The sequence below is a fragment of the Carcharodon carcharias genome, chromosome 28, assembly GCF_017639515.1.
Source record: "Carcharodon carcharias isolate sCarCar2 chromosome 28, sCarCar2.pri, whole genome shotgun sequence".
Lineage (NCBI taxonomy): Eukaryota > Metazoa > Chordata > Chondrichthyes > Lamniformes > Lamnidae > Carcharodon > Carcharodon carcharias.
This window is the reverse complement of record NC_054494.1, coordinates 34314513-34602870: the sequence shown is the minus strand read 5'-3', so window position 1 is coordinate 34602870 and position 288358 is coordinate 34314513.

Below are 288358 nucleotides of genomic sequence, written 5' to 3'. Positions count from 1 at the left end.
GAATGAAGTTGTGCTCACAAGCTGGATGCATTCCTCTGAAATGACTTTGGCTATTTTCAGGGAGATTCTGACACAATTGGGTTAATGCTCCTCTAACAGTGGACTTATTAATTTCACAGTCATGTGTTAGGTTCACCTGTGTTAATACTGCTCTGCACTGGAATGGAAGCCTTTTGTTTATTTTTCTGCCTTATTCCATCTCTCAAGGATAGACTCATAGATGTCTATAGCACAGAAGGAGGCCATTCATCCCATTGTGTCCACACCAGTCAACAAAGATCTAACTACATTAATCCCATTTTCCAGCGCTTGGCCCATAGCCTGGAGGCTACAGCAATGCAAGTGATTATCTAAATACTTCTTAAGTGTTATGAGAGTTTCTGACTCAACCACCCTTTCAGGCAGTGAGTTCCAGACTCCCGCCATCCTCTGGGTGAAAAAATTTCTCCTCAACTCCCCACTTAGCCTTCTACCTCTTACCTTAAATCCATGCTCCCTGGTTATTGAACCCTCTACTAATGGAAAAAGTGCCTTCCCATCCAACCTATCTTTGCCCCTCATAATCTTATAAACCTCTATTAACCCCTCTCAACCTTCGTTGCTCCAAGGAAAACAACCCCAGCCTATCTAATCTTTCTTCATAGCTCAGACCCTCCAGCCCAGACAGCATCCTGGTGAATCTCCTCTGCACCCGCTCCAGTGCAGAGGAGATTTCTCAGGTGTCCCAAAAGTATTTTGCGCACAATGCAGGTGCTAACTGTCAGCCGAAGTGTTGACTCAAGTCGTGTCTAACTGCTCCCATAATTCAGATGGACGTTGGAGACAAGGGCAAAAAATAGACTGAGTGGGGTGATCATTCCTCTCTTAACCAACTCCACTCAAAAACAGATTAACTAGTCATTTATCCTTGGTGCTGCTCACAATGTCTTGCTGTGCCCGTACAATGTATGAATAATGGGAACTTAGGCTGGACTACTGGTGCCTACATCTATTGAAAGGAAAGGGATGTATTTTCATCCTTGTCGTCCATCACAGAACCTGTCTGACTTTATTCAGTGGATAACAACGGAAGGAAAAATGAGTGAGTGATTGTCCCCCCCCGGCCCTCAAGGCAAAAAATCCTGCACCAGGAATTAAACTAATAGAGTGAGATGTCTGTAATGCACAGTATCAGAGGCTGTGACACATCAGAGTGTTGGAGTGGGTGATGTATTATTGAGGCAATGCCTTACATGGTTTGCTATTAGAGAGGTGCAGGCGAGAGCAGAACAAGGGGCCGTAAATATATGATAGTCACTAATAAATCCAGTAGGGAATTCAGGAGAAGGTTCTTCAACCAGAGAGTCGTTAGAATGTGGAACTCGCTACCGCAGGGGATGGTTGAGGTGAATAGCATTTGCTGCATTCAAAGAGAAGCTAGATAAACACATGAGAATAGAAGGATGTCTTAATGGGATGAGATGAAGAGGATGGGGGAGGCTCATGTGAAGCATAAACATCAGCATGAAGCTGCTGGGATGAATGGCCTGTTTCTGGGCTGTGAAAGCTTTTGCAACTTTGTGAAGGTGCATCTTTAAGCAGATGTTGTATCGTAGGTGGTGGGCCTTATTAGTGAACAAATTTGTGAATAATGCAGGTTCTCTCAGCGTATTGAGAGGAAGGAAATACCAGAGAGAGAGAATCCTTTGTGGCTGCTTCATTAATGAAAGTGGTTGAAACAAGTTGAGCTATGATACTGTATCAAGGGACTGATGTACAACATTTTTTTTAGAAAGGTTATGTTGACAAACTGCAGCGTTTACACAGTGTCAACCACCACTCAAGCAGAAAATACTGAAATCCTTTTTTGCTGCACAAATTGGTTTAAGACCATGTGCCCCCCACTACTCAATGTCTCCAAGCTTTCATACCCATTAAGTAGTTTGCAACCCTATTAAAAAGTACTGGTTATGGACTGTTTCACAGATACAGATGATGTGGAAAATTAGCCTCAGGACAACTGACCTATCAGATAGGGCCAAAAATGAAGAAATGCCAAAAGAGAAAGTGACACGATATATTTCACTATTAATTTTCTGGTGCTGCGCAAAACTATAGTGGGGAAAAATGTCAGTGTAACCCCTTCCTCCTCTGATTGACTCATGACTTCACACAAGCTTGGAGATGAATGCAGCCAGTGCAAGTGGAGAAAACTCAATGCTTTCTGTGTCTGTGATTTTAACAGGGACATTAAACCATCCAAAAAAGCCAGTTACCAGTATTAAAATGGCAAGCAGAGAGAGAGAGAGAGACAGTAATTCAAAGGTGTTAAACAAACCCAAAGATTCATAAGCATGTGGAACTCACAACCACAAAGAGCAGCAAAGGTGCATTTTAAGGGGAAACTAGATAAACACATGAGGGAGAAAGGAGTAGAAGGATATGCTGATAGGGCGAGATGAGGGAGGATGCTTGTTGGGAGCATAAGTGCATTAACCAGTTGTGTCGAATGGCTTACTCCTGTGTTGTATCTCTATAATTCTGCCTAAACATTTATTACTAACATTGACAACAGTTATTTCTAGGCTATACTTAGCACAACGTAACAGTGTAACTAGCATCTTAAAATGATTAATGCAATCAACTGTATTTTTCCCTGAGTACAATGTACTCCTGATAATTCAAAGACGTTTATTGTATTACGAAAATTGAATTAGGCAGCAATTTGGAATCAAGCAATGTAAATAGCAAAGCAAAGCGGTAATTCAGTGCTAAAATAAATAAATCATCAGATAATTTCAATGAAACAGATTTGAATGGTATAATACCAAATTATAAAATAAGCAAATGCAATTAATCCAGCCTCTTCACGTTAATCACAGTTATTCCTTGGAAGAAAAACTGCATTAAAAATATTATGTATAAAAGGTAAACATTTAGGAATAGATCCCTGTTCTGCTCAGACTTTTGCGTTGCCACATTGTCACACTTCTAATCACCATCAATAATCTTGAATAAGAACTGATGGAAAAATATATTTAATTAACCCCAATGTCAGAGGCAGACTATTGCTATATGTCTGTGCTAATGGCACTGGCATGCAGGAAAGTCTCTGGAGTTTTCATTGGGTCAGCCAGAGGCAAAGTACAAACTGCAGGCATCACATATTTAAAAAAATACATTCAGCAATTATTTCAAAGACTCCAATCCCCTGACTTCAATTTCAGTATTAATAGTCTTTTCTTATGATTTGATAAATCTAGTAGTGTTTTTTTAATAATATACAGAGGTTAATATCTGAATGTTTAAGATTTAATAACATTATTCCTCACAGATGTCACCAAAGACCCATCACATAGATAAATATTTGTTTAAGATTGTATTTCTTTTTCTAAAGGATTTGGCATTCTATGTAAATGAATGTCATGCTCTGAATGATCCTTTTGGGGCATCTCATCCAGGCAAGTTAATGCTCTGCAGTACACAGATGGTTAATGCCTCCTCCCTGGTTTCATTGTGCTCTCTCCAAGAATGTGATGACAACAACAATAATTTACATTTATATAGTGCCTACAACATAGCCAATTGTTCCAAGGTGCTTCACAGGAGCTTTATCAAAAAAGATTTGACACCGAGACACATAAGGTCATATTAGAACAGGTCGTGTAATGATTGGTCAGAGGAGTGGTTTTTTAAAAAGAGGAGAACGGAGAGGTTTAGGGAAGGAATTCCAGGACCTAGGCATCTCCTGGCGCAGCTGCCAATGGGAGAGTGATTAAAATTGGGGACATGCAACAGACAGGATTGGAGGACTGCAGGTATATCAAAGGGTTGTGGAGCTGCAGGAGGTTACAGAGTTTGAGAGAAGGGAGGGCATTGGAAGAATTTAAACTGCCACTGGCAGAACTGCTTGAACAATTCAATGAAAAGTGGAGTTCCGCAAAGTGGTTCCTTGCACAGGAAATTGAGCAAGCATTGGCTAACTGATTCTAAAACGCTGAAAGCACAGACCTAAATATAGGTTTGAGTCATGCAGCCACATTATAAGTGAAGAAGGGAATATCATTACTTAACCTGCTTCTTCAATCGTACTTCCCAAACCTGTGATCCTCTACCACTTTAGAGAACAGGGACAGCAACCATCACAGGATCTCAGCACCTGCAAGTTCCCCTCCAAGCCACACACCGCCCTGACTTGGAACAGAGATTCCCCCAATCCTTTTGCCAAAATGCTGCAACTCCCACCTTAACAGCATCGCTGAAATAATGTCACCCCCACACGTATTGCAGAAGTTCAAGAAGGTGGCATTTTTTCTAGGGCAACTAGAATGGGCAATAAATGCTGGCCTTGCTCTTGCTGCTCACATTCAGAAAAGGAATTCAAAGAAAAAATATACTCAACACTTTCATGGCTGGTGTAGTGTAAAATTCTGACAAAATTTACAGGAACTTTGCTTCTTTCTTGTTGAGAAAGTGTGGATTTTATTGTGTTGTTTTGGGACCACTGTTGGTCACCATTTTTGTGAATAATTTAGATGAGAGCCAAAATGGTCCAGTCTTGTTGATTGTTAAAGGGCATGGGTTAGGAAAGAAATCCCAGGGCAATTGCTGGAATGACTGATTTAAAAAAAAAATACTCACATTTATATAGCACCTTTCATAACCACCAGATATCTCAAATTGCTTTTCAGCCAATTAAGTTCTTTTGAAATGTAATCACTATTGTGATGTAGGAAAGGAAGCACCCAATTTTCACACAGCAAGCTTCTACAAATAGCAATGTGATAATGACCAGCTAATCTGTTATTTTGTGATGTTACTTGAGGGATAATATCGGCCAAGACACAAGGGAGAACAACCCTGTTCTCCTTTTAATAGTGCCATAATACATCCACTCAAGAGGACAGGCTGAGAGGGGGCCTTGGTTTAATGTTTCATCTGGAAGACAGTGTATCTGATAGTGTAGCACTTCCTCAGTACTGCACTGGTAGTGTCAGCCTTGATTTTTGTACTCAAGTCCTGGGGGCAGAATTTTCCTCCTGTTGGTGGGGGGGAGTTGATGGGTGGACGCATGCTGGCGCGCTTCCGATCGGCGCCCCCGATTGGAGGTGTGGCGCCATTTTACTTAGGCGGGCCAAATAAGGCCTGCCCAGCGTGATGTCTGCAGGGAAGCACTATACGTCCCTGTGCGGCTGGGGGGGGTGCCTAAAATCAAGAGTGCGCTCTTCTGTGCATGCGCAGGAAAGAGTGCTCTCATCTCCCTGAGGCTAAGTGCAGCCTCAGGGAGATCGGCTCTACTTTCAAAATATTAAAAATAGAGAAAAAAAAATTCCCTTACATGTCCCCTCATGTGACAATGTCACATGAGTTGGGACATGTTCATAGTTTCCAAAAAAACTTTATTAAAATTTTTAAAACCCTACATGATGCCTCATCCCGCCTGTGGACCAGGTTTCATGTTTTTTCTACTTCCCGCTGGGGCTCCTGGCCCACCCGCCAGCCTTATGGTTGGACAGATAGGCCCACTAATTCCTTTAATTGATCTGTCAGTGGCCTCAATTGGCCATTGAGAGGTCGGCGGGCGCACAGCTGACTTTCCCGCCTACCGGAAAATTTCAATGGGGTGTGGTGACATCGGGAGCTCCGCCCGATGTCACCGCGCGTCATTTTACGCGTCGGTGAGCAGGCCCCACCCCCGCTCACCGACGTTAAAATCCTGCCCCTGGTGTGAGAGTTGAACACACAACCTTCAGACTCAGAGGTGAGAGTGCTACCAACTGAAGCACAGCTGGCATGGACACACAAGTTGTGTGAGGGTCACTCGTGAGAAAGCAAGTGGAGTTGTGCACTGTATCACAATGGGAATAGTCCAAATTTAAGAGGATTCAGGAATGGAGTGGCAATATACTGTGTGATCTAATCGAGGTGTTTGGTTAAGGGATTCGATGGGTTTCATGCAGAAAAATTACTTTTGCTGTTGGGGGAATCCAAAATATGAGGTTTATGAATGTTCGGAGGCAAACAGGAAGTATTTTGGCACACAAAGGACATTGACCATCTGGAACTGTCTCCCCGAAAAACCCATGGATACTGAGTCAATTGAAATCTTTAAGGCTGAGCTTGATAGATTTTTGTTAGTAAGGGCATCAGGGGATATGAAGTAAAAGTGGAGTTACAGTGTGATAGAGATCAGCCATGGTCCAACTGAATGGCAGAACAGGCTGGAAGAGCTTAAATCATCTCCCCTTTTTCATAAAAGGGAATGTAACATGTCAATGAATGAGGAGGACATTTCTATTATGAAATGTACATTCCTGTTAGTTATGTATGTGAGGAGTTATGGGTTACAGCAGACTCCTGGAGGTTTGGATCAACTGCCTTAGTGAATTGGAAAGGGATTTCACAGTATTTTCCTCTGGTGGATGAGTTTAAACCATGTTTGGGTGGTGTAAACTGCTTGGTCTTTCCCTGCCTTTGCTTTCATATGTTTCTATGTATTTCTAATGGTACTCTGTTTGAAAATCAGATTGTTTATACCATTATCTTAGCACCTTCGTCCCCCTCCATCACTTGAGCTTCTGACCACAAATTTTGGGTCATTACGTAAACCCAGTTTTCTTACTTCATCATCTTCATTTTGTTGTGTCACTACACCTTCCCTCGCCACTGTCCCACACAGGCTCTGACTCGAGAGTTGAAGACCTCCGGACCTTCAGGGCTGCATGGCTCTGGTGGTAGAGAGCAATTCTAGGAGATGTTTGATCGTTTAGGGTGCCTCTCTGCAGGCACAGTTGACAGAATTCCTTTGGCTGTATCCCCACCTCTACATAAGGACCTTGCAGCGGCCAACACCGGCCCTGAGGTGATTGAGACACCTCTAAGTCGGCCTGTTTCACTGACTCCTGGTGAGAGGGATTCCTCTGGGTCATTGGACAACTTGTGTGCCTTCATCTGCAGATATGTGGACCAATCAGAAGGCAGCAGCTGCAGGGGTTACAGTCTAGGGGCCAGACAGTGTGTAAGAAGCTGCCCCTTGACTTCAGCCCCTTTGTTGATGTCTCTTTCTGAAAGAGAGGGTGACGAAGGTCACTGGTCTGCTTTGTCTGTTCTACTCTTGTTGTAAGTTATCCTCTTATGGTGAGTGGAGGAATATCAGCAAACTGAAAATGGTCATTGACTTTAGTAGGTTTCAGGCAGCCAGAAATGGCTCTGCAAACTGCGTCGAGGACTGGATCCAACTTCTCGTCATGGAGAGAGCGTTCCCAGACTGGGCGGGTACATTCAGCTGCTGAATAGCATAGGACAGGGGCTGTTCATAATATATATACTTCATGACATTATGCAACATTGCGTATAGATCCTCCCATTACAATGGAGGACGATTTTGCACCACATTACAGCTACAATTCATTTCAGCTACAATCAGGCGCCAGAACTAAAAGGAGGATCTTTCCACCAAGTTGCTTCATTAATTGTTCTGCTAACCTTTCCACCCACACTGATCAAGTTTCATGATGGACAATAGCACTCAAGCACGTTTCTCAAGGAGCTTTCTCACAGCTACAATAACACCTGTATCACATCAAAACATCATGGGAGTTTCATGCAATTAACTATTTTGGTTACTCCCATGCTCCCACCAGCCTCCCATGTTCCGTCCACCTTAACTCACCCAAAACTCTGCCTGTGTCCTAACTTGCGCTAGATTTTGTTCACCAAAGTACTCATGCATTGGCTCTCGGTCCAGGTAAACCTAAAAGCCTCATCCTTGTCTTCAGGTTCCTCCATGACTGTACCCCTTCCCTATCTCTGGAATTTCCTCTAGCCCCTCCCCCCACTCTGAGGCCTTTGCCCTCTGCCCCGCCCTGGCCTCTTGTACCTTGTCATTCCCTCTGCCCCACCCCATGGGCAGCCATGCTTCTAGCAGCCTGGGGCAGAATTTAGCCCTGGTTGGACGGGCTCGGTGGGGGTGGTCAGGAAGCTGACCGCTGACCGCTGCCTGCGATAGGGGCCAGATCGCGATTTCACTCCGGCAGGCCAATTAAGGCCCGTCCAGCGTGAAATGCGAGCGGCAGCGCTGTGTGGGCGGGGAGGGGAGTGCGAGCTCAAACCTCACGCAAGCGCGTGGGTGCGCACTTACAAATCTCCCTGAGGCACACAGCTACCTCAGGGAGATGTGGAGTTTTTCAGAAAAATCAATAAAGGCTCATAAAATGTTATCAAACATATCCCCTCATATGGCTCTGTCGCATGAGCAGGGACATGTTATTATTTCAATTTTAAGACTTTTATTTTATTTTTGATTTGCTTTTGGAAGCCTCATCCCGCCCGTGGATGAGGTTTCCTTAAAGGTACAAAGGCCGCTTGACCTTTTCGCCTCCCCTCCAGCCATAAGGTTGGACGGGCGGCGAAAAATGTATGTTAATTAGTACTTTAATGGCCTTAACGGGCCTTTTAGTTGTCGGCGAGCACACTGCCAATTCCCGCCCACTGAGCGAAATATCGTGCGACTGTGTGTTGACGCTCACCTGACACCAACGCCCGCCATTTTACGCTCAACCGGGTCGGGCACGTGCCCACCCACCAGGGTAAAAGCTTTTCCCCTAACCTCCAGAACTCCCCCTCTCCATTCCTCTCTCCTCCTTTAAGATGTTCCCTAACACCCACCTCCTTGATCAAGCTTTTTGGTTTTAGTCAAGACAGCGTTGGAATTCTCCGCGCTCCTCCGAGAATAGTTCCACAAAACTATTAATCCTTACCCTCGTGCAACGGGCAAGCTGTTTGATTTGGCAGAGACAAAGCAAAGCCTGAAGCAAGCACTTAAATGCTGTGAATTATTTAATAACTACCACGACCTCTCTATACAACAAATAGAAAGAATTAGAGATGCTAACGAGAGTTCTAAAGGCTGCAAAATTTGCCAGAACCCAAATCGTTCACTTTTGCATTTGGGAATCCTCCCTAAAACCATGACCAAGCACAAACCCCAGAACAAAGTTGCAAAGGTTTTACTTGGGCTATTGGATTCAATGGTGTTTGATTAGCATTTTCAAGTAAAGCTTCTTAAATAAATCATAGTTTAGTTTCCTGCATTAAAAAGAAAGGACACTTAACCTTTGAAGATGGAGAGATGGTGGCATGGTGGTAATGGCACTGGACTAGTAATTTTTTTTATTCTTTCACAGGCTGTGGGCTTCACTGGCTAGGCCAACATTTTCATTGCCCATCCCTAATTGCCCTTGAGAAGGTAGTGGTGAGCTGCCTTCTTGAACCACTGCAGCCCATGTGGTGTAGGTACACCCACAGGGCTGTTGGGGAGGGAGTTCCGGAATTGAACACAGCAACAGTGAAGGAACTGCAATATATTTCCAAGTGAGGATGGTGAGTGGCTTGGAGGGGAACTTCTAGGTGGTAGTGTTCCCATGCATCTTCTGCCCTCATTCTTCTAGGTGGTAGAGGTCATGGGTTGGGAAGGTGCTGTTGAAGGAGAGTAATCCAGAGACTAGGCTAATGCTCTGGGGACACTTGTTCAAATCCCACATGGCAGCTTGTGGAATTTAAATTCAATTCATAAAATCTGAAATTGACAAGTAGTCTTAGCAATGGTGATCATGAAATCATCATCGATTGTGTAAAAACCCATCTGGTTCACTAATATCCTTTAGGGAAGGAAATTTGCCATCCTTACTCTTCTGACCCAAATGAGACTCCAGACCCACAGCAATGTGGCTGGCTTTTAACTGACCTCTGAAGTGGCCTAGCAAGCCACTCAGCTCAAGGGCAATTATTATGGGCAACAAATGCTGGCCTTGCCAGCGACACCCACATCCCATGAAAGAATTTCTTACAGGTGAAAACTCTGCTCGTTGGATATTGGCTGCTGGCACTTAGCAATTTCTATCATGCAATTCTCAACATTTTTCTGTTCCATTTTTGCCCAATCAATGCATATCATCATTGACATTTTCATTCTGTATTCAGTCAATTCACAGCTGTCGCGAATACTATTAGGAGAAGCGTAAGTGTCCCCTGGCAGGGAGAAAGCAACCACAGCACACAATCAGTTCTCAACGACTAAAGGGAATTATTGAGCAGGAGCTGGCAAGAGATAAAATTCATTTGTTCATATATGTAAAATATACTTAGTGTTGCACAGATAATCTGAAATTGCATTTAGTTTGAACTGAATGATTCTAGAATGCCCATCTGCTTTTATTACAATATGTACACAAGGTTCAATCTTCCCCCTATTTTCTGAAAATGATACACTTAGAATTCTTAAACTAGACTGTAAGTTATTTCTCCATAATTTCTATTCTCAGGTGTCTAAGGTGCAGGGACTTGACTTTCACATCACCTGCTCGGTGTTCTTCAATACCAGTAACCTCTTGTCTGGTGCAGTCAATGACCCTGAGGAAACACTTTCCACCTCGGGCAAATAAAGACTCAGGGAAATAGGAGACGCCATGGCTTGGATTCATGGCCTACATTGAAACGACGCCACTCAACACTGACTTCAAAGAAAATTGTCCACAAAGATCATGCAGTCTTTGTAGCATGGGTTCCCCCTTTAATGATGCCAGTTTCAATCTGGTGCCAAGTCAAGAGGATCTCCAGGCGTCCAGCAACTGTGATGTTATCAAACAGGACAAAGAAGATAATCCTGACAGCAAAACAGGAAGTAAAACACATTGAACGTCCTCCTGAACAAAAACAGAATTACCTGGAAAAACTCAGCAGGTCTGGCAGCATCGGCGGAGAAGAAAAGAGTTGACGTTTCGAGTCCTCATGACCCTTCGACAGAACTTGAGTTCGAGTCCAGGAAAGAGCTGAAATATAAGCTGGTTTAAGGTGTGTGTGTGGGGGGCGGAGAGATAGAGAGACAGAGAGGTGGAGGGGGTTGGTGTGGTTGTAGCGACAAACAAGCAGTGATAGAAGCAGATCATCAAAAGATGTCAACAACAATAGTACAATAGAACACATAGGTGTTAAAGTTAAAGTTGGTGATATTATCTAAACGAATGTGCTAATTAAGAATGGATGGTAGGGCACTCAAGGTATAGCTCTAGTGGGTTTTTTTTTTTATTTTTTATTTTATATAATGGAAATAGGTGGGAAAAGGAAAATCTTTATAATTTATTGGGAAAAAAAAAGAAGGGGGAAACAGAAACCCCACCCCCTTTCTGTTTCCCCCTTCTTTTTTTTTTCCCAATAAATTATAAAGATTTTCCTTTTCCCACCTATTTCCATTATATAAAATAAAAAAAAAACCCACTAGAGCTATACCTTGAGTGCCCTACCATCCATTCTTAATTAGCACATTCGTTTAGATAATATCACCAACTTTAACTTTAACACCTATGTGTTCTATTGTACTATTGTTGTTGACATCTTTTGATGATCTGCTTCTATCACTGCTTGTTTGTCGCTACAACCACACCAACCCCCTCCACCTCTCTGTCTCTCTATCTCTCCGCCCCCCACACACACACCTTAAACCAGCTTATATTTCAGCTCTTTCCTGGACTCGAACTCAAGTTCTGTCGAAGGGTCATGAGGACTCGAAACGTCAACTCTTTTCTTCTCCGCCGATGCTGCCAGACCTGCTGAGTTTTTCCAGGTAATTCTGTTTTTGTTTTGGATTTCCAGCATCCGCAGTTTTTTTGTTTTTGTCCTCCTGAACAGCTCTGTGAGATTAACTTCACTGCAACGATTCAAGAAGGGGCTCACCATACCTTCTCAAGCAGCAATTAGGGATTGGCAATAAATGTCAACCGTGCCTGTAACGCCCACATCCCATGAAGGCAACAAAAGAGCTCAGACCTGTTTTGTCAGTATACCGTGTCACCTAATCAATGGGGAATATGTACATGTCAGAGGTAGAAAGAGCTACACAACCTGGCAGCAAAGCACTTAGACAGATAGAGTGTGGTCTTGAAAGATGCGTCTCTTTTCTGAGATTAATTTTTGTTTCACAAATGTCTCCTTTGCATCTGCACTTTCAGGTGGATGTAAAAGATCCCATGGTGCCATTTCGGAGCTATTCCTGGTGTCCTGACCAATATTCACCCCCCCTCCCGCAACCCCCCACCACCACCCCCCAATCAGCACACAAAAACATACGATGTGGTAATTATATTGCTATTTGAGGGAGTTTACTGTGCACTTATTGGCTGCCGCATTCCCCATATAACATCATGACTGCACTTGAAAAGTAGCTCATTGTCTGTAACTAGATATCCAAATGGCAATGAAAGGTGCTATGTAAATGCAAGTCTTTCTTTCCTTTAATTTCATTCTGTCTCAATTGAACTGAGCTTCCTTGGGAAAAAAAAAAATTCTGAGGTGTGAGTCCCTTTACTAGCCCTGCTGAAAGATACCGGTATACTGATCTTACTGGAGCAAATTGCTCTTCCGCTCTCAAACTGCAGCCTAACCTTCATCTCTTACACTTAGTAATAACCCAGTGCTCCCACATTATTCAAGTTCGGAACACTGTACACTTCAATTATAATGGGATATTTATCTTATTATTGAGAACTCAATTATGGTGGCATTTTGGAGTGAGGGTCAGTAGTGAAAACTAATTTTACCACACACAGGCCCGCAGTCATTCTGCTCATGGAAACAGTTACATCTCGATATAGTAAAACTGAACAGCATGACTAAAAAGTGAGATGAATGAAATGAATTTGCCGGTTATATTGTATCACTGTATCTTTGCTATATTTAAGCAGTAATGCTACGCTGGTGATTTATGCTAGTCTATTGAATGTCAGCCTTAGAAAACTGCAGTGTAAATCAAGATTCTGACTGTGATTTGTGTTGTAATTTTCAACCTTTGCGTTTAACCAATAGATACAAATCACTTCTGATGCCTGTAATTCCTGAATGAATTTGCTGTCATAATGAGATAGAAAGATGAAAGGCATTTTTCTGTTGTTCAGATGTTGAAGCATTTTCAGAAGTATTATGATTCTGGGTGATTGCAGAAGCCTTCAATATGTTTACATGGTTGCGAGCAAGGACATATATTATTGGGTAATGATTAGAAAAATTACAAGAGCCAATTAATCATTGTTAATCAGTAATAATGTACCTCTTAGAGTCCTTTTGCAGCCAAAACAATTGAATGCCTCCTTAAGACCTCTCTGATGGCTGGTTAGAATGTCTGTTACTCAGTCTTGCCAGCCACATATCTAAGGAGATTCATCAAATGCTGGCCTTTTGTACTGTTACATGCCTTGAAGCGACTGCTAGCCTATAGGGCAATGCAGCTGATGGAGAAGCAGAGGAGCGGACTGTTACTTCACTGAGGGTTTGAGTCTACAGAATGAAAAGGGCTGTGCTGAATTGAAAAAAAGAACAAAAAGCCTTAAAAACAGAATTTTATCCTCAATTTCCTATTCTGCCCCTGCATACTTCTGATTGCTGTGGACGAAAATATATAATGTTTGTGAATAAGGTGTGAATAATCTGATTACACATAGGGAAGTAATGGGATGCAAGTATATTAAGGCATATAAAGAGAGAGCGGGGAGCTTGAATTGGAGCTGTTATGGCTTAATATATCTCTGCATTTTTAAAATAAGAGCAGATGCAATCCAAAATGAAATCTTTCCCCATTGTGATATTTTAAATGAATTGTTCTGTGTAGGTATCTAAATACTTGCACCTAATAGAGGTATAATTAAGATTATGAAAGGATTTGATAGGATCCATGTAGAGATGCCTTCATTTGCAGGGAGAATTGAAAATTAGGGGCTATAAATATGAGGTATGTATTACTGTTCACTCAGGGAGTCTGAGTTGCAGTGGCAACATGCATGTTTACACACATGCTGTAGTCTGGGCTATGGATAGTGATGGTGGAGGCTCCAATGTTTTTTCTAACACATGGCTAACCAGGAATCTCTCCTGCTATCAATGTGTGTTGGAAGGATTTACAGGTTGATACTCAACCTAAAACAAAAACAGAATTACCTGGAAAAACTCAGCAGGTCTGGCAGCATCGGCGGAGAAGAAAAGAGTTGATGTTTTGAGTCCTCATGACCTGCTGAAGGGTCACAAGGACTTGAAATGTCAACTCTTTTCTTCTCTACTGATGCTGCCAGACCTGCTGAGTTTTTCCAGGTAATTCTGTTTTTGATTTCCAGCATCTGCAGTTTTTTGTTTTTATCTTTTTGATACTCAACCTGTTTGGCTACATTATGAACACATGTTCTTTGGCCATCAAGTCCTGGAGTGGGACTTGAACCCAGAGCTTCTAGCTCAGAGGCAGGGATGCTACCCACTGTGCCACAAGACACCCATAGGAATAAGCTAGTCACTAGTAAATCCAATTACAAATTCAGGAGAAACTTCTGTACCCAGAGAGTAGTTAGTATGTACTACCAGAGAGAGATGTTGAAGTAAATAGTGTAGATGCATTTGAGGGAAGCTGGATAAATACATTGCAGTGGAATGAATAGGAAGATATGCTGATGGGGTTGTATGAAGAAGAGTGGGAGGAGGCGCATGCAGAGCATAAATATAGCCTCTTTCTATCCTGTAAATACTGTCTAAATGAGGGTGCAGCCACAATAATACTCAATACACATGATCATCCAGGACAAAGTATGTAGCCTACTGGATCGGTACTCCATTCACCACATTAAACATTCCTTCCTTCCAACATATTGATTCAGCTTGTACCATCTACACGATGCATTACAGCAACTCACCTAGGCTTCTTTGACAATGGCCTCCAAATCTACAACCAGTGCCTCCTAGAAGAACAAGGGCAGCAGGTGCACGGAAACTCCACCACCTCCAGATTCCCCTCTGCGTCACTCACCTTCCTGACTTGAATGCATTGCCTCAAAATCCTGGAACTCCCTAACCCAACAGCAGAAGGGAGAACCCTCACCTCTCACGGCAACGGTTCAAGAAGAAGTCTCATCACCACCTGTTCAAGGGCAACGAGGGGTGAGCAATAAATGCTGGTCTTGCAGTGTTGTTAGTCATGACATTAATAAATAGCCCTCCTGCCTGAGTCAAGAAGCTGTGTGTTCAAGTACCACTCCTGAGGCCTAAGCACATAATCCAAGCAAATACTCTAGAACAGTAATTGAGGGAGTGCTGCACCATCAGTGGCACCGCCTTCCAGATGGAATGTTAAGTCTTCCCTTTCAGGCAAAAAATCTTAGGGCACTATTTCAAAAAAGATAGCAAAGGACCCCTCCTCCCTGGCGACTTGTCCAATATTTATCCTCCAGCTGACACAGTGGGTGTTCAGGGAAGCTCGCTGTGCACAGAGAGACTGCTGCAATGTTTCCCACATTGCTACGGTGACTACACTTCAAGAGTTCTTCATTGGCTGTGAAGTACTTTGGGATGTTCAGAGGTCATGAAAGGTGCTATAGAAACACAAGTCTTTGAGTGGAATTTTACGGCCCGTCTCTTGCGGTCGGATTTCCCGGTCCCGCCGGAGCCAATGGACTTTTGAACAGCTCACCGCATTTTCCAGCCCTTCCCCTGCTGCGACTGGGGCCTAAAATTCCGGCCTTTGTTTCTTCCTTAGTAGAGAGGAGATTTTGATTTCACTAGCTGGGGTGGGGGGGGGGAGGGGGGGTGCGGGGGCGTGATTTTACATGAAGCATCTTCTTTCACAGAAGCACCAATGACATCTTTATCCTCTTAACTGTGCACCCTCTCACTTCAACTAACAAAGGGACACATTTTAAAGATAGGCAGTTTTTCACGACTGAACCATTTCGAATTGATCTATAACGAAGGAGACAACCTCCCCAATGGCTGCTTATATGCTTTTGTGTCAATCTCACTCGATACCAACTGATGCCTCCATCCAACCCTCCTATGATGTGGACGTATCTCTTGCTAACCATGCTACACTTCCTATTCAGGCAGACATCATAACTCCCAAGCATCACAATAATATATAAATTATCAACACTCCATAAGCGGCATGTAAATCATAATCTACAGTTCTCCAGACGGATTCTATTTAGAACATGTGGAAACACAGGATTGCATGAATAAAAACTCTAATTACAATGACTTTATTAGGTGTGTTTAATGGTGCACTGCAGTCTATAAACATCACCTGAGTCTTGTTCATTTGGATCTAAGTGGCTTAGAATATTTGTCTTTCACTATGCTTTTACTCTTATGACAGCTGAATTCTCATAAAATGTCAGTGACAGATAAAAACTAGTTGAATTTAGGTGGTGCCTTGTGACAAAAGTGAACTGACTCAGCATTTCAAACATTAAACTGTTTCCAACTGTAAGCAAAGATTGAAGGAAAGGGAGGAGTTAAGGAGAAATAAACTGAGCTGTTATGATCCGGAATGCACTGTCTCGGTGGGTGGTGAAAGCAGGTTCAATATTAACCTTCAACAAGGAACTGGGTATGTACTTGTCAAGGAAGAATTTGCAGGACTATGGGGAACTAGGGAAGAGGTTCTGCAAAGTTAGTGTGAGGAGCTAGGTACCAAATTAAGAAGCAGAACTTCAAAGGTAATAATCTCCGGATTATTACCTGAGCCATGTGCAAATTGGCATAGGACAAATAAGATGAGAGAGACGAATGTGTGGCTCAGAGACTGGTGTGGGAAAAGTGGGTCCCGGTTTGTGGAGCACTGGCATCAGTACTGGGGAAAGTGGGAGCTGTACCATTGGGGCGGTTTACACCTGAACTGTGCTGGAACGAGCGTCCTCGCAAATCGCATAACTAGTGAAGTAGTGAGGGCTTTGAACTAAGCAAGAGGGGTGAGGGATAAAGCTTGGGTAAAGGTAGCAATTCAAAATAGGAGAGCAAATTAGTAATATGAGAAATGAGGGTCAGAGAATGTCAGGAAGGGACAGAGAGAAAAGAATATATCAGCAGTCAAGACTATATGTTACAAAGGTAACAAAAAGACAAAACTGAAGGCTGTCTATCTGAATGCACGTAGCATTTATAACAAAGTAAATGAATTTATGGCCCACGTTGAAGGAAATAAATATGATCTGATAGCAATTGCAGAGACGTGGCTGCAGGATGACAAAGACTGGGTCCTTAATATTGAAGCGTACATGACATTCAAGAAGAATAGGAAGCTGGGTAAAGGTGGAGGGGTAGCACTGTTAATCAAAGAGGACATTGGTGCAATAGTTAGAGATGGATAGAGAGAAGGATGGAGAATTGGTTTGGGTGGAGATGAGGAATAGTAGGGGAAAGAAGTCACTAGTGGGAGTGTCTACAGGCCCCTAACAGTAGCCACAAAGTAGGACAAAGTATGCAAGAGAAAATATTGTGTGCTTGTGAAAAAGGGATAGCAATGATCATGGGTGATTTTAATCTACACGTAAACTGGAAAAATCAGATTGGCAGTAATAGCCTGGTTGAAGAATGTCCACTTCTTAGAATGCTTTTGAGATAGTTTCTTAGAGTGGCTTGTTCTGGCACCAACCAGAGAGCAGGTTATATTAGACTTGGTATTGTGTAATGTGACAGGATTAATTAATGACCTCAGAGTAAAGGCTCCTCTAGGTAACAGCGACCACAATATGATTGAATTTTACATCCAGTTTGAAATGGTCTAAGACTAGTATCTTAAACTTAAATAAAGGCAATTATGTGGAGATGAAAGCTGAGCTAGCTGAAGTGAACTGGGAAACTAGTCTAGAGGATAGATCAATAGAGAAGCAGTGGCAGACATTTAAGGGGATATTTCAAAGTACATTCCTACTATAAAGAAAAATTGTAACCACCGTGCATGGTTAACTAAAGAAGTTAAGGAAAGCATGAAACCTAAGGAAAAAGCATACAACTCTGCAAAGATGAGTGGCAGGACAGATGATTGGGTAGAATATAAAGAATGGCAGAGAATAACCAAAAGGTTACTCAGGAGAAAGAAATTAGAGAATGAGAGGAAGCTAGCTAGAAATGTCAAAATGGATAGCAAGAGTTTCGACAGGTATTTAAAAAGGAAAAGAGTAAGTAAAGTGAGTGTTGGTCCTCGAGAGAGTGACAGTGGGGAGTTAATAGTGGATAATAAGGAAATGGCAAAAGAAATTAACAAACATTTTGCTTCTGTGTTTACTATAGAGGATACAAAAAACATTCCTGTAATAGCTGCAAATCAGGAGGTGAATGGGAGGAAAGAACTTGGTGAAATTGAAATCACTAGGGAAACGGTACTGAGCAGCAGCTGGCAAGTCTCCGGGTCCCAATGGGCTACATTCCGGGGTCTTAAAAGAGGTGGCTAATGAGGTAGTCAATGCGCTGGTGTCAATTTTCCAAAAATCACCAGATTCTGGGAAGGTTCCATCAGATTGGAAAGTAGCAAATATAACCCCTCTATTCAAGAAGGGAGGGAGGCAGAAAATAGGAAACTATAGGCCAGTTAGCTTGACATCTGTCATGGGGAAATTATTAGATTTGATCATTAACGAGGTTATAGCTGGGCACTTAGAAGAGCTCAAGGTGATTGGGAAGAGTCAGCATGGTTTTGTGAAAGGAAATCATGTTTAACCAATTTATTGGAGTGTTTTGAAGGAGTAACATGCGCAGTGGATAAAGGGGAGCCTGTAGACGTACTGTACTTGGATTTCCAGAAGGCATTTGATAAGGTGCCACATCAAAGATTGTTACAGAAACTGAAAGTGCATGGTATAAGGGTTAAATTATTAGCATAGGTAGAAGATTGACTGGCTGGCTGGCAGAAAGTAGAGAGTATGCATAAATGGGTCTTTTTCTGATTGGCAGGATGTGATGGGTGGAGTCCCGCAGTGGTCTGTACTGGGGCCTCAACTTTTTACAATTTACATCAATGACTTAGATGAGGGGAGTGAAGATATGGTAGCTAAATTTGCAGATGACACAAAGATAGGTAGGAAAGTATGTTGAGAAGAGGACATGAGGAGGTTGCAGATGGATATAGGTAGGTTGAGTGAGTGGGCAAAGATCTGGCAAATGGAGTTTAATGTGGGAAAATGTGAAGTTGTTCACTTTGGCAGGAAGAACAAAAAAGCAGAGTATTACTTAAATGGAGAATGGCCGCATAATTATGAGGTGCAGAGGGATCTAGGTGTTCTAGTATACAAATCACAAAAAGTTAGTATGCAGGTCAGCAAGTAATTAAGAAGGCTAATGGAATGCTATCCTTTATTACGAGAGGGATTGAACATAAATGTAAGGATGTTATGATTCAGTTATACAGGGCATTGGTGAGACTGCACCTCGAATACTGTGTACAGTTTTGGTCTCCTTATTTAAGGATGGATGTAAATACATTGGAGGCAGTTCAAAGGAGGTTTACTAATTGATTGATACCTGGAATGAGTGGGTTGTCTTATGAGGGAAGGTTGGACAGACTGGGCTTGTTTCCACTGGAGTTTAGAAGAGTGAGGGGTGATTTAATTGAAGTATACAAGATCCTGAACGGCCTTGACAAGGTGGCCGGTGAAAGGATGTTTCCTCTTGTGGTGAGTCCAGAACTAGGGGGCATTGTTTTAATATTAAGTGTCGCCCTTTTAGGACAGAGATGAGAAGAAATTTTTTCTCTGCCTCAGGAGGTGTTGGAGGTGGAGTCATTGAATATTTTAAGGCAGAGGTAGATAGATTCTTGTTAGGCAAGGGAATCAAAGGTTATCGGGGTTAGATGGGAATTTGGAAATCGAAACACAAGAAGATCAGCCATGATCTTATTGAATGGGGAGCAGGCTTGAGGGGCCGAATGGCCTACTCCTGCTCCTATTTCTTATGTTCTTATAAAAGAACAGGGGAGTGAGAGTAATTGGATAGGTCTTTCAAAGAGCCAGCACAGGCACAATGGGCCGAATATCCATCTTTTGTGTTGTATCATTTTATGATTTAGTCAGTTAAACGTATGACTGGGTCATTATCTTTCAGTGTGACTAACAGTGACTCAAGTCCACAAAGCTCTGATCCAGTCACTGATCTCTGGGGTATTTACTGAGCAGGAGCTGATCAGGAGTTTAGTTTGTTGCGACTAATCAGAGAAGTACAAGTTAGGCCAATCATCTCTGACAGTGGCTAACACAACAAACAAACAAGCATAAAAGAAGTTAATGAGACATGCATTGGTTTCTCCGATAAGGGAGACACCAGGTCACGGGGAACAGATCTGCATTGCTCACTTCAACTGCTACAAAAGCGATCCCCTCAAGGAAACTTCTTGGTCTCACTTTGTTCCTCGTCTTCTTTAATGTTCTTGCTATTGGCAACCCTGCCCCCGACTGAGTGGGTAGTTCTGCATCTAAGAGATAAGCACTAATCACTACAATATAGACACACTGAACTGAGGGCTGAGAAATGGTGTTGTTATCTTGACCACTGACAAGACTGCCAACAGCTCGATCAAGACAGTTTGGCCATGTTGTCCACTAAAACATATCCAGCTGTCTCCGAGACCAATGTTAAGCTCTTTGATTTGGTTATCACATCCAAACAGAACAGGGGAATAGGCTGTAGCTAAAATAGAGGGACCGCTCAAAAAGACTCTCTGTCATTGATGCTCCCTTTCATTCTTCCTGCCCCCACTACACTAAGCGCACCCCCCACCCTCGAAAGCTTCTGTACTTGCTTAAAACAGTTTATGTTCTTACTTTTTTGAGAAACCTCTGTTTCTTCCTCTCCACATTTGCTGCCAGACCTGCTGAGTATTTCCAGCATTTGCTGCTTTTTACCCAAGGAAGTTTGGCCTCACTTACACAAAGTGGGCGGCATTCTGCACATCTGCGCAGTGAAGCAGAGATGTAGTCCTCTTTGAGTGGTTACCATGGGCCTTCCTCATCCCTCTGAAAGGGACTTCCTTCCCACTGAATGTGGAAATCTGAAACAGCAACCCCAGTGGATGTTTGTAGGGTGGAGGGATGGTGGTGGGGGTGGAGAGGAGGAGGAGGAGGAGGGGAGGACTAGGGGGAGGAGGAGGAGGAGGAGGAACTTGGGGGCAGGCAGATGTCAAATCTCCATCAAGAAGATTTCCGTCAATTTCCCTGATCCCACTTTCAAAATATATGAGAGCCAGGAAGCAATTATATTTTGAAAAGCTGACTGCACCAATCATCTTGAAGTTGGGGGATTTGCTGTGCCTGACACACACATGTGACAGCAGCAGCCCAGGACCAATGCAGGCGACAGGATGATCAAGCCAGTGTGTGTCATTCGGAGAGGCTGCTGCTTAAACACAGGCTCCTCCAGCACTTACAGTAACAACAGCAACTGCTTCTCTCTCTGTACACTCGATTGTGTAATCTCAGGGGCAGCTCCTGATTGTTCGGAACCTGAAAACTGATCAGGCACCAAAATAATAATGGTTCCGCCTCCCTCTCTCCTCCAATCTTGGTAACTCTCTTCAGGTTTGAGGCGGTGCCATGGTTGGCTGTACTCTTGACAGGGTTGCCAACCCGCCTCAATTGGCCTGGAGTCTCCAGCAATTGAAGATCAATCTCCAGGACACTGCCGTGTGCGATCCTGGAGAAAAATCACCCGGACATGAAAAAAAAAACATGTTATTTTCTTTGAACATTTCTCTTTACCAGATGTCAAAATGGTGAATATGGAGGGAGAAAAAGGCTGTTTGGCTGACAGTCAAGCATCTTCCAATTGGGTAATGAGTCTTTTTGCTTTCTAGTTGGTGCAGGAAGGCTGTATATCACAAGGATGGATGTACTGGCTGACTATTGGCTGGAACGTGGGGGCAAGTCATGTGATGAAACCTCCAGGAGTACATTTACTCAAAGTTGGCAACCTTATCTCTTGGAATATGATTTTTTAAAAAAATCTTTTTAAGATTCTTTTTCAGAAATGGGGGTGTTGGGAGGGAGAGAGGGGTGTGCAGTTGACTAATGGAATCAGTGGAAGACCAGCTTTGAAAAGTTTGAGTGTGATGAAGTCAAAGATTATGGGGGGAAGGGCAGGAAGGGCAGGAAAGCGAAGCTGAGGCCACAATCAGATTAGCCATGATCTTGTCAATGGCAGAGCAGGCTTGAAGGGCTGAGTGGCCTACTCCTGCTCCTACATTCCTATATCCCGATGATTGTACTAGAGCTCAGCTTCTGTAAGATTTGTCCCAGATGTTGTAAAACTCAACATTCCCCCCAAAAAAATGAACCGAAAGGTTATTTTATTTTATCAAATTGAAGTTTTTGATATTTGGCTTAACAAAACGATACACATTAGAATGATGTACAAGGGGACGTTGGTCCATATTTATTTAAAAAAAGGAATTATATTCTCCTGTTTTCTTAAGGTATCAGTCACCAAAGCAGGATCCAAAGTACACCCAAGACTCTGTTTCCCTATTCTGGATGATTTAAGGTAACCATGTCTTGGTGGGTCTTACTCTCACCTCGGTGTTGGAAGTTTGTGAGTTCAACTCCCAAGTCTGGAGCACACATTCAAACCCCAGTGCAGCCCTGAAGGGGTGCTGCACTGTAGGTGTCATCTTTCGGATGTAGGTCAAAGCTTCTGTGGAAGAGCAGGAGAGTTCTCCCTGATATCCTGCTCGTATTTATCCCTCAGCCAAAATCGCTAAAACAGGCTATTGGATAATTTGTCGTTTAGCTGTTGTGAGCAAATTGCTGGCCGCCTTTCCCTAACATTACAACAGCAGCCACAGTTCAAAAATACCCTGAAAGTGCTTTGGGATGTCCTGAGGTCATAAAAGGTGCTCAAATACAAGGCCATTCTTTCTTTCTCCTTTACCTTCGAATGTTTGCCTCTTCTTTTTGTGGGTATGGTTTAGATTATGAAAAGGCCCTAGTTTTCATCCTGTCAATATCACTATGTTAAGCTGGTGTGGGCTGTGGGGTGGAGTCGGATGGGGGTGGGGTGGGGGTGGGATGGGGGTAGGGGTGGGATTGGGGTGGGGGTAGGGGTGAGATTGGGGTGGGGTAGGGGTTGGGGTAGGGGTGGGATTGGGTTGGGGGTAGGGGTGGGGGTAGGGATGAGATTGGGGTGGGGGTAGGGGTGGGATTGGGGTGGGGGTGGAGTTAGGAGTGAGATTGGGGTTGGGGTAGGGGTGAGGGTGGGATTGGGGTGGAGGTAGGGGTGAGATTGGTGTGGGGGTAGGGGTGAGATTGGGGTGGGGATAGAGGTGAAGGTAAGGGTGAGATTGGGGTGTGGGTAGGAGTGGGGGAAGGGGTGAGATTGGGGTGTGGGTAGGGGTGAGGGTAGGGGTGAGATTGGGGTGGGGGTAGGGGTGAGATTGGGGTGGGGGTAGGGGTGGGATTGGGGTGGGGGTGGAGTTAGGGGTGAGATTGGGGTTGGGGTAGGGGTGAGGGTGGGATTGGGGTGGAGGTAGGGTGAGATTGGGGTGGGTAGGGGTGGGATTGGGGTGGGGGTAGGGGTGAGATTGGGGTGTGGGTAGGGGTGAGGGTAGGGGTGGGATTGGGATGGGGGTAGCAGTGAGGGCAGGATTGGTGTGGGGTAGGGGTGGGGGTAGGGGTGAGATTGGGGTGGGAGTAGGGGTGAGGGTAGGGATGAGATTGGGGTGGTGGTAGGGGTGAGATTGGGGTGGGGGTAGGGATGAGGGTTGGGTGAGATTGGGGTGTGGGTAGGGGTGAGATTGGGGTGTGGGTAGGGGTGAGATTGGGGTGGGGGTTGGGGTGGGATTGGGATGGGGGTAGGGGTGAGATTGGGGTGTGGGTAGGAGTGGGGGTAGGGGTGAGATTGGGGTGTGGGTAGGGCTGAGATTGGGGTGCGTGTAGGGGTGGGATTGGGATGGGGGTAGGGGTGAGGGTGGGATTGGGGTGGGGGTAGGGGTGAGATTGGGGTGGGGGTAGGGGTGGGGGTAGGGGTGGGGGTAGGGGAGTTGGTCGCTGAAATGGAATTAGGACTGGGTGACTTCACAGCACCTGCCTGTGATTCTCTCCCTTGTGAGCCACCTTTAGTATTTGCCATTCTTCATGGTTTTAATTGTCTGCAGAGATTTTGGAGTGAATTATACCCTTCCATTTTAAATTGCCTGAGTTTAAGCCTTTAATTGTGGAAAAAGAGTTTAATTGCAGAATCCCATTTTGTGGGTGAGTGCGTATTTGTATGTATGTGTGTGAGAGTGTGTCTTTGTCTGTTTGTCTCTGTGGGTGTGTGAGTATGTGTGTATCTGTGTCTGTTTGTCTCCAACTGTGGGTCTGTAAGTGGCTCTGTGTGTGTGTGTGTGTGTGTCTGTGTGTGTGTGTGGGGAAGGTGAGTGTGTGTGTGAGTGTGTGTCAGTGGGTACGTGTGTGTGTATGAGTGTGTGTGTGTCTGTGTGTGTGTATGGGGAAGGTGAGTGTGTGTGTGTGAGTGTGTGTCAGTGGGTACGTGTGTGTGTGTCAGTGTGTGTGTCTGTGTGTGTGTGTGTGGGGAAGGTGAGTGTGTGTGTGTGAGTGTGTGTGTGTGTGTGTGTGTGTGGTGAGTGTGCGTTTGTGTGTGTGAGTGTGTGTCTGTGTCTCTCTCTCTCTCTGCTTCTGTGAGCCCTAAGTTTATTATTTGTAAGGTTGTAATTGTGGAGGGAACTGCTTTGATACACAAGAAATTCAGCTGAAATGTTTTCATCTGAGAAAAGCTTGTACTTAGAAAAATTACAAGACTTAATAGTTACTGGAGAAGCTTGCAGTACAATATTTAGACTAATTCATCTTCAAATGAAACATCAATTATCTACAGATCTCTGATGAGAGGTCATCGACCTGCAAAGTTAGCTCTATTTTGCTCTCTCACAGATGCTGCCAGACCTGCTGAGTATTTCCAGTATTTTCTGTTCTTATCTCAGTTTTCCAGCAGCCAAAGTATTTAACTTGTGAATTATTTGCAGAATTTGAGTCTGAGGAGAGCCTGTTAGATAGTGACTCACATTTTAAACACACAGCACAGTGCAGGGAAACTAACGTATGGGGAAAGTATGTAGGAATGAAATGAAGTGGGTAACTCTTTCAGAGAGCCAGCACAGACAGAATGGGCTGAATGGTATCTTATCAATCCCCTTAATGATACATCTTCTAATATGAAAATACACATCACCCATGCTCTTAAGAAAAGTGGCACATTTTAAAAGGTCACTCTGTCAGGAAAGGGCTAATCAGATTGGTTTGCAGTTTGCTAATGCAATACTGCTAATGATTTTTCTTTATAGTGCAGAACCCACCACACTAAACATTCACTCCCTCCATCATTGACGCACAGTAGCAGCAATGTGTACCATTTACAGGACGCACTGCAGCAACTCACCAAGGCTCCTTCAACAGGCACTTTCCAAACCCATGACCTCTACCATCTAGAAGGACAAGGGCAGCAGACACATGGGAATGCCACTAACTACAAGTTCCCTTCCAAGCCACATACCACCCTGACTTGAAAATATATTGTTGTTTCTTCACTGTCGCTGGGTGAAAGCCTGGAACTCGCTCCCTAACAGCACTGTGGGTGTGCCTACACCACATGGACTGAAGCGGTTCAAGAAGACAGCTCAGCACCACCTTCTCAAGGACAATTAGGGATGGACAATAAATGCTGGCCAAATTTAGAGGGGAAGGTGGAAAGGGGTCAGGGAAGACAGAAAAGTAGACATGAGTGGCATGGTCACGAGAGGAAATTTCCTGTGGGAGAGACGGTATACGTAAAGAACTTTAGGGAAGAATTAAAGTGGTAACTGACTGAAATAAGTGCGGTGACTGGGCCTCTATCTTACCATGTGCAGGTGGAAGGCCAAGCCATATGGAGACACGTGGATCATCTAAGGAAGAGAGAAACTTTACACCAAGAAATGAACCAGTGTTCACAATCGGGTTTCCTGTTCAGAGAACTCAACCCAGTACAGACACATCTGTTGTTCCCTCAAGTGTGGAGGATACAGATCTCTGGGAGCCCACGGAAACACCTGATGTTCAGGCAACTCCAGAAAAGGGAGGTTCCTGAAAAGGCACCTGAAGTTGTGGAGCTGAGACGCCCTACACGCATAAAGAATCTCCCAGAAAGACTGAATTTGTAAATTACTTATCAGTGTAAATGTCTTGCTCTTTTGAGAAAATTGCAATTGTAAATATACAATGTATTTCTGAGTAAAGGGGGGAGGGATGCGGTAATCTGATGTGTAATATACCTTTAAGAAGAATGTTCTAATGGAAGATCACATGATCTTAGTATCCAATAGTAGAGCAACGCAGGCTGTAGTCACTAGTTAGTAGCAGGGTAGTGTTGAGATAGAGTTTGAGGTGTGAACACGTGTTTAGTTGCTGCCAAGTACCTTAGTAAATAAGGCCCGAGTTTTTCCCACGTTGGGTGGGCTTGGCGGGAGTGGGCAGGGGCTGCCGGCTATCGGCTCCACGCCGTCATTTTACATGGGCTGGCTGATTAAGACCCACCTGGCGTAATACGAGAGCGCTACCTGTGCGGGCGGGGGAAGGAGGGAGAGCCGGGTCCAGCGCTCTTTCTCACACATGCGCTCAGGAAAGCGCTTCAGATTGAAGCGCTTTTTCAAAAAATAAATAGATGCAATAAAAATTTAATGAAACATGTCCCCCTCTTGTGACTGTCACATGAGATGGGACATGTTTTTATTTTTCAGGAAAAGTTTTTACTGAACTCGTAAAAGCTTTGGGCAACCCTGTCCCGCTCGTGGATGAGGTTTCCTAAAAAAACGTAAAGGCCGCTTGGCCTTTTTGCCTGAGCACCAGCTGTAAGGTTAAACGGGCAGCGTGAAACTCAGGTTCATTACCTGGTTAATGGCCTGAGTAGGCCTATCAATGACCGACAGGCCACAGCTGAGCCCCGGCCTGCGCCTGCCGAATGAAATGTGGTGAGACAGGGCGATGATGTCGGGACGCACTGGCGTGTTGGGCCTGACCCCCTCACGCAGACTGAAAGATCCTGGCCAGAGTTTCTACCTATGAGGTGTCTGCTACTCAACTCCATCAGTAGCACCAAATCGGCCTCCCAACAAGGGTACGGACAAGATCCAACAAACTGGTGACTAGGATCCAACAGAAAAGTTGATAGGGAATAATGGAGAAGAAAGTTCAGCAGGGCACAGGATAGGCAGACACACTCTTACACCCATGCCAACATCTACAAGGGGTTTTGTTGCACTCCTCCCACTGGTTGTTTAATTTTTGTATTGCTTAAAGAATCTGATAGTCAACACGACAAACCCTATTAATTTAAGGATTAAATTATAACATTTATGCCTTCTGTAACAAACCTTATTCAGAAGTTCAACCAAAAGATTAAAACCATAGGTAGGTTTTAACATTATTTTCATCAGGAAGGCTAGTTACTGCTTCTGCCTTGGTCTCCAGAATCTGGAGCAAATGGTGTTCACCCTGTCTGATGTGAAACATATGGTTAGAGCTCTTTAAAACATGCTCAGCATTAGGACCCCCACTCGCAAAAGTAGTTTATTCTCGCTGAACTGCTTGACTTAAGCATCACACATGCATGCACAAACACACAAACACACACACACATGCACACACACACACACACACACACACACACAAGTGCACAAATGCACACACACACACACACACACACACACACAAGCGCACACACTCACACACAAGTGCACACACACACACATGTGCACACACACACATGTACACACACACACACACACACAAGCGCACACACACACACAAGTGCACACACACACACACACACACAAGCGCACACACACACAAGTGCACACACACACACACACAAGCGCACACACTCACACACAAGTGCACACACACACACACACATGCACACACACACATGTACACACACACACACACACAAGCGCACACACACACACAAGTGCACACACACACACACACACACAAGCGCACACACACACACAAGCGCACACACTCACACACAAGTGCACACACACACACGTGCACACACACACATGTACACACACACACAAGTGCACACACTCACACACAAGTGCACACACACACACACACACGTGCACACACACACATGTACACACACACACACACACAAGCGCACACACTCACACACAAGTGCACACACACACACACACACACACGTGCACACACACACACACAAACGCACACACACACACACACAAGCGCACACACTCACACACAAGTGCACACACACACACACACATGTACACACACACACACACACAAGCGCACACACACACACAAGTGCACACACACACACACACACACACGTGCACACACACACATGTACACACACACACACACACAAGCGCACACACTCACACACAAGTGCACACACACACACACACACACGTGCACACACACACACACAAACGCACACACACACACACAAGCGCACACACTCACACACAAGTGCACACACACACACACACATGTACACACACACACACACAAGCGCACACACACACACACGCTGAAGGACTTCGTAATACAGGTAGCAAATCGAGGTCCTGACAAAAGGAAGGTTTGTGCAACCAGTTGCAATTCAAACCATAATTGAAGGCAGCAGGTCTTTCTTAAACATCGTTTATCACCACCTCCTTTATTCAATTACTACTTTCAAAAGAACAAAGGAAGAGGGGTGGCTTCCATTTGGGAACAGTAGCTTAACCCGCTGAGGAAATGACTGCTGGTCAAGATTCATTATCGTTTTCAACATTCAGCTTGTGTCTTTATGAAGCCTGCAACAGCACTGAGGGCAGGATGTTTGAGTTGTCGGGTGGATGTGGCCGGCGGGTCCGGGAATGGCTGGGAAACGGCCCGTTGTCCGCAATCAGCTCCCGTGCGCGATTTCACGCTGACTAGCCAATTGACAGCCAGCCAGCGTGGAACATGGACTGCAGCGGCTCAAGAAGGCAGCTCAGATCCACCTTCTCAAGGGCAACTAGGGATGGGCAATAAATGCTGGCCCAGCCAGCAAAGCCCACAACCCATGAATGAATAAAAAGAGAACACGATTGTCAAAATTTCATGAAAGTAAAATTATAACGGCCTGGATTTTGTGATGGTAATGACAGTGAAAGCTGTTATAACTCTACTTCTATTGACAACTTATATTCATATAACACTTCAAACAATAAAACATCCTAAAAGCATTATCGAACAAACAAAATATAACACCAAGATACATAAGGAAATGTAGCTTGTCAAAGGGGTAGGTTTTAAGGAGTGTCTTAAAATAATTTTGGAGAGTTATGGATGTGGAGAGGTTTATGGAGGGAATTCCAAAGCTTAGTGTTTGAAAAACTAAGGGTTAGCTCACCAATGGTGAAGTGATTAAAGTCAGCAACTTTGCGAGGCTGTACATGTGCAGAATAATGTAGAAATCCAGGAGTTGCTGTCAATGATTCCGTGTTTGTTCAGAGCGTCCGCTGTTGAGGATTCCCCTCCCAGAGTACAATCCCTAAACAACCAGTGAATTTATAAAAGCTTCTACTTTTATGCCATTTGTCTCAATGTAAAAATTATTTGAAAAGGTTACACCCTGTTGAGTGAGGTGTAACTGGATTTTCAAAATTATTCTAACTTCATAATTACCGCTAAACACCCTCACTGGCCCTGAAAAGCTAGTTTTATATTTGTGGGAATGTCCCCATTATGAAAAAAAAATCACATTTTTAAATCAAGCTTCTTAAAAAGCTTGCTATCTTTATTTTATCTTCCATCTGAACCCAATCATACTTATTTCTCTTGATATCTGAAAATTTAAATTATTACCTGAAAGGATTCAGTGCTTGTAGCTTCCTGCTTTGTTGTCTGTGAAAATACTTAAATGTGATTCGCTGCTTACCTTGTTTGCTGCTCGTCTGGGGATTCTCTTGACTTGGCACCAGATTCAAAGTGCCTTCAGGAAAAAGGGAGTCCATGACACTGAGATGGCGAGATCTTTATTGGCGACTTTCTTTGCGGTCAGTGTCAACAGTCATAGCTTCGCTGCTAACTATGAAATCTCGTCCATTAAATCTTGAGTATGTTTTCCCTGAGGCTTTGAATGAAAAGGGAACATCTTGGTGCAATCGGAGAACTGATGGTGCAGAATTCAGGGAGCTTGTAGCGTGGGGAAATAAAACTCAGCAGAACATTCAAACCTACCCAAAGTGTTTTTCATCAGCTATGCCTGACCAACATATTATATTTAATTTAAATTTTAAATCTTGCCAAAGGTATTTTTCATTTTTTTTTACACACTCAACTGAATCCCTTCCTCAGTTTTCATTCTCATTTGGAACTAAAATAGAAAGCGATGAAATGTTTGCCCTCGCGAGAGAATGAAGGGAAAAGAATAGCAATGCTTTCTGCTGTAAACTTTCTATGGCTAGCCATCTTTATTATTTTACATGGGCTGCTCAGTTTCTATGGTATAATCTTCTCCATGCCCCTCCAGCGATGATAATTCAGTCATTAAATGCTCTGATGGGAGCACAGAACGACAAGACACTCACTTCCAAAGGAGTACATTTCGTGTGAAGTGTCGGAGGTGTTTCTGAGAGAAAGGGCAAAATACTTCACGACTGCATGACTTCCTGAGAGAATGCTGGTGCCAACATTGACAAGACAGGGACAAAATAAATCCACAACACCAACGCAAAACTCAAAACAGTACCTAGGCTTGAAGATCAGGTCCCCCTGCCTGACTGATATCTGAGCGTGATTTCAAAAGTGTAATGTAACCTCCGGGCTCAGCTGGGAGTTATAAAATACATATGCTTTGATCAGGCTGTTTGTGATGCCGCCTGATTTTCTCCATGAAGTGCCTGCCTTGTGTTGAATCCCAGGTAACCACAGTTCTGTACAGCTCTGTCTGCTAATGACTGCAGCAGAATGCATTAGCAGTGTGCTAAACCTGCGGACAAGCTTGCAAAACTTACTCGGCAGCTCTATGAGCAGCTCAATGTCAGATTCAATGCTCCATTTTCGGCTTGTAAAATCTACACTGCTGCTATTCGCAAACTGTGTGGAATGTTTACTGGAAGGACCATTAGTCACTGTTGTGTGTGCCAGACACTCAGTAGGCCCTGACAGAGGAACACAAGAATGTACAGAACTGGGGGAAAAAACAATGCTATTTGGTCCACCTGACCAATCCCAGATCAGTAACCTTTTAATTTACAGTCCCTCCCACTTACACTGGCCATACTTAACCCAGCAGCTGCCTATAGCTGGGGCATGTGGTGTTAACTATTCACCAGTTCCACTGAAGCCACTTACAAAGGAGCAGATTATAACACATCCAGCACGCTCAACAACAACTTGCATTTATATGGCATCTTTAGCACATTAAAACATCCTAAGATGTTTTCAGGAATGTTATCAGGCATGATTTAACATTGAGGCACATAAACAGATATCAGACAGGTAACCACAAAATAGCTTGGTCAAAAAGGTAGAAGTAAAAGGAGCTAAGTTTGTTCACCTGTCGTCTGCTTTGCTTTAGTGTCAAATTTTTTTCCCAATGACATTCCTGTGAAACACAGCGGTATGTTTTACTATGTTAAAGGCTCTATAACAGGAACAGGAGTAGACCATTCAGCCCCTCGAGCTTTGTCAGCCACTGTCTACGCCATCAATTCCTTTCAAAATCCAAAAATCTCAACCAGACCAACCCCTCGGTCCCTCATATTCCAGGGGACACAAGCCTTCATTATGTGATCTCCCTTCGTAATTTAACCCTCAGAGCCTGGGTTACATTCTGGCAAATAAATTCAAGTGGTTGTTGTGAGCAACTCTTATTAGAAACAGTGATAGAAGCTGAAGGCTTAATAACTTTCCAAATGAAATCCGATTAGCACTTGAAAAAGGGGCATGAGATTGGAACTAAGTGTTTCACAGAACCAATGCTGGCACTGTACTTAGTTACTGAATGGCTGGCCCATTGTCTTCATGTGAAATGCAAGCCAAAACATCACATTAAGTGTAAGATCAAATTCCAAAAGGTATGATTGCTTTCTTTAACCGCTTGGTACCAGCTTCATTTTGTCTTTGAAGAGTGTAAACATTCTGCGACAGGCATCATAACATCGTCAGCCATCCCTAACAGTGGAACTTGCTTTGTAACATCCTGTAGATAAACTTAATTGTTGATGAGCATTTATTTATATTCAAAACTCACAGCTGGTTAGCTGCTTAAAATCACATACCACAGATGTGCCCATTGGGATGGACGCAGCACATCTGCTACTCTAGGCTGCTGAAGGTATGACCATCAATTAAAATCAGGGATGCTCAAGAGGCCAGGATGAGATGATTGCAGGATATCTCAGAGGGTTCTGGGGCTGGAGAGATAGGGAGGGTTGAAGCCATGGAGGGATTTGAAAACAAGGATGAGAGTTTTAAAATTGAGGTGACACTTAAGCAGCGGCCAATACAAATCCACAAGCATAGGGATGATGGGGGAGTTCCAGGGAAGGTGAGAAAGGATTGGGAAGTGACAACACATTCAAGGACTTAGGAGAAGAAAGCGATGTTGGAAATGGAATGGGTAGTTTGCAAGAATGGAGGGATGAAGGTTGCGTGTTTTGAGGAGAGAGATGATGATGGAAGATTTGAAGGAAAGGGACAGTAAGTGAGGAGAGAGGACTGTGTGTGAGCATTATCAGCAGAGAAGTTGCATGATCAACAGTTTATTGGGAATAGGGTTGAGGGAGGAGGAGATGGGTCTCATGGATGAGATGAGCTTGAAGAGGGCACGAGGGGAGATAGGGGAGAAACTAGAGAAAGATGTGAGCTCTGGGATAGGGCAGGGGGGTTCCTTAGGTCTGAATAGAAGGGATTCTCAGAATAAATAAGATGTTGAGTTTTTGATGGTCAAACCTGCTGTCTCACAGGTCACAGAGATGTGCTGTGATTTGTGTATCATTGTGAACATTGATATGCATCCTTTCATAGTTACAGAATAAGGGGACACTCATTTAAAACTGAGATGCAAAGGAGTTTCTTCTCTCAGAGGGTAGTGAATGTCTGGAATTCTCTACCTCAAAAAGTTGTGGAGGCTAGCTCACTGAAAGTATTTAAAGGGGAGATAGATCAATTTTTGAAATATTGGAGAGTTGAGGGCTATAAGGAGCTGACCTGAAAGAGAAGTTGAGGCCTGGGGCAGATCAGCCATGATCTTATTGAATGGCGGGGCAGGCTTGAGGGGCCGAATGGCCTACTCCTGCTCCTATTTCATATGCTGTTATGTCTCTCGCACAGAATTACACAACACTATCCCTCTGATCTGCTACTTACCAGAGCCACAAAGAAACACCATTCACTCATTTCAATACATATTATTCTCACGAATTAACCCAAAATATCCGTTTATAAAATGGAGCCCCCATATGCTTTTTTTGCAACATTATCATCTTGTTCTCTGATCTTTGCGGAGTTGCAGATATCTGCACATACACAGTGTTTTAAAACTTCATTATTTCCCACTGATGTCCTCGCAAGATGCCTCGTTCCACACTTCTCTGTATAAAGTGAAGGAAATGAGGACATGGATAGGTTAGCTGGCAATTGTGACCCTCAATTCAAATCTCTTTTAAAGAGTTAGAATATCCCATTATTGAAAATGTTACACTGATTGCCAGCGAATCAGTGTTTGCCCCGACAACACGAACAGTGGAATAGAAAATCCAGTCATCGCTCTTGATGTGGTGGATCTTTCTCTCAGATCATTTAGAAAGTAAAAATCTTATAGTTACAGACCTAACCTGGAAGATGTCCCCTATGACCAGAGTGCAGCAAAATCATTGATGGGTTTGTAAAGCACAGGTTTAATGGCAGCAAATTCACAGAGGCAATCTTTTCACATAAAAAACTCGAGATTAATGAAGGTAAACGGAATGTAGAGTTGGGTAGTTTTTGCCTGCAAATTGTTGCTAAAGTACTGATTTTATTTATCTTGGGGCAAAGTATGAATTCTAAACTGACTTTGTCTGGTGCAATGAAGTCATTAAAAAAATAGTTTGCCAAGAAAAAAAGCCATCTTAACCACTTGAAAAAGGACAGCAACATCTTCTTCCATTTAAACATTCTCATATTATCGCAGCGAGTCTCCTCTGCAACCCCCCCCACCCCCGCCCCACTGCCCACCCATCTTCCCCTCCCACCTCCCAAACCCTCACCCTCCTCACTTCGCCCATTCTTTTCCTGGGTCCTTTGATCAGCTTTGGACAGTGCAGCTTGAGAAAAGATCAAGATAACAGAAGACAAGCGTTCATTTATGTGACTGACCTAATGCTGCTTCCACTCCGCTTGATACATGCCAGAAGCTGGAAGTGGAGAACTGGGATGAATAACTTGCCTCATTCCAGCTCTGAATAACAACGCCGTGCATGATCTCTGTGTACACAAAAATAGGCCTCAGAACATGCTACTTGTTCCGAAATACTGTAGGGGTCTTAATGTGGTAGAAGCGATCTGTTGTATTGATTATATTTTGTTTGGAACTAGAATTGACGGCTTTATCCTTTGGATTGCTCACTTGCAAAGGGAGCTGGAATACCAAACAATTGGAGTTCCACTTCAGTTACATAAAACTCTGGGTAGACTCCATTTCGAGTAACTGTGTTCAGTTCTGGGCACCGCCCTTAGGAAGGATGTATTAGCCTTGGAAGGTGTCCAGTGCCAACTCACCAGAATGATACAGGGCTAAAAGGGTTAAATTGTGAGGACAAGTTAATGTAGAACTAGCCTGTATTCCCTTGAGTTTAAGATAGAAGAGCAATCTCATTGTGATGTTTAAAGAGGGTTAAGTGAGGTGATTGAGTGAATAGAAAGAAGCTTTTTCCTCTGGCAGAGGGAGTCCATCAGAAAGGGGGCATAACCTTAAAATTAGAGCTAAGCTGTTCAGGGAATGTTGTTGAGAAGCATTTCTTCACACAAAGGGTAGTGAAAATCTGGAACTCTCTTCCTCCAGAAGATTGACAGCACCTAGGACAAAGCATCCCATTCAGCACCTCAAACATACTCTCCCTTCACCACCGACACACAGTGACAGCAGTGTGCCATCTACAAGATTCACTGCAGCAACTCACCAAGGCTCCATCGACAGCACCTTCCAACTAGAAAGACAAGGGCAGATGGTGGCCTGATGGTGGCGTTGATTACCACGTACCACAGTAAACAGAATATTTACAATGCAGGAAGAGGCCATTTGGCCCATCAAGTCTGCACTGGCTCTCTGAAAGAGCATTCCACCTTGTCCCAATCCCCTGCCTTATCCGCGTAACCTTGCACATTCTCTCTTTGCAGGTAGCAATCCAATTCCCTTTTGAATACCTCGATCAAACCTGCCTCCACCACCCTCTCAGGAAGTTTGTTCCAGACTCCAACCACCTCTGGGTGAAAAAATTTTTCCTCACATTTACTCCTTTTGCCAATTATTTTGAATCTGTGCCCTCTAGTCTTGACGTCCTCTTGAGTGGGAACAGTTCTCACTATTTACCTTGTCCATACCCCTTAGGGTCTTGAATGCCTTTAACAAGTCTCCTCTCAGCCTTCTTTTCTCCAAGGAAAACAGTGCCAGCCTCTCCAATCTATTCTCATAACCACAGTTCTTCATCCCTGGAATCATTCTTATGAATCTCCTCTGTACTTTCTCCAATGCCTTCACATCCTTCCTCAAGTATGGCACCCAGAACTGGACACAGTACTCCAAATGAGGCCTAACTAGTGTCTTATACAAGTTCGACATGACCTCCTTACTCTTGTACTCAATGCCCCTATTAATAAAGCCTAAGATACTATATGTTTTATTACCTGCTCTCTCAACATGCCCTGCCATCTTCAATGACCTATGTACATATACACTGAGGTCCCTCTGTTCCTGCACCTCCTTTAGAGTTTCTCCCTTTATTGTATACTGTGTCACCATATCTTTTGCCCAAAATGAATCACACTTCACTGCATTGAGTTTCATCTGCCACATGGTTGCCTATTCCACCAACATGTCTATGCCCTTTTGAAGTTCAAGACTATCCCCATCACAGTTGACAACATTTCCAATCTTCATAATCATCTGCAAATTTTGAAATCATGCCCTGTGCACCACAGCTGATGAATCAGTGCTTCTCCATGTTGAACACCACTTGGAGGAAGCATTGAGGGTGGCCAGGGTGCAGAATGTACTCTGGGTTGGGGACTTCAATGCCCATCACCAAGAGTGGCCCGGTAGCACCACAACTGACTGAGCTGATTGAGTCCTAAAGGACGTAGCTGCTAGACTGGGTCTTTGGCAGGTGGTGAGGGAACCAACAAGAGGAAAAACACAACTTGACCCCATCCTCACCAACCTGCCTGTTACAGATGCATATGTCCATGACATTATAGGTCGGAGTGACCACTGCACAGTCCTTGTGGGGATGAAGTCCTTTCTTCACATTGAGGATACCCTCAATTGTATTGTGTGGCACTACCACCATGCTGAATGGGATAGATTTCAAACAGATCGAGCAACTCAAGACTGGGCAACCATGAGACGCTGTGGGCCATCAGCAGCAGCAGAATTGTACTCAAGCACAATCTGTAACCTCATGGTCCAGCATATTCCCCACTCTACCTTTACCACCAAGCCAGGGATCAATCCTGGTTCAATGAAGAGTGCAGGAGGGCATGCCAGGAGCAGCACCAGGCATACCTAAAAATGAGGTGTCAACCTGGTGAAGCTATAACACAGGACTACTTGGGTGCTAAACAGCATAAGCACCAAGTGATATAGCTTAGCAATTCCACAACCAATGGATCAGATCTAAGCTCTGCAGTCCTGCCATATCCAGTCGTGAATGGTGGTGGACAATTAAACAACTCACTGGAGGAGGAGGCTCCACAAATATCCCCATCCTCAATGATGGGGGAGCCCAGCACATCAGTGCACAAGGTAAGGCTGAAGCATTTGCAAAAATCTTCAGCCAGAAGTGCCATCTCAGCCTCCTCAGGTGGTCCCCAGCATCACAGATGCCAGTCTTCAGTCAATTTGATTCACTCCATGTGATATCAAAAAACGGTTGAAGGCACTGGATATTGCAAAGGTTATGGAACCTGACAACATTCCAGCAATAGTACTGAAGATTTGTGCTCCAGAACTTGCCGCGCCCCTAGCCAAGCTGTTCCTGTACAGCTACAACACTGGCATCTACCCAGCTATGTGGAAAATTGCCCAGATATGTCTTGTACACAAAAAGCAGGGCAAATCTAACCTGGTCAAATAACGCCCCATCAGTCTAGTCGCCATCATCAGTAAAGAGATGGAGGCACTTGATTGGCAATAACCTGCTCACTGATGCTCAGTTTGGGTTTTGCCAGGGTCACTCATCTCCTGACCTCATTACAGCTTTGGTTCAAACATGGACAAAAGAGCTGAACTCCCGAGGTGAGGTGAGAGTGACTGCCCTTGACACCAAGGCAGCATTTGACCGAGTGTGGCATCAAGGAGCCCTCGAAAAACTGTAGTCAATGGGAATCAGGAGGCAAACTCTCCACTGGCTGGAGTCATCCCTAGCACAAAGGAAGATGGTTGTGGTTGTTGGAGGTCAGTCATCTCAGCCCCAGGACATCACTATAGGAATTCCTCTGGGTAGTGTCCTAGGCCAAACCATCTTCAGCTGCTTCATCAATGACCTTCCTTCCATCATAATGGTCAGAATTGGGGATGTTCGCTGATGATTGCACAATGTTCAGCACCATTCGCGACTCCTCAGACACTGAGGTAGTCCAGGTCCAAATGCAGCAAGACCTGGACAATATCCAGGCTTGGGCTGACAAGTGGCAAGTAACACTCACTCCACACAAGTATCAGTCAATGATCATCTCCAACAAGTGAGAATCTAATCATCGCCCCTTGACATTCAATTGCATTACCATCACTGAATCCCCCACTATCAACATCCTGGCAGTTACCATTGACCAGAAACTGAACTGGACTAGCCATATAAATACTGTGGCTACAAGAGCAGGTCAGAGGCTAGGAATCCTGCAACGAATAACTCACCTCCTGACCCCACAAAGCCTGTCTGCCATCTACAAGGCACAAGCCAGGAGTGTGATGCAATATTCCCCACTGGTCTGGATGAGTGCAGCTCCAACAACACTCAAGAAGCTCAACACCATCCAAGACAAAGTAGCCCACTTGATTGGCACTACATCCACAAACATTCACTCCCTCCACTACTGATGCACAGTAGCAGCAGAGTGTACCATCTACAAGATGCACTGCAGAAATTCATCAAGGCTCCTTCAACAGCATCTTCCAAGCCCACCACCACTACCATCTAGGAGGACAAGGGCAGCAGACACATGGGAACACTACCGCGGGAAGTTCCTCTCCAAGCCACTCACCATCCTGACTTGGAAATATATCACCGTTCCTTCACTGCCGCAGGTTCAAAATCCTGGAACTCCCTTCCTAACAGCACTGTGGGTGTACCTACACCACATGGACTGCAGCAGCTCAAGAAGGCAACTCACCACCTTCTCAAGGTGATCTGTCTTTGATGTCCCTGCCCTATATCAAAAAGGTAATTCCGGCTGGGAGTCAATGAAAAATATGAAAACTGATATTGATAGGTTTTTGCAGACAAGGGCATTGGAGGTTATGGAAGCAAGACAGATAAATGGAGTTAAGATAGAGATCAGCCATGATCTAAAGGAATGGCAGAACAGGCTCAAGGGGATGGAAGGCCTCCTTCTGTTATCATTTTCCTATCCAGCCTCTAGACAATTGTTGTTTTGTTTTGGTCAATTGTGTGCCTGGCCTGCAGCAAGATTCAGACTTTTTTAGAGTCCAGGCTACCAAGATTTCTGTTTGCCCATTGCAAAAAAAACCTCTTCTAACTCTTAGGAAAACCCCCTATTTATCCAAGTCTAGTCCATTTGGGCATGGGTCAGGTGTCAAAGCTTATACACCTCGAAAGGTACTGCTGACGTTTAACCACCTTAACCTGCACAGTTACCAAAATAGCACAAGAATTTTGTTTTGTGATGATCATCTAAAGTACTGGCCTGTAAGTTAAGTGGGGAAAGACGTCAGCCTCTGCTTATGGACCCCCTAACAATGGCTGATTAACCAACAGCGGCCTGGCTATTATAGAGCTACCTGATTCCGTTATCACATTGCTGAGCCTACTGCAGAGGGTCGACTTGGAAACATTCTTTCATCTCCTCGCACATCAACTTCCTCAGCGCTGTCATGTCCCATATCCCAGGACCCAGAAAGATTGTCCCCATAACAACAGCTTGCAATTACTTGCCATCTTTAATGTAAGAAAAGATCCCTAAGGCTCTTTACAGAAGCTGTTTTTGAATAAAATTAGACATAGAGCCACATAAGAAGCTATTGGGACAGGTGAACAACGGTTTGGCCAAAGAGGAAGGTGTTAAGGGGTGCCTGGAAATGAGGACAGTGAGGTGGAGTAGTTTTAAGGAGGGAATTCCAGTACTTAGTGACCAGGCAGCTGAAGGCATGGCCACCAATGGTAGAGTGGTGGAAATTGAGGGTGCACAGGAGGTCCAATCGGACAACTGATATACCCATGCTTGATCCCTCATTCGTCAGAAAGAAATGATTCAGGAACTCAGGAGTAGCATGTTCACCTGTGCACCTACAGGCTCCTAGGATCCATGGAGAAGGAGGTTTTTCCTGCACAAAAAGAGAGTCTACATGGCAATGGAATAGAGTAGGTTGGGCGATTTGTGTTTGTACGCCAATGACTGCACAAAGCCAATGCATCAGGAGCTAACACAAGAGCTAAAGAAAAGATGTATCAGCCTTGGAGGGGGTGCAGCAAAAGATTCACCAGAATGATACCAGGGTTTAAAGAGTTAAATTATAAAGGGCTGGTTGCATAAATTTTGTTCATATTCCCTTGTGATTGGAAGGACCAAGGGTGACCTGATCAAGCTGCATAAAATGATAAAGGGATTTGAGAGGGTAGATCTGGAACTCTCACCTCTAAAATGTTGTGCTGCTTGGAGGTCAATTAAAATGTTCAAGACTGACATCCATAGATCTTTGTTGGAGAAGGTTATCAAGGCATATGAGGGTAAATGAAGCTGAGGTACTAATCAACCACATCTTAACTGAATGGAGGGACCAGCTTGAGGGGTTGAATGGCCTCTTCCTGTTCATATAAAAGTTGCAATATATAGGCACCTTTATAACTTTAAACCATGAGAGAGCAACAAAAGCTTGGATGAGCTTTTTGGGTGAGTGTCCAGCCTGAGCTACTTTTGATGGAAGCTTGAGGAGAAGGGGGCATTGGAAAACAGGCTGACACAAATCTAAAAGTTAGCTAGCTGCAGTTGGTCTGGAACACCTCTTGATCGACACTTGACGATGCTGCAAAACACATCCAGCATCTGGTATTGTTCAATCATCATGCTCAGGGAACAACTCCAGGATTATCTTTTCAGTCTTTCCCCAACCTTTCCTGAACCAAAGTTCCTTTGAAACAAAACCCAAGGGCAGAATTTTTTGATTGGTGGGCGCGATCGGCGGTCCCAGGGAACAGACCTCTGACCGTGCCCCTGACCACGATTTCACGCTGGCCGGCCGATTAACGGCTAGCTGGGGTGAAAGTGCGCGCTGAGAAGCTCAGAGCTGCCAGGGAGGGGGGCGGGGAGAGGGTGGGCGCTGACGCCAGCGCGGGCGTGGGCGAGCGCTGAATGTAAGCGCCCTGAAGGCAGAGAGCTGCCTCAGGGAGCTGAAGGCTCGAAAACCAATAAATAATGTTTTTAAAATCCGGGGAAAAAAATGTCCACGCGTCACAATTAAGCCACCTGAACATATGCATGATAAAAATTCTGTCCGTACCGGTTTTTTAAAAAAAATTTGGTAGCAGAAAACTCATCCCGCCTTTGGATGAGGTTTCGTGAAAGATACAAAGGCTGCCCGGCCGATTTGCCCGCCTGCCAACCAATAACGACTTTAATTCCCTTAATGGGCCTCTTAATTGTCGGTGGGCGCACTTCCGACTTTTGCACGCGCCCGCCGAGTGAAACATTGCGCGAGCGCGGGATGATGTGGGCATCCTGCTCGATTTCGTGGTCGATCGGGTGCTCGGCCAACTGGGTGCTCGCCAAGCTAAAAATTCTGCCCCCTCGGTGACGCAACTTCCAAAGCAACCTTTGGCCAGTTAATGTTTGATTTTGGACTCTAGGCAGACGAACATTTATATGAGTCAGAAATATGAGCTGAGGTTCTTTAACAGTAATGGATCACAGCTTCAAAATCCCTTGTTGCCTTTTTATTTGCTGCCCTCTCCCTTCCTCATTATTCTTTCCGAGTTCCTTAATCTACAAACACTGGCTTCTGATACAGTCAGGGTTGCTTGCTAACCAATTTAATTGTAAATTCTCATTATTTAAAGTAGGAATAAAGGTGGCAGAAAGAGATGGAATTGAGCAGTGTGGTGTATTAAAGTGTAATCCTCGCACCTCTGGGATGAAAGATCAAATGCAGCCCCCTCCCTAGTGGTTGTGGAAGCTACAACTGGATTTGGCAGTCTTGTCTTCATTCCTACAGGGCACAGACTGACAGCAGAAAATTGTCCACAATTTGGTACTAATTGGCAATCTCAGTCAGGAAGGCTGCAGAATGCCTGGTATGGGAAATAAAAATGTCATTGATTCATGGTCACAGCCACTGAAAGAGGGAGGGGAGGTGTGGTTTGGGGGTGAGGAGAGATAATGGGACAAATCCCTCTAGGTTACCTCCACACACTACCATGGCCTCTGACCCTGTCACTGCTCATAATAGCACTGCTGTCGTCCTCTGACTCTTTATTCACATTTGTGTCTTTACCTTTTCAAAGCTGGAGTTAAGGTACATTTTGCAGGGTTAGAGGAGTCCATCCTGGGAGAGCTTGATGCAGAGTGCGAAAAGACTTAAGATGTTTTCCATTCCATATTAATGTCATTTCTTAAATCAGTCAATGGAAAAAAGTCTCTGCAAAGTCTACCTATTCTTTGAAAAATGGTGTAAATGATTAATGGTGAAGCAAAGTGGGAATTGACATTTCATCTCTGGGACTCGAATTCGAATCCAACACAATCCGAGAGAGAGGTAAGTCTCCTGTGCCTGTTAGCTTGTAAGTGCCCGGTAAGATTGGGTATTCTGAGTCCAGTTTCCAGTGAGCATGAACCCACAGCAGGGAAGGGCCGGCAATTCAATCTTTCTCTCTTTCACACAAAGTGGGTCACAGGAAAAGGTATTAATGCTGAAGTGAGTTGGGTGCTTTTCTGTTTTTGGAGTTGAGGATTGCAAGACTTCTTGTAGACAGATGTTTGGTCTTTCAGGGAATCAAGGGATATGGACAGTACGCAGGAAGGTGGTGTTGAAGCCAAAGATCAGCCATGATCGTATTGAATGGAAGAGGCTTAATGGGCTGAATGGTCTACTCCTGCTCCTATTTCTTGTGCCACTTGTGCAAAATATGGCTTTTACTTTATATCTAACAGTTTTATTTCTGATCCGAGTCCACTTGACAAGACTAAGTTATTGAAATTTAAGCATTCCATTTTTCAACATGGACATCCAATTCCTTGTTGAACAACAACAGCAAGAAGACATCATGATAACTGAAGTATTATGATAAAATAATTCCCACATGCTGCTTTCCAACCCCCAGAGTCATGTAACCACATAAGAGAGGCAAAAGAGAAAGACAAAAGACCCAGCACTAAAAAATACTCTGGGAAAATCATCTCTGATCGCCTCTGACATCGTAACCTGTTCAAGAGCTCACATGAATCAGGCCATCTACAAGAACTTTCAATGTGGTGCTACCTCTGCCCCACTCAAGAACCGGCCCATCCTGAAACTGTACAGACAGTCAGCACCTGCCCACCAAACCAACCAACACTTTCCGGAGACGCACTATTCTATGGAAAACAAGGAACCACCCAACATCCAGTCTATTCTGATTCCATATAATTCCATGAAAAAACCAAAAAATTAGCTCTTAAATTTGTTTTATAGAAAGTGCAATGACAGCTAGGGAATATGCAAACTGCAGTCTGACTAAGCCATGGTGTGGAGGTAACACATCCTTCATTAGCTGCTGTTCCACTGTGAGAAGCTGGGACTACCAGTCCCTCAAAGCTTGGGTCTGGTGCAGCCCACTGAATATCAAACTGAGGCATTACTACACATGGCGGATGGAAAGACTCACTTTTCAGGATTTTCTGGCCGCCATTTAAAACTATAGACTTAGTGCCTGCATTCAACTCACAGCTGGTTGAAGTGCTCCCAGGAGTCATGTGAGCTAGCAATGGGGTCATGCAATCTAAATGCAGCCATTTTCTTTGCCCGTCCAAATGCCCCAGTCCTTTAAGGATGGGGCTGCAACCCTTGTGGGGTCACTTGCCTGCATCAGTTTCTCCAAAAAGCAACCCTTCACCTTGTAAATCATCAAACTGAATAACCTTTCACATCCACTTTGCATTTGTGTCCCTCTGTTGTGTTCTGTTCTAGGGCACGTCCTCAAGTTCTTAACTGTTTACTAGGAAAGAGTAACTGAGGTGGCTTATTTGTGTACCTTCTCCAGGGCTGCAGTGAAGACTCCTACCTACCCTTTACAATGGGGATCACAGCTGCACATTACCCCTATTGTGCATCAATCCAATATTCAGAGCGGACACCCCAGATTCCACGTATGAAGCCTATATAAATTGGTATCAAACCCAAGCCTTCTGACCTCAAGCCAAAGGATCACTCCCACTACATAGCAGCTATACAACATTAAAATCCCAATTTGCCTGTTGTCCCAGGGTCTCTTTAAATATCATTTGCCTCTAGTTCACACTTTCCCAATGCGCATGATTTTTCCACATCTGCATTCTACGTACTCCTGGTTTGCAGTTATTTATTGGGACATTTATGCAACATCACTAGGCATCATTCTCCTTTTGAGACCGTTGAGGTTGTTCCAAAAACCTCTCCCAAATTTACAAGCTCTGTTGGTATCAGTTGATTGAGTGCTTTTGCAGAATGTATATTTCCATGAATTGTTCCAATTTACTTAGCTTGGCTCTATATTATTCTGCATTTTATCCATATTAGCTTCCATCAATCATATTTGGTATGTACATTGTAATCCTTGAGGGTTTTAGTTACAAATGGACCTATTATATCCTGGGCCATAGCCCAAGCTCCTTATAAAAATTGACCCTCAATTCTTTATCTACTGTATTCACTTGTGAAGCTCTAACCTCGCTCCTCCTCATTGTATTTGTGTTCATAGCCATCAAAATCTGACTAAATTGGCATATTTTTTACCTTGAGTATACTCCTAGGTCTCAAAAACCAACAAAATATATCCTGCCAAGTTGCCTCTATGAGCTTCTTGTCTTCCTTTTGAATTGCTCAGTAAACACCATCGGTTGCTTATCTGTGCTGAATACCTCCAGCTTTTTGCGAGCACTGTCTCGAGCAATGTTAAAGATGGTCACTAGTCAGACTGCAGACAAAGCAAACTTGGAACCCTGCCAAGATGGTTGTAACCCAAAGGCATTTGATCAAACACAAGCAATTGCATTCCTTCCTGTTTTATTATGGCTGGTGTACATCTAAAGCCAAATTTAGATTTTAGTTGGCTTCAAAAAAAGAGAGATTTGAGGACGTGTTTACCTTGATTTGATGAGGAAGTGCCCACATAGTTTATGATTTCAGCTCTGTAATCAGCACTCAGTAAAAATTCCCCTATCCTTCCATCCAGTTTCATTTAGACTTTGCCGTTCAAGGGTTGATCTCACTTTTCACATTGCCTTCTGCCTCTCGGCCTATTTGGTTACCCTCTTCGTGATTGACTATCCGTTTCCATCTTTTCGCTCCATGAAAATTAGATTCCTAGGTTCATTAGCTTTATTGAAATGTCAACTTGTCAAAACTGCCTGATTTTACTTTCATTTCTTCTTGGAGTTCCCCTTTCCTCCCATACTCCTTTTCTGTGGTTCCTCACTTCATTGTTTTTTTGTCTAGTTTCATCCTCCCAGGCCATTGTGCCATTTTTGCAGTTTAAGAAACATAGAGTGAAACAAAGTCAGATTTTCCGATTCAACTCTTCCTTTCCCCTTACTGCTTATATTTACCTTCTTCTTCTTAGGCAGCCCCTTGGGATAGAGGATGACTTGCTTCGACTCCGGTTCGATGGGTTCTGAGATGGCTGATAAGTCCAGTGTACGGACTCTGCTACATGAGGGGCAGATGGTACTTGGAGGGCTGGGTAGATGAGTTGTTGGGAAATTTGTGCACTCCTTCAGATGCCTCGGCTTTGCCTCTTCATTCCCGTTGAAGCCTTTTGATGTGTTCAGTGACTTCCTGAATGAGCCTTCTCTATTGTGTCTGTCACAAGCCAGGGTCTCCCGTAAATCAGTGGGAATGTTTGATCTTCTCCGGGATGATGCGAGGGCAACCCTAAAGTGTTTCTGCTGTCCTCCTGGGAAGAAACCCCATAAACCAAAATTATTTTTAGGATATGCTTTCAAATCAACACTGTGATCTCAAAGCTGTGCCAAATAAATCCTATTGCACACATTAGACAGTGCAATATTATCATATAACACAATGAAACATTATCACATAATTTAATATCCATTTACCGGTAAAATGTCCTTCAATTTTTTTCACTGAACGCTAACGTAGCTTTTAGAGGCATTGCCAGTCAGAAATTTCTTGACTAGCCAAATATGAAAGGAAAAATATTAAACAGACTCACATGATGCATATAACTATGCTGCACACAAAATAGGTTTTTTCTTTAAAAAGGTTGCACCTTGTTGGATCCAGGTCACTAGTTTAGTTGGGCTAATGGATCCGGGTTGTATGCTTGTTTCGGGATGACTGACTTGGTACCGTAGACAGAGTAAATCAGCAAACAGTTCTTATGTAGAACACGTTCAATTTATTTACAAAGGAACTCAGCAGCTACACTTGTATGCTTACAACTCAAACCCTATCTCTACATTACAGACTCTAACTCTAGACTGCTGATACTAAGGTAGCTTGTGCTACTCTGTTATTGGATACAAAGATCATGTAATCTTCCATTATAACATTCTTCTTAAAGGTATATTACACATCAGATTACCACACACCTCATCAAATGGAGGGAGGGGTGGGGGACACACAAACAGGCCTGAAAGATTGCAAGGAAAATCTTCAATTGGCTCGCAAAATTGGCAGCTTTATTGTTGAAGTTGCCCCTATACAAAACAATTAAAGTGCCTTTAACTTTGCTTTTGAAGGGGGAAATTTAGAGCACTGAGCAGCAGGATGCGAGTGTCTGTCTTCCTCTCCAGTAGCATAGATTGTGTTTACATGCAGAATAATGTAAAAGGTGCAGGTGCATCTCTGACTTAAGCAAGACACACATAAGCTGGCAGGCATTCACCCAGTTAAACCCAGATTCTTCTCTCTGCACTGCAGGGAGCAGGCAAAAGATGCACCAATCAAAGTGAAATGAATCAGAGTAAATCTTAGGGAAAATGTGTTTGAGGCAGTGATGGGCTTTTAAAAAAGCAATTTCTTTATATTGCGGCTGAGCCCAGTCTTTTATTTTAGTTTTGAAATTGTAATGGAAATAAAACTCCAAATTGTTCACTTCCATTGATTTCACTTTGCAACAATAAACCCATGTTAAACAGAAGTTGGAAATGAACTGAAGGAGAAAGTTTTCCTTGTTTTGGAAAAAAAAGAAACACATTGCTTAGTTTGCTTCATAATCATCAGTCTTTGATTCAATCAAGCAAGATTTTTCAATTGTTTAGTGTGGAGGGAACTGGGAATTCTCAGCAGTGGCACATAATAGGATTTAAAAAGAATAATTTGCAAAAAAAAAAAGCCTTTTCCTTTCAAGTGAGAGATTCAGGAACTATCTCATACCAGACAGATAGTCACATTTGACTAACCAGCTGCTGTTGGCCTATTGAAGTGGAGTGTTATGTTTCAAGGTCATCGAGATGACTTTCAGTTTTGGAAACAGTATTCTAAACTCTAAAAGCAATGAATATTTCAATGCAAATTACTGTGTGCTAGATAGTATCAGAAGGTATCAACAGAGAAGAAAACTTCCCTGTTGTTGTGGGGTGCAATGCTTAACGCTAATTATTGAAGACACTTAACAATAGACACGGGTTCAGAGAGAACATCTGAAAGAGGTTTTGTTCTGTGGATCCCTAAAGGTTATTGACTTGAGTCTTGTTTGTGTCTACTGAATTGTATTTAGAACTGAAAAGCCACACAAACCTCATTGAAATGCAATACAAAAACAAATACATGATCCAAATTAAAGGCAATTGATGGCTTTAACTTTGTTGAATATGTTCTATGTCATCATGGAATGTAAAGGAGGGTGGGGGCAGCACCCTCCCCATGGTCCCTAGTTAGTGCAGTTAGTTGGGTAATATGGCCATTTTTAACCCGTGCCACCTCTATTCTCATTCCAAAATCCCAGATTTGTTCCCTCCAGAAATCTTGGCTCCTTCTATTTCCTGCCTGTACTTGTTCATATAACCATTACAACATATATGAGCTAAAGTTACAGCAATGAATCATCTTTGCATAGTTACTCATGGTTTGTGTGCCCTTCCAAAATGTCTGTTTTGCTGAGTATCAACAAGTTATTATTACTGTTTGACCAATTGCATCACACAAAACATTAATTCATCAATTGATTAATGTAATCCAGTCAGTCTGATTGATTCTCAACAGATGGTGGACTCCCAGTCAGCTCGTGTTGCCGTGCAGTTAGCACACTGTTACTAGACTTGAGTTTTTGGGCATTTGGAAGCAACAGTTGTTCCCGTACGGAACAAGAACAAAAGGTAAGGGATGACGTAAACACAAAGTTAGGAACAGAAAAGAATTTTAAGAGGTTCAAACTGTTGAGCTGCTCAAGGAGACGCCTGGTATATCTTCATTGGGCCATTCATAAGCAAGCTGGAGGGGAAACATGCAAAACTCTACTGCTCGTATCCTAACTTGCACCTAGTTCCACTCACCTCACACACCCACACTTACTGACCTAAATTGACTCTCGATCATGTAAAGGCTCGATTTAAAATTCTCATCCATATTGTTATAACCTTCCATTAGCTCAACACTCTCTATCCCTGTGACTTCCCCCAGTCCTACAATGAAAGACTTGCATTTTTATAGCATCTTTCACAAACTGAAGACACACTTTACAGCCAATCAAGTATTTTTGAAGTTTGACCCCTGCTGTAATGTACTATCCTTTGAGATCAGTACTCTCCTCTAATTCTGGCCTCTATCCCACCCCCAAAACATGAGATCATAAATTGAAGCCAACACTCTAGTGGAAACTGCTAGCATGCTGCAAGATTGAAGTACGATCCCATGGATGAGATGTGAAGTCGTGGTTCAGCGGGCCAATAAAAATTCCATGGTGCTCTTTGAAGATCATTGAGTTTTCCTGGCGTCCTGGACAACATTCCTCCCACAACCAGAAACAGACTAACTCATAAACGTCACACTGCTGGTTGTAGAATCTTGGTTGTAAAGAAAATGGTTGCAAAACTTGATAGATAACAACAGGTGCCTTAGTCAAAAATAGTTCAGTTGTTGCGAAGCATTTTGAAATAAGTCAAGCGCTATTAAAATGAATGATTCTCTCTCTTAGTCCAACTAATGTAAATCTTCAGGTTGATATTTTCCATGAAATTAATTAATTTTCTCCTAAAATAATGTTCATTTAAAGTTAACAGGGGTGAAATTAGTCTTGGGCAATCAGGAAGCTGACTTTAATGGGAAAGAAAAATCAGATGGGATTTAAAATAGGCTGTGGATTCACTATTGCGCAGTTTGGTTTAGACTGCAAGAGCCATTTCGCCCCCACTGAGTTTTCCCCCAAACTGTACAAAGCTTCAGTTACAGCTCACACGTATTAACATTTTAACTCTGTGCTCACACCAGGTCTAAGATGCTTTGGTGGAGGAGGAAGCGTAGCATGAATCCTGGGCTCAGTTCCAAAAAGCTAAAAAAGATAGATTGAAGGAACTATAGGTTATTGTGTGTTACAGCAAAGAAAGTTATCAGGGGGATATTTCATAAGTGCTTACAATGGTGTGAGGGACTGATAAAAATGGAAATTGCAGCAAGAATTGGAAGAAAATGGCTTTAAAAAGGAAATTAATCATAATTCCTTCTCTCAAAGGATATGGAATAAACAGAAACCTTATGTGGTTAACACAAGAATGTTGAACTCATTTAAATGTTGCAGCATTTTTTACTGGGAGAATGTCGGGGGTCGCAGGCAAGATGACAAATCCAAGGCTGGGAATTAAAATCTGCTACAATTACAGATCCTTGTCTGCCACCTGCATTTTTCAAGACTTACACAAAACACTTGAGAAACTTTCAGTTACTCTGTTGCCGAGGAACTACTGAGGCGCTGCTGTATCTTCACGATCTGACCAAACATTCAAAGCACCAAGGGACAGTGTCTGATAGGTCACGTAGGTGAGAATCCCAGTGAAAAGCCAGCATTTAATGCCCAACTCTAGTTGCCCTGAGGTGGTGCAGGTGGTTGTTGTTGAACTGAGCGACTTGCTAGGCCACTTCAGAGGGTGGTTAAGGGCCCACTATATTGGTATGGGACTGGAGTCCCATGTCGACCCAGACCAAGCAAGGGTGGTTGGACAACAATCCAACAGCTTTTTACTGATACAAGTTTTTTTTTTTACCTCCAGATTTGTAAAACTGAATTTGGTGAGTTTTGAACTCATGTTCTCTGGATAATTACTCCAGACCAATCGGCTGGACAAGATTGACTCACAGAGGTGGGCTTGGAAGCCATGACACTAACTTGTTGTGAAGGGGGACTCAGCCCACATGAGGATCAGGCAATTATAGCAAGTGCTGTGATGGTTGTCTTTGCAGTTGTTTAATTGTGAAGCGATGTTGGGTTGGTCATTATATTTGATTCATTTATTCATTCTATTTTATTGTTAGTCCTGTGGCTTGAGGTACATGGAATTGTAAAGACTGGAACAACATGACAATATTCCACAAATGCCTCAGGGAGAACTGGAGGTTGCCTGGAATCTCTGAATTTTCAGAATTCTGAATCATCTCTGGAATCAGGGCCAATTTTGGCGGCACTTCACACTTTCATCTATCAGCTGAGTTCCCAGCTTCATAAAATATTCCACAGTTTGGAAGGTCTAAAAGCTCCACAAAATGTTTAACGAGTTCCCTACAATAAACCTACTCTCCAACTTGAGCCAAGTGCTCAAAGCAAATAACATTTTACTGTGAACACGAGCCAGCCTCCACGGTACTCCACCCATCTCTGTACCAGCTCTTTAAAAGAGCTATCTAATTAGTCCACTCGCCACTATATTTTCTCCATAGCTATGTAAATGTTTCCTTTTCAAGTATTTATCCAACTTCCTTTTGAAAATTACTATTGAATTTGCATCCACCTATTAGGCAGCAGGCTCCTGGTCATAACAACTTGCTAAGTAAAACAAAATTCTCTTCCTCTCCCCCACTCTGCTTCCTTAGCCAATTATCTTAAGTCTGGGTCCTATGGTGCCCATACGTCCAAGGTAACTAAAATTGTGCAGTGCTCACAATATGTTCCTGGAGCATTCTGGAAGCATAAGGCTCTTACGGACTTCAGTTCCTGTCTATGAAGACGCACATTGTGTGTTGGCACCTAACCCTGAGGTGATCATTGTGTAAGAGCAGAACACACCCCACTCTTAATGCATACATTGGCAACTTGCTCCCATTGTGTGACTCTCTTTGCATTAGAATAGAGGTGGGGCTCGTAGCATCTTGTTGGCTAGCTTATTTTAATATATTTCTTAATTCCAATACATTGGTGAGGTATTGTTCCCAGGTTAAAAAAAAATACCATGTCATTAGATTCTGTTGTCCTTTAGTTTGAAATGAACAACACTGATTAACTAGCACCCTGACTCCACAACCGGCACCACTGAACCCAACATTAGTTTTGGAAATATAAAAGCAAAAAACTGCGGATGCTGGAAATACGAAACAAAAACAAAAATACCTGGAAAAACTCAGCAGGTCTGACAGCATCTGCGGAGAGGAACTCAGTTAACGTTTCGAGTCCGTATGACCCTTCACCAGAAATTTTAGATGTACACATCTAGACAGTCAGAAGGAAAGATAAAGAGACAGGAGAGCATGACAGCAAATGAGAGAGAGAGAGAGAGAGAGAGGCAAAGATTGAGAAAGAGGGAGCGAGAGGAAAGTGAGCAAGAGAGGGAGGAGAGAGAGGACAAGGAGAATAAAGAAAGATAGAAAATGAGAAAAAGAAAGGGCTTTTAGACTGCTCTGAGTTTTAGTTTTTAAACAGAACTCATGAGGTGTAAAGTCAGAGCTTCTCACAACAAACCAGGTGTACACAGTTACCTGACCCACCCACAACGACTTCTGCCATTTCTTTGTGAGGCAACCTCCCCACTCTATATAGGCACTTGTACCATTATTAACAGAACAAGCTATACTGGATTTAATTCAGTGTTTGAGATTGGAAGGTTAAGGGCCATACTCTCGTGAGTGACAGACACTTTGCAAGGAACATTACTTGGAGCTAAAAACAAAAAACTGCGGATGCTGGAAATCCAAAACAAAAACAGAATTACCTGGAAAAACTCAGCAGGTCTGGCAGCATCGGCGGAGAAGAAAAGAGTTGACGTTTCGAGTCCTCGTGACCCTTCAACAGAACATTGAAGGGTCACGAGGACTCAAAACGTCAACTCTTTTCTTCTCCGCCAATGCTGCCAGACCTGCTGAGTTTTTCCACATTACTTGGAGCGTTGGACGTATATAGCAAGTACAAGTTTCTCAGTATTGCTCAGTGTAAGTGCCCCCTAATGAGAAACTGAGATGGTTGAGGACATGAGGTTACACCAGCACAAATTCCATCACCTTGTATCTGGCCTCGATCAAGAGGCATCTGTTTCACACTGGGGTGCATTTCAGTTTTTGCCTGGAGCAGCATGTTTGGACCTTCAGATGCACCTTTGATGTTTTCCTACACAAACCAGAAGCCTTTATTTCATTAACTTTTACTTTCATCATTCATTCAAATTCATTCCTTGAGAATGTGAGATGCCAGTGGCGAGCACACAATGCAAATTCCAGACCCCTTGACTCTGAAACTGTACTGGGATTGTACTTAACCGACAGTGACCTCGGCTGCAAGAATGACCATGGTTCGGGTTGGAGGTTTCTTCATTTCCCTTTCCATGAACTCAGAATTGACTAAGAGAGGTGGGCAGGAAGTATCAGGAAACAAGTAGTTCAGAAGTCTTCAATGGTTTCAACTTGGAATGATTCAAAGTGCATCATGATTACTAGGAAAGCCTTTGTGTTGGGGAAACAAAACTGAGTAAACAGGAGGAACAAGGAGGCTGGAATTAAACACTGAAAACAGTGGAATAGACTGGGATGTTGGATGGTTCTTCTATTCCGAGAGAGTATTGAACCCCTGGAGTGCGTTGCTGGCTGGTGTGATGGGTGCTGACTCTACATTGCCTTCAAGAGAGAGTAGTACTGGTTCCCCACTGGGGTAGAGATCAGATCTTATGCAAGTGTCTTTACAGATACCGCTCGGTCCATGTCATCTCCTGAGCTGGTTTCCATTGATTAGGGTGGGGTGGAGAGCAATATTCGAGAGCATAGTTTCACTTCTTGGCCTTGGGTTTTTCTCTGTCTCCTTGCATCTCTCAGGAGATTAGGGGAAGGGAAGGAGGCTTCGGAAGTGTATTGTAATGATGGCCCATCCATCAGGAGTGTGGGGGCAGACTTTAATGGTCCAACTGGTCTTTTATGGCCTGTCAACTCCGTATTTTTGTAACTCTTTGGCTTTCAGGTTGAGTGACGAGATCAGTTCAGAAGGCCTCTCCAGAGTGCTGAAGCACAGATGAAACAGTGTAGAGCCTTAAATGTCCCTTTTCAATTGATCTTTAACAGCACAGATTGCATTGGAAAAAAAAATGATACCAGAGTCAGTTTTCCTCCTTCCACTTCTCTCAAAAATATACAGCATCAGCCTCTTCAGTGATTAAGCAGTGGTCAGAAACACAAGGGTGTTGTTGAAAACTTCCTTTGCGTTGCATGTGACCAATACTGTACTCAAGATCAGCATCCTTTTTCTGTTAGTTATTCAATGTCAGGCGGGTCTCATTCCATTGAGAGCCATAACAAAGCTCCGGTCTAATAGATGAAGTCATTTCTGGCACAGTCTGCACTTTCTGAATTCATGAAGGGATAAGAGTTGCTGCTAAGCAAACTCCATGAAAAATGCACCTCAAGCCATCATCCTGAGATTAACCCTGTAGTCTGTCACTGCCAGGATTTTACAGACCATATTCTCAGGGAACATTGTCTTACGCTGTCATGGTAGAACAATGACAATGGTTTAATTGTCAAATACTTTTCTCATAAAAGCAGAAACAATGGATGAAAAAGGAAAGAACTCAAGAAGAGGTGGGGGAGTGGAATTTACATTAAAAACACATTAGATTTTCCAATTAATTAAAAAATATTAATGCATTCATCAGACTAAAAGCCCTCTGGGCCACTATACTCTATGAAAATGTTAGTGATTGGGAACGATCCCAAAGGATTCCAACTGAAAACTATCCTCATCCTCACTAAAGAAACAAAAATAAAGAGGATGTGGCAAAAACAGCTCTGGAACAAATTCAGAGCTTGAACTGAGCTATTTTGCAATCAATCATTCACAAATATGAGTGACTACGTTTAAACTGAACACTCAGAAAAATGAAAAGAAATTGAAAACTTTACTCTGCCTGATCTTTCCTGCTATTGCATTCACTCCTGTTAACTAGATTTATTCCCCTCTACATATTTGGCAAGTTTCGAGTGGAATTATACACTGTTCAAATTAATTCCCCAAAGGCAGTAAGTTATTAAGAATATTGTACTGTTCATTCTTAAGACTATGAACCACAGAAGTACGAGGCTTGTTCTGAATCCTGAGTAAAACAATGTTTTGACTAATAAGCTTTGGTCACAAGAAATATTGTAACGAAATTTTTATCATTTTGAAATAAGCTTCACTGTCCCTTTGAGAAAATGATGGCAATCCAGGTCTTAGCTTCCTGGTCTCTCTCGCTCTCCCTCAATAACCACACCAAACATTCCTGCTAGAATCAGGCATACGCACTGAAAGCTGCTCCATCTCTGTCAGCACAGGGGCTGTTGTATGGATCTGATTAAACAAGGAAGTAACTATGGTGCTGTGTTGGTACAAAGTGTGAATGGTCTGTTTTTAGTGCCTGCTCTGAGAGAATCCACCCTTCCAAATGGACATTTGCTAAACCAAGAAGCCTGTTTGTACTTGCTAAGACATTTGCAGTAACTTAAGTCAAGTTCTGTTTTTAACCAAATGTGCAACTGCGCTCCAACCACTTTGGCAGCGTGGAGAACTTTCGCCTCGGAGTCAGGAGGTCGTGTGCTCAAGTCCCACTTCAGAAACCTGGAAAAGGGGCTCAACGAGATTGGAATCCCTTTTCTGTTGACTCAATGGAAAAGAAAATTGGGCTGGGACGTAAGGGGATCACGATTCTCCGTGGGCCCACTTGTGGTACTGAAATTGGATAATTGCATCCATTTAATATTATAAATAAGTTATGAAGCAACCAAACCATGCCAAGCTTGTGCTGGACTCTTGAATTCTAAAGAATCTAGGTTTATGACTGCCACATGGTAACTTTTGCTGTCCGTCACTTGTTACCCTTGAAAAGCTGGTAGAGGGCCTTCTTCAAGCTCTGCAGACCTTTGGAACTTTGCTTGCTGGGCCCAAGGGCAGTTAAAAGTCAACTGTACTGTTGTGAGACTGGAATGAACCAGTTTGGTCTTTAATGACAACGCAACAGCTTCGTATTGACTGGTACCATGTTTTTATTTCCAGAGTTTTGTTTCTCAAACAGCCATGATGGGATTTGAACTCACATTACCTGGATTCATTTTGGCATGTTATAGATCATTGAGAGTCCAAGTTGCTGTGGCAACGTGCACTTTTTACATGCATGGTGTAACTTGGAGATATGGATAGAAATGGCAGGAATCCCAATGTTCTTTCCATCACATGGCTGACCAGGAATCTCTCCCACTCTTACTGCCTGCTATTGGAATGATTTTCAGGTTGACACTCAGCCTGTTTGGTCACGTTATGAATGCACCTTCCTTGGCCATCAAGTCCTGGAGTGGGACTTGAACCCAGAGATTCTGGGCTCAGAGTCACAGACGAGCTCGGGATGAACCTCGACAAAATCTCTCTCCAGATCTTCTTTGCAAAGGCACATTCCACAAGGAGGTGAGCAATGGTCTCATCCCCACCACAGCCACCTTTGGAGCAACATGTGGAGGGGGTGAGACTCCGGGCATGTAGGAAGGATCTGATGGGGAGGGCCTTTCTCACCACCGGCCAAGCAACATCTTGGTGCTTGTTTGAAAGTTCTGGTGATGAGACATTCTGCCAAATGACTTTGCTCAGGGAACCATCTGACAGGATCCACCATCTCCTTTTCCCGCAGGGCCTCTAGGATGTTACGTGCCGACCACTGCCTGATGGACTTGTGGTCAAAGGTGTTTTTCGACATAAACCTTTTCCATGGGGGAATAGATGGTCCAACTACTTGGAGTGTTCAGCGGCAGCATGGCCAGACCCATCCTTCGCAACTCCGGGGACAGGTAGAATCTCAGTACCCAGTGTAAATTGACGTTTGCGTATTGAGGGTCTATGCACAGCTTGGTGTAGCCACATACAAAGGTGGCCATCATGATGAGGATGATGTTGGACACATTTTTTTCCCCTTTTATCTAGAGGTTTGTACATTGTGTCCCTGCGAACACAGTCCGTTTTCAACCACCAGATAAAGCGGAAGATAGCTCGGGCGATCGCCACAATGCAGGCGTCAGGAATGGGCCAGACCTGCGCCACGTACAGCAACACTGAGAGGGTGGCCCTGCCTGACCCTTTTGATCAGAAAGCTTTCCTATTTCCACCCATGGATTGAAACCGCGCTACTGATGATTGTGTGGAGCAGTTGGACCCAGTTGTGGATTCCCTCTCCAAGCCCCTTTTTGGAGAGCACATTCATCATGTGGGTGTGCAGTATTCTGTCAAAAGCTTTCTCCTCCCATTTTATTTTGTGTGTCCCTGTTGCTCCCCTACATCCTACCTTCCGATACACTGGCCGCGGGACATAAAACCTGCTCCCACCAGGTCACTCTATTCTTCCACTTTCAAAATCATGCTATTCAGGTTACACTTCCTTCCCTCCAGAGCGCATGCCTCGATGTTTCAATATTAACCTGCATCTGCCACCCACTTCCCCGGCTTATATCCTCCTGCACTCATCCTTACTGTTTAACATTTATCTAAATGTGGGGACAGCAGCAAAGTTAGATATTATTCATCTTGTCATACTTTGTTTTATAATACTCCTGTGAAGCGCCTTGGGATGCTTCATTACATTAAAGGCGCTCTATAAATATAAGTTGTTGTCGTGTGAAATGTAACAAATGACATTTTCTCAATCCTTAGGCTGCGGTGAGAAGCTGGAATTTTTGATTCAGTTAAAAATGGTCAGTGCAGCCCCAGGTTTTACATTTGCAGTGCTCATATTTCTCACGTTCGGCAATGAAAGAAAGAGAGTGAGGGAAACAGGAAGAAGAAAGACTGGCAAATTCCAAATCGCCCTTCGTGGACTCAGGTCACCCCAAAGCCCTTTTCAGACCGTGAAATACTTTTTGAAGTGCAGTCGCTGTTGTAATGCAGGGTACACAACAGCCAAGTTGCATCACAGCAAGATCCCACAGACAGCAATGTGACAAAGGCCAGATCACCTGTTTCAGTGACGTTGGTTGCATTGGACGCCCTGTCCCAATATTCATCCCCTTTATGGGGCAAATACGTTTTGTGCTGCCAACTTACACTGCTAATAGAAAGATGCAACCTACATTATTATTTCAATCGTATTGCAACATGGAAGATTCTGAGGGGGCTTGACAGGGGTAGAGGATGTTTCCTTGCCTGGGTGAGTCTAGAGCTAGAGAGCACAGTTTCAAAATGAGGGGCCTCCCATTTAAGACGGGGGTGAGGAGGAATTTCTTCCTTCAGAGGGTCTGTAGTCTTTTAAATTCTCTATTCCAGAGAGCACTGGAGGCTGGGTCGCTGAATATAGGCAAGGCTGAGATAGACAGATTTTTGATCAACGAGGGAGTCCAGGGTTTTGAGGGACAGGCAGGAAAATGGAGTTAAGACCACAATCAGGTCAGTGCCATGATCTTATTGAATGATGGGTAGTTGGTCTCGAGGGGCCGAATGGCCTACTCCCTATTTCTTATGTTCTTACATAATCGGTGCAGTTCAATTTCCCAAAGAATTACTCCTCACTCTACACTCTTGCTGTATTTGACAATGTTGAGTTACATTGTACCAAAGAACAGTGAGAGTGTGATCTGGGATGGGTTTCTCATTCCTCCTTCCTCCTGCCCTGCTTGTTTTCTGGTTCAATTCCTCTTCCGATGACCCAGTTTAGATTGGCAATCAGGTATGAGGGAATTGGCAGTGGAACAAGTCCTCCCACCATCCTGTGGACCCCACAGCTGCCTCCTTGTTTATGGTCTTAACCTTTATTAGTTATCCACGATCAAACTGACTGTCAGAAACAGAGAGGGGAAAGAAAAATCAGGTTTTAATTCTGGACATTTTTGTACAAGCTGAACCTATTGCCTGTTTATACTACAAAAAAAAAGCGCACAAATTCTTTGCTGTATCCATAAGGTACCCTGAGGCTGATGAGTTCAGCAGCTTTTTAAAAGTCATTACAACTGCAAAATTAATTTATTCCCCACGGTAACTGTTCTGTAATTGCACAGCAGTGAGTGATATTTCATTCTTTTAAAAAACATTGTGTGGAGACTCATCAAACCACTTTTCCAGCGAGTGTCAGCCCTGGGTCGATGCAAACGTCTGCTTTCCGTCTTTTTTAGAAAATACTAACTCACTCAGACATCAATTTCAGGTAAGGGTCAAGGATGATGCCGCTGATACTTATATTTCTCTTCATTCGCCCTCCACACAAGAAGCCTGTTCCTACAATTGTTCAATCAAGACTATTTTAGCCTCCCAATGAAACGTGATGATTCATCTTCTTGCATCCCACCTCCCCCACCTCCATTTTACGTGTTCAGCAGCCACATCGACAACAGACATATATGAGTTTATATTCACAATTGTCCTGCTACTTAAAAGGCAAACTGTCTAATACTCCCCCATGCCTGGGACTGTTTTGGATAGTCCCGATGATCTGTGGACTCTTGGCATTTTTACAAGAAAGGGTAATTAAGTAGATCAGAAAAAAGGCTGTGAACCTCGAGTGCACAAAGGGGGTCACATGGTTTTTATGGCTCTGAAAACAAAAATGCCTGGAAGACTGTGTTTTAAAAAGTGGGTTTTGGTTTTTGCTTTCGAGAAGAGAAGGACCAACTGCTTGAGACAGAAGACAGCAGCCTTTTTGAAGTCCAGAGCAAGTCCACGGCCGGAGTGAATATAAGCCACCCCTGAGATGCTCTACATGCTGGAATAGAGTACCCTCGAGTATTCCATGAGTCCACCTGGAAAGCAGTGCCGGAGTCATTGATTGTTTCGCAGATCAATGCTGACAGACCAATCATATAACCATTTGAACCATTGACTTTTAACCTTTGGCTAAATTCCTCCATTTCTATTTTTGTTTCATTGTGTGTGTGTGTGTGTGTGTGTGTGTGTGTGTGTGTGTGAGAGAGAGAGAGAGAGAGAGTGAGATTCAGGGTATCTCGAAAGAGAAATTAGTATAATTTCAAATCCCATACTGTATGTTGCCTTGACTGGTTTCATAATAAACTAATAACTTTGTTATTTATTGAAAGAAACCTGGTTAAATCTCTTTTATTCTCGGTAACAGTAATGAAAGTAAATAACTGGCCATTTGTGAGTGAATTGAACGTTTAAGCTAATGTTGTGACTTGAGGAGTAGTGAGTTGAGATCAACTGCATACTCCTCTCATCCTGGCCTAACAGTGTGGTTCTTGGTTATGGGTATGCATGACCTACCTTCCCTTAGACAGACTGTAGTCAAACTTTAGTACTTGCTTTAAACTAGTTTATTAACGCGACATCTAAACAGGTTACAAAGACTGCACAAAAGCAAAATACTGCAGATGCTAGAAATCTGAAATAAAAGCAGGAGCTGGAAAAACTCATTATCAGGTTAAGCAACGTAGGCCATGGTTTAAAAATCAACCTCACCATAAGTTCCATCTGCCTGCAACAATCAGTTCAAAAGAAACTTATTTTATTCCTCAAGATACTACAAGATTTATTAAGTGCTTCCCTTCCTCTGAACCGTGAAGATAAGCAAGTCTGCTGGCATTAAAATTTCCAGATTGGCAAAGTCTCAACTACTGAGTCAAGTATTGACCACACATGCAAATATTCACAGTGATGATCCTAGGTCAGTGCCTGATGTAACAAAGCCTTTTAACCAACCTTTGATCTGAAAGTGATTTGAACCAGGTATTAAAGATCTGGTGGAGAGTGAACAATCCTTTAGCAGGAATGTGTGGCTATTGAATACAAAAAAGAAACCATGCATTTTGCTATGTACTCTAACCTTCTTTTCTAATAAATAGTTCAGAGCTTGCAAGAAAAGAATGATTATTTTTCTGTCTTTTTCCCTCAATGTCATTGTGGCTCAGATACATACCAAAATTGCATGGGAGGATGAAAGGCTTGCATTTATATAGCGCCTCTCATGATCTCATGGTGTTCCAAAGTACTTTAAAACCAATGAAATACTTTCTGAAGTTTAATCACTGTTGAAATGTAGCAGCTAATTTTCGCACAGCAAGATCCCACAAACAGCAGTCAGATAAATGACCAGCTAACCTGACATTGCTATGTTGGTTAAGGGATACATGTTGGTCTGGACACTGGAGAGAATTGAATAGGGCCATGGGAATGGAGCCTCAGTTTAAAGTTTCACATGATGGAGCAGGCCTTTGACAATGCAGTGATCCCTCGGTGCTACATTGGAGGTGCTAATCTACATTATGTGCTCAAATCTGAACCCATCTTGAACCCTCAACCTTTGGAGTTAAAGGTGAGAACTTTACCATTGAACCATAGTTGATAATACCTCTCAATCATCACAATCCTTCCCCTTGACCCATTTAACTAACGTTGAGATAAACCTCAATCTGGTATCCTGGTCAACATTCCACCCTCAATTAACTTGCCCAAAAAGTGAACAATTGGCCATTCACTACAATGCTGTTGGTGTGATCTTTCTCTGCGCATTTCCTTGCAGCCACAGTTTCCTAACTGTTTCTGCACTTGGAGAAATATCATTCTCTTCTAAGTATGTTGTGATGTTTCTGAGTGAGGGGATGATGTCCTGTATCAAGGCAGAACTTCATTTCTTACACAATCTCAATGGAAATATAGCAGGAGAGACCTGGAAAAGGTAATGTTTTGCTAATTATTGGAATGATGCATAATCTATTCCGTATATCAAGTCAATGTGTAGTACCACTTAAGTGATACATGCAAGCCATAGCACCATGTTAGAGTGATCCATTTTGCAGGAAGTAATTATTAGACAGAAACTGAAAGCTAAACCCTCTCATTCCCATTCCAATGGAGTGCGACTTTACAGAGTGAGAAGCTGGCACTTTGGTGAGTGAGGGAATTTGGTAAAGAGGGCAAGGAGGTGCTCTTTTCTTTTTCTAATTTTTTTCAGCCTCCTGTAGCTGGTTTGTTATTCAGTACAGAGGAAGAAACTGATTGGTGAGTAACTGGTAAGTTATTCTCCTTCTTCTACTTATAATAAATAGTTTGTAAAAGTGAAAGTATGGCAGGGGAGCTAGGACAAGTGGAATGTGCATCCTGAATAATGTGGGAAGTTAGGGATGCATGATGTGCCCTAGACAAACACATCTACAGGAAGTGTCATCAGCTGCAGAAGCTTGAGCTCTGGGTTTTGGAACTTGAGCGGTGGCTGGAATTACCGTGTTTGTCCACGAGGCAGAGAACTGTGTGGATAGCACATTTAGGGAGGTGGTCACGCTGCAGTAGGGAGCATGCAGGCATGCAGGAGCAATGGGTGACTGCCAGGCAGTCTAAGAGAATCAGGCAGGTAGTGCAGGAGGCCTCTGAGTCGTTGACACTCACTAACTTGTTCTCTATTTACTGGTGAGGGTGATGTTTCCTCAGGGGACTTGCAGCCAGAGCTAAGTTTGTGGCCCCGTGGGTGGCTGAGTTGCACAGCAGGGGAGAAAGAAGGATGTAAGATTAATAATGATAAGGGATCCATTAGCTAGGGGAACAGACAGGCATTTCTGTGGCCATAGACATGAATCCAGGATGGTACGTTGCCTCCCTGGTGCCAGGGTCAAGGATGTCACAGAGTGGCTGCAGGACATTCTTCTGGGGGAGGGTGAGCAGCCTGAATTTATGGTCCACAATGGTACCAATAACATAAGGTAGGAAGAGGGATGAGGTGCTGAATGCAGATTTTAGGGAGTTAGGAAGGAAATTACAAAGCAGGACCTCAAAACCAGTAATCTCAGGATTATTCCCAGTGTCACGTACTAGTAAGCATAGGAATAGAAGGATTGAACAATTGAACATCTGGCTAGAAAATTGATGTTGCCGGAGGGCATCAGGTTTCTGAGGCACCGGGACTAGTTCTGGGGAAGGTGGGACCTATACAAAATGGGCTGGTTGCACCTTAGCTGATTCACCCTCCACATTAGTGCTGATTAGTTTCACCAAGTCTATCTGTAAATTGAATCACCCTGTATTACTGTATTACCCATGGTACACGCAGCTCTAATTTCCTGATTTATACCAATGCCCAACATTACCACTAACAGCCTCACAGGGAGATTTGCTAGTGCTCTTGAAGAGGGTTTAAGCTAAATTGGCAGGGAGATGGGAACCTGAGTAGGAGATCAGATTGGAGAGAAGCAAATCTGGTTAACAGGAAGTGGAATTAGAAGGGAGATAAAGAGAAGGCAGGTATCAAATAGGATCAGAATGTAGAATAACTTTAAGAAGACAAAGATAAGGGCACACGATCTGAATGCAGGCAGCATTTGCAACAAGGTAGACGAATTGAAGGCACAAATAAAGGCAAATAGATATAATTTATTTGTCATGAAGGAGACATGATTACAGACTGACCAAATGAATATTCAAGCATATTTGTCATTTAGGAAGGATCGGCAAAAAATGAAAAGGAGGTGGGGTGGCACTGTTAATAAGGGACGAGATCAATACATTAGTGAGAGAGGATCTTATATTGAAGGATCAAGATGCAGAATCAGTTTGGGTGGAACTAAGAAACAGAAAGGGGCAGAAAACATTGGTGGGAGTTGTTCAAACTGTAGTGGTAATGTTGGGCACGGTATAAATCAGGAAATTAGAGCTGCATGTATCATGGGTAATACAGTAATACAGGGTGATTCAATTTACAGATAGACTTGGTGAAACTAATCAGCACTAATGTGGAGGATGATTTCCTGGAGTGCGTACAAGATGGGTTTCTCGAGCAGTACATTGAAGGTTGTCCACTCAGCACTTCTGGCTGATGTTTGTAGCAAGTGCTTCTGCCTTATCTTTTGCTACAATCTTTAGCCAGAAGTGCTGAGTGGATGATCCATCTCAGCCTCCTCAGGAGGTCCCGAGCATCACAGATGCCAGTCTTCAGTAACTCGATTTAGAAAAGGCGGAAGGCATGGGATACTGCAAAGGCTTTGGGCCCTGACAATAATCCAGCAATAGTACTGAAGACTTGTGCTCCAGAACTTGCTGTGCCCTTAACCAAGCTGTTTCAGCAAAACTACGACACTGGCATCTTCTCAGCTATTTGGAAAATTGCCCAGGTGTGTCCTATAAACAAAAAGCAGGACAAATCCAACCAGGCCAATTATTGCCCATCAGTCTACTCTCGATCATCAGTAAAGTGATGCCTATGGCCATACTAGTCTGCAAACGCCCGATCTTGTCTGATCTCGGAAGCTAAGCAGAAAAAGCTTGGCCTAAATAGCCAAGTGGTTATGGCACTGGGTTTGTAACCCCAAGATCAAGAGTTCAAATCTCACAATGGCAAACTATGGAACAATGTGACTTCATCTGAAACAGATGGAAACAGGTTTGTACTCGAAAGAGTATCAGTAAAGTGATGGAAGGGGTCATCAACAGTGCTATTAAGCGTCACTTGCTTAGCAATAACTTGCTCACTGACGCCCAGTTTGAGTTCTGCCAGGGCCACTCAGCTCCTGACCTCATTACAGCCTTTGTTCAAACATGGATACAAGAGCTGAACTCCCGAGGTGAGGTGAGGGTGACTGCCCTTGACATCAAGGCAGCATTTGACCGAGTGTGGCATCAAGGAGCCCTAGCAAAACTGGAGTCAATGGGAATCAGGGGGAAAACTCTTCACTGGTTGGAGTCATACCGAGCACAAAGGAAGATGGTTAGGGTTGTTGGAAGTCAGTCATCTCAGCTCCAGGACATCACTGTAGGAGATCCTCAGGGTAGTATCCTTGGCCCAACCACCTTCAGCTGCTTCATAAATGACCTTCCTTCCAACATAAGGTCAGAAGTGGGGATATTCGCTGATGATTCCATAATTTTCAGCACCATTCATGAATCCTCAGACAGTGAAGCAGTCCATGTCCAAATGCAACAAGACCTGGACAATATCCAGGCTTGGGCTGACAAGTGACAAGTAACATTTGGGCCACACAAGTGCCAGGCAATAACCATCTCCAACAAGAGAGAATCTAACCATTGCCTCTTGATGTTCAAAGGTATTACTATCACTGAATCCCCCACTATCAACATCCTGGATGTTACCACTGACCAGAAACTGAACTGGACCAGCCATATAAATACTATGGCTACAAGAGCAGGTCAGAGGCTAGGAATCCTGTGATGAGTAACTCACTTCCTGACTCCCCAAAACCTGTCCACCATCTGATGGAATACTCCCCACTTGCCTGATTGAGTGCAGCTCTCACAACATTTAAGAAGCTTGACACCATCCAGGACAAAGCAGCCTGCTTGATTGGCACCACATCCACAGACATTCACTCCCTCCACCACTGACACACATTAGCAGCAGTGTGTACTATCTATAAGAAGCACTGCAGGAATTCAACAAGACTCCTTAGACAGCACCTTCCAAACCCACGAACACTATCACCTGGAAGGAGAAAGGCGGCAGATAGATGGGAACACCACCACCCGCAAGTTCCCATCCAAGCCACATATCATATTGACTTGGAAATATATCGCCGTTCCTTCACTGTCGCTGGGTCAAAATCCTAGAACCCCCTCCCTAACAGCACTGTGGGTGTACCTGCACCACAGGGACTGCAGCGGTTCAAGAAGACAGCTCACCACCACCTTGTCAAGGGCAACTAGGGATAGCCAATAAATGCTGGCCCAGCCAGTGAAGCCCACATCCTGTGAATTCATTTAAAAAAAGAATTAATGATGGGCTGAATGGCCTCTTTCTATACCATAACTTTTCTATGATCTTATTTTAACTTTTCTATGGATCAGGCTATTTTAGATTTAGTATTATGTAATGAGAAAGTCTAATATAACCTCGATGTAAAGAGCCTTCAGGGAATAGTGACCACAATATGATAGAATTTTACATGAAGTTTGATATAGTTCATTCTGAAACTAGGGTCTTAAATCTGAATAGAAGAAACTATAAAGGTGTGAGGGGCAAGTTGGCTGTGGTGAATTTGGAAAATACACTACATGATTTGATGGTAGGCAGACAATGGCTAGTATTTAAAGAAATATTACATGATCTACAACATACATTCGCCTAAGGCACAAAAACCTAACAGGAAAGGCGAATCAACTTTGGCTAACAAAAGTAGTTCAAGATTGCATTTAATCAAAAGAAGTGATTTATAAGATTGCCAGAAAAAGTGGTAAGTTTGAGGATTGGGAGCAATTTAGAATCCAGCAAAGGAGGATCAAGGAACTGATAAAGAAAGGAAAAAGAGAATATGAATGCAAGCAAGTGAGAAACAGAAAGGCAGACTGTAAAAGCTTTTTTAGGTACATTAAAAGGAAAAGATTAGCAAGGACAAGTGTGTGTCCATGACAGGCAGAGACGGGAGAATTTATAATGGAGAATAGGGAAATGGCAGAGAAATTAAACAATTACTTTGTGGGTCTGTCTTCATGGAGGAAAATACAGAAAATCTCCCAGAGATACTAGGGAACCAAGGAACTTGTGAAAATAAAGAATTGAAAGAAATTAGTATTGATAAAGAAGTAGCACTCAAAAAATGAATTGGACTGATGGTTGATAAATCCCCTGGACCTGATGAGCTACATCCCAGAGTGTTGAAGGAAGTGGCTGTGGTTATCTTACAAAATTCCACAGAGTCTGGAAATGTTCCTGCAGACTGGAAAGTAGCAAATGTAAATCTACTATTTAAGAAGGGTAGGGAGGAGAGAGAAAACGGAGAACTACAGACTTTTTAGTTTGACGTCAGTAGTAAGGAAACTGTTAGAATCTATTACGAAGGATGTGGTAGCTAGACACTTGGAAAATAATGATCTGATTGGGAAGAAGTCAACGTGGATTTATGAAAGGGACATCATGTTTGACAAAAACTGTTGGAGTTTTTTGAGGATGCTACCTGTTGCATAGATAAAGGAGAATTAATGGACGTGGTGTATTTGGATTTTGAGAAGGCTCTTGATAAGGTCCCACACAGGAGGTTAGTAAACAAAATTAGAGCACATAAGATTGGGGGTAATATACTGGTATGGACTGAGAGTTGATCAACAGACAGAAAACAGAATATGAATAAATGGATCATTCTCAGGATGACAGGCTGTTACCACTGGGGCACCACAAAGGATCAGTGCTGGGACCACAGCTGTTCACAATCTATATAAATGATTTAGGTTTGGGGACCAAAAATGTAATATTTCCAAATTTGCTGATGACACAAAACTAGGTGGTAATGTAATTTGTGAGGAGGATGCAAGGAGGCTTCAAGGGGACTTAGACAGGATAAGTGAATAAGAACAAGGCAGATGGAAAACAATATGAATAAGTATGAAGTCATCCTCTTTGTTAGAACAAAACAGAAAGGCAGAGTATTTCTTAAATGGTGAAGGCTGGGAATTGTTGATGTCCAAAGGGACCTGGGTGTTCATGGGTCACTAAAAGTGCGGCAAACAATTAAGAGGTATGTTGACCTACATCGCGAGGGGATTTGAGTACAGGAGTAAAGATATCTTTCTGCAGCCTTGGTGAGGCCGCACCTGGAGTATTGTGCACAGTTTTAGCCTTTTCAAAGGAAGGATAAACTGGCCATAGAGCGAGTGCAACAAGGGTTCACCAGACTAATCCCTGGGATGGCGGGATTGCCTCATGAGGAGAGATTAAGGAAACTGGGCCTGTATTCTCTAGAGTTTCAAAGAATGAGATCTAATTGAAACTTACAATATTCTTACAGGGTGTGACAGGGTAGATGTAGATTGGATGTTTCTCCTGGCTGGTGAGTCTAGAGCCAAAGGGCACAGTCTCAGAATAAGGGAAAAACCATTTAGGACTGAGATGAGGAAGAATGTCTTCACTCGGAGGGTGGTGAATCGTTGGAATTCTCTATCCCAGAGGGCTGTGGAGCTTAGTCAATGAGCATGTTCAAGACAGAAATCAATAGATTTCTGGATACTAATGACACCAAGGGATATAGCGAGGGGTGTAGTGCTGCTGGAGTGCACCGAAGCAGACTGGAGCACCGTTCTGGCACCCTCTATTTAAAGCAGACTTCTCCAACTCAACGCAGCCTGCCAAACTTTTTCGACTCTTACTGGTGAGTCTATCAGCAGCAAAAGCAGATGGAAACCAGCCTGTGATTGGCTGAGCAGCAAAGTGGGAAGTTAAGTTTTGAAGGGAATCTCCAGGGCCCAGAGTGCGAGGCAACTGGAGCAGTGGGGCCCATGTAGGCAGGAGTGGGGCCCAGGTGAGCCTGGGTGGGGCCCAGGTGGGACCGAGTGGTGCACAAGGTGGCTGGGCTGCAGCCTATTGGCCACTGAGTAAGTAAGTGACTAGAGACTGTTTGAGAGAGAGAGTGTGAGGGGGTAGGGGTGTTGAGAGAGAGAGTGTGAGGGGGTAGGGGTGTTGAGAGAGAGAGTGTGAGGGGGTAGGGGTGTTGAGAGAGAGAGTGTGAGGGGGTAGGGGTGTTGAGAGAGAGAGTGTGAGGGGGTAGGGGTGTTGAGAGAGAGAGTGTGAGGGGGTAGGGGTGTTGAGAGAGAGATTGTGAGGGGGTAGGGGTGTTGAGAGAGAGAGTGTGAAGGGGTAGGGGTGTTGAGAGAGAGAGTGTGAGGGGGTAGGGGTGTTGAGAGAGAGAGTGTGAGGGGGTAGGGGTGTTGAGAGAGAGAGTGTGAGGGGGTAGGGGTGTTGAGAGAGAGAGTGTGAGGGGGTAGGGGTGTTGAGAGAGAGAGTGTGAGGGGGTAGGGGTGTTGAGAGAGAGAGTGTGAGGGGGTAGGGGTGTTGAGAGAGAGAGTGTGAGGGGGTAGGGGTGTTGAGAGAGAGAGTGTGAGGGGGTAGGGGAGGGAGAGACTATGAGGGGTTGGGGGAAAGGGAGTGTTGGGGGAGAGTCACGGGGCGGGAGAAAGAGAGTGTGGGGAGAGAGAGCGATTCACATTAATTCCTTGGATGTGACGGCCCGAGAATGTGAAACATGGTATAGTGCTTGTATTCCTTGCTGGCTGCATTACATGTAATTTACAGCATAGAAACAGGCCATATGGCTCACCCCATCTATGCTGGTGTAAATGTTTCACACAGTCCTCCTCCCACCCTTAATCACACTCTCAGGGTAACCTTCAACTTCTTTCTTCCTCCTGTGTTAATCAACTTCCTTGAATGTACCGTTACTAGAATCATAGAATGGTTACAGCACAGAAGGAGGCCATTCAGTACTTTGTCTTTGTCTCAGTTCTCTGTAATAGCAACTCAGCTAGCCCCTTGACCTTTTCCATGTAGCCCTGTAAATTCTTTTCTCTTCAGATAATTATCCAGTTCCTTTTGAAAACCGCAGTTGAATCTGCCTCCACCACATGCTCAGGCAGTGCATTCCAGTTTCAAATCACTTGTTACATAAGGAAGTTTTTCCTCATGTCATCTCTGGTTCTTTTGTTAATCACATTAGGGTTCTCAACATTCTGCTGATGGGAACTGTTTCTTCCCATTTACAATATCATGGTTTTGAACACATCTAATACATCTCCTCAGAACCTTCCCCTCTCTAAGGAGAGCAGCCTCAACTTTGCAAATCTATCCACATAACTGAAGTCACTCCCAGAACCATTCTTGTAAATCCTTCCCATTGAGGCTGAACCAGGGTTTTATGAAAGTTCATAACTTACTTGCTTTTGTACTTGGTGCCCCTATTTATAAAACTAGGATTCAGCGTTATTCATTAACTGCAATCCCATTGCCCTTCAATAATTATTCATTATTAATGAATATACACCCCCCTGTTCTTGCATTTCCTTTAGAATTGTACCCTTCTGACCAAAATGTATCACTTCACACTTCTCTACATTAAATTTCATCTGCCGTGTGTCTGCCCATTCCACTGTCTGCCTGTCTATATCCTTTTGAAGTCTATCACTATCCTCGTCACATTACACAATACTTCCAAGTCTTGCATCGTCTTCAAATTTTGAAACTGAACCCTGTACACCTAAGTTTAGATTATTAATATAAATCAAGAAAAGCAGTAACCCCTCTATATATCATCCCCCAGTCGTAAGTAAGTAAAGTTTACTGTGATCCATGTTGATGGGCTTGAATTAAATAATTGAACTGTTGCATAATGAAATTCTAGCTATGCTAAAGACTAATAATTTAAAATACCACACGGTTCAAAATAAAATGCCTACCTGTACTAATATTTTTCACTCAAAAAGCATAGTTTACTGATTTTTTGGGGACTCAAATGATTAATACATAGGAAAACAATAGTAGGTTTAGAACTGATATGGCCAACACATTTTCTTAGAACTCTTGCACCTCAAAGTTTGCCACTACACCAGGGGGCATGGGGATAGTGCAGGAACGTGGTGTTGAGGTTGTTAATCAGCCATGATCTAATTTAATGGCAGAGCAGACTGAATGGTTTACACCAGCTCCTATGTGACAATGGCTTTCCTCCCCAGAGGACTGATTGTAAAGATTTGCTTTTGTACACTGCCTTTCATGACTTCAGACCAAGAACAACTTGAATTTATCGCACTTTAATGTAATAAATCTCCCAGGATGCTTCACAGGAGTGTTAAAATTTGATATCAAGGTGATTAACGTAAGGAGATATAACGCAGATCGTCAATAATTTGTCAAAGAGGCAGGTGTTAAAGGACGAAAGAAGGATGTTCCCAAGTGCTTCTTAGCTAACAGAGTACTCGTGCCCTCCTCTCGGCACCCGTGACACATCATGGTAGCCTTGCTGGGTACAAGTCAACTCAGACAGTGAGAAGTCTGCACTCTGACAACGCTTCCATTTCTTTCTTGATTTTCACAACCTCAGCATGTCCTAAAGCACTCAACATCCAATGCTGTAATTTTGAAGTGTCCTAATTGTTTGTCATTTAGGAAAAGTAGCAGCCAGTTTGCACACAAACAATAATAAGATAAAATAACTAGAAAACCTGAGGGATAACTCCCCTTCTCCTCTTCAACATAGTGCCCTGGGATCTTTTACATCCACCTCAGAGGGCAGACTCAATTTAAAATCTCATTTGGAAGACAATTCCTTCGGTGCAGTAGTGCTAAAGATATGCATTAACGTTAGTCTGGATCATGCTCTCAAGTCGCTGGATTGAGACTGGAACCCACAACCTTCTGACTCAGAGGCAAGAGTGTTACCGCTGGATGTCAAGATGTGTTACATTTACCCGAGGATGCAAACCATTCAATGATGCATCAATCATAGTTGATTGTCTCCAAATTATTTGAAAACGTACAAATTATTTCAAAGCTCCCCCATCTGTCCTCACTAAGGTAGGTAATTAGTCATATTTCCCCAAGGGGCCCAAGAGAGACAAGTGGTTATATAGCTTGAGGGGCACCAAGCTACATCAAGCAAGACAAGGAGACAGGCCTCCATGAACTACCACAGCCAGTACAGGGATTGAACCCCTGTTACTGACATCAGTCTACACCACACTCTAACCAAATGAGCTAACGGGCCCCAACTGAAGGTGCATTGTAATTTTGGAGGAATAGCTCTTGGGTGCAAGAACTGTAGAAGCCCCTCAGGACATTACAAGTAGGAAAGCTGTTTTCACTTGTCAGGGGGACCCAAAATGAGGGGCCTTAAATATAGGATAGTCACTAACAATTCCAATAAGGAATCCAGGATAAAGCTCTTTACCCAGAGAGTGGTGAGAATGTGGATATTATGGGGTGGTTGAGGTGAATGGAACTGATGCATTTACGGGAAAGTCGGCGATGCTGAATAAACACACGAGGGAGAAAAGATTAGGAAAAAAAGGTGATCGGGTGGGAGGGGATGTGTGTGGAGCATAAATGCTGGCATGGAGCAGTAGGGCTGAATGGCCTGTTCCCAATCTGTTAAAACTCTTCTCAGATTTCTACTGATGTAAGTTTCCTTGCAATTTTGAACGTAATCATTTAGTTAATGCTTGATCTTAGCATGGATCATTCACTGAGCTTGATGTTGCTTTAAAATAACCAGACAACTGGTGCATTTGATTAAAATTTGGCCCAATATGTACTTGGTATAAGTCTATGCATGAGCAGAAAAATCACAGCCTTGAAGAAAGAATTGAATGCAGAGGAACCAGATGTTGCAGTGAATACGCCTGTGCGCTTTCCCCTTCAGTAACAAAGTCTGAATCAAATCCAGGTTGAGGAGAGATGGGCAAAGTCTTGGTTAGGCTGAAGCTTTCAAGTAAATCCCAGGATACTGCATTCAAATGGAAATGTCCTCTTAACTGAGGCAGAATAAGGGAAGATTTACTCTGCATCTCACATTTCCACTCTGGACCAAGCCGTGTTCCATCTTTAAGCATCACATCCATCAGCGCCATCAGTTCATCCCCACCATGCCAGGGAAGATTATGGTCTAGATTGAGGTTTGTTTTGATGTTGTTGAGGAGATTGGGTGCTGGTCCTGTTCTGCTTTAAATTAAAAATCAAACTAAATTTTTAAAAAGTTTATTTGTTCACGGGATGTGGGTGTTGCTGGCTAGACCAGCATTTTATGCCCATCCCTAATTGCCCTTGAGAAGGTGGTGGTGAGCTGCCTTCTTGAACCGCTGCAGCCCCTGTGCTGTAGGTACACCCACAGTGCTGTTAGGGAGGGAGTTCCAGGATTTTGACCCAGCGACAGTGATGGAACGGCGATATATTTCCAAGTCAGGATGGTGTGTGGCTTGGAGGAAAACTTGCAGGTGGTGTTGTTCCCATGTACCTGCTGCCCTTGTACTTCTAAGTGATAGAAGTCATGGGTTTGGAAGGTGCTGTCGAAGGAGCCTTGGTGAGCTGTCACAGTGCATCTTGAAGATGGTACATACATAGAAGAATGGGAGGCGATCTCATTGAAAACTACGAAATTCTGAAGGGGCTTGATAGGGTAAACGCTTAGAGATTATTTTCACTGGTTGGGGAGTCTAAAACACAGGGGCACAGTCTCAGGATAAGGGACCGATCAGTTAGGACTGAGATGAGGAGAATTTACTTCACTCAAAGGTTTATGAATCTCTGGAATTCTCCACCCCAGAGGGTTGTGGATGCTCCATCGTTGAATACATTTAAGGCTGGGATCGACAGATTTTTGGTCTTTCATGGAATTAAGGGGTAAGGGGAGTTGAAATCCAAGGTCAGCTATGATAAAACTGAATGACAGAGCAGGTTCGATGGCCATGTGGTCTACTCCTGCTCCTATTCCTTGTGTTCTTGTGGTAAAGGAGGAGTGAGAGGCAGGGAGGAGGTGAGATTTAAGGAAGAAATTTTACAGCTTAGGGTCTTGGCAGTTGAAGGCACGGCCGCCAATGTTGGAGCGATGAATATTTGGGCAAGAGGCTGGAACTGGAGGAACACAGATTTCTGGGAGGGTTGTCGATCTGGTGGAGATTGAGAAGGCAGGGAGAAATGAGGGCCATGACGGGATTTGAAAACAGGGATGAGAAATTTTTTAAAAACTTGAGGCATTTTTGAACTGAGGGCCAGGGTAGGTCATTGAGCCCAGGGGCACTGGTTGAGCTGAGCTTGTGGTGAAAGTGTACCCACAATGCTGTTAGGCCCACACTCCCAGAAGTTTGGCTCAGTGACGATAAAGGAATGTCAATATATGTCCGAGTAAGGATGGTGAGTAGCTTGGCAATAGATGGTAGTGTTCCCAAGCACCTGCTACCCTTATCTTTCTGGGCGGTAAAGATCATAGGCTTGGGAGTTGCTGGTGAAGGACCTTGGTGAGTTGCTGCATCTTGTAGATGGTACACGCTGCTGCCACCTTTTAAAAATTTATTCACTGGATGTGGCCTTCGCTGGCTGGGCCTAAATTTATTGCCCATCCCTAGTTGTCCTTGAGAAGGTGGTGAGCTACCTTCTTGAACCGCTGCAGTTCATGTGACGTAGGTACACCAACAGTGCTGTTAGGAAGGGAGTTCCAGGATTTTGACCCAGCAACAGTGAAGGAATGGTGATATATTTCCAAGTCAGGATGGTGAGTGACTTGGAGGGGAACTTGCAGGTGGTGGTGTTCCCATGTGTCTGCTGCCTTTGTCCTTCTAGATGGTAGTGGTCATGGATTTGGAGGGTGCTGTCGAAGGAGCCTTGGTGAATTTCTGCAGCGCATCTTGTAGCTGGTACACACTGCTGCTACTGTACATCAATGATGGAGGGAGTGAATGTTTGTGGATGTGGTGCCAATCAAGTGGGCTGCTTTGTCTTGGACGGTGTCAAGCTTCTCGACTGTTGTGGGAGCTGCACTCATCCAGGCAAGTGGGGGGTGTTCCATCACACTCCTGACTTGTGCCTTGTAGTTGGCGGACAGGATTTAGGGAGTCAGGAGGTGAGTTACTTGCTGCAGGATTCCTAGCCTCCAACTTGCTCTTGTAGCCATAGTATTTATATGGCTAGTCCAGTTCAGTTTCTGGTCAATGTTGACAGTCGGGGATTCAATAATGATAATGCCATTGAACTACAAGGGGCGATGGTTGGATTCTCTTTTGTTGGAGATGGTCATTGCCTGGCACTTGTGTGGTGCAAATGTTACTTACCACTTGTCAGCCCAAGCCTGGATATTGTCCAGATCTTGCTGCATTTGGACATGGACTGCTTCTGTGCACATGCACTATGCATCAGTGGTGTGGGGAGTGAATGTTTAAGGTGGTGGATGGGCTGGCAAGCAGACTGCTTTATCCTGGATGGTGTTGAGCTTCAGTGTTGGAGAGTTGCCGCACCATTCAGGAAAGATGAGGCCCTCGTGATGTTTATTGTATGTGACAGGTTTCTGAGTTGTGGTAGGACACAGATCTTTGCTCCTTGACTTGGGCCAGGGATGCAGCACAGGAAAGCTTCAAAAACATGTCTGTAAATGCAAAATAGTTTCTTGAGCCCAAAAAACTGCACATGCTAACATACAGTCTGCAAAAGACACTTTCTTTACACTTTAGTTACAGATTTAAATCATTTATTTTAACAAAGAACACTCAGGAAATTGTGCCCAGATGCCATGCACTGTGTGACATGACAGCTTTTCTAAGCCAAGTTCTTGAACAGCTGGCCCATCTGACACTTGATGCCCCCAGGCCAACACGCTTTTAATATGCCCCTCCCACACACTGCCAGACTCGGTGATGGGGGTATAGGCAAGGAGCAGAGAGAACACAAGATGCTTTACAGCATGGTAACCACGACGACAAGCTGTTAAAAAGCTGTTAATAAGAGTCTGGTGTTTTGGGGAGGGCTGGAGTTGGGTGTTAATTTGTTCTGATGTAATCTGAAACTAACCCCAAAGACATAGAAACAAGAATTAGTGTCAGGCCTGATGTGATGAATGATCATGTGTCACAGCAGTGAAGTGACCAGCTCTACCCAAGCACCAGCACAGTACCCAGAGACCTGGTTTCAATCAACCTGCAGATTCATTGCCAGTTTGAAAAGTCCCAAATCAAAATTCATTTGTAAATTACTTTCCTTATAAAACTTTTAGGAAGAGTGAGCCAACAAAAGAGAGAGAGTGAGAAAAGCCAGAGAGAGAAAGTGGGGAGCGGGTGGGGGGGGGGGGGGGGGGGGGGTGGTGGAGACGGAGAGAAGAAGAGAGAGAGAGAGGAAGGGACAGGGCGGAGGGAGAGAGAGAGAGTGAGAGAAGCCAAAGAGAGAAGGAGAGAGAGAGAGAGAGAGAGAGAGAGAGAGGGAGGGAGAGAAGCCAAAGGAAGAGAGGGAGACAGAGAGAGAGAGAGGGAGGGAGAGATAGAGAAAGAGGGAGAGAGGGAGACAGAGAGGGAGAGGGAGTGAGAGAAGCCAAAGAAAGAGCGAGGGAGAGAGACAGAGAGAGAGGGAGAGAGAGAGAGGGGGGGGGGGAGGGAGAGAGGGAGAGAGAGAGTGAGAGAAGCCAAAGAAAGAGAGAGGGAGAGAGAGAGAGAGGGAGATGGAGTGAGAGAAGCCAAAAAAAAGAGAGCAGGAGAGAGAGAGAGAGGGAGGGAGAGAGAGAGGGAGGGAGAGAAGCCAAAGGAAGAGAGGGAGACAGAGAGAGAGAGAGGGAGGGAAAGAGAGAGAAGGAGGGAGAGAGAGAGGGAGATGGAGTGAGAGAAGCCCAAAAGGAAGAGAGCAGGAGAGAGAGAGGGAGGGAGGGAGAGAAGCCAAAGAAAGAGAGGGGGAGAGAGGAGGTGGGGGGGGTGGGGGGCGGTGGGTGAGGGGGGTAGAGAGAGAAAGAAAGTCAGAAAGAGAAAGAGAGAAAGCCAGAAAAAGGGAGAAAGAGGGAGAGAGAAAGGAGAGAAAGTCAGAGAGAGAGAAAGCGAGTGACAGAAAAAAAAGTTAGTTCACAGTCAATGTTAAATGCTTGGTACCAGTAAAGATTCAAACACTCACTTTTCAGTAAATTAATTGCTTTATGTCCCTCTCCCAGACAACATAGTTGGATTTTTAGAGCACCCTTCACATTTCCGGGATACTCTAATATCAGGAACTAGAAATCAGCAGGAACTTGGATTTTAACTGTTTGCAGCACCCAAATGTCCCCGAAAAACAGAAAGCAGTGGGCAGCTTCAGCGTGTCAGCTAAACCCTCAATGGATCGCCCACCAACTTATGCAGGAATGGTTTGTGATGCTGGGACCCAAGAAAGAAAATTACTTCAGAACAAAAATAAAATAAATAAATGATAAATTAATATTGCTAAAAAGAGAGACATGTTGCCAAAGCTTTTCATCTTGCACTCATCAGGACAAATGCAAGAGTGCCAAATTTCAAATGATCGCAACAATTTATAGTACAGGAGAAAAGGGTGCTGATTGGTTGACAATTCAACTCTGATTGGCCAATATCAGCGTCAACTTGCCAACCAATCAGCACCTTTTTACTCCAGTAGCATAAATTGTGATTGTTTGAAATTTGGCATTCTTGCATTTGTCCTGATGAGTGCAAGATGAAAAGCTTCAACAACATGGGCGGAATCATCCCAGATTTGCACTAAGTGCAGTAGCGGGTGGGAAAAAAGATGTTTCACCCGCTGGCTGCAATGGCGGATTTTTGCACCATATCGTTCCAATCCTGCCTCATTAATCATGCATTCCCTAGAAGCACACCGCTAGCGAGCTCAGAAATAGGAGAATAGCGCAGATGAATATGTGGCTTAAAAGCTGGTGCAGGAGGGAAGATTTTAGATTCCTGGATCACTGGAACCGTTTCAGGGGAAGGTGTGACTTGTTCCAAGTGAAGTGTAGCTCACCAGGCGCATGTTGCGTATGTGCTGCTGTGAAACATGTCGGCCATGCTCGGATGATCCAACGTGGGGGTGGGGATGATTCCTGCTAGTTGGGCTTATAATGAGATGCAGATGTATTACAATGAGGCTGGTGGGAACCGTGGCCTGCCATTGGTGGGCGGAGGGGATGATTGGAAACTGGCTTCATGGTATCATGAAGCTGTTTTGTGGCCTTCTTGCCATATTGTCCACTCACACCCAATGCCAGCGGGCATGGAAAATTCTGCCCCATGTCTCTCTTTTCAGCAATATTCAAGTTCTGTAATACCAGGCAGCTGTTTGGATAAATTAATAATTAATTCATAAAAATTCAAGCGTTAGCCAACATTCGGTGGAAATAAATGAACAAGACTAATCTCCTGTAAACTGATCAAGGGCCAATTTACATATCGTGGTTGCTTCTTCTACCTACAGAACATGTACAATGTGATCTATCATGAATTCCATAGAACTAATTCCATCTCCTGGCAAATTTCAGAATAGGTTTCCCATCACCTTCAGAGGTAATTAAGCAATCAGTGGATTTCCCATCCAGTCTGAAACTCCGCTCCTTAATCCTGGCTGATCCCTTTTCATGGGGGAAATTTCCTAGATCCCATCATACAAGAGGCATTACCTGTACCTTCCAAATGAATAATAAATAGAATTCTCCACTCCTCATAATCTTTGCTCAACACCTCTGTTAGTCTACCAGCATCTGCACCACCATTCGATTTGTGAGAAGCCTGATTTAGATGGTATTATAAGGTATTTACAGCACAGTAACAGGCTGTTCAGCCCTGGTCCATGCCATAGTTTATGCTCCATCCAAGCCAGCTCACACCTTTGCTCATCTCACCCCATGAACAAATCCTTTTATTTCTTTCTTCCTCATGCAGTTTGCAGACTCCAGTCCCATCCTGTCTCTCCACCTTTGTACGCCATTAGGAGAGAAACTCCTTTCTTGACAAAAGTCGCCACTCCAGTGACCAACAGAGATGGGAAAATAAAACCCATTACCTGCCACATCAAGACATAAGCTTGAGGAATGTGGAAAAGTACTTCCCTTTTCTATTTTCCATTTCACTGAGTGTTCTGCCCACTGACGATCTGCATCAAAGTGAAGCCCAGGTGTGAGGAGCAGAGAAGACCAGGAAATTAGTACCAATTCAAAATACTGTTGGCAATATTGATCGATGGATATTTAACATGTTGCGCTGTCTGTTGTTTTAAAACATATTGTCTTGTTTACCTTAACTGCGTTTATGAAACTACCAGCAATGCAGGCCCAGAAGGACAAAGATAGCAGATGTATGAGAACACCACCTGGAAGTTCCCCTCCAAGCCACACACCATCTTGACTTGGAAATATATCGCCGTTCCTTCACTGTTGCTGAGTCAAATTCTTGGCACTCCCTTCCTAACAGCACTGTACCTATACCTACATCAGATGGACTGCAGAAGTCCAAGAAGGCAGTTCCTTCTCATCTTCTCAAGGGCAATTAGGAATGGGCAATGAATGCTGGCCTAGCTCAGCAATGCCCACATCCTATGAAAGAATAGACAGAGGAATGTCACACGAATGGGTTAAACATTCACCCACCAATGCTGTTTCCAGGCTACAATACCTGCTTGCCGATGGCTGACATACTTAACTTCAGACAAGTGTCCAGCTTGTTGGGGACATGTCACCGGAGCAGCACATCAGGATGTGAATGACACTTAGTGGATAGTATGCTCATCTTGGAGTCAGTGAGACTGCAGTGGGTTCAAGTCTCACTCCAGAGACGTCAGCACAAAAATCCAGGTAGATGCATCCACTGCATTCCTGCAGGAGTGCTGCGCTGCTGAATGAGCTGTCTTTTGGATGATCCAATAAACCCAGGCCCTGTCAGCTGTCTGAGACAGGCATAAATGAAAATGCTTCTATTGTATTGCAATAAACAAAATGTCATTAGTTTATATATAGCGCCTTTCATGATCTCAGGATGTCCCAAGGTGGGACATCTTTATAACCAATGAAGTACTTTTGAAATGTAGGCACTATTTTAATGTCGAAAACATGGTGCCAATTTGTGCACAGCAAGCTCCCACAATGACCAATCAGATAATGGCCAGATAAACTGTGCTGGATGATTGTGATGCATGGGATAAATATTGGCCAAGCCATCGTGGAAAACTCCCCTATTCTCCTTTGATTAATGCTGTGGGATCTTTCACATCTACCTGGAACGGCAAGATGGTGCTCCAGCAGTGCAACGCTCCATCAGTACTGCCTGGATTACATGTTCCTTTGTGTCCTGATGCTGTAACCCAAGATGCTATTGTTAAATCAGTGTTGTCACGTGATGAAACGTCCCAACAGTTAGTAACCCTACTACACACCCACAGAATAATCATGCACTTCATTGCAAAATTACAGTAACAACGATTTGCATTTAAACAGCACCTTTAACATAATGAAACACCTCAAAGCATTTTGCAGAACCATTATCAGGCAAACTCTGACCGGGTCACATAAGAATATATTTGGACAGGTGAAAGCTGAGTCATTAAGGTGGATTTTGAAAGGATGTCTTAAAGGATGAGCGAGGACAGAGAGATGGAGAGAATTCCAGAAGTTAGAAGTCCAGGCAGAGGACAAAAATGCTGCCAGTGGCAGAGTGAACAATTTATCGATGCATGTGTGGTCAGAATCACAGGAGCATCGAGATCTCAGAGGAGTGTAGGAATTGACAGTGACGGAAGGTGGGGGGTTGCGTTGCGTGGTGTTCAAAGCCATTGTGAGGTGGGGTGGGGGGGGGGGGGGTCAGAGCTGGACATGAGAATGAGAGTTTTTCAAATTGAGTGATTGCGACACCACCAGAAGCCTCTGTAAGACCAGCAAGCCCAGGGGATGAGGGGTAAATGGGACTTAATATGATTAGTGGGGTGGTGGGGCTGGGGCAGGATTTTGGAGGATGCAGGCAAGTTGGGAGGCTGGCCAAGAGCGTGTTGGGATAGCAGACAAATTCAGCAGTTGGATTTACCATCACCGTGACCAACTCCCTCAGTAATGTCTGAATTTTAGTGCTCTCTGGGGAAGGACTGTCTCTGCTTTACCCAATTCAGGAGCAATTCGACAACACCAGCTGTAACTATTACAAATATAAATTACATTCCACATTATTGCAGGCGACTGGGAGAGAAGCAGGATGGAAACATTTGATTACAAGTCACATTGCGATGAGGGAAGTGAATACCAGGAAGGCTGCTTTGAAGCTCTGGGCACATTAGTCTCTTCTCCTTACTGATATGTCTTAATAATTGCAAACGTCACAAAGAATCAGAATCAGGAGCTCTTTCTATAAGCACTAAACACCCAATATCCCCTGTAAGGACTGGATGGAACTGTTGAGCAGTTTCCTCTTTCAGATCTGATGATCTCAGTAAAACTAAGAGTGGGGGCGGGAAACAAGGATTGAATTTATGAAAACAAATAGAATTGTCTTGAGCAAAAATCAATGCAGGACAAAGACAGGCAAAAATTCAATCTGGGTAGAGCTGGGGGGAGGTCTGATCCTCCCTTGTCATCAGTGACTCTCTCTCTCTCTGCTGTATTCCACTAGCAGCAGAAATGAATCGAGCTCTCAGGCTCCTGTCTCACCTCACGTCCAATTAAAGGGCATTGTCGATGAGGAATGGCCTCCTTCTGTGCTGTAGGTTTCTCTGATTCCATAAAGCATTTGCCAATTTCTTGTGTTTATAAAATGTCTGGCTTCCTGATGTTTACACGCTGACCCTCCTCAAATTATCTAAAATTGTATAATTTATTTACAGGGGTGGGTCACTGTCAGTGATTTTATGGGATTCAAACCTTTAGAAAGGCAGATTTGCAATTTGTCACATTCTCAGAAATAACTCATTTTGCATCTAGTGAATTAGTTTGAAGTGCACTAAGTTATCCAAAGACTTACACTGCTATAACACCTGTCATGACATTACAACAACCCAAAGCCAAAGAAGTGCTATCAAAATGTCGTCACAGTTGAAATGTAAGCAAATATAGCAGCCAGCGTGTGCACAGCAAGATCCCAGGAAAGGCAGTACCAGTTAATCTGATTTCAAGGTGGTTGATCACAGGGGGAGTATTGATCTCTCTGCTCATCTTTGAATACTGTTGCAGGATCACCTGAACCAACAGCACAGCCTTCGGTTTAAAAGCTCATCCAAAGGACAGCTTCCTTAAGAATGTCCTCTTATCTGGTGCACTCAAGCCTTGAAGGTGTGCTTGAACCCACAATCTTCAGATTCAGAGCAAGAGTGCTGCCTATTGAACCAGGCTGTCACGTGGCAATATCTATTTATAAGCTGGGGTGACCTAAGAGGGGCAGAAATCATTGGCCCAGAGAGTTCTCTTTCAGGACGGCTGCTTTGGTTGTTCCATACTGTTTTCCATTGGTCAGCGCTGGCACAGCGTCTACCCAGTGCCAACTCTCCTGAGTTCCAGGGAATTGAGGATTCATCTCCAGGCCAATTTCCGAGGCTTGGAAACTTGCAAGAGCAATCCTGGAGCATTTAAGAAAAAAGTTTTTGATTTGACTTATTAATTATCCAAATATTGGGGGTGGGGATTTAAAAAATCTGTAAAAAGTCACTGGCCCTTTGTCCAGCTCTACTTGTCCCACACACCTCCCCCCCCCCCATCCTCTTAAACCAGCTTATATTTCAACTCTCTTCTATTTTTACTTAGTTGAAGGGTCATTCGGATTCAAAACGTTAACTGTGTTCCTCTCCGCCGATTCTGCCAGAACTGCTGAGTTTTTCCAGGTATTTTTGTTTTTGTTTTGGAAAAAATCTGTCAAATAGTTGAATCACTCAACTGGTTAACAAAGAGTCTTTTCGATTTCTGATTGGCTGTGGGATGACGCAGCACCATGGGGATGCGCATGTCAGGTGACTGATGGTGGTGTTGTGGTCATGTGATAAAACCAGAAATGCATTCAACAACAACAACTTATATTTATATAGCAGCTTTAATGTAATAAAAGATCCCTAGGCTGTTCACAAGAGCTTCATTGAACAAAATTTGACACCAAGCCACATAAGGAGATATTAGGACAGATGACCAAAAGGCTTGGTCAAAGATATAAGTTTTGAAGAGCATCTTAAAGGAGGAGAGAAAGGTAGAGGGGTTGAGGGAGGGTCTTCCAGAGCTTAGGATCCAGGCAGCTGTTGACATGGCCACCAATAGTAGAGTGATTAAAATTGAGGATGTCCAAAAGTGATCTCAGACGGTTGGGGGGCTGGACGAGGTTAGAGTTGGGGAGTGGCAAAGCCATGGGGGGATTTGAGAACAAATTCCCTGTCCAGTAAAAGGCAAGTCATACTCATAACTTTATACATGGACTGTGCTCATATGGAGACTTCAGAAAATGCTTGATTTATTTAAAAATGGCCATTGAGGAACTGTTAAGTTGGTTGCCAAGGGAATCAGGTGACCCTTGCAACTTCAACACAGGCTATCAAGATTATCAAGCTTCCGGAAAGTTCCAAACTGAACCATACTGAGTGGGGGTCTCCCCTTAAATGGATACACCCAGGCAGCACTTTTTTGTGGAATTCACAGCTGCCATTGTTAAAAGCTTACTCCAAAACACAGAGTCAATGGACTCCTCGACCCTATGTCTCCAGGTTTGCAATGTAACAAAGGAAAGCTGATGAGGCCAGTTATCTACAGGTTGAGTGTGAAAGACCACCATCTACATTCCATTACATATCAATGTCTGTTGACCATGTGGTTGAAACTAGTTCTCTAATACTGAAATCCTTTTATCACAAAACTCGAAGAGACCTGGGGGAAGTCTGCAGAATAACATCGGCAAGACAGCAGCTACAGAGAAAGGCTGTGCCACATTTGCCTGACTTTGTAACCTGCTGAATATTCTTCACATTGAAGGAATCCTGCAGTAATCCTGATATCTGACCCCCAGCCAACTGAACTCACTTGAGCTTCAACTCAAGAGTTGGAAAAACTTCCATCTTCACTGGACGCGCAAACTGTGAACTATTATTTTGGGTTATACTTGTAGAAGTGCACTACATTCTCTAATGGTATCTTTCTTGAGTGTGTGGTGTGTGACTGACAAAACATTTAACTATTTTGAGGTGAGTGCGTGAATAAATAATCCTCTTAGTTTAAACCCATAAAGGTCTGCTGCTGGTCTTTTAAATTGACCACACACTAACAGGTGTTTAGAAACACACAAATGTACCTTTTCAAAAAATAAACCACACTGGTTATGGACAGAAGGGAAATGGGGGTTTCAGTTTATCTCACCTCCCCTGTCTTTAACGCAAGCATGAGAATTTTAAAATCAAGGTGTTGCTTAACCAGGAGATCAATGCAGATCAGCGAGTATACGGCTAATGGGTGAATGAGATTTAACTACCTTGTGGCCACTTTGCCTAATGGAAACCAGAAATTTCACCCAAGTCCTAAATTGGATTTTAATTCTGTCTAAATGGGTAGGTTTTGAGTGAGTTAAAATCAGATCCAAATTTATAATAGTTGCCCATGCCATGTGATATCATCACAGAAGATTTCTGTGGTCTTTCCGGAGAGTGAGAGAGAGAGAGAAAGAGGGCAGAAGGCAGAACACGAGAGAGAGAGAGAGAGAACTCGAGAGAGAGAGAGAGGACACAAGACAGAACACGAGAGAGAGGAAACACAAGAGATGAAAGAGAGAGAGAACTTAAGATAGAACATGAGAGATAGGAGGGAACACGAGAGAGAGGGAACACAAAAGAGATAGAGCACACAAAACAGAACATGAGTGAGGGAACATGAGATAGAGAGAGAGAACATAAGCAAGAGAGAGAACATGAGAGAGAAAGAGAGAGTATGAGACACACAAACACACACACATACACGAGTCTATATAGATCTTGAATACAATTCTTTTGCAAATCCTGTCCAGGGGATCTCAATGTAAAATGCCAAGTCAAGAGTCCTTAAAAGGAACCATGATGGAAATTTCTGTTTTAATGATTATAAAGTTGAGTTTTGTTGGCCCAGGAGAGAAATGCGAACACTACTCTTGGATCTACAACCATCGTCCCTCTGCTTGTCCCTCTGCAACCCTACCTCCTTGACTCACCATCCACCATCCCCCCAACCCATTTTAAATTAATCTCACATATATTGCAAATGGATTGTTGAGAATATGTGCTCACGAATATATTTATTTGAGACAATAGTGCAGCATCACCAGGGAAGGAGAGATTATTTAATCCCACCCCCCCCACCCCCCCCTCCGGCCCCTGCAACCTCCCATGAAAGCTGAAGGCCATTTTCATAGACTTTGGAAAGGTTGGAATTATCTTGCAGGTGGATTTGCTAATGATAACCTCAGCCGGATTTATCATTTGGCTTAAGATATGGGCCGATTCATTTGATACTCGATCTATTGACATCGATGTGCAATGGCGATCGCAGGAGGACTTTACAAAAGGAATTGAATGAATGTTAAAAAAACAATCACCTCTTGCAGTCTCGGGATCACTAGCCTTCAGATTTATTGTTATAGAGTGACTTGTCAATTTTTTTTTGCTTACATAGACACTTCTATTTCTCCACTGCCTGAACTAGGGGTGATAATTGGTCCCCTTCTTGTGATGGAGTAAATTGAAATCATAGCCCATTTTCCTTTTCAAAAAAAAATGCAGAATTCACTTCAATTGCCTAGAGGTTGCAGAAGACTGTGTCACTCATCACCTGCTTGCTCACCAGTTTCAATCAGAATCTGTCAAATGTGTCACCTTAAATCATCAGCTGACAACCAATAGGTTATCCAACCCTTAGGGATTAAGAAGTCTCCTGCAGGAACAGAAGGCTTACTAAATTTGCTAGTGTACCAAACGATGGACATTTGGGAATGAGTTGCAATGCTTGGAATATTTTTGGGAGGGGTGGGGTCAGGAGGGGTGCCGTTTAAAGAATGTTAAGAAGTGGGAGCTGGGGGAGACCTTGCGGCCCATTGAACCTGTTCTCTCACTCCACCAACATGGCTGATCTTGGGCTTCTGCTCCATTTTCCTGTCTGCTCCCCACGTCCCTTAATTCACTGAGAGACCAAAACTCTGTCTATCCCAGCCTTAAATTTATTCAATGATGGAGCACCCACAACCCTCTTAGGTACAGAATACCAAAGATTCGCAGCTTTCTGAGTGAAGAAATTTCTCCAAATCTCTGCCCTAAATGATCATTCCCTTATCCGAAGATCTAAATTCCCCAGCCAGGGGAAACAACGTCTCAGTGTCTACCTTGTTTAGAGAAATTCCCTTTATAAAACGAATGCAAGATAATTCGACCTCTTAAATAGCGGAGAGTGGTCATTTCAGAGTTCAGTTGAAAAAACCGGGCTTGGTCTTATAGTTGAGGATTATCAGATCAGCCATGATCGCATTGAATGGCAGAGAAGACTCAATGGGCCGAATGGCCTACTTCTGCTCCTATGTCTTATGGTCTTATGGTGAGACTGGACAAGGGAACTGGTTAAACTGGTCTGTGTTTAAGTAGCACCTCACCACATCTCAGAAGTGTTTCCATAAACTTCATGTACACTACAGAGAATTACAACCAATTACTTGTGGTGCACGGATTGCTACATAGACCAAGGTAGAAGCCAGTTTGTGCACAGGAATTAGATAAGTGATCAATTCTCCTGTTTTTGATGTGACATTTGAGAGAGAGCAGCTGACCAGTACACCAGGGAAAGGACAAACTTACATTTAGATAGCGCCTTTCACGGCTCTGCATATCCCAAAGTATTTTACAGCCAATCAAATGCTTCAGAAGTGCAGTCACTGTGTCATGTAGGAAACGTGGCAGCCAATTAGTGCACAGCAAGCTCCCACAAACAGCAATGTGATTACACCCAGATAATCTGTTTTGGTGATCTTGGTAAATGGATAGATATTGTACAGGGCACCATGGAGAACACCCCAGCTCTTCTTTGAATAGTGCCATGAGGTCTGTTACACTCAGAGGGGGGAAGAAGGAGCCTCAGTTTTTGATGAAGGACAGTGTTGCACTCCCTCAGCACTGTACTGAAGTGCTAATCTAGATCATGCGCGTGAAAGAGCACTCTGGTCTCCCTGAGGCAAAGTGCTGCCTCAGGGAAATCAGCTCGGAATTAAAACTTGTAATACAAATGATAAAAAAAATTCCCTGCCATGTCCCCTCATGTGACACTGTCACATGAGTTGGGACATGTCCATTACTTTTATTGAAACCTTTAATAAAAATTTAAATACCCTCATGAAACCCCATCCCGCCCATGGATGAGGTTTCATGCTTTTTCCAAAGCCCTCCAGGACTTCCGGTCTGCCCGCCAACCTTCAGATTGAACGGGCAGGTCCATTAACGACCTTAATTAGTTTTTCAATGGCCTCAATAGGCCGTTGACAGGTCGGCGGGTGTGCAACTGACTCAGCGGCGCCCCCGCTGACCTGAAAATGGAAATGATGTGGGGTGGCATCGGGAGTTCCGCCCAATGTCATCCTGCGTCATTTTATGCGTCGGCGAGCAGGCCCCGCCCCCGCTCACTGACCGGAAGATCCTGCCCCATATGGGCCAAGTGTTTGGAGTGGGACTTGAACCCATAATATTCTGACTCAGAGAGAACTGCCATTTGAGGTTCACATCCTTCAACTAGAAGACGTGAGATGATGAGTTACAATAATCTGTAAAAGGATTAGCCTATCGGCAATGTGTGTTATTGATCTCTAGGAATCTTAGGAATGACCATAGCATTGGGAAAGGAATTCTAAGATGGTCCAGTTTGTGACAAGATTTGTTACTTGGAATGTTCTCTGGCCATCATTGCAATTGCTTGGGTTGACTATAAGGTAGAATGGCCACCAGTGACATCTCTCTTCCAAAGCATAGTTATTCCACAGTTGCTTGCGGTGATACTGAAAGTGAGTATTGTGTCCCGCGTCTTAGCCAATGAGTTAGTGGAATGACTGGATATATGGACAGACTTACAGCAAATAGTTCATTTATTCAGCAAACAAGAGTCTACTGAAAGAGAGTTTCTACAAACCACAGCAAACAGAACTCATGATCAAAACTACCGCAAATCTCTTGATAAAAGTGGGGTTATTCTAGCAAAAATGCTGTTAGTGGAGGAGAGTTACAAAGTAAAAATTACATGGGTAAGTTTAATTCCAAATCTTTACAGTGGTGAGGTCTCCAAGAATGACTGGCCCTATCATCGCTCCACTTTGTCCAGGACACGTGAGAAGCAGTCAGCCTTTCATGGCAATAGGTAAAATTCCAACAAGTGATAAACTGCCACATTGTAGTCTTCAATTTTTCTGTGTTTGATTATGTGAGTCTGGTAACTGATCTTGGCTCACTGTGCTAGACTGGTTAAGACTGGATGTGGATTCAGAGCAAAGGAAGCAGACAGCACAGAAGCTGAGTTGAAAGCATGAGTGCAGATATTTTGTGATTGTAGAGATATTTTAAAACTCTTACAAATAAACCTGCTGCAGGCTTGGAAACTGGTGTCATCTCTGCATAGCTCTGAGATATCTAAAATATGCAACACTCATGAGCCAAAAGGATGAGAGAGATCACGTGAAGCCACTTGCTGCTTCAAAACAAAGGTTTCGCTCTAGTAACTCTATTCTTTCTTTAGAATGTTCTGAGAGCCTAAATGCATCTCTCTAGCACACCACACCTCCCTCTAAGGGTACAATCGGACTCTTAGCTTCAACTGAAGAGAGGATAAATTATTTTCTCCGCATTTGGAACTTCAGGGACTTTATTTCTGGAACAATATGGGCCCAGAGACAGATTCAATGTAAATCTGACCCCATTTAAAAAAAATGTATGGCATTTCCTCTTGAAAGAAGCCTTCCAGTAGCTTTGAATTTGAATCCAGTTGCAACTTTTAAGGCTTGTCAGGACACTGTAGTTTTTCATGTTGACAGTTGCATCAGCTTAAGCATGCAGGCTTTAATGCAACTAAAAAAAGTGAAAATGCATTTATGATTTAAAAAAAGTTTCCAAGAATGCTAACATTTTGTCTTTTATTTTGAAAAAAAATTGTCTGCACGAGCTGCAAGAAAATAAAAAGCTCATTTGAAATGAAATATTGATGCATCAGTATTCCCAAGTTTTGCTGAATCTCTTTATTAATTAATTCAAAGATCTTGAATTTCCCCTTTTGCAAATGGATTTTTATCATTCATTCGGTGTGTTAGGCATCTGCATTCCTCACAGAATCCCTGTTCAGCAGAATTTCGAGGCGTTTGACATATCAGGTGCCCTATGAAGCATAAACCAGGACATTTATCAACCCAGCTTCAAGCTTGACAGATTTCTGTAATGGGCTGAACACAGTTTCTGAGCAAAAAAAAAACTTCCAGGAATATGCAATCGAACAGAATGTTCTCCTGGAAATATGTTTACACAAAACATGAGAGTTATTCCCCTCTAATGAACGTGATGGTTTTATTTTGGGTAGAATATTTTCGGAGATCTGGGTACAGCCAATATTCCGAGCGAATGAAACTTGTGCAAGTGAGAAGCCAAACAATTCAGGAAAAGAAACTTCAGTTTAAACCGCACACTTAGGTTTCTCCTTTCTCTGGATTAGATTTCCACTTTGTTCCTGGAAGTTTTGCCACTCAAGTCAGTCATGTATGTCCATCAGAAACAGCTCCAGGTTTGTGGTACATGCAGCAGTCGACCCTGAATGGAGGCAAGAAGTACAGTAAAGGAAGCTGAAAATCGAACTGGCTTGGGGTAGAACTCAGAGGATGGAAGATGGAGGGAGAGATTAAATACTTAACATAGAGGATGATCAATTTGTGATACAGAGTGATCAGGGAGATGGGCCAACTGTATGGTCCTGGTAAATTCTAACAGATGAGGAAGAGGAAGAGATAAGGTTGAGAGGCGTTGCAGTGCCTATGTTACTAGACCAGTAATTCAGAGAAATTCAAACTCAAGTTGCACCAGAGCAATCTGTGGTTTTGAATTCCATTTTAAGAAACAGCCAGAAATAAAGTTGGCTGTGGCCAATCCCATCACAGATTGTTGTAATGCATCGTTTCAATGTTTTTCTTTAAAATTGAAGCAGTGTCATTACACAGGTACCTTAAAAAATAAAAATAAGAAACACCAGGGTCCTGCTTCTGAATCAGAAGGTTGTGGATTCCAGCCCCTTTCCAAAGACCTGATCACCTGATCACCCCATCCAGGTTATGTTATTTTACGTTTCCAACATTACAACAGTAATTACTTTCAACAAAGTCCTTCATTGGCTATAAAGAGCTTTGGCTCCTGTGGTTGTGGAAGGTGATATATAAATGCACGTTTTTTTTTCAATCATTTCTGCAAGGTACTGAGGGATTGCTGCTCTTACTCTCAATTGAGGCTGTGGAGAGCTCATCAGATGAACAGCCCAAAATATATGATGCAAGATCGAATGATAAGAGAGGCCAAAATATCACAGGCACCTGAAAGCAATCTAGACAGAATGTGAAAGGTTAATTCAGGACAGAATTGTAAATGAAGACACAACTACAGCAGAGAAACATTCGTACAAACTGATACACACAAGGCCAGAACTGATGTCAGAAAGAGTCTCGTGTGAAGAGTAATCAATAGCTAGACTGGTCTTCTGGGTGATGCAGTAAAAGAAAAACTTCAGCAATCATTTAAGAGACAGCGAGAGACATTGATGGGGATAGCAGGTTTCGATGCAACATTTGATCTAAATGGGCCAAATGACCTCCATCATTGTACATTGTACTCTTTGCCAAGTGGAATTCATCAGAAGGACAGCAGAAATCCAGGAATCATGGTTACATCTTCTAACACGAAGGGATAGATCTTGATTTGGTGCAATTGTTAGCTTCATTAGAAATAACAGTTGAAGGAAATGTAAAACTGGCTGGCGAGTCACTATCGCACAAAATCAAGATCGACCCTAAGCAGCTCAAGAAGATGTTGTCTTCCTCGCAGCCACACTCCCCCAGCACTCCCCACCCACAGTCCCCCTGCACTCCCCACCTACACTCCCCCCAAAGAGCTGGAGCATTAGTTGTTCAAAAGTACGAATTATAAGTTGGCAATCCCCCTATTGGTTACCTTGTCTTTCATGAACAAAATCTCTGAATTCTACCAAAAACTTTATTCAACTTACAGCATATGTTTCATTTCAATAATAGAGTTTTTCTTTATTCCTATGTCACTGACAAGACCAGTATTTGTTGCCCATCCCTAATTGCCTTTGAACTAAGTGGCCTGCTAGGCCATTTCAGTGGGCAGTTAAGAATCAACCATATGGCTCAGTGTCTGGAGTCACACGTAGCTACAGGCCAGGTAAGGAGGCAGATTTCCTTCCCTAAAGGATATTAGGAAAGGAAATCACAACAATCGATGATAGTTGCTGTGGTCACCATTTATTCCAGATTTAATAATTGAATTTAAATTCCACCAGCAGCAGTGGTGGGATTTGAAGGCATGTCACCAGAGCTTTAGCCTGGGCCTCTGGGTTACCAGTCCAGTGACATTACGCCCCTATTTCACAAATAAATATTGCTGGGGTTTAACGTGGAGAAAGCGCACCATTTAGGGTGCTGGTGAGATCGCTGCTACAGCTAGGATGATCCTACACATCAGGACAAATGCCTACAAGGTCAGCTGGAGCACATGAAAGCAATCCTGGTTCCCATGACCAGTTTATCTGAGTAAGTTCCATTGGCAAGCCAAATTATTAAGTGTCTGGGGGCGAGGGCCTGCCTAGTTCATGGGGGTTACTGGCCCTGCCACTGAGCGCTGATGCTGAACTGTGTCCCAAGTGCTGTCCACGAGTCACCATCTCTTAACCAACAAATATGTCCTCCATTTATGAAGTGTCAACTTGCTCAGAGTAGCTCAGGAGTTTATGTCAAGGATAAAATGAAAATGAAAATGAAATGCAGCCGGTGTTTGACTTCGAGACGTTGGGATGGGTTTATAACAATAGCAAGCAAATGCAACATCAATTGCAGCATAGATTTTTGTGATACAAATGCTTACTAATACTCTGTAGTTTTGACATACTCTACAGATCAACAGCAGTGTCATCCCTTTCAGAAAGGTAGATTTGATACTTCAACAGAAAATAACTCTACTCTTCAGATTTGATGCAAGTTAGTGGACATCCAATTTATTGGAAATAGTACAATGTGGGACCGAGTATGTATGCACACAGGATCCTTACTGACTCTTCTCTCACAGGTAACTTAAGACATAACAAAAATGAGATTACAATGCAGTTTAGACCACTCACTGTCATTGCTTTATTACTGGATCATGTTTTCTACACTCTGCTAGACCTCCAATTAATTTATTTCCAACTTTATCAATTATCATAGTCATGCTAAAAATATATATATTTTTAATTTAACCTGACCACCAGGAAATAAAAGAGATCAGGTAGAACACCCAGGCAATAATTCTCTCCACTGACTTCAATGGACAGTTAAATTGGGTGGATTAGAAAGCCAGTATTGTAACAAATCTTGTCAGTAGGTAGGTTCAGTTTAAATTTTGTATTACAGCAATAGTTTTGACAGTGAGCTATATAAAGACTGATTAATTTATAACCTTGGCCATTATATATGGGTCAAATTATTTTGTGAATTTTCAAGAAGGCACTTTAAGATATTTATTAAAGCCAGGAAACACTGAGCTCACACAATTAAAAAAATAAATCTACAACTTCCTTTGGAATTCTGTACCCCAGAGAGCTCTGGATGCTCGGCCATTAAATATGTTCCAAGAGATTTTTGGGTGCTAAGGGAATTAAGGAAGTTGGGGGTAAATGGGAAGGTGGAGTTGAGGTGGAAGGTTAGCCATGATCTTGTTGAATGATGGGACAGACTCAAGGGGCCAACTAGCCTACTCCTGCTCCTAAGTCTTATGTTCTAAACTTCTCTGTTACTTTGCAGTCTGATCAATAATTTTGTGAGCAACAAACTTTTCCCAAACTTCAAAACTTGTTCAGTGAAAAGTAGAACAATTTCCCCAGTTTAGTTTTTACTTTGGATAAAGCTACTCAGAGTTGTTGAGAAGGAGTGGAGACTGGAATTAACTCACCAGACAGACCTGCACTATCAGGCTTCTGACTCCAAAAATACACCTTAAGAATTAGGAATCTGCAAACTCAGTTCTTTAGTGAGCCACAAGAACAGTATCCTATCTATGGACCATTTGTATCAAGGGAATAGTAAAATCTGGTCCAACATAACATTAATAGGATCCATATTTCAAACATTTTCTGGGGGTTGTTATAATTCCCTTATCTAGGGCTATGCTATTTAAATATGACATTTGGATTCACATGAAATAGCGCCTGGAGGGCTTGTATTTTAGTTCAGTCTCACATTGCCTAGTCTTGCCAGATGCTCTTCAGTAGACCTTGAAGAGACAAAGATATCATTGAACTCTATTAGAGAAGTGTATCACTACAGTCCGCACACTATGGACTCCATCAATCTTTAAAAACAGTTCCTGGAGCATTTGTCAAACCGCAAGGCCCGACAGTAAATGGTGTGAACACCAAAGTTAGAAATGCAGCCTTAGCAAAATCAGCTGGGTTGAGTTTTACCTGCTAATATCCTGCAGCAATGTTACAAGTCAGAAATAAGAATCAAACACAAAAGGCTTATAAAGGCATTTTGAGTTCTTGATAATGGATTTGAGGCAGGATATGTCAATGCAAAACTGCAAAATGCTTCACATCCTTTGCTGGATTGATTGGTCATGCCACGCCCATTGGCTGTTCAATTGCATCTACAAGTATCTGGTCAATACAGTGCTTGACCCCTCCATTACAACTGATATATTGGAGTGACTTCAGTCTGGTATCAAAATATACATCCCTCTTGAGGCTGAATCTAATCGTCATCCTTCCCACTCATTCAAGAGAAAAAGCATCAGAATATCCCAGTTCTTTTAGAAGACAGTGTTCAGGCTTGCTAGAATTCACAAGGCCAAGTCCTCAGCAATATGGGTTATGGAAATTGATTTTACCTGTATGCTTTTATATATTACACCATGGAATAACGGTGTTCAAATACTCAGCACTTTTGTCCAAAAAGTCTTTTATCAGGAGAAGCTAGCTGGTGTCACGAAAATGCCTCTTTATTTTTGAAAAAATTATTTTCAAACATTTTTCAGCTGATTGGAAATTGGGTGCTTTAAAAAATGAGAAAGCAAGCTGCTTTAAAATGTGAGGCCACCTTCCAAGGTGAAAGTGAAGAAAGCAAACAAGAACCTCCTCCGAAAGGAAGTGTGAAGAGAGAGACATTTCAAAGGAAATGTTCAGACATCAAAACCCAACGCTAACTAGAAAAGATTAAAAATGCAAAGTGCTGAACTTAACTCAACAACAATAGGTAAAAACAAAAAACTGCGGATGCTGGAAATCCAAAACAAAAACAGAATTACCTGGAAAAACTCAGCAGGTCTGGCAGGATCTGCGAAGAAGAAAAGAGTTGACGTTTCGAGTCCTCATGACCCTTCCGTAGAACTCAAGGAAGGGTCATGAGGACTCGAAACGTCAACTCTTTTCTTCTCCGCCGATGCTGCCAGACCTGCTGAGTTTTTCTAGGTAATTCTGTTTTTTGTTTTCAACAACAATAGGAACTGCTAACCAGCCAGCTACACCCAACAGACACTCAACCCCCACTGAGGAGGACAAAATAACTCCATCTCCTGTTGGTTTCTACTAGCTTGAAATGTGTCAAAAGTTTCAGAGATGAAAGATCAAAATGTGATTACTTATTCTACAACAATGACTGCAAGACATGTTAATCAAATTCCTTTTTGGGAATATGGGAGGTTTTTAAGAACTGGTTTTGCCAAAACAGACACAGAGGGAAATCAACAAAGTCATCTGGAAAACTGGTGTAGTGAGCAGTAAGGAGTCTCTCTCTCTCTTTTCTTCAGAAAAGCCCAAACTCTACAGTATAAAAATCCAATCCAAGAGATAGCGACTGTCCATTGGAAAGAACCTCAGGAGAAACCAATCGATTTTTGGAAGGTGGATTATGGAATTAAAAGGAAGGGAATTGTCCCTAGCAAAGTGTAGTTACCTGGACTTCAATTCAACTCCAGGATTTTAAAGGGAACCAACTAATTTCAAACAGCTGTAACACTCAACCATCTATGCCACAAGGTCAAGCAAAAAGCTTCATCGTATATTCTTTTAAATAGACGTTTGGTGGCACAGAATTTAAGTATTGCTGATAAAAAAAGTCATAGCTTTTCATCTTGCACTCATCAGGACATTTCGCAAGGTACCAATATAAGGGGAAAACAACAATTTATACTGTATGAGAAGAGAGTGATGATTGGTTGGCAAGTGGCCTCTGATTGGTAGAGGCATTGCCATGGAGAATACACCAACTGATGATGGCTGACAGTTAACTGCCAAACATTGTTTGAAATTTAAAACAGGCACCTTGACCTTGATTGGTGAAAACATTGCCCTGAGGAACGAGTCAGTGAATGGCTGTCCCTTAGTTTGTTGAGCTGAAACAGGCACAATGTGTGTACATGTTCTTTCTGTCTGCAAATAACAGGGCCTTGTGTATTAATATCTGTAGCTTCCAGAACACACAAATGCGCCACACTGCGAGCCCAACTGACAATCTTCAATTGGTTGCCAGCGTAATTCTTAGCACACAGAGGATTATTTAGCAAATGTCGTCCAATCCCAGAATCATATCTGATGTTGGATATTGTGCTTTGAGTTTTGCAGTCATGGTTTGGTTGGGTACGGTATGTACCTCACCCATTGTGAACAGTGGAATGGACATGCTGTTTGCTACAATCTGCCAGTCTTTGGTTTGTCAGGCTTACATACCGAGCATCACACTGGCGCTGAATTCATATACCACATTACTCATTTCTGTGATAGGCAGAACATCTTTTTGGCTTGACGGCAGCATCCTGCTAGTGGTGAGTACCACTCATGTTGCTACTGCATAGTAGCAGCGTGAAACAGCGAACTTCACCTGTTGCTCAAATTTTTGAGATACCTTGCCCTTTCAGGGTAATCTGAGGAAGACTGGGCACTTTTCAGGGCTGAAAATGAAGGCCTTCTGTGTGTTCATGAGTTTGCGTGATATACAGCGCAAAATGATCTGATCAGGGTAGCCATTATCCTGCAGGATGCCTTTGATGCCCCTAGTTCAGCATCAAGCTTGCATGGTGAGCAACTGGCTCAGACCCTATTTATAAGGTTGCCGTTGAGTCCAATCTTACAGTGTGTGGAACTGTAAGAATCCCAATGTGTATATTGACCAGTAAAGGGAGGTTTGTGGTAGACTATGGTGGAGAACCCCTTGGCAGATTTCTCAACCAGTGTGTTAAGGAAGGGGACAGCCATTCACTGATTCATTCCTCAGGGCAATGCCTTGACTGATCAGGGTCAACCCCCCTGGTTTAAATTTTAAACAATGCTTGGAAGTTAACTATCAATCACCATCAATTGGTGCATTCTCCATGGCAACACCTCAACCAATCAGAATCCATTTGCCAACCAATTAGCACTCTCTTCCCAAAGAGCATAAATTGTTGTTTTATCCTTAGACTGGTATTCTTGTGAAGTGTCCTGATGAATGCAGGGCAAAAAGCTTTGACATGTCTCTCTTTTTCAGTAATATTCTTTGACCTTTTATTTGGGCTCTAACTTTTCTTACTTTTGATATCTGTGTGTGTGTGTGTGTGTGTGTGTGTGTGTCATCGCATCTCTTATTATTTTTCTTCAGGTTTGGGTTTAGTTGCTAATAAACTTGCTCTTTGATCCTAGAAAACCTCGCTTGATTGGCTCCTTAATAAAAAGCAAAATACATTTGGATTGGAAAAGGCATATAGAGAGGAAAGGAATTTAAAAAGCTTTGTTGCGACCAACTGTGGAGGCTGAATAAAGGGGAGCCAGTTTGTTCCACCTCACCTGCTTGTGACGCTAGTTAATTTTCAATGTGTTGATACCCCTTCTAAATACAGCAGAGATGAGCAGCAGACACTAATGCATTACAGATATTATCATCTTACAATGTAATATTAAAGGCCACACGCCATTTTCAATTAGCCAATATGTGCAGAATGGCCAGCATTCCCCCTCCCCCACTACCCCCAACACCCTTGTTATTTTTTCAGCCAATATATAAATGGGCCCAGAGATCATTCTTTTGACCAAACCATTTAAAGGGACACTTGCAAAGGTCAGTCATCAGAACACATTTCGAGCTCAGGTAATGAATATCTTGCATCCAACCCCCAGTCTACTTTGATTTCCTGTGATTTCATTAATTGAAATTCACACCATATACCAGAAGCTCAAAACTATTACAGAGGTTTAAGCTACTTGAGGGAATCTAGGTTGACACTCTGAGGGAGTGCTGCACAGTCAGGAGTGCAGTCTTCCAAATGAGACATTAAACCAAGGGCACTGACTGTCCTCTAAGGTGAATGGAAATGATCCTGTGACATTGTTTGAACAGCGGGTTAGTTCTCCCCAGTGTCCTGGCCAATATCTATCCCTAAAAACAACACTTAAGTATATTTGGTTGTTAACTCATTGCTGTTTGTGGGATCCTGCTGTGCTCATATTGGCCACTGCTTTTCCTACACTGGCAACAACACGTCAAAAAGTACTTCAATGGCTGCAAAGCATTTGGGGAAATTGGCCGCACACTCCAATTCCTTAATTTTCCTTTCCTATGTTTCGATTTGCTGTACAAGATGAGATAGTTTGTATCTTGCCCTCAGAGTTGTTACAGAATTTGGGAAGGGGGTCACATTTTGCATGAATTGCTTTCTGATTCCTCTCTGGAAGTAACTTCTAACAAATCAACTTTGAACACTTCTGAATTGGTGTTTCGTCACCTCTGGGCCTCCTCTAGTGAAGTCCTCTCAAAACCTAAAAATAACTGAAAAGTCCTAACCCAGAACAAAGCCTGGGGGATTAATTTTCAAGCAGTGATAAGACACAGGCTGGTTAATTGGAAAGTAAACTACTCCAATCCTTCATGTTTTAAACATTGATCCTTTATAAAATTATCAGAGATTGCCTAATCTTATCATTGAACAAGACACAATGCTTAGACAAACTCAAGTAATTGGTCACAAACAAGGAACATTTATCAGCGAGATTAGAATCACTATCTTTCATTATTCTCAAAAGACATGGACTGTTTGAAAATACTGGAGGTAGGGAATAGCAACTTTGTCTAAGACTGTGACCGGAATTTTCCGTCCCTGGTGGCGTCAGGCGTCAGATGGGCCTAGATGGGTCTAGATGGGCCTAGATGGGTCTAGATGGGCCTAGATGGGCCTAGATGGGCTAGGGGGTGGGGGTGAGGATGCAATATGGCAAGAAGGCCAAAAATCGGCTTCACGCCGACGTGAAACCAGTTTGCTATTGTCCGCTCCACCAGTCAATGGCACAGTGCGGTTCAATAGCCACGCGCCTGGAATTTAATTTCAATACTTCAGCATCTCATTACCAACCCTGCTCGCCAGAATCATCAAATTTATCACCCGCGTCGGTGTGGCTTCGGAACGCCGAGCTTCACAACTGCCCTCAAAAGGTGTGGACCTGGCAACCTGAACCTCGAGGGGAACTCGGAGGCGAGCGCACCCAACCTTGCGCAGCGCTCACGAGCATCGCCCGTAGGACATCAAGGAAGGGCGCTCGCAGGGGGCACAGGCAAGTCACTATTTCCCGGCTGGCTTTCAGTGCGGTGCTGCGGCAAGGACTCCAGCGCGATTCAGGACGTGGTGGGGGACAGTTAGATTGAGCTGCCCCTCAGCCCCTCGCGTTGACACTGCTGGAGGCCAACTGCAGCATCAGCGATGGAGTTCAGCCCGTGCAGCAGTGCAGGACCGATGTCCAGGACCAAGGTCTCCATGGTGGCCGCCATCTTGCCAGTGTTGACCTCGGTGCGTTGGCACGCCGGCGCTATCACCTCAGACTGAAGGCGGACGGACTCCCCCACTGCGCCTTGCAATCTGAGGGGTGCAGCGGACATCCCTTCCTGATGTCCCTGAGCTTTCCTTCACAGCTCCAGCAACTGTGACATGACCGAGTCCAGAGGCTCCTCATCTAACTCGGACTCAGCAGGTTTCTGGCCTCCAATGGTCCTCCGAGTGCTGGACACCTCAGAGTTCCCTACCGCCACCTGCTGTGGATCAGACAGTGCGATGTACTCATCAAGTTATGATCCCGAGGCTACTCTAGAACTGGGTCCCACCAATGTGTGTGTCTCTGCGCTGGTGGGGGGTGTGATGGGTCTTCAATAAGGGTGTCATCAGATTCTTCTCCCAAGGTGCCTTTGAAGCTTGAGTCGAGGACCTGGTTTGTGGATGCCCTCGGCTGCTTCCCAGATGTGCCTGCAAAAGCAAGGAGAGATAATTAATGTCCGGCTGGGGACTGCGGAACAGGGGAAGTGACTCACAGCATGGTTGACTGATGGATGTTGCGCTGCCGGATGCTCACTTGGTAGAGCAGCGCCCACCTCACCATCAGCACAGGAACAGTCCAGATCTTCAGCGACCGGCTGGATGGCTCTGTTTTCAAAGTCTTGTGAGGACCTTGATTTCAGCCATTTCTCCACCGGTCTGCAACCTCCCACCTTTTGTTGTGTGCCAGCCTGTCCTGGTGGAGAAAGTGTAAGCAGGGTGCCTGCCAGGGGTAGCTGAGAAGGGTGCCTGGCATATGTGGGTGGTGAGTGGTGTTATGGATGGGATGAGGACACGATCTGCAGGCAGATGAAGGTGTGTGTGAGAGAGTGAATGGTGATGTCCCTTGACCTGGCAGTGAGTGAAATCCCTGTGGATGTGTGATGGGTTTGAATGTGAGAGTTGAGAGTGATGAGAAGAGTGACTTACCCTGGGGAAACAGAGGAGATCATTCATCCTCTTTCGGTACCGGGTGGCTGTTCTCTTTTGCAGTGACTACCACTGCCACTCCCTCCCATGCTGGATTGGTGCCCTTGCTGGCTTGTCTTTGCCCACAGCAAGGGCAGCGGACTTCAGAGCGGGCCTCTACTGCGTCCAGTACACACTAGAGGGAGGTGTTGTTAAATTTGGGGGCAGCATGTTTCCTCCCTTTGGCAGCCATAACTTTCCAGCAGTTTCTGATGTCTTGGAGAGTGCTGGCTCTGTGCAGGGATGGCCTATAAATCTGTCGCTCAGGTTACTGAAGGCCTGGGGTGATGGCAGGGTGGGTGAATCAGAGGCCACCCACCAGTGATCCAGTGTGTTTCCCAGGAATGCATTATTAATCAGGCAGGATGCGCCGGGAATGGGACAATACAGCATGAAAACCCACCATTGCAGCTGGCGGGTAAAACTCTTTTCATGCCCGTTTATTGCACTTTGGAACGATTCTGTGTCTTCAGCTGCCTGGACGCTAAGCTCTGAAGTTCCCTCCCTAAACCTCTCTGCCTCCCTTTCCTTCTTGAAGATGCCTCTTAAAACCCACCTCCTTGACCCACCTCTTTGTCATCTGCCCTGATGTCCTCTTATGTGGCTCTTGTCAAATAACACTCCTGTGAGGCATTGGGACATTTTCCCTCATTACAAGTTGCTGTGTAAATGCAAGTTGTTGCAGTAAAGATGGGACTTTATAGCACTGCTTACATTTCAGAAGGCGTGGTTGCATTTCAATACGTTTTTGTAGATGTTTCTGGTGCATTGCCTTCAAGCAAAGGTTAACGTAGAGAATGTAGAGCCATCTCTGAGACACAATTCATACCCTTGAGCAGTAAAAAGACCTGACTTCTTCTTGCAGGAGGAAGTTGCATCAATGGCTGCAGGTGATGAGACAGGTTTTGATCACATTTACATTTTGTTAATAAAAAAAATTCCCAACAATTTTTGCATGAATTGCTTGCCCCTCGTTAAGCAATCCTCTTATGAACTATTCTTTGTTAAACAACTGTTCACGAGAAAGGTTTTCGCATTTGCAACCTGCGATTGAATTGCGAGTTGGTTGCGAGGTGCTGCTGTGTTGAGCTTTTCTTCTCTCACATGTTTCAGTTACATGTCTTACCTGTGGGTTCGCCTGGGCAATGCCTTCTACAAAATAAATGCAGTTACCACCTTTAGTTTCTGCACTAATCTGCCCGGTTACAGCTGTAGACACTCCTACAGACAACTCAAGGATGGTTCAAGAAACAGTGCACACTGCAACAACAACTCGCCTTTGTGTGGCACCTTTAGTGTAGTAAAACATTCCAAGGTGCTTCGCAGGAGTGTGGTCAAAAAGAAGAGCCACAGTAGGACAGGTGAACAAAAGCTTGGTTAGAAAGGCAGGTTTTAAGGAACAGCTGTAGCTATACTGCAGCTTGTGAGCTTGGCTGTTTTGAGTGGCCCAAAACTAATATATTGACAAGTAGGTGTTCTTTCATCCCGCATGCACACAATTGGAAGCTTAATAACCTTTAACCTGGAATCTGGGTTAATCGTCCAGCATCACGACCACTCAGCTACCCTGCTCAACGAGGCTGCGGGCTATCCAAAACCTTTAGGAACTTGCAGGAACATTCTGTGTCTACCTAATTGAACTATAAGGGTAATGGCTCAGAGACAGGAGGAGAAGCCCTGGGCGTAATAATATCAGTAAGAATGGAACCCAGTAAGAGTAACTATCCTGAGCTGGACAACAGAATAGAGGCACTGAAGGAAGATGGTACGGTAGACAGCGCTAATGGCTACAGAAAGGGAGGTGAGGGATAATGCACCATAGTCACAGTTACAGAGGTTGCCGTTGGTGACTTTGGCTACTGTATCGTACTGTGGAAACCTGATTGAAGTCATTCAAGCATGGAATTGCAGATAAGATGGGGACTGATTGATTGGGAAAACAACACATTCGAAGATATTGGAGAGGAAAGGGAGGTTGACAGAAGGGTCAAGGGTGGATTTTTGAAAAGCGGTGTGGCACTATCAATTTTGAAAGGAAAGGAAACATTAACTGAAGAGAGGTAAAACCTTTCACAATGTCAGCGAGCATGGGGGAGGGGGGTGGGCCAGGAAGGGTAGTTGGGTCAGCAATCCAATGGGAATGTCGTCAAGGAAATAGGTGTGGGTCTCGTGGACAAGACAAGCTTGGAGAGTGCATTGTAAACCAAGAAAAATCATCAATGGTCTAATTAGAATTATTAAGTATTTCATATCCAACAGAAAGTAAGAAATATTTGCATCAATAGAATATCTTCTAACATCACCGAAATTCTTCAAAGTGCCTGATGTAATGAAATGTTTTTGATATGTAGAGATAGTTGTTATGTCGGCAGTTGTTCTGCCCTAAGAAATATCCATGAGGTAGCTTCTGTTTAATCCTTTTGGAATCTGTTCCTAAAATATCCCCAAAAAGATCTACCTACATAGTTTGTTAGTACCGCCCCATCTCAGAGAGAGTGGTTTTGTGCAAGGTTGCTGCACCTCTTGATGTGACAAACACACACCCATCGACCCACCCAACTACAGTTCCCAAGTACAAGTTTAATTTGATAAAGGTACAACAACAACAACTTGCTTTTATATACTGCCTTGGGTGGAGTTAAGCAACCCAACCGTTTCACAGGAGCATTGTCAAATACCGAAAGGAGATATTAGGACAGGATGATCAAAACCTTGAGCAAAAAGGATTGGTCTTAAATAGCACCTTGATGGTGGAGAGAGAAGCAAGCTGATGGTACAGCCGCCAATGGCAGAGTGATGCAAATCAGGGATGGGCAAGAGATCAGGGTTGGAGGAGCGCAGAGAGAATGCAGAGGGTTTGGGGGCTGGAGGAGTTTACAGAAATTGGGAGGGGCGAAGCTGTGGAGAGATTTAAAAACAAGGAAGAGAATTTTAAAATATAGCACGGAGCCATTAAAAAAAAAGTTTACAGTGTGGAGATGCCTTGTCACCGATTCAGAGTCAGGTGCTATTGAATAACAGAAAAGAAAATGCAGGAATCAGTAACCCAGAAGCTGCTCGAACCTTCCTTTCCAAGCATCAATAAGATCAAAACCATTCTTGGAACGACAGTTATCGTTCCTCATTGTAGACCTTGCTTTATTTTGTCTTTTACATTTTCGATGCTGTCTGTCATTCTTCTGGCTGATTGCCTGACTCTTATCTGTGAATTGTTCTGATTTATTCCTGACCCCAGTGGCAATGATGCACAGAGAATTCTTCTTTTTGTCACTTTGCTAATGCCTTCATTACGGATCAGAATTCTCAGGACCTTTGGGATTTGGTGGGGGGGGGGGTGGGGGGGGGTGGCGGTTGCGGTGGGGGTGGGGGTTGTGGGGTTGGGGGTGGGTGCAGTTTGGCGATGAAGGTCGGAAAAGTCTGATCGTGGAGCTGAGTGTGAAGATCTGGTCCGCAGTCTTAGCAGCTGCCTCGGTTACTGAGGAATACAGGCCAATTTCCATTTATCAGCTGGTCAAACACAAATACTATTCTTTGGGTGTAATTAAGGGTGCACCGTTCGAAGCACAATTTACAATTGATGAACATGTTGTGTAAAATAAATGTGCAGCTAGAAATCAGGAAAAGATACAAAGTAGTAGAATAACGTGGCATTTTTAAATGCCTTGTTGTGACTGGGGCATACTTCAGTTAATTAATAGCCTTGTGTTTTTGATGGTGTTATAATTACTGTCCTTGTACTATTGGGAGATATTCTCCCAGGTTCCCAGTTCTGTATTTGAATTAATGAAAAAAAATAACCTGGCTGACAATCCGAGATAATGTGTGAGCATTCTCCCCCAAATTGACGTGTCGCTACTATGTGAATTGGTTTCTTGATGTTTATATCCTCCATTCATCACAAAGTAGTATGTTTTTTAGAGGAGCAGGCATGATATGTAAATCACAGAAGTCGACACTAGGGTCTCAATTTTTGTTACCCTGCCCATGCCAGACTATCTCCCTCCCTTCCTTATCATATCAGGGTTTTACAATTCAATCTGACACCAACTACTTCACATTTTAAAGTATCTGGAAGGGGTTGCCTCATGAACAAAGGTTGAGCAGGTTGGGCCTTTATCTTCACGCAAGTTCTGTCGAAGGGTCATGAGGACTCGAAACGTCAACTCTTTTCTTCTCCGCCGATGCTGCCAGACCTGCTGAGTTTTTCCAGGTAATTCTGTTTTTGTTTTGGGCCTTTACTTGTTGGAGTTTAGAAAAATGAGAGATGATCTTATTGAAGCATAAAAGATTCTGAAGGGGCTTGATAGGGTAGATGCTGAGAGGATGTTTCCCCTTAAGGGGAAATCTACAACCAAGGGGCACAGTTTACAAAATAAGAGGTCTCCCATGGAGATGAGGTGGGATTCCTTCTCTCAAAGGGTGGTTATTCTCTGGAATTCTCTTCCCCAGAGAGCAGTGGAGGCTGGGTCATTGAATATATTCAAGGCCAAATTCGACAGTTTTTTGAACTACGAGGGAGGTGAAGGTTATGGGGGATAGGCAGGAAAGTGGAATTGAGGCCACAATCAGATCAGCTATGATCTTATTGAATGATGGAACAGGCACAAGGGGCCGAATGGCCCTCTCCTGCTCCCGTTTCTTATGACCGTATGTAATTCAGGCCACAGACAAGGATTTCCCAAAAGCCATAACTTAAATGTAACAGAAAGCAAGAAGAGAGAGGCACGAGCTGTGATTCCTGAGGAGGGAGCTGCCAGGTTCCCCAGCTAAGCGGCTCTTTCAGTGTTCCTTGTGGGCTAGGAGAAAACGGATGTCCTGTCTGCTCCCTCAACCCCAAACCCATTAAGGAAGCATTTGTGCCAATCCCACATGCTACCCTGCACCCTCCCTGCAAACCCATTCATATTGTGGCCTATCTTAACTTGTCCCTCTCAGGCTTCCCTCTTTTTGTCACTATTGGACTGTGCTGCTGTCAACAAAAGGGCTTCGTGCCCGTGTAATTTATTCAGCTGTTGAAAAGGAGCCATTTCTTCGGTAAAATCTCTTTCATTTCTCACGCTGAGTGCTCTTGTTTTATTATTTGAAGGGGCTGCCCCTCAATCTTTGGCTCGATTCTGCCCCCAGGCTCCTAAGCTTTGATCGGCCAGTGCGGAGAAGGGGGTGGGGGAGGGGTAAGTGGGACGGCCTCCTTGGTGGAGCCTGGAGGAGCCTAGAGGAGCAGGCTGGGCCTCCCCAAGGTGTCAATCTCTTGCTACAACCACAGGAAAATAAATGTGCAATGAAATTAAGGAGGAAAGTCACCATTTCACAAATAAGACACAGGCGAATAGGCTACGAGGCAGCCCAATACCCTACTTTATAAAACTCATAAATAGTATGTAAATAATTGAGAATTTATTGAACTTAATCTAACAGCATATGATCCATGGACTTTAATACAAAGTGCAGAGTGTAGTAGACCTTTCATTTTAATTCTGCAAATTAAGGAGAACTGCATTTTACAACATATTGCAATTATACTGAAATGTTCACAATTGTGCAATCCTTTCATTATACTATACTTTATTTTAATGATTGTCTATTGCTGTGCCATGATTTATAATGACTTGTTTTCTTTGAACCATCATCACAATTCGGCACCTGCTGCAGTGACCATTTTTCAATGCATCAATTATCTATCTACCCCCGAGCCCAGGTTAGGTCTGACCCACAGAAGGGCAGTCAGCTCTGGCCACTTGGCCTCTCTTCTGCAGCCTTACCTGTGCCAGGGTGACCCTGCGAGAGGGGGGAGTGGGGTGTGGCAGGATTACGTGAACAGGCGCAGTGTCTGCAGGTACAGGAGAGGCTTTTCATGACCAATGGGCCCTGAACTACGGAAATATAGTCAACGATAATATTCTGATTTCATTTGATAAGTCTCCTCTGTTTGATTTTTTTTAACCCCAAGTCCCATTCCTATGCTCACAGTTCCACACTGGCTTCCAGTTAAGTAACACCTCAAATCCCACCATGGCATCATTCCTCCCTGTCTCTGTAATCTCCTCCGGCCACACAGCCCTTCATGATTTCTGCGCTCTTTCAATTTTGGCCCCTTGCTTATCCCCCGGTTTTAACCTCTGTTCCATCATGGCAGTCACGTCTTCTCAGGACTCTGGAATTCCCTTTCTAAAGTTTTTGACCACCTTTCCTAATCTCCCCTTACCCAGCTCAGTATCAAATTCTGTTTGACACTGCTTCTGTGAGGCACTTTGGGATGCATGCTATGTTAAATGGTTTTTAAAATTCATTTGTGGGATGTGGGCGTTGCTGACTAGGCCAGCATTTATTACCCATCCCTAATTGACTGTGTTCAGAGGTCACTTAAGAGTCAACCGCATTGCTGTGGGTCTGGAGTCACATGTAGGCCAGACCAGGTAAGGACGGCAGATTTCCTTCCCTAAAGGACATTAGTGAACCAGATGGGTTTTTACAACAATCGGCAATGGTTTCATGGCATCATTAGACTTCTAATTCCAGATTTTTTATTGAATTCAAATTCCATCATCTGCTGTGGTGGGATTCAAAACTGGGTCCCCAGAGCATCACCCTGGGTCTCTGGATTACTATCCCAGTGACAATACCACTACGCCATTGCCTCCCCTTCTCAAATGTGCTATATAAATGCAAGTTGGTGTTGTAAGCTGTGCCTCTCGATAAAGAGGGAACTTCTGTTCAGTGGTTTAGTTTCACTCAGCATCTTTTCTGGGGCCCCCAAAGATGTATCTTTGGTGTGCTTATCTCCTTTTCCCAATCTACAAGCTGCCTCCTTGTGAAGTCATCCACAGATATGGAGAGAGCTTCTACATCGCTATTCCACCACCACCTGTCTGCACTGCCTCTGTATTATCAAACTGCTCATCCAGCCTTGGGATGAGTCACAATTCCCAACACTTAGAGGTTGGGAAGCTTGAAGTCGCCATCACAGATTCCCTAACCTGTCCAGTGATTTGACACTCCCCCAGTCACTGTCTCCATCTGAACCACACTGTGGACAACCTTGGCATCCTATTTGATCCTGAGGTGAGTTTCCAACCCCATATCTGCTCTATCATAAAAGGGCACCTACTTCACCTCCATAACATCATTTGCCTTCTTTACTCACCTGCTGCTTAAACCCTCATTCATACCTTTGCCACCACTAAATCGACGATTCCAATGCTCTTCTGCTGGCCTGCCATCCTCAACCTTCTATAAATGTTAACTCAATCCAAGATCCTATTGTTTGTCTCCTATCCTGAACTATCCCAGTTACCTATTAACTTAGCTCATCTTGCTGATTTACATTGGATCCCAGTCACAAACTTCAAATTTTCATCCCTGCATTTAAGTCTCTTCATGGCCTTGTCCCTCCTTATCTCCTTTAACAGCTTAAGTGTTGGCTTTGTTCTTGGAGATCCCAGTCTTATCCTGGCTGGAGAATTGGTGTTGAGGTATACCATCAGCCTTTTTAAAGTTTCACAGGCTTTCATTGATCACAATGTGGTAACAAATATCCATTCATGATTAATTCAAAGACATATTTTAGTGACGTCCAATGAGAAAACTCAATGGGTTCCAGAGTAAAACATACATTGCAACATTTTGGACAGTCAAGACATAGACATCTAAGAACAACATTCTCCAAGGACAGCTCTGCCTTCCTCATCAATTTTTATTATTGCTCCAACATGACATGTAGCAGATGGTGGGGGCAGAGAGAATCAGATATTAAAGGTTGATGGACTTTGAACCCATGTTTTTTTCTTCCTTATTAATGTTTTACAGTCACTGACAGTATGACATGCGTTGCACAGCTTCAAAGTAACGCTGACAAGCCATTTAGTGATAGCTTGAGCTGACAGCTGAGAGTGAAGTGGTATATCAAGCGTCAGGGAAACACAAAGTTTCTGTCACTGGCAATATTGTCAATTGCCCTTTGGCAGCCGTGCATTCACTGAAACATCAGATACCAGTCCATTACATTCAGAGCAAGCTCACTACAATTGTTCGGCTTTCTTGACCACCTGGCCATTTCTCCACTTGAATTAACGCTACTTCAGGGAGACTGATCAGATTTTCCTCAGGTTAACAAGTTTACTTTCAGACTGAATTCTCAATTGTGGGAAGTGGAAAAATCAGGCTGTCAGACACAGGGTAGTCTCTATTAATTGACTGAACTGTCTCTACAATCCCTCTCTTCCGTCTCATCACAACAGGCTTTTGGAAATTCAGCCATTCCAAATCAGTCGATGCCGTTGGTTACTTTATGTTTACTTTTCGGATTTCATTGATGTAAAATAAAATTGGCACCTCCTTCTCCTAATTCACAGGGGTATTCTTAGTGATCATTGGCTGTTTGCAAAACAATTTGCATTGATACAACTCCATTAGCCGTTAACACAAGTGATTTTTTTAAAAGCAGGTGTTAAGGGAAAATGGTTCCAGGGATGAGAGACAAAAACAAAAAGAGCTGGAAAAACTCAGCAGGTCTGACAGCATCTGCGGAGAGGAACACAGTTAATGTTTTGAGTCCGTATGACCCTTCAACAGAACTAAGAAATATAGAAATGAAGTGGAATATAAGCTGGTAGAGGGTGGGGTGGAACAGGTAGAGCTGGATAGAGGGCCAGTGATAGGTGGAGGGAAGGAAGAGATTGCTTTGGTTAAGAAGATAGATTGGAGAAGAGGAGATGATGGTGTAGTGATAATGACATTGGATTAGTGATTCAGAAGGCCAGGTAAATGCTCTGGGACAAGGATTCACATCCTACCACAGCAGCCACTGGAATTGAGAATCAATCAATGAATTAATGGGCCTGAACTTTCAGCTCAGCGGGTGGGTGTAATCGGCAGGTCTGGGAGCGATTGGGAAATGGCCCCTGACCATGAAGAAGCACCAGCTGAAAATCTCAGCGCTGCTGGGGTGGGGGCAGGAGGAGGGTGGGCTACGATGTCAATGTGGGCGAGCGCTGACAGAAAGCCCCCTGAAGGCAGAGAGCTGCCTCAGCCAGCTGGAGACCCGAAACCCAGGAAATAAAGTTTTTAAGACCAGGGAAAAAAATGTCCAAGCCTCACAATCAGGCACCTGAACGTACAGATTATAAAAAATGCTGCCCACATATTTCTATTTTATTTAATAAGGGAAACCTCATGCGGCCCTTGGATGAGGTTTGCTGAAAAATGTAAAGGCAGCCGGGCTGATTCACCCGTCTGCCAACTGTGAGGTTGGACGGGCTACGCAAAATGACAGACAATTGCGCCATTAATGGGCTTAATTGCCCTCTTAATTGTTGGCGGGCACGTTTCTGACTTTTGCACGTGCCCGCTGACAGAAATATTGCGCGAGCGCGGGATGACATTGGGCTGCTCGCCCGGCATCGACTCGCACGATTTCACACCCAATCGGGTTGGGCACACGCCCGCCTGATCAGCGTAAAATTCAGTGGGTTTAGAAAGGGCACAGGCGGCTCCTTGGAGGCTGCCAGGGAAGAACATCTCTTCTGCGCGCTGAAGACCAAAACCATGGCCTCAAACGCGGGTGGAGATGTCAGGCAGGAGGGCCGGTCGGGTGGGCACTCAGGAGGGACGTCCTCGCCCACAGAGACGGAAGGAGGAGGCCACTGGACCTGACAAAAGGAGAGTGGGGGCAGGTGACAGCTCAGGTCAGCAGCCACGACGTTGTGGGGTGCACCTGGGTCCAGTGCCGCAAAAGATTCAACGACCTGCTGCGCTTGGCAAGAGTGAGTACTGTGTTGGCATGGATCAGTGTATTGAATTGTTAAGGTCTGGTCATCCTCCCGTGGAGCTCAGGGGTTTTAGACTCTGAGTGCCAACTGTCAAAGACGCCAGAGCTGGCCAAGGGGCCCTGGCTGCTTGGACTGAGCGTCTTGCGACTCGAGGGACACGACTCAGATGTGGCCTGTGAGCTGTGGGTGGCCAGGCTGCAATGGCACTGCAGCTAGAGAGTGGACTAATCAATGCTCCTCTGTCCTTTCAGGAGAAAATGACCCGTAACAATATAAAGAGAGGTTGCCGACAGGCAGAGGCCCGAAAAACCTCCTAATCCTAACTGGACACGAGCAGGACGCCTTGGAGCTGGAAAGGTGCCAAACACCTCGGTCAACCGGCCGCAGAGAGGCTGGGGTGTCAGGCGAAGGTCAGAGTGCAGCACACAGAGGTGAGAGTTTCAGATGGTGCAAGCATTCTTGTGTAGTCTCTTCATTGATGGGAGCCTGAAAACTGCAGTCTCCATTGATCATTGAAAGAAGATGGCACCGTGATGCAGATCTCCATTGTCTCACCAGGGTGCCTGGCATGCACAGTGACAGAGTGATGATTTAAACGAATGACATGTCCTTGTTCTCCCTTAGATTCCTCGCACACACTCACTGTCTGGACACCGAAGGGCCATCCCTGACACCGGAGGACCAGCAGGCTTCATTTGCACCTGCGTCACACCCGGTCTCTGAACCAGGCACCAGTGCAGATGCAAATACCTTGATGGGCATTCAATCGGCGGCTAGAATGTTGGTGCACATTGGTGAGGGCACTTCACACTCGCTTGAGGGACAGGCGGAGGCAGAGAGTGCCCAGGGCGCCAGCAATTGGAGGCCTCCTTTGGCATTGCACCTCAGACATATTGAGGTAGCTGCATCGTTGCCTGTAAAACCCTGACAGCGTCTTCTATGGCCCTTTCCACTTGGACTACCTGCTGGCCCTGTGCCCCGTGTGCCTGCGCCTCTCCTCCCTTAGGTCACCTGGTGAGACACCTGGCCTCCTCTCCCTTCTGCCCCTCTCTTCTCCCTCAGAGGAGCTGCCACCAGTGGAGACCACAAGCCCCATTACAAGGGAAGGGTCCACACAGTCAAAATCCTCTGGGGGCCTTGGAGACACCAATGGGTCCTTGAAATGAAGCTGAGAAATGCGAAGGATGAAGCTGTCAGGTTCAGATAAGCAACCAGCAGCAAACTATCCCCTAAACTCCCCACTACTCACACTGGCAACGCTGCTGACCCTTTGTATCCAGCGCTTGGATGAGGTTTTGCAAAGGAGGGCTGCCTGCCTGTGTGATGAACACAAAATCACATGGGCAACGTAAAATCTGTTCAGTTGGGTTTTTAGTGTCCTTAAGTGGCCTTTTAATTGACAGCAGGTGCAGCCACAGCTCCTGCGTGCGTCCGCCGACCTGAAGATTGTGCCTGTGCAGGATTCCATCCTGCCCGTGAGCTGTAAAATTCTTCCCCAGGGTAATGCTCTGGGGTCCCGGGTGAAATCTGAGTTCAATAAAAACCTGGAATTAAAAGTCTAATGATGACCACGAAACCATTGCTGATTGTCATAAAAAACCCATCTGGTTCACTAATGTCCTTTCAGGAAGGAAATCTGCTGTCCTTACCTGGTCTGACCTATATGTGACTCCAGACCCACAGCAATGTGGTTGACTCTTAAATGCCCTCTGAACAAGGGCAATTAGGGATGGGCAATAAATGCTGGCCCAGCCAGCGACACCCACTTCCTATGAACAAATGAAGAAAAGATCTGACACTCATCTAAGCGCTTAGTTTAAATGTAAATATTTGTTGACTAATATTGGTCACTAATTTCTAGATGGTCCCCTCCATCAATGCCTGGATTCTGTCTTCATGAGCGCTGTGAAGGAAGGCGGGACTGATGTGTTAAATATTCATCTGAAAGTATCAATGACAGGGATCTTTTGGCTCAAAAGACAAAGCTGAATGAGGATATCTTTTCACAACACAGCAAACATTGCAAAATAAATGATTAGGGGGTGCCGGGAAGGGGGTTGAACACTCCATGCTCCAACTTCCAAGTTCAAAACAAATTTTATTCCTAAAACAAGGCTGTATTTTTAACAGCTCCTGCTGACAGTCTCAGAAATTCACTCAGTTCTTCCATGCCCTCACAGAATAATTGGTGTTGTGTGCTGTGATCTTCTCCATGTAACAGAATAATGAACCTCAGCACTTACAACCATGCTGAAATCTCAACGGGAGCTGGCCTTGTTGAATTTGCTGTGGCATGACTTCTCTTCAATGTAATCGTTGCAGTTTATTTTTCTACAGAACACCCTGGAGCACCTATGAAGTCTTCATTATTTTCATCTCAAAGTGAGGGAGGCAAGAGGCCAAGCCAGAATCCAGGACAGATGACCAATGGTGCAATTTGAAAGAACGTTTCTAAGGCAGGGAGAAGAGGTAGCGAGGGGGCAGGGACGCACATTAGGCTAGAGTCAGAAGAGCAGGGCGTGCAGGCAAGAACATGGAACTGGCCTAGGCGTGGGCGAGTCTTGTGGTCCCAGGGCAATGCCACACAAGATCCTTTCTACCCTCAAAGCTTGGCATTTTCCCAGGCCTGGGATGGGGGGAGTGTCAGGAGAATAGCAAGTAGCTGTGTCATGACAGCTCCTCAACGCATTCCCGCCAATGTGGATAGGCTGCTCACTACAAGGCATCCCTCCCTCTTCAATGATTATTGATTTTGACGGTTCCGAGGGGATTTCCATTTTGAGGTGCCCTCTCAGTCTCCTACCTGTCTCAGCAGTGTCTACTTCCCACGTGGTCCTGCCTAGGTTCAGGAGGTGCTGATGCGCTGGTTGGTCTGGCAGTGTCATGAGCCCACCCTTAATAAGATGGCGAGCATGAAGGCAGACAATGAGAATCTGGGAAAACAGATCCCCCCAATCTGGTTCCCGGCAGCTTTGGGCTTGGGACCCCAATTTGGCTCCGACTTCTGGATCCCAAAGTGCGTGGGAAAATCCTGCCCAAGGATTCTGGCAGTCGTCTCAGCAATGTCTACGGGAATTTTCCTTGATTCTGTGCCAATATTTCTCCCTCAATCAACTTTACTAAGAACAGATCAGCCGCTTATTCATCTCACTGCTATTTGTGCAATCTTGCTGTGTACAAAAATGTATTTTATTATGTAACAATAGTTACAGTGAAACACTTCTCACAAACTCCAAGAGGCATGACATAGGGAAAGAGAAATAATACCTTTCCTTTCAGTGACAAAGACATATTGCAAACTTTGTTTGGTGCTATTTTCTGAAGTAGGTAGCTTGCGCTTTAATCTTTGATGTATTCCATGTTTTTAGTTTTTTTTTAAAAAAGCTTTTCTTTCTTTAGCTTCAAGGTATTCTGCTTCAAGCTGAGGGGACAGACCCTTCATACAAGAAGTAATGAAATACTGCACTCTTTTGAAGCTAGGTTAAATGTTCCTGCTAATAATCTTATTCACCACTCTCTCTCTCTTTCTCTCTCTCTCTCTCTCAGTCTCTCATTCTTTCTCTCTCTCTCTTTCTTTCTCTCTCTCTCAGTCTCTCATTCTTTCTCTCTCTCTCTTTCTTTCTCTCTCTCTCTTTCTTTCTCTCTCTTTCTTTCTCTTTCTCTTTTTCTCTCTGTCTCTCTCTTTCTTTCTCTCTCTCTCCCTTTCTCTCTCTCTCTTCCCTTCTCTTTCTCTCTCTCTCTCTCTCTCTTTCTCTCCCTCTGTCTCTCTCTCTCTCTTTCTGCCTTCTTGGATATGGGGTGTTGTTGAGTGGGTGGCCAAGTTGGTACTATTGATAGAGTTGATCCACAGACACTTCATTGTTGGAAACTTAGAGCTGAATTTTGCCCTTGATGGGCAGGTGGGCCTGACCGACTCGGTGGTGGGTGGGTAGCCGATCGCCGCCGCTGCCGAAATGGGTCCCGCCGCCATTTTACGTGGGTGGGCCAATTAAGGCCCGCCCAGCGGGTCGCTTGACGGGAAGTGCTATGCGCTCCCTGTCCGGGTGGGGGGTGGGGGTGGTGGGAGGGAGGGGAATTCCCCAACTGCCAGAGTGCGCTCTCTCGCACATGCACATGGAAGAGCGCACATCTCCCTGTGGCTAAGTGCTGCCTCAGGGAGATCACTGAAAGGCTGTTAAAGATTAAAAATATTACAATCAAAAAATCATTAACATGTCCCCCTCATGTGAAAATGTCACACGAGATGGGACATGTTAATGAAGTACACAAAAACTTTATTAAACTTTTTTTAAATCCGATATCAAAACTCATCCCGCCAGTGGAGCCGAAGTTTGCGCGGGCCCCTCAAAATCCTTGTCAATTGGTGACTTAATGGCCTTAACAAGGCCTTTAATTAATGGCAGGCGCGTGTCCCGCTGCATAGCGTGCCCACCCACCGAAATATCGCGATGCCGCACGCTGACGTTGGGACACTTGCGTGACACTTTAAGCGCTGACATGCGTCAGCTAGAAAATTCAGCCCTTAAAGTTAATTTACAAGGTACTCAACAGCTGCTACATGTGTACTTTCAACTCCAGCTCTATCTCTACACTACTAACTACTGAGGTAGCCCGTGCTACTCTCCAATTGGGTACTAAAGATCATGTGATCTTCCTTAACAAGCATTATCCTTAAAGGTACATTACACACTAAATAAAACCATAATTACTACATCCCTCCCCATTTACTTGGATATACATATTATATTTACAAGTGCAAACTTCTCAAGAAAACAAATTATTTACACTGGGTAGGGAATTTACAAGTTCAGTCCTTTAAGTGGTTTCCTGTTTTGTGTGGAATGTCGCAGCTCCACAACTTCAGATGCTTTGACAGGAACCTCCTTTTCCGGGGTTAACTGAACAACAGGTGTTCCTGTGAGCACTTGCAGTTCTATATCCTCAACTCTTAAAGGAACATCAGACATGTCTGTCCTGGGTTGAGTTCTCTCAACAGAAAACACACACCCTGTCGGGAACACTGGTGGAATCAATTTTTGGTGATCTGTTTCTCTCTTCCTTAAATGATTCACATGTCTCTGTAAGACTCGGCCCTCCACTTCCATGTGGTAAAATAGAGGTCCAGTCGCTGCACTTATTTCACCCGGTAACCACTTTGGTCCTTCCCCAAAGTTTTTCACATATACCGTCCCTCCAATGGTAAATTTCCTCTTGCGACTATACCAATCGTGTCTAGTTTTCTGGCTTCCCTGACTTCTTTCCACCTTCCCCCTCAAATTTGGCATTATTAAGCTCAGTCTCGTCCTGAGTCAGCGTTTTAGCAATAACTCTGCAGGTTTGACATCTGTTGTGTGAGGGGTACTCCTATAAGGGAAAAGAAAGTGTGCTAACTTGTTTGCTGAGGAATCTCCAGTTAACTTTTCCATGCCTGACTTGAATGTTTGAACCTTTCGGCCAGTCCGTTTGAGGGAGGATGGTACGGTGCAGTTTTCACATGAGTGATACCGTTGAGGCTGATGAACCATTGAAACTCAGCACTTGTAAATGCTGTGCCGTTATCAGAAACAATTACTTCTGGTAGTGCATGAATGGCAAATCTCTGACGTCGCTTCTCAATTCCAGCAGTTGGTGTTGGTGACTTCACCTCATATATGTCCAGCCATTATGAATGGGCATCAACAATGAGCAGAAACACTGTTTCCAAGAAGGGACACACATAGTCAATGTGTAATCGCATCCAGGATCTACCTGGCCATTCCCAAGGGTGTAACAGAATGGTTGATGGCAACTTTTGGTGGGTAGAATAAAGAAAAACCCAAAGGGTTTTTTTTAAACATATAAAGAGCAAGAGGATAACTAGGGAAAGAGTAGGGCTAATTAGGGACCATAGAGTGAATGTGTGTGGACCCAGAAGACATGGGTACAGTCCTCAATGAATACTTTGCATCAGTCTTCACAATGGAAAAGGACGACACGGGTATAGACATCAGGGTGGAGGACTGTGAAATATTAGAGGAAATTAACATAGAAAGAGAGGAGGTACGAGCGGGTTTAGTGGCCTTAAAAGTGGATAAATCCGCAGGCCTGGATGAAAAGTATCCTAGGCTGTTGAGGGAGGCAAGGGAAGAGATATCAGGGGACCTCGCAGTAATTTTCAAATCCTGTCTGGACACAGGTGAGGTGCCAGAGGATGGGAGGACTGCTGATGTTGTCCCATTATTTAAAGAAAGAGGAAGGGACAGGCCAGGAAATTCCAGGCCAGTCAGCCTGACCTTGGTGGTGGGGAAGCTACTAGAAAGAATTCTGAGGGACAGAATATACCTGCACTTGGAGAGACACAGATTAATCAGGGAAAGTCAGCATGGATTTGTTAAGGGAAGGTTGTGTTTGACAAATTTGATTGAATTTTTTGAGGTGGTAACCAGGAGTGTTGATGAGGGTAGTGTATTTGATGTGGTCTACATAGACTTTAGCAAGGCTTTTGATAAGGTCCCTTATGACAGACTTGTCAAGTAGGTAAGAGCCCATGGGATCCAAGGCAAAGTAGCACATTGGATCCAAAGTTGGCTGAGAGGTAGGAAGCAGAGGGTGATGGTAGAGGGATGTTTCTGTGACTGGGAGTATGTTTCTAGTGGGGTTCCGCAGGGCTCGGTGCTGGGTCCCTTGCTGTTTGTGGTGTACATAAATAATTTGGACTTAAATGTAGGGGGTATGATCAAGAAGATCGTGGATGACATGAAAATTGGTAGGGTGGTAAATAGTGAGGAGGATAGTGTAAACTGCAGGAGGATATCAATGGACTGGTCAGGTGGGCAGAGCAGTGGCTAATGGAATTCAACCTGGAAAAGTGTGAGGTAATGCACCTGGGGAGGGCTAACAAGGCAAGGGATTACACCATGAATGGTAGGACCCCGGAAAGTATTGAAGATCAGAGGGATCTTGGTGTGCATATCCACAGATCCCTGAAGGTAGCAGGGCAGGCAGATAAGGTTAAGAAGGCATATGGGATACTTATTAGCCTTTATTAGCCGAGGCATAGAATACAAAACCAGGGAGGTTATGCTGTATAAAATGCTGGTTAGGCCACAACTGGAGTACTGTGTGCAGTCCTGGTCATCAATTACAGGAAGGCTGTGATTGCACTGGAGAGGGTGCAGAGGAGATTTACCAGGATGCTGTCTGGGCTGAATGGTCGGAGCTATGAGGAAATATTGGATAGGCTGGGGTTGTTTACCTTGGAGCAGCGAAGGTTGAGAGTGGACCTGATAGAGGTGTATAAGATTATGAGGGGCATAGATAGGATGGATGGGAAGGCACTTTTTCCATTAGTAGAAGGATCAATAACCAGGGGGCATAGATTTAAGGCAAGAGGTAGAAGGCTAAGAGGGGAGCTGAAGAGAAAGTTTTTCACCCAGAGGGTGGAGGGAATCTGGAACTCACTGTCTGAAAGGGTGGTTGAATCAGAAACTTTCATAACATTTAAGAAATATTTAGATATTCACTTGCATTGCCATAGTCTCCAGGGCTATGGGTCAAGTGCTGGAAATGGGATTAGTGTAGGCAGATCTTTGTCGACTGGTGCAGACACAGTGGGCTGAATGGCCTCCTTCTGTGCTGTAAACACCTACGAGTTTATGAGACTTGAATGTCTTCACCCATGTATGATTTTAGCTTGGAGGCTGTTTCTTCTAAACTTAATTGATATTCACCATTATTCAGATAGCTGAAGGCAAGTTCCCCAATTACTGTAGTAGAAGCTCCTGTGTCCACTTCCATTCTAATAGGTTTGCCATTTACTTTCACTGTGACAAATATTGGTTCTGTCTTTCCAACTTTCAGATTAAACAACGAGTAAATGTCTGAATTTGTTGTTTCAGGCTCTTCTACATTGTAGATTTCATTGGGCTTTTTCTTTTGTGTACAAGCCTGCTTCAATCTCTCCTTGAGCTGTCTCATTATATGTCCATTTCTGTGACAATAGTAGCATTCAATTTTTAAAAACTACCAACCGCTAAAAGACTGCTTGTTTCCACCTCTATTAAAATTATTCTTCGATTTCTCTGCTAAGTTATTTTTCTTTATTCTTTGGCTAGCGGGGGCTGTTTCCTGTTTCTCGGCAGAGTCTTGCATTTTCTCACCCTTTTCAGCTGAAGTTTCCTGCCCGGTGTGGAGAGTGGCGCCATTTTGCACCCCCTGTATGGCTTTGGAATCTCTTACTGCGCTTTCCATGGCCAACGCTATCTCTACCGCCTTCTTGAAATCCTGATTCACTTCAGACAATAATCTTTTCTGAATAGTGTCTTCATTCACATCACACACTAAACGTTCTTGGAGCATGTCGTTTAGCGATGTACCGAACTCACAACCATTAACCGCTTCAATTTTTCCACATAACAAGCATCTGTCTCACTTGGGGCTCTATTCCTCAAATTAAACTTGAACCATTGCATCATTACCGAGGGCTTTGGCTGATAATGACTCTTCACGAGGTCCACCAGTTCATCAAAATTTTTCAAATCTGGGGCACTGGGTGCTGTCAAACTTCAAGTCAACCATCATTCAAGTTTCATCCCCACTTAAGAGGATGGCTCGCCTCTTCTCTTCCCCTGTAATCTTGTTTGCTTGACAAAAGAATGTGAGGCATTCAATGTATTGCGACCTATCGTCTGTGGCCGGAATGAAAGGATCCGTTCTTCTGAACATTTTGAGAGGGACTATCTTCTTTAACCTAACGGAGCATGCTACTTACAATCACTGGGCGAGGTCCAGTGCCCATTGCTTTTGAATTGACTTTTTCTGTTAAACTTGTTTCATCCTCGTCACCAGTTTGTTGTGAGTAGTGGCCGAGTTGGTACCATTGATAAGGTTGATCTGCAGACACTTCTTTGGTGGAAACTTGAAGGCCATAACTTTATGCCATGTGGGCAGGCGGGGGCTCAACCCAATCGGGCGTAAAAAAGCGCACGATGATGTCTGGCGAGCGTCCCGATGTCCTCGCACACTCGCTCGATATTTCGCTCGGCGGGCACAAGCGGGTGCCGGAGCCATATCCGCCATTAATTAATAGGCCACTTAAGGCCATTAACAGTCCAATTGACAGCGACTTTCCGTCGCCTGTACGATTTTGCGTTAGTTGCATGGGCAAAACGGGCAGGTGGCCAGCCGACATTTTCAAAAAGCTCATCCAAGGGTTGGATAAAAAGGGTTGGCAGCATTGCCAGTGTGAGGAGTTTAGTAGATAGTTTGCTGCTGGTGACTGATTGGTACTTGGCAGCTTCATCTCTATTTGGGGCTTCATTGTTGGCATTTCCAGGCTTCTTTTTTTTCATTCGATCATGAGATGTGGCCATCACTGGCCAGGCCAGTATTTATTTCCCATCCCGAGTTCAGAGGGCAGTGAAGAGTCAACCACATTGCTGTGGGTGTGGAGTTACACGTGGGCCAGATCAGGTAAAGATGGCAGATTTCCTCCCTTAAAGGGCATTGGTGAACCAGATGGGTTTTTACAACAGTCGACAATGGTCTCATGGTCATCATTAGACTTTCAATTCCAGATTTCTATTGAAATCACATTCACATCTACCATGGCAGGATTTGAACCGAGTCCCCAGAACATTACCCTGGTTCTCTGGATTACTAGGCCAGCGGCAGTACCACTACACCATCGCCTCATCCCCAGGCCTCCTCCGCCTGCACGCGCTCTCTCTGCTTGGTTGTGGCTCGACTTCTCCTGAAAGGACAGAGGGGCATTGATGAGTCCACTCTCTACCTGCAGCGCCATTGCAGCCTGGCCAACCCCAGCTGAGGAACACCTCACAGGGCACATCCTGAGTCGTGGCCCTCGAGCCGCAAGATATTCAGTCCAAGCAGCCAGGGCTCACCCCCTTGGCCAGCTCTGGCATCATTGACAGTTGGCTGTCAGACTGTAGTACCCCTGAGGTCCACGGGGTGGGGGGAACGGCCAGACCTTAGCACTTCAATGCACTAATCCATGCCAACACAGTACTCACCCCTTACTGAGCACAGCAGGTCATTGAACCTCCTCCAGCACTGCGCCCCTGTGTGCCACACCACGTCATGACTGCTAACCAGCGCTGCCACCTCCTCCCATGCCGTCTTGGTGAGATGTGGTGGGGTCTCCTCCTTTCACCTCTGTGGACAAGGGAGTCCCTCCTGGCAGCCACCAGGAGGATGGCGAGGCACTCACCGGAAAAGCGGTGGAATGCCCACCTGACCCGCCGTGTCCAGCCACACTCAACCCCTTTGGGAACGCTGACCACACGTCCTTCTGTGGCAGCCTTCCTGAGGCTGCCTGGGCCGCTTTTAAACCGCTCGCCGGGTGGCCACTGGACCCAGCGGCTAATAGGCCCCCACCCCCGCCCACCTCGATCCGGCCAGCGCAGAGCCGCATTTTCACGCTGGACGAGCCTTAATTGGCCCGCCAGTGTGAAATAGTGATCGGGGGGTCGATCACGGGCAGTGGGCCATTTCCTGGCTGCTACCGGACCCACTCAGCCTCGAAATCCTGCCCAAAGTTTACTTACAAGTTGCTCAGCAGCTGCTACATGTGTGCTTTCAGCTCCAACTCCATCTCTGTACCACTAACTGCTGAGGTAACCTGTGCTACTCTCCTATTGGGTACTAAAGAACATGTGATCTTCCTCAACAAGGATTTATTCTTAAAGGTATATTACACACTAAATAAAACCTGGATTACTACCGATGTTAAAAACCGAGGCCTCGCATGGCCTCTGAGGCAAAAGATCCTAGGGCACTATTTCGAAGAGCACCCAGGGAGTATCTGGCTACTCTTTCACTGCTGTTTGTGGGAGCTTGCTGTGCACGAGTTCTCTGCTGTGTTCCCTACATTACAACATTGACTACACTTCAAAAGTACTTCACTGGCTGTGCAGTGCTTAGGGAATGTCCTGATATCATGGTGGGTGCTACACACATGCAAATCTTTACTTACAGAATTATCAGGAGCCACAGACTAAACTTAAACAGATGCCTACTTTAATATTGGGCCATTTACACTGAAATATCATTAACTTGAATTCACCTACCCTCCCTCACTGGAGGGAAATGCCTCTCCTTTCTATGGATTGCTTATTCCCAGTTCATAAGTGTCAAGCCTAACTCCTGCCTCAAATCTCTGCGTAAACTGAAGAGAATCACAATTCCCACTGAGTTCTAAGACTGAGGTTCAAGATCACAGCTCGACTGAGTGGCTGCAGGGAGCGGCTAAGTTTGTTCACACAACTGAGCATAGTTCAGATGTGCTGGGTTCCAACAATCCCATCAGAGGATGCCTAATACCAGTCTCACTCAATAACAATTGTGTGGAAGAAAGACTTGCATTTGTGTAGCACCTTTCACTACCTCAGGAAGTTCCAAAGCGCTTTACGGCCAATGGAGTGGTTTTGAAGTGTAGTCACCGTTTGTAGGGTACAAAACACAGCAGCCAATTTGCACACAGCAAGCTCCCACGAACAGAAATTAAATCATGGCCAGGTAAAGGGAGGCTGGTTGAGGGAAATGTTTTGACTAGGACACAGGGGAGTATTACAAGGCTCTTCCTCAAAACAGTGTCAAAGAATCTTTTATGTCCACCTGAGAGGGCAGATGGGGCTTCAGTGTTTAAGGTCTCTACCTGCTGGCTATGCTGTACCTGATTAACTGACAATCGACTGCAGTTTGGCAGGGTTGCAGAGTGATGGAGTGAGCGTAGAGACCTGCGACTAATCTCTGTGTTTCCACTGCTGAAGACTGAAAGGCAATAGTGAATTATCGAGTGACAGAGGAGCCTAACCCCTTACCTCAAAATCATTGGCTGGTCTTCAGGTTGGAAAAAGTCACGGAGAGTTGGGTTGTTTCGTTTCATACTGCAAGGCAAAGGGTGAAGATATTTTACACTGATACGGCTTTTAATGATGTGGAAGGATTGCTTCTTTTGTTTGCAAACAACATGTAGTAGAGTAAGACAAAAAGCAGGCTGCTTGCCTGGATTCACATCACGTTGCTGAACAGTCACACCAACATTGCGAACCAGATGGACTGCTTTGATTGGGGTTCACATCTGGCAGTGAAGGTTAAGAATGAGGTCCATAGGTTTGGGAAAATGAAATGTTTCTGGGCAGGAAGGTACGAGAGGCAGAATAATCAGCAAGAAAGGAGTTCTGTCAGGGGAAATGCTTGCAAAAAAAACCACAGGGAAGACCTGGAGGTACATTTTCTGACAGGGCTCGAAAGCTGCTGATTTTCTGACACTCTGAGCCTGCCTTTTGCGCGGGCAGTAATTGTTCAAACCTGGATCCCATTAACCAGTCAAATTACACATTCCCAGCTGGGGAAAAACATCCAATGCAGGATTACGAGAGGTGAGCCCGGTGGATACAGAGCCAGAGGTGACACTGGGGGAGTGTGATGGGTTTGTAATACAGGCAGCATTGACTCTTTAATACTGACAAATTGAAGTTTTCTCAGGGCACATTAAATTCTTGGTGCCACCGGGAATGATCCGGACTCAAAACTCACGACCTGAAATAAACTGTGGCCAGAATTTATCGTTCTTCAGGGGCCCCGCGCGCCCACCGACAATTAACAGGCTGATTAAGGCCATTAAAGGTCTAATTAAATGAACTTTTTCACTGCCCATTCAACCTTACAGCTGGCGGGCAGGCAAAGGCCAAGCGGCCTTTGGATTTTTTGCGAAACCACATCCACGGGCGGGATGAGGTTTCGATCCATCATTTTAAAAAAATTAAAAATTTTCAAACTAATTTCTAACATGTCCCTTCTCATGTGACAGATTCGCATGCGGGGACATGTTGTTAACCATTTTTAAAATCTTTCTTTTTTATTTTCAAAAGTCTTCATACCCCTGAGGCAGCTCTGTGCCTCAGGGAGCTTTTCCTGCACACACGAGCTTCCCTTCTCGCCCCCCTACCCCCTAATCCCCCCACCCCTCTCCCCCCCCCACCACCCCCCACCACACACACACACAGGCAGTGCTGAACACTGCACTGCGCGTTTCACACTGGGCAGATCTTATCTGGCTGCTTGGACTGAATGCCTTGTGGCTCGAGGACCACGACTCGGATGTGCCCTGTGAGGTGTTCCTCAGCTGGGATTGGCCAGGCTGCAATGGCGCTGCAGGTAGAGAGTGGACTCATCATTGCTCCTCTGTCCTTTCAGATGAAGACACGCCATAAGCAATCAGAGAGGTCACCCAAATCTCCTTATCCTAACCAGGTTTGAGCAGGACGTCTTGGAGCTGGACAGGCGCCAAGCATCTCGGTCAACTGGCCGCAGAGAGGCTGGGGTGTCAGATGAAGGTCAGAGTGCAGTGCACAGAGGTGAGAGTTTCAGATGGTGCAAACATTCTTGTGCAGTCTCTTCATTGATGGGAGCCTCAAAACTGGAATCCCCATTGATCATTGAAAGACGATGGCACCATGATGCAGATCTCCATTGTCTCACTGGGGTGACTGACATACACAGTGACAGTGTGATGACTTTAGCTAATGACATGCACTTGTTCTCCCTTAGATTCGCCAGCACACACTCATTCACAGAACCCCAAAGGACCACCCCTGACACCAGAGGGCCGCCGAACTTCATTTGCATCTGTGTCACACCCGCTCTCTGAACCAGGCACCAGCGCAGATACCACCACCTCGGTGGGCATTAGATCATCAGCTAGAATGTCGGGGCACAGCGGTAGGGGCACCTCACGCTTGTTTGTGGTGCAGGCGGAGGCAGAGAGAGCCCAGGGCAGTGGCAATCGGAAGACAGCTGGAGACCAGGACGAAGCTGAGTCAAAGGCTGATGATGAGCCTCTGGGGTCCTCCATTACGTGGCGTTTGCTGGGTGTCCAGCGGGATGTGTGGGAGGATCTGGCGGAGATACATCTGGGTATGCCTGTCATGGTCTCGGTTGTGGAGGAGTCCATGCAGAGCATCAGCACTGCGCTGACCCTCATGGCTGAGCGCACTGCCTCCATTGAGAGAGTGGTGACTCTCACGGAGAGGGAGCTCCAGGGACAGAATGAGGGGTTCCTGGGGTTGCACTCGGATCTGCAAGCCCTCACATAGGCAATGACCTCAGGTGGTTAGTGCCAGGGTAGGCGATGGATGATGCACCCAATATCCCAGCTAGGTGCCCATCAATCAATGGCAAGCAGAGAGGTCCAGAGCGACCTCACATTTGCCCATGAGCTGCTTGTCATCTCAGGGCACTCTGGATGACAGCAGCAGCTCCTTCATCTTTCTGCCAGTGCTGTGGCGTCTGGTGGGGCTGCGGGGACTGGGGAGATGCCAGCTGTGGCACTGACCGCTCCCTCCCAGCTGGGGTCAGCACAGGTTCCACTGGCCAGAGGATGACCACCAAGTTCATCAAGGCCAACAGGACAGCAGAGTCAGCAGGCTGTCTCCAATGCCACTGCCAGCGAGGGGGATGGCATCAAGACATGGCACTCGCAAGCGTAGGTTTAGCACAAGAGGGACTGGCCACAGGTGATCTTCTGTTCTGTAATGTTTGGTTTATCTTTACTGGTCTGGGAATGAAGACCAGAGAAGGTTATGTTAATTTTTTTGGATTGTCAAAATGAGATAAATTTTGCTTTTGTCGTAATGTCCTGAGTTTGCTTCAGCTTTTTATTTTTTTGGTGCAGGGTACGCCAGTATGTAATGCTGGACGTGAGTGGCTCTAAACTTTATTGCACAGGCACTGTGTGGACTTTGGGGTCAAATGAAAGGGTCATTTCAGACATCCCGGGATGGAGGCAGCAGCTCTGGTGTGAGGTGGAAACAGATCTTTGTCAGCCGAGCTGAAGAAGTGTTGGATCAAGACCCTGGTGTCCCTGCCTCCCTAGAGGTTACCGAGGTCTGCCTCCATGCCCTCAGCTTCTCCTCACTGCGCTCCTCTTCTGACTCACTACTGGATTCATCCTTTGTGGCCTGTGGAGTTGTGTCAAGATCCTCTTCCTCCAGTGCAAGAGTATATATTATATCGCACAAGAGTTTATATTATATAGTGTATGCTATATAGTGCACAGAGTGTATATTATATAGTGTATGCTATATAGTGCACAGAGTGTATATTATATAGTACACAGAGTGTGGATCATATAGTGCGGCTAGAACACCTGATGTTATAGAGCTAATTTTCCAGGCAACTTTTCTTGGTGGAAACATTGAACTTTATTTACAGACAGCAGCAGCAGCTACATGTGTGCATCAAACCCTATAACTAAAGAAGAACTCTCTCCTAGCAGTTCCCGCCCCCCCCACCCCACTAATTCATTGGTTCACACAGACCATGTGATCTTACAACACAGGATTATTCTTAATGCTAGTCCTAATGTTTATTAAAACCATAACCACTACACCTGAATAAGGAGATGCAGCCTTGAACTAACATCTCCGTACAAAACTCAATGGCTCAATACTGAACTGAAGGTCTTAACATTTACAGAACCAGGGGAAAGCTGAAAGAGGATGGGGGGTGGCGCGGGGTGGGGGGGGGTTGGTGGGGGTTGTTGTCGTAGTGGGGAATGAACCAGGCAAGGTCAGGGACCTCACTGGCATATAGATTTCCTGAGTGCTGCTTGACCTGGGTCAGATTGGCTGCCTGGGGGTGGGGGGGACACATGAGGTCAGTTCCCAGCAGCTAGGGGTGGAAGGGATTCCATAACACCCTCACGTTCCGAGGGAGGCATAAACCATTTGGATCCCTTGATGTGTTTTCCATTTAGCAATCCCTTGTAGCTACTACACAAACTGTTTTTAACCCCCTCCCCCTCCCCACACATGCTCATGGGAATTCCTATACCGTCAACCACAAGATGGAGAGAGGAAATGAAATATATTCATTATGATATAGGAATCAGTTTTAAAATTCTCATCCTAGTTTTCAAATCCCTCCATGGCCTCTCCCCCTCCCTATCTCAGTAACCTGCTCCAGGCCCAGAACCCTCCAAGATATTTAATTCATCTAATTCTGCTTTCTTGCAGATCCCTGAGTTTAGTTACCGCACCATTGGCCACCCTGCCTTCAGCTGCCTGGGCCCTTAACATCTCTGTCTCTCTCTACATCCTCTCTCCTTTCTCAAGATACTCCTTAAGACCCGTCTCCTTGACCTGCTCTAATATCTCATTACATGTCTCAGTGTTAAACTTTGATATCACTCCTGTGAATAAATGCCTTGGAACACTTTACCAAGTTAAAGTGGAAAATAATAAGACGCAGGCCATAATTATCTTTGAACATTAATGCAACTAGCCAAGTGCTAATGAGACCACACCACTGTGAAAATGCCTCTATAAAAAAACTGAAAAGTGAAGATGCTTTGCTTGTTTAAAGACAATCATATTTCAAATGAGCAGGGTGTTTCCCTGCTGAATATTTCATGCCGCTTCAATCCTTAACAACTGGTGCATTTATGAATCTGTTTTTGATTGAATGTTGATTGAAGGTCCGAATATTTTTAGTTTTATTTCAACTCAAACTCCATATCATTGCGATTAAATAAAAAAAGGACCTGGGGAATATTTGAATATGTATTCAGAATAGTCACTACACTATCTTCAACCTCTCACATCTCTGTCATAGCCTCAGCTAACAGGGCTGTTCAAGCTGAATATTGTTTAGACTGTTCATTTTTGGTTTACATTTTTCCTTGTTAAACTCCTTGCTGATTCATATCCATTTCATTTATAAAATACTACACACACACACACACACACACACACACACACACACATACATACATACGTGCCCCCCCCCACACACACACACATACATGCTCAAAAGCACGCACGCAGCACACAACACACACACGCACAAAATACACACACACACACACACATGCCCCCCCACCACACACACACACACACATGCTCACATACATGCAAACACACACACACACACGCACACAACACACACCCACAAACGCACATGCAACATACACACATACACACACAACACACGCACACAACACAAACACACACACACACACACACACAACACACATACATGGAGACTGCTAGGAAACAAAACAGTTTCAATGGAGAACAAAACTCGCCTTTAATACAGACCTGGGTGAGGGCAGTGTCGGTGACTCTGTGTTCTGGTGTATGGGGTCAGGGTCTGAGCAGGTGTTGGCTTTTCCTAAGCAATCCCATTAGGTCTTGAAGTGCAGCCAATCAAAAATAAGGGCTAGAAAACATCAAATTTTAAAAAGCTCTTTGATTTTCAGACCTCACCATACCCTCTTTGTAGACTGGGGATTTTATCGCTTAGAGCTCCCTTGTGTAAAGACTCAGTCTGCCATCTCTAAAGCTCCCCCCTCCCCTCAAGCTGCAATAATTACCTTTTTAACATGTTTTTGCAACTCACTTGAGTCCTGATGCGGCTATGAGGTTGTGAAAATGCCTCGGTGAAAAAATACCTGACAAGTAAAGGTCTTTTGTCAGGTTAAATCACGTTCAAAATTAGTGTGTTTTTCTCTACTGTCTTTAAAAGGTAGCAGATAAACTGGTTTAAAAGCAGAGCACATGCCATACTGAGCTAGTTAGAAGAAAACGCTTTTCTCACAAACACCATTATGGGCCTCATTACAACTTTGTCTACACGACTAATGATTGCACAAAAGATACTGTGCCTAAATGTTCAATTCGAGGGAGGAAATTCCCTTGGATTCTGTAAGGGATGTGCGATTCCTCCTGTTCAATTTCCTATTCTGAGCTCTTCCCAGGAGACATATAATAGACACTGAAGCTGAGAAACTACCTCAATCTTCTGCAGTGTCCACCTCATATTAGCCCCTGTATTTAGGAGATTCTGATACGTCTACTTTAAATAAGGTGGGGTAACAGCTTTGTTACAGAAAATACAGAATAGGTCATTTTGTAAGGACTCAGGCTTTAATTCACATTAACTGTTGACCTGGCCAGCATTGATTGGCACCCCATCAACCACTTTTAGTACTCACTCCCTCCACCACCGACGCACAGTAGCAGCAGTGTGTACCATCAACAAGATGCACTGCAGCAACTCACCGAGGCTCCTTAGGCAGCACCTTCCAAACCCATAATCTCTACCATCTAGAAGGACAGGACAGCAGGCACATGGGAACACCACCACCTGCAAGTGCTCCTCCAAGCCACACACCACCCTGGCTATATTGGTGTTCCTTTACTGTTGCTAGATCAAAATTCTGGGGGAAGAGAAGAGGCGAGTGATCCTCTTGAGTACTTGTGGGAGCAAAATCTAGTTTGATTTGAAGTTTGATGGCACCCTGTGCTCCAGATTGGAAAAATTTCAATGAATTGGTGGACCTTGTGAAGGGTCACTTTCAAGCCAAGCCCCCAGCCACGATGCAGAGGTTCAGGTTCAATTCGCGAAATAGAGCCTCGGGTGTGACAATTGCATGCTACGTGGCAAATTTGAGTTCACACGACTCTGAATGACATGCTCAGGGATCACTTAGTGTGTGGGTGTGAATAAGGACACTATTCAGAAAAGATTATTGCCCGAAGTGAATCTGGATTTCAAAAAGACGCTAGGAATAGTGCCAGCCATGAAAAGTGCTGTAAGAGATTCACAAGCAATACAGGGTGCGCAAAATGGTGCTGTCCTCCACATCGAGCAGAAACCTGAGCCGAAAGTGGTGTGAGAAAGCGAGACTCTGCCGAGAAGCGGGAAATAACCGAAGAATAAAGAAAAATAGCTTTGCAGCGAAATCAGAGAATAATTTTAATGGAGGTAGAAGCAAGCAGTCCTTTAGCAATTGGCAGTTTTAAAAAATCAAATGCTACTATTGTCACAGAAATGGACATATAATAAGACGGTGCAAGGAAAGATTCAAGCAGGCTTGTACACAAAGGAAAAAGCCCAATGAAATCTGCAATGTAGAAGAGCCTGAAACAACAAATTCAGACATTTACTCATTGTTTAATCTGAAAGTTGGAAAGACAGAACCAATATTTGTCACAGTGAAAGTAAATGGCAGACCTGTTAGAATGGAAGTGGACATGAGAGCTTCCACCACTGTAATTGGGGAACATATCTTCAGATCTTTAAATAATGGCGAAAATCAGTTAAGCTTGGAATGAACAGCAGCCAAATTAAAAACCTATACAGGTGAAGACATTCAAATAAAAGGTGTAAGCAGAGTAACTGTCCATTATGGAAGCCAATTGGCAAAGCTACCAGTGTTAGTATTGAGAGGCAGAAGGCCAAGCCTTCTAGGGTGAAATTGGCTAAGGGAAATCAACCTTGATTCTAAAATGTAGTTGGAAGTGATCCTGTTCTGAAAAAGGACTGTGTAAAGATGCAACAACCTGAAGAAATACAGGGTGTCTTAAGCCAAAACCTGGAAGGACAGCAGAAGGAACTCAAAGAGACCCTGCTAAAGATAGAGTTTGAGACAAGCTGAGCAACCTTCGAAGGGAAAAAGAAAACCTGTTAAAAGACTTCCACACATGACAAGAGTCTCTCAGGTCAAAGTTTGTGCTTCTGGAATAGTATGAAGAGAGACAGAAAGAATTTAGCACCTCTCTGAACTAACTGAAGAATGAGTTGGCAGAGATGACACAACAATGCTCAATTTTCCAGGAGGCAGCAAACAAATACAAAAAAAGAGTTGGAAGAGCTGAAGAATCAGCTAAATGAAGCCAAAGAGGCTTTGGAGACAAAAGTCACAGAATTTTCCAAGAAGCAGACAGATGATGAAATCTTGGGAGACTCAGTCACTGAGCTCAGACTAGTTGAGCTGGCATCTGAGAGAAGTCTGACCAATAGGGAAGTCAAGAAGAAGACCGAGATTAAAGTCTACACTAGAAAAAAGAAGGCAAGTAGAAAGGCTATACAGAAATATTAATAGGGCTTTAATTCTGTCAGCATACGGATACACTTTTGTACATAGGCCTGGCATTCAAATCGCAAACTCTGATGCCCTTAGTCATTTGCCTTTACAAGAAAATGATGAGCACGTCCCAGTTCCACAGGAACTTGTTTTACTGTTACATTTCTTAGATTCCTCACCGGTCTGTGCTCAACAAATCAGAGACTGGACGAGGCAGGACACAGTCCCATCTCAGGTACAAGAACAAGTGCTACAGAGTTAGTCTCAGGAGCCCGTATCTGATGAAATGAACCGTACTTCAACAGAAGACATGAAATAACCAGTCAGAATGGTATCTTATTGTGGGGAGCACGAGTGATAGTTCCTCCAAAGGGAAGGGAGCCATTTTTAATTGAACTACACAGTGCCCATCCAGGAATTTCCCGAATGAAGATCTTAGCACGCAGCTATCAATGGTGGGCTGGGATTGATGGTGGGATGGAGAGTTTAGGAAAGGCACTGTGTGTAATGTCAGCAACTGCAAAAGTTGCCAGTGATAGCTCTGTTACACCCACGGGAATGGCCAGGTAGACCCTGGGTGCAATTACACATTGACTACATTGGACCTTTCCTGGGAATAATGTTTCTGCTCATTGTCGAAGCCCATTCAAAATGTTTGGATATATATGAGGTGAAGTCACCAACGTCGGCCACTACAATTGAGAAACTGTGTCAGCGTTTTGCCATTCACAGACTACCAGAAGTAGTTGTTTCTGATAAGGGCACAGCATTTATGAGTGCTGAGTTTCAACGGTTTATCAGTCTCAACGATATCACTCGCGTGAAAACTGCCCTGTACTGCCCATCCTCAAACGGACTGGCCGAAAGGGCGGTTCAAACATTCAAGACAGGCATTAAAAAGCTAACCGGTGATTCCTTGGCAACCAAGTTAGCACACTTTCTTTTTTATTACAGGACCACCCCTCACACAACAACAGGTGTCACACCTGTGGAGTTATCGATGAAACGCCGTCTCAGGGTGAGATTGAGCTTAATAGGGGGGAAGGTGGAAAGGAGTCAGGGAAACCAGAAAACTAGACACAACTGGCATAGTCATGAGAGGAAATTTAACGTGGGAGAGACGATATACGTGAAAAACTTCAGGGAAGGGCCAAACTGGTGAAATAAGTGTGGTGAATGGACTGCTATTAATTGGAGGTGGAAGACAGGGTCATCCTTAAACATGTGGACTATTTATGGAGGGGACAGACAAAATCCCAAGATTTGGTTCCACCAGTGACCATGACTGGGTGTGCATTTCCTGTTGAGGATACTCAACCCAAGACAGACATGTTTGATGTTCCTGTAAGAGCTGAGGTTACAGAACTGCAAGTGCCCACAGGAACACCTGATGTTCAGTTAACTCTGGAAAAGGAGGTTCCTGTCAAAGCATCTGAAGTTGTGGAGCTGAGACGTTCCACACGTACCAGGAAACCACCTGAAAGACTGAACTTGTAAATTCCCTACCCAGTGTAAATATTATGGTCTTGAAAAATATGTCCTTGTAAATATAATATGTATAGCCTAGTTAAAGGAGGAGGAGTGTAGTAATGATGGTTTTGTTTAGCGTGTAATGTACCTTTAAGAAACTACTAGGAAAGATCATATGATCTGTAGTAACCAATAAGAGAATAGCCTGCGCTACCTCAGCAGTCAGTGTAGAGATAGAGTTGGAGTTGAAAGCACGCGTGTAGTTGCTGCTGAGTACATTGTAAATAAACTTAATGTTTCCATCCAAGACGTGTCTGCAGATCAACTCTATCAATAATAGCACAACTCGGCCACCCTACAACAGGTTCTTTTGCCCACCACCTTAAAGCAGCTTGTCTGGTTATCAACGTTTCAGCCAATTAGAAATTGTTTCTCTTTCTATACTCTGTCTTAACCCTTCATGATTTTAAACACCTCTATCAAATCTCAGCCTATTTTCTGCTCAAAGGAGAATAACTCCGCACCTCCAGTCTAACAACTAACTTCAGTCTCTTGTCTCTGGAACTATTCCAGTAAAGTCTTTTCTGTACCTTCTCAAGCCTTCACATCCTTCCAAAAGAGTGATGCCCAGAATTGGGACCAAAACTCTAGCTCTTTGACTTAGGTTTAGCTTTCAAAGAAGCACCAAATTTTTCCTTCTTCATCTTAGATAACACACAGCACCTGATTCTTCAGACTCCTCTATATACATAGTACATACAAGAAACACAAAACAAGGACGGAGAAAGTGGGCCTTGTTATGTCGAATGTTTCATGGACATGGTAACAAGACAAGGTTTCAGACTTTCATCTAAAGAATTGCTAATGATACAATGTCAGGCAGAAAATCTTACTCTTAAATGAGAGCCGTGGAAAGTACTTTAGCTACAATCAGTCTTCAGTTCAACATTGGACACCATCACTTAGCTCAACATCAGTTGGTTGTTCACTACATCGAAATAGCTCAATATGTCTTTGAATTAAAGTTGCTGGCAATTCTATTCTGTCACGGCTGTCAACAGTAACAATTGCCAATTTCACCCTGAATGATAAACTCGTGTCTTCAACCAGAAGGCAGGCAGGGAACCACTTAGATCATTTCTGCTGATGTAAACTTTGATGATGGTTAAAATGAAGCCAACACTCACTGTCAAAAAGCTCCTGTGTGAAGAGTGACCAGTTGGATGAGGTGTCAGGGTGCTGTTGCTATCTGTAGGATTGTGCTGCAGTGAGGCTCTGGGACAGGAAGAGGGAGACAGAAAAGAACAGGCCGAAAACGGCAATGAAAGTTTCACAAGTTACAACTCTCCTTACGTCAAATTATCGTTTTATTTTTTGCTGCTCATATCTTTGGGATTTCCGCTTCTCTGTCTTCCCTCCTTCCATCATTTTCTAACTTCTCCGTCCTCCTGCTAGAATCTCATTCCCAATGATGGCAATTTTCGGTCATACCGTGGACAAGGGTCGAAATTATTTACCATCCATTGTTATGTCCCAACAATCTCAGGTTGTGATTCTGTAACTACCCAGTGAAGACCATTAGGAACAGAAAGCTAGCAGCACCTCAGTCTTCTGCCTGGATCTCCCTCGAATGAAAGATCTACACGTGGCCACACGAACACATCTCCATTCCCAATTGCTTATTTTTAAATGAGAGTGTCTGCGCTCTCAAAACATAAAGGTAAACTCTACTTTGGTTAATCAAATGTCTAGGAGAGTAAACTGAACACTTTTTAAAACTGATCTTGATGCCACATTGGAGTCATGGGGGGGGGGTAATATTACCCTATTGCAGATAAAACATTAAACTGAGTGCCTCTGTCTGCCAGCACTATCTCTAAGAAGAGCCGAGGAGTTATTCCCAATGTCCTGGCCAATATTTACCCCTCAATCAACATCACAAAAAAACCGATTATCTCCTCGCTGTTTGTAGAAGTTTTCTGTGACCAAATTGGCTGACACTTTTCCTACATTACAACAATGACTACACTTCAAAAATATTTCATTGGCTGTAAATCATCCTGACTGGGAAATATATCGGCCGTTCCTTCACTGTCGCTGGGTCAAAATCCTGGAACTCCCTCCCTAACAGCGCTGTGGGTGTACCTACACCACATGGACTGCAGCGGCTCAAGAAGGCAGCTCATCACCACCTTCTCAAGGGCAATTAGGGATGGGCAATAAATGCTGACCCAGCCAGCAAAGCCCACATCCCATCAATGAATTTAAAAAAAAATCACTTTGGGATGTTCTGAGGTTGTAAAAGGTGCTAGAGAAATGAAAGTTTTTCTTTTTTGCTCTAAATGTTAAATTCTGGCTGCCTGGTGAGATAGAGGTTGGAGATCACAGAGAACAATTTAAATAAAATGGCAGCATTCTCCTGCTCAATGTATCTGCTTAAAAGTGAAATCAACCACCTGATTATTGTTTGTGGCCATACAAAATGGCTGCTACATCCCACTCTATAACAACGCAACTATATTCAAAGAAGTAATGCTCTGAAATGCTTCTCAGGAGGTTCAAGAAGGTGCTACATAAACACGTACTGTTCTTTAATGTTATAGAAATAATTTATACTCCTTTTGCTTCTAAGTAGCAATTATCAAAAAAAATGTACGCAGGGATGATGTTTCTACTTGAGTGGAAACCAGTACTAAGGGCCATAAATATCAGGTAATCAATAATAAATCCGATAGGGAATGCAGGAGAAACCCAGAGAGGTGGTGAGCATGGGGAACTCACTGCGACAACCAATAGATAAGGTGAATAGCAGAGATGCATTTAAAGGGAAGCTAGATATGTTCATGAGGGAGAAAGAAATAAAAGGGTAGGCTGGTAGAGCTGGATGAGTAGGGGAGGGAGGAGGCCTGTATAGAGCCTCTAAGTGTCAGCATAGACTTGTTGGGCTGAACGGCCTTCCACTGCATTGTAAAATTCTATTGTTGGAATCATCCCAGATTTGCTTTAAGTGTAGTAGCGGGCATGAAAAAAGATCTTTTACCTTCCGGCCTCAATGTCGGGTTTTCACGCCTCATTAATTATGCAGCCACAGGAAACATGCCAGCTCGCTGGTGGGTGGCCTCCAATTTGCCCAACACGCTGTTACCTCACCGTTTCCTCACTCTGGGCACCATATTTATACTGCACCCGCGCGCACACTTCTCAAAGCTTTCAGCCCAGGACTGCTCCGGTGAAGACATGGCCCCAAAAGCTAAGAAGATGCAGCCCTCCTCTTCAGTGATGCATCCCTGGGATGCCTTCTAGACACTTTGTAGGCCCACTGCGATGTCCTTTACCCCCTCTGTGGCAGCAGGAGGCCATCAGTGTTACCACTCCAGCTTGGGAGGCGATGGCAGTGGTGGTCAGTGCCAATGCTGCACAGAAGAGGTTGGCCATCCAGTGCAGAAAGAGGATAAATAATCACCCAGGGTAAGTCAACCATCTCATTTCTCTAAACTGACACTCACTAGGCCATCACACATTCACTGGCATCTCACTCACTGCCAGCTCAAGGGACATCACCACTCACTCTCTCACACACACCCTCACATCTCCATCTAGCCTCATCTCCTCTGGAGACTGCCTCCCCAGCCCTCACCATCTTGAGGCCACTTGCACAGATCGACATGTGCCCCTCACACGGATACCCCGTTCCCCAGTACAGCCCTCGCCCTGCAGCCTCTTCCCTTGCCTGAGGCCACTTCTCCCCCTTCCCCAAGCAAGCCCCAGCCCTGCAGCTATTGAAAAGCCACCCCCGCCTAATGGCTGGTCTGGTAAGTGGATACCTGCCCGTGAGCCCCCTATAAGTGATGAGGTGCTGCCTGTGAATCCTGGCGCTGATGATCATGAGTGCTGCCCGAAGCAAGATAGGCAAAGAAACCTTGAAGTCCTGAGCGAAGTGCAGCCCATCAGGTGCACATTGCTGATGTTCAGTGTGAAACATGTCAGTGTGCAATCACACTGATGGGCCCGGATGTTCCAGCGTTGGCGGTGGGGGGGGGGGGGGATGATTCCGGCAAGCAGGGATTATAACCAGGTGCTAAAGTATTGAAATTAGGTTCCCAATGTGTGGCGGTGAGAAACATGGCCCGCTATTGGCAGGTGGAGCAGATGATCTCAAACTTGTTTCACAACGGCATAAATCTGATTTTTGGCCTTCTTGTCATATTGCCCACTCAAGCCCACCATGATGCCGCCAACCGGACCAGACAATTCCGTCCTATGTAAAGTTCCTCAAATGGATTCCTTATACACAGAATCTATTTCTTTGTCAAAGGCTGGTCATGTAGGTAAAGGCTCGGAAGAAGAATCATACAGACTCGAAACGTTAACTCTGTCTTTCTCTCCACCGATGCTGTCAGACATGCTGAGTTTTTCCAGCCTTTTCTGCTTTTGTTGCTGGTTATGCAGATCTGTGGTTTCTTGTTTTTGAAATATAAGCGGCTCCTAATACTTGAGCCCCAATCCCCCAGCCCAGGGAGGACAGGATCACGGTGGCTTACCCCTCTAATGCTTGCAAACCATTTGGCGTTCAGTCTGCCTAAGCCCTATCGCGGCACAGAATTTACTTGGCAGACATGGTGTGCATCTGTAACCCAGTCAATCAATATTAATTTGCAGAAGCAGCTGACGAGAATGGAGAAACCATATTGGCAGACAGGACAGCAGTAGCAGCAGGAGCATTGGTAGAATCTGCCCTGACAAACTGCTTCAGACAGTTACATTAAACTCAGTGATGAGCCTCTGCATCAGTCACTTTAATTCATTCTCACCAAACAGGAGAAGATTAGAAGTATACACTAATCAAAGCGCGGATTAGGCAAACACATTCATTGAGTTCCAAGAATGGTTTAAAAAGATTACAGCCAGCAATTCCCCAAAGCTTTTGACAAGGATCTTTTTTTTTTGACAGGGAGATCGGTAACAGGGGGCTGTCAATGCAATAATTTGACTTCACATCGTCTTTTGTTGATAGATAAGGCTGATTTGGTGGAATATTCAAGTTAACTTGCCTCAGGGTTGACAGTAGGTCCACGGAGGGAGGCTCAGGGCCTACAATTTCACTCCAGGCCTGCATGCAACACCGCAAATTTTAGCCTACGGGGAAGTTTGGGAAGTTCTGATAAATCAAAACAACGTTCCAGTCATTAATGACAGAAATATTACTGACAGGCACAGTCCAAGGATCCTGGGATTGCTTTCCCAGATACCTTTTAAAGAGTTAACGATTGAAAAATAATTCAAGAGAATTTTACTGATGTTGGAAAATTCTATGCATTGCTTTAGTGAATTGTCACTAGCATTTCTGTTTGCTACACTATTCCAAAAGTAAATGATAGAAACAGAAAAACCTGGATAAAAAAAACTCAGCAGGCAAGGTAGCATCTACATGGAGAGAAAAACAGAGTTAACGTTTTAGCCCTGTGACCTTTCAACAGAACTGGAAAATAGTTCGGGATGTAGTAGGTTTTCAGCAATGGTGGATGGGACAAAGGCAAAATGAAGGTCTGTGGCAGGTTGGAAGACAGGAGAGATCGAATGACAGAAAAGTTAGTCCTCCAGCGCCAAAGAGAATGGAGATGGGCCAGGTAAAGAAACAAAGAAACAAAACGTGTGCCTAGAGCAGGCGAGCTTCTGACTGAAGGAAAGAAACTGAAACAGGCAGAGAAAAGGAAACAAAATGGAGGACAGAGTTTACAGCCTGAAATTGTTGAACCCAATGTTGAGTATTGAAGGCTGTAAAGTGCCTCATTGAAAGGTGAGCTGCTGTTCGTGAAGCTTACATTGAGCTCCACTGGAACAGTGCAGCAGGTCAAGGACAGAGATGTCAGCGCGAGACGGAGGTGGAGAGTTAAAATAACAGGCCACCAGAAGCTCAGGGTCATGCTTGCAGGCTGAGCGAAGGTGCTCCACAAAGCGGTCACCCAGTCTGCATTTGCCTTCCCCAGTGTTGAGGAGCCCACATTGTGAGCAGTGACTACAGCAGGCTAGATTGAAAGGACTGTTTGGAAATCGCTGCTTCAGCTGGAAGGAGTGTTTGGGGCCTTGGACAGTGAGGAGGGAGGACGTAAAAGGACAGCTGTTACATTTCCTGCGTTTGTAAGGAAAGGTGCCGTGGGAAGGGGCAGGGTGTTGAGAGCGAGTGAGGAGTGAACAGTCGCAGAGGGAACAGTCCCTTTGGAATGCTGAAGGAGGAGGGGAAGGGAGGATATATTTGGTGGTGGCATCACACTGGAGGTGGTGGAAATGGCAGAAAATGAGCCTTTGAGTACGGCGTCCATCAGAGTGGAAAATGAGGATAAGGGAAATCCTATCGCAGTTCTTGGAAGGAGGGGAAGCAGTGAATGCAGAAGTGGTGGACATGGTTGAGGGCCCTATCAACCACAGTGAGGGGAAATCCTCGGTCGAGGCAAAAAAGGAGGACATCTCAGAAGCACTGTTATGGGAGGTTCTTTCATCGGAACAGATGAGTTGGAGATGGAGGAACTGGGAGCTCGAATGGAATCCTTACAAGGTGTAGCGTGTGAGGAAGTATAGTTGAGGTAGCTGTGGTAGTCAGTGAGCTTATCACAAATATTAGTTGACAGCCTATCCCCAGAAATGGAGACAGAGAAGTTAAGAAAGGGAAGAGAAGAGTCAGGGTTGAACAATGTGAAACTGAGAGAAGGGTAGAAATTCAAGGTGAGAGCAGGATACGGCACAGATACAGTCATCAATGTACCTGAAAAAGTGTTGATGGAGGGTGCCCGAGTAGGACTGGAACAAGAAATGTTCCACATATCCTACAAAAACATAGGTCAATGCGGGTGGCCATGGCAACAACGTTTATGTGAAGAAAGTGAGAGGAGTTAAAGGAGAAAGCGTTCAATGAGTGAACAAGCTCAGCCAGGCAGAGGAGAGTGGTGGTTGATGCCTGTCCACCATCTACAAGGCATAAGTCAGGAGTGTGATGGAGTAATGTCCACTTGCCTGGATGAGTGCAGCTCCCACAACACTCAAGAAGCTTGACACCATCCAGGACAAAGCAGCCACTTGATTGGCACCCCATCCACAAACATTCATTCCCTCCACCGCTGATGCACAGTAGCAGCAGTGTGTACCATCTACAAGATGCACTGCAAGAACTTACCAAGGCTCCTTTGACAACACCTTCCAAATGCACAACCACTACCATCTAGAAGGACAAGGGCAGCAGACAAATGGGGAACTCCACCACCTGGAAGTTCCCCTCCAAGCCACTCACCATCCTGACTAGGAAATATATCACAGTTCCTTCACTGTCGCTGGTTCAAAATCCTGGAACTCCCTCCCTAACAGCACCATGGGTGTACCTACACCACATGGACTGCAGCGGTTCAAGAGGGCAGCTCACCACCACCTTCTCAAGGACAACTAGAAATGGGCAAAAAAGTGTTGGCCCATCCTGTGAATGTTTTACCATTCAAAACATGACATATCCACAGCACAGCAAATCAACATTGGATCAGATAACCAGCTAGCTGTTAAGTAACCAATCAAATATTGACCAACCATGAACAATTCAAAAGTAGGAACCCACCACCTTCTGTGTGAGAGAATACTACCAGATGAAGCTTAGCTGGCGAAGACAGCATCACAAAAACCAGCTTTGGGATATTAAAATGTGTTAGTTCAAGTTCAGATCTGGAAGGTGCAATAATTATAACAGTGTTTGCCAGGAGATTTGAGAGAATCATAAAGCACTTTACTAATATCCGCTTACCTGATTAAGTCATCAAAAAGGGACATTAATACTCGGTGCTTCATCCAATTGGTTCAATAAAAGTTGGATACTGTGGGAGATGTAGGATTTTCTCTCAATAGATTAACTCCATTGGTTCGAAGGTCCTTTCTTGTACATTTTTATCTTGCAATCTTGAGTTGCTTTTGTGGTTTCTAATAGTGGCTGAATCGTTCAATAATCTTTCAGGTGAAACCAATTAAACCAAATCAACAAAATGAGGTCAAATCAAGCACAGCCCCTAATTCAGGTCAGCTGTAAAACTAAAGACAAAATTTAAAGGAAACTTACAACTTCAAACCAAAATGTGATTAAAGGAGTCAACAAAACACCCCAGTCCCCACAGTGCCCACCGGGCACCTGAATCGTTCAATGATGCACAGCCTGGTTGGGATTCTTAACTATCCATTATAGTGACCTTCTGTGTTTCCATATTTTGAAGTGCATTCCTTCAAGGGAAGGGATTTTTTGTTTTGCATCCTTTTAGTAGCGAAATGACAAGAGCATTTAAAAATAATATTCTATAATTAAGGAGGAAAGAATGAGCATTCATTTCTGCAGAATCTTTCTCAACCTCAGAATGTTCTGACATACTTTCCAAGCTCCCACTAACAGCCATGTTATGTTCACCAAATAACACCTTTTAGTGATGTTGGTTGAAGGATAAATATTGACCAGGACACCAGGGAGAACTCCCCTGCTTGTCTTCAATAGAGCGGGACATTTTATGCCCACCAGAGGGGCCTTGGTTTAACACCTGATCCAAAAGACAGCACCTTGACAGTGCGACACTCCCTCTGTACTACATTGGGAAGATCGGCTGAGACTATACTCCTCCTCAGGTGGGATCTGAACACAACAACCTTCCGAGTCAGAGGCGAGTGCATTACCAAAGTGAGCCACACTATAGCGTTACAGTGATATTAGCTTTACTGCTGCTTGTTCCATATTACAGTGCTTTATTCTGCAGAACTGCTGGTTCGACACAACAGCAAGGGCAGTGTTTTTAGTTTGGAAACTTCCCCGTATGTGTTATCATTCCCGACCCTCCAGTAGTATCAGGAATAGGAGCTGTGGACTCTGCACAGAATCCTCATTTCCTGAGGCTATGAGGGAGGTGGTGGTGGGAGCAGAGGAGTTGGGGATGGGGGTTGTGAATGGGGTCCAATTATAAATCAAAAACAGAATTACCTGGAAAAACTCAGCAGGTCTGGCAGCATCGGCGGAGAAGAAAAGAGTTGACGTTTCGAGTCCTCATGACCCTTCAACAGAGGACGCGAAACGTCAACTCTTTTCTTCTCCGCCGATGCTGCCAGACCTGCTGAGTTTTTCCAGGTAATTCTGTTTTTGTTTTGGATTTCCAGCATCCGCAGTTTTTTTGTTTTTGTCTAATTATAAATACCTTCTCATAAGCTTCGTTCCCAATCGGCAACTAACCATGTGAGTAAGAGCAACACTCAGGGAACAGACATCCCTCCTTATTAAACTGAGGTATCTTGTTGCACTACAGTGAGGCAGACATGATGAGAAATGTTTGGGAATATCTTAATATGGTACAGCATGAAAGGAAGCCATTTTATCTGTATCAGCTCTTAAAGAGCTATATTAGTCCCACTCTCTTGTTCTTTCACCCACACCTTGAGCCCTGAAAATATATTTATATCTCATTCATGGGATGACCTGATAAACCAACAGAACCAAATTAGGAATTGTATTTGGTAAAAGGATAGTGATACAGCGGATTGGGAATGGAGCTGGTCACGGGTGGGATTCAACTAGGATATCAAACAGTTCCTGAGCTCTGTGTGTCTGGTGCCTGGAGGGACCACAAGGTTTGAATTAGATAATTGGTCCATCCCTCACCATAATGGGGATTAAGATACTCAGAACCTCCTCCAGTTAAACCACAAATGACTGGTCACTCAGGAGGACCTGTTCAATCTGTCAGTGGAAAGGATCATGTAACAGTGAAACAGATTATAAGAAATAACATCCAGCATAGTCTTTGCTCACTCCCACCTTCAATCCGCACTTTGTGATCCCCACAATATTTCCAAGCCTGGATCTTGTAGAGAAACGTGGGTGCAAAGGAGGAGGCCACTCAGCCCCTTGAACATGTTGCACCATCCAATGAGATGATGACTTATCTGTACTGTAACTCCATCCACCCAACTTGGCCCCATATCCCTTCCTACTCTTACCGAGCAAAAATCTATTGAGTTTAGGTTTATTGTTAATTGAGCTAGTATCCTCTGCTTTTTGTGGGAGGGAGTTGCACACTTCTCCCACCCTTTGTGTGAAGAAGTGTTTCCTAACTTCTCTCCTGAATGGCCTGGCTCTGAGTTTAAGGTTATGTCCCCTTGTCCTAGAGTCCCCAACCAATGGAAAAAAGTTTCTCTTGATCTATTGCCAGAATTTTGACCTGGTTGGGTGGGCTCGGTGTGGACGAGTGAGAGCGGCCATGAAAGCGAGCGCTGCCTGCGATCAGGCCCCGACAGCTATGTCACACTGCGCGGCCAATGAAGGCCCACCCAGCGTGAAGCATGTGCTGGGTTGGGGTGGGAGGGGAACGAGCAGGGAAGTTCACTCCGTGAACGCTGCCTGAGGCACAGAGCTGCCATGGGGAGCTGGAGATTTTAAAAAATGAAAAATAAAGAATTTCAAAACGTTAAAGAAAAACGAGTCCCCTCATGTGACTCTGTCTCCGTCACATGAGCAGGGTCAATTTATGAATGAGATGCTAACGCTTTTATTTAAGTAATTAATTAATTTTTAATTGTTGTTGGGAGCCTCATCCCGCCCACGGACGAGGTTTCTTTAAAAATCCAAAGGCCGCTTGGTCTTTTCGCCTGCCCGCCAACTATACGGTTGGACGGGCAGTGAAAAATTTAATTCAGTCGGTACTTTAATGGTCTTAATGGGCCTGTTAATTGTCGGCGGGCACACTGCCCACTCCCGCGTGCGCCCCCCGATCAAAATATGGCGCGAGTGCACGATGACATCGGGGTGCTCGCCTGACATCATCGTGCGTCGGTTTACACTCGTTAGTGTCGGGCGCGCAACCACCCGGCAGGCTAGAAATTCCGGCCCATATCCCTCAATTCCCCTTGAAGTCCTATAAACCCCTCAATCACTTCACTTCTTAACTTTAGATACTCCGGGGAATACCAGCTCACAACTGTAATCTCCCCTCACAAACTAACCTTAGGAGTCCGAATCCGAATAAAACCCTGCTGAATCTGCACTGGACTTCTTCCAATGTCAATACATCATCATAAGGTGTGGTTATCAGAGCTTTGATTGTGCAATTCGTGGCACAGATAGAAGGAAATCTGAAACATGGAGTAAAGTACTCAAAGCAGCTTACTTGGCCGTCAATGAATTAAAGAAACACCAGTTTGTTCTCTCCACTGGCTTGAGATCATGTCAGTGCTTCCGTAAAATTAGAATGAGCAGTCGTTCAAGTCCTGTTAACCTGATTGCCTTAGTTACTTCATTAGGGATTGGTCTGGAATGATTTATGGATCAGGTCACTGCCATCCATGATCCTGCACCATGTAGCCAGCAGTAAGTACTGACTCCAATAGGGAGATACCCCAAGCCCTGAGTTCTATCAGCCTCTGCATTGTTTAAGTGAATAATGCAATCGTTGGTGTTTAGCTGTGTTAGCGCAAACACACACACTTTGTTCATGATGAATAGCTTGTGAGGTATCAAGCTCGGTAAAAGTGATGCATTCAAGCACTTTCAATTAGTCAGACTGCAGTTATACTGCAGCCTGTCTGTCCGCAAGAATGACCCAAACCTCCCTGTCGCTTGCCATTTTAACACTCCACCCTGCTCTCTTGCCCACATGTCTGTCCTTGGCTTGCTGCATTGTTCCAGTGAAGCCCAACGCAAACTGGAGGAACAACACCTCATCTTCCGACTAGGCACTTTACAGCCTTCCGGACTGAATATTGAATTCAACAACTTTAGGCCTTGAGCTCCCTCCTCCATCCCCACCCCCTTTCTGTTTCTTCCCCCTTCCTTTTGTTTTTTTTCCAATAATTTATATAGATTTTTCTTTTCCCACCTATTTCAATTATTTTTAAATCTTTAATGCCCCCCACCCCCACTAGAGCTATACCTTGAGTGCCCTACCATCCATTCTTAATTAGCACATTCGTTTAGATAATATCACCAACTTCAACACCTCTGTGTTCTTTTGATCCTTTGTCTGTGACATCTTTTGATGATCTGCTCCTATCACTGCTTGCTTGTCCCTACAACAACACCCCCCTTCCACTTCTCTCCCCCCCCACTCCTGACCGCCCCCCCGCACCTTAAACCAGCTTATATTTCACCCCTCTCATTGTAAAGAAAAATCAGTTCTGTCGAAGGGTCATGAGGACTCGAAACGTCAACTCTTTTCTTCTCCGCCGATGCTGCCAGACCTGCTGAGTTTTTCCAGGTAATTCTGTTTTTGTTTTAGAGTCCTAGCCGTCTGATCCCCTGGCCAAAATGGCAATGAAGATCAGCACTGGATCAGGAGAAGCCAGCCTGGGTCATCTGGGGAACACAGGGAGAGGAAAGCCAGGAAGCTTAAACCCTGCCCTCTCCCTGGATGGATGTTGGTCAGAAACACATCAATGCATAGGGTTAAGGGTCCCCCAGCAGGGCAGGACAGAGCCAGAGACCCCTCCTGGAACCCTTAAGCCCAATCCTCCCTGTCCTCCTCCTAATATTCCAGCATCTATGGTGATGGGGTGAGGAAAGGAGCTTTTTCAGTCAAACCATTGGCACGAATAGCTTGAGGTGGAGTGGGTGTGGTGGTGGGGGGGCGGGGTGGGGAGGCGGTGGGGGGTGGGGATAGGGGGGTGGGTAGGGAGCAGGACAAGGCTGGACAGATTGGATGTAGGGATGATGCGTTCTCTGGCTGGCGGTCGAGAACAAGGGGTCACAGTCTCAAGATATGGGGTCGGCCATTTAGGGCTGAGATGAGTGAAATTTCTTCAGTCAGAGGGTGTTGAGCCTGTGGAATTCTCTGCTGCCGAGGGCTGTGGAGGCCAAGTCACTGAATGTATTTAAGAAGGAAAGAGATAGATTTCTAGACTCTAAAGGCATCAATGGGTAATGGGGAGAGAGTGGGAGTATGGCATTGAGATAGAGGGTCAGCCATGATCACACTGAATGGTGCAGCAGGCTGAAGGGCTGAATGGCCTTCTCTTGCACCTATTTCCTATGTTTCTATATTTCCCCAACTCACCATGCCCAGTGATTTTTCTATCTGGGAGAACCTTTTACAATGGGTCAAGCCTGCCTTCGAGTTAAAAACAATAGAGAGCAGGATAAATCCAGGGGTAGTGATTGAAAGCTGGACATGGCATTATCCAAAGGCCACTGGACAAAGGGAAAGATGAAGGAATTGAGGAGCTGCACTTTTGAAGGGCTGGGAATGAATGAGTGAGTAAGAGAGACAACACTAGGACACTCTCTCCCAACCTGCTGAGGAGGAAGATTGTGTTGCAACGTGTATATGTCACTCAAGAGGAAAAGTGAAGTGTAGCACTGACCATATTGGTACCATTAAAACAGGGAGACAAGTTTGAAAGATAGAGAGGGAGATTGGAGCCTAGGCATGAGAAAGGGATTGTCTAATAGATGATAAGCTCTGTTTTGCATTGTATCCAGGGGAAGAAGAGAAACTTGTCTTTAGAAAGCACCTTATTGTGTCTTTCAGAAAGTATTTTAGATGCAATAAAAGACTTTGGAAGTGAACCGGCTGTTCAATGGGAACATGCTGAAGGGGTGTTAGAAAGTGTTCCTCGAATATTGGAGCAATGTTCATGTCTGATGTAAACTTGGGCTTCGTATAAACGGGAATGAACTATTCGAACTTGCAAAGGAGGAAATGAATTGTGTTGCCCAAATGAAATGGAAACTGTGGCAGGTCATAACCTCACTCGACAAAGGAAAAGGAGAAGGTTATTTGGCCCCTTGAGCTTGTTTCCCCTTTAAATTTGATCATTCCTTTTTATTCATTTACAGGATGTGGGCGACACTGGCTTGCCCATCCCTAGTTGCCCTTGAGAAGGTGGTGGTGAGCTGCCTTCTTGAACCGCTGCAGTCCACGTGGTGTAGGTACACCCACTGTGCTGTTAGGGAGGGAGTTCCAAGGTTTTGATCCAGCGACAGTGAAGGAACGGCGATATATTTCCAAGTCAGGATGGTGTGTGTCTTGGAGGGAAACTTCCAAGTGGTGGTGTTCCCATGCGTCTGCTGTCCTTGTCCTTCTAGAAGGTAGTGGTCGTGGGTTTGGAAGGTTCTGTCAAAGGGGCCTTGGTGAGTTCCTGCAGCGAATCTTGTAGATGGCATACACTGCTGTTACTGTGCGTCAGTGGTGGAGGAAGTGAATAGTTGTAGATGAGGTGCCAGTCAAGTGGCTGCTTTGTTCTGGATGGTGTCGAGCTTCTTGAGTGTTGTGGCAGCAGCACTGATCCAGGTAAGGGGGGAGTATTCCATCACACTCCTGACTTGTGCCTTGTAGATGGTGAACAGGCTTTGGGGAGTCAGGAGGTGAGTCACTCATCGCAGGATTCCTAGCCTCCGACCTGCTCTTGTAGCCACATGGTTGATTAATACTGTAACACTCTCTTCTTTGCACTTTCTCCATCACTGATCATCACCATCTTGGTTGGGGGGTGGGGGAGCGGGGTGGGGGTGTGGGATGATGGGGAGAGAGGGAGGGAGAAAAGCAAGGCTGAGGTTTGGCTGAGTAATGACAATTGTTAATAGACAATATATATTACATCATTAGGGAGCCTCTGAGCATTGATACAATGAAGGCAATGTTTCTAGAGACTGGAAACATGAACGTGTGCTGAGAAAATTGCTGAGTTAGGAGAGGCTGACAGGCTCCAATTGGATTGGGGTAGGGGTGAAATTACCCTCTGCAATTAACACCCCTTCCAAGGAAATAATGCAGAAAAATATTGACCTTGACTGCAAAGTTAACTCATGAACCGATGGCCTGAATTTTTTTCCTTATCTATTAAACATAGACCCAGTGAAGAACAATGTTTAGGACACGTATAGTAATAAAAATATCAAAGGCTTCGTGGTATATACACACTTTGAAAACATCAAAAGGTCACCTCTCCAACTAAAGACCTCGGGGATCTTCAAAGGTTCAGTTTATTAAAACATGTTAATCTGAATGAGACAGGCTTTCATCTCTATTTTCATATTTTACAATGATTAAAAAAAATGTTGATCCCAACCACTGTGGCTGAATGAGAACTTCAGATTCTCCGTGAAGGTTCTATTTGTCACAATAAAAGGCCTCAAGTCATTGGAGTCTACTTACCGCAGGATGGGGCACAGTTTAACAACTTGTATTTCTATTCTGCCTTTCCAAAGTATCCCCAGGTGCTTCAGAGGAGCATTATCAAACAAAACAAAGCATCACATGGAATCACACAAGGAACTGTAAGAGCAGATGATGAATTAGCCCCAGCCCTTCAATCTTCCTTTCCTTTTCAAGTGCATGTCCAATTTTCTTTTGAAAATTGCCACTGAATCTGCTTTCGCCACCCTTTCAGGTGGTGCAATCCAGATCATCACTGTCGGGTTGGAGGTACAGTCCTTCTGAGGGGGCATCGACCCGCACTCATGTGGCCAAAGATCCCATGAGACTAATTTCACAGATAAAACAGCACATTCTACTCCTTGTTATTTCTGGGAACTTGCTGTGATCAAAATGGATGCTGCATTTCCCTTCATAACAGAAGTCACTGCACGTGGGTCTGTTACTAATTGTAGAGATAATTCCGTGACATTGTGTTCCTAGGGTGGAACGATTATATAACATTGGATCATCGACACCTGACCCAAGCTCTAGTTAAACCTGCCATCCCTTCATTGAAAGACTATAAGGAAACACAGCATCCTATTTGTGCACAGCAAGCTCCCACTAACAGCAATGTGACCGTAACCAGATAAGCTGTTTCTTAGCGATACTGATTGAGGGGTAAGTATCAGCCTGGACAATGCCCTTGCTTTTCTTCGGACAGTGGCCATATGATCTTTTAAGTTCCCCGAGGGGTCAAACAGCACCTCAATTTAACAACCTATTGGGAAGAAGATAGACACATCAGGCCGTGCAGCACTCCCTCAGCATCAGCCTAATATCTCTGGAGCGAGACTTGAACCCACAACCTTCTGACATGGAGGTGAGAGCACTACCACTGAGCCACTGCTGGGTAAATTGTGCTTTTGTTGGCAATGTTTGCAGCAGGTATTGTTGGCCAGGCAACCAGGGGGCTGCAGGGGTGCGCCTGAGACTTGTGGTGTCAGTCAGAAGAGGCAGACAGGGCCACACCATCTCATCTGAAGAAGGCACATCAAACAATGCAGTCCATCTAGATTTGTCTCAATTACACGCTCAAATCAAGCTGCAAGCATCTGACTCAGATCAGAGTGTTAACACTGACTCTAGAAGATATCCAGTTCAGTTGTGTAAGCATCGCCTGTAACTTTGCAGTTGTGAATAAAATAGAATGATTGACTAACTCAGTGGCATTTGGAAAGCAAAACTCCTAAATAAATGGGTTGGAACCAGATGACTTAAAATCAACGTTTCTTTCTTTGGTTTGAGTAATTAGTAGAAGTGAAAGTGCATATTACTACACGCAAGCCCACTTAGTATCTCCATTTCAACACTGCCCTGTCACCACCCATTTTTACCAGGAAGACAAGCACAGAAGTAAGAGTTTACCGAGCGCTCTGTAGACTGATTGCCCAATTCAGCTGTAGTAACAGTTTGAAAACCCAGAAGGCGGTCTATGAATAGCACATCGATCAGCAGGGCCCACATTATGTGTGACTGCCGGTTGGCAGGCTGTGACCTCAAGACAAAGTACCAGGGAACACCGTGAGACTTCCAGACAAATGACCAGGAGGGAACTGGGGATTGGGGATGGTGGCAGCTGGAACAGACAAGGTGCTGCAGCCTCAATGCGAAAGTCACACAATCAATCCTACTGTCCAAGGATTCAGCCGCACATGGAGGACAAAATTATTAGTATTTGAGTGGTGGTGATTTGCTGGGGTAAAGGAAACGGGAACAAATCTCATTCAGGGACCTCGGTCGCTCTTCCTGTTACATTCACCCACTGCAGAGAAGTTCCATGTTTATGAGACAAATACTTCTTCTGGCTGATTTCAAAGGAAAATTCTCCACGTTTACTGTAGGCATGACTGACGATCTGGAATCAAAGCTCGATTGGGACCAGACTGAGTGAACCACAGTTAGAAAACAAACTCAATAAAAACAATCAGAGTGCAATATATCAGTGATGCTGGAAGACCTGAGCAAGAGACACAGGATAAAAATAATACCTAGTATTTGCCTCATTCATTTTTATGGTTACATACATGACCTTCCACAACACAAGGTTATAAGAACACAAGAAATAGGAGCACAAGTAGATCATTCAGCCCCTTGAGCCCGCTTCACCTTCAATAAGATCATGGCTGGTCTGATTGTGTCCTTAACTTCACTTTCCTGTCTGTGCCCAATAACCCTTGACTCACTTGTTGGCCAAAAATCTGTCTAACTCAGTTTTATCTATTCAATGACCCAGCCTCACTGGGGAAGGGGATTCCAAACATGAACAGCCCTCTGGGAGAAGAAATCCCTCCTTAGCTCTGTCTTAAATGGGAGACACCTTATTTTAAACTGTGCATTCCACCACCCCCCCCCCCCACTAAATTCCCCCAAGAGAGGGGAATATCCTGTTCAGGGGACGCTTCAGGGGAGAAGTATTTTTGGTACCCAGCATTCCTCCCTGAACTCTCTTCCTTTTAGCTGTTGCAGTTTTGATGCACATACTGAGCAATCTGGTGAATACATCCAAAGGCTGATCACTAACCCAATCCACTCTCACCATCATAAGATGTGAGAATGCACTTTGTGTATAACTGTGTTCACCTTTATCTCAGAGGTTCTGGAAAAGGATGGAAGCAGTTGTATAAAGCTCTGGTTAGACAGCACCTGGAGTACCCTGTTCAGCCTGGGCCTGGTATCTCAGTAAAAGGATATTTGGCCTTGGTGGGGATGCAGTGCAAATCCACTGGAATTACAAAAGCAAATTACTGCAGATGTTGGAAGGCTGAAATTAAAACAGAAATTGCTGGAAATACTCAGTGGATCTGGCAGCATCTGTAGAGACAAAAAACAGAGGCCCAAATCATCCTATTTCCAGATGGTCGTAGCCCATAGGTACCCCGGAAGAAGAACTGGGGAACCCCTCAGAAGTCCTCATGCACTGACATGGGAATTTCCCAGGAAGTTTCAACTTCCATTGGGCAATTCCCCTGTGTCTGGAACCCTCTGAAACTCAGAGTTAGAGTCAGAGGCTTCAGGTGCTTCTGACTTACTGAGCAGAATAGTTACCCAGGAAAAATTAGAAAGGTAAAAACCAGTTCTAACTCCTGAATTACTATACCACTGACCCCACTTACCTATCACTGGATGCCCCCCAACCACCAGACTAACACCCCCCCACCCACCCTGCCCTCACAGACCCACCCTTCCCCAGCCCATAGCCCACCCCACATTATTCCCTCACTCACTGACCTGACACACTTACCTTCTCTCCTGGCTTGTCAAAGTGGCTGGGGCATTTAAAGTTACCAGAATGCAGCAGCTAGTGCTGCAAAAAGGGGGCATGGGTTGGCTTCTACCCAACGCCCCCCCCCCACCCCCAGCACCCCCCCACTCGCTCCTACACTCCGAGGGAAGAATTCCGAAATTGGTTACACCGCACATTTCCCAGGAACCCCAGGTTGCAAGTCTGGGTGAGATATGTGGAGCTCCAGTCTAAGGTGAGAAAATAGGAGTGGAGTGGAGTGGTGATTACCACACTATGGGAGATTCGGCCCAGAGCTAAAGGAGAGTCATCTCTGTACAGGTGCTGCCTGACTTGCTGAGTATTTCCAGTCCTTATGCTTTTATTTCACCAGAATTATACCAATGCTAAAAAAGTTGTTATTGGGACATTGCATTGACTAGGCTTGTATTGATTTGAGTACAGAAGATTAAGGGGTGATCGAGTCAAGGTTTTCAAGATGATTCGAGGATTCAATAGTGGAGGGAGCCCATATGGGGGCATCATCTTAAAGTTAGAGCTGCATCAGTAAAGGTTGATGTCAGGAAGCACTTCTTCACACAAGGAGTAGTGGAAATCTGGAACCCAATCTTCCGCCCCCCTTCCCCAACTACCCCTGACCAACAACCCCCCCCCACCCCCCAATCCCCTCAACTGCAGGACAAAAAACCTGATGAAGTTAGGGATCAGTTGAAAATTCCAAAGCTGAAATCAATAGATTTTTGCTGGCGAGGGTATTGAGGGTCATAGAATCAAGGCGGGTAGGTCGTGTTAAGATACAGATCTAACTGAATGGTGGAACAGGCTTGAGGGGCTGAATGGCCTTCCCCCTGTTCCATGGCCTTAGATCATGAGTGACTCAGCAGATGTAAAGGGCTGTGATCTGCTTCCACAATGTCGAATGCCCTGAGCTTCACTCACATTTGATATTGCAGCAACATGTAAAGGAAGAGGCAGGGATGGCATTTAATGTCAAAATGATGATCCCCTTAAAAATCAGATGAGTAGTTATGAATCTGACTGTATGTCTTGTGTAGGATGAATTTGGAAGGGCAAATTATTGAAAAAGAAAGGAAACCAGATGGGCTAGAGAAGATATTTCTATCTAGAAGTGCTTTCCATTAAGTTCAGCCGAGATTTACCCAGTAAAGTTAATGGATCATATTTAATGGTTTAAACATTTACTTCATACAGTGACGATTTAAAATGAAATATTAAAGTGCTTCAAGGAAGCCCGTTTACAACTTCATAACAGGTAGTTATCAAAAGGGATTTCATCTGAATGAGAAAATAAGTCAGCCCTGAGGCTGCTTCCTCTCATTGTCTGTTCAACATAATGCATTGTGATCAGTTAGTAAATCAGGAAGACATTGAGTCTGAAAAAAATCCGAGGGACTGAAGCAGCTTGGTATTGAACTCTGAGGCTCCAGTCTGTACAGAGTCAAAATGCAACCTCACTCTAACACACCAAAGCAGTGAGAAATGCAGATCTAAACGTAGTGGCTGCTTCAGCGCACAGCAAGATCCCACAAGTGGCTCTGAGATAAGTGGCTGGATAATTGGGAGCTAGGTAAGTCTATGAGGGAGAAAGGAATAGAAGGCTGTGTTGATAGGGTGAGAGGAAGTTGGTTGAGGGGCACATGTTGGCCAGTTAATGGGTCCCTGGTTCACCAAAAATCATTAGGCATCTCTTCACTGAGATGCTGAATGAACATTTGGAGAGGCAGGAATCAAGGATCACCTCTCTCTGTAGCATCAGTTTGGAATATTTGCTGTGTGTGTATCACAAGCACAGGTACATTTGCATGGACTTGAAATCCCCAGCAAGTATGTGTAGAAGTGAGGGAAGCCTGAGGGTCAACTGGTCTTCTGACTGTTCATTGTGTCTCACTCTCTCCCTACCTCTGTAACCTGCTCCAGCCCTTAAATCCTTCGCAATCTCTGCGTGCACCCCCACCAATTCTGGCCTCTAACACATCCCCGATTTTCATTGCTGCACGATTGGCGATCATGTCTTCAGCTACCTGGGCCCTAAGCTTTGGAATTCCCTCCCTAAACCCCTCCACCTCTCTCTCCTTCTTCAAGACCTCTTTTTAAGCCTAGCTCCTCGACCAAGCTTTTGCCTACCTGTCCTAATGTCTCTCAATAGCTCGGCAGGTTTTTGTCCAATCACACCACGGTGACATGCCTGGGGATGTTCACAGCGTTCAAGGTGCTATAAAAGTGCAAGTTGTTGTTGTATTTGGGATCGCGGAATATTGATCGCTGGGCTGCAGGCAAAGAGTTAAAACCACACCTGAGTCTTGGAAAACCTGAATACAGGCGGGGAGACTCAGAAGAGGATGAAAGATGGAGGTAAGGACAAATGTCAAGATAAAGAACAAGAGGTGTGGAGGATAAGCAGTCCAGTTTTAGCCAGGGTCCGCAGAAAAATATGACAAGCAACCCAATTGTGCCACATTTATAAAAGTTAGAAAGCAAGGCGCTTGAAGTGGTTCCGATGTGCCAGAGGACTTCAATGATAAATTAGCCTCTCCGTTCAGAGTTAGATCACGGTGACCTTCCCAGAGTCACTGACATTTCACAGGAATGGATAAGACTCCTAACCGTTTTGTCTTTTGACGCTGTTATCAGGCCACAGCGTTCCTGGCAATGCAGAGGGAGCTATTGGGATCATCTGCCGTGAATCGAGGGGAAGCGGTATGAGTTAATCCATCACTGACATCTCTCCGACTTTTCACAAAGCTCAGCTCGCTATGCAGAAAAGTCACTGGTGTTTTACATGGGACTTGAACCTCCGAATGGAAGACAGGATTGCCGTCTGCACCTCGTGAGGGGGACAACATTGGCTAGCCCCCGAAGATTCACACGGTGACCGCAACGCACGATTAAGTCGTGCGCACTCGTTCATTTCAAGCACACTGGCAGCTATTCAACCACGGTGTGCTGCTGATTGACTGGATGCACCAGCAGGGCGCCCGCACTGGGGGCAGCCGACGCTGGTACCTCTTAAAACACCCCTAAAGCGCCCTGTGGCTGGATGAATGAGGTTGTCGGAATTGTACAGGAAGTAAACCTGACCTGGGAAGCAGTGAAGGGTGAAAGACCAATTGGCTCCCTAACAGTTAGTTGCCAGATGCTGCGCTGGAGGCCTCATGGAGCAGGTGAAAAGGAAAAGGGATGTTTTCTGTGCACAGGAGTCCAGGACATCCCCAGATACATTCTCAAAAGGCAGATAACCGCGCAGGTGGGAGCTAAGCCCAAATGACCCGGATCCAGTGCTGCGAGAAATTCCTCATGGGCGATCAGTAACCTCACCAGTCATCAATGAATGCAGCTTCGAGTGCACCATTCACCCCAGTTACTGCTCATCCCATATCTCCATCATCCACCTATTCACATTTTGTGTCAATCAGACTCTTATCATGCACTACGCCTCACCATCATGTAGTCAGCACTGCTGCACGCATCACACTCACATCTCACACACTGGCAGCTGTTCAACCATAACAGCTGTAGTAATCATGGTTTTATTTGCTGCGTAATGTACCTTTAAGAATAATGCTTGTTAAGGAAGATTACATGATCTGTAGTAACAATTGCAGAGTAGCGCAATGCATGCAAAAGAGCGCAGGAATCTCCCTGAGGCACAGAGCTGCCTCAGGGAGATTAAGTTGATGATACAATTTTTTAACAAAGGAGGGAAAAATGATTTAAACATGTCCCATCGTGTGACAGTGCCACATGAGCTGGGACCTGTTTGTGACTTGTGCAAAAGTTATTTAATTATTTTGCAAAACCTTCAGGAAACCTCATCCCGCCCGTGGATGAGGTTTCCTGAAAAATGCGAAGGCCGCTTGGGCTCTTCACCTGCCCCCCCAACCAACACCCCCCCCCAACAACCTTAATGTTGAATGGGCAACATTCTCAACAAGTTTAATCACCTTTTTAATGGCCTTAATAGACTGTTGACAGTTCAGTGGTTGCGCAGCCGCCTCCAGTGCGTGCCTGCCGAGTGAATTATCAAAATGTCATCGTGCGTCATTTTGTGCGTCGGCATTTCGGGCCCACCCCTGCAAGCTGACAGCAATATTCTGACTAATGAAATCTTGGAAGACTCAGCCACTGAGCTCAGACTAGTTGAGCTGGCATCTGAGGGAAGTCTGGCAAATAGTGAAGCCAAGAAGAAGACTGAGATTAAAGTTTGTGCTAGAAAGAAGAAGGAATGTAGAAAGGAGATACAGAAATATTAGTAGGGCCATAATTCTGGGAGCATGCGAATACACTTTCATACACAGGCCTGGTAATCATATCGCAAACACCGATGCCCTTAGTTGTTTGCCTTTACAAGAAAATGATGAGCATGTCCCAGTTCCACAGGAACTTGTTTTACTGTTAGATTTCTTAGAATCCTCGCTAGCAAATGCTCAACAAATCAGAGAATGGACAAGGCAGGACCCAGTCCCATCTCAAGTACGAGGACAAGTGCTTCATGGTTGGTCACAGGAGCCTGTATCTAATGAAATGAAACCGTACTTCATCAGAAGACATGAACTAACCAGTCAGGATGGCATCTTATTGTGGGGAGCACGAGCGATAGTTCCCCCAAAGGGAAGGGAGCCACTTATAATTGAACTACACAGTGCCCCAACCAGGAATTTTCCGGATGAAGAACATAGCACGCAGCTATCTATGGTGTCCAGGGATAGATGGCAATATAAAGAGTTTAGTGAAGCACTGTGTACAATGTCAGCAACTGCAAAAGTTGCCAGTGACAGCTCCATTATACCCTTGGAAGTGGCTGGGTAGGCCCTCGGTGTAGTTACACGTTGACTACGTTGGACCTTTCCTGGGAACAATGTTTCTGCTCATTGTCAATGCCCATTCAAAATGATTGGACGTATATGAGGTGAAGTCACCAACATAGGCAACTGAGAAACTACATCAAAGTTTTGCCATTCACAGACTCCCAGAAGTAGCAGTTTCTGATATCGGTGCAGCATTTACGAGTGTGGTTCCTGGCATCACATTTTGATGGGCTTTTTTTATAGATAGCCTGGGCAAACAGTGATGGGCTAGGTGGCACCTTCCTTTCTCTTCATTGACGCGCTCCTGACTGCCTAACTGGTGGCTATGGCTGTGATGGCGAGGTTCTGCAGCATGCAGCAGACCACTGCGAGTCTTGACACTTTTCTGCTGAGTGCTGCTGGGCTCCTCCAGGATGGTTCGGGCAGTGGAAGTGTTGTTTCTGAACACCAATGGCTGGCTCTATCAAATTTTGTGTTGCAGTGTCGTGTACATTGGATGCGTGTTGCACACGTATGCGTCAGTTGCCCATTGGATTCATCAGCTGAGTTACCGGTGGATAGCACCTGTTGCCCGATAGCAACCCTTGAGCTTCTCACCGAGACTGCCACAGAATGAAGACATCATGACTGCTGCCCAGGATACCAGGCATTGACCTGCACAATTCGCTACCTATGGTCACACAGTGGCTGGATGTTGAGGAGTGGAATCCCTTCCAGTTCTGGTAAGTGGCAAAGCTGACATACAATCCCTAAAAAGTGAAGTGCCTGCAGTCAATGGCACCCTGTGCCATGCAGAACCCTGCAGCCCTAGTGAAACAGTGTGCTTGCTCTGTCTAAAGTGAATGAAATGTAGTCAGCTGTCATTGAGGAGACACTCTCAGTGACCTTTTTGCAACAGCTGGACAGCAAACTGTGAGATTTTGCAAATATCTCCAGCACCATCCTAGAAGGAGCCCAATGCAATACAAGTTCATTGGCACGATCACCTCCACAACCAGTGCCAGTGCAGCCCTTGCCCTGCTCAGTTCAGCAACAAAAGAGAAGTCCCTCTGGAGCCTACCCATGTGCCAACTTCCAACCACTGCTTCTCTGATGCCATGACATGGCTGACTATCCATGTCCCTTTGACCTGCCCCATCACTGAAATGATAAGGCCCTTGCAAACATAAAACCCTTTTCCTAATCCCCCCTCCACTTTGCTGCAGCTCTTCACACCTTCGACACCCCATCAAATCCACGAGCTCGTTAATCAGACCTACAATCAGCGCTTCTAATTCTTCCCCCAGCCCCTCGGCATCACCCCCTACCCCTGTGGATGACTTGGAACTTTTCACAAATATAAAAGGCCAATAGAAATGCAGCAGGCACCCCAAAACCGAAAACAACAGCCCACAAGCACAGCTGATACCCACCTCACGTGTAGGGCCTGTGGCTGAACCTCCCCCCCCGCCCCCCAACACGCCCTCAGCCATCAGCAAAAATCCCCAATGGACTTGACTTGCTGCATGTCCATCATCGTAGGTAGATGGAAGGAAACTTGAGGCTGAGGAGTGTCAATGGTTCGTCACAATGAAGCAAGGCTATCCTGCTCACCTTTCCATCGTTTTCCATGTTATCAAATGGCTCACCGGTAAAATTACGATAATTGTATAAAACTGGTTAGCTAACAGTGAAACGATTAGAAAAACGATGACAATGCGTTAATTATTCTCCGCTGTCCTCTAGCGTTAAAAGCAACTTTGTTAACTACAGGGAAGTAATCTATTCCTGAAAGGTTGGCTGTCCACTAAATTCACCCAGAAATTATTGATGTCCCGTTGTTGAAGCTAAATGAAGGCCTTTGGAGTCAAGCAAAGGCTCACATTTCAATTCATGTTGTCCTGGCCTTAATTTTGCATCTCCCTGCAATGCATACAAGGCAAAAATCTACAAATGTTCTCGTTTGTCACAAGCAACCACTGGAGACTAGATGCGGAGGAATAACAGCGATGGTGGCGTGGTTGCAAAAAAATGGCATTTGTGCCCATCTATTCTACTTCCATTCGTGTCCCGACAAAATCAGGCTCTGCTCGAGGTAAGTTGTTATGCAAGAAAATAGAACAGCTATTCAGAGATGCAAGCAGCACTGAATGCACACACACACACCACTCAAATCCAAAGTGATTTTGACAGGAGCAACACAGCATAGCAGAGCTAAAAGACAATGCCAGCTTTACTTTTAATCGAAAAAAAAACAGAGAGATGCCTTAAAAAACAATCTCTTCCTGCAAGCAGTTTAGAATTAGATCCCTTCAATATTAACTGATGAATGTTTAGTGCATGCGTGTGCGATTCCTTTGTAGATTTAGCAGAGTTACTAACCCGTTTAAAACATGAGGGTGTGAGGCATTCCAAGGCTAATGTTCGGACAGTTTCACTCAAAGCAAAATAAATGTTATCGGCAAGAATTTCACAGCGCTGCTATGGCCTGAGCTGAAAGAAATGGCAGGTTGTGGAGACAGGAATGGGCGGTGAAATTTTGATGGGATTTTGTGGTCAGCAACAGCCGTATCACTTTCAGTTAATGGACGTAAAAACAGAAAGGGAGCGCAAATAGGCTGAACTGCTTTCAAATGAAATATAAACAGCCCAACGTGTGGGCAATGTACGTGTGTGCGAAACTCGCTCTCCCCCAGAACAGTGGATCTTTTGCATGCATCTGAGAGGGCAGACAGTGCTTTGGTTTAACGTCTCATCTGAAAGACGGCACCTCAGACAGTGTAGCCCTCGCTCAGTACTGCACTGCGAATATCCGTCTAGATTATGGCTCAAATTTCTGCACTGGGACTTGAACCTACAACCTTTCAGCTGAGGAGAGAGGGCTAATCTCTGATCCATGGCTATGTGTGTGCTTGGAACCATAGAATTTGCATTCATAGCAATACAGAATATCATGGTCTTTTACCTGAAATAAAAACAGAAAGTGCTGGAAAAACTCAGCAGGCCTGAGGTTTATGTGGAGATAGAAACGGAGTTAATGTCTCACGTCCAGTATGACTCTTCTTTGGAGCTGAAGAAGATGCGGACGGACCCACTGAGTTTTTCCAGCACTTTCTATTTATTTTTATTTCAGATCTCCAGCATCTGCGGTATTTTACTTTTATTTTGTACCTGCTTTATTTTATCTGTTGTTTCTTTTTGAGATGGTGAGAAAAACTTCATTTCAGCTCCAAAGAATAGTCATATTGGAATTGAGACATTAACCCTGTTTCTCTCTCCAGGTAAGCTGCCAGGCCTGCTGAGTTTTCCTAGCACTTTCTGTTTTTATTTCAGGTAAAAGACTATGATATTCTGTATTGCTACGAGTGCAAATTCTATGGTGAGAAAAACTTCACTTATTACTTATTTGTATGGGTGGTTTCTATGAGGTTGACGTGCATGAGGTTTTGGTAAACTACATCAGAGAGCTTTGAGAGTGTACCATGTAGAGTGGTACTGGAGTCATGTATTGCCAGATCAGATAGGGCCAGCACATTTCTTTCCCTGAAAAGCATTAATGAACAAATTGGGTTTTCTACAGCCTCCTGGCAGCTTCTGCGATCATCTGGTGTCAGCCTACAAATAACCAGATTTAATGGACCCAACGGTCAAGATTCTCCGATCCGGTTGCAGCAGAACCTCAGAGTTCAGGCAGACCAGTCAAAAGTCCGTTGACTTTCAGCGGGATTGGCCGATCCCAGTGGTGAGCGGGGCCCAATCCCGCCCAATGTCTGAATGGGACACGGTGAGATTTGAACTCATGGTTTCTGGGTGGTTTGTGTTCAATGCCGCAGCCATTCAGCACCGTATAAAATTACCCTTTGGCCTGCTTACAGCAAGAGTTTTCCCCCTGAACTGTGTGTGTGTGTGTACACGTGTGGTTAACAGGCGATGGAGGACATATGTTCGGCAAGATGCTCAGCAAGCAGGACCTTCACCTGACTCCCCCACCTTCTGATGCCATTTATCAAACGCTCAACGCTTGCGGGCTCGCCCAGAACCCTGAGCACTCAGCCGGGAAGGTGGATAATGTGAGAACTTGAAGAAGAGGGAATAATGAGATCCTTCAAGCCATGTGCAGCAGAAATCAGATTGCAAACTAGGATAAAAGGTAGCAACATATTCCAACTATTCAACGTAATGAGATACTGCCAGTAACCAAATGCCGACTGACTGCAGAGAATAATATATTCTCCTCTTCTTTCTGATTTAGCATAAATTAGAATGCTAATGGTTGTTAAATTGAAAACTGACTGACGAGGTTATGTCAAAGCCTCATATCCCATTGCTATCAAAACTTACCACAATCAGAATAATGTCTTTCCAATATTAGACTATATTAGGATAAATGCAATGACATTGGGTGACAAATTAGTGGGAAAACGAATATGTTGGCATCTTAAAGGTACAGCAGCCTCTTCAATCATTCAGTCGAGGTAAAGTGTTAGCATGGGAACAGACAGCATTACTGTGGGAAACATTTTTATTGGGACAGCGTTTTGTGTCTGTGAATGTTTGAATTAATAAAGTAAAAAAAAAACAGGAATATTTTAATACCAGAAGTGCCAAGCTGCACCCAATCATGGTCTCCACTCCTCTCTTCACCAAAGCTCATTGGGTTAATGTGCTGGGGGCAGCAGCCAAGCATTACCATGGGGAATTAAGGTACACTTATCATGTGACAGAAGCTTGAATATGTGGCCCAAGTAGTTTAATCTGGAGGAGGGGCAACCCCACTACCCGGGTTAAGGTGCTTAATTGGGGGAAGGCTAATTATAACAATAAATATTAGGCAGGAACTGAGGAATCTAGACTGGAGGCGGATGTTTGAGGGCAAATCAACAACTGACATGTGGGGGGATTTCAAACGTCAGTTGATAAGAATTCAGGACTGGCATGTTCCTGCTAGGATGAAGGATAAGCATGGCAAGTTTCAGGAATCTTGGACAACGAAGGATATTGTGAGATTAGTCAAAAAGAAAAGGGAAGCATTCATAAGGACTAGAAGGCTGGGAACAGATGAAGCCCATAGAGAATATAAAGAAAGTAGGAAGAAACTTAAGCAAGGAGTCAGGAGGGCTAAAAGGGGTCATGAAAAGTCACTGGCAACCAGGATTAAGGAAAATCCCATGGCCTTTTAGACATATGTAAAAAGCAAGAGGGTAGGCAGGGAAAGGGTAGTCCCCTTCAGGGACAGAGGTGGGAATCTATGTGTGGAGCCAAAAGAAATGGGAGAGATACTAAATGAATACTTCTCATCAGTATTCACCAAAGAGAAGGATTTAGTGGTCGATTTGTCTAGGGAAGAGTGTGTAGATAGCCTGGATCATGTTGAGATCAAAAAAGAGGAGATATTAGGCGTCTTGAAGAATATTAAGGTGGATAAGTCCCCAGTGCAGATGGGATCTACCCCAGAGTAGTGAGGGAGGCAAGGGAGGAGATTGCTGGGGCCTTGACAGAAATCTTTGTATCCTCACTGGCTACAGGTGAGGTCCCAGAGGATTGGAGAATGGCCAATGTTGTTCCATTGTTTAAGAAGGGTAGCAGGGATAATCCAGGAAATTCCAGGCCGGTGAGCCTTACGTCAATGGTAGGGAAATTATTGGAGAAGATTCTTCGTGACAGGATTTACTACCATTTGGAAGCAAATGGGCGTATTAGTGAGAGGCAGCATGGTTTTGTGAAGGGGAAGTCGTGTCTCACTAACTTGATCGAGTTTTTCGAGGACGTTACAAAGATGATCGACAATGGAAGGGCAGTGGATGTTATATACATGTATTTCAGTAAGGCCTTTGACAAGGTCCCTCATGGCAGACTGGTACAGAAGGTAAAGTTGCACGGGATCAGAGGTGAACTGGCAAGATGGATACAGAATTGGCCCTGGTCATAGAAGACAGAGGGTAGCAGTGGAAGAACTGTGACTAGTGGAGTTCCGCAGGGATTAGTGCTGGGACCTTTGCTGTTTGTAGTGTACATAAATGATTTGGAGGAAAATGTAACTGGGCTAATTAGTAAGTTTGCAGATGACACTAAGGTTGGAGGAGTTGCAGATAGTGAAGAGGATTGTCAAAGGATACAACGGGATATAGATCGGTTGGAGACTTGGGCGGAGAAATGGCAGATGGAATTTAATCCGGACAAATGCGAGGTAATACATTTTGGAAGGTCTAATACAGGCAGGAATTATACAGTAAATGGCAGAACCCTTAAGTGCATCGATGGGCAGAAGGATCTGGGTGTACAGGTCCACAGGTCACTGAAAGTGGCAACGCAGGTGGATAAGGTAGTCAGGAAGGCATATGGCATGCTTGCCTTCATCGGCAGGGGTACTGAGTATAAAAGCTGGGAAGTCATGCTGCAGCTGTATAGAACTTTGGTTAGGCCACACTTGGAATATTGCGTGCAGTTCTGGTCACCACATTACCAGAAAGATATGGAGGCATTGGAGAGGGTGCAGAGGAGGTTTACCAGGATGCTGCCTAGTCTGGAGGTTATTAGCTATGAGGAGAGGTTGGAGAAACTCGGATTGTTCTCACTAGAGTGACGGAGATTGAGGGGCGACTTGATAAAAGTTTACAAAATTATGAGTGGCATGGACAGAGTTGATAGTCAGAAGCTTTTTCCCAGGGTGGAAGAGTCAATTACTCAGGGACATAGATTTAAGGTGAGAGGAGAAAACTTTAGAGGAGATGTGTGGGGCAAGTTTTTTACGCAGAGGGTAGTGAGTGTCTGGAATTCGCTGCCAGAGGAGGTGGTGGAAGCAGGTACGATAGTGGTGTTTAAGAGGCAGCTTGACAAATACATGAATAGGATGGGAATAGAGGAATACGGACCCCGGAAATGCAAAATGTTTTAGTTGACGGGCATTATGATCGGCGCAGGCTTGGAGGGCTGAAGGGCCTGTTCCTGTGCTGTACTTTTCTTTGTTCTTTGTTCTACCCCACCCCCACCTGGCCTGAAAGGAAATACAATAACCTCTGTGGCTCCTGTGGTAAGGTAGCTGCATTTAATTTTTTCTTAAAATGCATCTTTGTGTGATTTAAGGGACCAAATAAATCACAACTGTTGTTGTCCGGGTGACAATTGGGGCTTGGATTCTCCCTCCACCCACCCCCTGCAGTGAGCCCTACCCCAACTGCTGATTGTATCCCTGAGGAGTCGCAGATTATAAGAGCCTAAAAAGTGTTTGTGGGACTTTCCTGTGCTTCCTAAGGTCACCGTTGAGCAATAGGACAACTTCCCCCCCTTGCAACTGATCTCAGCATCAAGCACTCCAGCACTATGGGCTGAATGCAGAACAAACCTTCCCTCCCTCACTCTGATCCCCGCACTCTCTGCGTCAGGGTCATATTCACTTCCATTTGCATTATTTTGGCTTCTCTGAACAAGAATACACGGTGAGTGGGGTTGTACACTTAGCCACTGACCCCAGCCCTCTCCAGCAGAGCTGGGATGCTTGTAAGCTTGGTATCATATTTGGCCCAGAGGTGAGCTTCCAACCATAAATCCATGTCATCACTAAGGTGGCCTGTCCCCTTCTCCATACTGCTCTCCCTCAACTCGTCTGCTGCTGAGACTCCAGCTCAGCCATGCATCTGTCACCTCTAAGCGTGACTATTCCAATGCATCACTGGCTGAGGTTCTACTCTCTGTAAACTTGAGCTCATTCAAAACTCAGCTGCCCACCTCCTGACTCATACCAAGTCTCTTTCACCCATCCGCACTGTGCTCAGTGACATACATTGCCGGCCTGTTAAGCCTTGATTTTAAAATTCTCATCTTCATTTTCAAATAACTCTTATGGTCTTGTTCCTTCCTACCTCTGCTCTCCAGCTGCAAAACACTCTGAGATCTCTGCATATCCCTGATATCTATCACTCCATCGTTGGTGGCCGTGCCTTCAGCTGCCTGGGCCCTAAGCTCTGGAATTACCTCCCTAAACCCTCTCCACCTCTCTCTGTCCCTTTCTCTTAAAATGTACCTTTGTGACCAACCTTTTAGTCACCAGCCCTAACACCTCTTCTGTGAAGCACATTGGGATATTTTTGGTTAGTGTCCATTAAATGTACCTTGGGTTATTGTTGTTATTGAGAGTGACCATTAAGTACCACTGAACATCATTCGAAATCTGGATACTGACCAACACTTTCTCAAGGGCAATTAGGGATGGGCCAGCAACACCCACAGCCCATGAAAGAATAAAGAAAACACTGAATTTTTGCATTGTTCAGTGTAACCAGAGTTTGGAACTGGCGGAATAAAAACAAAAAGTGCTGGAGGTCTGGCAGCATCTGCGGAGAGAGAAACAGAGGGTGGGATTGTCCCAGATTTTCACTAAGTGTGGTAGTGGGCAGGTAAAACAGTGTTTTACCCGTCGGCCGCAATGGCAGATTCTCACACCGTGTCATCCCAAATCCCCTGCATTAGTTGTGCATTCCTGGGAAACAAGCCATTTCCGTGCCAGGCAGGCTCCGATCTGCCCACCACGCTGTTATCTCACCGCTCCATCAAGCTGGGGGGAGGGGGGGCCACATTTAAAGTACAGCCACGCGCCCAACTCTCTGTGCTTCCAGCCCAGGACTGCTGCAAATAAGACTTGGCCCCAAAAGGCAAGAAGGCTGCAGCTGCCAGGTTTAGCGACACATCCCTCAAGTGCCTTTTGGACACCGTGGAGGCCCCACCGCGATGTCCTCTATCTCCGCCCTGGCCGCAGGATGGGCAGCAACATTACCAATCCAGCTTGGCAGACGGTGGCAGGGGTGGTCAGTGCTAACGCTGCACAGAAGAGGTTGGCCATCCAGAGCAGATAGAGGATGAATTATCCGTGCCCCCAGGGTAAGGCAACCATCTCATCACTCTAAACTCACACACTCACAAGGCCATCGCACACTCACTGGCATCTCACTCACTGCCAGCTGAAGGGACATCACTACAAACTCTCTCACACACACCCTCACATCTCCATCTAGCCTCATCTCCTCTGGAGGCTGCCTCCTCAGCTCTCATCATCTTGAGACCACATGCACAGATCAGCATGTGTCCCCACACACACACACCCTGGGATACCCCCCTTCCCCAATACAGCCCTTGCCCTGCAGCCTCCTCCCATGCCTGGGGCCACTTCTCCCACTTACGGCTGGTCTGGTAAGTGGAGACCTGCCCGTGAGCCCCCTTATAAGTGACGTGGTGCTGTCTGTGAAGCCTGGAGCTGGTGACCTCGAGTGCTGCCCGAAGCAAGGTAGGCAAACTAACCTCGAAGTCCCGAGTGAAGCGCAGCTCGCCAGGTGCACGTTGCTTATGTGCTGCTGTGAAACATGTCGGCGTGTTTTTCTGCCAGCTTGGGTGGACGATCCAGCGGGAGGGAGCTGGGGGGCAGCCACTGGAGGAATGTGTCCAGCAGGTTAGCCGTATAATGATATGCAGATGTTTTACAATGAGGTTGCCACCATCGACAGGCTGAGCGGACAATCGCAAACATTTTTGGCCCTCTCGCCATATTGTCCATTCACGCTACCAAACATGCCCGACGCCAGGGGGCACAGAAAATTCCACCCAGAGGTAACATTTCGAGTCCACATGACTCTTCTTCAGACCTAAGGAGAAGTAGAAATGTGATGGATTTTAAACTGTTTAAAAGGGAGGCGATGGCCTAGGGGGTATTGTTGTTAGACTAGTAATCCAGAGACCCAGCACTGCTAGAATGGATTGTTTTCAGGTGAGGGGTATGTTCTTCTTGTCAAATTAAATGGAATTCCCTTGTAATAGTTGAAAAAAAAATTCTAATGATTATCACAAGCTTATCTAAAGTTTATTTTAAAAACCATTCCAACTCATTAGCCACAAATTTTAGAAATGTTCTTAAAATTTGGACCTGGGTTCGAATCCCAACATGGCTGATGGTGGCATTTGGGTTGAATGAAAGTCTGGAATTATGAATGATTGTTGTCTGGCCTGCACTTGACTCTTAAATGGCCTAGCAAGCCCTCAAAAAGGGTATAAAACCAAATAGACTACCTGGCATTGACCTAGGCTCCCAGAAACTTCTCTTTAGCTCTGAAAGGGCTCGAAACATTAACTCTGTTCCTCTCGCCACAGATGCTGCCAGACCTGCTGAGCTTTTCCAGCAGTTTTTGATTTTATTTCAGCTTTCCAGTAACTGCGGCATTTTTCTTTCACCTTTGGAAATGGTGGTGTCTGGCATATATGTTAATGCAGCCTCCCATACTAGCTATCGATGCAGTAAACTCACGCAGTGAATAGGAATTGACCCATTAGCTGTGAAGCCAGATGAGGTTTAATTGTACAGGAAGAAATATTAGTTCAGTACCAAATCAATATCGGGTTACACTACTGGTTCTGAATGTTAGAATTGGCTCTGCATTTCCAACATTGCTACAGTGATGGAACTTCGGAAGTATTTGACTCGCTATGGAGTGTCCTGAAGTTGTGAAAGTCACTATATAAAAGCAAGTCTGTCCTTGCAATCATTCTTGAATGTTGACATAGGGCGGAATCGTCAGCTCCCATTTGTGGTGGCGATCAAGGTGGGTGGGAGCAGAAAATATTGGGTGATCGCAAAAATTGATTTCACGTCATTGTGAAACCAGTTTGCGATCATCCGCTCCACCTGTCAATGGCGGACTGCGTTTCCTGCCACCATACTTCGGGAACTTAATTTCAATACTTTAGCATCTCATTATAAGCCCTGCTCACCGGAATCATCCCCCCCCCCCGCGCTGGATCGTCCGGGCACAACTGTCTATAAGCGACGTGCATCTGTCAAGCTGACTTCAGTCGGGACTTCGAGATTTGTTTGCCTATCTTGCTTCAGGCAGCACTCATGGTCATCAGCGCCAGGCTTCACAGGCAGCACCTCATCACTTACAGGGGGGCTCACGGGCTCCACTTACCAGACCAGCCATTAGGCGGGGGTGGCTGCAGGGCTAGAATTTGATTGGGGAAGGGGCAGAAGTGGCCTCAGGCAAGGGAGGAGGCTGCAGGGCGAGGGCTGTACTGGGGAAGGGGGGTATCCCAGGGTGTGTGTGTGTGAGGGGCACATGTTGACCTGTGCAAGTGGCCTCAAGATGGTGAGGGCTGAGGAGGCAGCCTCCAGAGGAGATGTGGCCAGATGGAGACGTGAGGGTGAGTGAGAGAGAGTGAGCGGTGATGTCCCTTGAGCTGGCAGTGAGTGAGATGCCAACGAATGTGTGATGGTCTTGTGAGCGTGTGTGTTTAGAGTGATGAGGTGGTTACCTTACCCTGGCAGCACAGATGAGATCATTCATCCTTTTTCTGCACTGGATGGCCAACCTCCTCTGTGCAGCATTGGCACTGACCACCACTGCCATTGCCTACCAAGCCAGAGCCACTGAGATTGCCGGACCTCCTGCGGCCAGAGTGGGGGTGGAGGACATCACGATGGGTTTCCAAAAGGCATCCCAGTGATGGGTCACTGAAATCTTCTTGGCTTTCAGGGCCATGTCCTCACTGGAGCAGCCCTGGGCTGCAAGCATCGAGAACTGTGCGCGTGGCTGCAGGTTAGATATGGCACCCGGAGTGAGGAGGTGGTGAGGTAAAGGTGTGGCGGGAAATTCAGAAGCTGCCCACCAGTGAGATGGTGTGTTTCCTATGGCTGCATAATTAATGAGATTGGAAGGGGACAATACGGCGTGAAAACCCACCATTGCAGCCAACCGGTAAAACCTTGTCTTTCACACCCGCTACTGCACTTAGTGCAATTCTAGTACAATTCCACCCATGGTTTCTGCACCAACCGAACTCCAACAGTGAATCTCACAACCCCCCACCAGCCTACGTGTGAAGGATATTTACTCGGTAACGTACAAATCTCTGATATTTAATTGTCTCTCATTGGCCCCTACCTCTTTACATCTCAAGGACAAGAAACTATCTGCTTCTACCAACCTTGTCCCACTATTCATTATCTGCATTAATAAAGCTCTAATTTTTTGGGCTTTTCTCCCTATTTGTGAGCCCTTGTCTGGGCAGCAGACTAATTAATCTGTGTGTGCCAGATCCTCTGGAAAGTCTCAATTTCCTTCCTATAGCATGAAGAGCAGACTGTAAACAATAGTCTCACTGAGGTTTTATTAAGATTTTATATCAGCTCATTGTACCTTTTAGCTTTTATATTCTATAATTCGTGTGATAAAGCCAAGAATTTCATTAGTTTTTTCCGAACAGCCCTATCAGCTCTCCTTTAACGTTCTGCGTGTCACCAAGTCCCTCTGTTCTTGTACAATATTTAATTAAACAATATCACTGAGCAGGAGGCGGGATATTCATGACACCTGTCCGCGGACACTGAACGTTAAGAAGGCAGAAGTTTCTATTAACAGAATGGATGTTTAATGACTTTAATGTCTTAATGTTGCCACAGAAATCCGCACTCGATTTAAAAGACAAATAATGTCTCAAATGTTTCACAGACCTGTAGACTTATAAAAGACTCATTCTGCTTTGTCAGGATTATACTTCGTCCTCATGTTCAAACCCTATCACAGCCTCACCCCTCACGAGTACTGAAACCTCTTCCAACCCCACTGAACCCCCAAGATGGCCCAGTTGTGCCTCTTCCACTCGCTGCTTCACATCATTACTCGCTGTGCCTTCAGCTGACTGGGCCCTAAGTCCTGGAATTCATTCCCTAAGCCTCTCCACCTCTCTGCCACCCTCTCCTCATTAAAATGCTCCTTGAAACCTACCACTTTGACCAAGCTTTTGGCCATTTGTCCTGCTATCTCCTTATGTTGCTCAGTGTCAAATTTTGTTAACATTCCTAGGAAGTCTTTTTTGTCCATCCCCCACTATCAACATCCTGGGAGTTACCATTGACTAGAACCTGAACTGGACTAGCCATATAAATATTGTGGCTACCAGAGCAGGTCAGAAACTAGGAATCCTGCAGCAAGTAACTCACGTCCTGATTCCCCAAAGCCTGTCCACCATCTACAAGGCACAAGTCAGGAGTGTGATGGAATATTCCCCACTTGCCTGGATGAGTGCAGCTCCCACAACACTCAAGAAGCTTGACACCATCCAGGATAAAGCAGCCTACATGATTGGCACCACATCCACAAACATTCACTCCTTCTACCACCGACACACAGTGGCAGCAGTGTGAACCATCTACAAGATACACTGTAGGAATTCACCAAGGCTCCTTAGGCATCACCGTCCAAACCCATGACCACTGCCATCTAGAAGCACAAGGGCAGCAGATACATGGGAACATCACCGCCTGGAAGTTTCCCTCCAAGCCACTCATCATCCTGATTTGGAAATATATCGCCGTTCCTTCACTGTCGCTGGGTCAAAATCCTGGACCTCCCTCCCTAGCAGCACTATGGATTTACCTACAGCACATGGGCTGCAGCAATTCAAGAAGGCAGCTCACCACCACCTTCTCGAGGGCAATTAGGTATGGGCAATAAATGCTGGCCTAGCCAGTGATACCCACATCCTGTAAATGAATAAAAAAATTCACCATGTCAAAGGTACTATATAAATGCAAGTTATTGCTGTCATAGTTTAACAAAGGATCTGCCTCTCTCTTGCAGAAAAACACAATATTCATGTAAAAAAAATATAAAAAGAGAAAGAACTCTTTAACCTGCAAATGGAAATTCTTCTCTCTGGAGTGGTACAAAGTTGTACATGAGCATTTGCCTATGGAGTGTTTGGCTGAACTTTCGAAGTCTGAGAAATAAGTGTTCAACCAAAAATAACTTTGTGTGAGAACGAGGACAAGTGGGAGCACCTGTGGGCCAAATAGGAAAATGAATCTCACTGGGTGTTTTTTGAGCTGGTTTGCTCTGGTCCCAAAAGGAAGGACTGGCTCTAATGTCTTCGTGGAACAGTGCCAAGGATTTGAAAGTTAGGGGAGGATGGGATCAAGGTGGAGAGGGAAAAAAGATAGAATTTCATTTATATAGCACCTTTCACAACTTCAGGACTTCCCAGAGCACTTTACAGCCAGTGATGTACTTTTGATGTGTAGTCACTGTTGTAATGAGAGAAACACACCAACCAATTTACACACAGCAAGATCCCACAAACAACAATGCGAGAACGACCAGGTCATCTATTGTTGTGAGGTAGATCGAGGGATCAATATCAGCCAGGACGCTAGGGAGAGGTTTCCTGCTCTCCTTGAAATTAGTGCCACAGGATCTTTTACGTCCACCCGAACAGGCAGATGCTTAGGACTTCGGCTTATTATCTCTTCTGAAAGACAGCACCTCTGACAGTGGAGCACTCCCTCAGTATTGCACTTGGGTGTGTCAGCCAAGAGTTTGCGAGGAAAAGAGAGGTGGGGGGGGGGGGTCAAATCAACAGCAAAAAAAGCAACCTGAGAAAAGAATGACTTTGTATTTATTTAGCTTCTTTCACAATCTCAGGATGTCTCAAAACGCTTCACAGTCGATGAAGTACATTGCAAGACCACCCACTGTTTCAATTAAGAAACACAGCAGCCTGTTTGCACACAGCAAGCTCCCACAAACGGCGAACTGAGAGTAAGCTGAATGGAGTGGAATGATCAGGAATCTTTGTTCATTCTGCTGTTTATACTGAAGCGGACAGTGATACTCTGACCTCAAAGCTGATCCTTGGATGGGAGAGGGAGTTGGAAAACATGCATGGGGGGGGGGAGGGGTGTGCAGGGGGTGGTGCGGGGGGGATGGAGAAAAAAGCATATAAATGCCGCGAAACCTTATTGGTTTCAACATTTGCGGCAGACAACATAATAACATGGCCAGTGAGACACAACCACCAGCTCTTGGGGACTTCTGTGCATAAACTGGTCAGGGTATCGAGCGGGGAAGCAGGAGTGACTTTTGTTTGACAGTTAAGCTAGTGAGTGGTGTGGCCAGTGGTAGTGAGGTTGGACCTGAGTCTTTAAGTCTCTCATGATGGCTGCACAGGTTTTGTTTCCACCTTTAGTCAGCACATTGCAATAGGAAAGACTTTAAAAGCCATGGTCTCATTTTAAATGAATTTTACAGTTCCTGGCCATCCAAGGTTGAATGCGAGAGGAATATCGATCTTAAAGTTTGACAACAACATTGTATGAAGTAATATAACCTCTAAAACACAAATTTCAATCTTCATTGAGGGCAATCTTCCTAGTTCTTTCTGATCCTAGTTGTTATAGGAAACTCCTCTTTAATTACATCATCACACTGATGTACAAGAATTACATTTATTGAAGTAAGAGTGCGTCTCCAAGTCCCCACTGCTGTCATGTTTTGTAGATCAGCACCATTTACGAATTCTGTGACTGATGTTCATCAGTTGACATTTTCCAGGCCCAGAAAAGTTTACAATCGTGGAAACTTGTCGCACAGAGTGAGGCTTTTCAGCCCATCATGCCTGTGTCAGCACTTTAAGAGAGTTATCCAATTAGGCCCAGCTCCCTGCTCTTTCCACACAGACTTTTAGATGGGCCATGACGAGCTCAATCAGTGTTAAATTATTAATAAATGCAAATTTGAGAGAATGCTGAAGGCAGGAGAGAAAACAAGGGGGCTTATGAGGCATTTGAACTCCAAATGGCTAAACAGAGACACCAAGAAATTCCTTGACTCATGACCTGCTTAACGGCAAATGACCTCCGATCACAAGTTCAGCTTTAACACTTATATTTTTGAGAAACGCATTAAGTGATATGGCACATCTGTTTCTGCTGATTATCAATTCTCCTTAAACCATTAACTTAAAATCAGACAAAATACTTTGTACCAGGAAATTTCACACCTTTTAGCGTCCTGGAGTCATGTACAGTACAGAAGGAGACTACTTGGCCCACCGAGTCCACACTGGCTCTTGGCAACGCAATCCAGTCAGTCCCATTCCCCAGCTTATTCCCCACGGTCCTGCAAATTTATTTCCCTCCTGTGCCCATCTAATTTCCTTTTGATCATCTTCACTTCCGCCACCCTCATGGGCAGTGAGTTCCAGTTCATTGCCACTTGTGGCATAAAAAAATTCTTCCTCGTACACCCCCCACATCTCCTGTCCAAGGTCGTAAACCTATATCCTGCTCTAGTCTTTTCACCATCAGCCAATGGGAACCGCTTTTCCTTGTCTACCTTACCTAAGCCTGTCATGATCTTGTACACCTCGATCAAATCTCCCCTTAACCTCCTTTGCTCCATGGAGGACAACCCCAGCTTCTCCAATCTATTTCCCCATCCCTGTGCTACTCTGGTACATCTCCTCCACGCCCTCTCAGGGACTCACACATCCATCCTGGATGATGTGGTTGGTAACCAGAATGGGACATGCACACACACCGGACTAGTTTTAGAGGGTTTTTAAAAAAAATTTGTTCATGGGATGTGGGCGGTGCTGACTAGGCCAGCATCTATGACCCATCCCTTTGACCTTGTTCAGAGGGCATTTAAGGGTCAACCACATTACTGTGGGTCTGGAGTCACATGTAGGCCAGACCAGGTAAGGACTGCAGATTTCCTTCCCTAAATGGCATTAGTGAACCAGATGGATTTTTTTACAACAATCGACAATGGTTTCATGGTCATCAATACACTTTTAATTCCAGATTTTTAGTGAATTCAAATTCCACCATCTGCTGTGGTGGGATTTGAACCCAGGTCCCCAGAGTACTACCCTGGGTCTGTGGATTACTAGTCCAGTGACAATACCACAATAGAATCTCCCCAGTAGTGAACAATATAGGCAGTTCAGTGCTGACAAATAGAAATGCTTAGCTACTTACAGGTGTAGCCATGAGGACACTTTTCACCACAAGCCATAATTTCAGTCAAATTTGGCTTACATACAATTCAGGCAAATGTGCTTTATGTGTGTATATTTACTTCAACATTGGCCACCATTCGGTAACCAAGGAAGTAACGCACTCACAGTAATCAAAAAACATTCACACAAAAACTTTCCACATCATTTTGCCAACAAACGGACAGAACGCTCACATGCCAACACAGTTACAGGCAAAGCTAGAGAAAAGGGTCACAGTGCAGTGGATTCTCAAACTGTCCCTTGACCTTTAACATTAGTTTAAATGCAGTTTGGGTCAATAGGTTGAAAGTTGTCTTTCCTTCCAAGAGTGGAAGCCAAAAAAGGATTGTACATTTCCGAGCCAGCTTTTACTGGGGGTAGATCCAATATTCCAATTGCAAATTGGCAATCTGTCTCAGATGGGCTGTGTGAGGATACACATCAATTAAAGTAATTGCAAAACCAATAGAAACAGAATCGTAAAATAATTGCAAAAATAAAATACTGCAGATGCTGCGAACCTGAAAACAAAGCATTTTTATCCCAGTTTATTTGAAGATATTGCATTGTGGCTCATGGCTTGTTGCTCCCTCAGTCAACATCACAATAACTAGACAGCAATGATCAGTGTTGGTCCTGGGATCTTCCTACATAACAACCATTGTATCTGAAAGATTATTACAGTCTACTCCCAATAATCAAGACAGCTTTTTGCACTAACTAATTCAATTATCCAATAATTTGAATGAAATAACGTAAGGAATAGAAAGTAGGAGTGTTTACTGTGAAAACATTTTCGATTATCAGGTAATTTAAATGACGTGACTTTGAAATAAGAGGGGTTGACTGTGATTGTATATGAAATGTTGAGAGATATTTCTGAGAGGTGTGAATATGACACCATATAAATGAGCCTTCCAATTAGGAAGTAGTTTTTGTTTGGTCTAATTCTTAATTTGTGATGTTCAGTCTTGGGCAGTTTCTGGATGCTTATTGTGGAGATGTTAGACAGAGCAGGCCCTGGGGTTACATACACCTAGCGCACAAACGAGGGTCTAATTACTGAAAATGTGCATGCTTTCCCTGATCATCTCGCTGCACTGGCTGGGTAATGGCTTTTACGAATGAATCGTGATCCGTGTAAGAACAATAGCCTGACCTGACCCAGTGAAAATAATGGTTGTGCTCACAGAAATCGGATAGAAACAGTTAGAGCAAGAAGCGTGTGACAACTCAGTGGCGGCAATCTTTACGTCTTTGAGTTCAAACGTTGGAACAGGAGGAAGGCCATTCAGCCCCTTAAACCTGTCCCACCATGCAAAAGATGGGCGAGTGATCTGTGCCACAATCCGTCTTAGCCCCAATCTCTCGATATTCTTGCACAAATAAAATCTATCCACTTCAACCCATGAAAGCTCCATTTGACCCCCAGCTTCAACAACTTTTTTGAGGGAGGGTGTTCCTGATTTCTCGTGCATTTTGTGTGAAGTGCAATCCTGACATCGCCCCGAACAGCTGAGTTCCAATTTCTATGCTCCTGCAACTAGAGGAAACACTTTCACTCCCTTATCTCTAATGGCTCCTTTGATCATTTTAGACACCTCAATTAGATCACCCCTTAAATCTACAATATTCAAAACTAGTTTAGTGCAAACTGTCCTCAAACATTCATGGGTTTGAACCCGAATCCAGAGACTTGAGCAGGTAGCCTAGACTGGCATTTCAGTGCAGTGAGGGTGTGCTGCACTTTGGAGGTGCCACCTTTCAGATGAGAAGGACAGCTCTGCCTGCTTTCTCAATTGGATGTAAAAGATCTCATAGCCCCGACTCAAAGAATGAAAGATCGTCAGCTCATTGGTTCTGTGGTAATCTGAGGTGTAATACACCTTTAAGAGAATGTGACCAGATGGACCACGTGACTGTGAGACCCAATAGCTGTGTAGCGCGGACTACCATGTGAATGTTAGTCTAGAGTAGGGTGTGGTTAGGGAAGTGCACATCATGTTAATGCTCTGTTGTCCGTGCAAATAAATACCATGTGCTTCACCTCATATTGGGTCTCTGCATCTGCTGTATATCGTAATCGACACACCTGCTGACAGCTAAGTGTGCAACTAGTTCAGGAGCAAAGTGACCCTGTAGTAGAACATAACAACTGGTGATGAGGCAAAACACGACCAGCCGACAACACCAAGGAAAGTCGTGAAAACTCAGCTGTAGTGAATCAGCCTTGCCCCGCAGGATGATTTTAAGTACTTTACAATTGTAAACCTTCACCATAGTCATCGAAGTTATCTCCCTCCCGTATACCACAATTTGGCTGCATCGGACTGTTTGATCAGACCACCGATGACTGGTCATATTTTATCGAATGCCTCACATTCTCCTTTTTGGCCAATGACATGTCGGGGGAGGAGAAGAGGCGGGCAACCCTCTTATCAACATGTGGCAGTAAAGCATACAGCCTAATTCACAGTCTAATGGCCCCCAACACCCCAGATTCCAAGAGCTTTGAATAATTGGTGAATCTTGTGAAAAGCCACTTCCTATTGAAACCCTTGGTAACAACGCAGCATTTTAAATTCAATTCGAGGTGTCACACTCCTAGAGTGACAGTCTCTTGCTATGGAGCAGCCTTAAAACAATTGACAGAGCACTGTTTGTTCGTGATGTCGATTAATGACATGTTAAGAGACCAATTAGTGTGTGGGATTAATGAAGATGCCATTCAAAGAAGGTTGTTGTCAGAAACAATTTGAGATTTCAGCAAGGCGCTGGAGTTGGTGCTCGCAATGGAGACACAGTCAGGGACTCAGAAGAAATCAAGGGAGCACAAAATGGTGCCATTCTTCCCGTTGGGGGGAGGTACCAGCTAGAAATGGCGCAGAACACAGGGCTCCACAGAAAGACGGGAAACAGCCGGCATTAACAGACCAGCAAAAGCAATGGTTTAACAGATAAAAACCACATTAATAATGGCAGAAATGGAACCAGACAGCCTGCAAACGAGTGACAATCTAAAAGAACTGAGTGTCCCTACTGCCTTCGCAATGGGCACGTTGTGCGATATTGTAAAGAAAAGATTGAGACAAAATTTCAAACAAAAAGGCAGAAGTCGTGAAATTTATATAATGGAGGAACCAGAAGAAACAGAATCAGACATTTACTCGCTACACAACTTAAAAATGGATAAAACAGAGGCAATCTATGTGACAGTAGAAGTCAACAGAAAACCCATCCGAATGGAGGTGGATACAGGGGTATCCACGACAGTTATAGGGGAAATACGCGTTTAAGTATCTGAATGGAGGAGGCAACTGACTAAAGCTGGAAAACTCAGATGCTAGATTAAAGACATATACTGGTGAAGACACACAAGTAAGAGATATATGCAAGGTTCCAGTACAATATAGAAGCCAGTCTGCTAACCTACCCCTAATACTGAAAGCAGGCGGAGGACCGAGTCTCCTCAGAAGAAACTGGATAAGAGAGATCAATCTTCAGAGATTACGGAGATCTCAATCAGAAGCAGGAAATGTTACTGTTTGGAGAAAGGAGTAAAGACTCAACAAAAGTAACTCGAAGAGGTGACGCTTCAGGACAGAGTTCAAGTTGAAGTCAGTAACCTCCAAAAAGAAAACGAAAATCTGCTGAAGGACTTTTGCATTTTGCAAGGTTCCCTCAGATCCCAACGTGCGTCACTAAAAAGGTATGGGGAAGAACAGGAAGAATTCAGCATATCTCTGGCCGAGATGAAGGATCAATTAGCTGAGAAAACACAACAATGCTTAAATCTCCAGGAAGCAATGAACAAATATTAAAAGGGAACTGCAGGAGCTGAAGAATCAGCTACCTGAAAGCCAAGAAGTTTTAAAAATCGAGACCCCTGAGTTTTCAAAGGAGCTGACAGGTGAGAAAATACAGGAAGCCTCAACCATCGAGTTCACTGATGTTGAGCTCTGAGCATGGTCTGGCCAATAGGGAACTTGAAAAGAAGCCGAGGTTAAAGTCAGCACTGCCAAGAAGAAAATCCATCAAAAGAAAACTCGCAAAAAAGAAAGAAAAAACAGAATTACTAACAAGGCCCCGGAAGTTTTTTCACATGGAAGTCGGCTGGTCAATCCATGTTGAATTTAGCCCTGCCCAACGTCCTGATTCTCGGAACCTGCCTGACAGTTACCCTTTATGTTGTTGAACTTGGAGGGGAGGGTCAGCAGGAGTGCATGCGATGGGGCTTGAAAGAGGGTGAAAACATTCCTGTTGGAGTTGACACCACAGGTAGAAGAAACTCCCCTTGGTTTGGAAGTGCCCGTAGGATCCGTTGAGCCTGAGAGAGTTGAAGACACAAACTTACAGGTTCCTACTGGGGAGCTGAGTGGACAGATAACTCCTGAGAGGGAGGCCTCATGTAAACCATCTGAAGTTGTAGAACTACGACAGTCGACATGTTTGCAAAAGTCTCCTGAGAGACTGATATTGTAAATTGTTCATTTGTGTAAATAGTTAATATATTGTAAACGTACGTTCAAGTAAAGGGGAAGGGATGTGGTGCAATACACCTTTAAGAGAATGTGAGCAGATTGACCACATGACTGTAAGACCCAATAGCTGTGTGGCACGGGCTACCTTGTTAATGTTCGTCTAGAGTAGGGTCTGGTTGGAGAAGCACACATCATGTTAGTGATCTGTTGTCTGTGTAAATAAACAGCATGTGCTTCATTTCATATTGGTCTCTATGTCTGCAGTATATTGTTATCGACTTACCCGCTGGCAGATAAACATGCAACCAATTCGCGAGTAAAGCGACCCTGCAGTAGAACATAACAGTTTCATTACTGTTTCTGGAACCTTGCTGTGTGCAAATTGGCTGCTGCATTTCCTACCTTGCAGCAGTGACTACACTTCAAAAGTATCTCATTGGCTGTAAAACACTTAGGGCTTTTCCCGCATCTTAGAGAAATCTAAGTCTTTGCATTTTTCTTTTATGGTAAGGGACAGTTTGCCTGCTAACACCATTACCACACTTTCACTTCACCACAGTGAAAATCTAATCTGATATGTGGGTACCTCAGTTAAGGACTATCCAGCCATTATCCTGTCACTTTTTTCTCTCTCCAGCATTTCCGTGAAGTAGCAGACTATTGTAAGACAAAAGAGTCTTTACATCAGAGGGTACTCTTCCCCCAAATGTTCTGTACAGATGTCCAATGGGCAAATCTTTTCCCTTATTATTCTTTCCTTTTCTGTCTCGTGTCCTGAAGATATGAAATGGAATGAAGTCAGATACCACAGCAGCCAAAGTGCCTAGTTAGCAGATGAGGGGCCGATTACCAACAAAAAGCTTGCATTCATATAGTGCCTTTCACAGATTCAGGGTGTCCCAAAGTGCTTTGCAGCCAATTAAGTACCTTATAAGTATTGTCACAAAGGAGGTCAAGTGCATTGTTCCTCATTTATTTTCATGGAGCTGTGAGTGTACGAGCAAAACATCTTATGAATGCACTTGTTGTTATTAAAATGGGTGAAGCAATACACCCTAGAACACACATTCATCTTCAATCTTCCTGTACTGTCTCTATGGATGAACTAACAGACGGTACCTGTTGGAAGCACATTATTGCTTTGTGCTTGTTGCTATGAAAACGATCCACACTATCAAGTTTTTCATTTGCTTTGACCTTTTAGTTAATCCCGCCTTGCATGACCTTTACTTTTCCTCCTTTCATTTTCCTTTGTCTCCGACACCAATCAAGTTGGGGGCAGCTGTCTCACATTGTCTCCAGTCTGGGTGGTTAGGTCAGGAGCTCTGGTTGCTGCCAAAACGTTGTGTTACAAGAGAACTCAGTAAACCCATTTCACTGATGGAAAGACAGGAGACTTGCATTCAAACAGCAGTGGTGCACAAATTGCTCGCATGACAACAGTGACTTCATTTTGAAAGTGCTTCATTGGCTGTGAAACACTTTGGGGCCTCCTGAGGTCATGAAAAGCACTATACCAGCAGGTATCAGGTCCTGGTAAGATTGTTGGAATTCGGGTGACCTTAAGTAGCCAAAGTCTATCTGCTGCCAACTCAGCACCTGCTCTTTCAGAATCAGCACAAATTCCACATACAAAGAATTATTTTGGAGGGACTGTTTACATGTTGACAAACATGGCGGCCATTATATGCACTGCAAAATAGCAAACAGCAAAGGGATGAGTCAATATTTAATGTCTTGTTAGTTGTGGGAAACTGAACATCAAGAGAACTTCCTTTTCTTCCTTGAAAAGTGCAAGGGATTCGTGATAGAATGACACCCACCTTTAAGGAAACACATCTACTGTCAATCGCAACAGGATGTGATATATTAGTCTCAAGACTTGTAGTCAGTCTGCAAACAGTCAAGGTCAGACATATTTATAGAGTCTCCCAATTAACGGTATCTGTATAAAGACTTATCTATTTTTTGTTCATTCATGAGATATGGGCTTCACTGGTTCGGTCAGTGTTTATTGCTCATCCCTAGTTGCCCTTGAGAAGGTGGAGGTGATCTGCCTTCTTGAACTGCTGCAGTCCATGTGCTGTAGCTACACCCACAGTGCTGTTAGGGTTATCTTCAAATAAAGAAACCATATCATTGTTTTACCAATCCTTGTGTATGATCAGTACATTCATATCGAAGAGAAGAAGAACATAACATGGTGGCCATAGTGGCAGCATAGTTTTGGAGATCTGACTGCAAAATTTACAAGGCTCAATCTTTCACATGCAACAGAAGGAAACAGCTGGTGTTAATGTGAAACAACCATCAAGGCTCTCTGTGTGTAAGGATTCTGCAGTTTTGTAGGGACTCTACAAACTGTACCTCCATTCTGAGATCACGCCTTGCTCCAGTCGGCAGGTATCAGGTCCTGGTAAGATTGTAGGAATTCGGGAGGACTTAAGTAGCCAAAGTCTATCTGCTGTCAAGTGTAACAGGAACAGGATTTAAATAACAGGATCTCACTGTAAGCAGAGCGTGCAAACAGGAGAGAGTCCATTATTGCTACTTTTGGGCAATCCTGCAGCTTGAGCTAAGGAGGAGAATCCATCCAGTAACAGCTGCTAGCAGCCAGAAGAAGCCTGTAAAAAGCCTTTTTCAAGTTTGAAGTACTGCAGCTATTTTCCCACCTAAATCACTGCTTTGTGGGTGAAGTTTAAACTCAATCCAGGAAAAATCAAGAAGAGCTCAACAGTATCACCACTGCAGTCAAGCAGTAACCTATGACCAGCTAAGACACCAGCCATTGCAACCCAGAGCTAGATTAACCCTAAAAGAGCTGGAAACAATCTGAGTAGCAGTCAAAAGCTTCAGATAACATAAAAATCATTCAAAAATCTAAACAATGACCACAAAATTTCCAACACTCAAATGTAAAGCAACAGACCTACTTATCTGAGTTTACTTTGTTCTGTCAATGCATCGAGCTGTGTTTTCTGGACTCTAAACCAAATAAATAAGCCATTAAGATTAAAACTGCTATCGGCAATGAAGGCCTCCACAGAGTGAAAATGCCAGGTCTGTTGGACAACTATCTTAAAAAAAGCATTTAAGATATGGTCAACACTTGAAGATCAATTACAAGTAAAGCTCAACTTCAGGATACACCATGTGGAATTCATGGCCTTTAGGCAACAGCTGACAGGGGCTATTGACCAGTTCAGAGACAAGGGGCATCATTGTGGCTAATTGGCAGCCAAGCTAGCTGACAGAATAATCACGCTCAGGATAGCATCTACTGCAATGAAAGCATTCCATAAAGACCTCTTGGACCAACCCAAAGGTTACACCATAGAAGCACTACGACAAAGCCCACACAACTATGAAGCCATACTAATGGGTAGACATTGGCTATGTGTAATCTGTCCACTGTTGGCATGATAGCCAATGCAGGCAAGCCTAGTAAGCAATGCGGGTGGTGTGGACTCATACATGACTCATAAAATGCCCAGCTTTTAATGCCGTATTTTAAAAATTCATTCATGGGATGTGGGTGTCACATTTATTGCCCATCCCTAGTTGCCCTTGAGAAGGTGGTGGTGAGCTGCCTTCTTGAATCTATACAGTCCATCTGGAATAGATACACGCACAGTGCTGTTAGGGAGGGAGATCCCAGGATTTTGATCCAGCGACAGTGAAGGAATGGCGATTTATTTCCAAGTCAGGATGGTGAGTGGCTTGAAGGGGGATCTTGTAGACGGTGGGTTTCCCTGTCCCCCTGTTCGCTGTAAAAAGGTATGTGGCACCAGATGACATTGGAAACCATCGGTGCAGAAAACAACAGCTGCAACACATGGTTCAATATCATGAGAAGCCACAGACCCCTGACAGGAACAGCATTCTAATCCATGAAGAGTGTGTCCCAACAGCACATAGGATCCACATAGCGCCTAGCCAAGCTACATGGTCAGATGGTAAGGATGGACAGACCATTGATACAAAAAATGAGCCAATATTCATCTCAGTGAACATCAAAGAATGTCTTGGCATAAGGCAGATGTTCCAAGGTGTGTGTGGGGGGCACATGTTGATCCGTGCGAGTGGCCTCAAAGTTGGTGAGGGCTGAGGAGGCAGCCTCCAGAGGAGATGAGGCCAGACGGACACATGAGAGAATATGTGTGTGAGAATGGGCGGTGATGTGCCGTGAGCTGGCAGTGAGTGAGATGCCAGTGAATGTGTGATGGGCTTGAGTGTGTGAGTTTAGAGTGATGAGATGGTTGCCTTACCCTGGCTGCATGGATAAGATCATTCATCCTCTATCTGCATTGGATGGCCAACATCTTCTGTGCAGCATTGGCACTAACTAACGCTACCATCGCCTGCCATGCTGGATTGGTGATGCCGCTACCCATCCTGCAGCCAGAGCGAGGGTAGAGGACATCACGGAGACTTCCGCAGTATCCAAATGGCTTTCCTGTGGTGCATCATCAAACCTGGGGGCTGCAGTCTTTTTGTCTTTCGTCTACATCTTCCCCACAGTAGTCGTGGGCTGGAACCTCTTAGACGCGGCTGGACTTTAAACATGGTGCCTGGAGTGATGAAGCAGCAAGGTGATAGCCGGCAGGTGAATGGAAACCCGCCCGCCATGGAAGCGGTGTGTCTCTCGGGAGCGCATAAGTAATGTGGCGGGTTTGGGACGATACGGGTGTGAAAAGCCGCCACCTTGGCCGGCGGGGAAAACCATGTTTTGCCGCACTTAGTGCAAACCTGGGACGTTTCTGCCCACCAACTTGTGCCAAAGGAACCAGCGCAAGCCAACAATCTCTAAATAAAAAAAGAGCCAGATTTGAAACAACTCCCCAAGGAAGCAGGAACAATTGCAGCAACACAGCTTACGGAAGATGTGCTTGTATCCTGATCAAACCCTTATCTCTCTTTGACACGTCCTTCAAGAATCACTTTTTTTTCCCTGGAATAATGACTTCACTTGCCGGTTTTTTACCAGAGGCATTCTCACAGGGTTGTAACATCGTTAGTACAAGGCGAGTTAGATTAACATGCCACAAAGGTACTTATGCTCTGCACCTTCGTACTTAATATAGCAACTACATGTCGGAAAACATTTCACGGGAGAGTTAGACAAAATTAGACACTGAGCCACATTAGGAGATATTAGGACAGTGACCAAATTTTTGGTCAAAATGATTAGTTTTACTTTAAGGAGGAGCGGTAAGGAGGTAAAGAGGTTTAGGAAGAAAAATCAAGAGCTTGGGTCCTCGGTGGCGAAAGGCTCAATCACCAGTGGTGGTGGTGGGATTGAAATCAAGTATGTGCAAGGAGCCAATTTTAGAGTGTCGTTGAAAGATGTTCCTCTGCAGCAACCAGAGCTGAGTATATTACAATTAGATAACCTGTTGTAGCCAGACTCCAGGAGTAGGGACAATGCAGTTTGTTGGCAAAGACTGAGCTACTGAATGAAAAACTCTCTGAAACTTTAAGAAAGTTACTCCTTTTTCATATGACCCTGAAAAATAAGACTAACCAGGAACCTTGCACATTCTCAGCTCCATGTGTTGGACTGAAGAATTAGCAGCAGTCTCTATGTTGGCACAACTGCTGTGATACCAACTTCTGTTTTTATCAAAGTAGTTTATATAAATATTAAAGTACATTAATCATTTTAACTGTGTTAAAAATCAGGGGGTACATGGTGCAGGAAGGCGGAGTTGAGAGAGAAGGTCAGCCGTGATCTTATTAAACGGTGAAGCAGGCTTGAGGGGCCGAATGGCCTGCTCCTGCCCCTATCTCTTATGGCCAGAATTTTGTGCTGGTTGTGTGGGCACGTGAAGTCGCACAAGATGACGTCGGGGGTGGACTTCATTGCGCGATATTTCACTCCGCAGGCGCGCACAGGAGTCAGGAGCGTGTCCACCAACAACTAAGTGGGCAATCAGGCCCATTAAGGAGGCAATTGTAATCGATTTTACATGGCCCGTCCACTTTCACAATTGGTGGACGGGACAATTGGCCAGGCGGCCTTCACATTTTCGCTGGAGCCTTGATCCAGGGCGGGGTGACATGTCCAAGGTGAAATATAATAAATAAAATCCGGGGACCGACATTTTTTTTTTGAGTTTTGTGTCAGGGGCTCGAATGTGCTGCACAGACACAGTTTGGTGCATTTGTTTCTTGCCAATCAAACCTGTCCAGGTCTGCAGCTCCCTGAGGCAGCTCCGCGGCACCCTGTCTGCCTTCAGGGAGCTCGCTAGAAGAGCCCACTCGCACACTCACTTTTCTCACCGCCCCCCACCTTCCCGCACCTCTCCCCCCACCCCCACTTTTCTCGGCATTCCCCCCCCCCCGCCACCCCTCTTCCCGCACCTCCCCCCACCGCCCCCGGCAGCACCGAGCCTTTCTCAGCACGGGTTTCGTGCTGGCTGCCCATTCATTGGCCAGCCAGCATGAAATTGCATTCGGTGGGGGACGGGGCGATCGCAGCTGGAAGTGCATTTTGCGTCCGCTTACAGGTCCACCAATCGCGCTTGCCCAGTGAGCCCATGTTCTAATGAAATGTTGCTTTGGAGATTGGAAGTCGAAGGCGGGGGATAGTTTTATACCCTGGAAGCCTGTGCAGCCAATTACAGAATCATCAATTGTACACAGAGTTGCCAAATCCAACAGGGTGCATTTCTGGAGGTTTCATCATCTGCCCATTCACTTGGAACTGCTCCCCCATTAGCTTAACCCCCAGACATGCTGCTTTTCCACAACCAATTGGAAAGGAAATTAGACTTTATTACCTCACTGAATTCATCTTAGTGACTAACTCCAATGTTTTTACAACTAATAAATGAAAGTGTTCAAAGAAAATGAAATAAATGATTTTTTTTTATATACCCCTATGATTTTTCTCCTTGGTTTTGCTCACAGTGGTGTAGTGGAGATTAATCTTTCATTCCTGGAGGCCCCAAGACAATGCTTGAGAGTTGGTAACACTGAGTATACCGGGGCTACCCAGCAAATTCAAAATGGACAGAAACCAATCCCAAGTTTTGATGATATTTCTGAGGGTGAGGGGCCAAGTTATGTGTCTGAGATTCGCCTCCATCCCCACGCCAGGTGAAGGATGGGGAGCCTCCTGATATTATGGAAATGTCCCCAAATTTGGAAAACCGTCTGAGATCTGGTGCTGATTATTACAGCGGGTAGCAGCCCTGCAGAGACCTCTGCACTTACACCAGAGGGGCTAATGCATTTACCACTTCGGTCCACATTTGACTGCAAGGGAACAGTTCAACAACTGTTGTGCCAAAACAAGAGAAGTAAAATTTACCACAAAGATTTTTATTAGGTGCAGTTTGAAACCATTCCAATCTCCACTATTGAGATAAATGCCTGTCTTTGACAAAATCAAGAGAGACTTCCATTTCTTACAACACCTTTCACAACCTCAGGACATCCCAAGGCACTGTACGGCCAAGGTGTAGTCATTGATATTATGTACGAATCAGTGGTAGCTCCTATTCTCTGATGGCACAACACTTGCCAGAACTTCCCCGATGTGCTAGTGAAATGCGATGCTTTATTTAATCAGCACATGCATTCATTCTGCATGCAAGTGAATTGGTGTCATTTCGAAGTAAACATTTGGACTCAGCCTGTTCATTAACTCAGTCATCACTACTGCCCAGCAATTAGGTGATGAGGGCTTAATTGGTGTCTCAGCTGCTCTTTAGCTCAATCTATCTGTGTAATGTGCGGTGTGTAGGAGAATTCAGGCCTGGGTTCACAGCGAGTTAAAACATTGCAGATGGGTTTTCTGGAAAGTCTGGGTATGGACTCTTTGCTACTCTTATTTCGAATCGCAAGGCTGGTGTTGGGCAGAGCACCAGCTGCTGTTTAATGAGGGCAGCACAGGAGCACAACTTAAAGTGAGATTACCTACCGACAGAATAATAAGGGTTGAAAAAAAAGGAAGCATAATCAAGCTTTTCAAAAAATGCTTAATAAGGTGGCTTAGCGTAAACCTGGGTACAGGATACAGGCTGACTCTTTGGAATTCTCTACCATGAAGAGCTGTGAGTGTTACTGATGTTGAGTATACGGAAGACAGATCAATAGATTTTTTTGAATGCTATGGGAATTAAGGGATATGGGGATAGTGCGGGAAGATGGAGTTGAGACTGAAGATGATCCATGATTGTATTGAATGTCTGAACAGGCATGAGGAACCAAATCATCTTCTCCTGTTTCTGTTTCTTATGTTCTATGTGAATCAAACATTGACATGGTATGGCAGTAGGAATTAGACAATAATGATCAATTGAATGTGTTACCGACAGTAAGGGGGTTAATTTAAACAGCACTAATTTCCCCTCACACAACCCATCTGTAAACAGAAAGGTGTTTTGATTTGCTCCCCCTTTATACATGTTGGCGTAATTCCCAAACCCTCGGCTTTGGTGTGATCCAATTTCAGCAAACTCGAGATAGGATGAACTCAAAGGGTTAGTTTATTTGTACACACTCCAAATGAGGGAGGGGGGTCGCCACGTAGCCCCTGTGCACTCAAACAGTAAAAGAAGGATAGAGAAAAGAAATATTTACAGGCAAAAGACCAAAAAGTAAATAATTATTTCTTCATGTGGGTCCAGATTCCAGAATCAATCTAATGAGGTATTCCTTCACAGAGGTCAACAGGCTGTATAATTCACATTTCCAGTGGAGTTGACTTCACATGATGAGATTGGCATGCAGAGATGAATCAGTCTTGTAGGCAATTGTACAAAAGTTCTAGTAGAAACAGTGTAGATGGGGCCAGGCAATCAGCCTGGGCAGAGTCCCTTTTCTGTACTGCTGCTAGTTAGATGTTAAAATGACAGACTGACCTATGCAGGACAGCTAGGCAACATTACTGGTTACACAAGCCAGAGGTCCACATCACATGACTCCCACCTCTTCACACTATCTTTGACAAAGGGTGTGTATCCCATATCCGGGTCCCCGAGATGGTTAAATGTCTCAATCATTATGAATTGAAAGGGAGGTTATAAGGTCCTTTGTCCTAGCAGACAGATAGACTTTGGTTGGCCAGCCTGGCTTAATAAATGAAGATGGCCTTTGTATAGTTCTCTTTGAATTTGGTCTCTGCAGCACACAATATATCATTAATGCCTCTTCAGGGATAACGAGGTGTAAGTTTCTTTGAAACTGGTGGGTAGATCCTTTTGTTCAACAGTCACAGACAAGTTTAGATTCAGCCATTTTAAAAGGTCTTTGTCCAGTTTTTAAAATTTTAGAAATAGCCATGAGGATATCTATATCTAATTTATAACATATACAGGGTGAAGGTCTTAGTCCCCTCACAAATGGAAAATCATATCTGTCAGGATTGTTCTGAGTCCAAAACTCTCGTTTTCACACATCAAGGCCCTTTGAAATAAATTATCACTTAAAATATTTTTGTTGGTATTGGTTGAGACAGGAATGTGCGTCATGCTGCCACATAAACTCTCTAAAAATGGCAATATTGGTTCATTATCATCCAACTCAATCATCAGAACTGGCAGGGCCATGGATTTAACGGAATTATCTCAGTAACTCGGGAGAAACTTCTTCATCCAGAGACCGGCGATAGTGTGGCTAGCACAGGGAGTAGTTGAGGCAAAGAGCTTAGATGCACTAAAGGGGAAACTTAATAAACATATAAGTAGAAAGGAATAGAGCATCATTCTGATGGAGTTAGGTGAGGAAAGGCAGGGGGAGGTTCAAGTGGAACATAAACACTGGCAAGGACTGGTTGAGCCAATTGTCCTGTTTCTGTGCTGTACGTCTCTGTAATGGAAGAGAGGCTACAAAATAACTGGTGCAGGCACTGGAAAAGCGTTTCACTAAGAGACTCTTCTGATGTCACTGGTCATTTATTCAGTAGTTTTGTGGGGCTTTGCTGTGTGTAAATTGGTTACTGGATTCCCCCCAATGTTACAACAGCAATTACATTTCGTTAAAAAGTACGGTAAAACACAGTAAGGCACTTTGGGATGTCCGGAGGCCCAGGTGCCATATAGATGCAAGTTCCTGCTTGTATCTCACTGCTTAGGAGTGTTTAATGCCAACGCTGGGCACCTGGAAGGGAGTGTGCTCCTTTCAGTAGCAAAGACATCCTCACCCATGGTCACACAAGGAAGTTCTGGGAGAGGTCGGCGCCAGAAGTGAACCAGACAGCTGGGTTGACAAACAGCAGCAGCCAGGTTTTAATGTCGATAAATGTAAGTTGAGGCCCATCAAAACAAGAGCTTCTGTTTTGCAGTTAGCCACCTGCAGCTGATATCCCTAACCATTCCCAACCCGCACACCAACCAAACTCAGCTCTGCTAAACTTTTGAGATTTAGGGCGAGCGAGGTATGAAAGTAGGACGTGTCCTGTGTTCCAATCTGTCACCTGCCCTAATTTGTGACTGCGCTCCACAAAAAGGGGAATCAGACTAAGCGAGCCAGAGGCCTGGGCCAGAACGAAGAGGCGGCAAAGTACTGAGCAGTATTTTGCTTTTTTAAACAAAGTGGCAGTCCGTTGTCACTGGCTCCTTCCAACCTGGCTGGAGCTGAAGATCCCGTCAATCTCAGAGCCTCCAAAGCAATTAAACGCTGATGGACTTTCAGTAATTAGAGTGCATGATCTTAAAGTGATAGGCCAGGCTAAACATTGTTTAACAACAGAGTAACAAATACACTGTGGAGTTTTTGGTGCAATAGTCTTATCAATCCAAAACAGACATATTGGCTGATTTACAATGAGCAAAGCAGTGGGTGATTGCTATGCAGGTTAAAATGAACCTTTAAGATAGAGATTAAGATATTGCACCATCAGAATCCCATAGGACAACTTCTAAATGGAAAGAACAATTTGTGCTCACTTGGTAAACCGCGGTGATTCTGAATTATTTAATCAGCTCAATGCACACCAATCATGAGTAAACATTTTGGTTGGATAAAAGCAACAAAGTGGATGGCTTAGATATATTTAAGGGATGTTGAGAGAGAAAGCAATGGACTGACAAAACTGATAGGGTGAGATGAAGGAAGGTGAGAGGAGACTCGAGTGGAGCATCAACACTGACGCAGAGACCAGGCAGGCTGAATGGCCTGTTTCTATGCTGTAACTGCAATGTGATATCTGCTTGTAGTCATAGTCCAGGACTTGGTGAAAATGGCCAGCGAGAGCTAATTACAGCACAATTTTAGATTGAATTAATCCCAGCTGATCATGCTAGTCATCTCTAAAGTTTGCTGAGCTGGTGAGCTACAGGCACAGCCTGGGACAGTATTGCTAATGCATGGCTTCTTCATGTCAGCTAAACAAGTATCGATGGGAGCATTGACAGTGCGTCAATCCATCGACTTATCACATTCAGACGTCAATTCTAAACAGCAGCAAAAGTCTGAGCCACTGCTAGTAAATGTTTCAGAGCCAAAGAACCTGAAAAGTGGCCACATAACACAATTAAATCTGGTTAAGCAACCAAGTCCCTTCTTGGCTCATACCATCATCACTCAAACCTTGCAATGTAGTGTCACCAGAAGCAAAGCAAGGGGGAGAAATGATTAAAAAGAGAGGGTATTGAGAATAAAATTTAGATTATTTTTTAATAGAAGTAATGGAGCAGTTCAAATTGATTCCATTGATTATAGGGCATGTGGTAGGATTGATGGCAGCTTCACTTGCGTTCTTTTGGAATTGAGGAGATTGATGAAGAAGCAGTTGAAGTATCAGTCAGGTCTGCACACAAGTAAGTTCTAGCCTCGACATAACCAGCAGCCTGTAACACATCTGATTTTTTTAATCAAAAATTCCAAAGAAACTGGCTCTTAAATTATTTCTCACAAAACTGTACAGAATCTTACATGAATGGAACTACAAGTGTCTTTCAGCCGTGCGCTCATCACCTCTTTTAACCAGAGAGTTGAGAGAATGTGGAACTTGACTGCCACAACAATGGCAACTTATATTTTTACAGCACCTTTAACATAATGAAACGTCCCAAGCCGCTTCATAGGAGCGATACGGAACCACATAAGGAGATGTTAGGTCAGATGACCAAAAGCTTGGCTGAAGAGGTAGGTTTTAAGGAGTATCTTAAAGGAGGAGAGCATACAAGAGAAGGGAGAGGTTTAGGGAGGGAATTCCAGAGCTTAGGGTCAAGGTAACTGAGGACATATCTACCAGTAGTGGAGCATTTCAAATTGGGGTCGCACAGGAGACCAGAATTAGAGGAGCGCAGAGATCCTGGAGGGCTGTGGGGCTGGAGGAGAATACAGGGGTAGGGAGTAGTGAAACCATGGAGGGATTTCAAAGCAAGAATGGGAATTTTAAAATCAAGATGTGATAAGGGAGCAGGACTTGATGTGTGTTAAGTCATGGGTAGCAGAGTTTTGGATGACCTCAAATTTACAGAAGGTAGAATGTGAGAGAGCAGCCAGAAGTGTGTTGGTACAGTTGAGTCTACAGGTATGAGTGGTTGACATGAATAACATAGATGCATTTAAGCAGAAGCTAGTTAAACACATGAGGGTGAAAGGAACAGAAGGTTATGGTGATGGGATGAGATGAAGAGGGGTGGGAGGAGGCTTGTGAGTGCTATTAACAGAACTTTGGGTTGAATGGCCTGTAAATAGCTTGTAATTCTATGTAACTACAGTACAACCCAGCTTATTGTTACTGGAAAAAAAAGTGTCTGGGGGCCCTTGCTTGAAACACGCTTTGGATTGTTCACTGAATAATGGCAAAACTTTAAACATCAAATTGATTCCTTAAGCAAAACAACACAATGAAAATCTTTATTCATTGGTGTTAGTCTGCTTGTATCACAGGTTTGTATCACAGTCTGCTTGTATCACAGGTACGCTTGTATCTGCTTGTATCACAGGTCTGCTTGTATCTGCTTAGTCTGCTTGTATCACAGGTCTGCTTGTATCACAGGTTTGCTTGTATCACAGGTCTGCTTGTATCACAGGTCTGCTTGTATCACAGGTACGCTTGTATCTGCTTGTATCACAGGTCTGCTTGTATCTGCTTAGTCTGCTTGTATCACAGGTCTGCTTGTATCACAGGTTTGCTTGTATCACAGGTCTGCTTGTATCACAGGTCTGCTTGTATCTGCTTAGTCTGCTTGTATCACAGGTCTGCTTGTATCACAGGTTTGCTTGTATCACAGGTCTGCTTGTATCACAGGTCTGCTTGTATCTGCTTAGTCTGCTTGTATCACAGGTCTGCTTGTATCACAGGTTTGCTTGTATCACAGGTCTGCTTGTATCACAGGTCTGCTTGTATCTGCTTAGTCTGCTTGTATCACAGGTCTGCTTGTAACACAGGTACGCTTGTATCTGCTTGTATCACAGGTCTGCTTGTATCTGCTTAGTCTGCTTGTATCACAGGTCTGCTTGTATCACAGGTCTGCTTGTATCACAGGTTTGCTTGTATCACAGGTCTGCTTGTATCACAGGTTTGCTTGTATCACAGGTTTGCTTGTATCACAGGTCTGCTTGTATCACAGGTTTGCTTGTATCACAGGTCTGCTTGTATCACAGGTCTGCTTGTATCACAGGTAAGCTCAGGAAAATGCTGGTTCACATCAATTTTTTTTCAGCCTTGTTTTGTGAATGGAGTAAATGGAGCCAGTATCCTAGGGAACACTGTGTCCCGTTTATCCATCATCCTTGTGCTTGCTGCTTGACATTGGCTCACCATCGGCCACACCTCAGTGTCAAAATTCTCACCTTGGTTTCCGAATTCTTCCATGGCCCTGCCACTTCCAAACTCCTTAATCTTCACCAGGCAGACAAGCCTCTGAGATGTCTGCCCTCCTCCAGTTCTGGCCTCGTATACATCCTCCGATTTTCACCGCTCCACCATTCAAGGCTGTGCTTTTAGTTTGCCTGGGCCCTGAGCTCTGGAATAACCTCCCTAAACCTCTCTGCCTCTCTAGCCCTCTCTCCTCCTTTGAAATACTCCTCAACATCTACCTCGTAGACAAGGCTTTTGGTCACCTGTCCCAATGTCTCCTTATGTGGCTCAATGTCAAACTCATTTTGAAACAGCTCCTGTGAATGGCCAAGGGACTTTTTAAAGCTGCTGTATAAATAAATACAAGTTGCTTTTGTTAATGTTTCCTAATGGAGCGTGCCCAATTATATTGTTTCTTGTTGAAAACTTAAGATATAGAAGAACCCAGCAGGCCATTTATCACTCAAAGTCTGATCAAAGCACAGCAGGCCATTCAACCCATCATGCCTGTGCTGGCTCCTGGATACAGCTAGCCAGTACAAAGACAAATACACTGTCTGTGCTCAGAGGGACCTTGATTTGAGGTCAAAACGTGCATTGTTTTAGCTCTGTCCCTGCCCCCATGCACACTTAGGACATCCTTCCAGCCTTTAACAATACTAATACATTAATTCTGTTTCTCTGTCCGTAGATGCTGCCAGACCTGAATATTTCCAGCACTTTCTGTTTTTATTTATCTTTATGACCCCTAGTTTTGGACTCCCTGCATAACCCAGAAGGAAAAAAACAGTTCAGACTCTTATTGCCCAGTTTTTACTGGTGTTCCATTTTAAGATATACAAGATCAGTTTGGCCCAGTCCTCTTATTTCTCTTTTCAGGAGGAAAAAATAATAAAAACTGGACAATATGAATAGTGGTTTGACCTGGTCTTGTATACCTTAAAATGGAACACCAGTAAAAACTGGGAAATAAGAATGCTGGTCGGAACTGTTTTCTCCTTCTAGGAAGTAGAAACAACTTTTCTATATCTATCCCATCAAACCCTTTCAGAACCTTAGAAACCTTGACCAGGTCACCCACTCAGTCTTTTCCCGAGAGAAATGAACCCTGGCCTTATCGGTTTTTCCTGATCGATATAACCTCTCAGTTCTAGCATTATTCTGATATATTGTCTGAGCAACTTCTGCCCTCCCATTTTTGTAATACCTATGGCTTCTCATGCCATTGAATGTTGCTCCGGATATTAGGAGAATGTTTTGCTTAGCTGTGGTACGGTGGGGAAGACTTATGCGACAGAAAGATGTGGGTTCCAGAGATTTGAGAACAAAAATCTTGGCTGACACTCCCAGTGCAGTGCTGAGGGAGTGCTGCACTGTCTGAGTTGCCAACTTTCGGATGAGATATCGAGGCCCTGCCCGCTCAGGTGGACATTAAAAAAAAAGTCCCATGGCACTAATTCAAAGAACAGTACGTGGGTTATTCTCAAGATCCTGGTCAATATTTATCCCTCAATCGACAGTACAACGATGTTTGGTTGTTATCACATTGCTATTTGTGGGAGCTTGCTTTGTGCAATTTGGCTGCCACATTTCTTACATTACTACAGTGACTACACTTCAAAAAGTACTTCATTGGTTGCAAAAACCCTTTGAGATATCTGGTGGTCATGAAAGGTGCCATATAAATGCAGGTCCTTCCTTTTATAAATAGTTCCAAACCATCTCTGACATTCGCCTGACCAGGTCTCATGTGACCAGCAATTCAGTGTCAGCGGATTGGAAACTCTGCGCTCAGCTCGTCTGTTGGGAATGGGCCACATAATCAGCTCATTTGTATGAAGCACTCTTAATCTTTCTTAGAGATTTGATCATTCTGGTTAAGCGAGAGTCATTTTCTTCAAATTCTAATATAATAATATGTAAAAAAATTGTGTTGCTTTGCTGCCACCAGGTAACTAATAGTTACAGGGATGTCTCGACTGTTAACGAACTTTCCAATTGCCGATTTGAAGGGTATTTTCATTTCTCCCAGGGCAGGGAGTCATTGAAGAAGAAAATCTAGAGCAGTCCTTTGACAAATTATTAAAATCTATACACTCTTCCAGCACTCCCTTAGAATTAAGTACACTGTAGGGAAGATGTCCCAGTCCCAAAACGAGAATAAATTTTCTAAATGCTGGCACTCTGTGTAAAATGGAAAGTGTTTTCACAGGCTGGGAACCATTGTATTCATGACGTGAATATAGGGCATGATATGGTCAAGCATGACATATGGTAATGATCTCCAAGCATGTGCTTCTCGAGCGGTGAAACCCAGGAGTGAGTTGTAGTCACCTCAAGTCTGCAGACATTTATCACATTACATTTGTATATGAAATATTCCACTCACAGTGTTCGTAGGATGTTTTCAAATGAGAAAATCAATTTAAATGTAACCGAAAGAGTGTGGACACTGCCTTGTGAGCTGACGCATTCCTTGTGAGTTCATTTCTTTGGCAAAATGATCTGCTTTCTGATATTTCCCTCCCGGGAGTGTAACTTTGAATAATATACCGTAAAAAGTATATATATATAAAACCACATATACCATATATATATATAACCATATAGACATATTACCATATATATATATAACCATATATACCACATATATATACACACACATATATATATATTACCATATATACCACATATATATACACACACACACACACATATATATATATATATATATATATAAAACCATATGTACCATATATACTTGTGCAAAAGTTGACCTCATGTGAGCATCGACACCATGATTTTTGGCTTAAAAAGTAATTTTTCATTTACTTTGTGCATAAGCCGACCTTAAGGATCGACTTTTAAGGATCAAAGTCCCAAAACTTCAGAACCGAAGTATAATCCTGGAGATGTTAACAATTCAATTTCATTGTAAATGTGTGAATACTAATAAAAATGAGAATCGGGAAGGAAAAGCTTGAAACATTTTGTTTTATATATTGCATATATTTATATATAAAATGATTAGGTCATGAATGATAATTAATATGAATTCTTTAGTATTGTTGGTTTTTATTTTACTTCATTGTGATGGTCTGTTTTGGATTTCACTTGGGTCCAAATCAAACACACGTGTCCTCTCGAGAACATGAGAAGTGGTAAATGTCTCGTACACAGGTTGCATGGCCAATCTTATCTGGAGTGACTGTACTCTGACTCAGGTAATTACTTCAAACTGGTTTATTTACACCATGTACATGAGGAGCTACGAGGTAGGCACATCTCTCTCGAGTGCAGACTATTCCTTCTGCTGTCAGATCCATCTATAGCACATGACTGCTGGTGTCACTATCCCAGCATGATCTACATCACTCATTACCATAACTGTTTTATTAACCCATTATACTAACATAAATGTCAATCCCATCTCTCTTAGCCTAAAAAATTTGTCCCAAAGATTCAACTTCTATAGGAGTATATGCAGTAATAACTTCAATCTTGACCAATAAACAGTTAACATGACAAGAGACTCCAGCTAATGTTCACTGCCTACAGACTTTGTCCCCGTTGTGCTCTGTTCACATTACGAAGAAGCAGGTTTGCGGAAATCTGATTATTCATCACCATCCTTAATGAATATTTGATTTGATTGCCTCAATAGCACTTCAGAAGCTATCTTCAGCACTGGACTATGCGCATTAAACAAATCAACAACAACTTGCATTTGTATAGTCCCTCCATCATAGTAAAACACCCCAAGGCACTTCACAGGAGTGTTACCAAACAACGCTCAAGACCGGGCAACAGGGCATAACAGCAAGTGACCAAAATCTTGGTCAAAGAGGTAGGTTTTAAGGAGTGTCTCAAAGAAGGAGAGGGAGATAGAGAGGTTTAGAGAAGGAATTCCTGAGCGTAGGACCCAGGCAGCTGAAGGCATGGCCCCCAATTTTGGAGTAATGAAAATCAGGGATGTGCAGGAGGTCAGAATTGGAGGGGTGAAGGATTCCCAGTGGATTGTAGAGCTGGAGGAGGTTATAGAGATTGGGAAAGAAATAAAGGTTACATCTTGCACTTGAGAGTGGAATGGCAGAGATTTAACCATTATTTCACCTTAGTTTTCAGAAAGGAAGGCAGTTATTGGACTGTAGGATGACCTGGGAGAAGAATCATTACTGGCACCAAATCTTCAGAGATACAACCTATAAAAATAAATTAATTCACAAGGTCCAAGTGGCACCACCACAGGATGCAGGTGGTGTTTGGAAGGGGTGGGGAGAGAGAGGAAACACTGACCATAATTTTCCCCAATAACTTGTGAAACCAGAATTTTGGCCAAAGCCACAGCCATAGAAAAAGAAGAGGAGAAACCAGATAATTGTGGATGATATTATCTTGGATGTGGACACACGGGTAATGACAGATCTGTGCTATTGCCGACAGCAACAGGGCAATTCTGGAGTGCATTCCCCAAATTATATTTTATTTATTTTTTCACGGGATATGAGCATCAGTGGCCAGGCCAGCATTCTTAGTTCATCCTTAATTGCCCTTGGGAAGGTGTTGGTGAACCACCCTCTTGAACTATTGCAGTCCGCCTTGTGCAAGCACACCCACACCTACAAATGACTAAAGGTAAACTTCTTAAAGCATTGGTGTTTCCTGTTGCCACTTATGGTGTAGAATATTGGACCATGAAGATGATGGACAGGGAAAAGATCAGTTCTTTTGAACTTTGTTGTTTCCGAAGGATGCTCAGAGTGATAGAGGCGCTGATAGAGTGGGCACTGCAACAGGGTGAGAGTTCACAACACAGGCAGATTGTTATTAATGGTGGACATATGGAAGTTGAAATGCTTTGGAAATGTAGCATGAACCAATGCTGTGGAAAAGATGATGCTGGAAGGAACTGGGGGAAAAGACAGTGGCCAGGATTATCCGGCGGTTGGGCGGGTTCGGTGGGCGAGACCGGGAGCGGTCAGGAAGCCAATCGTCACCCCCGCTCGGGCTCCGGCCCTGATTTAACGCCGGCTGGCCAATGAAGGGCCAGCCAACGTGAAACGCGCGCCCTGCGGCACTCAGGGGTGGGGCAGGAAGGGCACGAGGGTGGAAGTGTGCGCATGCACCGGGGTGGGGGGGTGGTGCGCACATTAAAAGCTCCCTGAGGCACAGGAAGAATTTTGAAAATGAAAAAATAAAGAAATTAAAAATGTTAATAAAGTGTTCCCTCATGTGACAGAGTCATGTGACAGAGTCACATGAGGGAACATGTTATTAACATTTTTAACTTTTTTATATGCAAAATTCTTCAGCTTTGTCACAGGAGCAGGGACATGTTAGAAATTAGTCGGAAAAATGTTTATTTTTTTAAATCACTGATCGTGGATGAGGTTTCGTAAAAAATTCAAAGGCCTCTTGGCCTTTTCGCTAACCGTAAGGTTGGATGGGCAGCGAAAAGTTTCATTCAGTTAGACCTTTAATGGCTTTAATAATCCCGTTAATTGTCGGAGGGCTCGCTGCCCACTCACCCAGGTGCCCGCCGACTGAAATATTGCACATTATTTTAGGGGTGCGCGCCTGCCCGACGAGCGCAATGCTGTGCCCAGCGTATTTAGGCAGAAAACCAGATGGGACGATAACATCATTGGAGCGAACGGGCTCGAGTTCCACCAGGGCACAGGGAGTAACACAAGATCGATGCAGCTGGAGGAGGAGAGTGTATGTCGCCACAGTAACCCGGCTCAGAGCTATCGGCACCCCCCCCCCCCCACACACACAGACACACACACACACACACACACACAGTGCTGTTAGGGAGGTATTTCCATAGAAGGGAATCCCTCCTTTTGTTTGCTTTCTCTCCCCAACACCCCCACCCCCACACCCCCTACAAAAGCCTCCCCATACTCAATTGTTTTGAACTTTCTCTCTGGTACGCCTCACCACCCTACCCCGCTCCCCCCCCCACCACCACCCCCCCCCACCACCACCACCCCCCCCAACCTTCGGTACGCCTCACCACCCTCTCTCCACCCACCACCCACCCCCCCACCCACCCACCACCACCAACCCACCCCCCTCTACCCCCACCCAAAAGCTCCCCTCCTTCTCAGCACCTGCTCATGTTTTGCCTCTGACAAGCGACTGGCGATTTCTGTTACAAAGGCAGCATCATGGAAGTGGGAATTGTCGTGTGATACAGGAAAAGAGAAACAGGCACAGTTCAGGTTGAAGATTGTGTGGGTCTTCAAGCAAAGAGTGTTTGTGGATAAGGTTCGGAAAAAACAAAGGAGTTTCTGGAGTTTCAGTGACCATACGAATTGGTGCGAGGGTCTCGTTGGAGTATTGCATAGCTCTGGGCATTCTGTTCTAGGGAGGATATTACAGTCTTGGGAAAAACACACAGAAGGTTCGCGAGAACGATGTCAGGACAGGGACTGTAGCAAGGGCAGTTAGGGATGGGCAACAAACGCTGGTCCAGCCAACAATGTCCTCATCCTGTGAAAGAATGAAAGAAAAGGAGTGAGGTTATAGTTATGAAGAAATGCTGAAGATTGTTCCGCAGATTTAAAAAAGCTTCAGAGGGAGGTTGAATAAAAGTTATAAAAATTAATATTTTAAGAGGGCAAAGGGTAGTAGATCTAATTGAGGAATGAGTACTGACATTATTGCAATGGGTTCACGGCCTCTTTTTGTCCCTAAATCCCAGGAAAGAAGCCAGACTTTTTGGTTTATATGGTATCTTACGATGTCACTCGGGCATCTCCAAGAACTTTCTTTAAACAGATTACTTTCTGAAGTGTAGTAAGCACTGATATGTATAGATATGGTCGACACCTTGTGCACAGCAAGATCCCATAAACAGTGTTTAGCTGAACGGTTGGTTATGGTGGAGTTGACTGAACCGTGATACCAGGAGAGCTCCCTGACCTCCTTCAGGTAACGCTGTGGGATCTTCAGTTTGACTGTATCATCCAAAGGCGAGCCAATTGATATGTGATGGTCATGGCAGCTGCCAGCAGGAGACATCTGTATGTGGTTTGGGAATCCAGTGAGGGAGAGGCATAATTGAAGGATCTATCAGACTGTTGTAAAGCCTGGAGCGGGTCTGCAGCTCTTGCATTATCCAGTTCTTCTATATAATCCTGTTCCATGGCCCGATTGTCCTGGAGCCTCCTCTCTGCTACAAACAGAGCTTGCAGGAAAATCTCCAACTTCCAGCCTCTTTCAGTCTCCTCTCCTCTCTTGAAACACATGCTTTTATGGTGAGCAGGCTGAGGCAAGTCTCCCCTGCCACACTGTTTATAATCATCTTCTCAAGGCAAGATTTTTAAAGGGGCCATGCCACTTTCGTAAAAGAGCCGCTACTCTACTTCTTCCAGGTGATGTTTCTCAAAAGACTAAACGCTTCCTTTTAAAGTTGGGGTTTATCAAAGGGACATGCTTGTTAAAGGGCTATACCCTTGCTCAGGGATCAGGGGAGTCACCCTGTTACAACAAGCATGTTCCAGTATATTCTAAACTTCAACTTAATTTTTATATTTTAAAACTCGCCACAAAAATGTTGCAAAAACAATGGATCACCTGACTTCTTTCATAGATTGAAAGAGCTCTCCAGAGGAAACAAAAGGGACTGTCCAGACTGGTAGTAAATCCATGCTACTTCCTGAAACTAATTCAAAAGCATATTTTCAAATTGAATGGGCCATTTCGATACAAAGACCCTGGCTGTCTCAAACTCTCAAGGTGCGAAAGCCACAACACATGATGTATAATTGACATACCCACCCACCTTATTTGGAAAATGAGGTGGAAGTGGTAGAGGTCACGTGATGAGACAGCCATACTTTCTGTATGCTTTTAAAACAACAGTAAGAAGCTGTTCCTCAGACAGAGTTCCATGAGGAAGCAAGCAAGCCAGCTATGAGTCACCTAAGCAGCCAAGATAATAAACAGCAATACCTTGAAAGTGGGAGAAGGACTCCCCCCACCTGCTCCCCAAAACTGTTCCAACGTTGAGTTCACCTGAGAACCAACCTCCTGGATGTGCAACTAGAAGAAGCCTCGCAGCTCACTGAGAATCCTCTACTATACAAGACCTTCACTTCAACTAAAGCATCAACACATCTAAGAAACTACAGGCCGGCCACAAAAGAGACTGAAGCAATCATAAATTATAATTGTATTGCTTTACCTTAATTTGTATCTTACCCTTGTGTGTGTGTGATAGTGTGTGTGTCAGGTGAGTGAGAAGTCGCATCTTAGACATCTGAGGCAAGTGTGTGACAATAAATAACCTAAAAACTCACAAAGCTTGCTGTTGGGATTATTTAAATTCGGGATATCACTCAGAGTAAGAAAACACACGCCTCTTACATACAAAGCCGCTGATCACGAACAATAAGAAAGAAACACATAGAATTTGACCATGATACAATATATATAATTTGCTATTTTGTCCATGATACTATATATAATCTGCTATATGGGTAAAATGAGATCTATAGTCCTCATTCGCAGATTCTTTGTTTTTTAAAGCCTCTTTGTTAATTCAGCTGTCTATGATAAATTCTGCTCTTTGTTTCTCTCATGTATTTTCACAATATTCCAAACTTCACAAGATAGCCTGGGTAAATCCCCTCCAGGAGTCAGGATGTGTGATCTATTCTTTCGCTTCGAGTTTGTATTGCTGTGATAACCACAGGAAACGTAAGCCGGTACGTGGCTTGCCACTAATTGGTTAACTGAAATAATTAACAGACAAATACACCTCTAATGCAATTCCAGTTTTTTTCTGCTGATGTGCAAAGCTTAAATCTGACCCCGACCTGTGAGAGACTCGAGGCAAATAAATAACTTTCCACATGGTCGGTTCAATCTCTTTGATCGAGATTATTCTGTATTTTATTTCATTGATCTCTGTGTCATATCACATTCAAACAAAATTAGTTAGTGAAAATGTCTTTTTCAAAACAATTGACAAGCAAGGACAGAAATGTTCTCTTGAAAGACTTTTTACAAGTTAAGAAATTTGAATGGTTTATATCATTGGGATCTGTTTAATGAGGCCGGTCCTGAACTTGGTGCTCAGAAGCGTTGTGACACTCAGACTGCTTCTCGTTCATAGCTGCAGGTATCAGACATGCAAGGATAGAACTCCATGCTCAGCCAGCAAGTTTTACATGTATTTGCTGGTATGGAAAGCAAGGGCTTTAACTCTTTAAATATTCACATTTGAAACACTACTTGTGTTCACACACCACCAGAGCACTTCTTTTCAGTTTCAGTCAGGCCTGACACTGCAATAGAATTAAACCCACTCAGCAATGAGCCCGAGTCATGTGGAACGGTCTGCCCGAAGGTTTTACATCACTCAGCCCTGAAGGAAGCTGGGGAAACTACTGCAACTGGCAGCACAACCAGAGGTTTTTAAAATGACCAATGGTTTTGATCGGGCACACGTTAGAGATGTTTCCAATTGGTGAAGGAGGGAGGATGGGGGTGGCATGGAAAAGAGCAGAAACTTGGAGCCATAAATACAGGATAGTCACTGATGAATCCAGTAGAGAATTCAAGAAAAACTTCTTGGCTCAGTGTACCACGAGGTAGCTGAAACAAACCTACACCACACGGACTGCAATGGCTCCAGAAGGCAGCTCACCACCACCTTCTCAAGGACAACTAGGGATGGACAATAAATGCTGGGCCAGCCAGCAACACCCACGTCCTGTGAATGAATAATTTTTAAAAAGCAGCATAGATAAAAGGGGAAGGTAGATAAACATGACGGAGAAAGTTATGGAAGGATGTGCTGGCAGAGCATAGGATGGGGAGCAGGCTCACTTAGAACATAAGCTCTGGTATTGGCCTGTTGGGCTGAATGGCCTGTTTCTGTGCTGTAAATACTCTGGAATTCCATGGAACTTCGCCTTAGCTCCAAGGCTTTCAACACTGGTTTAATTTTCTGCAGCTTGACCATTTATCAAAGTTCCACAACACTGAAGTATCACAGACCCTAAATATAATATTATTGACCTTTAAGATCCAAGAGTCCTCACTGCAACAGAAAATAAAAACAACCAGCGCTGCCTTGGTATTTAGATAACTCACTCCCAGTAAAAATATATCACCGCAGTATTTCATAGTGATGCCACATAATCACTCAGCAGCCACATAATGTCAGACAATAAATACAAGGGAAGATGCATTGTGGGGCAGTTTGAGAAATGGCCAATAAAAACAGGACATCTAATATAACGTGTAGGCATTTGCGGACTATGCGGTCTGAAAGCTTTTGACTGATTTAGATGGCTGGTTCCCTGGCAAAAGGTCTCAACATGTGCTCTCCTGCCATCCCCAACCCCTTCTAAAAACTTGAAGTAGCTCCCCATCTTTAAAAACGCTGGTTCAAACCCAACCATTCATCGAAAGGAACCATACTCATAACTCAAATGGTCAACCCAGGCTGATGTTCCACTGTACAGACCCAAGGGTTAAGGTTCAAATTGACTCAATGAGGGTCACATGAAAGAGATTGTTTTATTATTTACTCATGGTTTTTCTTGGGCCTAGCATCACTGTAATTTAGGATAACAATTGTTCAATATGCTCAGCTACACTGAGCTGAGATCTGATGTTTAGACTGAGAGGGCGTCTTGCTGATTTCTCTTGACACCTCTTACATTTGATTTTTTTTCATTTCCCTCCCACAGCAGGAACAAAACCTCAATATGAAAAGTCTCTCAGAAATTGTCCCCTCAACCACAATTCCAAAGAGTTTACACATCATTCTACCATTAACTGCGTTAATTATAATCATTAATTTACATAAATCTGTTAATTACTGTTGAATCAGCTTTGATGCCTGCAATTCTAATCCGAGATCTGATAATTAAGAATCAAAACAATAAAAAGGGGTAAATTAATGATTTTTATTTCTTCATTTGATGTGTGATAAGAATGAATAACAGCAAGGCTGACACAAATGAATTCCCATTAATTAAAGAACAGCATGGAAATTATGTCCTAGTTATATCTGAATAATACAATTAATTCAAAAATCAATTATTGTTCCCATACCAGGCAGGGTGTTCAGTGAATTAATTGAAAATAAAATTAAGTGTCACCCCCTCAATAATACTTGATGGGAAAGGATATTTTACTGTATCAGTGGAAAATATCAGCGTTGAACAAAGCATCATAGAATGGTACAACACGAGGCCATTCATTCCATCGTGCCTGTGCTGGCTTCTTGGTAAAGCTATCCAATTAACCCCACTCCCAGGCTCTTCCTCCGTAGCCATGTGCGTTTTCCCCTTTAATTCTCTTTTTCAATTCTCTTTTGAAAGTTACTATTGAATCTTCTTCCACCATTTTTTTCAGCAGTGCGCTGCAGATCACGACACTCCGTGTAAAAGAAACGCTTCCTCATGTCATCTCCAATTCTTCTGCAAAGCACCTTGAGCATGGGTCATCCAGTCACTGGCACTCCTGCCACTGGAAACAGCATCTCCTTATTTACTCTATCAAAACCCCTCATGATTTTGAACGCCAGGAGACGTTAGTGGAGGTGACATCATTGGAAACCCAGTGGCGTGGCACAAGCAGTTTCGGAGTTTGGGGAAGGCAACTTCAAAACTGGCAGGTCACATATCCTCTTAATTGAGAAACACGTTTGACATTTGGAAACTATCCACCCAGCTGAGTGAATTTGCAGTCTGCTAGGTTCAAAAAGTAGAGAAAACAATGGCTATTCACCACACTTGTAAACCTTAACTCCTGAAACACTGCAGATGCACATTGTCCTTTTCTGATCGCATTTTTGTTCCATGTTACTAATGTTGACATCGCTTGGCTACTTTTAATTTGATTTTTTTTTGTGTGATTTCTTTGACTCTCTCAAGTCAAAAGTTCCATGAAAACGTTAAAAGTGGAAAGTAAACCATGGGCGGCAAAGATTTTATTTTTCGCAGAGTAAATCTAAAATAACCCCAGCTAAAACCTGTTTGTCTTGTAATACAGACAGAACTCACCCATGCACAGGGGCGTATACACACCTGAAATTGAGACTCATTGAAGAAAGCATGGATTTCCGGTCAGGACCTGCTCAGAAGGGGACGATGTGTGTCTATGTGCACAAGCGCAGTATTATGCAGCGCAAAGCAAATTGAGTTGGAGGATGTGTCTGAGTGACGCATTTACCAAGAACAGAGAATGCCAGCAATATTTGTACAGAGAAACCGACATTCCTGTCACCCAGCATGCTTTTATTGGCCACCGGGAGATTGATGGCGAGTCCAGTAGACTCCCCGTCATTCTGGGAGGGTTGGCAACTCTATTGAACACCTCTACCAAATCTGTCTTAATCTTCTCTGCTGTCCACTCTCTCCACATAACTGAAGTCCCTCATCCTTGGTGACAATCTAGTAAATCTCTTTTGCACTCCATCCAAGACCTTGACATCAGTCCTAAAATGTGATGCCCTGAATTAGCCACAATATTTCAGCTGAGGCTTAACTTGTGACTTGTAAATGTCATGCCTGACATCTTTGCTTTTTTACTCTTTTCTTCAATGAATAAATCCAGGAATCCCATATATATATATTTTATAAACAACCTTCTCTACTTGCTCTCTCATCCTTAAGAAATGTGTAACTTCAAATCTCAGTTCCTTTTTTTAATTCGTTCATAGGATGTGGGCATCTTTGGTTGGGCCAGCATTTATTGCCCATCCCTAATTGCCCTTGAGAACTGAATGGCTTGCTAGGCCATGTCAGAGGGTATTTAAGAGTCAACCACATTGCTGTACGTCTAGAATCACATGTCGGCCAGACCAAGTAAGGACAGCAGATTTTCTTTCTTAAAAGGACGTTAGTGAACCAGATGGGTTTTTACAACAATTGACAATGGTTTCATGGTCATCAATAAAACTCCAGATTCTTTCACCGGATTCAAATTCCACCATCTGCTGTGGTGAGATTCGAACCTGGATCCCCAGAGCATTACCCTGGGTATCTGGATTGCTAGTCCAGTGGCAATGGCACTACTGCACCGCCTCCACCTAAACAGGGGTTCCTGCACCCCCATTTCAAATTGAACCATTCAGTTCATATTGCCCTCCTCAGTCTTCCTTCCAAAATGTGTCACTTCACATTTCTCTGCATAAAATTTAATCTATCATGTTTCCAGCCCATTTCACCAGTCTATGTCCTCCCGAGATCTGTTACCATCCTCCCCGTGCATTTACAAGTTTCGGATCATCCGCAAACTGTAGACCCAAGTCCGTGCAGCTCATGTGGCACAGTGCACAGTGTCTCTACCCCTGGGTTCAAATCCCACTTCAGGACTTGATGGCCATGAAGGAGATTTCATAATGTGGCCAAACAGGTAGATTATCAGCCTGTAAATCCTTCCTGATGGCAGGTGGTAAGAGCGGAAGAATTCCTGGTCAGCCAGAAGGCAACAGTAAACCACTGTAGTACTTTGCTAAGCATAATCGTCAACCAATCCAGTGTTGGTCCATGGTCACCTCTTAGGTCAGGGTACCTGAAGGAGGAGGGGGAGGATACCCAAGTACAGGTCATTAAAACACACCTTTCACAAACTCAGAATTCTCTAAAATGCTTCACAATGAAGTACTTTCCCAGGTAGTCACTGTTGTAATCGTGGAAATACAGTAGGCAATAGATGCACTGCAAATTCCCAGAAATGGCACTGCAATCATGATTAGGTAATGTGTTTTACTCGTGTATGCTGGTCAATATTCATCCCTCAAACAATGAGGGAGAAAGCCCCTTGTCACCTTCGAATAATGCCATGGGATCTTTCACCTTCACCTGAGAGAGCAGACGGGGCCTCAGCTTAATGTCTCATCTGAAAGATGCACCTCCAACAGTGCATGGGATGGTCAGCCTTGATTTTATGCTCAAGTCTCCGTAGTGTACCCCGGACCTTCCAACTCAGATGCAAAAGTGCTCAGCAAGAAGGCAGCACTCTCTGAGTACAGCAGTGGAGTAGCATCAAACCCTGGATTTACATAGACTGTACAGAAACAGGCCCTTCAGCACAACTGGCCTTATGTCTGTGCTTATGATCCACACATGCCTCCTCTTACCCCTTTTTCATCTAGCCCCATCGACATATCCTTCTATTTCTTTCTCTCTTATGCACCATGTCCAGCTTCCTCTTAACTAGATCAAATCTATCCATTTTAACTACTTTTTGTGGGAGTGAGTTCCTCATTCTCACCACTCTCCGAAGTTTATCCTGAAATATCTAAACGATTGTCTTATACTAATGGCCTCGAGTTTTAATCTTTCCAACAGTGGAAGCATCTTGTCTAAATCTACCCCATCAAACCATTTCATAATTTAAAGACCACCATCAGGTCGATTCTCAGTCTTCTCTTTTCTAAAGTACTAACAACTGAGGCAAGTATTTTGTCCTGGCTGGCTGGGACCTGTCGATGTGCAGTCCAGGGGAGAGCTATTTTCATACTTGCACAGAACTTCTCTGAAGTCCATTCAGAATTTGCACAGGTGCATATTTCCCATCCAGTTAAATTAGTTCTGGAGAAGGTTATAAAGTGTTGAGGAAATTAAATGGATCTACGTGACACTGGATTGAAGTTACACGTCGTGCAGCATCAAACCCAAGGTGTCCGAGTCTCACTCCTCCCTCTTGTACAATTCCCTTCCAGCAGACCAGTACCTGACTTCAGGGTTATGCTGTCACTTAATAACACTGTGAAACACAACTGACTCTGTAGGCTCATTTTCCTTCCCTCTCCCTCCTATAAGGGTCTTGTGGTGCAGTGGGTAGTTTCCCTGCCCTGCCTCTGAGCCAAGAAGCTCCAGGTTCAAATCCTACCTCTGGACTCGATGGCCAAGGAAGATGTGTTCTTACCACAGCCAAACAAGTTGTGTATCAAGCTGCAAATCCTTCCAACACATGCCAATAGCAGACGGTAAGATTGGGAGGGATTCCTATTCAACCATGTGATGGAAAGAACATTGGAGCCTCTACCATCGCTATACATAACTCCAGGCTACAACATGCATGTGAAAGTGTGTGTTGCCACAGCAATTCTGACTCCCTAAGTGAACTGTAACACACCACCACCCTCCTTTAAGACAATCTTTTCAACCTACTTCTAAGACCAAGCTTTCTGGTCACCCACCGATCCTAATATCACCTTAAGTGGCTTATGTCAAATTTTGTGTGGTAATGCTCTTGTGAAGCACTTTGAGACATTTTACTATATTAAGGGTGCTATATAAATGCAAATGGCTATTGCTGCGGAATCCAGCATCAGAATGTTGCACCAGTTCACAATGATGCAGCAATAATCAGGTCTCTTCTTTTAAATTAAAGTTCCATCAATATTTCTTCCATAAGAACTCATTTGCCTTTCCTATCACTCTTAATAGATCAAACTTCAAATGGATGGATTGATCGCAGAACGCAGAACAACTCACAATAAAAACGCCATTAGTTTTCTGTTTGCCTGTTAGATTGTTTTTTTTGTGCTGTTGAGCGGTAATGTTCCGTCTAAAACAAATCCGAAATCTATTGCATGAAATGCTTAAAGGAAAAGAAAAATAAATGGAATGTATTAATTTATCAGAGGCTGCATTGGTGATGTATTCGATTTTTCAAAGGTTTCTAAATGGCTGCCACAAGCAGAGATACAGCTTTGCCCGTCAGGCTACCAGAAGGTAGCACTAAGGTAAGTGAAACTCTAAGGGTGTCAACAGGAAATCTAATTCAGATGATTTACAATACAAGAGAAGACAAAGGTTTTATTTCTCAAGTATCTGTGCCCTCCCGTAAATCAGAAGGATTTATAGCGTATGTCCATCACCCCTCCATCATTTTCACGTGGTCCATCTCTGACACTTCCCTTCCCTTCCTTGACCTCTCTGTCTCAATCTCTGGTGATAGACTGTCCACCAATATCCATTACAAACCCACCGACACCCACAGCTATCTCGACTACAGCTCCTCACACCCCACTTCCTGTAAGGACTCCATCCCATTCTCTCAGTTCCTTCGCCTCCGTCGCATCTGTTCCGATGATGCTACATTCAAAAACAGTTCCTCTGACATGTCCTCCTTCTTCCTTAACCGAGGTTTTCCACCCACGGTCGTTGACAGGGCCCTCAACCGTGTCCGGCCCATCTCCCGCGCATCCGCCCTCACTCCTTCTCCTCCCTCCCAGAAACATGATAGGGTCCCCCTTGTCCTCACTTATCACCCCACCAGCCTCCGCATTCAAAGGATCATCCTCCGCCATTTCCGCCAACTCCAGCATGATGCCACTACCAAACACATCTTCCCTTCACCCCCCTTATCGGCATTCCGTAGGGATCGCTCCCTCCGGGACACCCTGGTCCACTCCTCCATCACCCCCTACTCCTCAACCCCCTCCTATGGCACAACCCCTTGCCCACGCAAAAGATGCAACACCTGCCCCTTCACTTCCTCTCTCCTCACCGTCCAAGGACCCAAACACTCCTTTCAAGTGAAGCAGCATTTCACTTGCATTTCCCCCAACTTAGTCTACTGCATTCGTTGCTCCCAATGTGGTCTCCTCTACATTGGAGAGACCAAACGTAAACTGGGCGACCGCTTTGCAGAACACCTGCGGTCTGTCCGCAAGAATGACCCAAACCTCCCTGTCGCTTGCCATTTTAACACTCCACCCTGCTCTCTTGCCCACATGTCTGTCCTTGGCTTGCTGCATTGTTCCAGTGAAGCCCAACGCAAACTGGAGGAACAACACCTCATCTTCCGACTAGGGACTTTACAGCCTTCCGGACTGAATATTGAATTCAACAACTTTAGGTCGTGAGTCCCCTCCCCCATCCCCACCCCCTTTCTGTTTCCCCCTTCTCTTTTTTTTTTTTTCCCAATAAATTATAAAGATTTTCCTTTTCCCACCTATTTCCATTATATAAAATAAAAAAAAAAAAAAAAAACCCACTAGAGCTATACCTTGAGTGCCCTACCATCCATTCTTAATTAGCACATTCGTTTAGATAATATCACCAACTTTATCTTTAACACCTATGTGTTCTATTGTACTATTGTTGTTGACATCTTTTGATATTCTGCTTCTATCACTGCTTGTTTGTCGCTACAACCACACCAACCCCCTCCACCTCTCTGTCTCTCTATCTCTCCGCCCCCCACACACACACCTTAAACCAGCTTATATTTCAGCTCTTTCCTGGACTCGAACTCAAGTTCTGTCGAAGGGTCATGAGGACTCGAAACGTCAACTCTTTTCTTCTCCGCCGATGCTGCCAGACCTGCTGAGTTTTTCCAGGTAATTCTGTTTTTGTTTTGGATTTCCAGCATCCGCAGTTTTTTTGTTTTTATCTTTATAGCGTATGTATTGGTTGCAATCGCAGGGTACAGCTCTTGGTCAAACGCAGTTAATAAAGAGTTGGGTAAGTGTCGTGATTTAAGAGTTTGCGACTTAAAGATCATTTTGTTAGGGAAAAGGAATGGGAAACAAATTGAGTTGAAGAATATTGATGCCAATTGCAGAATATATTGGATGGATGGAAAGAATAAAGGAAGGGAAGCAAATTAACAGAAGACAAAAACATTTGTACAGTATCGCTCTCACTTCAAACACTTCACTGATACCAGGTCACTTTTGAAATTTAGTCACTGTTATTGAGTAGGAGAATGTGAGACCCAACTTATGCACAGCAGGACTCCACAGGCAGGAAGTGAGATATGTGTCCAGTGACTCTGTTTTGATGGTGCTGGTTGAGGGGGGGAATATTAGTGAGCGCACATTCATTACAAGAATGGCTGTTTGACATGAAGCACTTTATAGATGCAAGTTATTCTCTTCCAGGTAATTGAAAGTGTTGGGCTGTATTTGACATGCTGCTGCCAGGTGTGTTTTGGCAGGGGGCATGTAAAATAGGGTGGGTGTCCAGTCCACCCCTGAGCTCACCCCCATAATACGGTGGGTGGGTGGGCTCTGAAATCAGCAGCCCCATCCACCACATTCAAGTAAGTAATCAAGGTTCAATTAGACTTGTTATCAAGCCAACTGACCCTGATAATACGCTGCTCACGCCTTCAAATGTTTCGTGGGCAGGAGTGGCTGGCCTGATTTTTTTAATAAGTTCTTCAAAGGGAGGGAAGGAAGGGGGAGTTCCCTCTTCAGGGCTGCCCTTTGCCAATCGTGGGGTGGTTCCCCCTAAGAGTGAACACCCCCCTTCGTTCCTACCCGTCCACAGCCTTAAACCCACCCCCTCCCCCACCACCCCCATCCTGCCTCCCCCCAAACCCCCCCAACTGACGTACCCAAACCCTCCCTGCCCAAGACCCTGGACTCTCCTGCTCCGGGGATCGATGGCTTTCTCCCTCCTTCTCCTACAGTCCCATCAGCTGCCACTGAGGTGCTCTTGGTGCTGTCGGGACTGACGGATTTGCTGGCCGGTCAGATTGCCAGGCAGATCCAGAGGGTGGGACTCCCCACCCCCCCCCCCCCCACAGTGAGAGGCAGAAGTCCCGCTTGGCCCTCGTTTAGCTACCCCACAGAGCTTTACGGCTGTGAGGCTGGTTGGCGCGGAGCATGTCGGCGCCACACGAACTTCGCTTCCGTCTTCGCCCCCCCACCTCCCTCCCCACATGTTATCCGGCCCACTATCTCACAGAGCTGTGAATATTGGGCGATTATTAGCAGTAGGACTTAATTGTGTGCCTATTTTTTTAAAAGGAATCTTTCATGAGGTTTGGGCAGTAAAAATGAGGCTGACCTTTACTGCCCATCCCTAGATGCCTTTAAGGAGGAGGTAGTGAATCTTCTTGTGGAACTGCTACAGTCCAGGTGGTGAAGGCGCAGCCACAGTATCGTTAGGTAGGGAGTTCCAGGGTTTAGACCCAGTGACAGTGAAGGAATGGTCATGTATATCAAGGTGGTGTGAGATCTGGAGGGGTATCGCTCCCTCTTCATCTCCAGCTCATGATCCGATACCTTTGAAAGAGATTTCAGAGGAGGATTGATGTTATAGAAGTATGAACAGTATTGTTCCTTCTTTGCAATGTGAAGGAATGCAATGCTTTTGGTCAGATGCTCTGGATGGAGCAGGGTTAAAGGGCTGAATTGCTTCTCTGTTCTGAATTTGCTTTAAGGTTTCACCTCTGCAGCATCAATGCTGGCTCGGCTCCTCTGAGATTCTCCAACCAGTTTTCCAGCATTGCTTGTGTCAGGTAGACTGATCCTTTATCATCAGAATGACCCTGAAACCTCGCATTCCTCCAGCAGCTCATACAGGGCTTACACCAACAGGCAATCAAAAGCGCTTCCGCTTGAACTTGTTGAGTGGCCCTCCAAATCGGCCACGCATGGGGTGCACCTTGCTTGCTAATGTTTGTTGCAGGCATGAATAAGGTCTCTGCACAATGGTTAATTTTACAACTTATGCATTGCACCCATCCTGTTTTGTGATGTTGTGCTTTCAACCTCTTTGGGGGCACCTCTTTGCCCACACACCCACCACTCCAGCAGTCAGACGCTGCACACTTTCCGCGGGAGCTGGCCGGTGATCCTTCTGCGCTGTAACAGCAGAGCTGTGCCTGAGGGCTGCCGCTGGAAACTGACGCAGTGCCAGGCAAGCGAATTTCCAGCCCTGGCTTTCGGCAAAAGGATGAAGCAGACGGGTGCACGGGCCCCATGAAACAGTGCCCGTCTTAGTGAAGCGGGCTGGTAGATTGCTGAGACCAGGGCCAGTTCATCATTATAATAATATTCAAACTCCTTTTTCAGGCAGGAATCATAGGCTTGTTATGCAATAGATAACTGAATCCCTGGCTGCAGGGAGATTCAGCACTGGAAAGGATAATGAAATGTCACAAGAGGTGATTTATAATCTAATTAACCAGATTTTTAAAGTAAAATTAACATTGCACTTTTGCTGAGTGCTGAAATAAGTCCTCAAAGCTTTGGCCATGAGCAGAAGCGATTTCTTTAATTGTCCATACGTTTTCATTTCGTTTTTCCATTCAGCACTGCAGCAAGTTTTATAATTACTAGAATCATCCTAAATTTAATTAAATCCTTTTATCAGGCATGTGGTTTAGCAATGTCATTTTCCCCAATGAGATAGCTCACTTTTGACCATTTACTTTATGGCAAACACTGCCACTCAGCAACTGCTCGAACAGTGGGGCCATTTCTTAACTAAAACACACAATTAAAACACTAAAGTGCACAGTTTTTATCCTCACTGTGGCTACGAGTCACACAGGGAGAGATGGGTTCCTGCAGGTAGGAAACATCTGCTCCCTGCTTAACAACCATACAGTAATGAAGGTTGGCTAACACCAGTCAAGTGCTTCCTGTGTTGCAACACAGGGCATAAAATGCAAAAGATCACATTGTGTTTTAAGTGAATAGGGATATCTGATAGGCTCACAATGATGGAAAAAGCATAAATCCAAAAAATAAATGGACCTCACTGCCCATGAGGGTGGTGAAAGCAGAGACAATAAATGATTTCAACTGTACTGTGTAGTTTTAGTCTCCTTACTTAAGGAAGTATATTTTTGCATTGGAAGCAGGTCCGAGAGGGTTCACTAATGTCACAATGATGTGACTTGTGCATGAGCGATAAAGATCTGTAATTTCATTGGCTGATCAAACATATATTGAACTGTTTAAAAATGATTTTCTAAAAGCAAGGAAAGAGACTGACTTAAGATGGCTGTCACAAGTCACCTGATGTCTGGTATTGCAAGTTGACCAGTTTCTGGAAAGTTCCAGTGTGAATTACAATGAAGATATGCCCAGACACACTCATGGAACTTCACACCTGCTGATGTCAAGAACTATTTCAAAAGGATTTACTAGAAACCGTACTGGACATCACATTTGCATTTCTACAATGTTACTGCTGAAGTGGAGACAGAAAGTCTACCAGGACAATAGCCCTATGGAAAGTGTTTTCTCGTATCTCATCAAGATGGATAATGGATTCAGGAGTTAATGGCTGGGACAGTAAAGGAACTGGGGAGGCAATAGCATAGTGGTATTGTCACTGGACTAATAACCCCCAGAGACCCAGGGTAATGCTCTGGGGACTGGGTTCAAATCCCAACAAGTTTAATGATGACCTTGAAACCATTGTCGATTGTTATAAAAACCCATCTGGTTCACTAATGTCCTTTAGGGAAGGAAATCTACTGATCTTGTTTACATGTGACTCCAGACCCACAGAATAGTGGTTTACTCTTAAACGCCCTCTGAACAAGGGAAATTTGGGATGGGTAATAAATGCTGGCCTAGCCAGTGATGCCCACATCCATTGAATGATTTTTTAAAAATCACCTTGGCCATGAAACAAAAGCCACAGTCAGTTCAGACATCAGCTAGGCCTTCTGAAATCATTATGGGGAGAGAGGTCATGTGACTGATGCAGCTAATTTTGACATCTATTTAATACAGTATGCGAGTGGCTCAAACAGGGGAACTCTGGAAAAGGTGCCAATTTAGCAGCAACAAGCTCCCTTCTTTTCCCTCCCAAGTTAAGACTCCTAAAGTTTAAAGATCCAGTGCAGAGATGGAGAATGTTTCATCCGAAGAAAACTCAGGTGCAAAATTCATCGACTCCTAGAAAAGGTAGATAAAGGTTTAAAAAGAAATTGTCTCCAGCAATTGGAGTTTTACATGGGCTTCAACTCTCAGAGGTTCAAGACCACCATGGAGAAAGGTCTGCCACAGCCACACATACCAGTAAAGAACTCATAAGCAATGAACTCCTAACTCTTTCACCTTTCAGCATTGAATTTAATTTGGCTAAGAAGGTAACTACCTACAGTCTAACTTGCAAATTTTGCATGCTTGTGTGTGTGTGTACATGTGTGGGTTACAAAGGTTGAGAAGGTTTACTTTTTAAAATGTTTTTATATTTTTATATCAGCCAGTAAATAGTTAAGCTCAGGCAGCGAGTAAATGCCTTCATCCTTCTAAATTCACAAAAAAACCCTCTGTTTCAATGAGTTGTAAACTAGGGGAGCCAGTTATACCCCTTCTACATAGTCGTAACGCTGGGCTAATTACCTGAACGAAGTTTATTTTTGGGAGAAAGGTTGTGCAATTTGGGCCTATACCCGTTGGAGTTTAGAAGAATGAGAGGTGATCTTATTGAAACATATAAGATTCTGAGAGGGTTTGACAGTGTAGATGCTGAGAAGTAGTTTGCCCTCATGGGGGATTCTAGAACCAGGGGGCACAGTTTCAAAATAAAGGGGTCTCCTGTTCAAGATGGAATGGAGGAGAATTTTTTCTCTGAGGGTCATTAGCTTTTGGAATACTCTGCCTGAGCGAGCAGTGGAGGCTGGGTCATTGAATATATTTAAGGCTGAGTTAGACAGATTTTTGATGGACAAGAGAGTAGATGGTTATGGGGGGAGAGGCAGGAAATTGGAGCTAAGGCCACGACAAAATCAGCCATGATTTTATTGACTGGCAGAGCAAGCATGCGGGGCCTCCTCCTTCTCCTAATTCTTATGTTCTTATGTGAAATGAAATTGGATGGGTACTTATAAGAAATAAACTTGCAGGGCTACAGGATAGAGCAGGGGAATGGAACTGACTGGATCACTCCACTGAGAGCTAGCATGGACTCAATGGGCTGAATGGTGGTCTTCTGTGCCGCAAATGACTCAATGGCCAGGATTTTCCCCTCAGCCATTTGGGGGCGGGGCCCGCTCACCGAGGGGAAAATGACGCGGGATGATGTTGGGAGGAACCCCCGACATCATCCTAGTCCAATTAAATCTTCAGGAAGGCGGGCGGACAGCGAAATCAGCTGTCCACCCGCCGACCTGTCAATGGTCAATTGAGGCCATTGACAGGCTAATCAACCTTGTTAAAGACCCTGCCCGTCCGAGCTTAATGCTGGCGGGCAGGCCAGGAGTCCCAGCGGGCTCCAGGTTATCCATGAAACTTCATCCACTGGCGGGATGAAGTTTCAGGTCCGTTTTTAAAAAAAATTAATAAAGCTTATGTTTCTTATTACTATGTCCCATCTTGTGTGACATGGTCACATGAGGGGGGACACGTTAATAATTTTAATATTTCTCTATTTTTTGACTTTTCTTACCTGTCAGTAAACTCCCTGAGACAGGACTTTGCCTCAGGGAGCAGTGTGCACTTTGACCGATGGGGATTCCCCACCCACCCCCCCACCCCCCTTGCACAGGAAGCGCATGGCGCTTCCTGTCGGACAGGCCACTGGGCGGGCCTTAGTTGACCCATCCACTCAAAATGGTGGCGGGCCCCGTTTCGGCGGCCGAGTTCGGCTGCCCGCCGGCCAGTCAAGAGCTAAATTCTGCCCCATGACTCTAAATATGTACCTTTTTTTAAAATCCAGTAAGACGATTAAGAATAAAATATTAACTGCAAACATGTAATCAGGGCGGATCGCAGATTTCAAACCTTTGCTTGCTTTGTTTTAAAATGATGCCGAGCTGGCGCTGAGACCATCTGCAGTGGGAAATATACAAACATGTGACGCTAGCTCTATATTAATCACATCGAATCCAAGTAACCTTGGGATTAGGAGATTCAAATTAGATTGAGGTTACTTTGAAGTAGGTGCCAGGGAGAGCGGGATGTTCAGCCATAGGAAGTGCTTGGTACTTTGTCGGGAGAGGACTCTATTTTGTGGAGTTCTGTGTAGTTTAGGATGTATTTGATGAAATTCATGCAAGCGTTTTACAACCTTTTGATGTAAATCCCACAACCCTAATAATGATAGAACAAAATGTGCCACTGGCTATGGAGCCTTGTATCCCTGGGTGACAAGAATCAGGCATAAAATTGGAGTTAATACCTCAATCAATCTAAAAAAGGTCATTTAAAAAACATTTTTAAAAAGTCTTTCCTTGTGGAGTCAGGAGGAGCAGGGGCTATTCCTCCAGGCCCCATGGGAATGTTTAAAGCCCCCCCCCCTTGCCCAAAACCTGCACCCTCCACCCCAATGTCGGCTCTCCAGCAGCCAACTATTTGCTGCCCTTGATGTGCAGCCTCCGACCCATTGTGGTGATTCCTCCTGCTCCTCGCCCTTGTGTTGGGAGGTCAGCTGGGAGGGTAAGTCAGGCCCAGGAGTTAAATCATGTACACTGGGGCCTTATTTCTGGAGTAGGTGAGTTTCTAATCCACACAAAAACTCACCCACCAAAAACTGGGCCAATTGGTTTAACGTCTCATCTGAAGAAATATCAGCTCCTTGTTGGTACCAGCTGTGGCTGGGTTGGTAACACTCGCACATACGAGTTAGAAGATTGTGGGATCCAAGGCCCCATTTGAGAGACTTAAGCACAAAAGCTAGGCTGATGCTCTAGTGCAGTACTGAGGGAGTGCTGCACTGTCAGGAATGCCATCTTTTGGACGAAATGTTAAACCAAGGCTTCATTGGCCCTCTCAAGTGGATGTAAAAATTCCCATTTTGAAGAAAAGCAGGGACATTCTCCCTGATTTCCTGGTCAATATTTATTCCGCAATCAACATCACGAAAAGCAGATTACCCGATCATTATTACATTGCTGTTTGTGGGAGCTTGCTGTGTACAAATTGGCTGTTACTTTTCCTACATTACAACAGTGACTATATATTGATCACTGTAAAGCACTTTGGGGTGTTTGAAGATCATGAAAGGCACTGTATCAATGCAAGTCTTTATTTTTTTCTCTAATACTGCAATTTTCTCAACTTAAGACCATTAGACGCAGAAGCAAGCCATTCGACCCATCGAGTCTGCTCCACCATTCAATGAGATCATGGCTGATCTGATAGTCCTCAACTCCACTTTCCTACCTTTTTCCCATAACCCTTCATTCTCTTATTGATTAAAAATCTGTCTATCTCAGCGTTGAATATACTCAACGACCCAGCCTCTCCAGCCCTCTGCAGTAAAGAATTCCACTACACTCAGAGAAGAAATTCGTCCTCATCTCTGGCTCTGTCTTAAATGGGTGACCCCTTACTCTGAAATTATGCCTTCTGGTCCTAGACTCTCCCACAAGGGGAAACAACATCTCAGCATCTACCCTGTCAAGCCCCCTAAGAATCTTATATGTTTCAATAAGGTTGCCTCTCATTCTTCTAAACTCCAGTGATACAGGCCCAACCTACTCAATCTCTCCTCATAAGAAAATCCTTCCATACCCGGGATCAACCTACTGAACCTTCTCTGGACTGCCTCAAATGCCAGTATATCTTTTCTCAGATAAGGGGACTAAAACTGTTCACAGTATTCTAGGTGTGGTCTAACTAGTGCCTTGTATAGTTTTAGCAAGATTTCCCTATTTTTATGCTCCATTCTCTTTGAAATAAAGGCCAATATTCCATTTGCCTTCCCTATTACCTGCTGAACTTGTATGTTAACTTTTCGGGATTCATGCACAAAGACTCCCAAATCCCTCTGTGCTGCAACTTTCTCCAGTTAATATTCAGCTCCTCTGTTCTTCTTGCCAAAATGCATAACCTCACATTTTCCCACATTATATTCCATCTGCCAAGTTTTTGCCCACTCACTTAACCTGCCTATATCCCTGTGTAGACTCTTCATGTCATCCTCACCACTTGGCTTCCCATCTATTTTGTATCATCCACAAATTTGGTGATAGTACATTCACTTCCCTCATCCAAGTCATGAATATATATTGTAAATAACTGTGGCCCCAACACTGATCCCTGTGACACTCCACTAGTTATAGGTTGCTGAAAATGCCTCCCTTATCCCAACTCTCTGAATTCTATTAGTTAGCCAATGTTCTATCTATGCTAATATACCACCCCCAATACCATGGACTCTTATCTTATTAAGTTGCCTTATGTGAGGTACCTTATCAAACACTTTTTGGAAATCCAAATATATTACATCTACTGGTTCCCCTTTATCTATCTTGCTTGCTACCTCCTCAAAGAATTCTAATAAATTTGTCAGGCATGATTTCCCCTTCATGAAGCCAACTGACTCTGCTTGATTATATTATGCATTTCTTTATCACAAATCCACAGTCTGTTGACTCAACCAGATAGATAGCCAACTCAGCCAATGGCTTGCAATGTACATGATCTCTATCAAGTATATTAGGTTAAACACTCAATCATCTAGAAGGACAAGGGGGACAGACACAAGGCAATACCACCACCTAGAAGTTCCCATCCAAGCCACTCACCATCCTGACTTGGAAATATATCACTGTTCCTTCACTGTCGCTGGGTCAAAATCCTGGAACTCCATCCCTAACAGCACTGTGGGTGCATCTACACCACATGGACTGCAGTGGTTCAAGAAGGCAGCTCACCACCACCTTCTCAAAGGCAATTAGGAATGGACAATAAATGCTGACCCAGCCAGCGACAACCACATCCTGTGAGCGAATTTTTTTAAAAATTGACTCTTAGAGATGAACTCTCAAGCTGAAAATCCAGAACAATATTTGCGCAAATGGCAATAGAGTTTTAAAGAATACATAAGGAAAATCTGAGAGGCTTGAATGAGCTGAAATATTTGAGATATAAAATATAGGGGGTATGACATTACATCTCATTGTTTCAAAACAAGAAATTACTTTGTGGTTGCTAATAGATGCTCCAGAGAGCAGCAGACAAAATCAACTGGACTGACTTCTGGGCTCCCATCCAAAATGTGGGGATAGATTGGAGGAGTTTAGGTTATTCTCTAACAGGCAGAAAGAGGGGTTATGACACAAGTATTTAAATGGGAATCGATAAATGGGAATGAATCAATTCTTCATGTATAGCAGATTGCAATGATATGTAAGAAAAATTATAGAAGCAAAAGGGCGAGCAAGCGAGAACTTGCATTTACATGGCAACTTCTGTGATCTCAGGCCCCATTGCAGCAACAAGCAACCTCTTCAATGATTTTGTCTTTTTTTTTGCCTCCCCTTTGCTGCTTTGGAGATTATTGCAGGTTCTGAAATGCATCTTAACATTGATGGAAAGGCTAAGAAGAAGAAGGAAGCACCAATTAAAAGTGATTGGCCAAAAAGAACCCCACAAATGGTATGAAGAAAAAATTTTTTTTCCCGAAATGCAGCGGGTGGTTAGGATCTGGAATACAGTGGCTGAGAGTTGGTGGAGGCAGTTTCAATCATGGTTTTCAAAAGGCAATTGGGTAAGCACTTGAAGAGGGGGGTCAAAAAATTCCTCAGCTACAAGGAAGGGATAGCAGAGTGGCACAACTTTGCAGAGAGCTGGTAAGGGCTTGTCAGGCCCAAATGGCCTCCTTCTGTGCTGGAACCATTCTATAAATGTATCTTTTCCTGGGTTCTATGGGGACAATATCACTTTTCTTAAACCATGATCCTTATCCAGAGACTGGAGTTCCATACAGTTAGCAGAAATATTGTCAATTAAAGAGCTTTCTTTTATGAACCATATTTCATAAGGCCTGGGTGTTTCAATCTGTTTTACAGCCAATGAGATAGTTCTGTCGTGTTGTGCCTGTTGTAATGTTAAGAAACATGGTAATTTGCATGTAGAAAGGTAGTTATAGGCCTAAGGGATAAGTACTGACCAAGACAATAAATATTTCTCAAGAAAGAAAGATACATGGAATAAACACAAAAGTGCTCTGAAAATGAATTTATGGTCAAGCGTGCCTTCAGTCCTTTCATCCAAATTATTTATATAAATTATGAAAAGTTGAGGCCCCATCATGATCCCTGTGGCACACCACTTACTACATCTTGCCAACCAGAAAATGTCTTATTTATGCCTACTCTCTGTTCCCTGTTAGCTAGCCAATCTTCTATCCATGCCAACATGTTACCCCCTACACCATGAGATTTTATTTTCCACAATAAGCTTTGATGTGGTACCTTATCAAATGCCTTCGGGAAATTTAATTATAGTACATCCACCGATTCCCCTTTATCCACAGCATATTCTACTTCTTCAAAGAACTCCAATAAATTGGTTAAACGTGATTTCCCTCTCCCAAAACTATGTTGACTCTGCCTGATTATCTTGAATTTCTCTAAGTGCCTTGCTATAATGTCTTTAAAAATAGCTTCTACCATTTTCCCTTTGACAAATGTTAAGCTAACTGGCCTGTAGTTTCTGCTTTCTGTCCCCCTCCCTTTTTGAATAATGGAGTTACATTTGCTATTTTTGAAGCTAATGGAACCTTGCTAAAATCCAGGGAATTTTGGAAAATTAAAACCAATGTATCAGCTATCTCACGAATCACTTATTTTAAGACCCTAGGATGAAGTCCATCAGGGTCCAGGGACTTGTCAGCCCGCAGCTCCAACAATTTACTCACTACTACTTCTCTGGCAATTGTAATTTTCTTCAGTTCCTCCCTCCCTTCCATTTCCTGATTTACAGCTATTTCTGGGATGTTACTTGTTTCCTCTATAATGAAGATTGATGCAAAACATCTGTTGAATTCATCTGCTGTCTCCTTATTTTCAATTATTAATTCCCCAGACTCACTTTCAATGTGCCTTAGCCTCCCCATCGCTTTAACATGGCATCGGTTCCACTCCTGACACCATCATCCTGTGGTCTCTGCTACATTCTCATGCCCTGTATCAGCTTCTTCTTAGGAAGTCTCTCAGGATCGAGGATGACTTGATGCCACTGTGGTTCGCTTGGACTTAACAGTCATTTCAGAACCTATGTGCAATTTGCAGACTCTACCACATGTGGGACTGGCGTGGTGCCCAAAGTATTGGGTGAGTGGGTTGTTTGTGAGTTTGTGCGCTCCGTCCGATGCCTTGACTTCATGGATGAAGTTTCTCCATGTGCTTGGTGCCTTCCTGGATGAGCCTTCTCCATTCTCTTTGGTCACAAGCCAGGGTCTCCTGTGAGTTAGCAGGTATGTTTGACCTCTGTGAGGACATCCCTAAAGCATTTCCGCTCTCCTCCCAGGAGACTTCTTCCATGACCGAGTTCAGAGTTGAGCAATTGCTTTGGGTGTTTGGTGGCAGGCATACGAATGACATGTTCCTGTACCATCCCCGAACCCCCCTCCCAACCCTTCCACCCCCACCCCCCACCAGAGGAGCTGTTTTTGAATGATCAGTGCCTCAATGCTGGTCAAGTTGGCTTGGGAGAGGGCACTATATCACAACAGTAGCTACACATCAAAAGTACTTCATTGGCTATCAAGAACTTTATGGCATCTTAAGGTTATGAAAGGCAATATATAAATGTAAGTCTTTATTTCCTTTCTCTGTACGAGATTGCAGAGAGTCCAAAAGTAGAGGACATAAATATAAAATAGTCACCAGTAAACCCAATATGAAGAAACCCCTTTACTTAGAGTGGAACTTGCTACCACAGGGAGTCATTGAGGTGAATAGCATAGATGTGTTTTTAAGGGGAAACTAGATATGTACATGAGGGAGAAATGAATAGAAGATTAAGCTGATGGGATAAGATGAAATTGAGTAGAAGGAGGCTTTTGTGAAGCATGGACCAGTTGGGCCAAATGGCCTGTTGCTGTGTTGTGTATTCTATGGTATATGCCGTGGTGATATTGAAATCATGCCAAATTAGAGCATTTTTTAAATGTATTTCATCTCAACTAAGCTAAACTGAAGGAACCCATATTTTTGAAGTCTGTTTATTTCAGATCTTTATCTTCCATCAGAGAGTAAAAATCTTCATGCAATAAATCGCGAGATACAAGATCAAGTCTGAAGACCGACCTTCAACTCATTTGATCTCATCCTTCCAGATTAACACCACCACTATCTTTCTAATTGAGCAAGCAGAAAGGACTTTGGTTTAACATTTCACCTGAAGGATAGAACCTCTTGCAATACAGCACTCCCTCAGCAGTAGATGGTATCTTCCAGTCTTGAATTCAGGCTTGAATCCTTAGCCTTCTTACAAGGACTAGAATGCTGCCAATTGAGCCAAAGATGATATCATCAAATTCACTTTTCTGTTTCTCTCTCTCTTCTTCCTCTTTGTACAATAACAGCTTACATTGATATAGCACCTTTAACGTAATGAAATGTTCCAAGCCCCTTCTCAGGAGTGCTTTAAACAAAGTATGATACTGAGCCATGTAAGGGGATATTAGGTCAGATGACCAAAAGCTTGGTCAAAGGGGTAGGTTTTAAGGAGTGTTTCAAAGGAGGAAAGTGAGGCAGAGAGGTGGAGAGGTTTCAGGAGGGAATTTCAGAGTTTGGGGCCTAGGGACATGACCACCAAGGAGCAAGTAAAAGATGTCAAAATTGGAGGAGCATAGGCTTCTCAGAGGGTTGTAGTGCTGGAGGAGATTACAGAGATAGGGAGGAGTGAAGCCATGGAGGGATTTAAAAACAAGATTTTAAAATTCTTGTACAAGAGGGTGGTTGAAAATTTGTACCTTTTCATTTACATTCATCAACTCTCACACTCAAAGACCCTTTTGACTCAATTCACTTTTCATTTCATTTTCCCCCATTTCATCGTCTTCCATATTGTTACATTATCTCCTCATTTTCCCTTTTTTCCTCAACGGTTTCTACGCCTTCCTTTTCTGTTGAGCCTCTCTATATAACGATGCACCTTGGGATATTTTACATTAGAGGCGCTATACCAATGCAAGTTGTTGTTATCTCTTCCAGAATTTTTTGCCCATGTTTTCTGCAAATTCCACTGTAACATTATCGAGAGACTTGAACTTTTAATATTCACATACTAAAATCAATTAACGACCAGCAACATTTCATTTTAGAATACCAAGATTCAGGCAAATTTTCATGACAAGTCTTCACTTCATGTAAAAGCAATTTAACATGATTAGTCACAACAATGATGCACGGAGAGATGGATGTGAAGTTTAGCATTACCGTAGATCACGGAATATAAGTCACTGGCGTAGAAGACGACCCTGTGTTTTCAGTACCAAAATCATGTTTTTGCATATACTCAGTGTGTATGTTGACTGTATCAACCGCACCTCCCCACCTTCAGTCGCAATATTCTACACTTGCATTAGTAGTCAGCCTCAATTTCCCACCCCCAGAAATGCATGTTTTACTCACCTTATACTTTACTTACCTCATAAATCGGTGCACGGGATCAAGCAGGCGATGGGTGCACTGCAAAGAAGCTGCCCAAGACCAAATGCACCAAAAGAACAGGGGCCAGCCACTGGCCTGACCTCGAGAAACATGGACTGGAATGGGTCCTCGAAAATCACCAGAATGGTCACATCGTCACCAGGAATGCAATGCGTACATACGCACTTAAGTGGGCCAAAACAAACCAAGTCCAGGGAAGATTTCAAACCAACAGCTAGTTGGTGCAGCCACCTTAAGGAATGAAACAGCCCAGTGTTGCGACAGAAGACCAAGATCGCTCAGAGGCGACCAAGAGGCCTCGATGCCAAAATGACCAGTTTCCAGCAATTCATCACCAGGCAGCAGCAAAAAAACACACCAGTATCCATTATGTCACATCGGCAATATGGATGAAACAGCCAAGAATTTTGATATGCCCAGCAGCTGAACTGTGGAGTGGAAAGGTTCGAGACAGTTCTAGTGAGAAAGACAGGACATGAGAAGACAAGATTCATGGTGGCACTAGTCTGCAGGGCTGACGGAACTAAACGGAAGCCTCCGGTAATTTTCAAACATAAAACCATGCCGAATGTCAGGTTCTCTCCAGGAGATTTTGAGCACGTCTGTGACAACAGCCCAATGAGATGAGATATGATGTGTGGGATAGGCATCTCATTGGCCTGCGTAAAGCCCCCAAGAGCCCAGCTTATTTGTGTGGGACATGTTTAGATTCCATATAACAGGCAAGATCAAGAGGTGACTGTGGAAAAAAATAACACCCGCATTGCAGTTATACCAGTGGATCTAATGTCGTTAGTTCAAACATCGCATGTGTGCTTCAACAAGCCAATGAAGGATCACATTTGTGGGGGTCGATTTATATGCTGAGTGCGTGCAAAAACATGATTTTTGGCAATTACAATATGGGGTCGTCTTATAGGCCACGATCCTTGGTAAAGGAATAGGTGGATGGGTTGATGGAGAAAAAGCCTTCGCAAAAAGAGTGGAAATAATTGTGCTGCCCTGTTTGATCTTTGGTGTGGTTTCATTGTCGAATTGTGGCATGCTATTAGTGCAGGAGAGTGCCATAAGATCATTCAAAAAATGCAGAATAACCAATTCAATGGATGGCGAGGAAGATGATTGTTGTGGAGGGATGATTCTGAAAGTGAAAGTGTCAAATCTGATCCAGAGTGGGATCCTTACGATGATGTCACAGCCAAAGTGACTCAGAATGAATTTGATGAGCTCCTTGCTTCAGATGCCGAAGGTAATGATATTGGTGGTTTCAGAACGCTTTGGTTGTGCTCAAAGGCATCGCTGTACAATCAATTCAACTATGCCACATTCTTTTAATATGAATTACCAGTTTTTTTTGTCACATTTCAAAATGGTGACCACCTAAACTGATGGTTCACTTTTAATACTGGATGTATAAATAAACCCCCATTTTTAGAAAGATTTTTTGAGGCTTCAAAGGTTGACTTATACACAGCGACCTACGATCTATGGTCCTTCCAGCTGTCAGTAAACTCCCTGTGGTTTTGCAGACCTGAAGCCCATGTAAAGCAGGTTGATCACATATGGTCAACTTAGAAGAGCCTGATAAAGATTTTGTCTTGCCTGAATTTCAAGAGCTGAACATTCAGCTCAACTGGTCCAAGCAAGTATTTATGCTCGGCATTGAGCCCCTACCAGCCCTGCTCCATCTCACCCTATCACCCTATCCTTCTATTGCTTTCTCCCCCACATGTTTATCTAGTTTCCCCTTAAATGCACCTGTACTATTCACCTCACCCACTTTATGTGATAGTAAGTTTCACATTCTCACCACAGTCCGGATAAAAAAAAAGTTTCTCCTGAATTCCCTGTTAGATTTGTTAGTGATGATCTTATTTTTTGTCTCCTTGCAAGTGGAAATATCCAGGTTGTACATGGAGGACTCATATGGAATCCTGTTAAACATGGCTTACATCTAGGAGAAGAAATTTGGCACAGACTTCAAATGAAGCCATCTTATTCCATATTTTATTTCTCATCAACATGTTACAGAAAATATGATATTATGTTGGATAAGTGTACTGACAACACCCAGCGTTTACCTGTCCTTCATCACTATTGTTGCCAGATCTCTTATCCAACATCCAATTCTACATATTTCCTACAATTAAATGTCAGGGAGACTGAAATTGTCTCTAACCCTCCCCATCGCAAACTGGCTGAGTTTGAACCCAAAAGAAATAGGTGAAAGAATGTGTCAATGTTCATGGGCTACTTTTAAAATAAGAAACATGGGAACAAGACACTCAGTCCCTAACATTAAATTAAATCATGGCTTATCTGTATCTTGTGTCTGCTCAGCCACCTTGGCTTTCAATCCCTTTATACACTTGCTTAACAAAAATCTATCAAGCTCAGTTTTGACATTTTCAGCTGATTCCCCCCAGCCTCAATTGCTTTTTTGAGGAGTAAGTTCCAGATTTTACACTACCCTGTGCGTGTAAAGTTTAGCTCAGGTGATATTACCAATGGCTCCGAATCAGAAAGTTGTGTTTGGAAGACCTCACTACAACCTAAATACATGAACTATGTTGACTCACCAGTGAACTGATGAAATGTGGAAAATACTGTCCTTTGGAGATTGTTCTGGTTCTGATGCTCTGCATTCTCCTATACTCCTGGCAATCGTCTCTCCCTCAACAAATACATGAAAAACAGATTAAGTGGTTTTAAGTACTTCTCCCATACTACATTTCTCCTTTATGTGAGATGTGCTTGTGCAGTCTAACCAGAGTCTGATTGTCCCCAATTTGCTCCACAAGAACTGCGCTAATTGGTATTAAATTACCTCACTTAAAAAAAAGCTGCAGTTGTTGTATGAAGTGACATCCTTCCTCTCTGAACATTAGGGTGTACAACAGGAGTGTGTGACTGCAGGCAATGATAACAAGGACAGATGTTGCATCTGAAGAATTAATGTTGGCGAGCCAATAGTCTAAAGTGTGCTTCAACAACACTAATTCAGCGAGTGATGAATAACTCTGCTTTCAAAACACTCCAAGTGACAGATGACGCAACTATCCACAACAAGACATGCGCCAACTCCTGGGAGAAGAGTGCTCTCCTGGCCTCATGGAGAGATTGATTAGAATGGTGAGGCGATCTCATTGAAGTGTATGAAATTCTTAGCAGGCCTGACAGGATCAGTGCAGAGAAACTGTTTCTCCTGGTTGAAGATTCCAGAACTAGGGATCATAGTCTCAGGGTAAGGTGTTGATCATTTAGGACTGAGATGAGGAGAAATTACTTCACACAGACAGTTGTGAATCTTTAGAATTCTCTACCCCAGAAGGTTGTGGATGTTCAGTCATTCAGCATACTCAAGGCTAAGATTGGTAGTTTTGGGACTTTAAGGGAATCAAGGGCAATGGAGATAGGGCAGGAAAGTAGAATTACGGTAGAAGATCTGCCATGATACCATTGAACGAGTGGAGTCAGCCATATAACTTGCTTCTATTTCTTCCAACCTTACGTAACATCTTGTTATCCTGTTCTACATGAAATCATATCTGAAAAAGCATTGACGTAGTCACTGTTGATGTGAAGGCAAATATCACAGACATTCTCCATCGGTAACCTTACTCGGTTTCTCGTGGTTTTAAGAATGGCTGCCAGGCCACAGAGAATATCCTGTTTTTTGAATAGTGCCACGAGTTTTATCCACCCAATGGAATTACCAATGGGTTAAACTCCATTTATCACTTGATCCAAAAAAGGAAAATAAATAAACACAATCTCAAAAGGTTACAGGTGTATGTGGTACAACAGAATGCAACCTGAACCACCCAGCATTTATGTGGTCAGGCTAGTTTGTGACTTGCTATTACAAGCCATTGTTACATTGGGTCATGTGTATGTAAATATGCTGATAGGCAGCTCAATAAAATGGTCAATATGTTGGGTGGCTGATTTGGGGAAATATCTTAACACCTTTAAAGGTTAACTTTATGATCCCATAGGGAGCAGCCCTCAAGGATTTTGTGTGTGTGTGTGTGTGTGTGTGTGTGAGAGAGAGAGACTTGCTGGATGTATATGCTATGTCTGCTGTAATCTTTCTTTTGTAGTTTATTGAAATCCAGTCAGAAAAAAGGCATTAGAAATGGTATCTTTTTCTTTAAAATAAGAGCACACCCGTGTAACAAACTCAGGTGTGAGGGGAGCAAATTTATCAATCATGCTGCAGTACATCCTTCTCCCCCTTATACAACCCCTGCAGCTCGGTCACTCCAGTCCCCTACTTACAAAAGCAAAACAACTAGCTCATCTTAGGCCAGATAATGGACAACCTCCATGCTATTCCTTTGAATATTATCGTTACTAAAGTGCTTACTTTACTGTGTCAATGGTACTAGAGTTCAGGGTAAATTTTCCAAATGTGCAGTCCTAGCATGGAACCTTGAACATCAGGAATTAATGTCAAACCATTTTAAAATACTGCTTAGGTCCAGTGGGAATATTGCCTCCAGTTCTGGGCATTGTAGAGTTCTTTGTTCTGAGTTTGATTATGTGAATCTGGCAACTGGCCTATGCTCACTGTGCTTGATTTGTTAAGCCTGGCTGTTAACTCAGAGCAAAGTAAACAGACACCACAGAGGCTACTAGAAGCTGAACTATAAGCATGAGTGCAGGCTTTTTGTGATCGTAGAGAGATTTTAAAACACTTGTAAATAAACTTGTTGCACACTTAGAAACTAGTGTCATCTCTGCGTTGCTCTGAGATATATAAAATATACAACAGATACATGTTAGGAAATGTCTTTAGGTCTTAAAGAAGGTGAAGGGGACATCTACCAGAGACTGACTGACAGAGACTAACTGAACCAAGATGATATAAATCAGACAGAGGAAATTTACCAACTTGGTACCAGGGATGAATGACTTCAGTTATAACAGAACCCTGGAGCAGGGGAGATCGAGGAGCTTTAATAAAAAGTGTCCAAAGTCAAGTGGAGCTTTGATAGAGTTGACAGGAAGCAACTGTTTGGACTGTGAAAGCTCAATAACCGGAGGACACAAGTTTAAGGTAATTGGGCAAAAAAACAGAGGGAAAGATGAGGAGCAATTTGGTTATGCAGTGAATTATGGTGATCTGGAATGCGCCACCTGAAAAGGGGGTGGAAGCAGATTCAATACTTGCTTTCAAAAAGGAAATTGGATAAACACTTGTAAAGGAAAATAACAACAGGGCTATGAGGAGAAAGGAGTGGGGGAGAGTGAACTAATCGGACGACTCTTTCAAAGAGTCAGTACAGGCGCAATGGGCTGAAGGAGCTCATTTTATATCATTCTTTCATTCTATGAGTGTGCAATCAGGAGATTGTTGCATCCTTACAATTTTCCATCCATTCATTTAAGTGCCGATTGTTACTCCACTAAGATTTTAGTGTTACAATTTTCACCAGATCCAAGAGCTCCGTAGAATGAGTTTCATTTGCGGCTGGAATAATTGCTAGTTTCGGTTTTATTAAAATCAAGATTCAGCAGTTCATCGAGAGTCTGAGTGTGAATGATGCTGAAGAAACATGTGAATAAGCCCCAAGAGGGTTAGCAGGCGCTGTATTCAATTCAAACCATCCTGGTCCCAGCTGAATACAATCTCAACAGAGCTTGAATGTACAAATTGAACTCTGTTTCACTCACAGTCTCAGTAATAAATCGGAGAGAGAAAAAAGAAGCATTCTATTCTGAAACAGAGCAATATTTAACAAGACTTGAAATACTGAATATTCTAACTATAGATAATTGATAGTGACTACAAATGGAATGATAAGGATAGCTTAGCAATATATGGGGAGGAGTGTTAACTACAGACTTCCCAATTTCTCCACAAAAATCAATTGAAAAATTAATTATAGTCAGCATGTCCATTTATATCTATTCATCTTCATACTCTGAGTCTACAAGTATACTTTGAAATCGAGTTATTAAGAGGCTGAACACTACAAAAGATGGATATAATTCTGACCTTCGCAGGCCCATTCAGCTTTGATTGAGGCAATTCTGGCAACAAAAGTCAGTCCTGCATGTACACATTCACAATATTCACATATTAACTGTTCACAATTCTGACAGTCCAGTGCATTATTAAGAGAGAGCTGCATTGTCAGATTTGGTTCAGAGGTAGCACTCATAATGACTTTGCTGATCCCGAGAACCATTCTTGTGAATCTTTTCTGCGCTCTCTTCAATGCCTTCACATCCCACCCGAAGTGCAGTGCCCAGAACTCCAGCTGAGTCCAAACTAGTGTCTTATACAAATTCAACATAACCTCCTTGCTCTTGTACTCAATGAGGTGAAATTACCTCTTGAACTATCTTGTGTCTCTCTCAGTTTTCTTTACCTTGATAAGATAACATGCAGTTATTAGAATTGTTTGCTAATGGATGTCTATGGCCAACTCACTTTGTCTGATCGATGTTGATGGCATTCTCTGATGACTGACAATTGTCACAATTATTACAAGCTTGCTGAGTGATTGGTGGCATTGATTACAAACAGGCAGCATACTCAGTAAATAATACACACTGACACTGTATGTTCTATGCAGAGTCTAGGATGTAATCATCACTGGATGAAGAGCTGGAGTACATGGACAACATTCGCCTTAACTACTCATTAACGAGTGACCTCAGATGACAATCGTGCTGGCCATTGTTGTGAAGCAAAAGGCAAGTTGGTGTCTGAATAAATTTACCTGGAAAAACTCAGCAGGTCTGGCAGCATCGGCGGAGAAGAAAAGAGTTGACGTTTCGAGTCCTCATGACCCTTCGAAGGGTCATGAGGACTCGAAACGTCAACTATTTTCTTCTCCGCCGATGCTGCCAGACCTGCTGAGTTTTTCCAGGTAATTCTGTTTTTGTTTTGGATTTCCAGCATCCGCAGTTTTTTTGTTTTTATCTCTGAATAAATTTGTTGGGTAAATATTCACACACCTGTAAAAATTGGTACATTTTTATACTGACACTACTGGTTGCAGCCAGTCGTGTTAGATCCAGCTCCTCTCCCCATGGTGTTGCATCTTTCTTTCCGCATATTTTAAATCAGTTTTAAATCCAAAAGGTGTGAGAACACAAGTACTGACCATAGTTTATAGGCTTTGAGGTAACAGTGGATAATGATGGTCTCAGGTTCAGGGCATCTTTCACTCTGACCTCTAAGTTGCATCCTTTTAAGAACTTGCATTTACACAGCACCTTTCATCACCTCACAGAATCACAGAATTGTACAATGCAGAAGGAAGCCATTCAGCCCATCGTGACTGCAACAGCACTCTGAATGTGCAGTTCATCTAGTACCCTTCCCTTGTCTCCTCCCCGAAACCCTGGATGTTCTTCCTTTACAGATAACAATCTAATTGTCTTTTGAATGCCTCCATTGAACCTGCCTCCACCACACTCTCAGACAGTGCATTCTAGACTCCAACCACTTGCTGTGTGAGAAAGTTTTATCTCACACCACTATTGCTTCTTTTGTCAATTACTTTGAATCTGTGCCCTCTCGTTCTCTATCCTTCCACCAATGGGAACAGTTTCTCCCTATCCACTCTATCCAGACCCCTCATGATTTTAAACACCTCTATCAAATCTCCTCTCAGCCTTGTTTTCTTCAAGGAGAACAGTTCCAACTTCTGTAATGTATCTTCATAACTGAACTTCCTCATCCCTGTGACCATTCTCATGAATCTTTTCTGCACTCTCTTCAATGCCTTCACATCCTACCCAAAGTACAGTGCCCAGAACTGGACACAATACTCCAGACGAGTCCAAACTTGTGTCTTATACAAGTTCAACACAACCTCCTTGCTCTTGTACTCTGTGCCCCTATTAATAAAGCCGAGATATTGTGTGCTTTACTAGCCAATCTCTCAGCCTATCCTACCACCTTCAATGACTTATGCACATATATGCTCCGGACCCTCTGCTCCTGCACCCTCTTTATTTTACAATGTCTCTGTTTTCTTCCTCACAAAATGAATCACTTCACATTTCTCCGCATTAAACTTAATCTCCTATTTACCCATCCATTCCACAAACTTGTCTATGTCCTTTTGAAGTTCCACATTATCCTCCTCACAGTTCACACTGCTTCCAAGTTTCCTTTCACCTGAAAACCTCAGGATGGCTCAATGTGCTTTACAGCCAATGAAGTCATTTTGAAGTGTAGTCACCGTTGTAATAATGCAATGGTTTATTGAGGTATTTTAGAAATATCAGGTGTGCGCTGCGTGTGTGTGTGTGTGTGTGTGTGTGGTATATAATTAAAAACCCCCCACACACACACAGTATAAAACATAACCATGTGTGCAGTGCACCAGAACTGGATTTTCAATTTGCACTGTTGTCAATCATGTTAATTCCTCAATGAAGGGGGATAATATTTTAACATTCATTTGTCTCTTTTCCTCAGAAGGTTTGGACTTTTAAAAGAGAGAAGTGAAGTAGATTGTGCATGAAGTTCTGAGATAATTTATTGTAATCTTTACTGAATTCTATGCCAATTACTGCCGCCAGGAAATCTCGCTCCCTAAAGATTGTCAACCACAAGAAAAGCCTTGTCAATTTGAGTCAGTCACTGGCATTTTTCTAACCTTCAGTCCTACCCTGAGATTTAATGAAAGGAGTCACAGCTTTGCTGAGCTAACAGCAAAAGCAGTTCCCTGATAAGCAATGAATGGAAACACAGTAGAGTGACACTCATACTCAAATTTACAGGAGAAAATCGATATGGAGTTTGATCACTATCATCCGATTTAAGATGTGCTGGTCCCTCCTCTGGCTCCAGCCCACCTTTACACAACAACACACCTGGAAAACTGAAATGAAATGGATTGTTACTGTGGACATGTCCTCATACTTGACGAATTGGATTGGCTCATGTTTATCTGATAGAGATAATGATGGGTATTAGGGCTGAGGGACATTGTTGGGGCAAGGGTAGAACAAACTAAAACTGATCTAGAGTAATATTAAGGCTTGGTGTAAAATGCAAAGCATCTGTTTGATTCCACCACCGTAATCAAGGCAAAATCATGTCAGATTGCAAGTGATTGAAAGACGCACATGCTATTGTCATTATGGAAGATTGTCTTCAGAATGTTTAAATTAGCAGCACAATGCGGTTGATGCATTAAAGCAAAAGCAAAACACTACAATGCTGATAAACAAAAAGGAAATAGAAAATGCTATAACTACTCAGCAAAGTAAGTAGTACTGGGAGGGAGAAACAGAGTTACAGGAAACCGCCTATCCTGATCTCGTGTTAATTGCTGAGCTGGATGACAAAGGGCTGGAAAAGCCCAAGTTCTGTCGAAGGGTCATGAGGACTCGAAACGTCAACTCTTTTCTTCTCCGCCGATGCTGCCAGACCTGCTGAGTTTTTCCAGGTAATTCTGTTTTTGTTTTGGATTTCCAGCATCCGCAGTTTTTTTTGTTTTTTTCCAAGACTTTTAATGTTCAGTGGTCTCGTACCTCCCCATCTCTGTAACCTCCTCCAGCCCTACAACCCTTCGATATCTCTGTGCTCCTCTAATTCTAGTCTCTTACAAATCCCTCATTTTAATCGCTCCACCATTAGAGACCGTGCCTTCCATTGCCAAGGCCTAAGTCTGGAATTCCCTCTGCAAACGTCTTCACCTTGCTAGCTATTTTCCCCCTTTAAGACACTCTTTAAAATCTACTTTCTCAATGAAGCTTTTAGGCACCTATTTTATTATCTACTTAAAAGGCTGAGTGTTAAATTTTGTTTGATAGCACTTCAGTGTTACTGAATTCAATGCTAATTATGGCTGCCAGGAAATCTCGCTCCCTCAACCACAAGAAAAGCCTTGTCAATTTGAATCACCTTGGAGTGTTTTACTATGTTAAAGGTGCTATATAAATGCAAGTTGCTGTTGTTGAAAGGCAGCAAATGAGAGGGGTCTTTAAGGTATCACTTAAGATATGAAGTGGAATATAAAGGTAACTCCAGAGCATCATTTCAAGTTAAATCGCAAGGACAAGTAATCAAGCAAATTATACAAAAACTCAACCTGTCCACATGTAACACCTAAATTGGAACACAAGTCAGATCAAACTGCTACCAAATAGTTTGCTTCTCTTAACAAATATTGACGATAGTGACTTGATATTTCTTTTGGCCAAAGAATAACCTGCTCCTATCCAATGTAGAAACACAATATTTAGATCGGTGTGCCAAGCCAGCTCTTCAACCTGATTGAGATCACGTCAGGTCATTTCAATTTGATCCACGGAGATGGAGCAGCAATTGGTGCGAAAAAGCTTAATGAGCATCAAGAAGTTAGCTCCTGACACCCATTAATATGGAAATGATTGTGAGACAGCAGGGTGAAAGGAGTTGTCTCAAAAGGTCAGGATCTGGCTAAAAACCATTTGCTCTAGAGCAGTATAAAGTTATGTTTCAGAGATAGCGCATTTTAATGTTGATTCTTCCACTTGCATCCTGAGATGATTGTGATTTTGTTTCTTTAAACTTGTATCGTTTTAATTAAAACATATTCTGACAGCTGTGTTGGTAATGATTCTTCATTTGCCTTTGCCTGATGCAGTTAGTATCAATGGTTGCCAAGTGCCTTTATAATTACCATATCTCAAACGTTTTAGAAAATTACAAATGACATTTGCAGTCACTCCGATCGTGTTTTCCACTTTTAGGTGCAGCCATTTTATTCTTGTTTATTACACAGAGTATGATGAGGGCTGTAACAACGGTGAGTTCAGATATCAAGTGCATCATTCATTGATCACGAAATATCATACACGCTATTACATTAAGAGCTCGGGTGAAGCACCATGCTCGATAATTACCTCAAACTTAGCTCTCTGAATCCTGCCCAAAACTATCTCATAGGGAACGATAGTATGGTTAAAACTAGACAGTGTCAAAATGCATTTTTCATTTTCTGCTGTGACCCTATCCATTGCCTACGGCCAAACTATTAATCTTTCTGGACTCAGAGCTGATGTCACTGAAAACTGAGTTTCATATTTTTTTTTTAAATTCACCAAATAATCTATTCAGGACAAAAGTAGTTTGTAGTTTAACATAAGCAATGTTTATACCTTGCTTTGGACAATGATCAGTTCAGAAGGGAAATGGCAGCATATTACAAACTCAAGATTAGGGGATTATCATTAATTAGCTGGCTGTGTCTGGAAAGGCTGCTGTCTGTCCTGGCAATGATACAATATCTTTTAATCTCCAGTGAGTACAATTGAAATCAGTCACTCTCCAGACAGTCACAAGATTTCAAGGAGAGAGAGACCCCTTGGATTAATGTTGTCGCACACAGTCATCTTCCCAGTAAATAAGATTACGCTGGACATGCATTCGTGAGAAAACACACAAAGGAGTTTAATTAGCTGATCAGGGATACAATTTTTGTTCTGCCGCTGTTGCACACTTCATATTTAGGAGGCTTAGTGTTTCTCCAAAGAACCTGTATCCTTTTAATTTGAGCCTCTTTAGAGAGAGCTGACGTTTTGGGTCCAGCTTTAATTCACTCAGAATCCATTCACTTGGAGTCTTTGACTAGAATTTGGACCTTGAAAATATTTCGAAAAGTGGTGTTGTGTATTGATAGTTGAATGGGTTGGCCTGTCTGCACAATCTGCTGGATTCTGAAAGTTTTTTTTATTCATTCACGGGATGTGGGCATCGCTGGCTGGGCCAGCATTTATTGCCCATCCCTAGTTGCCCTTGAGAAGGTGGTGGTGAGCTGCCTTCTTGAACCGCTGCAGTCCATGTGGTGTAGGTACACCCACAGTGCTGTTAGGGAGGGAGTTCCAGGATTTTGACCCAGTGACAGTGAAGGAACGGTGATATATTTCCAAGTCAGGATGGTGAGCGACTTGGAGGGGAACTTCCAGGTGGTGCTGTTCCCATCTATCTGCTGCCCTTGTCGTTCTAGATGGTAGTGGTCGTGGGTTTGGAAGGTGCTGTCTAAGGAGCCTTGGTGAATTCCTGCAGTGCATCTTGTAGATGTGCACACTGCTGCTACTGTGTGTTGGTGGCAGAAGGAGTGAATGTTTTGTGGATGTGGTGCCAATTAAGCGGGCTGCTTTGTCCTGGATCGTGTCACACTTTTCAAGTGTTGTGGGAGCTGCACTCATGCAATACCATTTTTTGAGAGAGGGGGTTACTGTATTGGCACTAAATATTTTGTTCAGAAGGAAATGGAGGTGGTTTAAAATCCAGAATTAAAATGATAAATCACAGGCTCCAGTTTCAAAATGTGCCTCTTGGTCTGTTGCCCTGGTTTGATCTCAGGATTCGTTAGCTTCTTATTCCAGACGAGATCTTGCTGGAGGAAATGGTCTTTAGTTGAAAACATTTTATTTGCATAATAACTATTTACAAAGATTAATGAGACCAAGGGTTATGACCCTGTGAGGAAGAGTAAAAAATGACTCCCCAGTTTACCACTCCGGTTCTGACTGTAACAGGGCTTTGTTGTGAATTTAGCGAGGGTATGCTTTGCCAATACTGCAGGAGTCCCACTCTGTATGCTTTCAGATTATGAAGAATTAATTAGACAGGTTTTCTGAGGTTAAAACAAAGAACAAGATAAGTTTATTGACTCTACTTCCTGAGTTAAAAAAAAACTAGGTAAATCACCACCAGCATTGATACATCACACACATTCCCTGGCCCCACACACACACACACACTAATACAGGTGATAGAATAAGAGGACATAAAGTTTTTTTATGTTTAATGAAGAAGATAGACAAAGGACAAATGGTTAACTGTCCTTTGGCTGGTCTCAATGCGGTGATCCCACATTATGGCCATTTTGTTCAGTGGTCTTCCAGGGCATTGTTGTATGGAGCAGATTTCCACTTTTTATTCCCAAGAGAACTCAATTTGCAGTTGATTTCTCTTCTCAGGATTGTTACTTTCTTTAGAAAGAGAGAGTGAGACAGCTTCTTTGCAGCCTTTCAGAACAGCGTTCTGATCGCTGAACTCTCTGGCTCAGTTCTTAAAGTCCTGCTGGCTGTATATTCCAGAGGAATTCATTCTGCTGTAGTCTTTGTTTCTTAGAACAGGTAATTGCATTTCAATGTCTCATCTCAGAATCTTTTGAAGAGTTTCAGTATAGTGCGAAAGACAACAGGAGATGGGGTCTTTCACGCTGCTTAGGTGTTGGGTGTCCATTCCCTTTTCATCCCACTTGGGTAGAATGCAAGTTGCACAATGTGTCTGGCTCGCTGTCCCTCCATTGTCTTAATGGGATTACAGTTTATTGTTTTTTTAAAATCCAGCCAGAAAAAAATAATTAGAAAATATATCTCTTTTTTTAAAAAAAAGCACACCCTTGTAATATAAGGCATAGCTGGGGCTACTCTTTAAGGTGCTTCTGAGTCATCTTCCTTCAGTGAGTGACCTCACTGTGACATAGCTCCTAATGCACATGCTCAGAAGCTTTTATTAGAGTTAGCCCTTTACTCTCCAATTGTTAGCTCATATCCAGAGCCAGGACAGCATAAACCTGTTTTTAATTGTGTGACAATTGTATGGATTTATTTTTTCCTTTCTGCTTATAGTCCCTAACATCAAACTTGTAATAATGGAATGAATATTGTGTCCTTTTCCCAGGTTTTGTTGCCTTTATATCTACAGACTAGGATACAAGGGGGTAGAAGTTATGATTCACACCTGAGGTTTTGGAAGCAGTGCTGGATACTGGATAAGAGGGCAGGATTTTCCGTGCCCGCTGGCGTTGGGCGTGTTTGGCAGTGTGAGTGGATAATAAGGCGAGAAGGCCAAAAATTGGTTTCACAACATCGTGAAACCAGTTTGTGATCATCCACTCAGCCCATCAACCGTGGGCTGCTTTTCTAGCCATCGGACATCGGGAACCTCATTGTAATGCATCTGCATATCATGACAAGGCCAGCCTTCCGGAATCATCCTCCCACCCTGGATTGTCCAGCTACTTGGGCGGGAAAAGACGCCAGTGTAGAACAAGTCCAGACCAGAGTGACTTGCGGAAGTCGGGACTTATGTGATGCAGGATCCTCACGAGGGTGTTCGCCACTGACCTCACCGTCATCGCAGGGATGGTCCACATCCTCACCAGTCAGCGCGATGGCTCACTCCTCAAAGTAAGTGAGGGGCCTAATATGGGCGACTCCACCCCTGGTCTGGGACCTCTCTCTGCTGTTGTGAGCCAGCTTCTCCTGCATGAAAACAGTTGGAGAGAGTGTGAGCAGGACACATGGCACTGTGTGGAATGTTTGTGTGGTGAGCGGAGCCATGGACGGGGATGAGGACATGAGCTCCAGAGGGTATGAGCCTAATGGAGATGTGAGGGTCTGTGTGAGAGTTAGTGGTGTTGTCCCTTGAGATGCAAGATCCCTGTGGATGTGTGATGGGTTTGTGAGTGAGTGAGTTGAGACTGGTGGAATGGATGAGCCCATTCATCCTATTGCGGCACTGGGTGGCTGTCCTCTTTTGCAGGGCATTGGCGCTGACCATGCTGGATTGGTGAAGCAGCTGCCCATTCTGCGGCCAGAGCAGGGGGTAGAGGACATAATGGTGGGCCTTCACAGCGTTCGAGGGACGTGTCACTAAACCAGGGGGGCTGCAGTCTTTTTGCCTTTTGGGGCCATCCTGTCTTCTGTGCAGCAGCCCTGGGCTGGAAGCGCTGAGGTATGCACGTGGCTGCACTTTAAATATGGTGGCCAACATGATGGAGTGGCGAGTGATGGCATGGAGGGTGAATGAGAGCGTGCCTGCCATCGAAACGGCCTGTTTCCAAAGAACGCATAATTAATGCAGGTAGAAACATTGTTTTTTCCCACCCGCTCCTGCACTGAATGTGAACCTGGGATGATTCCAACCTTAGAAAGGATACATTGGCTTTGGAGGGGGTGCAGATGTTACCTGGACTCCAAGGTAAATTACGGTTAATTTACGAGAAGAAATCAATTATCCCTTAGAATTTGGAAGTTTAGGGGCTGATTTGATTGAAGTTTATGATATAAGGAGAAGAGATAGTTCCTCACTACCAGTTTCCACTGGCTGGAGAGTCTAAGGCGAGGGGGCATAGTCTAATAATGCTGCCAGACCTGCTCAGAATTTCTAACGCTTTGTTTTATTTCAGGTTCCCAGCTGTTAGCAAACTCAGGATTGTTCAACAAGTGCTGCCCAATCAGTGGATGACATCAAACAGTTTATCGATCTGTTTTGGGCTTTGCAAGAGCAGGCTGGTTAAGTACGGTCTGTGTTCTGCCTATTACACACATGCGATTTGATTTGATTTCTGCAGTATTTGGCTTTTGGATCCACCATTTCCATCCTTGATACCAATTGGCAATGGGGGCAGTTTGTTCATTTCTAGAGGCTGCTGATTGGCAGTGTGCCGGGCTTATGTTGAGGACATTGAGGACAATTGGAGCAGGTCAGGCAGCATCTGAGGAGAGAGAAACAGAGTTAACATTTCTGGTTGGCTTTTGATGAAAGATCATCGACCTGAAATGTTAACTCCGTTCCCATGGAGTTGGGACTGCCAGGAAGAAGGAGAAGAGGAAGGCCTAAGACCAGATGGAAAGGTGTGGAGAGACTTAAACACAACAAGACTGGAAGAGGAGCGGGTGACTAACAGGAGGAAGTGGAGAAGGACAATCAAAAACATCGTGGTGACTTCAAGTAAAATGGGAGAATCTGAAAAAAGGAGATGATGATTTCAGATTTCCAGCATCTGCAGTGCATTACTTTTGTGTTGATAATTTATCAATTTGTTGTGGAGTTGGAGTCTGCTGAGATGGGGAATCCTGTAGAATTTGTGCTTTGGTACATGCTACACTCGTTGCAGAATTGCATCTGGACATGGGGTGGTCAGTTCAGGCTGGAAGCAATCCCGACGAATTCTTCACATGAACGACCATCTCAAACCGCCCCGTCCCAACCCTCCCACCATTGGCAACACCACACAATCATTCCCACAGTGCCTTGCCTACCGATAGCCAATTGGAAAGTGAGCAGCGTGTGCATTATCCGATTGACTGATGGTCAAAAATCGGCAAAAACAGCCTTTTCTCCATCTCCATCTCCAATATTTTTTATAACTAATGAAGCATAAAAGTATTCCAAGAAGGAGACGTTTCCTCACAGGGGAAGACTTTCTCCAGGTTCTTGCCCCATGTGTCATCGTATTCCCAAGCAGAAAATTCAGATCTTGTGATACTGGAAGTTTAAGTAATTTAAGTGGCATACACAGGCTAACCTGGGTTTTACTCTTCACTCCAGTTAGTTTCTGTTACAATTAATCCCAGCAACGAATAAAAACTGATTTTATTTTTACCTTCAAATTATTATTCATTCTCAGGATGTGGGCACTGCTGGCAAGGCCAATGTTTATTGTCCACCCTCAATTTACCTCGAAATAGAGATGAACAACCGCATAGCATGTGGAGAATTTGCTCCCACCATGTTGTTAGGTAGAGTGTTTCAGGATTTCAACCCAGTGATATCGGTGCACCAGAAGAAGGCAGTGATTATGGTAAAGTCCTGAATTGTAGATTGTATCCAGAATGTGTGTCATACCAAGGCATGCAGCTGCACTGAAAACAATGGAAATAGGTGCAGGTATGTGCCAAGCAGTAACCATGGAACAACTTACCAGAAAACACCTGCAGAATACCATCCTGGTCTTTCTACCAGATACGTGCCATCTTTTTTTTAAGAAAAGAACAATAATTTTAAAACATTCCAAATGCTAAAGAAAACATAAAAACCAGCTCTGGATCACAGTGACACTCAGTCCCATGACCAAAACCAAGAGGACTTCCCAAGATTTGCAGTGTCACATACCTTGGAGATGGGAGTTGTGAGGACTATGAACACTTGCCACCTACCTTGGAGTAGGGGATAACTCAACCAATAGATGTTTGAATAGGTAGAACTAAATGTGAGAGCTCAGCATGATGGAAAAAGCTTAATGGGATTAAGTAAGTGCTAATTCTTGGAAGCAGGCCCACGCAGTAGACAAGAAATTTAGTCTTAACTATTGATACATGAATTAGGTTTTGTAAATATATATAACATTGCTGAAAAGAGAGATGTTTTACCAAAGCTTTTTGTCTTGCACTCATCAGGGCAAGGGTGCCAAATTTCAAATGATCACAATGATTTATACTGTAGGAGAAAAGGGTGCTGACTGGTTGGCAGGTTTGATTGGCTGAGGCGTTGCCATGGAGAAAGCAATGGGGAGCTCTAGGCTCCCCGAGCTCCCTTGGTAATTGAAAAGGCTTGAACATATTTCTTCTGTTTGCAGGGAACAAGTCTCTGTGTATGAATGTATGTCAATTCTAGCAAGTGTAAGTGAGCCAAGTTATGAGCTCAACTGATCATCTTAAAACTGGTTGTTGGTGCAGCTATTAGCTCACTCAGGATTGTTCAACAAGTGCTGCCCAATCAGAGGATCACATCAAACAGTGCACCTTCTATTTTGGGTTTTGCAAGCATGGGCTGGTTGAGTACAGTCTGGACTCTGCCTATTGCGAACAACCAAAGGAGCATGTGCCTTGATTTGATCAGCCAATCGCTGGGCCCTATGGCCTAAGTACCTGGCATTGCATCAGCACTGAAAATATTTACAATAAATGTAAAGCAGAGGTAAGACTATGAGAAAAATAATGGTGAGTGAGTGATCTGAAATTCTGGTTATCAAACGCTATAAACCTAAAAGTTAATTACATTTTCTTTCAATTTTAAAAATCTCATTAGGTCAGTTTACGAGGATTTTAGTTCAAGCTTTTGAAAATCTCACAACACAACAGATATTTGTAAAATAAGCTCGCTTCCAATACAGTTTGACTTTCATCACAGCTCCATTAAAAATATGCTTTAAAACATGCAAATTGACTTAAGATTAATGCTTATTTATTCCATGGTGGTTACTGACAATCTCCCTGTCCTCAACTGATAATTCAAGGCAGTGAATTAAAATGATAAATCACTCCTGGGGTGTTGTTATTTAACTCTACACATCTCACACCATGCTCAGGAATCTCTTTGAACATTGCAAGCCCTCTTGAATAGTACAAGCAGACCAAATAAAAAGGTCCAATGATGTTTTTCTAGTATTTCAAAATTCTGTTTTTGATTAATCTTTAGCTGGTTCCAGGGCAGACTCGGAGAAAAGTTCAGTGTTGCTATTTTGCCTTGGTGATCGAAACAGGAGTAGTACATTAGGTTCTTCAAGCCTGTTCCCTCCATTCAATTAGATCATGGCTAATCTGCATCTCAATTCCATCTGGCTGTCTCAGTTTCGTGTCCCTTGATACTCTTGCCAAACAAAAATTTTATCAATCTCAGTTTTGAAATTTTCGATTGGCCCACAGCCTTGGCTTTTGAGGGAGAAAGTTCCAGATTTCCACTAACTTTTGTGTGAAGAAGTGCTTCCTGATGTCACCCTTGAATGGCCTAACCCCAAGTTTAAAGCTATGCCCTGTTGCTCTGGACTCCCACCATTAGAGAAGAGACTTTCTCTCTATCAACCCTAGTTGCTAGAAGGTGCCTAATTTGAATCCTCCTTTCTTTACCCGAGTTGCCCTGTCTCAGAGACTTGCCCTGCCCATAGGGAAGCTCTTTGGGTCCATTCAGTATTATCCCAGAAGCAAATCGAGAACTTGCCTTGTAGGAATTCCAGGTAGAATTCACCTTGGACTCCGTACTGTTGCACATTAATGTCATTTGTCGAACAAATAGGACACCAGTGTTGTCAGCTGTTTGTTTTTGGGTGATTGGGTGATCATTGCTATTGCACCAAATCTTCATCAAAGTTGGAACTACAACATTCCTCCAATCTCCAAGAACTCTGCATTCCTTGCACTCCAATCTGCTCTGCATCCCTGACCTTCTTTGTCCTACCATTGGCTTCAGCACTTGGTCTTAAGCTCTGGATCTCCCTAAACCTCTCTACCTTTCACTTCCATTTTGAGGCATTTATTGCTTTGACTAAGCTTTTAGCCATCTTAATGACCCCCTCTGTCTCGGTGTCAGATTTTGTCCGAGAACTGCGCCTGTGAAGTGCCTTGGGATGTTTTACCACATTGAAGGCACTATATAAATGCAAGTTGTTCTTGTTGTAGTGGATCATAATAAGGGGTCACCAACAAATGGATTTTTTGCTAACATTAATTTCTAGTTAATTATTACAAGACAAATAGAACCACAGGGGCCATTATTATACTCACCTTTGATAATGGCAGCATTAATTTAATGCATCAAACACCTCCAAAAATGTTGTGAGAACATAACATAAGAAATAGGAACTGGAGTAGAGCAAATGGCCTGTTAAGCCTGCTCCACCATTCGATGAGATCATGGCTGATCCAGGCTTCCATTCCACTTTCCCACCCATTCCAGATATCACTCGATTCCCTGAGACCAAATATCTGTTTACCTCAACCTTAAATATATTTTATTTAATATATAAATAACTCACTGGGTAGAGAATTCCAAAGATTCACAGCTCTCAGTGACAACATTTCTCCTTAACTCTAAAGGATTGGCTGCTTATCCTGAGTCTGTGACCCTGTGGTTCAGATTCCCTGACCAATGGAAACAACCTCTCAAGGTCCACTCTATCAAGCCCCTTCAGAATTTTGTAGGCTTCAATGAGATCACCTCTCATTCTTCTACACTGCAAAGAATATAAACCCCATTTACTCAACTTCTCATCATAGGGTTCATCGCTGGGGCCAATTTGGTGAACCTTCGCTATACCGCATCCAATGCAAGTATATCTTTTCTTAAATGTGGAGATCAAAACTGTGCACAATATTCCAGATGTGGTCTCACCAAAGCCTGGTACAGTTGCAGAAAGATTTCTTTATTCTTGGACTCCATTCCCCTTGCAATAAAAGCCAATTGCCTTATTGTTTGCTGAACCTGCATACTAACTGTGTTCCTTGGTATGAGAACACGCAAGTCACTCCAGAGATCAACATTTACAAATTTTACACCTTCCCCTCACTGGACTGTTAACCTGGGTTAGGCATTCGGTGCCTGGAGCAGAGTTTGAACCTATAACTACCTGACTTGTTGTTCAGAGCGGCTTCAACTGAGACAGAGGAACAACAAAGATCTGTTAATGCTTCAATGTTTTTGGAAGTTCAGTGTTTTCCCTGCTTTTAGTCCATTGCTCCCAGCACGATGTGCGATGTCAGGTTTCCACAGCACAGATTTAGCTAATAAAATCTCAAATTGGGAAGTTGCAAGTCAATCTGTACTTTTTGTTCGATATTTGCTTGATAGACAAAGAGATATAGAGAGCAACCTCCTGGGTCCCACTGTTCTGGACCTTTAATTAAGCAAAGGTCCCAAGCCCAAAGTCAGAACACCATCAGTGCATTAACCAAAAGCAAATCTTTATTTGATAGAACTCTGGGGAACCAGGGAGAGAAAATGCAAACAAAAGACCACAAAAAAAAGTGGAACAATCAAATAAGTCAACCTTATTACATGCAGAGAGAAAGAAAATTAATTCATTTCACCAGATCAAGCTGATAAAACATGGATTAATCTGGTCTTTGGAGGATAATTTATGTTCAAGTGTGTAGAGAAACAAAAATGAGGAAAGTCACATCTTATTACTTCCACGGGATTATCATGTAAAGCTTTGCTGTGTTCCAACAGTAATGAAACAATAAGCAGTAGGTGCAGTTCTGATATACATGTGATAATGTTGCCCTCTTAACAGCTGCTGCTTCTCACCCTAATGACGGGAATTAAACTGAACAATGTAATTACATCTAAACTCGTCAATTTATTTCGAGACAAAAGAAAAGTGCATTTCCACCCTGTAGCCTGGTCTCCTGTGTGGGACCCTCAGGTACACGCCATGAACAGACTTACTGTCAATTAACTAGCATTAACACCATTGTCATTGCTAACACTTCAATCTTATACGAGCTCTGGAGTCACGCAGACACAATACGAATAAACCAAACAGCGGACAGGAACCCTGATGTGCGTGGTTAAGGTAAATTGGCACAGATCAAATTTTGTTGTACTTCGGTAACAGCTACAGGAGATGTAACATTCTCAGAAAATCCTTAAAAGACTACTAGAAAGAAAGTATGTCGAAAACTATGATTTAGGCTGGAGCTTGCTGGATTATTGGAGGTGCTACCTTTCAAATATTAGCAGTGCCTCTCCTCGTAGGTTTAAAGATCCCTTGGTACTGTTTAGAAAGGAAAGCGGGGAATTCTGCCTATCTTGACACTTCAGTTCAGTACTGAAGGAAGGGGGCTGCACTGTCAGAGACATGATGGGCTGAGTGGCCTCCTGCTGATGTGTATGATTCTGTCTCCTTCAGGTGTGGCAGCTCGCCCACTGTCTCTCTGCTCAATGATCTACGTTGGCTACCAATCCAGCAACACCAACATTTTAAAATTTCCATCCTTGTTTTCAGATCCTTCAGTGGCCTTGCCCTTCCCTATCGATATACCCTCCTTCAGTCCTACAATACTCCTGTAAACCCTGGAACATTCTACAACGTTAAACGTGGTATATAAATGCAAGTTGTTTTTGTTGAGTTGAGGCTGCTGTTGTTTGGTTACCTGGAGGTTAAAATGTCTGCCTTGCAAAGATCATATGCTTGATCTAGGAACTTCGCCAATCGAGTAATTCAGGGCCAGGAGAAGAAGCTGTGAAATGACAATAAAAATAAGGAAACAAATGGTCAAATTTGAGTAACTCCGATTGTGATTGCCTTTACATTAAGCAGGCTTATGCCTAAACAGGTTCCTGTTTAGAGTATTGAGCGATAAAGTGTATTAAAGCAAAATTGGAAACATCCTTGTGCCTAGTGACTGAATGGACTGCAGTTGTTTCAATCTCATAGCAGCCAAATTCAGTTTGACAGAAACAAATTTAACTCTCCCAAGTAATTGGTCCCCTAATTCCTTGTGTCTTACAATAAAGTTCTCCAATCCGCCATTGGCTTTAGGAAGCAAAATACAACACCCAATTCTGGAGCACAGGGACATTATTTCCTAAAACCTTCTTAATAATACTCACCTCACCACAACACACAAACTCCACAATCTTCAAAACACACCTTGAAAACCAAGCACAAACCCAGGCTCCAGAGAATAGTAAATGAGTCAGCCTGTAAATCTGAAATATCTCTACTTGCTCTTTTAATCGAGATGGTCACATTTGGTTTAGACAGATTAACACCATCATTATCGCCTAATATTAGCTGAAAGACTCAACTATTCCAAAATGCTCCTGGTTAGTTATACCCACTTTACACCCTCTGTCAACTGGAGGTCATCCAAAACTCTGAAATAAAAACAGAAAATGCTAGAAGCACTCAGTATCTGGGGAGAAAAACAGGGTTAATTTTTCCGGTCTGTAAACTGCCATCTGATGAAAGGTCATCGATCTGAAATGTTAGCTCTGTTTCTGTCTTCACAGATGCTGCCTGACCTGCCGAGTATTTCCAGCATTTTCCGTTTTTATTTTTTTTTATTAGCGAAACAGACAGAGCTTGATTGACATGTAGATGGAGAGATAGACAGACAGCTGGTGATCAATAACAGATTGATAGGCAAATAAATAGGTATAGGTGGTTTGGCAGACATGCAAATAGACAACGAAACATAGCAGTCAGGTGCATATACAGAGATAAATTTAAAAAAAAACATAACTACTGATCCAGATAAGGTTAATAAACCAATTGTTCGGAACACTATTAAGTCATTTTTTTTCCCCCTGTAATTTCTTTAAAAGTTTTGACTCCAGGTATCAGTCACAAAAGAATAAAATTTCTTTCTAATTGACTGTTTGTCAGGCTTCCTCCTTCAAAGTGGCAGATGAAAAAAAAGGACAAAGAGAGATGTTTACAGAAAAATCAATACCAGCTTGTCAAGAAGCAAGAAGAATGATGAGGCGGGGGATCTATTTCCTCATCTCCAACTGCTCTACCTGTTCTGGGCAAATCCTTTTACACTGGCGATGTCTCATTCAATCACAAAATAGCTGGACTGTGTCTTCAGCAGTGATTTCAAAGCTTGGCTTCCCCCAGTAGATTAAGAGAAAAACACATAATTGCTGGCATTTTGGTAACAAGAGCTGGATCTTTTATCAGAATTTTTTTTTTAAATGATTGTTTTAATGGTGATACTTTGTCATTGATGCACACAAGTGGTGACACTTAAATGCAAGCGTGTGCAGGATATGCTGTATGCGGATTGAGATTTACATGTAACAAGGATTGCTTTGAGACCAGTTCTGTGTTGCTGCAGTCGGGTGCTATGATGGTAAACTTGTAAATGCATAGGAAGCAGAAATGGCTTTGACAGGGAAAAGGTGAGATCACCAATACAAAAAGATTTGTTAATATTGCAGCTTGTCTTCTGTGTATACTTATCTGAGGCTTTACCTTAAAGAGAGTTGTGTTTATGCTGCGCCTCGTACTTTATAGGCTCGTTGAAGTGGATTGACCTGACCATTGGAGAGTTTTGATTGCAGGTGTTACTGAACTGGGAGGCCAAGTAACTCAGTGAGCAGAGAGATGATGGGTGAACAGGACTTGGTATGAATTAAGATAAGGGCAGCACCATTTTGGATGAGCTCAAATTTTATGGTGGCGAAGGATCAGAATAATCCAGTCTGGAGGTAACAAAACAATAGATTAGGGTTTCAGCAGCTCTTTATTTAATTCTTTCATGGGATGTGGGCATTGCTGGCTAGGCCAGCATTTATTGCCCACCCCTAATTGCCCTTGAGAAGGTGGTGGTGAGCCGCCTTCTTGAACCGCTGCAGTCTATGTGGTGTAGGTACACCCACCGTGCTGTTAGGGAGTTCCATGATTTTGACACACGCAATAGTGAAGGAAGGTGATATCGTTTCAAATCAGGACGGTACGTGACTTGGAGGGGAAGTTGCAAACAGTAGTGTTCCCTTGCACCTGCTGCCCTAATCCAAGAGGTTGCAGGTTTGGAAGGTGCTGTCAAAGGTGCCTTGGTGAGTTTCTGCACCATCTTATAGATGGTACACACTGCTGCCACTGTGCGTCGGTGGTGGAGGGAGTGAATGTTCACATTGGTGGAGGGGGTGCCAGTGAAGTGGGCTACTTTATGCTGGGTGGTGTCAAGCTTCCTGAGTGCTGTTGAAGCCTATGCGCTGTGATAGGGACAGGGACCATTCATTACAGAGGAAGAAGTGAGCCATCCTGCTGACAGATAGGAAGCTAAGCTCAGATTCCAACTGGGAACAATCTGGCTCAGCCTCAGGCAGTGACCATGAGGAAAGATGAAATCAGTGGCCGGAGATCAGAATTAGTGACTGGAGATCTCACTAGAACTATTCTCAATGCAGAACCCTATAACAGTAATACTGTGGCTATCTCTAACTTGCAATTCACTGTATTGACTGTCTGTGTATTATGATCCTGGACTTGGTTTTTGGTATGATCCAGTTTGGGACCAATAACGTGGTGTTTAAAGTAGCCAAAATTTGTGGTCCCAGGTACTTGCTAAGAGAATAAAGCCACAGGTTCCATGGCATTTGAATAAACAAGATTAACATTATTATACACCGTCGGAAAAGTAAAACAATTTACAGTATTTATCTTATACTCTAATGTTCAGAACTAACATGAGATACATGTTAATTAACTTACAAACTGTGGTCGAACACACACTATAATTGTCAGATTCAACCGAGACAGATCCCACGCATTTCTCAATAACCCACCCAGACATCAGAGTCCACTGTAATAACACCATCTCATTAAAAGTGTGTCCCTCATGAGTGATTTACAATCTTCATCTTCAAAGACCTAACCTCTCAATTCCCTCCAAAGGTTGCTCTGACTTGGACTGCTTCAATGGCTGCTCACCTCCTGATAGTTTAATCTCTTCTCCTGAGACTACCTCCACTGAACTCTAGAAGCTGCATTTCCAGCAGCGACTCACTGGCACAATTTCAGCTCTTCAGCCAGGCCAACAGGACACCGCTGCTCAAATGGGTTACCTTTGTCCCAGTGGCTCACGGCATGGAGTCACCAACCTTCTGCTGCCTTTTCAGCTGTTCAGGGCTTTTCCCAAACCTCCTACTACCTGGAAAGTGTCAACTGCAGCACTTGTACTGCCTGGAGCCTCTTCCTTTGCTCCTCTCCCTGGTGGTTTCTCTCCCTAGTGATTCCTATGGGTCGTCTCCTCCTGGTAGCTCCTTCCCCATGGGTTCCCCCTCTCTGGGTTCCCTCTTTGCAGCCCTGGGACTCCTCGGGTTATGGCAGCCAAAGCCTGGGTCTTGTGACCCTTGTTTTATTGTGCAGTTTTTCCATACAGTGCACTGCTGTCAGGATAGCTGACCCCTTTAACTGCAGGAGGAGAAACCCAGGACAGAGCATGTGCAGCCAGACACAGTACCATGCCCTGCTTAGGCCCAGAACTCCCGCTGATGGGAACTGGAGTTCTTGGCCTCTGGCTGGACTAAGGTAGGCTCCTGTTTCTTAACAAATGCCACTCCTTGCATTTCAGAGTGCTGTCGATCACTCTGATTCCCATGGTACTGGGAACCACAGCCATCTAGACCTCAACATTCTGGAGAGTTGCCAACCCTGCTTGGATGCCATCCTGGAGTTCCGGTCACAAAGTTTTGCCTCCAATCACCCTGCCCCCAAATCGCCCGCCACTGGTCACCTGACACATCCATCCTTGTGACGCATCCACCTTCTCAGCCAATTGGAAAATGCAGACTCAATGGTCGGAATTTTCCAGCCGCTCACGCCAGCAGGGTCTTCCAATCCCGCTGATGTGAATGGAGATTTCAATGGTTCGCCAGACCCTCCGCAGGGAAACCTGTCACAGGATTGGCTGGAAAATTCTGGCCAATGGCCTGACTGACATCAAATATTTTCCAAACAAGTCATTTTATCTTAAACAAAAATAAAAATACCTGGAAAAACTCAGCAGGTCTGGCAGCATCTGTGGAGAGGAATACAGTTAATGTTTCGAGTCCGCATGACTCTTCAACAGAACTAAGGAAAAATAGAAAAAAAAGTGAAATATAAGCTGGTTTAAGGTGGGGATGGAGTGGGACAGGTAGAGCTGGATAGAGGGCCAGTGATTGGTGGAGATAACCAAAAGATGTCACAGACAAAAAGGACAAAGAGGTGTTGAAGGTGGTGATATTATCTAAGGAATGTGCTAATTAAGGGTAGAAAGCAGGACGATCAAGGTACAGATAGCCCTAGTCAGGGTGGGGTGGGGGGAAGGGATCGAAATAGGCTAAAAGTAGAGATAAAACAATGGATAGAAATACAATTAAAATAATGGAAATAGGTGATAAAAGAAAAATCTATATAAATTATTGGAAAAAAGGAGGATTGGAAAGGGGGTGGGGACGGAGGAGAGAGTCCATGATCTAAAGTTGTTGAACTCAATATTCAGTCCGGAAGGCTGTAAAGTGCCTAGTCGGAAGATGAGGTGCTGTTCCTCCAGTTTGCGTTGAGCTTCACTGGAACAATTCAGCAGGCCAAGGACGGACATGTGGGCAAGAGAGCAGGGTGGAGTGTTGAAATGGCAAGCGACAGGGAGGTCTGGCTCATGCTTGTGGACAGACCGAAGGTGTTCCGCAAAGCAGTCACCCAGTTTGCATTTGGTCACTTTATCTTGTTCCTCATATTCCTTCAATGAATAAATGTTCAATAAAATAAATAAATAATATTTCCTAATGCGCCAATGATTTTTCTTCCAAGTATGATCATAGCAATATCCCGGAGATTATTATATTTTAGGAGGAGATGGTGGCATGGCACTAATGTCACTGAACTAGCACTCCAGAAACGCAGGCTAATGCCCTGGGGACATGGGTTCAAATCCCATCACAGCAGGATATAAAAAGTTAGTTTCAGTAATGGTGACCATGAAACTATCATCAATTGTTGTAAAAACCCTTCTGGTTCACTAATATCCTTTAGGGAAGGAAATCTGTCATCCTTATCTGGTCTGGCCTACATGTGACTCCAGACCCACAGCAATGTGTGGATAACTCTTCGAAGTGTTTGGTTCAAGAGCAATTAGGAATAGGCAACAAATGCTGGCTTTGCCAGCAACACCCACATCCCAAGAAAGAATAAAGAGAAAAAAATCCTTAATATCTAAAGGCTCTAGAAAAGTACTGGCGGATTGGCAAATCCTGAATATATTGGGAATGCCTTCTAGCTTTTGGAAAATAAATCAAGCCTTAAACATGCCACAATCATACACTGCAGTAGAATCGTTATGTGAATATGTAATTTTGATTAAAAAACTTAACTAGCAATTGTTGGCACTCCAGCCCCAATCCCCATTTTATTTCCAATCCAAGGCAATTCCAAATGGCCACTGAGTGGATAACTCCAATGTCAGTTACCACACACGCTGGTGGATGTACTTCTTGATGTAACTGCAGACAATGGGATAAAACTTCTTCGAATGGCACCATGACTAGATATACATAAAAAATACAAGGATGTTGCTGTCAAGCCATTTGTATGGGTTCTTTGGGAGACCCATATCTTAAGTCACATTGTTAACACAATGTAGAAAATTTAAAACTACCTACAGTATTGATTCAAAATAAGTACTGATACTCAGATCAGAGTCCCTCCGAGATTCATTACTGTGTTGCTTCTGGCATTGATCGAATAACTTGTCTTTATTTGCCAACTAACCTGATTCTTGCACGGAATTTGACAGTGCTGAATGTGAAGGTGCAAGAATGGCTGCCAGAATTCAGGCTAGTCCTGTGTGATATCCCTCATGGAGCTTGCTTATCGTGAGCACCTGGACAGCTGGTTGCTTGTTGGGCCTGCCTGATGTGAGTTTGTCACTCTCAGGCACTGAGCAGGATGATTGTAGCTAATACAGTGAGTGGCTAAAGCCTGGAGTTCAGGCTGAGGCAGGCTGGAACCCAACAGGAAAGATAATTAAGCTCTGCCGAGTCTGGGAGACTGAAGTGCAATGGACAGTTCTTTAATATTAAAATGCCCGATAATCAAAGCTGTCAAGGTTAGTAAACGGCAGGTGCTGTGCTATCAATGTGGAACAGTGCAATAGGATTATATAAACATCTGATTACTCCTTCCATTCACTTCCACAGGGAGCTCTTTTAATGCTACCATCAGTCTTTTGAAAGTCTTCTTCTGCTCCCTGTGGAATTGCCCTGTGTATTACAGACGGTTGTTCTTGTCCAGAGGCAACATGACACATTCAAACATCAGCATCTGTATTTAAAATCGCAATGTTACCTTGGACATTCACGTTGGAAAAGCCAAGACTGCCGGTGACAATCATCTCTTGGCCAGCCTCCCAATTCCCAACCTTCATAAACTCTGCTGCCCCTGTCCTCACTCACACCAAGCCTCGTCCACCCATCGCCCCTGTGCTCGCTGACCTACATTGGCTTCTGTCCATTAACTGTCCTAATTTTCAAATCCCTCCATGTCCTCATCTCCCCCATATCTCTATAACCTCCCAAGCCTAACAACCCTCTGAGAACCCAGCGTTATGCCAATTCTGGCCTCGTGCATCTTCCTGATTTCTTTTGCTGCCCTATTGCCAGCTGTGCTTTCAGCCGCTTCCTCCCACTGCTCCAAGAGCTTTGATTCTGTCTGGAAAAGGGAAGGTCATTATAGTAAAAGGTTAATTGACATAATAAAACAACTATACAGATTGTGTTATTTTACAAAATAAGTCAAACCTATTTGTTTTTCATAATGCAATCCTGTTGGGACATGGCCACAAGACAAGTACTTCCTAACTGCTTTTATTGTGAAAAATATTATACTGCTATAGGAGTCAATAAAAAGTTCCCCACTGGGCGTTCCTTAATGGTACTTATCCAGCTACGTAAATCAGTCACGCCAGGGCAGTAGCTTGATTACTCCAAAGGGATTTCAGACCCATCAGCAAATAAATTATCGTGCATCATCCCTCCCTTTAGACTGCACTTGGATTGCCGAGGTTAGCAGTAAAGACGATGAAGGATTTTGGAATCATGCTGATGGGGTTAAGTTATAGCTCAGCCATGATCGCACAGGATGGTGGCAGAATATGTTTGAGGGGCTGAATGGCCTGGTCCTATTCCGAGGAGGGCAGCTTACGTCTGTTTTGTGGTACCTTCTGTTCCATGAACCCAATGCAGGTTTTTGCCTTGCCAAGTTCGTGGACAAAACAATGAGACCTGCTTGCTGTTGCTCTTGGAAAAGCAGAATCGGGAACAAACTTCAACCAAGAATACTGGGTTTGACTCCTCCTAGTCCATTTAATAAGATCATGGCTGATCTGGTCTCGGCATCAACTCCACTTTCCTTCCTGTTCCCTATAACAGTTGACTCCACTGTAGTTCAAGAATCTATCTACCTCAGCCTTGGATATATTCAATAACTTAGCCTGCAAAGCTCTCTGTTGTCGAGAATTCCAAAGATTCACAACATAATGTACAGAATCTCAAAATGCAGATCACAAAACACTGATAAAAACGTATAAAGATCTCCATGTAAAAAGAGAGTGGATTTCCTCAATCTGCGTGGGCCAGTGGCCTTGATTCGAAATGGACAAATTTGTGAAGTGAAATCCACCAAACATTAGCACAAATCTTGAAATTCCATGCAACGAAGATTGAGTTTAACCCATTCATCACAGTAAGCCAGTCATTTTCACAGGGAGACTACGGAGGGAAGCATTTTTAAAGTGATTATTTTTTAAGTGTATGATTTAACTCCAGCCTTTTTAATTGTGTGTATGTGGACTCCTGGCCCTTGGCACCAGAGAACAATACAGCATCAAAAGAGGCAGCTTGGCCCATGGTGTCTCTGCTGATTCTTTGAAAGATCCATCCACTTTGTCCCACTCTGCTTGTTCTCTCCCCTTGATCCTGCAATCTTCTGCCCTGCAAGCATTTCTCCAATTCTCTTTTGAAAGTTACTTTTGAATCTGCTTCCACCACCCTTTCAAATAGTGCAATTCCAGATCGCAACAACTCGCTGTGTGAAGTAAAATTCTCATCTTCCTCAGCTTTTGCCAACAGGGTTGCCAACTCTCCAGGAATTGAAGATAAATCCCCAGGACACTGCAATCCTGGAGAAAAATCATCAGGGCATTAAAAAGATAGGAAGTTTTTTAAAAAAAAACCTTCGAACATTTCTCTTTACCAGATATAAAAAGATTGAAAATGTGAAAAAAAAGGCTGTTGGGCTGATGGTCAGTAATCATCCAGTTGAGCCTTTTTGCTTTCCAATTGGTGCAGGCACAAGGACGGACCCTTTGGCCAATGAATGGCTGGAGTGTGGGGAAAGTCATGTGATGAAACCTCCAGGAATTCATTTAATCACAGTTGGCAACCCTATTTTCCAATTACCTTAAACTGTGTACATCCTCTGATTACTGACCTTCCTGCCAGTGGAAGCAACTTAAACTGTATCAGTCTGTCAAGATCCTTCAATATTTTCAACACCTCTATGAGATCTCCCCTTAACCTTCCCTCCACCTTCTAATGAGGGTGGGAAGCTCAGCCACAGAATATTACTCGTGGCTCTCTGTAGTAACAGACTGGTAGTAACATATCACTGGACTGTCTCCATTAGCTCTCACCTTCTTGTGCACCTGACTGTCTGTCTTGGCCCCACACCTTCCCCAGCACAGACTGGGAACTAGGCATAATACAATGTTGAAGCTGTGCCCTCTCACTATTTGGCACTGAGTGTTAATCACTCGGTTGTTTGATACCATGTGACTATCTCAACCCAACCAATCTAAATCAATCTTCCAGTAGAAAACTATAGGCAGTCTTCAGCTTGGTATCCCTCTTGTCTGCATCATCCCCTGACACCCCAAAGCCTGTCCACCATCTACAAGGCACAAGTCAAGAGTGTAATGGAATACACCCCACTTGTCTGGATGAGAGCAGCTCCAACAACACTCAAGAAGCTTGAGTCCAGGGCAAAGCAGCCCGCTTGATTGGCACCCCTTCCACAAACATTCACTTCCCCCACCACCAACGAACAGTGGCAGCAGTGTGTACCATCTACAAGGTACACTACTCCTGAGGCAGCACCTTCCAAACCAACGACCACGACAATCTAGAAGGACAAGGGCAGCAGATAGATGGCATCACCACCCTCCAAGCCACTAACCATCCTGACTTGGAAATATATTGCCGTTCATTCACTGTCTCTGAGTCAAAATCCTGGAACGCCCTTACTAACAGCACTGTGGGTGTACCTACACAACATGGGCTGCAGCGGTTCAAGAAGGCAGCTCACCACCATCTGCTCAAGGGCAATTAGGAATGGGCAATAAGTGCTGGCCTAGACAGCCACACCCACATCCCATAAAATGAATGAAATAAAACTTGAGTATCACTTACTTTTCTTGTAATCTATCTGCTCCTCACCCTGTCCAGGTAGCCGTTTGCTCTGCAGTGCCACACTATCACTCAGGGTCACCCTCATCTGAGTCAATATGTCAATGTCCACCTCATAGTTGTCCAAGACCATTTGATCAGAGCCAGTAACTCAGGGGCCCACCAGAGCCATGTTTTGTATCCTCCTGCTGATTAAAGTTCCGAACCAATGCACCGTCCTTTGATGCAGTGCACGAGCCACAATGACCTCCCAACTGCACTGCAAACATCACAAGAATTCCCAGTGTGGCCATCTCTCTCTGCCCAGTTTGAAACTGCAGGTCATGGTAGCCTGGACTCCCACTACAACAGACCCTGGCAAGAATCAAACTCTGCTTCTGCACCTTATAGAGGTATTAAATAAAACAAAAAGAAAACATGATCACAGAACTTTAACAGCTCAGGAGGAGGCCATTCGGCCCATCGTGTCTGCACTGGCTCTCCAAACGAAGATGCCGAGCTGTGGCTAAATAAATACTCAAGCCCCTTCCCAGGCTAAACTCCACACCCTCCTGGATGCTCAGTATCCATCCCTTTCACAGGTGACGGAGTCCAGTAGCTGACCTGAAGGGGGAGGTTGACTTGCCTCTGGACCTGGGAATCTTTTTACCCCTCATTTCGATCAAAAATGACCCTAGCAGTAAAATGTTCAAAAGCAGAGGGTGGACCTCCCCTGAAGCAGCTGTGGGGATCATATCGGATGTTCTGTGCTGGGAAACTGTGCATTTCTTGCCAGGAGTGTTTAGGAATCCGTAAACCTTAGCCATTGCCAAACAACACATTCTCTTGATGTAGGTAAGTGAAGTGTCTCTACAGGGACAGAAAGTGTACACTTCATATTGGGCCAACAGAAATTCAACCTGTGTGCATTTTGGAGTCGCTCATTTTGGAGACTGTTGCGTACGGTGATAGGCTAGAGACCCAATTAAAAAAAATACAACCCAACAGGTTCTTCAGTGCCTTCTTCATCTCTTCTCGACCCTTCTCTTCAAATCTGGCTGGTCCTCAGTGACCAATCAGTTATGCAACAGAACCAAATAAATGTGAGGCACTGTTGTAAAGAGAGAGAGACAATGAGGAGAAGATCGGTACAACAATAACTTGTACAAAAACAGAAAATGCTGGAAAAACTCAACAGGTCTAACAGCATCTGCGCAGAGAAAGACAGAGTTAACATTTTGAATCCGGGATATGGACTTGAAACGTTAACTCTGTCTTTCTATCCACAGACGCTCAGACCTGCTGAGTTTCTCCAGCATTTTCTGTTTTTGTTTCAGGTTTCCAGCAACCACAGTATTTTGCTTTGAACAACAACGTGCATTTCTATTAACACCTTAAGCATAACAAAACATCCCAATTGGTACTTCACACAGGAATGTAAGGAATGTAATTAAACAAAACATGGCACCAAGCACCACGAAGAGGTATGAAGGTAGGTTTTAAGGAGCATCTTAAAAAGCAGGGAGAGACAGAGACATTTACTGAGGGAAATTCCAGACTTAGAGCCTCAACAGCCAATAGCATGACTGCCAATGGTATAGTGAAGGAAATAGGGGAACTGAGAAGAGGTAAGGATTGATGAAATGTAGAGATTTCAGAGGATAATAGGAATGGACGAAGAGAGGAAAAGTTTTATTTAAATGCATGAACCCTTTATATCCAATTCCCTGGTTTCCTTTTGACCAAGAGTATCCGTGCTCACTTAAATTGAGTACCAATGGAGTGCCAGTATTCACCTTAATACCTGCTATGTGAATTTGTCTTTGGATTCTGTATGATGTACAATAATCATACAGATTTTGGGAAGATGTTAAGCAGAAAAGATGCCTCATTACTGAAAGGGTTTCTTCCTGACTTTATCCCTCCCCAGACATTTACGTATCCCCCCCTTACTTTACAGAAGCTTTGAGAGAGATATGAAAGACAGGAGTGGCCAAGCCAGTTTAGTGAAGAAACACTGTCTTTTAAAAGTGTACCCCATGCTGATCCAGGATGTCTTTTTACAACAAACAGTCAATTGAACCTACTTTATTTTCTTTGAGGGAAGGAACTAATGGGTGAATGTTCTGCATTGCTAATCAACAGATGTAAAGTAAACGGGGTGGAGGAATGGATTATGGATGTGATAACATGTTGATGCATCGTCACAGCTGTACTGAGCTGGGAGGAATGCTTTCGAGTTGAATGAATGGTGACTGAAAGAGCACATGGGGGTGTCAATTTTGCATACAAAGTGTGCCCTGTTGTGCAATGAACACATATGATTATGTTTCTTTGAATTACAATCCCTCGTCAATTATACAGTCTGTGCTTAACGAAGGCACCCAGCCCTATAGGGTATCTTTTTTTTAATATTTGTTCACTGGTTAGGCCATCATTTGTTGCCTATCCCTGGTTGCCCTTGAGGTGGTGGTGGTGAGCCGCCTTCTTCAACTGCCGCAGTCCATGTGGTGTAGGTGCACCCACACTGTTATTAGGAAGGGAGTTCCAGGATTTTGACCCAGTGACAGTGAAGGAACGGCGATATATTTCCGAATCAGGATGGTGAGTGACTTGGAGGGGAACATCCAGGTGGTGGTGTTCCCATGCATCTATTGCCCTTGTCTTTCCAGTGGGGTAGAGGTCGCAGGTTTAGAAGGTGCTGCCAAGGGAGCCTTATGAGTTTTTGCAGTGCACCTTGCAGATGGTACACATTGCTGCCACTGTGCATCGGTGTTGGAGGGAGTGAATGTCGAAGGTGGTGGATGGGGTGCCAGTCAAGCAGGTTGCTTTGTCTTGGATGGTGTCGAGCTTCTTGAGTGTTATTGGGACTGCACTCATCCAGGCAAGTGGAAGGTATTCCATCACACTCCTGACTTGAGCCCTGCAGATGGTGAACAGGCTTTTTGGAGTGAGGGAATGAGTTATTCGCCGTAGAATAGTTCAGTTTCTAGTCAATGGTAACCCATCAGGCAAATGGGTGCTCGTCATCACAATTGAAGTTAATTACAAAGATATCAGAATATTTCAGTAGTTATTGATTTAAAAGCTCTGCTGATTCCAGGCAAAGTCAGGGCTGGCATAGAAATTACAGAAACAGGCCATTCGGCCTAACTGGCTTATACTGGGCTGTTTATGGCTCCACATTAGACACCTCCCCACCCTTCTTCATCTAACTCCCACTAGTTATTGACCTATTCATTTCTCTACCCACCCATTAACAATACCTTGAGCCAATTCATTGCTATAATCTACAAAAGCTTTCATTGCTAACCCCATTTCTGTCGGTATTGAGTTCAATGCAGCATAGGTGGAAATGTCAATTGCCATGCACAGCTAATTTACGCGGCTAATTAATTTGTGGTAATGATGGAGAACTTTAGCGAAGTTGAAGAAGTCTCTAAACTTCTCACCAACTTTTTTCTATGTCCTCAAAGAGCTACACTTGGCATCGACTGGCATTGCAGCCTCATGTCAGACACTCAAGACAATGGAGCTCCACAGTTCCAAAGATTTACGCCCTCCATCTGGCACACTTGCTCAAGCAACACTACCACTGAAGCGCCTGCTGGAAGCTATTTCTCCTCAAGGGAATGTTCTTTTCAACACAAAAAAAATGGAATATTTTCAATATCAAAACAATTACTACCTCTGATTTAAAAGGCGCTGCAGCCCTTTAAAGTTTGCAGCATTCCCCACCCAACCCAAACATCAACCTCCCATTCAGGAGTTTCTTTTTGCTTCGGTTATCAAAGCGAGATGGGCTCCCAAATTATTCCTGAGGTCAGTTCACATACAAAAAGGGAAAGTGTTAATCCCAAGGAGTCCACTTGACATCAGAAATACATAAGACCCGAAAACTGGCATGAATATGGCTGGGTCCTGTGTTATGGGGAGAGCAGAGAGAACACTGGAGGCCGTGCTTTTTACTGGGATGGGAGTGAAAGTTAGAAGCTGATGCTCGAATGTGCGCCCCTATCTCACTGGCTCCACTCCGGTGGGGTGTGGGGTGGGGGTGGGGGGGTGGGGGCCAGCTGGCAGAATTGACCTTTGGTGCACCTATTAAACTTTCGTCAAATTACTTCAGCCGTGGTGTTGAACTGGAGGGGAGGATTAAAATGACAGCAAAGCAAACCCGCGGCTTAAAACGGACTCTTTCCCATTCAATCACTCATCAAATTAATTCAGAGTTATCTTGAATGGTGTCAAATAAGGTAATGATTTTTTTCCTGATGTCAGAGGCTGCAGCAGCCACTGCCACTGCCACAATGAATATACTTTTAAAAAATAAACGGAAAAACCCCTTCATTAAAGGAGGCCGCAGTCGATTCAACAGAGTAGGAGGAAACACTAAGAATTCAGTAAACAGGGCGACACACAACACTTGCGATATCAAGCTTTACCAAGAATAATTATACAGATTAACAATTGTTGAGACATTTTTATTCATGCTTCCAGTTTTTTTGACAAGTATTTTAAGAACAAACCTAGAACCGCTTTCACAACCTCTGGACTTCTCAAAATGCTACAGCCGACAAAGTACATTTTTTTTTACAAAGTGTATTTTTCCTGTTGAAAATGCAGTGGCCAATTTGCACACTGCAAGATCCAACAGCCAGCTCTAAGAAAATGACCAGATTAACTCTTTTCAGTGATATTGAGGAATAAATATCAGTGGGGCAGGCCTGAGGGGCTGAGTGGCTGACTTGTGCTCTTAATTCATATGTTTGTATGTTCGTATGTCTGTTCAGCTGCAGAACCAACAAATGAGTCCCCTAAACTCAGTCTTTTAGTAGCACCTCTGCTAAACTGATCACTTTACCGAGTCCCATAACTGATTATTCAGTTAACTATTGTCCCAATAGCCTTGTAGTTTTACTTCCCAGAGAGCTCAAACTCTGTCTTCTCTCTCTCTGACACACACTGAAAACCACTCTCAATTCCTGTCTTTCCTGTGTCTGTGTCATTAGATCACCGTCACAATAGAATAATGGAACTTTCACCCACCTTTTAACCCTTCTCTTTAACCTCAGGGGTTGTAAGACCTCATTAGAAATGTACAAAAACAAACAAACTCAAAAGACCTGAAACCTTCAGTCACAAAACTATCCAGATGGCCAGGCACCAAGGTTCATTCAAATAAACCTAAATGAAACTGAAACCATTTTTACCTTTCTTTACACACAAACACACACACACACATATATATATATATATATATATATAGAGTCAATTTCAACTTATACTGGCTAAGCCCCAGCTAGATTGCAGTGTCCAATTCTCGGCACCACACGCTTCAAGCACTTCAGGAAGGATACAGAAGAGATTTATTAGAATGGTACCAGGGATGAGGTACTTCAGTTGTGTGGAGAGATTGGAGAAACTGGGATTATTCTCCTTAGAGCAGAGAAGGTGAAAAGGAATAGGTAAACAATGTGAATAGTCTTAATATAGTAACTAAGGAGAAATTGTTTCCAATGGCAGAAGAGTTGCTGAGTAGAGGAGACAGATTTAGTGTGACTGGCGAAAAAAAAGAAACAGGGACAATAAGAGAAGACTTCTTTTTTCAGAAACAACCAATTGTTATCATCTGGAATGCCTTTCCTGAAAGGGAGGTGGAAGCAGATTCAATAATAAAAGTTTCAAAACAGAATTGGATAAATATTTGAAAGGGAAGCATATGGGGAAAGCAAGGGAATGGGATTAATTGGATAGCTTTGTTAGAGAGCTGGCCCAGGTACAATGGGCTGAATGATCTCTTTCTGTGATTCTGTAAGATTCTTACCATCACGATTTGGAAATATATCTGCCATTCCCTCATTGTCACTGGGTCAATATCCTGGAACTCCCTCCTTAACAGCACTGTGGGTGTACCTACACCACATGGACTGCGGTGGTACAAGAAGGCAGCTCAGCACCACCCTCTCAAGGGCAACTAGGGACGGGCAATAAATGCTGGCCCAGCCAGCGACGCTCCCTTCCCACGAATGAATATAAAAAAAAAATCCTATGATATTTCAGTGTGAAAATTCCCTCTGGTTGACAATTGTAGTGAAATCAAAAGTCTGCCTTATCAAAATTCTTTTTTACAATTTAGACCGGAAATCAAGAACATCAGAAATATCCCCACTGTCCTTACACTCGTTAATGCAAAGCAACAAGAGGAAATCTTTCTCCCGTAATGTTATTACATTTGGAAGGCAAAAGGAACAAGTCCCAACACTTCATGGTGATCAAGCTCTGTCTTCCCAGAAATGAATTCAACACATTTTCAAATGCTTATCTCAGTGAGGATTATGATACCAACTACCGAAATTATCAGCCTAATAAAAACAATATTGCAATATTTTAATTGAAACTGTGTTCCTACATGCTCTGTGGATTGAGAGAGTGATGATGTATTAATTGAATTTGCAAATCGGCTTTTCCTTCTCAAGAAAGTAAGTGTTTTTTTTGTTCATTGCCTTTACTCAGTTAAATTATTTTACCCCACATTTGTACAGTTTGGAGATTGGGGGAATAATGTTTCTGCACTGAATTCCTGTGTCCCCATTCCTAAAACTAGCTCCCCTGTTCCGAATGCAAGAGTCCTGACCTGAGAAAGCTGATTACAGGATGATACACTCATGTCTCATTGCCCAACCTTGACATCAGAAAAGGGCAAATATTCTTTGACACATGACAAGATAAGGAAACTAGCAGGGTGGTGTCAGGGAATCCCAGGATTTTGATCCAATGTTTATGAAGGAACGCCCAGCATCTGCCCCAGGTCAGGATGCAGAGGTTCAGAAAGGAACTCAGAGCTGGTGGTGTTCCCATATGCAGCTACTGTCCTTGAAGTTTGGAAAGTGTAGTCGATTTATCTTAGTGTATGAAATGTCACTTGTGCGTCTATTCATCAATGATGTTGTCATCCTGAAATGGGTCAGTTGCATATTGTCAATTTTTCTCACTCTATTCCAATAGAGAGTAGTTTAACCACCAAATCTGTGACAGTCAAGATTTGAAGAGTGTTACACGAGTTTAGGCACCTGGGTTTAATATCTTTTCCAAAAGGGTAGTAGCATGAACTGTGCCAACAATCGCGTTCCCACCTCCGAATCAGAAAGCTACATGCTCCCACTCTGAAGATTTGAGCACAAAATTTAAGCCGACTGTACTGGGAGCACTCTCAGGAAATCTCTCGCAAGTTGTTACACCAAAGTCCTGTTTGTCCTCTCAGGTGGATGCATAAGATCCCATGACACTGTTCTGAAGAGCAGCTCAGGAGCTCTCCCTGTGTACTGGCCCATATTTATCACCTAACTAACATCACTAAACCAGATTATCTGGTCATTATCACATCGCTGTTTGTGGGATCTTGCTTTGTGCAAATTGGCTGCCGTGTTTCCTACATTGCAACAGCGACTACACTTCAAAAAGCGCTTCATTGGCTGTAAAGATGTCCCGTGGCCATGAAAGGTGCTATAGAAATGCAAGTTCTTGTTTTTATTTTTAAAAAGCTGCCACACTCATTCGGTGCAGCAGTGTGGTGGCCTAGGATTCAGATGCACCTGAATCCATAACCCTCTTCCTCAGAGGTAAGAGGATTAACTGTCTTGACCAAGCCACACACAATGACACTGAAAGCAAATCTTCATTTTATCCAGAGAGTGATAACTCTCAATTTCTTCTTTGGAGAGAAGCATTTAACTTTTTTTTTAAACCTTTTAATTAGGTCCCAGCAGACTCTGGGGAGAGATTTAGAAAAAAAAAGATGAGACGGAGAGAGAGAGACAAGGAGAGACAGAGAGAGAGAGAAAGACAGAGGCCGGGATTTTCCAGCCCTGTCGTGGAGCAGGATCTGGTGTAGGTGAGGCGGCGCCCCAGCCAGAAGTCCATTGACTTGCGGTAGGACTGGACAATCCCAGCGATGGGCAGGTGTGGAAAATCCCACCCAGAGAGACAGACAGAGAGACGCACACACAGAGAGGACGGAAGCAGAGACAAAGAGATAGATAGAGACAGGTGCAAAAAAGGTCATGTAGAAAAGAAAGTCAGCAATTAGTGTTAATGTTGCTGCATTTTAAGATAATTCTGTGGGGAGAGAAGAAAAAGCATTACTATTTATTGATAAAACAAGAGCAGAAAAGCCTGCAGCTTTCATAAATGATAAAGATATTTTTGTTAACTTGAGCATAAACGTCACTGCATATTTGATGAATTTGCTTGGCACAATAATCAGAACAATTTTGCATTGGACAAATGGTGAAAGTCAGCAAAAAATTGTGTATGAACATTCTAAAAATGAAGGGGTCAGAAAAAAATAGTTTTAATGAAAGGCATAATTGAAGATTGAACAATTATTGTGCTGGTTAAGGACAGTCAATTCTTAATTCAAAAGATCTAATTATTCAGTTTGTAAAAACTAAATAGCATGTGTTTCCTTATTAATAAAAATGACTTGGTTTGGCAGTCCCACTGTTGCACTGTTAATTCATCCCAAGCTCCTGGGCATTATGAAATGAAACCCCAGGAAATTATCTTCCAAACGCTTTGGTGACTGATAGCTTAAACACTGGAGTTGGCAATATATTTTAAAATGGGAACAGGGAGGAACTTTGCACTAAGTATTCAGATGCTGGTGTACAGCAGGTGTAAGCCCACGTGCGTTATTTTCTTTGGCAGTGAAAGAGGCAGTAAAAGCAACAGCCAGCGCACTTGAGGAGCTCAGTAGCACGGTGACCTGCTAGAGACAATCTGGAACACTTCAGTTTTCATCTGGGCCCCTGTAGATCATGAAGACACAGCCTCTCCGTTAGAACTTACAGATGAACACTTCTGACAATTGAGCTTCTTGCTTCGCATTGCACTGTCAACAGTGTGTTGAAAAAATTGAGTGTTCACAAAATGACAAAAAACAGAAGGAGGCCATTCAGCCAGTCATGCCTGTGCCAGCTCTGGGAAAGATCTATCCAGTATCATCACTGCTAACTTGCACTCGTGTTTGTAGACTGTAGTTTCCCACCAGATGATTGGAACAGAGTCATTTTATAAGACTCTGGGATTGAAATTGCACTGCACAACATGAATGCTTAATAGATCCACATTAATTTTTGTGGTACATTAATTTAACTCTGACCTTAATTAAAATAATGGGCAAAAGAATTTCATAAAAAATTTCAACAATATTGTTTGAATCTGGGTAATTATAGTCCCAGGACATGTGAAACGCAAAACACGAGCAAAATTAATTCCCTTTTAATAGTCTTGTAAATTATATAAAGGATTGTAGTTACCTTGGATTGGTACATGCAACACAAGGGTAGGTCAGTTATCCTATTGGTCCTTGGCCATCATATCTGCTGTATCCTCCAGAATCGCAAACCAGGCATCAACAAAGCCTTGAATTGTTCAGCCAGTTAGCTGGTCTCACATCCTTTTCTTCCACAAGATCATCAAAAGCTCTGTAGCCCATCCCACACCAAGTCCCATTTTCCTGCTATCCCTGCTCTCGTCAACCTACGTTGGCTTCCAGCTCCCCCAATGCTTGGAATTTAAAATGCTCGCTCCTCATTTAAATGCCTCATGAAACATAGGAACAGCAGGAGGCCATTCAACCCTTTAAGCCTGTTCAACCATTCAATAAGATCAAGATGATCAGTGACCTAACTCCATATACCGCCTTTTCCCCATATTCCATAATACCTTTGACCAACTAAGAGCTATCAATCTTAGGTCTGAAATTAACTTTCAATTAATTGCCATTTACAGAGGCGAGTTCCAAGTTTCTACCAGAAGTGTTTTCAAATTTTATTCTTGAAAAGTCTGGCTCTAATCTTTACACTGTCCCCTAGTCCCAGATTAACCAACCAGTAGAGAAAAATCATTTCTGTCTATCTACCTTATCTGTTCCCCTTTTATTAAATCACCCCTATTCTAAATAAAATCCTAGTTTGTGTAATCTCTTCTCATGAATGAATGCTTGGAGCCCAGGGATCATTACATTCAACCTGCCCTGCACTCATGGCCTTGCTGCTTCATATCCCCCTTACCTCCTCCTGCCCCAATAGCTCTGCCCATTCAGATCTTTCAGCCTAGATTTTTGGGCTCAAGTCACTGGAGGGGGACTCTTTTTTTGACTCCTTCACGGGATGAGAGTGTCACTAGCTAGACCAGCATTTGCTGTCCATCCCTCATTGCCCTTGAGAAGATGGTGGTGAGCTGCCTCCTTGAACCGCTGCAGTCCATGTGGTGTAGGTACACCCACAGTGCTGTTAGGGAGGGAGTTCTAGGATTTTGACCCATTGACAGTGAAGGAACGGCGATATATTATTTGGTGTGTGGCATGGAGAGGAACTTCCAGATGGTGGTGTTCCCATGTGTCTGCTGCCCTTATCCTCCTAAATGGTAACAGTCTTGGGTTTGGAAGGTGCTGAAAGGAGCCTTGGTAAGTTGCTGCAGTGCATCTTGTAGATGGTGCACACTGCTGCCACTGTGCGTCAGTGGTGGAGGGAGTGGATGTTTAAGGTGGTGGATGAGATGCCAACCAAGCGGGCCACTTTGCCCTGGATGGTATTAAGCTTCTTGGCTGTTGGAGCTGCACTTATCCAAGAAAGTGGAGACTATCCCATTACACTCCGTGTAGATGGGCTTTGGAAATCAGGAGGTGAGTTACTCTCCTTGGAATGAACTTGAACCCACAACCTTCTGACTTAGAGAGAGTGTAACCGAGTGAGCCACTGCTGGAAGATTGCGAGGTTAATACCTCCCCTCTGCAATAGCAAGCTGAGTACATGCACTGTTCTAGCAACATTAATTTCTAGCCTATAGTGTCCCTTTCACATTTACATCCCAATCCTGCAGTTATTCTTATCCTTTTTAAAACAACAATGGACTGTTTTGTGCATTCTCTACATTCCCAGATAATCTTGCTGACATTGAAATTACATTAATAACTTCAAAAGAAACACAGAGAAAGCTATTATATGATAGGCATCATCGAAACATGAGGTGAGCTGTAAAAGAATTTAAATACATGGAGGATTTTTTAATAATCTAACAGAAATCATGAGCAAGAAGATGTGTTTTGTCATGCATTTCATTTCAGAATAGAATGATTAAGGTAAACATCTGACTGGGGAAAGATGCCAACATAATTCTCTATTTTCTACAATAGATTAGGTCCGATGACTGCTTGTTTGAGTTTAATAGCATTAACTATGGCTCAGTGAGTACCACTGTCACCTCTGCCGTTGTGGAAAGTTGTGGGTTCAAGCCCCACTCCTGAGGCTCCAGTGTGCAATCAGCTGACGCTTGCCAGTGTAGTACCGAGGGAGTGCTCCATTGTCAAAGGTGCCATCTTTTGGTTGAGATCTCAAACCGAGGCCCCCCCTGCCTTGATCAGGTGGTAGATAGAGAAATAGCAAGAAAGAACCTGCATTTTCATATATGCATTACGCCCTCAGGGGGTGAAACCAATGCAGTTTACCACCAAATTTAAGGGTCGATCACATGCTTGTTGAAAGCACTGAAGTTTGCCTGTGCATCAGAGAGTGAAACTAGTGATGTGCACAATGAAATCAGGGTGAGAGGCCATTCTGCCCATCGTATCTGTTCAGCATATTTTGAAGTGTCACATTGACAACAAAAAAAAAATAGGCAACTGTAGAAACAGGTCAGGGATGAGCCAGAATTACATTTCCCACAAGCAGATGCAATCAAACAATGGCTTATATTTATGTAGCACCTTTATTGTAATGAAACATTCCAAGGCACATCACAGCAGCATTAAACAAGTATGACACTGAGCCACATAAGGTGATATCAGGCTAGCTTGCCCAAATGTTTGGTCAGAGAACAAAAAAAAGTGTTCAAAACACTCATCAGGTCGGACAGCATCTGTGGAGACACAAAGAGTGAGTGTTTCAGGTAAATGACCTTTCATCAGATTCATCTCGACTTGATCATTTAACTCTTTCTCTCCACAGCTGCTGCCTAACCTGAATATTTTCAGCACTTCTTTGTTTCTATTTCAGATTTCCAGTGTCCACATTATTTTGCTTTCATATTGTTTCTTGGTCAGAGATAGGTTTTAAGGAACATCTTAAAGGAGGAAAGTGAGTGAGAGAGGCAGAGAGGTGGAGGGAGAGAATTCCAGAGCTTGGGGCCTAGGCTACTGAAGGCACGGCCACCAATGGTGGAGCGATTAAAATCAGGGACACTGAAGGAGGCCAGAATTAGAGCGCAGCAAGAGGCTCCTTTATGTGTAGTGTTGAGAGTCATGGTGCAATCAGAAATAAACCTACATTTTAGTGCTAAGAATGGGGGACAGATTCTTATTGCACCCTAGTTGCCCTTGCAAAAGGTGCAAGATGATGAGCTGCCTTCTTCAGCTGCTGCAGTCTGTGTGGCAATTTACTTACAGCAGTTGATAGAACTGAGCAACTTGTGAGGCCATTTCAGAGTCAACCGCATTGCTGTGGGTCAGGAGTCCCATGTAGGCCAGACCAGGTAAGGATGGCAGATTTCCTTCCCTAAAGGGCATTAGTGAACCAGATGGGGTTTTTGAAAAAAAAGACCAATTCGACAACTTCATGATCACCTTTACTGATTCTTGTTTTTTTATTCCAGATTATTTTTAATTAACTGAATTTAAATTCCCCAATTGCCCTGGTTGGATTTGAAGTTGTGTCTCCAGATGAATAGCCCAAGCCTCTTGGTTAGCTATGATTATTAAATTATCAGACCTGCAAAAAAGGAAGAGATACAAGACAAACAGGTGGAGGGCATCTCTGTCAGGCCCCGTCATAGGACCTGCGGATGATGGATTAAACAGAGGATTCCTGAGCCCTATGAGACTCTAGAAGGTGAGCTGCTGTAATGAGCGTTTGTAGTGAGGGTCTACTGCACTTTATCAAAAACAGAGAACCATAGAGCTTGAAAAATGTCAGAAACATTAAACAATGTTAGAACCCTTTCATTAGACAGGACCGAAAAGGATACATCACCAAAAACAGATTCTGGCAAATGGCCAGGTCTATACCTGAAACATTAACTTATTTTCCTTACCCAGTTGCTGTCTATTTCCAGCATTTTCTGCTCTTAACAACTGATTATCTGCTCATTCATCCCATTGTTGTCTTGCTGTGTGAGAAATGGCTGTCACTGCAGTTATCATAAACTGCAGTCGATGCACTTCACGTTTATTCACTGTAACTAAGAGACATTTCTCAGAAATGTGACAAACTGTTCTGAAAGTACAAGTCTCCTTACTCCAGAAACAAATCTTCCAACTCAATACATCCTCAACTACAGCAAAATTGTCATATTTTGTGTTTGATTATTTTGGAGCATTTCCGAGGGTACCGTCTGATGGAACAATTAAAGATCAATTCCACAATGAGCGGGGATTCAGGCACCAACAGGCAGTATCACTGAACGGCCAGTCACAGTGCTGATACAAGTTCCAGATCTCAGCCACACGAGGAGACTAGGGCACATGGACAGTTGGGAACTCACAGGATCAAACACCTCCAGTTACTCTTGAGCCATAGGCGAACAACAACTTGCATTTATATAGCATCTTTAATGTCATCCCAAGGTGCAGCCACAGGGGAATTATCAAACTAAATTTGACACCGAGCCATGTGATGAGATATTAGGACAGCTTTAGGGAGGGTGTTAACAGGAGCAGGGGAAAAGAAGGAGAAGAGGTGGAGAGGTTTAGAGAAGGAATTGAAAAGCTTAGAGAACAAGCAATAGAAGGCACAGCTGCCAGTGGTGGAGTGCATAAAATTGGAGATGTGTACAGGGCCAGAATTGGAAGAATGCAGAGATCTCGGATTGTTGTACAGCAATGCTCAGAAGAGGTCTGGCAATGGGTAATCTGACCTCTTACCTGGGGGACATGGAGCCAACAGAAATTCAAAGCAGCAGCAGCTTCTTTATAAAGTCTAAGCCAAATAGTTTTTCCTCTATGTCACCATCTTTTAATAGCACAGTTTCTCTGTGGCTACAAGCTGTGAAGCTCAATCTCTGGAGGGTTGTTGGGATGAAGTAGTTTGGATCCGGGCTGTATGTACGTGGCCATTATGAGACAGTTCTTCATTGTGCTTATGTTGGGGCCCAAACTGCTGTGTTATTTCCAAAACCCAGTCTGACTCTGCAGTGCAGTGAAAATCCCTGGAGAGGCAAGTATCGCTCGCTTAGCTCCAGAATCCAATCTGGCCCCAACTCTGCATTTATGCTGCAACTGGTCAGGACTGATTCACACAATGTTAAAGTTATGGTGGGCGCCTGTCTGGATATTCTCAGCCAAAGCAGCAACATATACGGCTAGTATGAGATATGGGAATACCATTCTGATATAATAGGGAATGGTGTTCTGAAGTGCTTGTTGGAGAAGATTAAGTTACACCAAATTGATCTAATCTGGATATAACCATCAAATTTGTACGGAGCATAAATTTACACCCAGTGGTGCATGGTCTAGTCTTCACCTTAACAAGCACTGAAATTCATTGATAATAACATTGGCCTTTAGAAGTCCTATTGAAGAGATATTTGGTATATGCAAATAAGATTGAACTGTTCATATTCTTTGACTTTTTCCTCTAAAATGCCGCTAGCTAAACATTGGGCAACAAAGGTAAAGAGCAGCTGTCCTATGGTACACGCAGATATTTTATTAATTTAAGTGTGGTATGAAAAGCAACAAATTGGCAAATGAAAATAATGTATTTATTTTCAAGAAGCAAATCTAAAAGCTACTTCTGGAGTAATCGCTAACATACTTCTTTTTACGATTTCCTTTCACAACCAGCCACATGACAGTATAAACACAGACTTCTCATGAGTACCACAGGAGAGACCTCCTCCGTTTTGCTTAAAACATATTACATTTTAAATGTGGCTGTTGCATCATCAATCACTCTTGTCTACTCATCTTGAGGCTCAGTCAGTGAGTATGTTCAATGTAGAGGGTGATAGATTTCTAGATACCAATGATATTAAGGGATACGGGGATAGTGTGGGAAGATGGTGTTGAAGTAGATCAGCCATAATCTAGTTAGATGGTGAAGCAGGCTCAAGGAGTCTAATGGCCTACTCCTGCTCCTACATTCTTATATTCCCAGGAGCCAATGAAAAAGTACTTGCCCAATCTCCTCAAACACCATTATTTCTAATTTTGTTCCCTTGTACTCAATCTGGTGCTGGAAATAAACGTGCATTTTTCTGCTAAAGAATAAACATTACAAAGACCTACGTTAAACTACTGGCAAGAACCACAGTTCGGAATGTTTTAATCAAATGTCTGTTCCATCCAACTCCATGGTGATGGAAAAGCTTCACAAAGGCACAAACAAGAGTGTCTGCACCTGAACATTAATTCTTTTGCCAACAAAGGAACATAGGAATTAGGAGCAGGAGTAGGCCCCTCGAGCCTGCTCTGCCATTCAATAAGATCATGGCCAATCTGATTGTAGTCTTCACTCCACATTCTTGCCGACCCCTATAACCTTTTGCCCCCTTGTTAATTAAGCATGTATCTAGCTCTGCCTTGAAAATATTCAAAGACTCTGTTTCCACTGCCTTTTGCGGAGGAGGAGTTCCAAAGACTCGCTACCCTCTGATAAAAAATGTTCTTCTCATCTCTGTCTTAAATGAGTGACCCCTGATTTTTAAACTGTGACCCCGGGAGTTCTAGATTCTCCCACAAGAGGAAACACCCTCTCCACATCCACTCTGTCAAGGCCCTTCAGGATCTTAAAGGTTTCAATCAAATCACCTCTTCCTCTTCTAAACTCCAGTGGATACAACCTTAGCCAGTCCAACCTTACCATTCCTGGTATTAGTCTGGTAAGCCTTCTCTGAACTGCTTCTAATGCATTTACATCTTTTCTAAATAAGGAGACAAATACTGTAAACAGTGCACCAGATGTGGTCTCACCAGTGCCCTGTATAACTGAAACATAACCTCCCTACTTTTGTAATCAATTCCCCTCACAATAACTAATAACATCCCATTAGCTTTCCTAATTACCTGCTGTACCTGCATACTAACCTTTTGCGATTCATGCACTAGGACACCCAGATCCCTCAGAGATCCCTCACAGATCTGCAATCTCTCACCGTTTAGACAATGAGCTTTCGTATTCTTCCTGCCAAAATGGACAATTTCACATTTGCCCACATTGTACTCCATTTGCCATCAGGGATGCTATTTTTGAGATAGGGATGAGGAGCCTTGTCAGAACATCCGGGGGCAGAGTGAGATTGGGAGCTGTGGTCTGGGGATAGTCCAATAGTTGCAATTCACTTGATGGGAAGTTGCTGGTTGTCATCAGATATCTGACAAGTGCCTGTTCACGCAATGAGTACATTCATTCAGAATGAGAAAATGGAAAATGCACTTCTAATGAAACACTAAGAAATCAATTCATGTGACAAAGAATTCAGTATGAGCCACCTGATCTTTGCACCAAGCAAGACTGAAACAAAAACTTTTCTGTATGTGGTACTTCTGAACACAGTTTAGCGCGGCACACTTGATAATTGATAGTTGGTTCCTTTACTAACTCAGTTTAACTGCCTCACTCTTTGTTCTACGTTTTCGTCATTCCTTCGCACACATTGGCCAGAGTCATCCAGCGGCCCCCCACCCGCCCCCCCTCCCCCACAGCCGGGCCAAAGAGCCATTGAAATCTCCGCTCACATTGGCAGGGCCGGAATAACCCGCCAACGCGAGGGGCTGGAAAGTTCTGGCAAATGCCACTGAAATTCTGAGCGACCAAAGACAAAAACTATGCAGGAGATGGTTAATGCCCAGCGCTTGTGAGGCAACGCAAGTTACTGAACCACTTGTTCCACTCTCTGCACCTCCAAAATCTTAAAGGTAAAGTGCATGGAAGCACCATCACCTTAAGTTATTCACCTTCCTGACATGGACAGTGATTGCCCATTTCTTCATTGTCACTGGGGCAAAATCCCGGTGCTTACTATGCAACAGTTCTGTGGGAACACCCCCACCTGAAAGGACTACAGCAGGTCCAGGTGACGACTCACAACCACCTTCTCAAAGACAACTGGGGGTCGGCAATAGTTATTGGCCTTGCCAGTGATGCCCTACACACCAAAAATGAAGTGGCTGAGTAAAGACTCTATACAATTTCTACCCGTGTCACTCCTCCCTGCACCCCCCCGGACTTACCAGTGCAGTATTTCCCCTTGAGTACTTTTTCTAGCCTTTCTCACCATGTAGTGCTGCAGCTCCGGGTAAACATTTCATCATCCTGCAAGTATTGCCTTTAGAGACAAGCATACCTACCTTAAACAATCGCCTTTGTCTACAAACTTCGTGTGGCTCGATCCCCTGTCTTTTGCAGACGGGCATAATTGGTTTCCTAGTTACCAGGGATTTTTAATCATCTCCTGCAGTGTTGGACAGTGCCTGGTATCTGTTCACTAATATAATCATGTCAAGAGTTTCACAGCATTTCCTATAATTCCTTTTTTTTTCCAGCCAACTTGAAATCGGGCTGGTATCCCAATTTCCCTGGCTTTCCTCAGTATTTGTCCCATGTGCCTTGGCAACATTACTGCTGGTCACACCACTTCCAATTGTCGAAGGTTCATTCTCACATCCTGACTCTTTCTCAGCTAGATGGCTAACTGGAGGTGACCCACTTATCGAATCTCATTCTATCAATCTTTTATTTAATAGGTATTGTCCTTGGTTCAGAGGTAGCACTCTCGCCTCTCAGGTCAGAAGGTTGTGGGTTCAAGTCCCCTCCAGAGATGTGAGCACATGAACTAGCCAGGCACATCAGTGCAGATTCAAGGGAGTTTGACACCGTCTAAGATATTGTCTTTTGGATTAAAATATTAAAACTGAGGCCCCGCCTGCCCTCTGCAGTGGATGGAGAAGATTGTTTGAAAGATAGTATTACTGGTATTGCACAGATCCTACATCAATGAACCCCGGTTATTTATATACTTAACAATGCTCAGAAGTCCCAATAGAACCTTTGGCCATCTCAATGTGTTTCCACCTGGTATTTTAGTTCCTTGGCACTTGTTAAATGTTATTTTTTTTGGAATCGAAACTTTAATAATTGGTGGCATGGTAACAAGTATGGAATTTTAAATTACTGTACTCTTAGCTCATTCTGGGAGGAAGGATTAACCTAGCAAAATTGGCACTTGTAACACTGGGATCCCAAAGAGACATGAGAGTGCGCAGAGACAGGAGGCAGTCGTCAGTCTGAGTATCGGATGAGACTGTGGAGTGAGCATCAGTTAAGCCGCTTTCCTCAGCAATAATTCACTGGATGTCAAGAAGACAATTGTTGCTCTTCGATTATACTCTAAGGGTGGAACTTACCGTGCCCACTGGCGTCGGGAGTGTTTGGCAGTGTGAGCAGACAATATGGCGAGAGGGCCAGAAATCGGTCTCATGACATTGTGAAACCAGTTTGCGATTGTGCACTCAGCCCGTCAATGGCGACTCACATTTGCCACCATCGGACATCGGAAACCTCATCGTAATACATCTGCAGATCATTATAGGGCCAGCCCGATAGAATCAACCCCCCCCCCCCCACCGCAACCCCCCACCTCCGGTGTCACCCGCCCACGTCAGTGTGATTGCACATGGAAGCGTTTCACAACAGCATGCGCATACGGTGTGCACTTGGCGGGCTGCACTTTGAGGGGAAGTCAGAGGCGAGTACACTGTAATGCTGAGTAACACCTACCCAGGCCGCCTGTTGGACTTCAAAGTTGAGACGCAATGGGGGGTGGGGAGGGAGGGGGGGTTGGTGGGGAGGGCGAGGGAAGCGGCCACACATTAGGGACACCTTATACCAAGTGACCGTTCCTCTGCAGCTGAGACTGTTCAGGCTCAGCCATTGATATGATTGGAGTCATGCCTTTGGCTCCTCTGCCCACTCAAGCAACGCAGAGGCATCAAAATGCCACCAAGTGTTCCAGAGCTTTTCACCCCTTAGGCACAGACTGCAAACCAATGAGCATTTTAGTGGGCTGCAGAACAGTTGGACGACTGGGCACATTGTACAAACTCCTTGCTAAAGCTGGGCCATGGAGCAATCACTGGTGGGGACGCTCACAGCCCCTTGCAATGTCAGCATCCCGGTTTGGACCAGTGTCCCCCATGGTTCAAGCTAACAGTGCAGCCTTGCAGTGCAGATTAGGAGAATGCCTGTACCTGAGCTGAGAGCACAGTCTGCAGCCCAATGGGCAAAGCTGCTGCCAATCGGTCAGGTGGAATGGGGTGGAAGTGTTTGAGGTTTCAGGCAGCCATGCGGTGCACTAAGCTCTGGCCATCCAAGTGGTGGCCAACACTCTCTGGGATGCATTAAGGAGCCTTCAGACTTAACTAAGAGAGGTTCTTAGTGCACTTTCAACCTGTGGGAGTTCCAAATCTGGAGCACGGAGCCTGGTGAACTAGCTGTGTGCCATGAGGCATACAGACAGCGGAGACAATAGAGAAGAGAGCGTAGAGGGAGGAGCTGCACTCTCGGAAACAAGGGGTAGCTAAGGTTCCCACACACGCTGGCCAAGGGGCATAGCGAGCCATCGTTGGTTGGTACCTAGCTAGACCCAGGGCCAATATCCGCTGCTTTTCATTCCTGCAGATGACCGATAACCAGTGTCGCTGAAGATTGTCTCGGGAACTGGTTGGTCACATCTGCCTTTATCTTGTGCAGAAAGGTTTCATATTTGAGTGACATGGACACTGCTCATCAGAACAAGGAGCCATAGGCAGGGAGACATTCTTGGGAGTTTATTGACAGTAGTATACAAGGGATTAACATCCGTGCTCAGGCTGTACAACTACAGCTTAACTTTCCTAACCCTGCCACTATGTCTTGGTACTCCCCGGACATGCACAGCAGAGCTGGAGGCAGCCCGCTGACTGCGACCCCCCTGTCTGTGATGACCTTGGTGAGCGTCCTCTGGAGGGACGAGACCTGAAGGGTCCCGGGCTGCTTTCAGGATCCTGCTGAGTGGCAGTGACACCCTCCTCGGCCTCTGGAGCTGGAGCTGCTGAGGTCACAGGAAGAGGAGATTTGGATGGGCCGGACACGCCTGGAGTCACCTGGATGGACAACCTCCTGGGTGCACCTGCTAATTCTCCTCCCCACGGGTGCCCAAGGGCCCAGGCTGACTCCAAGGAGAAGGGGTAGCTGGAGTGAGTTCGAGCTGCCCTACATCCTTCTTGCATAAACGCTGTTGGAGACTAACTATGGCATTGGAGATGGAGTTCAGTCTACACAGCAGTGCAGGAGCAATGTCCTGGGCCAAGGTCTCCATGGTGGCCGCCATCCTACCAGTGTTGACCTTGGTGTGTTGGCATGTCGACACTATCACTTCAGACTGAAGGCGGACAGACTCCTCCAACGTGCTTTGCAATCTGAGGGGTGCAGTGGACATCCCTTCCTGATGTTCCCGAGCTTCCCTTTGCAGCTCCAGCAACTGTGACATGATCGAGTTCAGAGGCTCCTCATCTGACCCAGACTCAGCAACGTTCTGGCCTCCAGCAGTCTTTCGAGTGCCGGGGACCTGAGAAGTCCCTGCCTCGCCCTGCTGTGGATCAGGAAGTGCGATGTGCTCACCAGGTTGTGATCCCGAGGTTATTCTAAAGCTGGGTCCCACCGAGGTGTGTGTCTTTGTGCTGGTGGAGGGTGTGGGTGATGCTGGGAGGGGTCTTCAGGGAGGGTTTCAGTGGATTCCTCTTCTGAGCTTCCATCGGGGCTTGATTGGAGGCCCTGGATCGTGGACTCTGTTGGCTGTTTCCCAGATGTGCCTGTGGAAGCAAGGAGAGATAATTAGTGCAGGGCAGTGACCTGTGAAACAGGACACATCACTCACAGCCTGGTTGTCTGATGGATGTTGCAGTGCTGGATCCTCACTTAGTAGAGCACCATTGACCTCACCATCAGCACAGGACCGGTCTAGATCCTCGCCGGCCAGCTGGATGGCTCTGTTTTCAAAGTCTTGTGAGGACCTTGATTTCGGGTATTCCTCCACTGGTCTGCGACCTCTCCCTCTTGTTGTGTGCCAGCTTGTCCTGCATGAATAGAGATGGAGAGAGTGTAACAGGAAGCTTGCCAGGCCAGATGATAAGTATGCCTGGCCTGTGTGGGTGGTGAGTGGTCCCATGAATGGGATGAGGACAGTGAAGGTGTGTGTGAGAGACTGAATAGTGACGTCCCTTGAACTGGCAGTGAGCGAGGGCCTGTGGGTGTGTGATGGGTTTGTGAGTGTGAGAGCGATGAGAAGAATGAGTTACTTTGGAGGGGATCATTCATCCTCTTTCTGCACTGGGCGGCTGTCCTCTTTTGCAGGGCATTGGTGCCACCTCCCAAGCCAGATTGGTGATGCCACTGCCCCTCCTGTGGCCAGAGCGGGGGTAGAGGACATCAGGGCGGCCCTCCACGGTTGCTCCATGGACGCATCACTAAACCAAGGGGCTGTAATCCTTTTGCTTTTTGGAGCCATCCTGTCTTTCATGCTGTAGTCGTGAGCTGGAAGCAGAGGTGTGCGGGTAAGCGGCGCTTTCAATATGGCTCCCGGCGTGATGAAGCAGTGAAGTGATGGGGTGGCCCGCCCACCATGGAAACAGCGTTTCCCGGGAATGCATAATTAACGCGGTGGGTTTGGGACGATACGGCACGAGAAACTGCCAATGTGGCCGATGGGGGAAAACGCCATTTTCCCCGCCCGCTACCGCACTTAGGGCAGAATCGTCCCAGATGTGTACCGTGTTTAAAAAAAAAAGATACTGAAATATCTTGGCGGACAATTAAAGAAAGATTGATCAGACTGACCTCGGGGAGGAGATCAGCAGCAGTTCAGCTGGGCTGCAAACGGAATTTTTATGGAGTTAACCTGCCAATATGTCTGCTGTTTAGGAACAGACACCATCAATACCTCATCCATCTTCATCACTATCTCCTACCCCATTGAACTGCTACTAACCCAAGTTTTTAAGTCAGTCGGGTTACATCATAAAAGTGATGCCGCATTATGAACGTGCCTTCTGGTGTATAAATGATCTTTGCGTTACAGCTAAGTTGGTAGTACTTTCACCTCAAGTAGAGGCTGTTGGTTCAAGACTCGCTGTAATGGTTAAGACACTTCTTAAAACCTGCCTCCCGATCTTGACCAGATTTTTGAGCAGCTATCTTAATCTCCCCCAATGCGGTTCGGTGAAAAACTTCACTCCACGATCTCTCTCATGAAAGCAATGAACACATATACTCTTAGGCCATCCCACTCTCCCAAGTTTCCAACAATCCTCTCTCTAACCGAGGCTGGCACTCCAGTGTAGCAGTGCCAAACTGTGGGGGGGGCAGGAATCTGCCCCTTAGATGAGACATTAAACGAAGCTGTGGCCCCATTCAAGGTACCATAATGTTGTTCGGTGGACAGAGTTAAGTGACCACAAGCCATCATTCCATCCTCAACCATCATCACCAAAAACCAGATTAACTGGTCTATCTCATTGCTGTTTGTGGGATCTTACTGTGCACAGGATATTTTGTCCTTTTTTAAAAAAAAATTGTACCCCCATGGGAGATTCAACTACTATGGGATAAATTCAATTTTTGGACTTGTTTTATTCAACACTGGAATGGTATAAGAATCTTTAAGTCTGCTAAATTTCACCACCTTGGAACCTGTTTGCAATCCCCACCATGCAGGCTGATTGGTTACTCGAAGCAGTTAAAGGAGCATCACCAAATTCTCATACTCAAGCTGATTTATAATTACAATACCAACTTCAGAGACATTTTGCTCGCAAGCACTAACCCTGTTCAAAAATATAAATAAACTTGAGCTGCTGCTATCTTCTCCAGCGCCTCCCTGAATATGTGAAGGTGCAAATGATCTGTTTCTTGTTGGGGTGTGGGGAGGTGGGAGGGGGGGGTGGGGGGTGTGGGGTGGGGGGGGGCGGGGTTGTTTTCCTCCCAAGTTTTCTAAGCTGTCAATTCTTTCCTCCCTTTCTATCCCAGCTGCTTTAAATATTCTTTTTAAGCTCAGCCAGTAGGGCAGCGTCCGTTTTGTGATCTTTTTTAGCAAAACTGAGGCGCAGTCATTATGTAATTTTATTGTGCTTATCCTAGAGTGGATTAAAGAAAAGAACTCATAGAAGAGGAGAACGTGCCAGAGGACTGATAGACACTTAATATTGCTCCCATAAATTAAAAAGGAGACAGAACAACAACATACATTTGTATTTATATAGCACCTTTAATGTAATGAAAGTCCCAAGGCATTTCACAGGAGCAAAAAGGAAAATATGACACGGAGCCACATTGAGAGGAGATAATAGGTCAGATGATCAAAAAATTAGGCAAAGTGGTCTTAAGAAACGAGGAAAGTAAAGCAGGCAGTTGGGTTTTGGGAGAGAGAGGGCCAAGGTGACTGAAGGCACGGCCTCCAATGGTGGAGTGATTAAAACTGGGGAGCACACAGAGAACAGAATTAGAGAAACACATACCTCCGAGCGTTGTAGGGCTGGAGAAGATTACAGGGATAGGGAGGGGCAAGGCAATGGTGGTGGGGGGGGGGGTGGTGGTGGTGAAGGTGGTGGGGGGAGTTGTTGGGAAACGAGAGGCGAGAATTTTACAGCCCAGATGTTACTTGACCGGGAGCCAGTGTAGGTCAGCGAGCACAGGTGATAAGGGGAAGGGAACTTGCTGTGAGTTAAGATGAGAAAGCAACAGAGTTTTGGATGGCCACAGGTTTACAGAGGGTGTAAGGTGAGAAACCAGGCAGGAGTGTATTGGAATAGTGAAATTGAAGCTGTGAGCTGTAGGTTAATCAGCTTAACATCAATGATGATATAGATTCCAGTATATTCCATAAAAGCATCTGGAGACAAATAATGTACAAAGTCAGCATGAATTCCAAAACACAATGTCAGACTTAGCTCCCTGTAAGTCAGGTTAGTGTTCACTAGTTTCAGGGATGTACGCCTCCTATACAAAAGATAGGATACCAACCAATAAATGAAGATGCCATCATGCATGAAATGAAAGCATTTTTGATTTACCTTGCGATATTGTATTATGTTTATTGTCAATTGCCCTCCAGCATGGCACCTGTCCTGTTGTATTCAAATGCTCCATTTCCTAGAGAGAAACTGTCACTGTTTGAGCTAACTATGCTCAGCAGGAGTTCCAAACTTGGTAATGAAAGGTGTTACAATTTGCCCAGTGTTGAAAGAGGTTAATGCTGAGTGCTGTTTTATGTGATTGCAGATCCAGGGGACACGAGTACAAACTGGTAAAAAGAAAGGGCAAGTTCGGAGCTAATGTCAACATGTGTTTCTTCAGACAAAGAGCAGGACTAACGTCTGGACTGGACACCCAGGTAAAGAAAGGGTTTGCATTTATCTAACACCTTCTCAGTCTCAGATGTCGCAAAGCCCTTTACAGCCAATCAATTACTTTTGCAACGTAACCAGTCCTGCAGCATTTGGAAACATGGGGAAGAGTTTGAGGGGGGAGGCGCGGCCAGAGGGGGATTTCAGGGCTGGAGGAGGCTAAAAACTTAGAGGAATGAAGTTATATACCGATTAAAACACTAGCTGATATATTGTTACATTTACACATGTTTATCTGTAGCATACTTGGGCAGAAAAATGGTTCTAAAAACTCCATGTTCAGTAGAATTCTATTATAGTGATCCAGTTGACCAATGATCCAACTGATAAGGAGGGAGAAATTCCTAATGATTACTGGTTCCATCATAGTGCTTACTTAAATGACCAAGCTTGCGGTCACCTGTCTTAATCTCTCTTTGTGGCCCATGTCAATTGCTTGTCCAAAGCACCTTGGGACATTTTTCAGGTTAAAAAGGTGCTATATAAATGTGAGTTGTTGCTGTCTGGTCGGGCAGCATTCCTGCTCCCATGCTCAGTGCTGTCTGGTGGCTGCCGAAGCTATTAGTGCCATCCAAAAAGAACGTGGCGGGTTTGTTGGTCCTAATCTGAAAATGACCACACTGCCCAGCTGTGCAATGAATTCTGCTCAGAACCTTTAGCTATAGGACAGCAGAAGACGATTAGCCGGCTATTAATGATGGCATTATCCTTTCGTGTGCTAGACCACACAAATGAGTCGTAACTCTTTCAACAGTTGCAAACTGTCACTCAAGTGAACTGATAGATCCCCATAGCTGGTTTCAAAGAGTGTACAAGACAGGTTGTGGTTTTGATTGCAGCAGGTGATTGACTGGGATTGATCCAGCATGAACACTCAGTGCTTTCAACCACATCATGTAGGATAGTAGAGGTCAAAAACTCCATATTACATTCCCATGAAATGAACGGTTCGAGTCCTTTGCAATAGGAATGGTGATAGATCCATAGAACATACAGCTTAGAAACAGACCATTCAGCCCAACAAATCCATGCTGGTTTAATAGATAACGCCATACAAAAGGACCAGGAATGTGGTGTTGCAGGAATGCAATGTTACTGGTACTGATGGAGCATGCTCTGATACCACTGAAAGAAAGTTATCAGGTTACCGAAGCAGTTCTGGGGGTAGTACTTCAATTCATCTCAGGAACAGAGGTTGAAAAGCATCCTTGTTTCTGTATATGGAATAGGAAAAAATCTGCAGGGCAATAAGAAATGAGTGGTCATGTGTGAATGACTGGATAGCCCAGGACAGGTGTGATGGACTGAATAGCCTCCTTTTGTGCTGTAAGATTTGATAGGATCTACCTGAGCCACTGCAGTAGGAAAACTGGACTTGGGTTCATTGGCTCACTTGAACAATGGGACCTTAGTCCAATGCAGTAGTGAGGGAGTGCTGCATTGTCAGAGAGTCAACGCTGAGTGCTGTAGTGGGGCTGAATCCTCAATTTTGTAGCTCAGCGGTGATTGCAAATAACACTGCCTCTGCATCAAGGTTCCTTTAGGGCGAAGTCCATTGCCTCTTTTATCCCGAGAAGCAGAAAAACTTCACCAAAAAACTGTCTACCAACCAAAAGGTGTTTTGAACATTGACTGGACACCCATATGGGCCTCTAAAAGAACACTGTCGTTTACATTCTACTTATATAAAGTGGGGTTATGTGTGATCAAAAATATAAGAACTTCAGCAGGCTTCGGTTCCTGTTGCTGAAGATCCAAGGTATTTCTTGTACTGCGGCCAAAACAACTCAATAAAATGCTCACTCGTTTGTAATTTATACTACACCAGAGGACGTCGGAGTTTTATAATGTACACATAATTGGAGGGCAGGCCATGTACTGACATTCCTTATTTTGAATCATTTACAGAATATTTCACAGTCTGTAAAAGAACGAATGAGATGAACAACCACTGACAAGGTTAGCGTTTCAAATTTGGCAGCATGTAAAACTACCTTCCAGGAGAACAGGGGGTCAGGCAATAGGACTTTGTGCAGGAAAATTATGATTCTTGTCTGAAGCAAAATGAATGCAAGGTCTTCCAAACAAGGTGGCTTCACAGAATCGCCACAGCACTGAAGGAAGCCATTCGGCCCATCATATCTGCACCGGCTAAGTGCCTTCTTCCTGTAACCCTACACATTGTTCCTTTTCAAATAACAGTGACTCTCTTTTGAATACCTTGATTGAACCTGCCTCACTCTCAGGTGGTGCATTCCAGACCTTAACCACCCGCTGCGTGAAAAAGGCTCTTAACTCTGCACTTGCTTGTTTTTTTTAAATGTTCCGTCTTTCTGCTTGTTTATTCTGTTTCTGCTGCATCCTTCATTCTGACCCACGCTGGAGGCAGTGTTAACAGACTCCATGCTGAAGCAGAGAGTTAATCTCTTCCTGAGTTTCATGTGGGTGCCAGGCATGTCTCAAGACTGAAATTAGTATAGTATATAAATGGAGAGAAATTGCAGAACTCTGCTGTACTGCAGGATCTGGGTGTCCTGCTACATGAATTGCAAAGTTCGTATGCAGGTTCAGCGAGTGATTAGGAAGACAAATGGAATGGTGGTGTTTATTCCAAAGGGAATGGAATAGAACAGTAGGGATGTTTTACTGCAGCTGTACAGGGCCTTGGTGAGACCACATCTGGAATACTGTGTACAGTTTTAGTCTCCTTATTTGAAAAAGGATATGATTGTGTTGGAAGCAGTTCAGAGAAGGTTCACTCAACTCATCCCTGGGGTGAGGAACTCATCTCATGAAGAAAGGTTTACCAGGTTGGGCCTCCACCCATTGGAGTTTAGAAGATTGAGAGGTGATCTTACTGAAACATATAAGGTCCTGAGCGGGCTTGATAGGATGGATACCAGGAGGATATTTCCTCTTGTGGGGGAGACTAGGACAGTAGGGTATATTTTAAAACTAAGGGGTTTCCTTTTTAAGACAGAAATGAGATTTTTTTTTTCCTCAGAGGTTCATTAGTCTGTGGAATTCTCTTCCCCAGTGAGCAATGTAGGCTGTTGTATGACGATGTGTGTGCCTGTATGCCATTGCAACATAAAGATACTCGGCAGAGCAAGGGTCAACGTGGGACTGGAAAATAGCACCACCCATGGTATGATGTATAGAGTCACATGGTAATAGACTGAGAGAACACTCTGGAAGCAGCCTACCTGCATGGCAGCAACACTTGCATGACATTAACTGGGATCTGTATATAGTTTAAGGTGACCAATAAATGGTTCATGTTCAAATATCTCATCATTGAGACATCAAACAAGCTCATAACACAACAAGGTCAGTGAATTTATTCAAAGCTGAGTTAGACAGATCTTTGATTGAGAAGGAAGTTAAAGGTCATGGGGGTCAAATAGGAAAGTGGAGTTGAGATCACAACCACATCAGCCATGATCTTATTGAATGTGAAGCAGACTCAAAGGGCTGAGTCGCCTCCTTCTGCTCCTATGTTCCTATTACTGGAGTTTAACAACATTTTCTTCTCTTCGTTTATTACAACTTACATTGATATAGTTCTTTCACTGTAGTAAAAGAGTCCAAGGAGCATGATCAAACAGAACTTGGCACAGAGATATTAAGGCAGTTAATCAAAAGCTTAGCTAAAGAACTAGGATTTAAGGAGCATTTTAAAAGAAGGGAGGTCAGAGAATCTTTATCCTGCAGGAGGTTGTCATTCGACCCATCGTGTCTCCCCCAGCCCTCCGAATAAGGTAATAGGTAGAGGGGTTTAGGGAGGGAATTCCAGAGCTTGGGGCTCAGCCAGCTGAAGGCGTGACCACCAGTGGTGGAGCGTTGAGTTATTGTAGTATTCACGTTTTCCTCCTATTCACTGTCACGTATCTTCTCAGGATGCTTCCCTTTCCTTAAACTCCTCCTCCTCTAACTGCAGCAAATCTCCTCATAGATAGTGGGCAGACAAGAAGATTACAATGCAAGGGACAGCTGTTTTATTTAATGGCTACTTAAGGGCCTTTTCCCACCCAGCCTCAATTTTTAGGCTGGCGGGTGGATAAAAGATCAGGGGGCAAACCCAAAAACAAACAAAGCCCCCTTCTGACTGGGGGCATCCTCCCCTTAAGGGCTAGTGACCTCCGGACCTCCCTCCCCCACGACCTATACCCTGGACCCCAATTGCCCCCTCTCGTGGCCTCCCAGGCTTTCCCTACCCTTCCTGCCCTGGGACCCCGCCATTTACCTGTCCTCCCGATGCCAGGACATAGTTCCAGGCAGCTCCCTGCATTGCCTTGTCAGGCCACTGCAGCGCTGTTCCTGGAGGGACTGAAGAGCGGCCGGTCAATCTGATTGGCCGGCAGCTGGGACTTCCCTCCCAGAGACCAGCGGAGGTCCCACCTTACGCCAATCGAAGTTCATTAGAATGTGAAGTGGCAACGGGTCTGCTGGAGCCTCCCGAGCCCCTGATATCCTGAAAATTCAGGCCACAAAGAATACAAGTGGTTATGTATGGATGTGTTTTGGATCCTGTTTCACAGATATGTTTATAATCATCTCTTCGTTCCAACGGTTTTGTTATGGAAGAACCAAAGGCATTAGAAAGCTCCCTATTAGTTAGATAGTGAAATTTTATTACACACAAATATGAATGTTTTATTATAAAAGCAAAAAACTGCGGATGAATTTTTTTAATTGATGTTAACAACTAAATGCAAGATTTAGCGAATACACAAATGCTATTAAGGCACAATTTTCCTGCAAATGTGGCAGCTGCGACGCGGTAGGTCACTCTCCCGGCTCCAAGTCAGAAGGATGTGAGCTCAAGTTCCGACCCAGCACAAAAATCTTCACTGCAGTACCGTAGGAATGATACACTGTTCCAGGTGCCCATTTTTAGATGGGATGCTAAACCAAGGCAGATATTCCCTTTTAGGTGGATGCAAAAGATCCCATGGTGACTACTTAGAGCAAGGAGTTTTTTTCCCTGACCAATATTTATCCTTCGATCAACATCACAAAAAACAGATTACCTGATCGTTATCATATTGCTGTTGGTGGGAGCTTGCTGTGCAAATTGGCTGCTGCATTCCCTACGTCACAACAGTGACTACACTTCAAGGAGTACGCCACTGACTGTAAAGCCCTTTGGACATCCTGAGGGACACTGTAGATATGCAAGTCCTTCTTTTGAATGAATCTGTCCCAATAGATTCTTTACCTGTTCATTGTTCAGTCCATATCAGGCTGTGAAAGATTAAAGGAAAATGGTTCAAAAGTGTTTACACTCTTAGGGTTCATCAAGCTTATATTTGGGAGGAGGGTTTTTTTTTCTTTCAAGAGGTTGGTGCTTCCTGTTAGAGATACATGTGCAATTTAAAAACCAAAACTTTCATTCCAACATTCCTGCAGAAATGGCATTTGCTGGAAGCTTGTAAAATCTCTCAGACAGAAGTTTAAGTCCCTGAGGTTGTCATTAGCTCTAAATGAGACAAGTGAGTTGCACAGGTTTCAGCATCAAGCAGCGTATGATATATTGACTGGAAAGAGGCATTAAGAGTGAATGATTCAGTTGAGGAGGAGATGCAAGGAAACACATCCAAGATTGGCCTGATCACACTTCAGCCACAATTCAGTGGGTAGCACTCTCACCTCAGCTTGTAGGCTTGAGTCCAAATCCAGAGACTTAAGCACATATTCCAGGCTGATAGTCCAAGTGCTGCACTGTCAGAGGTGCCATACTTGTTCAGGTGAGACTAAACCGAGGTCCCATGTTCCCTTGTAGGTGGCTGTAAAAGATTCCCTGGCACTAATTCGAACAGAAGTGGGGCATTCTCCCTGGTGTCTTGGCCGATTTCATCTCTTCAATCCAATGGTGCACCCATTGACTGCTGCACTACAACAGACATCACACATCAAAAGTACTTCATTGGCTGTAAAATGCTTGGGATAACCAGAGGTCATGAAAGACCTGATATAACTCAGTGTTCTTCCTTTCAGCGATCAGCAATGGTGAGTACCTCGGTGAGGTCTATGACGAACACAGTACACGCCTGAGGAGTTAGGTGGGGGGGAGGATAATGGGAAAGAGAAAAGTTGTTTCAAAAAGAAGTTCATGGCATCAGTTGAGGTTAGTGACAGTCAGATTCGGTTGCAATGCAATGAGGAAAGTGCCACAGCAGACTAGGGATCTATAATGATTGCAAGCCTAGGGATAATAGTAAGTCTGACATTTCATAATCAGGGTAGAAAACTATGGATGAATCAAACTCTAATTATAGTAACTTCAAAGTGTTATTTTTTTATTTGTTTATGGGATGAGGTCGTCACTGACTAGGCCAGCATTTATTGTCCATCCCTAATTGCCCTTGAGAAGGTGGTGGTGAGCTGCCTTCTTGAACCGCTGCAGTCCCTGTGACGTAGATACATCCACAGTGCTGTTAGGGAAGGAGTTCCAGGATTTTGACCCAGTGACAGTGAAGGAACAGTGAAGGGCAATTAGAAGGGGCTGGATACCAAGCACTCACATCCTGTGAATACCTTTCATGATATATGTAGGCTGGGTTGGGAAGCACAGGACCGAATAATTAGACATAGCAGCGGGATGGAGTAAGCTTGATAAGTTAAATGAGCTTTCCTCACTCTGACTGCAATATCTCCTCCACATTCAGGATTTTTTTTTCAACAATTTTCCATTTAAAATGAAACCACAAGATACGTGTTGATGAGAAAGTCCATTCACCCACTTGGATTTGTTTCACCCTCTCCGATTTCTAAACTCCAACTCTTAAAATACAAGTCTCTCTCTTTTCATCTCCACCACTGTCCTCTACAAACTGTTATCAGCTCTATTCAACCCCCTTGGATTTGGAAAAGGCACATCCTACTTGTTAACTAAGTGTATTTAACTATTTAAACTGTGAGCTGTAAGGAGCCAATCAAACAAGGTTTTCTTGAGTCAAAGAAAGAACAAATTTATTAACCATTAAACCTGAGGGAAAAATAATAAAAACATGACACACACAGGTATCAGAAACAAGGGAAATTAGAGTCCAGTAAAAAACCTAAAATAATATCTGGTTAAGTGTCTTTTGATTGTCCTCGAGGTGTAGATGTTTAAATATTGCAGCCAGGTTGGATTATGGTTTTGTGGAGGGGGCCAGATATGGAAAATGTTGCAATTATTATGACATCTCGGGTCGTTGGTAGATATCTAATGAAGTTAGCTTCAAAACCAGGTAATATAATTGTTCCAAAAGAGAGAGAGTGCCACTTTCAGCCTGTCTCTTCTGCTGATGTCTTTCTTGTAATCTCGCTCTGAGGTGGCTGACAGCCTTCACCCATTGTGTATTTCCAAAAGGTTTTGGGTGGGTCTGTCTGTGGCAGCCATTGTTTTAATCTCCAGCCCTTGGCATCTTAAAGTCTCTTCCTTAGACAGTGATGAGTTTTGATGGGTGTCTGAGTTATAGGAAATCAATCGATCCCTCTATCTCTAGTCTTCTTCACAAGCCCTTCAGCATTTCAAACTCTCCCTTGTTCCAGCAGAAACCGGACAAAGTAATCAAGGTGGGATCTGGCCAGAGGGCTGTGCAGCTGTATCATGACTTCCTCAGAAGTCATGCTGTTCTGCTGTTTTGGCTTTGTACTTGAATACCAGATTGGCTTTGACACTTGCCCATGCTGCCTGTTATGCTGACGGGAACCTGTGCCCTTGTTAGTTACTTGTGGTAGTGAGTGAGACTTCAAAGCACTGCACCACTGGGAAAAGGCAGGAGATTGGCACTAAGTTAAAATGCTCAGAGAGCCGGTGCAGACACGATGGGCTAAATGACCTCCTCCCACACTGTAACAATTATGTGACCACAGGCTGGGTTTAATAGCGGCTGCCAATGACACTCCAAGTTATTACAAAACTCCTGCACGCTGCCTCAACGTAAAATAATGTAAAGTCTTGTGTGTACGTTTTAAGTGCCAAAGTTCTATGGCAGCTTCCACTGATGTTTCATTTTATCCTCCTGCCAATTTTGTAAAAACTGACACTTGCAAACATTGGGCGAATCCAGCCTTGGGTTTGTTAGTGATGCCGCTCAAGGCCAATTGACACACTAACCACCCACTGCCCAAATTCATATTTCGAGTGGAGGATGATCGCTGCCTTTAGGAGGGGACTGCGGAAGATATCTGCATTCACAGTGACAAGAAACTGCCGTGTGCTCAGCCAGTGGGGAATGTTATGGGCAGAGAAAAAAACAAAAAAAAAACTGCAGATGCTGGAAATCCAAAACAGAAACCGAATTACCTGGAAAAACTCAGCAGGTCTGGCAGCATCGGCGGAGAAGAAAAGAGTTGACGTTTCGAGTCCTCATGACCCTTCGACCGAACTGAGTGAATCCAAGAAAGGGGTGAAATATAAGCTGGTTTAAGGTGTGTGTGTGGGGGGGTGGGGGGGGGGGGAGGGGGGGGGGGGGGGGTGCGGGTGGTTTGGGTGGGGGGAGAGAGAGAGAAGTGGAGGGGGGGGGTTGGTGTGGTTGTAGGGACAAACAAGCAGTGATAGAAGCAGATCATCAAAAGATGTCACAGACGACAGAACAAAAGAACACATAGGTGTTAAAGCTGGATGTTATCTAAACGAATGTGCTAATTAAGAATGGATGGTAGGGCACTCAAGGTATAGCTCTGGTGGGGGTGGGGGGAGCATAAAAGATTTAAAAATATTTAAAAATAATGGAAATAGGTGGGAAAAGAAAAATCTATATAATTTATTGGAAAAAACAAAAGGAAGGGAGAAGAAACAGAAAGGGGGTGGGGATGGAGGAGAGAGCTCAAGAGAACTCCTCAACCCCCTCCTATGGCACCACCCCATGCCCACGCAAAAGATGTAACACCTACCCCTTCACTTCCTTTCTCCTCACCGTCCAAGGGCCCGAACACTCCTTTCAAGTGAAGCAGCATTTCATTTGCATTTCCCCCAACTTAGTCTACTGCATTCATTGCTCCCAATGTGGTCTCCTCTACATTGGAGAGACCAAACGTAAACTGGGCGACCGCTCTGCAGAACACCTGCGGTCTGTCCACAAGAATGACCCAAACCTCCCTGTCGCTTGCCATTTTAACACTCCACCCTGCTCTCTTGCCCACATGTCTGTCCTTGGCTTGCTGCATTGTTCCAGTGAAGCCCAATGCAAATTGGAGGAACAACACCTCATCTTCCGACTAGGCACTTTTCAGTCCGGAAGGCTGTATATTGAATTCAACAACTTTAGATCTTGACCTCCCTCCTCCATCCCCACCCCCTTTCTGTTTCTTCCCCCTTCCTTTTGTTTTTTCCAATAAATTATATAGATTTTTCTTTTCTCACATATTTCCATTATTTTTAAATATTTTTAAATCTTTTATGCTCCCCCCACACCCACTAGAGCTATACCTTGAGTGCCCTACCATCCATTCTTAATTAGTACATTCGTTTAGATAATATCACCAACTTTAACACCTATGGGTTCTTTTGTTCTGTTGTCTGTGGCATCTTTTGATGTTCTGCTTCTATCACTGCTTGTTTGTCCCTACAACCACACCACCCCCCTCCACTTCTCTCTCTCTCCCCCCACCCAAACCACCCGCCCCCCACCCTCCCCACCGCCCCCCCCCCCCCGCCCCCCCCACCACCAACCCCCCCACCACACACACCTTAAACCAGCTTATATTTCACCCCTTTCTTGGATTCACTCAGTTCGGTCGAAGGGTCACGAGGACTCGAAACGTCAACTCTTTTCTTCTCCGCCGATGCTGCCAGACCTGCTGAGTTTTTCCAGGTAATTCTGTTTTTGTAACGTAATGGGCAGTTTGGGTTCTGACTTGACATCCAAGGCCAGGGCTCATCAATACTTTCCTCCCCTTTCACCTCTCATACTCTCAATGTTAACTTCACAAAAACATAATAGGAAAGGGATTCCGATTGGGGAGTTCACAAGTAAGTATTTACCATGTTCACACACTACAGTGTTTAGTCCACCTTCTTAAAATATAGGGCCATAACTTGTGTAGAGGAGAAACCACGGTCGGATTGCCACTCCACTCCTGGATACTTACTCAGAAATTCGCCCACACCTTTCCTTGCCCTACCTTCCGACTCATGCCGGGTGAGAAAGTAGAAGGCGCAGCACATTCCTGAGGCCTGGTGTCAAGTTAATTTCCAACAACTTTCCATCTGTGTGCACTTAGACAGGCTGAGCACTTGCTGCAAGCAGACTTTGAAGCTCACTGATCCACGAGGGTTTAGCACCAATGATGTCAGGTGAATGGTTGCTGTTCACCCACCCCCCACCCGGACTACCATGCCCAGGAGATCGGAAGTTACGGACCAGCGTGTTAAACATGTTGGGTTAACGTCTGTGTAAAGACATTGCTCACAGACAAGTTGGTCCATGTGTATCAGTTGTTAGACCTGATGAAATCCATGTACCATTTTTTTTTTTAAAAGCAATGATAGCGGTTACATTCAATCCAGACACCCGAAATGTTTGCATTAATTTAGAAACATTCGAATTAATTGCATTCTGTCACTCCGTGTGACAGACTAAAAGCTCCACTGGACCGGTTATTTTGACAAACGTTATAACTGTTCAAAGATATCGCATGATAATCAGGAGTTACAATTGACTGGACCCTGGGAAATGTCGAGAACTCCAGCACACTTGGCTCAGTGTGTCAAGCTGATAGGCAAATGAAGGGAAATTTTTGGCTGCAGCTCCAGAAGGTTTTCGAGATGAATCCCTCAAGACAAGCAGCAAGATATCACTGAAGGGCTGGGAAATTCATAGCTTGCAGCAGCTCAGACAAAGAGTTTCTGGAAGGTGGAATAAATCCAGGTAGTGTACACATGTGGCACCCCACGTACAGGAGCACATGCGATATACATACACAGGAATATGCACAGTCCACAGGATACAGGGATATTCAGAATTTTAAAATCAGGACATTTTCTATTAGTTTTGGAGCTGAAATTCACCCCTTCACAAAAAATCACTATGAGAGCAAAATGGGAATAGTTGTTTAATGCTTCTGGCTACCTGATTAGTGAATTAAGTGGAGGCAACTCACCAAGATCTGTGTTTAAAGATACAAAAAACTGCTGAGAGTTGATATATGGTCTATCATTTCAATTTTATTTTAAATCCAATATTATCTTCAAAAAGTCTCCTAAAACCATCACGGAAATTTAATTTCAATAAAATATTAATCTGCCAGAATGCTGATGGGTACTGCATTGAGCCTAAGAGAATATTTCAATCTTCCCTAGTGTACAGTGTTTGATAAAATTAAATTTCTCATTTACTTATGTGATTATTTAAATGCAATGAAATTGGAATAAGCTTAATTAGCCCATGTCCTTCATTGGCCCAATGTGGGCCAATCTCAAACTAAACTTGCTGCATGTTATTAAAGACTGCTGGTAAATTTCTTGGGAAAGGACTTAATATTTTTATCGATACCCCTGCATTAACATGCATTCCTTTCTGCTTGAAAGGCTGGGGTGCTGAATAATTCCATGCTCTACGATTATTGTCACATGACTCTTAAGATAGGAACAGGGGAGGTTATTTAACCCTTTGAGTCTGTTCCACCATTCAATGAGATTATGGCTGATCTGTGACCTAACTCCATTTGTTCACCTTCAGTAGATTTTTATGAAGTAATGGGGGACAACCTTAAATTTTAAAATTTACAATTGATCTGGCATCACCGTCACTTGCAGGAGTGAGTTCCAAACTTCTGCCACTCTTTGGTGTGTAGAAGTACTTCCTAATTTCACTCCTGAAGGAACTGACTAGTTTTTGAGACTATGCCCCTAGTCCTAGAGACACATTTATTTGTTTGAAGGGCCCATTAACTATCAAGTTAGAAATGAGCTAACAAAACAATTGCAGAGAAAGCCTTTCACTCTTTTACTAACAAAGTCCCCCCTCGCAGATTGGGGAACTGACCGTTCCAGTTTATAGCTAGACCTGTAGTTGACCACTGATTTATCAAGGAACCATTAATGACGACAAGGTGATACAAAAACAAAATGATACTCCAGAAGTTATAGAACATCTAAAATACTGGACCTCAAATTACATTATAAATGCTGCTTCTGTATGCAAATGACCAGGTTCATCCAGTCATCTTTCAGATGAGCATATTCTGCTTATAGATATCATTTCATTCACCCCTTCCCTTCCCCTAGTCACCTCCTTTAATACAAAAACTGTACCTTCAGGCATCCTGTAGGTTTTCCTATGTCGAGACTCTTGACGTGACATCACATTAATCTTGATACCTTGTGGGAATTATACTTTTAAAACTCATCTCTCCCAATTATTTCCAGGATTACCAATTTCAAACCAGAAATTTAGTTCCCTAACCTGTCTGTTCCCTGTGGCTTCAAGAGTAAAACCGTGTTGGAAAAGTTACTAAAGGAAACCAGTACAAACAAGAATCATGCTGTCTACAACTTTCCTTAACAAGGTCCTTATTAAGCAAATTACTGGAATATTACACATCCTTCGAACCTGGTGCACCACAGATTTAAGCCTCACAAAATATTCTAAAATATCTCTACACATCTTCCCAGTTGGAGTTCATTTCTCCAACTAAACACATCCAAACATTATTCTTTGGATAAGTTGCAAAATCGAGTTGTCAAACCACACTATAATAGATGCAGGTGGTGCAATGAGTTCCTTAATTGATTGAATTAGGAGCTCAGTATCTACATTAACGATGGTGGAGTTTCTGCCAGAACAAGGAAAGTGTTTGTTCTGTAATAATAATTTTGCAGTCTTCAAGGTCCAATGATATTCATGGGCACACTCCAGATCTCATAAATATGGAATCAGAGATTAAAGTTTGTATTTGAACTTGTTTTACAGTTAATTGCAATCCAATTGCAAATGAAAAATGGAAGAACTTTCTCAACAGTATCTTAAGCAGCAAATAATAGTCCTTCAGGACTCAGCTCCATCATCAGCCTGAGTTTTCCGGTGCGAAAGGGGGTCGGGAAGGAGGAGGACCTCCTCGTGAACCTGCTCCTGGGCCTGGCCAAGTTGGCCATTAACAGGTCCAGGCAGCGGGCAATCAACGGGGGAGTCCCGCCCGATTGTTTGTCCCTCTTCCGCGGCTACGTTCGCTGCCGGATGTCCCTGGAGAGGGAGCACGCGGTGTCTGCTGACACGCTCGAGGCCTTCCGTGCTCGGTGGGCACCGCGGGGACTGGGGTGTTTTGTTGACCGCTTTAATCACATTTTGATTTAAAGTTTGTAAGGTTCCTTTAAATTTTGTCCTTGGTTTTACAGCTGACCTGAATTAGGGGCTGTGCCTGATTTATCCCAATTTTGTTGATTTAGTTTAATTGGTTTCATTTAAAAAGATTATCAGCCTGAGTTTTCATCAGGGGCTGATACCCCTTTAATCACATTTTGATTTAAAGTTTGTAAGTTTCCTTTAAACTTTGTTCTTGGTTTTACAGCTGACCTGAATTAGGGGCTGTGCCTGATTTATCCCAATTTTGTTGATTTGGTTTTCATTTAAAAGATTATCAGGGGCGGATCTAGGGGCCATCTCTAAACTGCTGTCTTGAACTAATAGGAACATTGATTTCATTGAACTAAGGGAACATCTGTAAAAAGCTGAAACTAACAATGAAAAATGATATGTGCTTCATGGGCAGAATCCAAACAGTCTGTGTCATTTACTGTGCACAGATTTTCTTTCATGCTCATTTTCCATTGCAGGAAAACTGAGGCAAAGAAGTTCGACCAGATCAGGTCCAAAAGAGGCGTTATTTAACATTTCAACTAACCGTTAAATGCTTTGCAAAGACTGGTTGACACAAATTAATTGTTTACGCCTGTGATAACTGTGGCTTCTCTGAGTGAGATTGCTCAGGGGGAATAGATTTGATCTCGACTGGACAATGGAGCAAAATTGTAAAAGCTCTGAAAAAGACCTATTCACTATTTCATTCCTGCCCAGGAGGTCGGGAAAACTTTCTCTCCCCAGGGCAC